Source organism: Sarcophilus harrisii, chromosome 2 (genome assembly GCF_902635505.1).
Source record: "Sarcophilus harrisii chromosome 2, mSarHar1.11, whole genome shotgun sequence".
In the NCBI taxonomy this organism is placed as follows: Eukaryota; Metazoa; Chordata; class Mammalia; order Dasyuromorphia; family Dasyuridae; genus Sarcophilus; species Sarcophilus harrisii.
In genome coordinates, this window is record NC_045427.1 from 386,746,824 (window position 1) to 387,035,181 (window position 288,358).

A 288,358-nucleotide genomic window follows, 5' to 3' on the forward strand; every position below is an offset into this window, starting at 1 on the left:
ACCTTCTGCAGGAAACCTTTTTTCATTTTCCACTAATATCTTTCCCTTATTGTTTCCAATTTATACTGCATATATCTTTTTTTTGTACATAATGTTTGCATAATGTTTCCTTCATTAGACTGTGGGTACCTTGAGAGCAGAGATTACTTTTTGCCTAACTCATATCCATAACACTTAGCAAAGTGCCTAGGTACATAGTAGGTATAATAAATACAAGTTTACTGACTGACCAGCTGCCATTCACCAGCTATATGACTTGATTCAAGGTGTTTCACTTCTTGGAGTCTTAATTTCATCAGCTGTAAAATGGGAATAATATGATATTTACTTGCTCATAGGGATATTGTGAAGAAAGTAATTTGAACAAAGAAAAATAGTATATAAATATGAGTTATCATAAACATCAACATCTAATATTCTCTACCCTCGTCTTTCATCTGGCCCTCTAGAGTCCTATGCCACCAAAGGCCCTCCCCTAGCACCTGCTTTACCACCAGGGTGGACTGTCCCAAATGCATTGTCTGGACATATGTACTAACCAGGATCAGCCTGGGATGGAGTTAGGTAGAGGAATAATGATGAAAGTGGTATGCCTGAGTTATCTCCTTCCCTCAGGAAACTCAGCTCTAGTACTCCAGACCTCTTTCACCTCCCTTTCTACTATACCTTTTGGAAACATCCTTTATTGTTAACAGACTTTATCCTAGATCTGTTCCTCTCACATTTCTGCCATATTCTGATACTTACTGAAATCTACCTTTTCCCAAGTTTCACTCTGGTAGCAAGAATCTTTCTAGGTCTAGATTCTCCTTTTTCCCCACAAATGAGACCAGAAAGAGAGCTGGCAACCTCCCTGCTCTCAACATCCCTTAACTACCATTTTTCTTCCTTTGAAATTCACTCCTTCCTGTCCAGATGCTACATGCTACCATCTCATTATCTCCATCACTCAATTCTCACTGCCTCTGTCTTCATCTTATTTCATCCCCACACAAGGGATGATATCTGGTCTATAATTCCTAATTTATGGGGATCATCAACAGTCTTCATCTTCATTTTTAGGAAAAGAATCGAGTTTGTGCTAGGGATTCTTGGGGACAGAAAAGTAAATGGTGAGGAGAGACTTGAGGTTGTTGCAGAGCTATGCAGGTCTTTGTTAAGTGTGTGTGTGTGTGTGTGTGTGTGTGTGTGATCTGAAAAGCTGTAGGCTGAAAATGTCAAATTAGCATTGCGAGCCCTCTCCTGCCTCTTATCTCCAGCTTTCAGGATGGAGCTGCTTGGCCAATGACTGTCCCCCACTGCTCCTGAAATCGAATCAGCCCTCCTGGTGCTCCAAATGAGGCCAGGAAATTGTTTGCTTGGATTTGCATGAAGAGCCTGAAAATCATTGAAAGTAGGTGAGACTTCCAGCCACTGAGGGCACAATTTTTCCTTTGATTTCATTTTCAATTTAGGAATAGTTCCTTCCTCAATGTCTCCATCCCTTCTTACCCTCTCCTTCTCTTTGCCCCACCTCCGTTCATTATCTTTCTTTCCTTTTTCTTTTATTCACAAAATCACACAATTTTAGTGGAACACAGACTGTTAGCTTTAGAAAAAGTCTTGGAACATATAATCTTGGAGTATTTTAAGGTATTAAAAATGCTTACACTCACAATCCTGGAAGGTAAGCTTTATAAGTAAAAACAATTATTATCTCCATTATTTTACAAATTAAGAAACTAAGGCTCAAAAAAATTAATTTGCCTTATTTATGGTTACACAAATAATAATCAGTGATACTTGGATTAGATGCAGGCCTCCTGCTTCTAGGTCTAGGACTTTTTATACTATGCCTCATTGCCTCTCTAATTCTACATTCATTATTTTATTTGACTACTATCTCCCAATGATCCTGTTAAGGTAGGTACTTGAATTATTATTTTCCACAATTTATAAGAAATTTAGGCTTAAAGAGATAAAATGGCATATCAGTAAGTTAGGGGCAAATCCAGGAGTGGGACACATGTTTTCTAATTCTCAATTAAAAGCACTAGTTATGGAATCAATAGATCAAGATTCAAATCAGACACTACCACTTACTAGCTGTGATCACAGGCAAGTAATTGAACCTTTCTCTGCCTCAATTTCCACATCTGTAAAATGAAGAGATTGGACTAAGGTCCCTTCCAACTCTAAAATTATGATAACATTATAGTGCCTTCTCCAGGATTACCCCCCCCCCAAAAAAATTTACATTTAAAAATTGAAATTTAGTTATAAAATGCCTCAAATCAAATTTTGGAGTGGCAGAGACAACAACAGGTCAGAGTGAAACAGTTTTCCAGTCTAAAGTAACTCAGGAGATCTGCAGAAGAGATCTGTGACACCAGGATGGGGACCCATCCTGGAGCACAGCAGCAGTCCTAGCAGTAGGTTTTGGAAGCGGCCCTGAAAGCAGTAGTAGTTAGTAACAACTTCATTAGTTCTCAGCCCAGAAACACTAAGGGGGTCAGAGATGATCAAAAAAAAAATTACAAGAGACCCTTTGATCACACTGGGTGCCAACGACATTAATGGGCAATTCTATTGCCCATAAACTGTTCTGGAATATAGTTCCAGAATGAAGAGGAATACTTATGGTTAGTCATAAGAAAAGAGAGGCCCAGGGCCCACTTCCAAAGCAGAGAGCACTTATAGCTATAGGAGAGAAGGGGACTTGTTTACAACTAGGATCAAAAGAATCACTAGGGCTTGTGGCTGCAGGAGACCTGTAAATACCAGAGTGCATATCAGAAGAGTAGTGATCCTACTTCTCCCCAGTCATACCATCTTGGAATATATTAAAAACTCTCAGAACTACCTTTCTCAAAACTGGAACCCCCCCCCCCCCAAAGCCTGAAGCTTGGCTTAGTGTCTCCTAACCTTCTGGTGAGCAGAATTTAACTTTAACATAAAATTTAAAGTCAAAAAATAGACTGGAAAATAAGCAAACAATTTTTTTAATGACCATTAAAAGCTACCATGGTGTCAGGGAAGACCAAAATAAAACTTAGAAGACAACAGTGTGAAAACACCTATAATCAAAGACAGAAAGATAAATGTTAATTGGTTCAAAGCCCAATTAGAATTGCTAGAAGCATTCAAGAAAGAGAAAAGAGTAATAGAGAGAAAATTGGGGAAAGAAATGAAAGTAATAGAAGAAAATTATGAAGAGAATTAACAAATTGGTTAAAGGGGGGGAACAAAAATACTGAAGAAAATAATATCTTAAAAAACAGAGTTGGCCAAATAGAAGAGGAAGTATGAAAGCTCACCAAAGAAAATAATTCCTTAAAAATTAGGATTAGGTAAGTGGAAGTTAATGATTCCATGAAACTCCAAGGAAAAATAAAACAAAGAAAAAAAATGAAACTATAGAAAAATGTGAACTTTCTCATCAAAAAAAAAATAACTAACATGGAAAATAGATTGAGAAGAGATCATTTTAGTCTAATATTTTTTCCAATTCACACATAAAAACAATTTTTGATATTTTTTTAAGTTCCAAATTCTCTTCTTTTCTCTCCACATATGCAATCTGCACAACATATTTCTGTATTAGTTATGTTATAAAAGAAAACACAGACCAGAAACAAAAAAAGAATACATAAACATAAAAAAGAAAATAAACAAAGTTTTAAAAAGCATGTTTTGATCTGTATTCAGACTCCATCAGTTCTTTCTCTAGAAATGTATAGCATTTTTCATTGTTAAGTCCTTTAGATTTGTCTTGGATCATTGTATTGCTGAAAATACTAAGTCATTTCAGTTCATTATCACAGAATATTGAATTACTGTGTACAATATTCTCCCAGTTCTACTTATTTTCACCTTGCATCAATACCTATAATTCTTTGCAAGTTTTTTTCTGAGAGCATCCTATTCATCATATCTTAGAGCATAATAGTATTCCATCACAATCATATGCCACAATTTATTCAGTCATTCCACATATAGGTTCCTTTCTTTTAAAAAAAAATCTCTTAGGGATACAAACCTAGTATTAGTATTTCTGAATCAAAGGATATGTTTAGTTTTATAGCCCTTTGGATATAGTTCCAAGTTGCTCTACAGAACAGTTGGATCAGTTCTATTTCCCCTCCAACATTTGTCATTTTCCTTTTCTGTCATATTAGCCAATCTTATAGGTGTAATAAAGTGGTACCCCAGAGTTGTTTTAATTTGCAATTCTATAATCAATAGTGATTTTAGAGCATATAATTAAATGATTATAGTTTTAATTACTTCATCTGAAAACTGCTTGTTCATATCCTTTGACAACTTATCAGTTGGGGAATAACATATTCTAATAAATTAAACTCAGTTCTCTATATATTTGGGAAATGAGGCCTTTATTAGAGAAGCTTTTTGTAAAATACTTTCAAATTTATGATTACTGTATATTTCCCTCCATCCTAATCCCTAGGCCAATCATCCTACTCTTGTTCTCCTCTTACCTTGTCTATTCTCAAAGAATGTGCTTCTGATCACCACCTCTCTCAATCCACTCTCCCTTCTATCAGTGCCTCACTTTCTCCTATCCCCTTATCCTACTTACTTGTAGAGTAACAGATTTCTATATCCAACTGATTGTATGTTATTTTCTTTTTGAGCCAGTTCTGATGAGAGTAAGGTTCAAGTGCTCCCCATCTTCCCCCTTACTGTAAAAAATCTTTTGTACCTCTTTTATGTAAGACAGTTTATTCTACCTCTCCTTTCTTCCTCTTCCCTATATAATCCTCTTTCTCACCCTTAAATTTGTTTTAAACATAATCCCATCATAATCAACTCACACAGGGCAGGCCCTTTTTAATGAATATACTCCTTATAAATTCCCTAATAATGATAAAGTTCTTAGGAATTACAAGTATCATCTTCCCATACAGGAATGGAAATGATTGAACCTTATTGAATCCTTTATGGTTTCTCTTTTTTGTTTACCTTTTTATATTTCTCTTGAGTCTTTGAAAGTAAAATTTTCTATTTAGCTCTGGTTTTCTCATCAGGCATACTTGAAAAGTCTTTATTTCATTGAATATTCATTTTTATTATACTTGGTTTTGTTGAGTAGATTATTCTTGGTTATAATCCCAGTTTCTTCGCCCTCCAGAATAGCATTTACCAAGCCCTCTAATCTTTTAATGCAGAAACTGCTAAATCTTGTATTAACAATACTTGAAGTGTTTCTTTCTGGTTGCTTGCAATATCTTCTTCTTGCCCTGGGAATTTGTCTATAATATTCCTGTGAGCTTTCATTTTGGGATCTCTTTCAAGAGGTGATTGGTAGATTCTTTTAATTTCTATTTTATCCTCTGTGTTGAAGCTATTGGAGAAATTTTCTTTGATAATTTCTTGAAATATGATGGATAGGCTCTTTTTTTAAATTATGACTTTTAGGTAGCCCAATAATTCTTAAATTATCTCTTCCTTGAGGCAGAGCCAAGATAGCAGAGAAAAGGCAAAGATTTACCCGAGCTCTCTCCAATTCCCCTCTAAACAATTTTAAAATAATGTCTCAAAAATGAATCACCTTAAAAAAAAAAAAACAGAATAGGTCAATGTAATGCTCTGGTTAGCTTTCTGGAGGGCCTTTGGAACAGCCTTGGTCTCAGCAGAATAATCACCATGAGAATAGCCAGGCATAAAGTCCAAAGTCTTTATTGTCTCCTTCAGTCTCTCAGTCTGCATCAGCAGTCTCAGTCAATCAGCCAGTCAGCAATCTGCACATCCAAATGTAATGTCCTGCTTTCTAGAGTCCCCAAGTTGGGTGACAAAACGTACCATTGCTTTCTAGAGCCCCCACACCAGGGTGGATTAAAAAATAGTGTCCAGACTAGCTCTCTGGAGGATCTTGGGACCAGCCAGAGTCCTTGGTCTTAGTGGAGAAGTGATGAAGGCAGGAGAGCCACCATGAGACTGATCAAGTCTTCTCTCTGTGGCTGAGTTTGTCCCCAGTTTAAATACTCTATTACAATTAAATCAATTCATCATATTGAGTATAAGCCAATCATTATATCACTAGGGAACCATTATTTGTTATAAGATTAAATCAATCATACTGAACAGGAGAACTATTAATCACCATGCTAAACTAGATAACCATTGTCTTATCAGTTCCACTGAGTTAACACCTTGTTGTAAGAATCCTTGCCTTAAGTGTATTTCTCCAGAGTTCTGGCCCATTACAGATCAAAATAGCAAAGAAAACACAAAAATCCATTTTCAAACCCCTTAAAAAATAAAATTGACCAAATAGAAAAAGAAGTACAAAAACTAAAGAAAATAATTTCTTAAAAATTAGAATTGAGAAAATGGAAGCAAATGAATCCATAAGATGTCAAAAAACAATAAAATAAAAATCAAAAGAATGAAAAAATAGGAGAAAATATGTAATATCTTATTGGAAAAACAACTGACTTGGAAAATAGATTATGGAGTGATCAGCAGCTTCCATGTTAAAGGACTGGAGGTTATGAAATATGACATTCCAAAAGGAAAAAGAAGCTAGTATTACAACCAAAAATAAACTACCAGCAAAACTGAGTATAATTCTTCAAGAGGGAAAATGAATACTTAATGAAACAGAGGACTTCCAGGCATTTCTGATTAAAAGGTCAGAGCTAAATAAAAAGTTTTACATTCAAATAGAGAATTCAAGAGAAACATAAAAGTAAACATGAAAGAGTAATCAATAAAGTTAACTTCATATTCCAATATGGAAGGATGATACTTGTAACTACTAAGAATTTTATCATTTTTAGAGCAGACATATTCTATATAAAGAGAGGGCATAGTGTGAATTGATTGTATTGGAATGATTTTCATAAGAAAATAGCAGAATGAGAAAAAAGGATGCTTTGGGAGAAAGGGAAAGAGAGAAGTAGAATGGGGAAAATTATCTCACATTAAAAAATGTGCATAAGGAAGAGCTTTTATAGTGGAGAGACAAATGGTGGAGTAGGCAGTTCTTGAACCTCAGTTTTATCAGAATTGGTTCAAATAAGCAAGTATACACATACACACACACACACACACACACACACACACACACACACAGACATTCAGTTGGTTAAAGAAATTTATTTTATCCAATAGGGAAATAGGAGAGGAGAAGAAAAAGAGACATGAGGAGAGGGGAGGGATAAAGGGAAGGGTAAATTAAGGGAGGTGGTGATCAGAAGCCAAACAGCCTTTTTAGGAAGGAAATGATAAAAAGTGAGAAAGGAAAATAAATAGAAGAAAATATGATGCTATTTATAAGAGACACACTTGAAACAGAAAAATACACAGAATTAAAATAAGGGGCTGGAACAGAATCTGTTATGTTTAAAAAAGATAGGGGTAGCAATCATGATCTCAGATAAATAGACCTAATTAAAAGAAATAATCAGAGAAACTACATTTTGATTAAAGGCATCATAGACAATGAAGTAATATCCAAAAGCTTTATAGCATATTTCTCTCATACAGGCCTCATTTCTCAAATACATAGGGAACTGAGTCAAATTAAAAAAAAAAAATAAGTCACACCTCAGTTCATGATTGGTAAAGAATATAAACTGGCAGTTTTCAAAAGAAGAAATCAAAGTCATCTAGTCACACTTAAAAATGCTCTAAATCACTGTTAATTAGAGAAATGAAAGTTAAAACAAGTCTGAGGTGCTATTTTATATCTATGTGAAGTGACAAATGTTGACATGAATAAGGTAAAATAGGTACATTAATGAACTGTTGGTGGTAAGGAAAATTGCTCTAATCATTCTGGAGAACAATATGGATCTATGTCCCAAAGACTATAGAGCCAGCAATATTACCAATAGGTCTATATTCCAAAGAAATCAAAGAAACAGAAAAAGATCCATAGGTAGAAAAATATTTATTAACAGCCCTTTTTGTGATCTAGAAATTGAGGGGCTTCCCATCAATTGGGAAGTAACTGAATATGTTGTGGCATATGATTGTGATAGAGTACTATTATGCTATAAGAAATGACATAGGTTGGGGTTTTCAGAAACAAGACCTATATAAACTGATGCAAAATGAAGTGAGATGAACTAGAAGAACAAAGTGCACATTAATAACAATGTTGTATGATGATTAACTAATCATCTGATCACTGATCAATACAATGAGCAAAGGCAATTCCAAATGACTCCTGATTAAAAAAATGCTATCCATCTCCAGAAAGAGAACTGATGCACTCTGAGTGCAAATTAAAGTATAATTCTTTTCACTTTCTTAATTTTTTTTTTGCTTTTTTGTGTGATGTAGTTAGTATCTTGCGTGATTTTACACACACACACACACACACACGCACACACACACATTGTTTGCCTTCTCAATCGATAATGAAGGGGGTGGGGAAAGAATAAGAATCTGGAAATTTTAAAAATTTAATATTTTAATATAATTAAAATTTTAAAATTCAAAATTTAAAAAGAAAAATTATTAAAGCTTTTTATTTACAAAGCATATGCATGGGTAATTTTTCCAACATTGATGCTTGCATAACCTTTTGTTACAATTTTCCCTTTCTTCTCCCCACCTCATCCCCCATCTGGCAGGTAGTCCAATACATATTAAATATGTTAAAATAAATGTTAGATCCAATATGTATATACATATTTATATAGTTATATGGCTGCACAAGAAAGATCAGATCAAGAAGGAAGAAAAAAGAAAAATTGAGAAAGAAAACAAAATACAAGCAAATTTACAACAGAGAGAGTGAAAATGCTATGTTGTGTTCCACCTTCTGTTCCCATGGTTCTCTCTCTGGGTGTAGATGGTTCTCTTCATTACTGAACAAGTAGAATTGGTTGGAATTATCTCATTGTTGAAGAGAGCCACGTCCATAAGTATTGATTGTCGTATAGTCTTATTGTTGCCATGTATAATGATCTCCTGGTTCTGCTCATTTCACTCAGCATCAGTTCATGTAAGTCTCTCCAGGCCTTTCTAAAATCATCCTGCTGATTGTTTCTTACAGAACAATAATATTCCATAACATTCATATACCATAATTTATTCAGCCATTCTCCAACTGATGGCATCCACTTAGTTTCCAGTTTCCTGCCACTACAAACAGGGCTGCCACAAACATTTTTGCACATATGGGTCCCTTTCCCTTCCTTAAGATCTCTTTGGGATATAAGCCCAGTAGAAACACTGCTGGATCAAAGGGTATGCACAGTTTTGTAACTTTCTGAGCATAGTTCCAAACTGCTCTCCAGAATGGTTGGATTCATTCACAACTCCACCAAAAATTGTATCAGTGTCCCAATTTTCCCACATCCCCTCCAACATTCATCATTATCTAAGAAAAAAATATTTAAAATAAATACCAGGTTTTTTTAAAATCATCCAACATAAGGTGAAAGGAAAAGATAATGATAAATATTGAAGGGGATGTGGGAAACCTGGGACACTAATACATTGTTGATGAAGTTGTGAACTGACCCAACCATTCTGGAAAGCTTTGGAACTATATCACAAAGTCTATCAAACTACATATCCTTTGATCCCACAGTGTCTCTACTGAATCTCTATCCAAAAGAGATCATAAAAATGGGGGAAAAGACCCATATGTACAAAAAGGTTTGTAGCAGCTCTTTTTGTAGTGGCAAGGAATTGGAAAGTGAGTGGATGCCCATCAATTGGGGAATGGCTGAATAAGTTATGGTATATGAACATAATAGAATAGTATTGTTCTATAAAAAACAATCAGCAGGATGCTTTCAGAAAGGCCTGGAAAGACTTACATGGACTCATGCTAAGTAAAGTGAGTAGAATCAAGAGGACATTGTACAGAGCAAAAACAAGATTATGTAATAATCAACTCTGATGGACTTGGTTCTTTTTAGCAAAGAGCTGATTTGGAACAATTCTAGTGGACTTGTGATGGAGAAAGCCATCTGCATCCAGAAGGAGGACTGTGGGGATTGAGTATGGATCACAGTATGGAGTTTTCACCTTTTTTGTTGTTGTTTGCTTGTGGGGTTTTTTTTTAATTTCTGATTTTTCTCCTTTTTGATCTGTTTTTTCTTGTATAGTATGATAGATGTAGAAATATGTTTGGAAAAATTGCACATGTTTAACCCATATTGAATTGCTTTCTGTGGGAGAAGGAAGGGAGAGGGATTTGGAGTACAAGATTTTGTACAGGTGAATGTTGAAAATATCTTTGCATGTATTTTGAAAATAAAAGCTATTTAAAAAAAAAGAATACAATTAAAAAAAAATAAAAATCAGCCAAAAGGCATTAGTAAAAACAGTAGCTATAAAATATTCTTTCCATAAATATAGTGTATATTCTTATACCAGTATACACAGAACTTATGAGAAGAGCTAACTCAAGCTTAAGCGCAATGATAGTAATGATAGGGTTCTAGTGGCAGTCAGAGAGTTGTAGAAATCCTCTTTTGGCCAGAGGTACAGGTTCTTTGTGAAAGAATTCAGAAACCTGAAGAGTTTTAGGTGGCAAAAATAGAAGTTTATTCTTGTATGAGAAGTCAGCTTTGCTAAGAGACTGACTTCATAGTGGCAAAGTCCTATTAGGGAAGTGGAGGCTGGCACTGAGAAGAGAATGCCTTCTCAATGGACAGGATCCTTACAGGCAGCTATACCAAGGGACAAGGCATAGTCCTGCTTTGGACATTCTGTAAAGAAATGAGTTTAAAATTGCCCTTTAATAGGGAATCTTGAGGTTCTGGTTTCAGGTTGAAAAAAAAGTCTAAGTCCCCAGGCCTAGAAGGACTCCAATTGAATGGGGAATCATTTTTGAAGGCTTCTGGAGTTTGGAATTTCTTGAAAAAAATATCAATGGGCTGATTTGCCTTAAAAAAAAAAAGCCAGCCAGGAGGATATGCTCTCTTTTTCATAGACTCTCCAAAGTATGGGGAGATATGTTTCCCAAGAGGGCCTGAGACTTGAATCTTCCTTCTTTACAGATCAAAGGGTACACAATTTTAGAGTGTTAATTTTATAGATTAAAGGGAACACAATTTCACATCCCCTTCAGTAAGGCATATGTAATGAATCCATGTGTGGCAAAGGCAACTTACAGCTCCTAGAATTGCAAAGCTCAGAAGTCTTTTCTCTATTGATAGAATTCTCTAGTAGTTCCTCTTCAGTATAGGGTCGATTGCTCAGTTGAGTTTCATTTTCTCTTCTCCATAATCTGACTCTGCTCAGGCATCTGCCAAGGTTCCATTTCTCAAAACTGCTTTCTTCTTTGAGTGGCTGCCCCTCTGTATCTTGGTCTGGAATGTGTATCTCTGTACCCTGCTAAATGCAATGTATTCTCCTTGTCTCCTATTGACTGAGTAGCTAGCTCTGTTTCAAATATACATAACAGATAGAGGGTAGGAGAAGAAAATCCTTTTCTGGTTCCCAAAAGAGACTCCCTCTCAGTGTCCTGGTTCTTCCTATGCTGATTCCTAGCTTGTAGTTTCTTAACTATTTAAACTCCCCAGGGATGTGGCTAATTCGTTTTGGTAAATAATTTCTCTTCTTGACTACCAGAAAGGTTGATTAGCATTGTACAAAAGAATGGCAAGGTTTTCATTACAGCTTGTTAATGCTTTGAACATCAGTCATATCCCAAATCCCCTACACAGTACTAATTCAGTTTTCTTTCTACTTCACCAGGCTAGACTTATCTAATAAGGTTATTTTTGAGTGCAGATAAAAGGGTCAACTTTTTACCAACCAGCTTCTCTGTATAGTGGTCACAAAACAGTCCCATCCCCAGATGCACTGTCACCATCATCATGTTCCCTGGCTTGTAAGAGTGAAAGAAACTATGTAGGTCAGACTGTAATCAGCAAAATGTCCTACAGGCTTTTAACTCAAGGCTTTCATCTTGTCCCAGAAGATCAAATTAGCATTGAACGCTTACTAGGAAGTGATTGGATAAAATATATACACATACAAAGAATAAAGGTTCAGTTCAGTAACTGGAACTTCCCTAATCCGTCAGTAGGTCCATCAGCTTCAGTGTCTTTCTCTAGAGTCAATTAAGTCATCTTTCAGAAAAAAAAAAGAACCAAAACCTCTATTTGCCCAATATTATCACCACTAGATGGAAGAAATACCATTTCCCATTTTAGAAGTGGAGGGATGCTAACTCAAAAGTATACTGTCAGAATCTAGTTAGTTTTCACCAGTGATCATTGCCTTTGTCTAACTTGAATAAATTTCTGCTATCAGAGACATGCACAAACCAATGCAGGCACTATCATGGAATTCTACTCTGATAATAATATCGAAGATGAGAGATATCTCTGGACCAGAACTTTCTACCCCTCCCCTAAATGGAAAATAATCCAATATATATTAAACATGTGCAATTTTTCGATACATATTTCCACAATTATCATGCTGTATAATAAAAATCAGATCAAAAGGAAAAAAATTAGAAATAAAACAAAAAGCAAGCAAATAACAATAAAAAACAGTAAAAATACTATGTTGTGATCCACACTCAATCCCCACAGTTCCCTCTCTTGGGAGCAAATGGCTCTCTCCATCACCAATCCACTGGAACTGGCCTAAATCACTTCACTGTTGAAAAGAGCCATGTCCATCAGAATTGATAATATGTGTGTGTGTGTGTGTGTGTGTGTGTGTGTAGTATAATCTTCTTATTGCAATGTACAGTGTTTTCTTGGTTCTACTCACTTCACTCAGCTTCCGTTCATGTAAGTCTCTCCAGGCCTCTCTGTAATCATCCTGCTGATTGTTTCTTATAGAAAAAAATGACTCCATAACATCTATATACCATAACTTATTCAGCCATTCTCCAATTGATGGGCATCCACTCAGTTTCCAGTTTCTTGCCACTACAAAAAGGGCTGCCACAAACATTCTTGCACATGTGGGAACTTTTCCCTTTTTTATGATCTCTTTGGAATACAGGCCCAATAGAAACGCTGCTGGATCAAAGGATATGCACAGTTTGATAATTTTGGGGGCATAGTTCCAAACTGCTCTCCAGAATAGTTAGATCAGTTCACAACCCCATCAACAATGTATTAGTGTCCCAGTTTTCCTATATCTCCTCCGAAATTCATTATCTTTTTCTGTGCATCAGCCTTTTTGAAACCATCCTGCTGATCATTTCTTATAGGAAAATAATAATCCATAATATTCATATATCATAATTTATTCAGCCATTCTCCAACTGATGGGCATCCAATGAGTTGCCAGTTCCTTGCCAAGAAGTAGTTTATTCATACACAGCTGTAACTAATTTCTCTTGGGTGAGGGAGAGAGAAGTAAAACCAAAAAAACTAACACTGAGGTAAAAGCTATTTCATAACCTCAGGTTTCCAAAGATAAGGAACTACTTTGAAGATCAAGGACTTCTCCAGGTAAGTAATTAAAGGAGGTGTTGATATCTTCATAATTAATTCTTAAAAGGCATGGTATAACTTCTTCAAGACCAAACTCTAATTTGATCCAGCAGTGTTCAATAATCATAAAGATCATAAAGGAGGCAAAGAGACCCACATGTACAAAAATGTTTTTGTATTGGTGAAAAAATGGAAATTGAGTGGATGCCATAATTTGGAGAATGGCTGAATAAGTTAGGTATTTGAATGTATGGAACATTCTTGTTCTATAAGAAATGATCAGGATGATGAGTTCAGAAAAGCCTGGAGAGACTTATATGAACTTATGCTAAATGAAGTGAGTAGAACTAGGAGATCACTGTACATGGAAACAGCAAGATTATACAATGATCAATTCTGATGGACATAGCTCTTTTCAACGAGATGACTAAGGCCAATTCCAATGGTTTTGTGATAGAGAAAGCCATCTGTATCCACAGAGAGAACTGTGGGAACTGAGTATGGATCACAACATAGTATTTTCACTCTTTTTGTTGTTCTTTGCTTGCATTTTGTTTTCTTTCTCATTTGTTTTCCTCTTTGATCTGATACTTTTTATGCAGGATGATAATTGTGGAAATATGTGTAGAAGAATTGCATATATTTAATATATATTGAGTTACTTGCTGCCTAGGGGAAGGGATGGGGAGAAGGAGAGAAAAAATTTGGAACAAAAGGTTTTGCAAGAGTGAATGTTGAAAATTCTCTATGCATATATTTTGAAAATAAAAAGCTTTTTAAAAATTTCAACTATGGTTCAGTTCAGGTAAATCCTAGCATTTAGGGAAAATCTAGACCTCACTTTTCAAATCAGTGATCAAAATCAATGAAGAAGCCAGACTTAATCAAGGAGGAGACAGCATTTTTTGAACATATGGAGAGAACATTTAAAAGCCAAAATTGCATATGTATCACTATATCATTTTAAGTGAGAAGGAAATTTTTATCTGTGTCATGACCAAGTTCTGAGGCAACATAGCCAAGTGGATACAGACAAAATTCTTGTTATCAGGAAGATCTGGATTCAAGTGCTATCTCTGACACATACAAATCTCTGAATGTGTGACCATTGGCAAATCTCTGAATCTCTCATATTCTCACCCTTTCTAAGATTATGAGTTTCAAATGAGTTGCGGAGCTGCATCAATGGGTGGGTGTTGAGGGTACAACCCAAAAGTTATACACATAGATGAAATCACAGGATTTTTACTAAATTACAAAATTCTAAAAGAGAAGGAACCAAGAGTGAAATAAGAACAATTGTAAGAAGTTGGTGTGAATCTTGTGGAACTATATTAAGTACTAAGTACATGTAGGAGCTAGAAAACTATTAATCACCATGCTAAATTAGATAATCATTGTAATTTCACTGACTTAACACCTTGTAAGAATCCTTGTTTCAAGTTACAGAGTTCTGGCCCATAACTGACCATTCTACTATTGAACAGCTGGTTTTCATTGGTACTAAATTCTTTCTTACACCAAGTCAAAATCTGCCTTCCTGTATCTTCTACACTTCTAGGTCCTGTTGTAGGAGACCAAATAAAGAAAACTGAATTTCTCTAGAATAGCCCTCAAAGTATTTAAAGAAAATGGTCATGTTTGTTTTCCTTTTCTACAAGTGAAATATCTTCAGGTCCTTCAAATAATCTTCCTATGTCATTGTCTCTCTCCATTGTAGTTTCTTCTTCTGGATACATACCAGTTTATCAATGTCCTTCATAAAATATAGCACTCAGAACTGACCAAATCAAAAGACAGCAGAACTCCCACCTCATTCATTCCACTAGTCTTCTCTTCACACATTGTATAACTACAGGAAGCCAAATCGCTCACCCTCCTAGATAATTGTCTCCTGAATATCAGATGAAGATTTCTATTTGCTCATCCTAACTGATGAAAACAAAAACCAACTGCCAAAATTGTTAAGACTTGCTATATATTTTTGTAGCCCAAGGAACTGAAACTAGAAGAGACAATGATTACCTGTGACATTTCTCTGGTGCAAGTAGCAGTGAGATTCCAGCCTCATTGAAATTCTACATTTTCCTTGTATCTCTAGACGTTGACACTGTACTATTTACAAGGCCCCTACGGCCAGTACAATGACTCATTATCATTAGTTAATGAAGCATCCAAGCACTAACTCTACAATCTTCATGGAGAGGAAGAGTCTAGCCTAATCTGCTTTTAGGAAGGATTTTAGGATTATTAGCAGAGGGAGCCAGAAGCCCACAGAGAGCACTGCAGGGAGATGGATGAGCAATGGTCTCAGAGTCAGAAGATCTAGATTTAAGATCCAGTTTGTACAATATTTAGCTGTATGACTTTAATGCTCTGAATTTCCAGTTACCAATAACAATAATAATAGCTTCAATATGAGCCATTAGAATCATTATAATTTTAGAGTAAAAGGGAGAAAGTTGTAAGGAAATGAGAGGAAGGATAAGAAATGTTTGGCAAGATGACTTTTGACTTCATTGTTATTATTTGAGTTCAGTTTGGACAGACTCTGATTGAAGAGAAAAAGATAAAGAGAATGGGGGAAGAAGTGAAGAAGAAAGTAGAGAGAGGAAGGGGAAAATGGGGAAGACAAGGTGTTTCTTTAATCTTCCATAGAATAGCAGAACTAGAACTGACCTTAGACCACAGAATTCTAGAACTGGAAAGTACCTTAAGACATTGGGCTTAAAATGCATAACCAGTCTTAACAATTTTGGCAGTAGGATTTTGTCTTTTATTATTAAGGACTGGCAAATAGAAATCTTCACCTGATGTGTAGTTTAGTGAGAAAAGGGTAGTATTTGAAATTATAGGACCTTTGTTCAATCTCTATCTCTGCTGAATATTGTCTTTGTTACTTTAAACAAGTCATTTAACCTCTTCCATCTTTAATTTTATTGTCTGCAAAATGAGCGTTGGACCAAATGATTTTATAGGAAATAAAACGTCAAAGTTGAGAGGGATCTAGAACTCATCTAATATAATTTCTTATTTTATAGAGGTGTAAACCTATGTCCATATAAAGAAAGTTTTTCATTTGCTCAAGGTCTCTTAAGTAGTTAGTGGCAGACTATTCATTAAGCGAATGAAATAGGATAGAAAGAGGAAGCTGGAAGGGTCTCTAAACTGGAAGATAGGAAGATGAGTAGTAATGGGAGTAATTTAAGAGGCTTTCCCCCAATTGGTGACTAAGAAACCTACTTGGTCTAGTTTGCCTTGGTCTTAGTCTCTGATATAATTTGGACATCATTAGTATTCAGCAGGAAAATAATTTAAATTATTTTAACATCTTAGTCTCTGATATATTTGACACATAATAATGAGCTAATTTCATGGCAAGTAGAAAATAATTTATGAAGACTTAACATTTTTAATAAGTCACTTAATCTTTCAGTCTGTAGCTTTCACCATAAATATGAAATCATTTCAACATGAATTTGTGCAAGTAATGAACTTATTAACCTCATACAGTACTATATTTCAGTAGCATTACTATTAGATAGCAATGATATGAGCTATTAGACAGTATCAGAAATAAATTGAAATCATTTCAACAGTGGGTACTTTCAGGTAATGAACTTCATTACTTTCTTACAGTTTCATATTCTATGTACAATATAGTGCAGGCAGTATAGATGAGCAATTAACTCCTAAGTAATGTGAAGATAAAAGATGAAATCATGCATACAGATGCTTTCAAACTTAGAATATATATTTATTACTACCATTATTACCAATCATGTTCTCCATATATACATGGTAAATGGGAATACATGAAGTAATCTGAAGGACTTATAAATGCAGATGTCAGAAAGTGTTACTAGATATTTATAGAAGGCTATTTTCAACTCTTAGCAAGTATAAATTTTTATTGTATCATGTTTATTATTAGTTTTTTGTTTTTTTTACATTTTATATACAGGGCATTTAGTGGAACTTGCCAAGAGTCACAAGCTAATAAATCTTGGACCTAACTTGAACTCAATTCCAGAAAGTACTTATCACTGAACCATTAGTCTTGATAGGAAGATGCTTAATTTCCCTGCTCTTGATAAATAATATTTGCAATTATGTGACTTGAGTTCCAAATTATTGTTTGATTGAATTTTCTTGTTTGTTTGAATCAATGTACCCATTATTACAAAGGGAAGAATTGGAGTTGAATGTAGCTTGGTCCAATGTCTCTTCAGCGTAATAAGTCATCCTTGTAGACTAGAGTGAAGAACAGAGCTGATCTCAGTGTTAGTACTTTATCCACTGAACCATTTAGCTGCCCCCTTAGAATGCATTCTTAATTTTCTAGCCTTGACTACCAACAAAGCAATATGTGACCTGAGTCCCAAAACTCATTGTTATGAGAATCTCTCCTTTTTGGTGGAGATCAATGACCCATGACTACAAAGGAGAAGGATGGAGTTGGCAGCAGAATGATCAAGCTTCTGGTCCTAATTTCTTGCTTTTCTTCTTGACAGGAACTAAAGTCATCCTTGTAGAAGGGTGAAAGAACAAGAAGCTAGATATATTTATTCTGTCTCACATTGACTCCCATTGAACCATTCAACAGCACTTTTATACTATATATGTTGAGACAGCCCACACTACAAATAAATCAAGCCCTAATTTGTAAGGTTTGATGATTTCTGAGATGGAAATGCTGAAAATTTAGGAGTCAGCTCTTGAGGTGTCTCCAGCACACCCCTGGTTCTAGTTTCTATTTTACCACTATAGGTCACTATGATCTTGTACAAAATCACTTTATGTTTCTGGACCACATTTTCCTCACATGTAGGAAGAAGCTGCTTAACTACATTATCTCTTAAGGTTCTGTCCAATTAAACAAGTCTTTGTTCTAAAGATCTCTTTCAGCTTGAACATCCCAGAAATTTGTGTTATTCGACCAGACTGACATTCAATAGTTTGCATTCTAAGATCTCTTCCTATTCTAATATTCTGTAGTTTTAAGTAGAGTAAAAAAAATAGGAATGGCATATGAAAAAGTTACAGCCTATAGAGAAGACATATATGTGATTTGTAAAATGTACTGATGTATAATATACTTGGGTTACTAAATACATAACAATTAGTACTAATCCCAATATCCAGAAGAATAAAGAACTACGAAGATGATGATGTATCAGTAGAATCATTGATGAATCATGGGATGGGTTGGGAATATTATTTTGTGTTTATCAACCTCTATAATTTCTGTGTTTAGTTTTTAGAGCCTCTAAAAAAAACTACATGAAATTTTAAACTTAGAACATCATTTCAGAACTCCCTAGCTAGATTTCTACAAATACTGGAAATATTAGTAATAGTAATAATAATAATTATGACAACAATAACAGACATTTAGATAGATCTTTACAATTTACAAAGAACTTTATTTTATTTCTGCAGTGACAAGTACTATCTTCCTTTAAAACTGAAATGGAAGCTCAGTGATTTGTGGTGGCTTATCCAAAGTTGTAGCTAGTAAGTAGGAGAAGTGGGACTAATATCTGGGTATTATGGTTCCTAATCCATGATCTTTCTGCCACAAGGCATTGACTCTTTAATGATACTTTGATGCACTGAAAGCTCTCTCATGGAGGGCACATAAATATGGATTTTAAAAACTTTACTTTTTCAGTAGAGAATATTGAGTATGCCCTTTGAGGGGGCCGGAAAAGCTATTTTGTTCAATGACATATCTGAAAAGTTCATGTAATAAGAAGTCTACTTTGCTCTGCTTTATATATGAGATCTTATTAAGATTGGATTTTTAATTAAAGTTGACATTTCAACAAATGCCAGACTATCCTGTTTTGATGAAAAGCCTTGTGGTGGAATGGGTGACCCTTTGAGCCAACAATTTGAAGGCCATCAAATTAGCATCTAGAAGCCAATTTCTCTCCAGCTCAAATAAGTGCCTCAGTAGCAATCAGGTAGGAGTTAGGCAAAGATAATATGCTCTTTTTTTGTGAGGAAAAAAAAAAGCAGTAATGGAAGTGGGCACTTGGCATGATGATATAATAGGCAGAGCACTAGACTGGAAATCAGGTGAACTGGATTGAAGTTTCACATCAGTTACTATGGGCAAGATGTTTCACTTCTTTGGGTTCTATTTTTCCCCTCTAGAAAATGAAAGCCCTTACATGACCTGTAAAGATCTTTATGTCATTAAAAAGACTCTCTTGCTTACAGTTTAGGGTGCAGAGCAATAAAATACTTAAAGAACAGTAAAACTAGGCATAACACGGGGAAGCATAGGATTGGATCGTGAAAAACAAAGTTTTTATAGGGCAAGTTGATCTCTGAACAGGAGTTATTTCCCATAGGTATCTATAAGTACAGAAAACCATATATAGTCATGCTGGGTTCACAAATGGTCTACCAGCATCTTGAGGACAATTTTCTCAGTTCTAGCAGAAGGGACAGACTTCCTGATGTACTAGTCTGTTATTGAACTTTAAACAGAGTAGATTATCTTTAGAGTATTTTGTACCTTGCATAAGAACTGGAGTAGAGGAAAATGAAACACAAATGGGGAGCTATCTACACAGAAGTGAAATTTTCTTTTAAAATAACATTTCTTGGGGCAGCTGGGGTGGATAGAGCACCAGCCCTGAAGCCAGGAGGATCTGAGTGAACTCAATCAAGCCTCATTCACTAAACATTGTCTAGCTGTGTGACCCTGGGCAAGTCACTTAACCCCAATTGCCTCAAAAAAAATGCAAACTAAGCTTAAAAGTGTATCCTGTATATTTTTTTTTCAGAGAGCCAGTTGTTAAATCTTTACTAGTACAATGCTGACTAGAATGAATGTCCTGATTTCTACATCTGTGTTCTTTTCTCTATAGCCCTTACTATTGCTAACTAAAGAATTCCTAATTCTATAAACTTTGTCCCTTCATTAACTGATTAAAACCAAGCCTAAAGTACAGAAATTATTTCTAGTCAGTTACCTGGGTCATTCACCTAGCTTTCATTTTTATAAGAACATCAAAAGCATCTTCTTCCTGGTTTGCAAAAGACCCTTTCTCTAACTCTCTTTTAATATTGTTAAGAACAGGATTTGATCTAAAAATGATACAACTTAAAATTTTGCTTTCAATAAAATATTCCAGGTAGAGTACTCTTTGATGTCTATGCCTTTGTAGAGCTGCAATGTATTAACCATTTTGAAAATAATTATGCTGTTTTAGATTAGGCCTATTAACATAATTCTTAAAACGTTTTTCATGCTCAGAGACTTTTACTGGAGGAGATTTTTGCTTTGAGTGGTCAAATATTTTTTACATTCATATCTGGCAAATGGGCTTCCTCAATTCTAGGACTATATTCATTTTAACAAACACATTAAATACTATACCTTTTAAGGAACTGCAGTAGATCTCTTTTTGCAGTGGCGAAGAAGTGGAAATTGAGTGGATGCCCACTAGCTGGGGAATGGCTGAAGAAGGTATGATATATAAATGTGATGGAAAATTATTGTTCTGTAAGAAATAATAGCTGATTTTAGAAAATCCTGGAAAAACAAGAACTGATACTGAATGAAGTGAGTATAATTAAGAGAACATTGTACACAGCAACAACAAGATTATGTGATAATCAACAGTGGACTTGGTATTTTTCAACAATGCGGTGATTCAAAGCAATTCCAATAGACGAGGTGCAGAATGCTAATTGCATCCAGACAGAAAACTGGGGAGACTGAATGTGATTTGAACCATAGTATTTTCACCTTTTTGCTTATTTGATTTTTTTTTCTTTCTCATGTTGTCTTCCTCTTTTAGTCTGATTTTTCTTGCACAACATGATAAATATGGAAATATGTTAAAATGCATTGCACATATTTAACCTATATCAGATTGCTTGCTGTCTTAGGGTGGGGGGAGGTAAGGGAAAAAGGGAGAAAATTTTAGAACACAAAGTTTTACAAAAATGAGTGTTAAAAATTATCTTTATATATATTTGGAAAAATAAAATACCAATAAAAATAATGATGGGGGAAAGAAAGTGCGCTAGGCTCTAAAGAATTCAAAGGCTCTAAAGAATTCAAAGGCAAAAAAAAAAAAAAAGAAAAGAAAAGAAAGAAGAAAAACAATCTCTGACTTCAAGAAGTTTACTAAAGGGTGAGAGACAAAAAGATAGCTAAATGTAAGGTAATTTGCAGAGGGAGAAAGTGCCAGAGACATCAGGAAAAGTTTCCTGTTGGAAATAGCACATGAGCAGAGGCTTGACGGAAGCCAAGAATTTTAACAAGAAGATGTGAGGAGGGAATGTATTCCAGGAATGGGAATGGGGAGAATAGGCTATGAAAGGCACTGAAGTTGGAGCTAGAATGAAGAATAAATAGACTAGTTTAGTTTAGCTGACATATATATGACCAAAATCTACAAATAAGCTGATTTGTGAAGGGTTGTCAATGTTAAACTAAAGGGTTTGTGCTTGGGCCTAAAGGCAAATGATTCTTTTAGCAGAGTGATGAAGTCAAATTTTGCTTTAGGAAGAGTATTTTGGAGTATGAATCCAACAAGGTAATAACTAGAAGCTGAGAAATCAATTAAGGGACATTGAAATGGTCCAGATAAAACATTATAGAGGACTGAATTAGAATGGTGGCTATTTGAATTAAGAAAAATCACTGAAAGAAAGAGATGTTGTGAAAATACAATCAACAGTTCTTAGCAACTGATTGAATAGAGATGAAATGAGAAGAGTCAAGATAGTTGTAATTCTTCATGATTCTTGCAATAGAAACAGAAAACTTTAGAAAAGGGAAGATTTAGGAAGAAAAATTCTATTTTAGACATATTGATTAGTTCTGTCAATAAAAAGTTATAAAAAAATAGACATATTGATTATAGGGCATCTAATTTGAGATGCTCAGCAGATACTTGTGATATAGGAGTAGAGAGAGATTAGAACAGGATATATAGATCTGGAAATCATTAATCAAACATCCAACAAGCATTTATTAAGCACTTACTGTTGCCAGATAGGGTAGCTAAATAGTGCAATAGGAAGATTCATCGTCACGAATTAAAATCTGGCCTCAGATAATTACCAGATGTGTGACCCTCGACAAATCACTTAACCCTGTTTGCCTCAGGTTTCTCACCTATAAAATAAGATGTAAAAGGAAATGGTGAACCATTCCAGTACCTTTGCCAAGAAACTCCCAAATGAGGTCAGGAAGAGTCTGACATAATTGAAACAATTAAACAACATTGCCAAGTACTATGTTAAGTACTTGGGGGAGAGGAGGGGGAAGAAAGGCACAAAATAATCCCTGACCTCGAGAAGCTTGCATTCTAGTAGAGGAGGTAATATGTTGTTGTTGTTGTTTGTCCTTCCTTCTCAAAGAGGAGCATGACATCAGGGAGATGATACCATGACATGCAAGTAAGTTGGATTTGAGGAAGGGAGGGCTGGGCAAGGTCATCAGCCTCACTTTCCCTCCCAATGTCATCTGGGTCCAGTGGCAAGATATAGATCAGGATGACTGGAGATAGACTTGGATGCAGTGGCCATTTTAAGTTAAGCCCTTTAATGGGTCTCAGTTTGAATGCAGCCACACCAATCAGTAATTAAGGCTAAAGAGAAATTGAGGCAAAGAATGACCTCTTTTAACCTAGTCAAAAAACAACGACAACAACATATCTTGCCACTTAATCTAGATGACTCCAGAGGACAGAGTGAGGCTGTCGACTTTGCACAACCCTCTCTCATTTAAATCCAGCTCACTTACATGTCATGACATTGTTTCCCTGAAGTCAGGGTCCTCTTTGAGAAGGAAGAACAAACAACCTCTTGAGTAGGAGTGTTTGCTTGGTGTTAATTGTTAGGCTAAAATTAGCATAAGCAGCAGAAAATTGATCCATATTTTGTTGCATCTCTGCTTTGGAGGCTGCATTGAGTGCACAATCTGCAAACAAAAAATCATGCACCAACACTCCCTCCACTTTAGTTTTGTCCTGTAACCTTTTCAAGTTGAAGATTTTACCATTATTGTGGAAGGTGACTTTTATTCCATATTTGTCCTCATTGAAGGTGTTTGACAATATGGCTTATTAAAACATCATACTAAAAAGCATGGGAGCAAGCACATAGCCCTGTTTCACTCCATTATGCCTGGAAAAACTCGAGAACATTGCCCACTGTCCAGAACTCAGGCAAGTACATCATAATGAAATTGACTTACCATGCTGAAGACCTTCTCTGGGCAACCAAATTTTGATATAATTTTTCATGTCCTCTTGACTAACAATATCAAAAGCCTTGGTCATATCTACAAATGTTGTATACAGACCTCTGTTCTATTCCTGGCATTTTTCCTGGAGTTGTCAGGCAGTAAACACCATAACAACTGTTCTTTGACCCCTTCTAAAGCCACACTGGCTCTCAGGTAGATGATCTTTTTCTAGGTGTAGGGTCAGCCTATTAAGGAGGATTCTGGTAAGAATCTTGCTAGTAAAATTGTCACAGGATAATCTTATTCCCTTTACCTTTATAGAGATGGACAATGAAGGCATCCTTGAACTTCTATGGCATAACTTCCTTTTGCCATATAATCTGGAAAATTTAGTCAGCTTTTGTATGAGCAATGAACCCTCCAACTTTTAAATCTCAGCTGGAATAGAATCAGCACCTGGTGCTTTGCTACACTAAAGTGCCTAATGGCATTCAAAACCTCTTCTTCAGTAGGAACATCTGGTAGGGAGTGATTGATTTCAACTTGGGATGAAGGATCAAAAACTTCAGCATTAATTGATGATAGCTTTCATTGATTGACACATAAGAGGCCCCCCTGGACAAGCCCCACATGTTCATTGTTTGGGCCGAGAGAGAGAGAGAGAGAGAGAGAGAGAGAGAGAGAGAGAGAGAGAGAGAGAGAGAGAGAGAGAGATAATGAGAATGGAAGGGATGTAATCTTAGAAGAGAAGGAATTAGCACTTAGGGGAAATTGGATAGATCTCCTATAGGAAGTTGAATAGCCACAAAGGAAACCAGAAAAACTAGGAGGTAGAAGTGAGAGAGCATGGAAGCTAAATCAAAGAGTATATCCATCCAAGTGTAAGAAGACTGCAAATGTAGAAAGGAGGTAGGTTATGAAAAACTTTAATTGTCAAACATGGGATTTTTATATTTGGTCCTGTGAGTAACAAGGAGCCACTGGAGCTTGCTGAGTGAGTACTGTGTTTTAGAATTTAGAATTTGGAGTTATATTAAAAAAAAAAAAGTCTTATGCTTAATAGTTATAATTATATAATGTAAACTTTAATTTGGCTCTTTTTGGGGCAAAAATTTTCATTGCACTTATTATTCCCATTTAGTAGTTTGGGAATTCCATAGGGATCTACAAGGATCATCCAAGGGGATCATTTTTATAGCACAAAAGAATTTGTGCAAAAAAAATTCTTAGGGGCCGCTAGGTGGCGCAGTAGATAGAGTACCAGCCTTGAAGTCAGAAGGACCTGAGTTCAAATTTGCTCTCAGACACTTAACACTTCCTAGCTGTTTGACCCTGGACAAGTCATTTAACTCCAATTGCCTCAGGGGAAAAATTTCTTTAATGGTACCTTAAATAATAAGTAATTTCCCAGTTATATTAACATGTATATTTCCCCTGTGACAATAAGCATGTACTTGTTGATAGCATTATAGCTTTGTTTCTACACTGATTTGATTTTGGTGTTTGAGCATCTATTACATTAGACTCCAACCACTTCTAATGAAAGGCAATGCGCTCTTGCAGGTTCACTATTTTATCATGAAATTTTATTTTGACTTCCACTATGGTTCCATATTCAGGTACATTTGTGGTTTCCCATGGATGGTTAGATGCATATGCAGCCTCTCATTTGTGTCTGTACAATGTTCCAGAGCAGCTCTCTCATTCTCTTCTGTTACCTTGCAATGATCATCAGCTGTAAAACCTCATCAGCTATGTAATTATGTAAAGAAAATTTAGGAATGTTTATGTTCTTATAGCATAAATGTCCAGCTATTTGAAATCTATAATTGCTGGCATACACATGAAAAACCATATGGAAACCATCATGGACCACCACAAACATTCTGCAGAAACAAACCTTATATTGGCTATTTTCCAATTTTAACTTATTCTCATTTATGTAACTATTCTTCTTTTTGGCAGAATTTCAGATGAACTGGTAGGCAGCCCTGGTCAGTCATTCAGAGGAGTTTCTGTGAGGGTGTTACCAGTATACCAGTGGTAGAAAAGAAGATAATCACATGTTAAAACATTCTTTCCCTAAAAAATTAGCTAATATGTAAATGTTGTTCAAAATGAAGCATTACATACAATTAGATACTAAGTATATTTATCATTTTGTCAAAGGTTTTTCACTGGACATTAGAAAAATAAATGTTTTATATCATAACTAACTATTTATTTTGGTCAGTTGGTTAGGTGGATAAAAATAAAAAGTGAATTTCCATGTCTGAGGAAGAAAGCTTATAAAATTCTCCCCCCATTTTTCACCACATAGAGGGAAAAGCAAGTATTTTCACTTTGCTTTTATTTTAAATTAAAATATAGAATTAACCTTCATGCAGAACCAGATTTGACTTTTTTCCTAGTATTGAGCCAGTAATGCAAGTTTTTGTTCAAATAAAAAATTCAACATTGAAATTAAATTTATATATTATTATTATCCTATGATAAAACATTTTCAAAGTTATAAAATTTTAATTATAAATGTTTTTAAATCAACAAAATTAGTAAAATAAAAAATTAGTATAAAGTCTTTTAGATAATAGAAGCATAGGAAGTCTTGATAATTTGCTTCTTTTAATTCTTACAGATTGACTCACATAAAATATTCATAATTATTTTGTAATTGGTTTAATAAATTTTAGAGTTTTCATAACTGTAGGTAAAATAAAATTTAATACTTAATAGTTATAATTATATAAGGTAAACTTTAATTTGGATCTTTTTTGGGCAAAAATTTTCATTGCAGTTATTATAAGCACTTAACAAGTACATTTAAAAGAATATTATACATAGTATATTAAATTACCCTTGAGGTTCACAACACATTTTGGTGTTGTTGTTGAAAGTGGTTCATAGAACAAAAGATGTGAACCTCTGCTTTCGAAAAAGTATCTTGTAGCTAAGTGGCATACAGGAGTAGAAAGAGACATTTTTTTCCAATAGTATTTTATTTTTCTGTATATATGCAAAGATAGTTTTCAACATTCATCTCTGCAAAACCTTGTGTTCTAAATTTTTCTTCCTTTTTCCTCTCTCTTCCCTCTCCAAGACGCAAGCACTCTAATATAGGTCAAACATGTATAATTCTTCTAAACATATTTCCATATTTGTCATGCTGCACAAGAAAAATCATATCAAAAGAAGAAAAAACCACAAGAAAGGAAAAAAAGCAAACAAACAACAAAAACAAAAGGCGAAAACACTATGCTTTGACCCATATTTAGTCTCTATAGTTCTCTCTCTGGATGTGGATGGTACTTTCCATCACAAGTCTACTGGAATTACCTTGAATCACCTCATTGTTGAAAAGAGCCAAATCCATTACAGTTGGTCATCACATAGTCTTGTTGTTACTATGTACAATGTTCTCTCGATTCTGCTTGCTTCATTCAGCATCAATTTCCAGATGTTTCTAAAACCAGCTTGCTTATTATTTCTTATGGAACAATAATATTCCATTATATTCAAATACTAAAACTTATTCAACTATTCCCCAATTGATGGACATCCACTCAATTACCAGTTCCTTGCCTCTACAAAAAGGGCTGCTACAAATATTTTTGCAAATATGAGTCCTTTTTTAAAGGGAAACTTGAGGCAAGGTATCAGCTGTGTGGGTAGGAAAAAACAGACATATGCAAGAGATGTGGAGGGGAAAATGACATTTATCAATAGATTGGATGTGTATAGTAAATGATTAGTCAAGAGTAATACTGAAGTTCAATATCTGAGCAACAGAAACAGGGAAGTTTAGAAGAAGGGGCAGCAGCAGGAGAATGGGAAGATAATTAATTCTGTTAAGTTTGCGATATCTAGGTCAAGATATGCAAAAAGTAATTGGTAATGTGAGACTGGGGCACAGAAGAGATACTCTGTGTTTTGTGTGTGTGTGTGTGTGTGAGAGAGAGAGAGAGAGAGAGAGAGAGAGAGAGAGAGAGAGAGAGAGAATGTCATATGCATATAGATGATCATTGGAAAATAATAATGAATTCTTTAAATGTGATAATAAGCGGGAGAAGTGAAAAGAATTCAGAACAGAGCTTTAGAAAACACCCAGTTAGTAGAAGTGACATGGATGAAGAAATGGCAGGACAGAGAGAAGGTAAATCATGACAGAATAATGTCATGAAAACCTAAACAGGAGAAACTGAATCCTGGAGATGACCATCAATGTCAAATCCTACCAAGAGGCCAAGAAGGATGAAAAGTGACAGCTCCCAAAAGACCATTAAATTTGCCAACTGAGATCATTGATACCTTGGAAGAGGGAAATTTCAGTTTTCTGCACAAAGATGATAATTGAACCTGATAGGTGTTGATGGGGGACACTTGTGATGAAAGGCAAGACATGCTAGCTGGTTCAGTGGATAGAGTGCTGGACCTGGAGCCAGGAAGGCTCATCTTCATGAATTCAAATCTAGCCTCAGACACTTACTACCCCTGTGACCCTGTGACCCAAAAGAATTGAAGAAGGAAATTGCAAACAATTCTAATATCTTTGCCAAGAAAACCCCAAATGGGATCACAAAGAGTTGTGTCTGAACACAACTGAACAATAGCAACAATGGAATGGTGATCCAGCAAAGGATATTGAGAAGAAATGCTCAATTAAGAGTTCTCAAAGCTAGAGCTAGAAATGTAATGCCACAGTCTCCTTGAACTGCCCTACCTCAGTCATTCTGCCCCAAACCTCAAGTTATTATCATATGTTCCTTTTACTCTCTGGGCCTCAGTTTTTCCATCATCTGTAAAATTAAGGAATTGGACTAGACTCTCTAAGGTTCCTATAAGTTCTAATATTCTGTATTCTAACACCTTTTCCTCCCCAATATTCTGAAGGGTTTTCAGCTCTAATATTCTGTATTCTGTTCCAAGGTCCCTTCTAGTTAGTCTTGTAATTGTATCTGCCTTTCGGCTAGCTTCTTTAGCTCTGACTGCTTGCCAATCCCTTCAAACTTGGCTCCTAAGCTAGAAAGCCCAGACTGCAGAAGCTAGGGAAGGAGAGCTGAATATTAATAAGTCCAGCTGGAGGAGTTACTCCTTAAGCACCTTTCTTTCTCTGCCTACAATTAGCTCCTAGGATGGAGACAAAGGGGCCAAGATTCACTCTGGGATTCACTAAGGAGAGTGAGCAGATGGGCTGAGGGTCAGAAGAAAGCTCTTGCCGTCCTCCCACTCCCATCTTATCTCTCATCAGCCTATAGCATTTCTCTTATCAAGGTTCTTATATTATCTTTTCCTTTGGAGTAAAACAGTAAGAATCCTTGTTATAACAAATGTTCCTCAAGATGGATCATCCATTAATGAGAACTTTAAAGCTGGAATTGACCTTTGAACTAAAGATAAAGGCCAGACCTGTGATTTCATTAATATAAAGGACATTCAGTATATAAATAACCTTTTTCCAATGAGGTCAGCACCTTTTCTGCAACTTCTAATCATAAAGAATGGCTTAGACTACTAAGAAGTTAACTGACTTGCCCAGGTTATATGGATCAGTCATGTCAGAGATAAGACTTGAATTTGAGTCTTTCTGGATATGAGACCCCCTCATTAGCCATTATTATTAGAGGTGGAAAGTATTTTAGATAATAAAATTTCACTTTAGAAGTCAAAGACTCTCAGCATCTATCTACACCAACTCACACTTGACACGTAGTAGTTCAGGCTTTTCTTGAAGACACTGAATGAGAAGAGGTTTGCTATTTCTAAGACATTTCATTTCACTTTTGTAAAACTCTAATTATTTGGTAGTTGTTTCCTGAAATTAGGCTGAAATGTGCTTCTTAGCAACTTTTAACAACTGTTTTGATTCTACTGTTGGGACCCAAATAGAATAAGACAAATTTGTGTTCCAAGGAGATTGGATTCCAAGGAGAGATTCTCAATTGTAAAACAAAATTTTACAATAGCACCTACCTCCCAAAGTTATTGTAAAGATTAAAGGAGACAGAATTTTCATCTTATTAAATTTAATCCAATTGTCCAACTTGTCTAGGTCTTTTTGGATCTTGACTATCAGCATTGTTATACTTCCCAACTTTGTATCATTTTCATGTGTTCTTGTTCCCCATATGAATCACTGATAAAAAAAAAAAGTTCAAAAGCTCAGGTGCCAAACATAGAACATTGATTACTTCACTAAAGACCTTTTACCAAATTGAAACTAAACTAATAATGACTATTTTTTGAGTCTGTCGATTTAACCATTTCAGAATACAGTATGGACCAATATATAGTCCATGGCTTTCTATTTATCTTTCCTTCAGTGATAGTATGGAATATATTGAATCCTTCACTAACATCTCATGTTTTTTTTTCCACCAGACCAGCTTAGAATCAAGTTCAACAAGCTTTTCTTTCCCCACTGATTGCGCCAAACTAATTTCCTTAGCAAGGTTTTCATTAGATAGTAGGTCAAAACAGTGGGAAACTTGTTCATTCAATCATGAATATCACTAATTAGATGATAACACATTTGACTGATTACCTTAAGAGTCATAGTTAGTCCTGCCATTTATTCATGTTCCATTGAATTTCTTCACTTTGTACTAGGCAGAAATCATATTGTGTCAGCACCCATGGTGGGCTTTTATGTAAGAAAATTTATCAAATGATTCACTAAAAATCAGGTAAACTATATCCATAGCATTCCCCTAATTTATTAAATTAATAACTCTGACCAAAAAAAAAGGACCTATTCTTGAACAAATCATTTTGGCTTTTTATAACCACTACTTCCTTTTCTTTTTAATTATCTTTTATAATTTTCCCAAGAGTCAAAGTTAAACTCACTAGCTTCCTTTAATTTCTAGTTACAATCTCTTGAATATTAACTCCTTCACAATTATTTTTTGTTCTCTCAGTGTAAAAAGGCTAATTTATCTGAACCATCCAGAATAACGACTTGTCAACTGGGGTGGGCCATTTAGATTGTATGAAAGGTTTTCTACTCACAGCTCAAATTTGCCTCAGCTTCTGAATATATTCAATCCCACTGTGAGAAACTGGACAATTATAATTCATATTCTATTTCTCCCAATTTTTGTGACTGCTAGAAGGGTAGGGGAAGCTAAAATGAACTGAGATTATCTGACATAAGAACCAGATGTCAGTTAGGGAGGGAGCCAATGTTAATCTAATACATAATATTAATTCAGCTTGATTTTCTTATTTTTAGATTAAATATGAATAGAAATATGTTCTACTCTTTTTCTGGAATCTCCATTGATTTTTTTTTTTTTTTTGTAGCATACCTTACTTAGCAGACTCTTGATCTAGTACAAATCCCCCTCCTCCATTTTATAGATATGGAAACTGAATCCTAGAGAGGGCAATTTTCCTCAGATCACACAAATAGTAAGTGCCAAAGATGAGTTTCTAATTCAGGTTCTTTGTTACAAGCCCACTGCTTTTTCTGCCATATCACACACTTCATCTGTTTAATGAATGGTTCAGATTGATCTCTCTCTCTCTCTCTTCCAGAAATAGCAATCTATAGTTCCTGCCCATTCTGTAATTTTGTCAGTGCGCTTGTGGGAAAGTTTTTCATTGTTTTTGTTTGTTTGCTTATTGTGGGGGAGAAGGCATTTGTAGAAAGAATGTTCTGAAAATCAAAGCATATAAGCAATTATGTACTAAAGTATTCTAATCCACAATTCTATTCTTAAAATCTATTAAAATTCATTATCTCTTTAAAATAAACTGATCAGGAGCTCCCATTTTCCACTATATCTCTTTGAACTAATTGGAATTAATTATATGATATCATAGTGAGGAAAAGGACATTTATTTAAAACAATGAAAGAGAAGTGAAAAAATAAAATAAAATAAACATCAGCTCACAAAGTTATCCCAAAAATCCCATCTTCAGTGTTCAGTCCTGCAAGGACAAGAATCCAATGATCATAGCCCCCCATGTTCTCATAATAGAAAAGTAGTAAAGGACTATGGCTTGCCCATCAGATGATTGCTGATTTTACGCCTGGACATTCTACTTGCTCCACAGCGCACAAGGAATATCTACCACTGCTACCTCTGGCAAGAAATCAGACCCAGCTCCTCATAATTTTTATTTCTTCTTTCTGCCTTGTTCTGGCATTGTTTGGGGTTTCTGTTTGTATTTTTATAGTACACCTCTTATCCATTTATCATTTTTTGACAATTCCTCTCTAGGAATTCTAAACTCCTTGAGCATGCTTGTCATCCAGCATCCACTGCTTAATCATTGTGGAAACCACAATAATTACCTTTCAACATCCTTCACCTTGTTATAAACCTGGTCCCTGAAAATCACAACTAATGCATTGCATACATCAAAAACGTTTTTCAATTAACTCATAACATTGTTAAAGTTCAGAACTTATGAGCTCAATTGAGTCTTCATTCTTAGTTTACAAAGTAGATAGAACTATAGGTATATAGAGGCAGGAAGCCATTCCACATCTCAAAAGACAAGAGAATCAAGAGTATGTGGCACCTTCTAAGGAATATGCCTCTTAGAACAAATATTCTTAACTTGTATTTATGAACTTAAAAACACAATCAGAATTAGCCCAAAACAACATTGAGCAACAAATCCAAAATACATATTGCATTGAAGAGGAACTATGTGAGGATTCTAGGAAGTGAGAAATGACTTCCACATCCTCCAGCCAGTGCTTTCACTGACTTTTTTACATATGCATATTTTAGAGAGACCAAGTCTAGGTCTATCATACTATGAAATGTGTTTCTGCTTTCTATGGGCATGTTGCAGCTACTATTTTTACCTTGCCATTTTTGTATAAACCATTTAGTAATTGTGTCCATTGGCTGATTGCTAATGAGAAGTACACTGGTGTAGACTTGTGAATTAATCCCAGATAGCCCCAAAGGGATGCCCCTAGAACTCTGAGAATCATAATATGGGAACTCAACCTAAGAGTTTGAGTACAAGTTGGTGTAAGCCTAGAAGAGACTAATCTAAAATCTATCCCACTATAAACTTCTGCCCAGTGGTCCTCATTATACCCACTGAGACTAAATAGAACAAATCAAATCACTTTCTGCAATAACAGCCCTCCAGACATTCAGAGATATCACACACACATACACACACACACGCGCGCGCACATGTACACATGAGGTTTCTTTATTTAAAGGCTCATGAAACAAAGTTTTTGTTTTTACTATACTCCGGCCCTCCAATAGTCTGGGGGACAGTGAACTGGCCTCCTATTTAAAAAGTTTGAGGACACCTGGTAAATACTTAATAATATTTTAGTTTTTTTCCAATTTTTTCCAAAGATAGTTTTCTATATTCATCTTTGTAAGATTTTGAGCTCCAAATTTTTCTCACTTTTCCCTTCTTTCCCAACCTCCCCAAGACTACAAACAATCAGATATAAGCTATACATGTCCAATCATGTTAAACATATTTCCATATTAGTGGTGTTATGAAAGAAGACTCAGAACAAAAGGGAAAACACTGAGAAAGAAAAAAGAAAAAAACAAAGGGAAAAGAATATGCTTTGATTTGCATTCAGATACCACAGTTCTTTCTCTGTATGTTATCAGTATTTTCCACCAAGAGTCCTTTAGGAGACAACTAGGTGGTGCAGTGGACAGAGCACCCGCCCTGAAGTCAGGAGGACCTGAGTTTAAATCTGGAACACTTCCTAGCTGTGTGATCCTGGGCAAGTCACTTAACCCTAATTGCCTCAGCAAAAAACAAAAACAAAACAAAACAAAACAAAAAAGAGTCCTTTGGAATTGTCTTTTATCATTGCATTGCTGAGAAGAGCTAACTCTATCATAATTGATTATCATACAATGTTGCTTTTACTGTGTACAGTGATCCCTTGGTTTTTCTCACTTTATTCATAATTTCATATAAGTCCTTCCAGGTCTTTCTGAAACCTGCCTTTTCATCATCTTTTATAGAACAATATAATTCCATTACATTCATATATTACATTTTTCATTCATTTTTTCAATTCAATGGGCATCTCCTCAATTTCCACTTTTTTGCCACTATTAAAAGAGCTGCTATAAATATTTTTGTACATGTGGGTTCTTTCCTCTTTTTTATGATCAAATGATCATAATAGGTGTTTAATAAATGTTTCCTTCCTCCCTAAGGTTCCTTCCACATTATATGATTTCTAGCTACTATATGCTAATGTTATAAAGTATCAAAGATTTTATAATCTAGTTGTAAAGAGAGTAAGTCACTTAACCATCAACCATCTCAGTTTATGCATCTACAAAATGAAGGATCTAAATAATCAGTAGAACTCAGTTCTAAAATTGTGATTCTATTTATTTTTAAAAATATCTTTGAGGTACCTACTACATGAATAGCCCTATACTATGTAACATATCATTGTTAAGATGTAATATCTACCTTCAAAAAGTTTATAATGTAGTAGAGAAGAGAAGACAGAATAATAATAACTAACACCAGATAGAATAATAGCACATTTATATAGCACTTTAAAATTTAGGGAAAATGTTCTTTGCAACAACTATATGAACTAACTAGTGCAAGAATTATCATTCCTATCCCATGAGGACAAATGAGGAAATAAAGATTCAGAGAGATTTGGTGACATCCCCTGAGTAGCACAAGTGAATGTCAGAGCCAAGACTCACACCTCTCTTACAGGTTCAAGTTCAGGGCTCTTTCTGCTGTATCATGCTTCATTTCTAGAGGCAAAACATGCCGAGTGTCCTAAGAGTCACAGAAATAAAATGATGTGAGAAAAAGAGGTCACATTTAGCTGAGGAAATCAAGGAAGAAGATTTCATGGAAGAAAAGGCATTTGAGACTTTCCATCTAGCAATTGTCCCTGTTCTGCCTTCTATTTAATCACTTAATTTATTTTAAAAGTTTACACCCAATCTCTCTATTTTCTTGCTATCCTCATTCTTCTCCTTGACATCTTATAATTAGATTTTTGTTCTCACTATGCTACCAAAAGTGCTCTCTCTAAAATCACCAATTACTCTAAAACCAAAGGCCTTTTTAAAAGCCCTCATTCTCTTTGAATTAATTCTCTGTACCTTATGACCCTGCTTTACTACTCTATGTTCCCACTCCCTCAGATTCAAATATAACATACTCTACAGTTTTTCCTTCTACCCCACTAACTGTTTCTTCACTGGTTTCTTATTACCTTATTACCTCTTCCTTAATGTAAAAGTATGCCCCTGGCTTTTTTCCTTCTGTCTTTACACCCATGCAATGTCATTCACCCCTCCTCTATACAAATAACTCCCCAATGTATATTTTCAACCCTAACCTTGCTTCAAGCTCCAAGCCCACATTTCCAATTGCCTAAAGCCATCTCTACCTGCCTGTCCTATTTTCACCTAAAACATGTGCAAGACTGAATAAGTCTTCCTTTTGGCCATCACTATTGTCAATAGCTCTAATAGGAGCTATCAGCCTCTTTACTCCTTTAAGGATACCTCTAAAGAGCTTGTAAGAGTAGAGTATCTCACATTTCTGAGCAAGTATTTCTTAAAGTGGCCCTTATTACTGGAGAGATGACAGTTGACAAGAGAAAGGAGCAAGAGGATCCTATGAGACTTATAAGGCAGAGTATGAAGCTTAAGGAAATCATCTTACCTGGATAGTTTTCCCTATGCATTTTTATTTACCTGTATTTTGTTCCTTTGGGAAGAGCTTTGTGAAATGAGTTATGCTTTATGAGATTTTTAAGAATACTAGGCACTAAGGGATTGGGCAGTGTTAGTAATGAATGTTTTTGAAAATACATTCTGAATTCTTCTCTGTTCTCTTGGGATACTTGTAGCAAACATCAAGGGATCCCAACACTGCTCTTTAAAATAAGTTGTTTTTTCCCCTCCTAGTGTATCCATTCACTAAGTTCTCCATACTCATGAACTTTTATTCAGAATTTTGATTTAAATTTGACTTCCTCATCTTTCATTTTTAATCAGTCACCAAAATCTATTTGTTTTATTTCCAAAATATTGCTTACATTTTCTTCTGTTCTCTATTTATACTCTTATTCTCCTAGAACATTAGAACTATTTATCTGGTCTATTTCAATAGCCTCCTAATTAAACAAATATTTATTAAATACCTGCTATGTACACATCACTGAAATAGGCATTGAAAACAAAACACTACCTGCCTATAAGGAGCCTACATTCTGTTAGAGGGAATACAGCATAGACATTAATAAGTATAGGGTAGTCGGGGGAATTAATCAAGACACTTTCTGATCAAGTGATCCTCTTTTTCCTACCTCAGCCCAGTTTATATTACAGAAAGTAAAGTAAAGATAACAGAGATATTAGGTACTAATATGTGCCTACAATTGTAATCACTTTGTGGAGTGTGAAAATGTTTCTCTAACAGAATTGGAAAGGGAATTTGATATTAGTTGAGTTAAGATTGGCTATGCTCATGATGATTATTAAAAGTTGTTAGCCTTGATGGTCAATTGTTGATCTCATCTAACCTAGTTCCCAAGAAAAAGCATAGAGGGTACATGGACCTGGAGAAAAAGAGGTTGATAGAAGCTTACAGAGTGAACATAACCTTTACGAACAGTGGACCCTGGGGCTCTAAGAACCATGAAAGAATTCATGAAAGATTTGGGGGTGGATGTTGTGTTGTTTAAATCTCTCCCTTCATTTACTTCAGATTTTAAGGTAGTGATTATGTATTTCCTTTTATCTTGGTCTTGAGAACCTGAAGTTTTTTTCTTATGTAGGGAATAGGGAGAGGAGAGGAAAGGAGAGAAGAGGAGAGGAGGAGGGAAGGGGAGGGGAGGGAGAGAGAATATTATGGATGCACTTGTTATAAAATCTCAAAATAGAGGAAAAAAATATCTATGCCAAGAAATCCATCAAAAAATTGAGTAAATAGTAGGAGAGTGGATAAAAGTAGGTGAACAACTAGATTTGCTACTCCACTGCACCACTGCTCAATGGTTCAAGAAGTTTGAGGAGGGAGAAAACATTAACACTTGGGGAATAATAGGACATCCTGCCTCCAATTTCTTCCTTCCACCTCTACTCCATTCTTCATAATGCCACAAGACTGATTTTACTCATGATCTGGTCACTTCTGCTCAAAAATCTTGAGTGGTATATAATCATGATGAAGAGATGGAAAAATCCACCCTCCTCCCTTTCTTGGCACTGAGAGAGGTGGGTGGAATTGGGGAGGAAGGAAGGAATATGGGCGTGGAATGTGCTGTCAGACAAAATGATAATGTTTATTGGTTTTACTGATCTGTTTTTTCATCTTTTTAAAAATCTTTGTTACAAGAGAAGGCTCCCTTCATAATGGGAAGGGAGGGGAAACATTTAAAGGAAGCAATGTGATGTAAAGGCAAAAGAAATAAATAAAATTTAAAAATAAAATAATTATATTAAAAACATACTTTAAACTTTTAATAAATGAAATAAAAACACATGATTTTTTTGAAAAATAAATTTTTTTGACTTAGCTATTCTCAGTAAAACAATATTCCAAGACAGTTCTGGAAGATTTAGGATGAAAAATGTTGTCCATTTCCAGAGAAAGAACTGATCAAGACTTAATCCAGAACAGCACATACTTTTTTTTTGCTCTGTTAATTTTCCTTTTTTTTAAATCTGTGTTTTCTTTCATAATGTGACTAACATGGAAACATGTTTTGCATGACTAAAGATATATAACATATCAAATCACTTAACTTCTCAATGATGGGGAGGGAAGGGAGTGAAGGAGAGAATTTGGAACTCAAAAACTTTTTTAAATGAATGCTTAAAATTATTTTATATGTAATTGGGAGAATAAATTTTAATTTAGATTGAAAAAGAAAAAGAAAATTTTCAGTGGTTCCCTATTGTCTACTGAGTAGTACTCACTTGCTTAGCATCCAAGATCCACAACATAGCATGTTGTGGTTATTTCTTTGGTGCCTCCAGGATGGAGAAGACTTCTTTACTCTCCCTATTATAAGGAATCCTAGTGTCAGCCATGTCCTTCATGTAACTTTTTGCTGAGAACATGAGAATGTGCTTATAGTTATCTGATGAAATGCCAGCACCCTCCCTGTGTGTTGATTAATAAGTTTCCTTTATTGTTGACCCATGTTTGCCTTGGAAACCTGGCCAGTCCCCTGTGTAAATGCAGTCATCCTAAAGGAATGAACAAATATTCTCCTTAGTGGGTCCTTTGGTGTAGAACATCCTGCAACCTAAAAGGTACTTCCTCTCAGGAGTCACATATCAAATGAGAGTAATTCATATAATGTCTTCTTTGTTTTCAATAAAAACCCCTTAGTGGAAACGGGACTTTGGAATCTTAGAGGACAGACACCTTGCCTCCCACTCCAAGACTGAACAATTGTGACTGAGGATTTCCTGTCAAGAACCTCAAATACTGGTGCTTCCCCAGTGTGGTGATGTTATACATTAATTGTTTATTTTTTATATTGTCTTTATTGTTATAGTGATCACTGTGTTTTTATGTTATGTGTCCTCTTCCCTTATATCTTGTTTGAATTCAGGTTCTGAGCAGTAACAAATTTGTACTCACCCTCTGCCATGCCTGTTGAATGTGAATTCTGAACTTAGATTAACCTTACATTCATCCAGTCCCCAAGCCCCCCTGACTCACTACCTGGACTAGGGATATGTGCCAGGTACAATGCCTGGGATGTTGTACAGGCTATTGGCTACTCTTTATCCCACTCATTTCCTCATAGCACATTTGTTCCCCCTTAGGATGAATAGGAGAACAAGTACCTCTGGTTTGAGGGCTGCCCAAGTCCTTTTCAAGGTTACACATTCACCTTTGGTGTCTACATGTCACTCAATTCTCACCTGTGGTTCTAAGAAGTTGTAGCATATGCAACATATATGACCACACTCCAGTAAACCATTTCTATAAATGGATTAAATCAGTATGAGGGTAACTGTTGGTGAGTTAGGGAAGTGTCTACCTCAAGCATGTGAAGACTTCCCCAATGGAATGAGAAGATGGAACATTTTGTTTCAAAAGGGCCTTGAAGGCAGTGGAAGCAGGTGCTATGGAGTACTTAGATTTTGGTCAGATACCAAAGACACCATTGAATTCAGAGCTATTGCCAGTCATCTTGACTTTTGTCTTGGCACTGGGTTCTGATGACTCTGAAAGAGAGTAAGGCTGACAATTTTATGTAACTCACCCTTGCTTAAATTTAATTTACACACAAGTCAATAGACATCACCCATAACATTTCCCAGCCAAATGTCTATATGGACTCTTTGTGCTTGATCTGTGGTAGAGCATTTTAAGCTTGTATTGATATGATCAGCTACAGGTGAATACACTGCACATTGATCCCAATATTGTGGTGTTATTTTGTCCCCTTCAAGTACAAAGGACAAATGACAATACAATATTTATTCCCTAGCTTTCCTAGCCTTCCATTTTCATTCATTTCTAGAATCTTTATGGAACTATCAAAATACTGCTGGATTTTGAGTCAGAGGACCTATATCCAAATTCTGATTCTGCCACTTATGATTTGTATGATCTTGGGCAGGTTACTTTACTTCCTTGGGTCTCAGTTTCCTCATCTGGAAAATAAAGAGGTTAAACTAGATAACCTCTAAGGATCCTTATAGCTCTAAATAAATAACTGCTAACTTACCTTTTCACATTTTTTCTATCTTCTGGTATCCAGTTTTCTTCTGAAATTATCAATAATTTGATATTTCAAATATCAACTTGAACTTTTCTCCAAAGCTAGCTGCTCCTTTTTTTGTTTTGTTTTATAGCTTTTTATTGACAGAACATATGCATAGGTAATTTTTCAGCATTGTCCCTTGCAATCACTTCTGTTCCAACTTTTCCCTTCCTTCCCTCCTGCCCCTCCCCCTAGATGGCAGGCAGTCTCATACATGTTAAACATGTTTAAGTATATTTTAAATACAATATATGTGTACATACTTATACAGTTCTCTTGTTGCACAAGAAAAATTGGATTTAAAAAGGTAAAAAATAACCTGGGAAGAAAAACAAAAATGCAAACAGTCCACTTTCACTTCCCAATGTTCTTTCTCTGGGTATAGCTGGTTCTGTTCATCACTGATCAATTGGAACTGAATTGGATCTTCTCATTGCCGAAGACATCCACTTCGATCAGAATTGATCCTCATATGGTATTGTTGCTGAAGTGTATAATGATCTCCTGCTTCTGCTCATTTCACTCAGTATCAGTTCATCTAAGTCTACCCAAGCCTCTCTGTATTAATCCTGCTGGTCATTTCTTACAGAACAATAATATCCCATAACATTCATATACCATAACTTGTTCAGCCATTCTCCAATTGATGGGCATCCATTCAATTTCCAGTTTCTAGCCACTATGCAAAGGGCTGCCACAAACATTTTTGTATATAGAGGTCCCTTTCCCTCCTTTAAGATCTCTTTGGGATATAAGCCCAGTAGTAACACTGCTGGATCAAAGGGTATGCACAGTTTGATAATTTTTAAGCATAGTTCCAAACTGCTTTCCAGAATGGTTAGATACATTCACAATTCCAGCAACAATGTATTAGTGTCCCAGTTTTCCCAATGCCCTCCAATATTTGTCATTATCTTTTTCTATCATCTTAGCCAATCTGAGAGGTGTGTAGTGATATCTCAGAGTTGTCTTAATTTGCATTTCTCTGATCAATAGTGATTTGGAACACCTTTTCATATGAGTATAAATAGTTTCAATTTCATCATCTGAAAATTGTCTATTCATATCCTTTGACCATTTATCATTTGGAGAACATGCTCCTTTTTTTAAATCATCCTCTAATCTATCCCCTAATATAGGCCCAAAAAAATATATAGGGCCAAAAGATAGTTACCATACTTTCTGATCTCTGCTGCCACACCTGAAGAAAATCCCTCTTCTTCTATCACTTAGCAACTCATTTAAATTTACTCCATCTTGTCCGATCCTTGTTTTTCCCCACCTGACTGCTTCATGATGTTCTCAAGAACCTTTTTATCCTGTAAGGTCATTCTTCATCAATTCCATCTGCCCCGGGGACTTTTCCTTCTTTTTGATCAGAGGGTAGAGAATGAATAGTTCTTTCCAGAAGCTTCATTTAAGAAGAGAGCTCAGATTAACTAGCTCTTTATTACTCATTGGATATGTACCTCTGGAATCCTCAAACTTCCCTTCACTCCTGCCTTTCCAACTTTCTTCTTGTTTATTGTCCTTCCCACATTAGATTATATCTCCTTGATGGCAGGGACTATTTTTTGCTTTTATTTATATCCCCAGCACTTATCACAGTTCTTAGAACATCATAAGTACTTTAAAAATGTTCATTAACTGACTATTGTAATTTATGGACCTCCAGGTAACTCTTCCTCCTGTTTAATAAGCTGATTTCCTGAGATATTGTCTTCTTCTCTACTCCAATTCTTCCTCCCTATCTCTCTGTTAGTAATGATTGAAATTCTATTGGAGATTCACTCATTTCTTGGAGCAATCATTGTCCCATCCTTGGAACAGAGTGGCAACTAGCTGTGACTACACCTGGGGCAGATTTGGTGGAGAATTAAAGGGTGTATATAGTCTTATTAAGATTACAACTACGCTGGTGGAGGAAGCCCATATTACTGAGAATCTGAAAAATGATCCCACAGGATTGGGCAGGAGAGGTGGGCCCTGAGAAGGGGATGCCACAGCAACAGGTCTCTGGAAAGATAAAAGACAGACTCCACTAGAAAAGCTAGCAATCTAATGTGGGAGACAACACACAAACAAATATGTAAAAAGATACATATAGGATCAAAAGAAAATAATCAAAAGATGTAAGGCACTAGAATTAAGCCAGAGATACAGGGGGCAGGTCAGCAACTCCCTGAGTTTAGAGATAGAATGTCTTGAGGGAAAATCCAGGAGATCAGTGTCAGAATGAGAAATGGTGATTGGCTGGGCTGAAAATGGATTACACACACACACACCTAGAGCAACCTGAATGCAAAAGAGGGGGGTTGCTGACCTGCCCTCTGTATCTCTCCCCAATTTATGTCATTGTGAAGTAAAGTCACTCAAGCAGTAGGAGAAACCACAAATAGCTGAAAGCAGACATATACACACTCCTGACAGTTACAGATGGGCAGTCACTTGAAGCCAGAAGCAGCTTCAAGAAGTAAGACCTCTGGCAGCAGAAAAGATAGCCCATTATGGACCTGAAACAATTTGCCCCAGAAATTAAGAGTAGAACTGTGAAGACAAGTAGTCCCTGGGAACCCCATGAAGAACCCACTTAAAAGTGGGTTCAAGGAGGAAATCTTTGGGAGGACTCCATTGGGGAGGGAGGACTTTCAGGCCCCATAGTACTAAAATATCAAGTTGTTTTAGCCACACATGTTTCCCATGTGTATGCCTCACTCCTTTAAATTGGTGCTTATTCCTACAGATATTTGTGTTTATACTGCACCCCAGCTTTGTATAGGGGCAGTTTTGTACTTTTTATTCTTATCATCCCACTTTAGTGTCTTTCCTAAGCACTGATTGTGTCTATTAGCTGATTATTAATGGGAAACATACTGTTGGAGGAATCATTAGTAATAGTGTTAAAAGTACAGACCCACAGCGTTACTTCTAGAATTTGAGGTAGCAGAGGTCCTTTAGGAACCCAGTCTCTGAATGTGAGAGCAAGTTGAAGGTACTATCCCAAGTAGATGCTACATTAAAAAACAGGGAGTTATTGATGGGCCCGGAAGATCTATGTAGGATGGATATTGTTGAGTAGCAGATGGAGAAACTAGAGAATATGATTAGGGGAATCTTGTAGACTGAAACTATTCGGGTGCTTTCACTCACTATTTTATTCTTCAAACACAACTTGGTGAAATGGAAGCAACAGATTGGGGATCTGAAGTCCTGAGTTCTAGGTCCAACTTTGCCATTGATTTGGTATATAAATTCACTTTTCATTTAGGGGCCTCACTTTCCCCATATGTAAAATGTTGGGGGGATTGGATTAAATAATCCTTATAGCTCCTTTCAACTTTAACATTGTATGTTTTATCTGAGTCCCTCACAGTTTTGACATTTTGTTGTATAAGGTCTCTTCCAGCTCTAACATCCTTCAGGCCCCCAAATTCCTTGATTCTCTGATTCTATGCCCATCAAGAGTGTATTCCTTTTACCCATCCAGGGAAGGCTGGTTAGGTTATTAAACACCTCCCACTCCCTGAACACTTTGTGATGGTGCTCTTATACAGCCACAGTGAAGTTTGCTGAAATATGCCACCTAGTGGAAAACAAGATGACTGGCTTCTATTGAGCTATTGGGAAGGAAGGAGATGATAAGAAAATTGTTTTTTTAGTTTTGGGGTTTGTTTGTTTTTTCATAAGGAATTTTTCATCTTTCTACAAAAAGGAAAAAATTAAAACAGAAAGAACACTAATTGCATAATCTTTGCTATTTTAATGGCAACCCCAGCAGTGTAATGATTTTCAGAAGAGAGGATATTTGTATCACCCCTGCAATGCTAGTGGTTCTTTATCTTGAATACATATCCATTGACTAGCTTGCTTTTAGCTAGACAGTTATGGGCCAGTTCTTTCTCCACAAGTCCTACTCCCACCACATATTCTTGTTGTGGTTTTCATTAACCTGACTTAATACTTTTGTTTTCCTGAATAACAATCATTTTGTTTGGTGTCTGACCAAACTTTATAGTCTCTATCAACAAAATCACAACATGAAAAAACTGAAAAAAACATCTTAAAAGGTAGAATGTTAGTGCTGGAAGGAACCTTAGAGATCATATAGGTGAACCTTCTCATATTACATATAGGGAATGTTCCATGTTCCATGGAAGAAACTGATTTGATTAAACAAAGCTGGGTTTAGAAGATATAATTTGTGACTCCCAATTAAACATAGCTAATGTTTGTTAATAATCATATTAATAATATTCATATTTATTTAGCCCCTTAGTATTGCAAAGTCTGTGCAAAAATGACAATCTTGGGTAGTGTTAAGTATTAATATACTTATTTTCCAGATGAGGAAACAAACTTGGGAAATTAAGTAACTTGTTCAATATGACAGCTATTACATGGCAGGCTTAGAACAGGATCTCAGTTATTCTTTCTATCCATTATTCTTTCCATTATCCACCAAACCGTAAGCCATTGCTGAATAAACTCTCATCATCCAACACTACAACCCTAAATCACAAAAAAACTTGTTGCTCCCTCTACCAGCTCTATCAGTAAGATATGAATCTATCTCTCCTCTACTCCTCAAATGGGTAGCTGATGTACTATAGCCAAAGAACATAAAAGCAGAAAACCTGTTTTTAGTCCCAGCCCCACTTGTGTATTGTCCTAGTAATTTTACATCTCTGAAACGCCCCTTTCCTTATATTGTGAAATGAAACTACTGCCCACGGCTTGAAGACTGCTGTAAGGATCAAATGAGATTAGAGAAGCAAAACGCACTGAAAATGTTTTGTAAAAGCACTATGTGTGTAAACTATTAAAATTGTTGTAATGTAAAATTTCTCCTGCTTAATTACACTTGTTACAAGGATTGCGCCTTCCCTCCCGGCCCCCGAGGAGATAAAAGGAAAAAGTAAATGCTTTGACTAATGAAAAATAAAATTAATTTTTAAAAGTATTACTCCAGTGGGTTTGTAATTTCTGTAATGTAGGATAATCCAACCACTGATGCTCATCGCAAGCCATTCATTCCCGGAGACATCCATACCCAAATGCGCCGCTGAATGCCCCTTGTGCGGGAGCAGTCTCCCGTCTGCCCAGTCCCAGGGGTTCTGTTACTCCTGCCGAATCCTCCCCTCTTCTCGCCACCCCCGCCCCTTCCAAGAGCTGACACCGACCACATCGCGTTTCCCCAAATCGAAACTGGCGCTTCCCGGGCACCTACCACCCTCTTTGGCGGGAGGGGATGCTCTGGTTCCGAGAGGGAAGCCCAACCTGCCCAGAACTTGGATTCACTAGCCCCGCGTACACGAGTCCGACCGATGCCCACCCACCACCGTCCCCTTCCCGGATCTCGGCCCCTCAAGCCCGTGGGAGTGGTCTCTTCCAGGTGGGCCAGCTGTTAATAACGGAGTTTCCCCGCGAGCGGAGCCGCAGCCCTCCCGCCTCGCCACGTCCGCTCTGGCACCCCACTAGACTAGTGTGGCCGCGCTAGACTAGACAGCCGGCGCTCCCCAGCCCCGCGGACAAACTAGCATTCCGACCTGTTAGCCCTCCCTCCAGTTAACTCCTGGACTTTACCTAAGCCAGCGGGCGGGTGAGACCATTCGGAGACCGGCGGGGGGGAGCACGGACTCACCCCCATGGCCCAGGCCGGCCGAGGCCAGCGCCGCACGAGGCGCGAATTAGGGTTGACCCGGAGTCCAGGTGGGTCCTTTCGAGGTGGGAGGTGGGGGAGTTGGGATAATCTGGCGGAAATGGGGGGGCTGGGAGAGAGTGGGTGGTGGGTCTCCGTCCCCTCCCCCCGAGGTGGGGGTGCGGTGGTAGCGCCCGGCTCCCCTCCTCTCTCGGCGGAGCGGAAGTGTCGGGGAGTTGGACTGGGGCCGGCGCCGCGGCCGCTTCTCCCGGCCGCTGCTGCTGCCGCCGCTGTTGCTGCTGCGGGCACCGCGGAGTTGGTGCCCGGGGCCGGGGCGTACGTGCGCCTAGGGGACCGGCCCCGATGAAGCGGAAGGAGAAGCGGCTCCTGCAGGCTGTGGCGTTGGGGCTGGCGGCCCTCGTCTTCCTGCCCAACGTGGGGCTGTGGGCTCTCTACCGGGAGAAGCAGTTGGAGGGCGGCCCCGGGGGTGCCGAGGCGGCGGCGGCGGCCAGAGAGGGGCTCGCACAGGTGAGCAAGCCTGCCTTACATTCCCCGGACGCGGGGGTGAGGAGACCCCGGGTGATTTTTCAGGAACTGGCCTCGGACCCCGAAGGAACGCTGCACCGGGAGCCGACCCCAATACTTGTGGGGAGCCCAAGCGTGCCACCCTTTGGGCAAGGGGGGGGGTCTGCTCTGATGCTGAGGGGATTGGACAGAATACGATGCTTCCAAAGGGGAGGGTCTCCTTTCACGTCCATATAATGGTGGGAGGCAGGTGGACATCCCCAGGTGAGGTCTGGGATCCTTCTCCTTGTCTCCCTTCCAACCCTATGAGGAAAGTGCCCAAGAGGCTTCCCGAGGAGTGCCCCTCATGCAGCGGGATCTTTGCTTTTACGACGTCGGGACTTCCTTTCCTCCCTCCCCCCATTGCCTCTCTCGGTCTTTTCCTCCCTTTTCTTACCTCCTTACTTGTTTTCTTTTAGCACTTACCCTTTCTGCCTCCTTTTCCTAGCTCCAAAATAGAAACGGCTCCTTCCTCTCATCTGTCACTGCGAACGTGCTGTTTCTTCCTTGACGGGTTATGCCCCTACCCCATTCCCACTCCCACCCCATTTGCTAAATAACTGTCCCTTGTGCTGGTCAGTTCCTCTGTGTCTTATATCCTTTGGGATCAGTGGTCAACTTTTCCATCATGGGATCCTCTCGGAATAGGAACCTTTTAGCTTCTAGCGCCTGCTTCCTTTCTTTTCAAGATCCAGTGGTCCTGTTAAGGGACTGGTCTTTCCTGGCATGTTTTGGCAAAGAAGAGACATCTAATGGGGCCTTATTCAAGGAACAAAGTACATATAACTAACTGATTTAAGAATACAGTTCTGGATTTTTAAGCTGTCTTGCTTTTCCCTTTTCTTGCTTGTTCTGTCATTCCTTAGGCATGGGGTGTCAGAACATCTTTTTAGTTCCTGTCATTACAAGGAGGTAACAAGCCCAGAAATGGGAATGATTGACCCAATGTCAGAACCGGGGGTACTCTGTTTGTGCACAGTATCATGTACAATATTCATTCATCCAGGTTGAAATTTAAAAGTTCAAAGTGTCCAATGCTTGCGCTCACTTCATATCTTCTGGTATTTAGCCCGAGGGTTGTTTTTTTTAATCATCAATTAGTGCATATAAAAATTCCAGTGTTGGAGTGCAGAATCACAGAATTGGAACCTGATGAACTTGCCAAGAAGTAGTCACCCTTTCAAAAGGGAGTAAAATGAAGGGAGGCTTCCCTGTTGGTTTTTTTTTTTTTAAATGATTCTATTAATTGCTGAATTAGATGATGTAATTTTATGTGAAGTATGACACTGGACTTGAAGTCATATTTTTCCTCTCAGCCTCAGTTTTCTTACCTATAAAATGGGGATAATTCCTGCCCTACCTACATCTCAAAGATGGTTGGGGTTTAGCTTTTAGGGGGAGGGGAAGGAAGGAGTGAACAACATGTAAACCATTATGTGGTGGAAATATGCTGCTATTTCTTTTTTATAATCCCCTGAATGAATTAGAAACTGAGAGTTATAGGTATTAGAATGGGGAGAGTACCCTGACCATGTGCAGAGTTGCCTGGAATAGATGAAAGTACAGCTAGGTGGATTCAGAACTGCATGGATTAAGAAACAGCTGGACCCATTGTTGATTAATGGATTAATTATACTTGGAGGGAAATCTCTAGTGCTGTATCAGAGGGGGTCTAGTTTTCTGGGATTTGTTAATTTTGTTTTTTTTATTGCTGTTGGCAAATGACATAGATGATTTCCTTAAAATTTTTCAGATAATGGTCAAGAAGGGGAAGGATAACTAGAAGAAGACCTGTGTAAATAGGAATCCAATCTATGGAGGATTTATGGGAAAATATGAATAATTATTGCACAGGATGAAATGCTTTGTGATCTGCATTGTTGATATTCCCTGCATTTTAGATCATAGCTGCATTGAAGTATAAATGTAAAATCACAGAACCTGAACTGGCAGGGTTCTCAGAAGGCACCAGTCTACCAACACATATCTGAACAGGAATCCCCCTCTATTATGTTCCTGAATAAGTGGTCATCCAGTCTTTGTTTGAAGCTCTTCAGTGACAAAGCACTCAGCACCTCCCTACTTAAAAAAAAAAAAAATCAATTGTTTAATGTGGTGAAGATGTGACTCTCAAATGATAAAAATGGTCTGGTAGCTTTAACAGTAATAATAGCTGGCACTTGTATACCTCTTGCAGGTTTACAAGGTGCTGCTCATAGATTATCTCATTTTACCATGGTGGCTGATGGGAGCTTGGGCTATACAAACAGAAGTCAGTTCAGAGCACATTTGCTTATAATCCCACTGTCCTCTGTCCTGGCTAGGAGAACTGCGCCCAGCTTGTGGCAGCACATTTTGGGAACAACATTGACAAATAGATTTTTGCTCAGAAGACAACCAGGATAATAAGGAAACTGAACATAATGATGTACAAAAATTGATTGAAGGAACTGGGCATGAGTAGTAGCTTGGAGAAGACTTAGGAGATATGTGGTCACTGTCTTCAAATAGCAAAAGATCCGTCATGGGAAATCTAGAAAAAATTAAATTTATTCTGCTTAGTTCCAGGGATCAAAATTAGCAGTGGATAGAAGGTATTGGGAAGCAGATTTCAATTCCAGTCAAGGAACAATGTCCTTAAAATTAGAATATCTACTATAGAATTTTCTATCACTGGAGGTCTTGGTCTAAAGACCATATGAGTGCTTGTCCGAGATGTAGAAAAGCCTTGATTGAGTCCTGTTCAGGTACCTGGTAATCTAGATGACCTTTGTCACCTATTCAATTCAATTTAATAAATGTGTATTAAAGACTATTATGCTGGATATTCAGGGAACAACAACAAAAAAAGATCCTTGTCTTCTGGGAACTTTCTCCTGGGGAAAGGGAGGGACAGCACATAGATAGATAAGTAAACAGAAATACTATATGTTTGGTTGGGGGGTGGGGAGCGCTGTTTGTATGTGTTAAGGGAAGTTAAGAAAAGTGGGTGAGTATTCCAGGCTTGAGGAAGAGATGGGCCATATGCACAGAAAAGGAGGGAGAGGTGTGATATCATGCAGGGGGAACATCAATTAAAATAATCTGACTAGAAAATGGATTGCATAAGCTTAAATAGTGTGAAATAGATCTATCTGAAAAGATTGGTTGGAGCCAGATGGCAAAGGGCTTTAAATGTCAAACAGAGGAGTTTGTATTTTATATAAGCAATAGGTGGACACGGAGGCTTTTTGAGCAAGGGAGGTGACATAATCAGGCCTGTGCTTTAGGAATATTAATTTGACATCTTTATATAAAATATCTTGGAGAGAGGGAGACTGGAAGCAAGGAGACCAATTACAGAGTAACTGCAATTAGTAATTTAGGCAAGACATAATGAGGACCTAAACTAGGGTGAATGTTGTCCATTTTCCAGAGAGTCTCCCTCTCATATCTTGTCTACAACATTTGTGATTACAGGAATGGGGCAGATGTTCATCTTTACAAAGAAAGTATCTGGTTTTTTAAGGACCTCAGCTTCAAGAGATCCTGTGAGTTCTTTGGAATGTTTAAGTTCATTATTAAATTAACATCTGCAATTTGGCTACTGTTCAAAGAATCCTCTCTGGTTTCATTGATATGGCAATTGGAGACTATCACGATTTTGAAAAGACTCATGTGCGTAGTAAAGAAGTTGAGGTTAATGGCTATTTGCCCTGGACTTTCAGGTAAATTACCTCTGTGCCCAGTGAGCACTCAGACAGGCACTAAGGAATAGAGAGAACAGCATCTGGGGCAGTGCTCAAGAGCCTGTGATGGAAGGCAGATAAGCATAGACTTTGAAAAGTCAAACAATGTTCCAGGTCACTATTTTTGTCCTATGGCTATGGCTTGGGGTGGAGAAGAGAGAGAAAGAATGACAGTAGTTCAAAGGGGTGGACTGTTTTTGCTGAACTTCCTTTTCTGTTTTGTTGTTGTTGTTGTTTTTAATAGCTGTCTTTTGGCCTCTATTTGAGCTACATGATTGTGTGGTTTTCAAATGAAAATTTCTTCCAGGTGATACTGGATTTAAAATGTATCTGTTGCCTCTCAGAAATATACTGCCAAATTTCAAGACAGCTCCTTTTTGCTATTCTTTGCTCCAGGTGCAAGGTATTGAACTGGATATCCTAACGAAATTCTGTGATTCAGTGTTAGAAGGTTACAAGAATGACTTTAAATGATTAAAACATATGTCTTCTTCCAGTAACGATCCAATAAGTGCCTGCTGTGTGAAGAGCATTGGGACTACGCACTAGGGGAGACACTGTGTACTATAGAATATTTGAACTGGAAAAGACTTTGAAATATAGGATGTTAGAAAATAGACTATTGAGTTGAAAGAGCTAGACATAAAATTTAGAGTGCTTAATAAGAAAGAACCAGGAAGATCACTGATTCATTTTTTCAACAATTTTTAAGTATGCTCTCATCAGAACACTGACTGCTAGGTCCTAAGGACATTATAAAGATATTTACATTTCTTATCCTAGTTATGCTGCTATTTGAATAATTTGGTCTCTAATCATAAAACTGACCAATTTTGAGTTCAAATTGTTATTCTAGCAATTCATTGAAATCATTCCATTGATTACCCTCAGTGGTTCCTTATTGCTCTAGAGTGAATGCCACTAAGCAAGTAATCCTTAGCCTGATATTTAAAGTATTCCACAATCTGGCTCAGCCTCAGATTTCTGCCCTTATTTACATCACTTCCCTCTATCTATGCTGCATTCCAGCCATCTGGACTCCTTGCTGTTCTCCCATTTTCATCCTGGCCCCTCCTCACTCTGTATATTTACATCTACCATTTCCCCACCTGCTCTGGATGCCTATCTCTCTCTTTTCTGCACTTTCTCATCTGTGTTTTCAAAGTGCATCTTGGGGTTGTATCTCCATGAAGCCTCCTTTCATTCTTCAGTGGCCAAGCTTCTCCCTCCTATATTTTATGTCTCTTTATTTGATTTATTTGTACTTCAAACTCGGGAATAATTTATTTATATGACTTACCTTTTCTCTTGAACTCCTTGAGGAGGTAAACAGAATTTATATCCCAAAGAACTATAATTACTATCTAGTCCAACCCCTTCATTTTACAGATGAGAAAACTAAGGCCCAAAGACCTTAAGTGAATTGTCCAACATCTCAAAATTAGTAATTGCCTTCTTTCTTCAAATCTAATAATTTTTTTCACAACATTTCTTCAGAATGTCATTTTTCAACTTTTGTCTCTCCAGCCACCTGGCCATGGTATTTTTCATGAGGTAGAAAGTATTTGAAATAAATTGAATCTAGTGACAAGTGTCTGACCCTAAGGAAGAGTACAAAAGAGAAAGGAGAGAAGAGTGATGTTTCTAAAGCCAATATATTCCTCCTGTGCCCAATAGTTTTCATAAAAGTCCCTCAGTTAAATTCAACAGGTGTCCATTTTTTAAAAAACTAAAATTCAACAATCATATTGCACTCTATAAACTTCTGGGGGCAGCTAGGTGGCACAATGGATAGAGCACCAGTCCTGAAATCAGGAGGACCTGAGTTCAAATATGGCCTCAGACACTTAACATTTGCTAATTGTGTGACCTTGGGCAAGTTACTTGACCCCAATTGCCTCAGGAAAAAAAAAATTAAAATGCATTAAACTGAAAAATTGGAATAAAAGGTTTGGCAATTGTTAATGCTGTAAAATTACCCATGCATATAACTTGTAAATAAAAAACTATTAAAATTAAAAAATGCATTAAACTTCTGGGTTGGTATTATTACAGTGATATAGCTTTGTCATGATTGAGCTTAGTTTGGTGGGAAACATAGGGAACTAAGTAAAAATAATACCAATTTCTATGTAATAAATGCAAAGAAGAGATCAAAACAAAGAAGTATGAAAGCATTATTTAAAAATACATTCTCTATATGATGACCAATTCTGATGGACCTGGCCATTCTCAGCAGTGAAATGAACCAAATCAGTTCCAATGGAGCAGTAATGAACTGAACCAGCTATGCCCAGCGAAAGAATTCTGAGAGATGACTAAAAAACCATTACATTGAATTCCCAATCCCTATATTTTTGCCCACCTGCATTTTTGATTTTCTTCACAGAGTAATTGTACAATATTTCAGAGTCTGATTCTTTTTGTACAGCAAAATAACGGTTTGGTCATGTATACTTATTGTGTATCTAATTTATATTTTAATATATTTAACATCTACTAGTCATCCTGCCATCTGGGGTTGGGGATGGGGGGAAGGAGGGAAAAAATTGGAACAAGAGGTTTGGCAGTTGTCAGTGTTGTAAAGTTACCCATACATATAACCTGTAAATAAAAAGCTATTAAAAAAAAATAAAAATACATTCTCTGTTGTTTTAATAGAAGTTTCTTTTCTCCATGTCAGTGAAAACAATTCACTGCCCCTACTGGGATGTTTGATAAAGATGTCTTAAATGACTAATTAGCCATCTGTCAGATTTGGGGACCAGGTATTTGTTTTTACCCTCTGGTAAGATTTGAAAATTTAGTCTCCTGTTATTATCTTTCAGATGCCCTTTGGACCATTACTGTAATAACTTGTGGCTTTCCTTGTTACAAAATAAATTCCTATTGGCTGTGGAGAGTGAATTTTTCTGTCACTGAGATAGATTAAAAATCATGTAAGTGTATAGTACTACATTCCTGTTCCACTATAATCTTCTTGTGAGTCCTAGACCTATCTTGCTTCTTCCTATTCCCAGCTCGTCTGCCAGTCCTTAAGTCTACCTACCTGTCATGCTATTCATCATGATGTTCAGTATTGTATTTCTACAGGACAAATCATAGTTTAAAAGGTGAAAATGGAAGGAAGCATACAAATATTTAGTTCAGCCCTTTTCTATGGAAGAGAAAGAACCTGAGATCCTTGGAAATAATGAGCTTGGAAGTAATGACCCCAAGGTTATCAAGTAGTAGAGCACCTTGAGTCCCAGGTTCAGTGTTGGTTGTTTTCTTCCTATTTAACCTTGAGAATTTTCCCTATAATTTGGAAGGCAGTACAGAGTATGTCCAGTTATGTTACTTGGTCAGCAACCAAAAAGTTTATTAGACTTTGTTTACTAGATCTTTAGTTTTTTTATACTGGATTGAGAGTAGTCTATACCTCCCACAAATGGAGCATGTAATTGATGATATTTTTCAAGTGTGCCTGCATTTTTTAAAATCTTTTCAGAGATATCTTATTTTTAAGAATGCAGTCTTTATTCAGACAAATTTATTTCTGTTCCTGTTTCAGAATCTAACACAGTCTTATATAGTAGGGTACTTGAATAGTGGTTAACTAAATGGACATAGCAAATCCAAGCAAGAAAATCCAGACTTAAATTTGTCTATTCATTGGAAAAGATTTCTCAACCCAATCCCAAGATGGGGGGGGGGGGGGGGGGGGGGGAGAGGGAGAAGAAGAGAGGAGTAAAGGAAGGTGGAGTGTAGGGTGTGTATATGTGTATGTGTGTGTGTTTCTTGGTTTTGGACTAAGTATGTTTTACATTATAGAAATGTGTACTGTATTTTACAAATCTCATGGGGAGGGAGGAGAAAACCACATTTTTAAGAATGGCAGCAATAGAATATAGTGGAAAGATTATATTGGTTTTGGAGACAGGAAATTTAGCTTCTAATCCTAGGTCCTCCACTTAATTGTGTCAGCCATAGACAAATTATTATGTAACTTATGTCCTTGGGTTTTTTTTTTTATCTATAAAATGATGACATTTTCATAATACTTTTTGTAATATTTAAGGCTTCCAAATCAGGAAGATAATGGATTACCCAATAACTTTAATATTCATATATCAGGAGTTCTCCCCTTTTAGGACTTTCTATTATTCTTAGAACATTAGGAGATCAATGTAAGGATTTTTTAAATTTAAGCACATTTACCTTAGTGATGGCAGAGCCTGACCCATCAGAAAATTAAGTAATCAGGCACCACATAAATAGAGTCTTGGAATGATTACCCTAAATTGTTTCCACATAATGGCTGGGAACGTTTACACAGCTAATCACTAAAATGTTTGCATGCTCAGGTGAAACATGATGTGTTAGGAAAAGGACTATTGATCAGCTTAAGGTGATTGACCTGGTTACATATTTCCCTTCACGCTGAGTTTGGGATTTTGGGAAAGAAGCATTAGCTTTCATAGTAATATAAGTTGGAAGGAAGTATACATTAAAATCAATGTTTACATTCTTATCTGTATAATAAGTCTTATTTGTGTATAAGTCTTGATGAGACAGCATATTAATACTATATGTGAAAAGGCATGCTCAGACATTAATGCTATGTGGTAGAGAGTTTTTTCTTCTGCATCTGAATAACCATATAATTCTAGGAACTATGACCATAGAAATCAGAAGTAATAAATATGTCCCATAGGTGTCTCCCTCTTTCAAAAGGAGAAAAAGTTCCAGTTTAAAAATAAGAATCATAGAATGTTAGGAGGAATTATAGAATATAGACAGCTGGAACACAGAGTAAGGAAGGTAGAACTAGAAGGACACTTAGAGAGCTTTTATTTCATCCCCTTCATTTTACAGATAAGGAAACTATGACCTGAGAAATCAAAGTGATTTGTCCAGATAATGCCCAGCTAGATGGAGGAAAAATCAAGAAGAGATTCTATTTTTCCTTAGTTCTGACCTAGTATGGTTTAGTACACTATCTCCTTAATTCTTTTTCATTCCTTCCTCCCCTCCCCCAGTCAATAATTGTTTATGCCTGTGTTTTATCACTTAGGCAATAATAATTCATTAGAGATTCTCTAAACTTGAATGCATTGTTAATAAAGAGCTACCGTAAGATTAGTTCCTATTTATAATATAGCTTATGCTTTATAATTCATGACCTTTTAGCTTGGTGAAGCATCCTATTGATATTTTCCAAGACAGAGCGAGCTAAATAATTCAGCCAGTTGTTCCTCTCTTTCTTTTTTCCTTTGAATGCCTTCACTTTAGTGTCCTCTGCTGCATACCAATAGATGAAATAACAATCCATTTTTTTATTTGGGAAACAAGTGAAAATTTTAAGCATAATATGTAGACTGTCTTCAAATTTCACAAATCATAATAGCTTCCATTTCTGTAGAATTTTTACCATTTATAAAGTACTTAGCTAATAATAAGCCTGTAAGGGTACAGAATTTTTTATTTACAATGGGAGGGGTTTATAGAGGAATAAGGTAACTTCGAAGAAGTATATTATTTCAGTTCAAGTATTTAGAAGATCTTGACAGACTGGAATAATGGACCAAATCTAATATGGAAAAATATTAGTCCCTACACTTGAATTAAAAAAAAAAAAACATCATTTTCACAAGCACAGAATGAGAAGGGGAGGCCATGCAAAAAGATCTAGGAATTTTAGTGGGTTCACTGAGTCAGCAGTATGAAAGAACAAGAGAAGTATTAACTAAGTATGATTATAATAAGGATAGTGGTTAAAGTGGCCATATAGGGAAAAAATTATAGAGGTTATAGAATTGGATGACTGGCTGGTTGAGTAAATTGGTGAGAAGCAAGAATGGGTAAAGATAACTCTGGCTATAAATTTGAATGATTGGGAAGATAGTGATATCACCACCAGAAATAAGTTGGGGAGGGGGCAGAGATAGGTTTGGGAGAAAAGGTTAACACTTGGGATATTCTAGGGTGAGATGCCAATGAGACATCTAAGCAGAAATGGCCATCCAGAACTTTTAAATAATGGCATGAGAACTCTGGAGTGGTGATAGATTGGGATGACTCAAATCTATATCAACAAACTGTGACAGGACTTGAGCTCAGAAGAGGAATTGAAGAAAGATAAAGTCGAGAACAAAACTTCAAAATAAGAAGACCTCTATTTCAGGGATGTGGACAAAGGTAAACTAGCAAAGGAGACAGAAAGAACTGTGAGAGAAGAATAATGTCTGTAGTAGCTAGGAAATCCAGTCATTTAGGATAAGAGCTTCAGAATCATAGTTCCAGAAATTAAAATTCTACCCCTTCCTATTCATTTATTAGTGTAGAATTAGAAACAATTTATTGAATGGTTAAAAATACCATGATATCACCATCATTATCATGTTTAGGTTCAATGGGAAACTTTTAAAAGAAAACTTTAAGTTTGTTGAATTATTTAAAAGAAAATAGAAAGGGAAAGGTTCCAGAGAATAGATAATGAAACATACTTCTTTGATAGTAGAAAGATGGGTGACTAATTGGACAGAATGTTGCATACATTCATAGATGCAATCAATATATCAGATAATATGCTTTTTTTGTCATAAGAGAGAATTAGTGTGTGAGTTGGGTTGAAGTGACTGATGTAAAGACAACAGTCAATAAATATGAGTGTGTGTGTGTGTGTATGTATATACACATACATATATGTATACATATATATCATATGCATTTATTTTCTACTTAATAGTTTTTTCCCCGATTACATTTAAAGATAGTTTTCAACATTTATTTTGTAAGATTTTAAGATCCAAATTTTTTTTTCCCTCTCTAATTTCTCTCCCTCCTTCCCAAGAGTGTCCTAACTCAAGAGAGCAAGGAATCTGATATAGGCTATACATGTGCAATAATGTTATTTCCATATTAGTTATGTTGTGAAAGAAGACTCAAAACAAAAGGGAAAAACCCTGAGAAATAAAAAACAACAACCAAAAAAAAAAATGAAAAGAGTATGCTTTGATCTGCATTCAGACTCCATAATTCTTTCTTTGGATTTGCTCAGCATTTTCTGTCATGAATTCCTTGAAATTATCTTAGGTCATTGCATTGCTGAGAAGAAGTAAGTCTGTCATGGTTGATCATCAACACAAGGTGGTTCTTACTGTGTACAATGTTCTCCTGATCTATCATATACATTTAAAACTAGTACTCTTTCTACTGTTCTAATCTTTGTGCTTTGTATTAATTAGGGTAATAGGGAACTTAAACTACAGACCTTTCAGCTGGATCTTTTACATATTCCTTTGTGCCAAGAATAGTTTAATAGTTTAGAAAAAATGAAAATCTACATTTTGGAGTTTGTCTCCAATAAACTAACATACATTGATGGAACTAGGAACCAAGAAAACATATCCTAATTTTCAGTTTATCTCAAAAACTCGGTAATTATAGAAGCAAAGAATGTAAGATCTAGAAGAAGACTTTTTTTTTTTTTTTAATTAGAGCTGAAAGGAATCTTAAATCATTGGATACTAGAACTTATAATTGTAGAACTATAGGACTAGAAAGAACCTTAGAACATTGAGTGTCAGAGCTGCAAAAAACATTAGAGAGTGTGTGGTCCAATCTCCTCATCGTATAGAAGAAGAAACCGAGGTCCAGAGAGGGTGATTTGTACTTGCCCAGGGTCATATTGAATCTTGTTCTTGCTCTATAGACGGATTTGACACTCTTATATGTCTTGTTATTGTTTATTTCCTTTATAACTTATTTGTTGTCAAAATATTAGCTGTATAAGAAATCCAATTATTTTCTGTGAGAATAAGTAATAATAAAAGCCAAGAAACTCCCATGTTTCATTTTCTTATTTTCAAAATTATTTCTTGAGTGTATGAGTTATTCTGCCTAATGCACTGAGACCTATTTTTATCACTTGGGATGTTGAAAGTAAAACTGACAGACCTTATTTACCACTGCTGATAGTACTCAGCAACACCATTTCTTTTTAAAGCACACCAGAGAAAATACACTATGTGCGAACTTGTGTTCACAATTAATTGGACCAGGCTAGAAGGATAAAATGGGAAAGAAAAAAGTACACATTCATTTACATTTTTTACATAAAGAGTATGTGTCTAGCACATATACTGTTCAACCTACATTCACATACTTTTGATTCTAAAAGCCATCTTATAAAGTAAGTTGGAGAGAAATTATGTGCCTATATTTACAAATGAGGAGGAAACTAAGGCCCAGAGTCAAATCAACCATTTAATAATATTAACTTCCTGCTGTAGTCATTATACTAAACACTGGGGATATAAAGAAAGGCCAAAAACCCATGCTTCAAAGAGCTCACAGTCTAATAGAGGATCTTGTAATCCAATGGCCCAAAATGGTGAAATCATTTATGGAAGGTAGGAGTACTGTTTTCATAGTGATAGAGACCAGAAGAATGAAATGTAATTGTTCTCAGTTTTAGGCAGTTAAGGTGAAAGAAGTAGAAAAGGTACGTTCTTTGGATTGGGAAAACTTTGGACCAAAACAAAGAGTACTAATTCAGGAATGGAGTATAAAGAACCTAATATTTATAAAGACAAAATATTAAAATTGGAGCAACTATAGAGATCAGCTAGTCCCATCCTCTCATCCAGGATGGTAATTTGTTTTACATCATATTAACACTAAGTTTAGAGTCTTTATACACTATAATATATGTTTAAAATAACTCAACAATTGGTGATGTTAGATTATAGTTAAGTTAGCATGTGATTTCTTGTATGTATAGTCATTTATTAGCTTTATGCTTGATAGCCTAAAATTGCTTCGCTGACCAGGGCAACTTGAACTGTGGCCACTTTGGTAGCATCTCTTTTTGTGATAGCAAAGAATGGGTAAAAATATAAATGGAATAAAATATAAAACCAAAGAGAGGTTATATAAATATTTAAAGCATATAATTCTTTTCCTTTTCTTTTGATCATCAGGGTTTTATATTTTATTCCATTTATATTTTTACCAATTCAACCTCAAAATAATTGTATTTTATTAGAACAAAAGGGGAAAAAAAACCACAGGAGAGAAAAAAAAAACAGAAAAGAGAAGTGCATATGGCATATCTCTTTATATAATTCTCTTTTTGGATGCAGTTGGTGTTTTTTATCCAAAGTTTATTGGGATTGCCTTGGATCACTGAACCGCTGAGAAGAACCAAGTCTTTCATAGTTAATCATTGCACAATCTTGCTGTCACTGTGTACAGTGTATTTCTGTTTCTGCTTATTTCGCTCAGTATCAGTTTATGTAAATCTTTCCAGGTCTTTTAAAAATCAACTTGTTGATTATTTATAGAATAATAATATTCCATTACCTTCATATACCATAACTTATTTAGCCATTCCTCAATTGATGGGCATCTACTCATTTTCCAATTTTTTTTGCTGTCACAAAAAGAACTGCTACAAACATTTTTGCACATGTGGATTTTTTTTTCCTTCTTTATGATTTCCTTGAGACACAAACACAGTAGTATGACCAAAATGTTATAAAGTTGTGTGTACTCTTTCACCCAGCAAATAGATCTGTTTCCCAAGATGATCAGAGAAAAAAGGAAAGAACTATATGCTTTAAAATATTTTTATCAGCTTTCTGTTATGGCAAAAACTGGAAATTGAGGGAATGTCTATCAATTGAGGAATAGCTAAACAAGTTGTTGTGATTATGATTGTAATGAAACAATATTGTGCTATAAGAAATGATGAATAATGAATAGGTTAATCTTTTTAAAAACCAAGGAAAGATTTAAATGAAATAGTGAAGAGTAAAATGAACAGAACCAAAAAACATTCTACAGTAACAGCAATATTGTTCAAAGAAAATCTGTGAATGATTGATATGAATATTTATAATATTCAAAATAACAATTACAAATTACTTATAAAGGAAGATGCTATCCACTTCAGGGAAAGAAACAGAAGTATGCATAGTATGGTTTTACATATAAATATATATAAACATAAATATATATATATATATATATACACACACACACATACACACATGCATACATTACACACAATAATGTGGGATGGGGAGAAAAGCAATCCAGAACTTAAAATGTAACCCCCAAAAATGTAATTTAACTTTAAAAAACAGACCATTTTTGCAGGTGAAAGCAATATTTTTATCACCTTCCTGTTTTAACACTAGAACACTTAAGTGGTTATAGGTATTCTAGTGGTTCAAGCTTTGGCTAGATTTCATATTAGCTGTATGACCTGGGCACATTATTTTTTTCTTTGAGCCTGTCTCCTTACCTATGTGGTTTTTTAGGAGTAGTAACACAAGTTAGTTTTTTGCATAAATTTGTTGTAAAGATCAAATGAGAAAAGCTCTGGAATTTTGTTGGATTCCAAACTAATATAATATGAGTCAATGTGATGGTCAAAAAAACGAATACTATTCTAGCAGGCACTGAGAGGCTGTGTCCAGAATGAAGGTGATATTCAATCTATTGCTTCCACTTCTTCAGTACTTTGGGAATAACATTTTAGAAAGAACATAAGCAAGCTGGATTGATTCCAGAGGAGGAAAACTCACCTAATGTGAAGAATATGGCACACTTAGGAGAGACCAGAGAAAAAAGATTATGGGGGATGAGATAAGAGGACATGTTAATACTTGTAAAATATTTGAAGGACTGGGAGACAGCTAGTTGTTATAGTGGAGAAAGCATCAGCCTAGAAGTCTGGAGGACCCAAGATCAAATTTGACCTCAGACACATAAGACTTCCTGCTTGTGTGACCCTACTTGTGTAACCCCAATTGCCTCAGCAAAAAAAAAAAAAAAAAAAAAAATTGAACTGTCATGTGGCTTTGTCTACTTTGTCCTGGTTCTGTGTTCATAGGCCATTGGTAGAAGTTGCAGAGAGGTGCTTTTAGGCTTGGTATAGAGAAAAAGTTACTACTAATAGAGCCATCCATTGGGACTATCTTTAGAGGAGCTTCCTTTCTAGACCTTCCTTTGTGGGGGCCTTCAGTGAGAGGTTGAATGACCACCAGCTGTTATTTTAGAAAGGGAATTTTGCTTGCATGTGAGTTTGGTTAGAGAGCCTCTGGGAGGGGAGGGGGGAAGGGGGTCCTTCCAGCCCAGAAATTCTAAGATTTCATGGTATCTTGGTTTGACTCTTCTGTTGTTCATGAAAAGAGTTTATGTGAAACTTATTATTGATGCTTTTTTCCCCCTCAGTAGTAATATTCATAAGTCTGATTCCTTTCCTTCAGAGGAATCGGCAATTTCATTAGTTCAGGGTTTTGTAATCCTGGGTATAAAAGATTCTTGCCAAATTCTCATTTGCTACTCCAGCATTGAAAATACTTTGTGCATAAATATGTTGTTATTTTGTAACTCCTCTTTTCATTTCTTTGTATTTCTAGTACTTGGTACTTGCATGATAGATAGTGTTTAATAAATGATTGTTGACTTAACTCTGCAGACTTTTTCCTTCTTTGTTGTTTGGAAAATGAAATTTGATGTGGCTTGCAATTACTAAATGCCTATTTTGAAAAAAAAAAAAAAGACACGATAGCCATCATTAAGAATACAAAAATGATAAATAACACATTACTATTCTTCGATGAGTAGATAATTCATTGGGGGGGCAGGATATGAAATATACACAGCTAAATTTTAGAAAACTGAGCATTATGGAAAAAAGGTCTAAACAAGAGAATACTTTCATCTGAAGTAAGTAGGGAAGATTTCATAGAAAAGTGGTTTCTGAGTTGAATATTCATGAGAAGACATGAGGAAAATGTGCAGTTCTACCAGACAAGGTAGAGGTAGGACAAGATCAGGTAGTAATTTGCTTTGGCTGGAATATAGTATATGTAAAAGTGAAAAATGTGACATGAGACTGAAAAGTAGATTGTAACCAGGTTATAGAATACATTAAGTGCCAAGATGAAGGATTATTTTTTCTTTTTTTTTTTTTAAGAGGCAATAGAGGAGAAAGAACTATTGAATATTCTTATATAGGGTAGCTATGTGATCAGATATATACATTAAAAAAATAATTTTTCTATTGTGAGAATGAGAGAGGAAAAAGAAGGGAAACAGACCAGAGGATTGGGATATTGGGGTATTTCAATAGGCTAGACTGGAGATACTGAGAGTCTGATCTGGAATGGTGCTAGTGCTGATAGAAAGAAATTATATTTTAGAACTGGTTTATCCATAATAGCAAGAGGTATGACAAATGAGTAAATGTGGGAAAAGGAAGAGTGAAAGATAATTTTAAGGGTTTGAGCATGAGTAACTTGGAAAAAAGGTGCTGCTATCCACAGAAATAATTAAAGTAGGATAAGGGCAGGTTTAAAAGGAGAAAATGCTTATTCAGTTTTGAACTGGTAACCTCCCCTTAACCCCAGTCTTCTCATTCCTAACTGCCTGATGGACATCTCCACTTGGTCATCTTATTGAAATATTAAACTTAGCAGATGTAGATGACAGAGTAGAAAGGGTGCTGGATTTGAAGTCGGAGAATATGGGTTTTGAAGTCAGAGAAGATGAGGTTTTCAAGGGAGATAGAATGCTGAGAGCTGAGGATAGAGTCTTAGGAATACTCAAATTGGGGAAGAGGATTAACCAGCAAAAGACACTGGAAAGAAATAGGCAATAACAAGAAATATGGATAGGAACAGTATCATGAAAGACAAAAAAGAAAGAAAATATCAGTGTCCGTGGGGTAGACTCTTAGAAAGAGACATGAGGGAATGGGATCAAAGATAAAAGGGGAAATGTCACCTCATCCTATGAGATTGGAACAAAGCACTTACTATGTTCTATGCATGTTGATAAGTGCTGGGGATGCAGACAAAGGCAAAAGACAATCCTATCCTCAAGGAATTTACAGTCTCACTGAGGAGACAACAAGTAAATAATCGGGTACAAAAAATACAAGATAAATAGGAAATAAATGATGTACAAGATAGGATTTTATCTGGAACTTGAAAGAAACTAGGAGTAGGAAATGAGGGAAAGCATTACAAGCAAGAGGGAAAGGGGTAGGGTAGCCTGTGGAAATTCATACAGTCAAGATATAGAATATCTTGTTTGTGGAATAGCCAGGAGGTCAGTGTCACTGAATTGAAGAGAGGTGGGAAGGAGCAGAGATTAATGTGTAAAAAGACTGGAAATGTAGGGGCGGAGGGGGGGAAAGGGGGAGGGGTCAATGTAAAGTGGGAAGTGAGGGTGATATGGTCAGATCTTCAATGTAGGAAAATTATTTTGTCATAGATTGGAGTATAAAGAGACTTGTGGCAGCTATATCTACCTGGGCTATTGCAATAGCCCAGGTATGAGGAGATGAGTACCTGCTCCAGGGTGATGTCAGTTTCAGAGGAGAAAAGGAGGCTTATGTAAGACATGTTGCAAAGATGAAATTGACTTGGCAACAGATTGGGTATGAGAGATGAGAGAGAGTGAGAAATTGAGAATGACACTCAGATTGCAAGCCTGGGAGTCAGAGGATGATGGTGCCCTGGACAATTTGGAACTTTGGAAAGGGGCAGGGTTTGGAAGGAAAGGTAATTAATTCAATTTTAGACGTGTTGAGCTTAATATATTCATGGGACATCCAGTTCAAGGTGTCTGATCTCCAGTTGAGAAAAAGAAAGTAGAGCTCAACCAGGATATTAGGGCTGGATAAATAAATTCAAGAATCATCCACATAGAGATAATTGAATCCATTGGAACTGATAAAATCACTAGGTGAAATAACACATAAAAAGAGAGAAGAGGACCCAGAACAGAGCCTTTTTGGGTACTCATAGTTATTGGATATGAACTGAAGATTCCACAAAAGAAATTAAGAAAAAACCGCAGCAGAGAGTAATGTCCTAAAAACCTGGAGAAAAGAGTAACAAGGAGAAGAGAGCAATCTACAGTGTCAAAGGCTGCAGATGAGGATTGAGACATTATTAACTTTGGAGAGAGCATTAATGAGATTAGAAACATGGAGGAAGGCACCAGGGAGGCTTCCTCCTCAAATCTCTTCCAGTTCTCCAGACAGTTATCAGGCTGATTTGTAGAATATGTCTGACCGTATCTTTATTTATCTCTGTTACATACATTCACATGCTAATCTCCAATGGCTTCTTCATGTCCGGGATTAAATATAAAATTCCCTTTCATAGCTTGTCTCCTTCCTACCTCCTTATATTTTTTCACCAACACATATTTTGTGATTCAGGGACATTGACTTTCTTGTGATTCCTTAAACAAGATATTACATCTTCTAACTCTGAATGTTTTTCTTGTCTTAGAAATTTTTTCCTTCTCACTTCTGCCTTCTTTCAAATCCCAGATAAAATAGGGGAGTTAGGAAGAGGGATGTTTTTGGAAAAGTACAGGAGATAATGAACTCTGTTTTAGATATGTTGAGTTTAAAATGGCAGTGGGATGTCTACTTTAAAATATATGATGCATAATCTTCAGGAGAATAACCAAGACTGATTGGATAGATTTGGATATGTTTGCATAGCATAGGAGCTAGTGAGGTCATTAAGAGGAAAAGTATATCAAGTATTTATTTCAGTGAATCTATAGTAACATTGATTAAAGTTATTCCTTCTACCAGTGCAGATCATAACATCTGTATTTTCTTAATCTGGATAATTCTTGCCCAAATTCCCCAAAGAGAGTATATATACTGAAAGACTTGACCACTTTGATGGGTACTTCAGAGTTTTTAAAATTTGAATTAGAAGAAATTTTGCAAACCTTAAAGCACTATAGAAATGGAAGCCATAAATGGGAAAAGTAATGAACTGATGCAAAAGCGAAGCAGAAAGACTTAGGTAAACAAGAAAACAACTGCAGCAATGTAAATAAAACAAGCAAAAAACAAAACAAAAAAAAAAAAAACCAATGCTATGTAATGTAATTATAACGACCAAGTTTGACTGAATGAAGGGTTAAGAAAATGTACCTCCATTCCCTTCTTCACAGAGGTAGGGGAATAATGGTGTGGAATATACTGTGAATATGGGTATGAATATACTGTCACATTTGGTTGATATATTGATTAGTTTTGTTGAGCATTGAGGTTTTTTGCTTTTCTTTTTTATTGTTTGCTACTAGGGATGACTATAATAGAGGGATTATTTGGAAATAAAGTTGATGTAAAACAAAAGAAATCAATACAAATATAACTTTTTAAAAGTCATGAACTCTCTTGCAGAATTATTGTAAAATTTAAATGAAATATGAATTAACAGATTGTAAAATTCATGGTGAATTTAAAGAGCATTATTAATAATATAGCTAGTTTCATGATTTCTAAGTTCTGGACTTCTGGGGTATGAACTTGTTTGGCCTTTGGTTTGGAGAACTCGGACAAGATTTTCTTTTGTTTGATTGAAATGGTATTAGCTTGCAGGGCTAAGCATATTTCAGGACTTTTCCTGGTGTCCTCTGAGTACAGCAAAAACAGTCTTACAAGGAAAGAAATAAATTATAAATGAGGAGATACTGAGCTAGGTTGCTGCAACAGTTTCTGTTTATATGAAACTTTGTATGTGAAATGGAGATAATTTTGTTGTCTTTACAATGAGAAAGATATCTTGTCATGAAAGGAATAGCACTATCCTGTTTCACTACCACATATCTCATAGAAAAGTGTTTATCAAAATAAATTATGTGATACATTATACTTTCCCATCCATTATCTTGTTTAATTATCACAACAACCATCTGAATAAGGTAGGGCAGAGATTATTATCCCCATTTTACTGATTAGGAAATTGCAGTTCAGAAGGATGGAGCACTTGTCCAAAATCTCTTACAACTAGGAGGAAGTTCTGGGTTTACTGACCAGCATTTGTTAACTGCCTCTTACGCCAAAAGTTGTATTGCTAGTTACTGAGAACACAAAGAGAACAGGGAACAAACCTTGCCCTTGAGGAGTTTCCGGTCCTAATGAGTAGAGACACCATATACCTAAGTCTTTATGAAATAGATACAAGAGGATTTGGTCGGGGGTGAGAGGGAGAAAGCACCAGGAAGACTTAGTAAAGAAGGCAACACTTGGAGTTGGGCCTTTAAGGCTGACTCCCTGCCACTACTATTCTGAATGTTGTGACTGGGTCCATCCTGTGCTGGACTTTCTTCTTCTGGCTCCAAAACTTGGTGGCCCAAGCTTTGATTTCAGCCAATCTTTTTGACATTTCCTTCATGAATAATCTTCAGCTGGGAACTAGATTCATCTCTGTGTCCCAGACAAGCCCCAAATAGATGTTGTAGATTGAACTGCTTTCAGGCCTTAATTCTGCTGCCTCCTGAGTTTTTTTTTTTTTGCTGGTCTTGTCTCCCACTACTTTAGAGTGGTTATCTATCTTTTTGCTGGGATTCTCTTGAGCTTCCTGGATGATGCACTGCTCCTGTCTCCTACAGTTTCAGGATGAGTTGCTTTGACATTGTTCTTATCCTGTCTCTTGTGGCTCTGGCACAAGCTGCTAAAGTGCAGCAATGGGCCTTCCTCCTACTATGTCTCCAGTGCAGCTTTGGTTTCCACATTGCTTGGCTGATTTTCACTGAGAATTTCTGCAGGTTTCTGGCAATGTACTTGAGCTGTCCTGGTCTGCATGGTGGAATTAGTTATTTTTCTTTCATTTTCTTTATCATTGTTCATTCTTATGTACTTTTAGAACTTGTCTGGAGCATTTATGGGAGACCTGGGCTCTTCTTGGATCTTTTACATTGCCAGCAACTGGAAATCTAATTTACAGAATTTTAAGTAGGATTTTTGGTAATGGAAATTTCACAAACCAATAAAAATTTGCACTGGACTGGCCCTGACCCAGTATAGGCCAACCCTAAGAAAATTCAACTTCAGAAAATTTTTGATTTGCCCAAAGTCATGTAGTTGCTAAGTGGCAGAAATGGATGACAGCCTGTCCTTTGACTTCAAGTCGGGAGCTCCTTCTTTCTTTCCCCTTTTAAATGATTTATTTTAAATATTTTTTTAAAAAATTATGAGTTCTAAATTCTCTCACTCCTTCCTGATTCTTATCTATCCAGTGAAAAGACAATGTTATCAATTATATATGTGAAATCATGTAAAACATTTCCATATTAGACATTGAAAAAAAAAGCAAGAAAAATAAAGAAAATTAAATAGCTTTATTTGTACTCAGAGGTCAATAGTTCTTTCTCAAGAGATAGATGACATTTTTCATCATGCGTCCTTTATAATTGTCTTGGATCACTGTATTGATCAGAATAGCTAAATCTTTCACAGTTGATCATTATAATATTGCTTTTATAGTGATCTCCTGGTTGTGCTCATTTTGCTTTGTCTCAGTTCATATAGGTCTTTCCATAGTTTTTTCTGAAACCATCCCTCTCATAATTTCGTATAGCATAATAGTATATTATTACTGTGTAAGACAGTAATTGCTGTGTATATTATTATTGTGTAAGCACAATTATATGCATAGCTTGTTCAGTCATTCCCCACTTGATGGACATCCTCTCAATTTCCAATTCTTTGCCACCACAAAAAAAGATTCTATAAATATTTTTGTACATATTAGATGCTTTTCTTTTTTCTTTGAGCTAGTAGAGATATTTCCAGCTCAAAGGCTATGAATGTTTTATAGCCCTTTGAGCATAGTTCCAAATTGTTTTCCAGAATGGTTGGACTAGTTCATGACTCTGCCAACAACTTATTAGTGTACCTATTTTCCTCATCCTTTCCAATACTTGTCATTTCTGATATATATGAATATAATGATTTAAAATATTTTTCCATGACTATAGATAGTTTTTTTCCCCCAATATATGTCTTTTTTTTTATTAAATAACTTTTTATTGACAGAACCCATGCCAGGGTAATTTTTTACATTATCCCTTGCACTCACTTCTGTTCCGATTTTTCCCCTCCCTCCCTCCACCCTCTCCCCAAGATGGCAAGCAGTCCTATACATGTTAAATAGATTACAGTAGACCTTGGATACAATATATGTGTGCAGAACCAAACAGTTTTCTTGTTGCTCAGGGAGAATTGGATTTAGAAGGTATAAATAACCTGGGAAGAAGAACAAAAATGCAAGCAGTTTACATTCATTTCCTAGTGTTCTTTCTTTGGGTGTAGCTGCTTCTGTCCATCCTTGATCAATTGAAACTAAGTTAGATCTTGTCTTTGTTGAAGAAATCCACTTCCTTCAGAATACATCCTCATACAGAATCGTTGTTGAGGTATATAATGATTTCCTGGTTCTGCTCATTTCACTTAGCATTAGTTCATGTAAGTCTCGCCAATCCTCTCAATATTCGTCCTGCTGATCATTTCTTACAGAACAATAATATTCCATAACATTCATATACCACAATTTACTCAACCATTCTCCAATTGATGGGCATCCATTCATTTTCCAGCTTCTGGCCATGACTATAGATAGTTTTGATTTCTTTTTCTGAAAACTGCCTGTTTGTATTCTTTGACCAGTTGTCACCGGGGGAATGGCCTTTATTTATTTTTTTTTTTTTTTATAAATTTGATTCAGTTTCTTATACATTTGAGAACTGAGGCCTTTATGAGAAAAAATATGCTATAAAAATGTTTTATTTTACTTCATTATTTATGGTAACTTTTAGCAAAATGAAGTCTTCCTGATTATCTTTTTTAATTAAGTCTGTTTTTGCTGTTGCTTTGTCTGAGATCACTATTACTACCCCTGTTTTTTTTTTATTGTTTCTGGAAATCTTGTGAAGCTATTAGATTCTATTTGCTCAATTCTGATTTTTAGAGAATTATTTTCTTCAGTGAGCTTTTGTACCTCTTTTCCACTTGGCCTGTTTTGTTTTTTCCAAGAGTTCTTAAGTAAATTTTGGTTCCTCTTTTACCATTAGATCAAATCTGGTTTTCATTGCGTTACTTTCTTTAGTGTTTGTTTAGGTGGGCCTCTTTTTACCAAACTTCTTAATTCTTTTCAAAATTTTCTTATATTGCTTTCATTTCTTTTCCCAATTTTTCTTCTACCCCTCATCTCTTTCTTTAACTCTTCCAGTATTTCTTGTACTTATGTTCAATTTGAGGCTTTATAGGTGTTTTCACATTGTTGTCTTTTTCTGAGTTTATGTCTTCCTTGACAGTGTATTAGCTTTTAATGGTCAGATTCTTTTTTTTGTTATTGTTCTTTTCTCATTTTCCTAGCTTATTTCTTGACTTTTGAACTTTATATTAAAATTGGATTCTGGTCATCTGGGGGATGGGTTGGCACTATGACAAGCTTCGGGCTTTTTTCATACTGCTATTTTCAGAATTATATGGGTCTGCAAGTTTTTTTGGTGTCACAGACCTCTCCTGCTGACCTCTTAAGTTGTCTTGGATGGGAAAAATGGTTCACTTTGATTTTTTATTGGCCACTACTACAAAATTGTGTTTGAGGCAATCTTTTAAAGTTGTTTGGAGTACAATGTTGGGATAATTTAGCTAGGTTGCTATCTCTCATCTGCCATCTTGGCTTTGATTCTCCTTCCCTTTTTTTGAGCTCTTTCCACTGTATTTTTTCATCTTTTTCTCCATTAATAAGACCTACTTTTAGGTATAAGACTTGTTTAAAGAGGAGATATTATAGACTTAGTACTTGAAGAGACATTAGAGATCAGTTCAATCCCTTTATTTTACAGATGAGGAAAAAGCCTCAGAGAGATCATTCACTACTCAAGTTAACAAAGGTATTAAATTTTAGAGCTGGGATTCAAATCTAGGCTTTTTGGACTCCATATTTAATGCACTTTCCATTTTACCAGATGGCCTAATTGGTAAGCAAGCAAATCAGCCTGGCTGCAGTAAATACTGGGCCAAGGCAGAAACATTTGTTTTTAAGAGTACTTAACTGCAAATTTGTAATGACAGTCTTCAGCTGTCACCCATTTGATTCTTAATGACATCTATATGGGGTAGTGAAAAATCATGAGCCTGGAAGATGAGACCTATGTCTAGTCTTAAATCTGTTATCTCACTGTGCAACCTTGGGCAAGTAACATTACCCCTCTGATCCATCTTGTCAGCTGTAATAGCCTAATCTAAGGCACAGGATTCAGAATTGGGAGACCCAGGGTCTCTGACTTACCATGTGGTATCAATACTGAAACCAGCATTTAACATTTTTAAAAAATATTGTTTCTTTTCCTTTTTTTTTATATTGTAGTCATTTTACAATAGTCTTTATTCCTCCCCATAGAACTTTACCTGTTAACAAAGAAAAACAAAGCAAAACCAGCCAAGGAAATGACTGAATATTTCAGCATATACACATGCATTTCCCCACTTCTCTAATTAGAGGAGAGAAATGCCTTTCATTATGTCTTCTGGGACCAAGCGTCTAACCCATATTTTTAGTAAAAGTGTTTTGACCTTTATGGTGGGAGGAGTACTGAGGTAAAGGTGGGTTTCTAAGCTTAAACATAATTTAGAGTAAATTATTCAACTCCCCAAGTGCTGCTGTAAGTTCATTTAAAATGGATATCTTTGCTAAAAGCCCACAAAATATTTTGGATTGAATAGTGAAGTCATTTTAATTTATGGTATCCACTTCTCGGTGTTTTTTTTTTTTTTTTTTTTTTGACATTTTACAAACTGACACTGCTGTTAGCAGTCATTTTGGAGTATTTATGAATCTGTGTTTGTCACACTTGAATTCCAAGAATGGAAATAGGGTCATATTTTGAAAATGCATTCCTCATTGTGCTTCAAGATTGGATAATGGCCACTTGAAGCAGTGTTGAATGCCAGCTAGGCCTTTGAACATCTATGTCTTCTCCAAATCTCATTAGAAACCTTCCTTCTGGACTTAAGTCACAGCCTGCCATTATAAGCTTCCAATTTGGCAAGTGCCCAAAGCTGACATATTTAAATAAGTACAAAATTCTTATCAATGTAGAAATGCTATTCAGTCACTGGGTTGCTAAGAATAGCTAAACATATAGTTTGACCCCAGTTTCCACCCAAAGTTGTTTGCACAAAGATAGGGTCTCTTACCTCTTCTCTCCCCCATAGCACTTAAAATGGTGTTGGACACATTGTAGGCATGCTATATGAAATGCTAAATGGCATAATAGAAAACCTGCTGGATTTTGTGAGCTCTGGTATAAAGAATATCAAATGTGAACTCCTAGGACCTGGGTTTACATGTTATGCTTCTGCTTTTTGGACCTAAATATACACTCTGAAGTTGGACTAAATCAGGGGATCTTAACCTAGGATCCATGAACTTAAAAAAAAAAATTTTTTTCCTATTTAAATATTTTTGGTCTTCTTTGCAATCCTTTGCATTTCCTTTTGTGCATTTAAAACTAATACCATAATGGATTAGAAAAGTAGTCCATAGACTTTATTAGACTGCTAGAGGGACCTATAACTCAGAGGTTAAAGATCTCTGTATTAAAAGATCTCCTAAGTGCCTTCCTGCTCTAAATTTTATGAAATTAACAATCTAGTTTAAGTTGTAATTGCAATTTAAAATCTTTGTCATCTTAAGCCATCAATGTCTCTGAGCCTCTTTTACCTTTAAAAAAGCAGTAATAGTACTTTTTTTTCTCTATTTAGACAGCTGTGGTCAGAGTGCAGGAATGAGGGGCCCTGAGTTCAAATCCAGCCTCACATACTTAGCAGTTGTGTGACTCTGGGAAGTGACTTAACTGCTGTTGTCTGTTTTCTTAACTGTAACAGAGAGGTAATAGTATCCAGCTCATAGGATTGTTGTGAGAATTAAGTGAGATAGTAGTTACAAAGTGCTCATTTTACAGTGCCTGACACAGAGTAAATGATTAATAAAGGCCTGTTTGCTTTCTACCTTTTGACTTTCCTACTTAACCCTCACAGGACTCTTATAAGGATCAAATCACTCTTCCTAATTATTAAATATCATATAACAATAAACTGTCATTATTTAAAATATAACAACTAGGGATAACTAAATAGCACATTGGATAGAGCACTGACTCTGGAGTCAGGAGGAACTGAGTTTAAAACCGGCCTCAGGTACTTAATACTTACTAGCTGTGTTTGTGTGTAAGTAGTGGTAAGCTATTTGCTAGCTGTAGGAGCCTGGGCAAGTCACTTAACCACAATTGCCAGGCCAAAAATAAATAAATAAAAATATAAAAACTAGACTTGGTGAGGCAGAATGCCAGGAAACAGTAGTTTAACCCTGAGCATTTGCCTCAGGGTCAAATGACTCTGCCTTGGGCTTGTCACATAACTTACCTTGACTTCATTTTCTCCTGTAAACTGAAAAAATGGGCCCTCTTTATTCTATACAATATGAAGGTATTTACAAGATACTTGAGCCCAAGTTCCTAATAACATTGTGATTTTTTTTTTATTCAACAAATATTAGTGATGTAATATCTGTGTATCTTAGCTATCTAGCATTGTATCAGAACCAAGTGAAGCTTGTTTCCATTAGACACACATGTACTTAGCTTCTTCCAGACACCCTTAATAAGTTCCTTGAGACAAGCTAGATGGTTCTAGGTCACTCAGGTGATACTAGAGAAAGAATGCTGGACCTAGAGTCAGGAAGACTCATCTTTCCCGAGTTCAAATCTGGCCTAACATACTAACTAGCTTTGTGGCCCTGAGAAGTTCTTTAAACCCTGTTTGCCTCAGTTTCTCATATGTAAAATGAGCTGTAGAAGGAAATGGTAAACCAACTTTGCCAAGAAATCCCCAAATGGGATCAGGAAGAGTCAGACAGGATTAAAAAAACTACTGAAAAACAAATTCCTCACAGTGGGAAAAACATAGTGGGAGGATAACTTTATAAATTCAAAGTGATGATAATATATGGGCTGTCCTTAATATTTATATTCATTTTTATTGCTCCACTGGCATCCTTCTCCAAAGCTTCATTGGGGCATAGAATTGATCTTGGGATTCTTGAAGAATATATTGTTAGAGTATATATATATATATATATATATATATATATATATATGACAATATATGTCAGTTGAAGGAAAACCCATATTATTAAAATCACAGGTCTTGAAATGAAGCAGAATTATTAGCTCCATGTTCATTTTAGGTGTTCATTTTATTTATTTTCCCAAACATTTGTTTTATTTTTTCTCAATTACATAAAAAAACATTTTTAAACTTTTGTGTTTTTTTTTTTTAACTTTGAGTTCTAAGTTCTTTCCCTCCCTTCCTCCCCTGTCCCCTTAATGGAAAAAAGTAAGCATAGATAGAGATTATTTATGTGAAGTTATATAAAACATATTTCCATATGAACCATTTTGTAAAAGAAAATACAGACCCCCCCCAAAAAAATAAGAAAAATAAAGGAAGTTTTAAAAAAGTATATTTTCATCTGCATTCAAACTCTATCTGTTCTTTCTGTGGAGGTGCATTTGTCTTGAATTGCTCAGAATAATTAAATAATTCAGTCGATAATCTTACAGTATTGCCATTACTATATGCAATGCTTGCTTGGTTCTATTCACTTCACTTTACATGATTTCATATAAATCTTCCCATATTTTTCTCTATATATTTTTTTCTAAGATCATCTGCTTATTTCCTATAGCATAGTATTCAATCATAATCATAAGCCACAACTTGTTCAGCCATTCCCTAATTAATGAAAATGCCCTTAATTTTTAATTCTCTGTTACTACCAAAAAAAAAGTTGCTATAAATATTTTTTTATATAGAGAGATCCTTTTCTTTTTCTTTGATCTCTTTGGGATATACTATTTGGGATAGTAGTAGTATTGCTGGATCAAACAGTTTTATCACTCTTTAGGTGTAGTTCCAAATTGTTCATTAGAATAGTTGGATAAGTTTATCACTTCACCAACAGTTTATTAATGTTCTAATTTCCCCTCCAATATTTGTCATTTTTCTTTTCTGTCAGGTAATCCAATCTGATAGGTATAAGGTGGTACTTCAGAGTTCTTTTAATTTACATTTCTCTAATCAGTAGTGATTTTGAGCATTTTTTCATGCAACTATAGATAGTTTGGATTTCTTTGTGTGAAAACTGACTTCATGTCCTTTGACCACTTATCAACTGGGGAAAAGACTCATATTCTTATAAATCTGACTTAGTTCTTTATATGTTTGAGAAATAAGGCCTTTATCTGAGAAACTTACTATAATTTTTTTTTCAGTTTCCTGCTTTCCCTCTAATCTTGGCCACATTGGTTTTGTTTGTGCAAAACGTTTTAAATTTAATGTAATCAAAATTGTCCATTTTATATCTTGTAGTGTTCTCCATCTTCTCTTGCCATAATTCTTCCCATATTCATAGAACTAACAAGTAAAATTTTACATTATTCCCTAATATGCTTATGATATGTCTTTATTTCATATACCCATTTTGACCTTATTTTGCTATGTGGTATGAGATGTTGGTCTTTACCTAGTTTCTGCCTAATTGTTTTCCAGTTTTCCCAGAAATTTTTGTCAGATGGTGTGTTCTTGTTCCAAAAGGTTGGATCTTTTGGTTATCAAACACTAGATTATTTTGATCATTTATTACCATGTGTTGTGTACCAGGCAGCAGCTAGATGGCACAATGAAAAGAGTGTTAGCCCTGGAGTCAGAGAGACTCATCCTCCTGACTTTAAATGTGACCTCAGATAATCACTACATGCTGCTACCTTAGGTAAGTCACTTGTCTCTGCCTCAGTTTCCTTATCTGTAAAATGAGCTGGAGAAGTAAATTGGCAAACCACTCTAGTATCTTTGCCAACAAAACATTATATGAGGTTATGGAATGTTAGACATGACTGAAATGAATGGAAAAACAACTGAAATTATATATCTAATTTATTCATTGATCCATCACTGTTTCTTAGTACCAGATTGTTCTGATGATGACTGCTTTGTAATACAGTTTGAAATGTGATACTGTGAGGCCATCTTTCTTCACATTTTTCCTGCTGGATTCCCTTGACATTCTTGACCTGTTGTTCCAGATGAATTTGGTTAACTTTTTTAGTATATATCTACCACAGTACCAAATATATACATATATATATATATATATATTTGGTAGTGTGGTATTTCCACTGAATAGGTAAATTAACTTAGGTAAAATTGTCATTTTTATTATAGTGGCCATGCCTGTCCACAAACACTTAATATTTCTCCATCTGACTTTATTTGTTTGGAAAGTGTTTTGTAATTGTGTTCACATAATGCCTGGTTTTGTCTTGGCAGGTATTGTTGTTGTTCACTCATTTCATTCGTGTCTGATTCTGTAACACTATTTGGGGTTTTCTTGGCTAAAGATACTGGAGTGATTTGCTATTTCCCTCTCCAGCTCATTTTTATGGACTCAAAAGTATTTTATATTGGCTGCAGTTATTCTAAATAGAATTTCTATTTCTATTTTTTTTCTGCTGAGCTTTGTTGGTAATAAATAGAAATGCTGGTGTTTTATGTGGGTTTATTTTATATCCTGCAACTTTGTTAAAGTTATTAATTACTTCAACTAGTTTTTTAGTTGCTTCTCTAAATGTCCCATTGAATCATCTGCCAGGAGTGATAGTTTTGTTTCCTCATTGCCTATTCTTTCAATTTCTTTTTCTTCTCTCCTTCCTATAGCTAGCATTTCTAGTTCAATATTGAATAAAAATGGTAATAATAAGCATTCTTGCTTCATTCGTGATCTTATTGGAAAGTTTTCTACTTATTCTCTTTACAGACATGTTTTCTGATTATTTTAGATTAAAACTTCTTATCATTATAAGGAAAGCTTCATTCCCTATGCTTCCTGGTGGGTTTTTTTTTCCCCCCATAGGAATGAGTGTTATATTGTCAAAAACTTTTTTTGCATCTATTGAGATAATATTATGTTTTTGTTATTTTTAAAAGCCAATATGATCAATGATGCTGATAGTTTTTCCTAATGTTGAACTAGCCCTGCATTCCTGGTATAAATAGCACCTACTCTATGATCTTTGTGATATATTGCTGTAATCTCCTTCCTGGTGTTTTATTTAAAATTTTTATATCAGTATTCAAAGTGAAATTGATCTAGTGAAATCAGCTCTTACTGGTTTAGGTATCAGAACTATATTTGCGTTGTAAAAGGAATTTGATAGGACTCCTTATTTGCCTGGTTTTCCTGATAGTTTGTAGAGTATGGGAATTAATTGTTCTTTAAATGTTTGATAAAATTCATGTGTGAATCCATCTGATCCTAGGGATGTTTTTTTTTTTTTTAGGCAGCTCATTTATTCCTTGTTCTTTTTGTTTACTAAGATATGGTTACTTTAGTATTCTATTTCTTCTTCTGTTAATCTGGGCAATTTATATTTCTGTAAATATTCATCTATTTTACTTAAATTATTAGATTTATTGGCATGTAATGTCGCAACAGTTCCTAAAAATTACTGTAATTTCATCTTCATTGGTAGTTCTTTCTTTTCATTTTTGATACTAGTCATTTGGTTTTCTTTTTAAAAGCTAAATCAATTGTTTGTCTATTTTATTATTGTTTTTCATAAAGCTACCTTTTAATTTTTTTTGTTGTTGTTGTTGTTGTTCAGTGGTTTCTCACTTTCAATTTTATCAATCTCCTTTGGTTTTCAGGATTTCTAATTTGGTGTTTAATTGATTTTTAATTTGTTCTTTTTTCTTATCTTTTTAATTGCAAACTCAATTCATTAACCTGCTCTTTCTCTATTTTATCTATGTAAGCATATAGAAATATAAAATTCCCCCTAAGTATTAGTTTGGCTGCGTCCTAGAAATTTTGATGTGTTGTCACATTGTTGTCATTCTCTTTAATGAAATGATTGTTTCTATGATTTGTTCTTTAATCCACTCATTCTTTAGAATTAGATTATTAATATCCACTTACTTGATGTTTTTGTGATTATTTATTGAATGTAATTTTTGTTGCATTGTGATCTATAAAAGAATGTTTTTCTAAAATTCTATTCATCTCTCTTAACTTCTTTCTTGTTTAAGTAATAGTTTAAATTTGTCTAATTCTAAGAGAGGAAAGTTGAGGTTCCCACTAGTATAGATTTACTGTCTAATTCCTCCTATAACTTATTTAACTTTTCCTTTAGGAACTTGGATATTGTAATATTTGGTGCATATATGTTTAACATTGATATTACCTTGATTGTCTTTGGCATCTTTTAGAAAAATGTAATTTCTCTGCTTATCTCTTTTAATCAGGTCTGTTTTTGCTTTTACTTTGTGTGAAACGTGATTGCTACCTCTGTTTGTTTGTTTTTTAAACCTGAGCTAAAGTATAATAGATTCTGCTGCAGCCCCTTATTTTTACTCTGTGTGTCTCTCTTAGTTTCAAGTTTATTTCTTGCAAACAATATATTGTACTGATCTGGTTTTCAATTCCTTTTGCTATTTGCTTCTGTTTTATGGGTAAGTTTGTTCTATTCACATTCATGATTACTAACTGGGTATTTCCCTCCATCCTGTTTTTTCCCCTGTTTATTACCATTTTCTCTCTCCTTTCCTATTCTATACATTCTCAAAGGTCTGTTTTGATTCTGATTACTGCTTCCCTTAGTCTACCCTCCTTTCTGTCATCCCATCTCACTTTCTCCCTTTTCCTTTCTCCTCCTTCTTCTCTGTTGGCTAATAAAGATTTTTATACCCAACTGAGTGTGGGTCATTCCCTTTTTGAACCAATTCCATGTAGAACCTGCTGCCATCTTCTGTGATGGGAATCTTCTCCTGTAAAAGCTCTTCCTTCCATGCCTCTTTAACGTGAGACAATTTTCTCCTCTGCCTTCACCCTTTTTTAGTGCATCTCTGTTTCTCACTCCTTAATTTTTAAAAAATCATCCTATCATAGTCAACTCGCACCTATAGCCTCTATTTATGTATGCTCCTAATTGCTCTGATAATGATAAAATTCTTAGGAATTACAAGTATTATCTTCCCATGTAGGAATGTAAATAGTTTAACCTTATTGAATTCCTTATAGTTTCTCTTTCATGCTTACCTTTTTCTGCTTCTCTTGAGACTTTTATTTGAAAGTTATTCAACTCTGTTCTTTTTATCAGGAATGCTTGAAAGCCTTCCATTTCATTAAATTTTCATTTTTTTTCCCTGAAGAATTATCCTCTGTTTTGCTGGGTAGTGTATTTTTGGTTGTAATACTTAGCTTCTTTGCCCTTTGGAATATCATATTCCAAGCCCTTCAGTTCTTTAATTTGGAATCTGCTAAATCTTTTGTTATCCTTCTTGGGTCTCAGTAACATTTAAATGTTTTCATTCTGGCTGCTTACATTGTTGTTGTTGTTGTTGTTTTTATCCCTTTGAAAAACTTTGAAGCTTTGGAATCTCATTATAATATTTTGGGGAGCTTTCATTTTAGGATTTCTTCAGAATATAGATTATTTCAGTAGATTTTATCTTCAGGTTTGGGGATATTAGAGCAGGGTTTTTTTATATAATTAATGCGTAGGCTCTTTTTTGATCATAGATTTCAAGTAATCCAATAACTCCTAGATTATCTCTTCTCAATCTATTTTCCTGGTCTGTTGTTTTTCTAATGAGATATTTCACATCTTCTATTTTTTTTTCATGATTTTGATTTTGTTTAATTTTTCTTGATGTTTCATGAAGTCATTAGCTTTCACTTGTCCAATTGTAATATTTAAGGAATTATTTTCTTCAGTGAATTTTTGTACTTTTATTTTTTAGTCAATTCTATTTTGAGACATTGTTTTATTTAGTATTTCTTTTGTGACTCTTTTACCAAGCTGTTGATTTTCTTTTCATAATTTTCATGTATCACTCCTATTTCTTTTTCTAATTTTTCCTTTACCTCTCTGATTTTTAAAATCTTTTTTTAATTCCTCCAAAAATTCTTGTTCGTCTTGTGACCAATTCTTCTACTCCACTGCTTCTTCTACTTCTACTTCTGCTTCTTCTTCTTCATCTTTTTCTTTTTCTCCTCCTCCTCTTACTTTTTCTTCTTCATCATCTTCATTTTCTACTTCTTTTGAAGCTTTAGGTGCAGGTGTTTTCACATTGTCTTCAGAGTTTCTGTCTTGATCTTCCCTGTCACTATAGTAATTTTTTATGATTGCTTTTTATTATTGTTTGCTCATTTTTTCAGTCTATTTCTTGGCACTTAATGTTGGGTTTTGCTCCTGCAGTGAAAGGGGCACTCTCCCAGTCTTCAGATTTTTCATGCTACTGTTTTCAGAGCCAGTTCTAGGTAAGTTTTTGGTGCTTCCAAGGTGGTATGATCTAAAGATGGGAGGAGGAGGGGTCACTACTCTTCCAGTCTGTGCTCTGGTCCCCACTCAGAAGAAATCTTGCTCCTCATAGCCAAAAAAGTTAGTATTTTCTAGGCCTTGGAGCTATAGCCAGGTACTCCCATCTCTAGCTCTATTCTGCCTAAGAAATGAGATCAGGGTACTTACTCCTTTGTGGGCAATCATAAGCACCCTCCTCTGTCCTTGGACCACGACTAAAAATCCTACTCCCCTGTGACTACAAATGTCATGGTTCCTTTTCTCTGGAACTTCAATTTGGACCTGCATATAAGCAATACAACAAGGACCTACAGTCTCCCAGTTTGCAAATAAGTTTCCCTTGTAATCTCCATGATCAGTTATCAAATCTTCTTATCATCTCTGGGCTGAGAACTCCCAATGCTGCTGCTGCTTGCCTTAAAGTGCTGTTGCTGGAGTTGCCTCAGCTTGATTAAGCACTGAGTCTGACCACTACCTCAATGTGACAAAACTTTTATATAGACTTCCTAAGTTGTCTTAGGCTAGAAAATTGTTTCAGCCTGTCTTTTTGTTGGCTCTGCCATTCCAGAACTCTATGTTGGGCATTATTTTAAAGTTGTTTGGAGGTTTCAGGTGAGTTCCTGACTGTCCCTTATCTAGAGGGATGTAGCAGAGCCTTCTCTATGGCAATCAGTTAGGACAGGATTGAAATTGTGTTCATAAATAAAATTAAATAAATAATTAGGTGAATAAATCCACAGTGCCATCACTGCAGATAGAGCATTAGAACTGCAACCAGGAAGATCTGAATTCAATTCCAGCTTCAAATACTTAACTAGTTCTGTGACCCTGTGCAAATCATTTAACTTGTTTGCTTCAGTTTCTTCAATAGTAATTTGGGGATAATAATAGCGCCTACCTCCCAGGGTTTTTGTAAGGATCAAATATGAGATAATAATTTTAAAGCACTTAGCACAGTGTCAAGCACATAGTAAGTGCTATATAAATATTAGTTATTATATATATGTAATCTGGAAAAATCAATTTGAGTTTTCTTCTGCTTAGTTGTCCCAATCTTTAGACCTCCTTCCTTTCATTATTATGGTCCTAGAGATGGGGTGAACAGATGGGGGAGGAGAGAGAATCTTAGAGATGATCTAATGAACATCATGATTCCACATTGCCTATAATAAAATAATTTAATTTCAAAATTCATATTTCTATAGCATTTGACAAGTTGTAAAATGCTTTTCCCAGTAATCCTGTCATGTTGTACATGTTTATTATCCTTTTTTTGATCAAAGTCACTAATAATGAGTAATGACTGAACTTAGATCATCTTATTCTAAATTCAGAACTGTCTCTAATGTACCATATTTTATTATAAATGGCCTAGATGTCTGTGGCCTAGACATAGACCCTGCTCCACCCTGCTAGTCATATTTCCTAATATTTTCTTAAATGATACCTCAAATCTCAGTGAATTTCTGTGACGAAGTGGTATATTAGATGACTAGATTCTAATCCAAATCTACCCCTGATATTTTGTGTGACTGGGCGGGTCACTTCCCCAGTCTAGTTCCCAGTTTCCTCCAGCAGGTTGGTCTAGATGATCTCTGAAGGCCCTTCTAGGTCTACCATCCGATGATAATGATCTTTATACTGTTCCTTTGCACTTTTCCCAACATTTATGTCCCTGTTTATGCTGTCTCTCTCTTAGCCTTCTCTCTCCTTTAGCTGAACTCTTGTTGTACCTAGTGCCACACAGTTGACTATATTACTATTTTCTATTTGGTTAGCAAATATTTGTTTTGGCCCTCAATTAGTTTACAGACTCACTAAGTGCAGAAACTATTGTATACTCAGCAACCATTTAATGCCTTCTTTATGCAAAGTCCTGTGCTAGGTGTAGAAATACAGAGAAGAAAATCAACATTGTCAGTGGGAAGGAGAATATAGCATGTACACAAATGAAAATGATATAGGTCAGTTATCACATATAGTAGTAATACTCTTTCATCTACCATCATCATTTAGTTGCCTGCTGGATACTTTTCCTTCAGTATTCAGCATGTCCAAAACAAATCTTGTTTGGGGGCAACTAGGTGGCACTGTCGAGCATTTCACAGGGAGCCAGGAAGACCTGAGTTCAAATTCAACTTGAGATACTAGTTCACTGATCTTGCACAAGCTACTTAATGGGTCTGAGAACTGGATTTGGAATAAAAAATACCTGAGTTCAAAGTGTGTGACCTTGGACAGGTCATTTAACCTTGCTATGTCTCAGTTTCATCAATTATAAAATGAGGTTTCTATCTCCCTATCTCCCAGGGTGGTTATGAAAAATGAGATATTTGTAAACTGCTTAGCACAGTGTGTACCATGCCATTATCCCAATTCAGGCCAGCAGATTGTCACCTCTCACCTGGTTGTCTCCTTATTGGTTTCTCTGCTTCCAGCTTTTCCTCCCTCTAATTTTTGTCCCATAATTATCTTGTTAATAAAACTAAGGCTCTGATCTGGTCATGTCAGTGCCCTATTTTAAAACATTCAGTAGTTCCCTTTTGCTTTGAGTGTAAAATTCAAACTTCTCAGTCTGGCCTTTAAAATCCTCCATAATCTGACTCCTGTTTGCCTTTCTATAATCATTTCACATTACTTTTTTTCACATATTCTCTGGTGTAGCCAAACTGATCTATGTTAGCTGTTCCCCAAATTTGGCATTTGATGTCCCATCTCTGTCTATCTCTTTGTACAGGCTATCCCTTACACCTGAAATAATAATATACACACCCTATCATTACCTTTGCCTTTTAGAATCCTGTGAAAAGCCTCCTTCTTACCAGCCCCACCACCACATATGTTGTTTCACTACCTTTGCATTTTCTTATATGTGTGTTTCCTTATTATTTCCTATAAATAATGTGCTTTCTCTTTAAGACCAGTACTGTGTTCTTTTTTGTCTTTGTATCCCCAGTCAAGTAAATTGTCTTGAATATAGTAGGCATATAATAAATGTTGTGTTGGTAGGAAAAAACACAGAGCCAGCCAAAGTGCTCTCAGAAATTAAATGAATTATTTATATCTTACCCACTACATGATAATAGTAATATGAATTATATTTCTGTGGCCTCTGCAGTTTATAAAATATTTGCATGTATATTATCTCGTGTAATTTTTTACCCAGAAAAGTGAATAGCAGAAGTATTATTATTTCAGTTTATAACTAAAGGAATTCTGTCCCAGTTAAATGACTTGTTCCAGGGTCCTCAAGCTAACAAATTAAAAATAGATGCTTAATAAAGGGTCGTTAAAAGATTAGTGATAGAAATGACAGTTCTTGTTTTTAAGCTCAGAACAGGGGCCTGACAACTTGAGAAAAGACACCCAGAATTAGCCACCAGAATTTCTTTTTGTATTCTACCATTCATGATGAGAAGGTTTGTGGCTTGGTTTTTAAGGAAAATTTCAAAATATATAGTAACAATAACATTGTGAAGAAAAGCACTTTTGAAATACCTGTGAACTCAGATCAATGCAATGACTGGTGGGGGCTCCAGAGGACCAATGATAAAAAATTTTATCCTGTACCTGACAGAGGGCTGAAAGACACAGGATGAAGAATGAAAAGTAAATTTCTAGACATGACAAATGTATGACTTTGTTTCTTTGATTGTGCTTATTGTTACAAGGGTTGTGGTTTTGTGTTGTTGTTTTTAAATTGAATTGGTGGGAAATAACTAGTTATAGATGGTGTTGCCAATAGAAGAAAATAAACGAAAAAGGATCATTGAATCATTTTTTTAAAATACATCAAACGTAATGGAAAGAAACACAGAAGGAAGAACAAATAGCTTTGAAAATTACATTTTGAATGTATCACATACTTATAAAGAAAATCAAGCTCTACATAAAGAGATTCACAGTTTCACATATAATCCTCTCCTATTATTACTTCAATGCATTTGAAAATGTTAATATTGCTTGGCATTTAAGTTCAGAATTTTTTAAATGAAAAAAAAAAAGAGGATATGTGATAAATAATCATGAAAGTCAATGAATTTAAATCTTGTTAAAAGAACTGTTCCAAAAAGTAGTCATTAATGGTTTGACATCAGTTTGGAAGAAGATCTCCAATGGAGTTCCCTAGTGATCTCTGCTTGGCCCTATGTTGTTTAACATTAGTGTTAATTACTTAGATAGAGGACTAGATGACATATTTATAAAATTTAAGCCATCTACTTTCATTGGCTCTGCTTCCTCATTTCTCAGCAACCTTCCAATCTGACTTTCAATCCCAGGATATTTGATAGAAACTACTCTCTGAAACCAATTATATCAACTACCATGTCCAATATCCTTTTTTTCCCCTCATAATCTCTTTGCCTACAATCTCTTTCCAATATATGCTTCACACAGATAACAAGTGAGCTTTCTTAAAGCACAGATCTGACTGTTACTTCCTTGCTTAAGAAGCTTCCTATTGCTATTAAGATAAAATGCAAATGCTTAAAAGTATTTGAAATCCTTTACAATGTGGTTCTAATCCATTTTACCACATTTGCCTTCTATTTCCCATCACACTATTATTCCCCATCACACAATTTTTTGTTTCAGCCAAATTGACCTGCTTGTTGTTTTCCATCTATGCGGTTCCATCAACTGCCTCCTTGCTTTTTCACAGGTTGTTTCCCCACTCACAACTTTGAGATTATTTTCCTCTTTACTTTTTATAATTCTTACCTGGCTTATTGAGACAATTTAGGTATTACCTCCTATAAGAGGCCTCTGTTGATCTTCCCATTCATTATTACTTCTTCCTCTCACCAATTGAAATTAATTTTTATGTATTTTATATTTTTTTCTTTATTTTTTCCCTTAGTAGAATGTAAATTTGTGAGGATATGGCTTGTTTTTAATTTTTGATTTGTATCTTTAGTGCTGATTAGGTGCACCTGGAACATAGTGGGTGCTTAATTAATGCTTATTCATTTGAATTGAATAGACCCAAAAAAAGATCTTGAAAGCTTCAAATAGTGCACATTAACACATTGGTGTTTAATAAGGAAAATGTAAAGACTTACAATTGTATTTTTTTTAAGTATAAAATTAAGGAAATATGATTAGAGAACAGTTTTGTCTAAATATAATCTGAAGGTTGGGGTAGATTAGAAGTTCAATATGATTGGCAGTGTGCTATAGTAAGTAGAAAAATTAATGCATCCTTGGGCTGTAATAAGACTGACATAAAGACATCTCATTGGCAGAGAGGAGAGAGAGCAGTGGTCCTGGAGTCAGAAAGACTTGATGAGTTCAAATATGAATGACCTCGGATCCTAGATATGTGTTACTTAGCTTCTATCTGCCCTAGTTTCCTCTAGGAATAACTGTTAAATATGAATAACAATAGCAACTGATTCTCAATTTGTTATGAAGAATAAATGCTCTGCAAACTTTACAGATAAATAAGTTAATTCTAGCTATCATTATTGTTATATAGTATTAGCTTCCATAAATAAGCGTGTACACTGTTCCCACATTATCCTAAATAATTGTATTCCATTCTGGGCACCACATTTAAGGAAGGCTGGAGAACATCCAGAGGAATATCAAGAGAATGGTTAAGGAGCTAAGAGTTTATTTTATGTAAGTATTGGTTGAAAGATCTGGAGGTGTTTAGCCTGAAGAGAAGTGGATTAGGATTAAATCTTGATGTTGTTTGGTCACCTAAGGCTGAATTAAGAATAATGAATTGAAGCTGCAAAAAAACAAACAGCTTTCATATGAAAAAAGATTTTCTAACAGTTACACAAATTGCACACAGAAGATGTCACATAGAAGGGGCTGCCTCTGAAGGTAGTGGATTTCACATTGGAGGCCTTGGAACAAAGGCTGCAACCACTTGACAGAAAGAAACCTTTTTTTAAATAATAGCTTTTTATTTTCAAAATATATGAAAGATAATTTTCAACATCTATCCTTGCAAAACCTTGTATTCCAAATTTTTCTATCTGCCTTCCCCAACCAATTCAATATAGGTTAAAAATGTGCCATTCCTCCAAACATTTCCACATTTATCATACTGCACAAGAAAAATCAAATCAAAAAGAAAAAAAAAATGAGAGAAAAAAAGCAAGCAAACTAATAAAAAGGTGACAATATTAGGTTGTGATTATATTCAGTCCTCATAGTCCTTCCTCAGGATGCATGGCTCTCTCCATTACAATCTATTGAAATTGAAGATTCTGATAAAGGCCTCATTTCTAAAATATATAGAGAATTAACTCAGATTTATAAGAATTCAAGCCATTCTTCAATTGATAAATGGTCAAAGAATATGAAAAGACAGTTTTCAGATAAAGAAATTGAAACTATTTCTAATCATATGAAAAGGTGCTCCAAATCACTACTGATCAGAGAAATGCAAATTAAGACAACTCTGAGATACCATTATACACCTCTCACATTGGCTAAGATGACAGGAATAGACCATGACTATTGTTGGAGGGGATGTGGGAAAACTGGGAGACTGATGCATTGTTGGTGGAATTGTGAATGGATCTAACCATTCTGGAGAACAATTTGGAACTATGCTCAAAAAGTTATCAAACTGTGCATACCTTTTGATCCAGCAATGTTTTTACTAGGTTTGTATCCCAAAGGGCAAGGGACCCACATGTGTAAAAATGTCTGTGGCAACCCTTTCTGTAGTGACTAGAAACTGCAAACTGAATGGATGCCCATCATTTGGAGCATGACTGAATAAATTATGGTATATGAATATTATTGTTCTGTAAAAAATGACCAGCAGCATGAATAATAAAGAGATGAGCTGATGCTGAATGAAATGAGCAGAACCAGGAGATCATTATATATAGCAACAACAAGACTATATATGACAGTCAGATCTGATGGATGTGGTTCTCCTCAAGAGTGAGATGATTCAAACCAGTTCCAATTTGTTCAGTGATGAAGAGAGCCATCTACTCAGAGAGGACTGTGGGAACTGAGTATGGAACACAACATAGCATTTTCACTCTCTGTTGATATTTTCTTGCATTTTGTTTTCTTTCTCAGATTTTTTTTTTCCTTCTTGATCCAATTTTTCTTGTGCACCACGATAACTGTATAAATATATTTAATGTGTATTAGATTACCTGCCATCTAGGAGAGAGGGTGGGGGGAAGCAGGGAAAAATTTGAAACAAGAAGTTTTGCAAGGGTCAGTGTTGAAAGATTACTCATATGCATATGTTTTATAAATAAAAAGCTTTAATAATTTTTTTAAATAAAAAAAAACCAATCTATTGAAATTGGTCTGGATTACTTCATTGTTGAAAAGAGCCAAGTTCATCAGAGCTGATCATTGTATAATCTTGCTGCTGCTGCATACAATGTTCTCATGGTTCTACTCACTTCATTTAGTATCAGTTCATGTGAGCCTCTCCAGTCCTTTCTAAAATCATCCTGCTGATTGTTTCTTATAGAGCAATAATATTCCATAACATTCAATTACCATAACTTATTCAGCCATTCCCCAACTGATGAGCATCCACTCAGTCTCCAGTTTCTTGCCACTACAAAAAGGGCTGCCACAAACATTTTTGCCCATGTGGGTCCTTTTCCCTTTTTTGTGATCTCTTTGAGATACAGATCCAGTAGAGACACTAGTTTGATAGCCCTTTGGGCATAGTTAGAAAGGATTCTTTTTGGGAATAAGTGTTATGCCATCTGTTTTTTCCAAGTGTCTGCCAACTCTGGAATCCATTACTATCTCTGACAAGGAAAGGGACATTTCACAGAAGTATGGATTTCAAATGTCCCTTTCCTTGTCAGACATAGTAATAAATAGTAGTATGACTCGTGTTACTACCATTCAGTGAACAAATTCAACCCTTACTATGTGCCAGGTACTGTGCTAAGTGTTTGAGATATGAAGAAAAACCAAAAAACTCCTGCTCAAGGAGCTTATGTTATAAAGAAGAAATATGTGTATGAATATATATACTTATACATAACTTGGTTATTTTGTATGTATATATTTATATATAGTTGTTGAATAGATACAGCATTAAGAAAGGAGAAGACATTATTGGAGAAAGGGTTTAAGGTCATGAGAGAGGTACCAAAAAAAGCCTTCTATAGAAGGTGGCATTTTAGTTATCTTGAAATGAAGGGCGGGGGGGGGGAAGAGGTTGGTTGACTCTAAAGGTAATGAGGTAAGGAGGAAGAGTAATCGAAGTGTGAGAGACAGCCAATGCAAAGGCAAAAAGAGACACCAGCAGCATGGCTGTTTGTAGAGTACAGAGAGGGGAACCAATGTATAATCAGACTGGAAGCATCCATATGAGTGGTATTATGTAAAACAGTAGTTGATATTTAATAACTAGAGATAATAGATAGTTACTAAAATTTATTGCAAAAAGGAATGACCAGGGAAGGATATTTAGATCTGCATTCTAGGAAAATCACTTGGGAGGGATTGGGAGAATAGCAATAGTGATACCAAAAAGGAAGGGGGACTTTGAATCAATTTTCTATACACTGAAAGGAACAGAAGGAAATATAGACAGAAGCTCAAACAATTATAGAAAGTATTATGTGCACTTTATTATTATTATATTTGTGTCTATGGACTTTAAAAAATAAGCAGTTCCAAATGGTGATTTGTGGTTTCATAAACAGTCATTTTGTATTCCACTGTGTATATAGAAATGCTTTTTTTTTTTTTTTTTGGTGTTTAAACTCAATAAAAACTTTTATTTTACATCACTTTGGCAGTTGTGTCTAAGATGAATTAGAGTAGGAATAGATTTGAGGCAGGGAAACCAATTAGAAAACTATAGGAATAGTTCAGGTGAGAAGTAATGAGGGACTAAACTAGGGTGTTCCTTTGTGAGTGGAAAGAAAGACATACATGAGAGATGTAAAGATGTCAGTGACAAGATTTGATAACTATTTGCCTGTGTGGAGTGAAGGAAGTTAAAAATAGAAAATGATACCAATATTACAAATTTGGGTGACTAGAAAGATAGTTACATTCAAAAGTAATAGGGAAGTTCAGAAGAGGTAAGGTTTTGAGGGAAAATATAAATTAGATGTTTTACACCTGGAGCTTGAGATGCTAATTGAACAATAATTTCAAAATTTCATAGTAGACAGTTGTGATTCAGAATTATCTTATCTTGCTATCTTTCTATTTATCAAAATCCCAGAATAAGGATTTTGATAAATAGAAAGATAGCAAGATAAGATAATTGAATGTGGAAATTATTAGCATGGAGATGATAATCGCACCCATGGGAGATGATGAGATTATCAAGTTATAAAATATGTAGAGAAAAGAACAAAATCTAAAACAACTTTCAGATGCTCCCAGTTAATGGGATTGGTTTGGATAAGAATCCAACAAAGGAGATAGAAGTCAGATAAATAGAAGGAGAACCAAGAAAGAATATTATGACAGAGGTAAGAATTCAAACTTTCAGTAGTTCCAATACTGTAGAAGGGTCCAGAAAGGAAAGGAATGAGGGGAGGGAAAAAAAAAAAAACATTTTTAGATTAGGCAATTGAGCTTATTAGTACGTTTAAAGAGAACAGGTTCAGTAGAATGCTGAGAGTGGAAGTCAGATTGCAGGAAATTTAGAATACAGGAAGACTCAGTTAATAAGTCAACAAACATTTATTAAAGGTTTACTACTGTATGGCAGATACTGGGCTAAGCAATGGGGAGATAGGAAGGACTATATATTTACAGTCTTATAAAGGGGTAGTGAGAAAAGATGTGTGTGTGACTATGATGAGCTATTGTAATGCTGGAGAAACTGAGGCAAGATAGAGCTTAGAGAGTTTTTAATATTTAATTTGAAAGGGAGAGATTTACTGGGACCAAATGGATTCATGGTTTGGTCCCAGGGCTGAATGAGACTATCATCTCCAAGAATCTAGCAGCGAATGTTGAATACAAAGATTCTTTTATAGAGTAACAAGAAGGATGACATAATGGGGGGAAGCACCTGGGATGGGGATGACATAATGGGGCAAAGGCACCTGGGATGGGGATGACATAATGGGGGGAGGCACCTGATATTCTAATGATGTCTAAGATATAAGACTTTTATCCTATCAAACATTCTAATGATTAAGACGGAAGCGTTATAACCTGAGGCAGAATAACCGAGGTAGGACAATTAGGGAAACTGGGTCAGGAAAATTAGGGAAGCTGAATCAAGACAATAAAAGGGAACTGTGGCACAACACTGTGAGGAAGTAAAAAGTGTTGTGTACATGCAATATAAGGTCCTGACTAGGTGGAAAGAATATGATTACTAATATTCAGTGGATGGAATCTTACAAATATGGGTTAAAAGATTTTTGGAAAGTTAGGGAGAGTTAATATCCTGCCATTGGAGGATCAGGATTAGGTGAAGGAGCTGGGGATATTTAGCTTTAGAAAAGAGGAACATATGAGGACATATGTAGTACATAAAGATTTGAAGAGCACTTTGAAGTGGATCACATGACTTTATCTTCACAATAACCCTTTAAAATAAGATAAGGAAACTGAGGTTTAGTGAGATTGAGTAATTTGCTCAAGATCACTTAGCTAATTTGTATCTATCAGAATTTGAACCCCAAACTTCCTGATTCCAAATTTAGCACTATTCACCATGATAGCTATCAATTCAATAAACAGATGAAAGGCATGCATATGAGAAATGAGATGCTTTGTATAGCTCCAAAGGACAGAACTAAGACCAATATATAGAAGTTATCAGGAGGTAAATTTCACTTCTTTCTTTTATAACAATGAAATGGGCTGCCAAGGTAATCAGTGCATTCCCCTAATATAGGGGTATTCAATAAAACATTATCACTTGTTGAGGATGTTATAGAGAGGATTCTTACATAGGTATAGGGTCAAACTAGATGATCCCTGAGCAACCTAAGTAAAAGAAATACAAACATCACCTCAAATATGTTTTATAATGTATCTCTGGGGAGGGAAGCATGGCTTGGAGAAGAGCTCACCACTTTTCATATTAATAACTATTATATGTTTCCTTCTGGGAGCCATAAAGAATGTCTTCCCTTGACTTCTTTCATAGTATGGAAATATCAATGTGACCCAAAATTAAAAACCTGATTAAGAAATTCCAGGAAAATAAATGAAGATTACATGGAAATCAATTGTACATGATTGATGTTCTCTGAAGACAACTTTGTTCATTTTTATTTCCTTTCCATTTTTTGCCAATTCCCCAGGAACAATGCATTTGAAATCAGCTCAACTTCCCTCTGATCCAGGAATGATTATATCCCAAAGAGAATTTAAAGAAGGGAAAGGGACCCACATGTGCAAAAATGTTTGTGGCAGCCCTTTTTGTAGTGTCTAGAAACTGGAAACTAAATGGATGTCAAGGAATGGCTGAATAAGTTATGGTATATGAGTGTTATACAATATTATTATTCTATAATATGGATGATTTCAGAGAGGCCTGGAGAGACTTAAATAAACTGATGCTAAATGAAATGAACAGAACCAAGAGATTATTGTACATGGTAACAGCAGGATTATACAGTGATCAATTCTGAAGGACATGGCTGTTCTCAATAGTGAGATGATTCAGGCCAGTGGCAATGATCTTGTGATGATGAGAGCCATCTACATCCAGAGAGAACTATGGGAACTGAGTGTGGATCACAACATAGCATTTTCACTTCTTTTGTTGTTGTTTGCTTTAATTTTTTTCTCATTTTTTCCCTTTTTGATCTTATTTTTCTTGTGCAGCAAAATAATTTTATAAATATGTATACCTATATTAGATTTTTAAAAATTTTTTAAAGAAGAAAGAAATTCACAAGGAAAAAAACTTTCGTAACATATAAGTCAAGCAAAACAGATTCCCAATTGACATTGTCCAAAAAATGTATGTCTTATCCTACATCTTTGTTCCAACCCATCTTTGGCAGCAAAAGATAGTTTCATTTTTGGTCCTTGAGAATCATGGTTTATCATTGTATTAGAGTTTTTAAATCTTTCATAACTGTTTTTCTTTATAATTCTGTTTTATAAATTGTTATCTGAAAGGGAAGATTTAACTGTCATTCAGCTATTCAATCAAATTTTCCTTTCCCTTTCCATTGGACTTCAACTATATTAGAGCCTCATTTCTCTTCTGGTGGCTCGTGCCTAATGAGTATTTCAGGCACACTTTAAGCAAGCTAAAATCTACTTCAGTAAGAATTATATATAGGATAAACATTGGTGTCATTTAATGAAGTAAAATAAAAATTAACATTTGGATAAAAAAAAGAAATCAGCTCAACTTAAATGATAATCTTCTTCAGCTGTTGGATCCTTCCAGAGAAATCTTAATATGTCAATAAAGGGAGAACCCTTAGAACATGGAACATAGACAAGTTGATTTTAGAAAGACCTGGAAAATTTTACAAGAACTGATGCTGAGTGGAACAAGCAGAATCAGGAATATATTGTACACAATAATAGCAAGAATGTGTGATGATCAACTATGAAAGACTTGGTTCTTTTCAGTGATACAGTGATTCAAAGCAATTGCAATAGACTAGACAGAAAATGCCATCTGCATCCAGAAAAAGAACTGAGATTGAATATAAATCAACACATGCTATGTTCACTTCTTTTTTCTGTTTTTTTTTTTTCCTCTCCCATGGTTTTTCCCTTTTGTTCTGATTTTTCTCTCCCAACATGATTCATAAAGCAATGTGTATTAAAAATGAATAAATTTTTTAAAAAGGAACATGGAACATAGAATGTGAGATCAAGAAGGAACCAAAGAATATAGAATCAGAGCTGAAAAGGACCCTAGAGCCTAGAACATTTGCTTTCTTTTCACTGCTTTGCTAAAGCAAAGTTTTACAATAATTGTCAGTGGGGACGGATTTATAAAATAACTACACGGTAAAGAGGAATAACGGTGAAAGACTAAAGGAATGTGATAAATGCAATGTCCACTTATGATTCCAAAAAAACTGAAAATAAGTCTTGTTTTCTATCTTTTGGCAGAGAAGTTCTTAATTAAAGGCAAAAAATGAGATATTGATATTGAGATGGGCAATGTGTAGATTTGTTTTCAACGATTACAGTTAGTTCTTACAAGGAAAGAGTCATATTTTTCTTTCTTCGGAATGGCAAAGTTGGAGAATAGTGACTGTATTGCTAAAAAAGGAAAAGAAAGAAGATAGCACCAATTAATCTTGTTTTAAAAAAATAGAAGAGCAGAAAGAAGTTCAACAGGGGATACAGATAAGCAATTCAGTGTTTGAATTACTGTGTTAAATTTTAATTATATTTTTAAAAAATCAACCAGTTATGTAGAGGGGAAGAAAGACAAACTGTATGTAACAAAAATTCATAGTTTTATATACATACATCTATTTTTTTCTGTGAAGACTGAAATATTCTTGGTTTTGGTGTTTAAGTATATAATAAGAAGAAAATTTTTTAAAGAAAAGGATAATTGCCAATGGCTAGGCTGGTGTGAAAAGTTCTCTTTTGAACCTCTAAAATAACTTTTATAATTTTACTTCAAGTACTGGGATTGTTAATGACTGTGGAACTAAAGTTGCCAGTGTTTGAAAAGTGACATCAGAAGAAATTCCCCCCCCCCCCCCAAAGGTCCAATTAGTTTAATTCAAGTGTGTGGCTTTAAACATTATGGGTAAGTGGATCTCATGAAAGAGAGAGTGTTTGGAACACAGTTCCAATCAGGCATGTGGTTTTAATATTTTTCTTCACACACCATTATGGTGTTTGTAATAGAAAACTTGATTTTTCCTGTTGTTCAGTAATGATCTACAGATGTTTTGAATATTATCACTTCTAAATGATCTTTGACAAACATTTCTTGGAAACTAAATGCTCTGTAAATATTGCTTATACATTTTTTGTATTTTCCCCTCATCCTTTAATCCCCAGTGAAGTGCAAAAAAGTGTTCCCTTAGTTGCAGTTTCTGCAGCATGACATATGAAAACTCTGGACTAAAAATGAAGAGCTGCGACTTTTGTCACAATTCTTGCTATTTAATTAGGTTACTTTGCTCCCATGATCCTTAAAGTTCTTCTTCTCTAGAAATGGGGAGGAACTAAATTGCTCCTAATGTTCTTTCAGACCTTTTACAGTATGTTCTAAATCAGATTCCTTTCAGGTATGTTGTATGTTTCACATTCTGTCTAATATGTTTTAATTTATTTTTCAGACTTATCGCTAAGTAAAATGTGGAAAATATACCTGATTGATGTGGGCTTTTTTCAGTTTATCTTTTTTTTCCTATTCTTTGACCCTTTTCATTCCAATCAGATAAATCTTCTGTGGTCTATGTCTTTTACTAATCCATTCAGCACTTTGCAGTCTTACCTGTTTTGAACTATTATGTAAAAAAGAGTTGTTTGGAAACTAGCAATGTGGAAAACAAACCAAGAAATACGGCATCCAATAGTACCTTCACTAACTTGTGATTTTGTCCTTTGAACAAGAATTGGCTTTGTCATTTAATTTAAATGATGTTATTATGAAATTTATATATGTTCATAAAATCTGAAGAGTGATGTCTCATTCTCTAGGACAGAAATATAAAGAAACATATTTGTTTTAATTCATTTGAATTAACTTATTTGGTTAAAGATAAAGAGAATGGAAATTAAATGACCTTGAGAATCCAAGTTTAACTCAACCTATAAAATACCACCTTCCCTATTTCTCCTATTCCAAAAAGACAGTCTTCAAAAATTTGAAAGGCTGTTGTGGAAGAGATACTTCAGATTTCTTTTAATTGTCTCAGGAAAGCAAAATGGCCAGTTTCCTGCATTTAAGTTTTTATTTTTTTAAAGTAAAGTTTAGTTGTTAATTTAAAAATAAGTTTAATTAAGTTTTAGTGTCTTTGTTTTGGTGAATAAAATTAATGCCCTTTTTGACTAGATATTAAAGCAAATTATCACTTTTTAAAAAGTAAACAATAAAATACCTTGGATGTATACCCTGATGCAGTATACTATGATCCTTATGTTTGCAATGTTATGTAGTAATTCAGTGTGCCACATTTAAAAAAGGATTTTGAAAAGTTAAAGGATAATAATGATACTCAAAATTATGACATAGAAGAATTCACTTAACATTATGTTGATGGTTTATTTGGAAAAGAAAAGACTAGATAGGAGTCATGATTAGTTATTTGTCATATTAAGTAGTGTTTAATTAGTGTTTATTGATTGATATGAAAGAGAAAATAGATTAAAAAAAACTTGAAGTACTAGGAGCAATGGATGAAATTTGTAAGGAAGAAAATTTAAACTTAATATTAGTGAAAGACTTCTTAAAAATCAGAGTTGTCCAGCATCAGAATAGTTAGTATTAGGAGGTGGCAAGTTTCTTGTTACTAGAGGTAATAAAAGAGAGGTTGGCTTACTCCTTATTGAGGAATTTATAAAGAGAAGGTACATTCTCTATAATAAAGGCATTATATTGGTCATTTAATGTTAAGAGTTGGATCTTTAGAGGTCATCTTAGTCCAATTCATTGTACTGATTGCTGAATTCTTCTCAGTTCTTACTCTGTGATCTGTGAATGTGTTTTGAGAATTTATTTTAATAATTCTTACAATATGATGGATTTCCTTTGTAATTTTATATATTTTTTTTGGTTTTCAAAACATTCTGAGAAGGGATCCATGGGTTTCATCAGAAGACCCCAAATCCCTGCTTTATCTACATGAACATCCTCAAGAACAGGCTATCTGGCCTCTGAACCCCTTCAGGGCAGGGATCTTGCTACCTTGTGAACCTCACCATTTCATTGTTGGGCATCAAGTCAATATTAAGAAATTCTTCTTTATATGGAATGGCCTGATAATCCTCTTCCCATTGTTCTCCAGAACAATTCTGTTCTCCAGATCCAAGTAGGAAAGTAAAGAGTAGGATTTAGAATACCTTTAAGGCTCCTTTCATCTCTGACTTAACAATGATGATGATACAAATTATATATTTATATAGCATGTTAAGAGTTGCAAAACACTTTTACAAATATCTCATTTTATCCTCACAACAACCTTGTGAAGTAGGTACTATTATTATCGTTTTTTACAGGTTAGGAAACTGAAACAGACAGAGGTTGTAACTTGCCCAAGGATACACAACTATTCTATTTGAGGTTCATTTGAACTCAGATCTTTCTGATTTCAAGCCACCATTGAGACCCCTCACTGCCTCAATTCGCTTGTGTGATTCTAAAAAAATCTTCCCTTTGACTTTCTTCATAAGTGAAATGTAAATAATCATAGATCATGAAAGCCATGAGAGCTTAGAAATCACTTTGTCTCTAATAGCCTTACTTTTTACAAGAGGAATCTGAGACCCAGAACTGAAATACCTTGCACAAGATCACATGGAACTAGGAGAATAACTGAGGTTACCAGGCATGACTTAGCTTCTCATAATTACATTATTATCCTGGACACTGTCACAATGCCTTTTACCCAGGAAGGAGAGAATGGTAACCTTCCATCACTTTGCATGTGGCAGACTTCTAAACTTGGAGAAAGGAGATTCTCTCCTTGGAAAAACTTTAGTATTTAATAGGCTCTTGTCTACTGCCTCTTTAAATAGTAAGCATGAAAGATTTGAGGAATTATGCTCCCCTTTAAAGACTACTCTAAATGCCTCTTTCATTTTCTGTTCTATAAATTATCAATCTATTTCAAGTAATCATAGCTCACATTCGTAAAGCGTTTTCTTTACACTACCATGAGTGGCAGGTAGTATGAATACTATTATTTCCATCTTTTCGATGAGGGAACTGGATCTCAGGGATAAAATGACTTGTCCAAGTTCTCATGGCTACTAAGTAATGGAGCTAGGACTCTTCTGAATGACTTCAGATTGTCTTCTGAACAGATGCCTTTTTCAATACATCATTGTCCTTTGCCTCTGCTTTCTTCAGCCTCCAGCCAGCACAAAGGTGGAAGATGGAATGAATCTCTCTTGCCTCTGAGAGAGGGCTTCTGGCTCTCAGTCTTCCAGAGTGCTCCTTCCTAGTAATGTCTCCTTGCCTGGGGCTGGGCAGCTTTCTGGAGAGCCTTTCAGAGCAGTCTTGGTCTCAGTGGGGAAAGTGCAGGAGGCCAGCCACCACGGTGAAAGTTGGAATGAATCTGACTCCACCTCCGAGAGTGGGCTTGTGGGCTTCCTCCCAGAGTGCTCCTGGCTCTCAGTCTCCTAGAGTGCTCTATGGCCCTAAGAGCTTCTTGCTTATGTGAGCTCTCTAAAGGTGTGAACACAAGCATTGTTTCTATCAGCTCCACTTAGTACCTTGTTTCTTCTGGCCCATAACATCTCCTTGTAAGATCAGATCAATCATACTGAACCATGCTAAATTAGATAATTATTGTCTCTATCACATCATGGTTCTTAGGAGAAAATTATTTTGGTCACTCTAGAACTGGGAAATGAATTGATGGAACACACCTTTTAAAAAGATCCATTTAACAAGGAAGTCACCTTGTAAACACATTCTCTTTAAAGTTTATTTAACATGAAACTACTATTGATTCCTGTTGACAGCTCTCTACGATATAATATCTTTTAAAGTGAATATTTATTTGACTCGCTCATGTGAATCAACTTTGCCTCTTGGGTCAATAAATTAGATACTAGTCAGAGTTAGAAATCAATATGTGAAACTGTTACAATTTAATTAATTTGTGATAGGTCTTATTCAATGAATCCTTAAAGGAACTGTGTAACTATTTCTTTTTGAACCAGCTACCAAAAATATAGAACTCATTGCACATTCTGTTTCATGCCCTGACATAGTTTATGAGCGCTTGCTGTATTAACTTCAAAGATATTTGACATAAGGTCAATTAGATAACATATTATATAATTATATTCAGCCAATCACCTGTGAAAATTTTTTTTTCAGAAGTCAATAAATGTTCCTGACATCAGTAATTTAATTTCACAAGCAATCATTGAAACTTACCAACTCATCCTCTGCCTTTGGTCCTAATGGAAGAAGTGAATAAAACTCTTGGCAACAAGGGCCTCAGGCAGTTCATCAAAGTAAAATCCTTGTAGTAATCTCTTATGCTTTTATCTCCTTCAGAGGCTAATATAGAAACTTCTTGAAAACTAAAATTCAATTTTGTCTTCCCTAAAAGTAGTATATGATTGTTGTGTTCAGATATTTGAAGGGGGATTTTAGACTTTTTCTTTTTTCTTTTTTTCCCTTGAGATCAAAACTAGAAACAATGGGTAGGAATTGCAGAGAAAGATTTTTGACTCCATGCAAGAAACTCAGAGGTGTCTAAAAATGGAATATTCTTCTTTGGGGAAGGTAATGAGTTATCTTTCATTGAAAATATTTGTAAAAAGATTGGGTGATCTCATGGATGGCACAAGATTTGTACACCATTCTAATAAATTCTGCACTAGGGAAGAAGCTGTGCTACAGTTTAGAAATCTCCACCAGAGAGGGGCTACTAGTCCAAAGTTGTATTGATATTCTAGTCAAAAGTGACCTTGGAGATATGTATTTTAAGATAGTTTGAGTTAAACTTTTTCTAAAGCTTCGTTCTTTTATTTATGATATAATACTAAACCTTAAAGGGACCTTCTAGATTCTCTAGTTCAAATCACTCGTTTTACAGGTCAAGCATTCAGTAAAAATTAGGTGCCTACAGTGCCTACAGTATTAGGCACTGTAATAAATTCTGGAAATACAAATAAAGCCAAAAGGCAGTCCCTGCTTTCAAGGAGTTCATGAGGGGGAGATAGCATTCAAACAACTATGTACAAGCAGGATAAATCAAAAGTAATCAACAGATGGAAGACATTGGAATTAAGGAAGCTTGGCAAAGATTTCCTGCACAAAGGTCAATTTTTAGCCAGGGCTTAAAGGAAGCCAGGAGGTGGAAATAAAGGGGGAAACTGATGCACTAAAAGGGAAAGGGATTTGCTTGAGTTTACAAAATGAATTAATAGTAGGGCAGGAACAAGAGTCCAGATCTCCTGACTTCAAACCTATTATTCTTTTAGCTATAATATATTGCCTTTGTTGTTAAATCAGTGATGGTTGACTCTTTGTAACCCATTTGAGTTTGTTTGTTTTCACAAGGTAGTCCAGGTTAAGTGACTTGCTCAGGTCAAGCTAGTAAGTGTCAAGTGTTTGAAACTGAATTTGAATTCAGGACCTTCCTATTCCTGAATTCAGGACCAATTCTATACCCATTGTACTACCTCGCTGCCCCTTGTATTTAGAATTTTCTTGGTAAAGGTATTAGAGTGTTTGCCAGCTTTTCTTCTAACCCATTTTATAGATGAGAAAACTGAGGCAAACAGGATTGTGACTTGCCCAGGATCACATAACTAGTAAGTGTCTCAGGCCAGCTTTGAACTCAGGAAAATGAGACATCATAACTCTAGGCCATTGTGCCACTCTACTGTCCACCATAGTGCCTAGATATGTAAAATAATCAGCAAAGATTAAAATACCAAAACAAGGAATTATCTTTTATAAAGGAGATTGTTCAACCATCTCCTAGGAAGGCAATAGTTTTGTTGATATGCATAAACCACTGCTATTAGAAAATAAACAGTATGAAATTATCCAAATTCAAAGCAATTAAAGATATACCTTATGAATTCAGAATCAAAACACTATAAATTCAAAGCAGATTTGCACAATGAAAAGAATTAACCCTTGTGCTGCACAAAACGTTGTTAATAAGTACACTCAGGGTCTTAGAATATTAAAGCTGAAGGAAACCTAAGAATGTGATGGATCTTAATTTTATAAATTGTTTCATCCAGATTTCTTGTTTTCAATAGCATAGATCTGATTTAATTCTAACAATCAGTTGCACACAAAGGGTATGCTGTAAGAATCTTATTAGAAAACAAAACATAAAATTTTAGAGGTGATGGGGTTCTCAGAAATCATCTGGTCAGTTTTATAGGGATTACACTATATAATGGAAAAAGAACTGACTTTGGAGTCAAGACCTGAATATAAATATTTGGTCTGAGAGGCTCCCACAGTCTCAGTTTCCTTGTCCTGTCTGTTAAGTTAGAATGACACTACCTTCACAGGTCAGTATGATCAAAAAGAGCTTTCTAAAGTGTAAAACATTTCATACATATGATGTCATTATTACAGAGGAGGAATATGAGACCCAGAGAAGTGAAGTGATTTGAACCCAGATCTTAGGATTCTTAGTTCACTGCTCTTTTTTCCTTGAAAAAGGTTTTTTGTTTTTGTTTTTGTTTTTTAAAAACATGTCTGATTTTAATCCTTGGGTACCAAGAAGCTAAAATCCTTGTTGCTTTTAGAGGCTTCTTTCTTCCTTGTAAAAATTCACCAATATAAATTCACTTTTTATATAAGATTCCAGAGTTCCATGCAGAGAATTAATTGACACAGCCATCTTCCAAGTTATGGTTCAGCTTGGCTTAGGACACAAGCAGAAAGATCTCACAGCTTCAACTCCTCCTTCATAGATATTTCTCAGTATTTTTTTTTTTTTTTTTTTTTGCTGAGGCAATTGAGGTTAAGTGATTTCCCCGGGATCACACAGCTAGGAAGTGTCAGGTGTCTGAGATCAGATTTGAACTCAGGTCCTCCTGACTTCAGAGCTTGTGTTCTATCCACTGTGCCACCTAGCTTCCCTGTTTCTCATCATCTTAAAGCTTTAATTCAGCATAGATGGGCAGGATTTGCTACAAAAAGGCTTAAGCAAACATAGCAGAGAATATTGGAGATAAAATTAGAATGAGGGAGGTTCCAAGTATCTTTCTATCCCCTGTAGCTCTGTCATAATAATGGAACTTGAGTGAGATCTGAGACTTCTCCCAAATTTAAAACTCCCCAATATAAACTACAGATCTAATACCTTTGCTAAGACCTGCTTGCTGGTGGTAGAGGGGCTGCTGTGTAGCAAAGGATGACAAATAAGTCTTGAAATATGATAGCTCCCATATGTAAATCCCATTTAAGTTAGAACCTCTCCAATCCCTATATGCCCTTAACTGTAGTTTCATAGGGGATAGGAGAGTATTGTCCCTAGCCACTGGGAACAGAAATGCCACTGAAGAATATTCAGTACTTCCAGGATCTCTGATTTTATCAGTGTAGTATTTGGTCTACTAATGCAGATCAGAATATCATCTCAGCATACAATCTTTGTAAATTGCTGTGAATGAAAAAATAACCACTCAATGGCCAACCTTCTGGTAGGCCTTTCCAAATTTATCAGGAATAATCTTCAAATGACAGATGGTCAGTTCCCAAATCTATGCTCAGATTCTTTTTGATTTGGTAATATGACCTCTCAAAGGTCATAGACTGCTGGCATAGCCTTCAAGAGCCAGGGTTACCTTCATTTGAAAAGGCATTGAAGGACTTAAGTGAATACAATGAAAAATAAAGAAATAAAATTAGTCTAGGCACAATTCCATTTTAGAGCTAACTAAATCCTGAAGGACTTTTCCATAGAGGTCAGAAACCATAGCTTTACTTCCTTCCCTTTCAAATAGGCAATAAAATTAAATTTGTACTAGTTCCTAATTTTACCTCCTTCACACAAAAATCCTGACCGAAATCCATTTTATATTACTCTCAGTAATCTTTTTCTTTTACAAATTAACACATACCAAGTAAAACAAATATTTTTGCATGCAAAAAGAATTATGCATAAAATATGAATATCATATACAACTTGATTTTCTTTTTAAGTATATAATAAATTCAACATATAACTTTGAAAGCTACTATGTTTGTCTGTGTTTCCTTCTAGCTTTCTTCTTATTTTTTCTGGGTATTTAAAAAATGTTTCCATGATTCCATCTCTTTTAGTTTCCAATTCTTTCCACTACAAAAAGAGCTTCTATAAATATTTTTGTACATTGGGTCCTTTTCCTCTTTGATCTCATTTGCCTCTCTAGTAGTAGTACTGTTGGATCAAAGACTATGCACGGTTTAGTGAAGGACATAGTCTCAAATTGTTTTCCAGAATGACAGAATTAGTTCATAACTTCAGTAGTGTAGAATGTGCCTATTTTCTCATAACCTTTTCAAATATTGTTATTTTCCATTTTTGTTTTTTATGCCAATCTGATAGTGACAAAAAACCTCAGATTTGTTTTAATTTGCATTTCTCTAATTGTTGATTTTGAGCATCTTTTCTTTTTTATTAATAAAGATTAAAGCTTTTTATTTTTCAAAACATATTCGTGGACAATTCTTCAACATTAGCCCTTGTAAAACCTTGTGTTCCAATTTTCACACCTTCCCCCATGCCCTCCCCAGATGGCAATTAGTCCAATATATGTTAAACATTATAGAAATATATTAAATCCAATATATTCATACATATTTATACAATTTTTTGTGCCACACAAGAAAAATCAAATCAAACCAGTTAGAGAGAAGTAAAATAAAATGCAAGCAAACAACAACAAAAAGAGTGAAAGTGCTATGTTATGAACCACACTCAGTTCCCACAGGCCTTTCTCTGGTTATAGATGGCTCTTTTCATCACTCAACAATTGGAACTGGTTTGAATCACCTCGTTGTTGAAGAGAGCCACGTCTATCACAATTGATCATCATATAGTCTTGTTGCCTTGTATAATGATCTCCTGGTTCTGTTCATTTCACTTAGCATCAGTTCGTGTAAGTCTCTCCAGGCCTCTGTGAAATCATCCTGCCTGGTCATTTCTTACAGAACAATAATATTCCATAACATTCATATACCATAATTTATTCAGCCATTCTCCAATTGGTGGGTATCCCTTCAATTTCCAGTTTCTAGCCACTACAAAAAGGGCTACCACAAACATTTTTGCACATGTGGGTCCCTTTCCCTTCTTTAAGATCTCTTTGGGGTATAAGCTCAGTAGAAACACTGATGGATCAAAGGGTATGCACAATTTGATATTTTTTTGAGCATAGTTCCAAATTGCTCTCTAGAATGGTTGGATCTGTTCACAGTTCCACCAACAATGTATCAGTGTCTCAATTTTCCCACATTCCCTCCAACATTTAGCATTATCTTTTCCTGTCATCTCAGGCAATCTAAGAGGTGTATAGTGGTACCTCAGAGTTGTCTTAATTTGCAGTTCCCTGATCAATAGTGATTTAGAGCAACCTTTCATATGACTAGAAATAGTTTCAATTTCTTCATCTGAAAATTGTCTGTTCATATCCTTTGACCATTTATCAATTGGAGAATGGCTTGAATTCTTATAAATTTGAGTGAGTTCTCTATGTATTTTAGAAATGAGGCCTTTATCAGAACCTTTAGCTGTAAAAATGTTCGCCCAGTTTATCGCTTCCTTTCTAATCTTATTTGCATTAGTTTTGTTTGTACAAAAACTTTTTAACTTAATATAATCAAAATTAACTATTTTATGATCAACAATATCTCTAGTTCTTCTTTGGTCTCAAATTCCTTCCTTCTCCACAGATCTGATAGTAAACTATCCTGTGTTCTTCTAATTTGTTTATAATATCATTCTTTATGTCTAGATCATGAACTCATTTTGACCTTATCTTGGTATTCAATGTTAGGTGTGGGTCAATGCCTAGTTTCTGCCATACTAATTTCCATTTTTCCCAGCAGTTTTTGTCAAATAGTGAATTCTTACCCAAAAGCTGGGGTCTTTGGGTTTGTCAAACACTAGATTACTACAAACAATTGTCAAACAATTGTCACTGTGAACCTAACCTATTCCACTGATCAATTAGTCTGTTTCTTAGCCAGTACTAAATAGTTTTGATGAGCGCTGTTTTATAGTATAATTTTAGATCTGGTACAGCGAGGCCACCTTCATTTGCATTTTTTTCATTAATTCCCTTGAAATTCTTGACCTTTTGTTCTTCCAGATGAATTTTGTTATTATTTTTTTTTAGGGCAGTAAAATAGTTTCTTGGGAGTTTGATTGATATAGCACTAAATAAACAGATTAGGTAGTATTGTCATCTTTATTATATTCACTCAACCTATTCAAGAGCACTTGATATTTTTCCAATTGTTTAGATCTGACTTTATTTGTGTGGAAAATGTTTTGTAGTTTTGCTCATATAGTTCCTGACTTTCCTTTGGCAGATAGATTCCCAAATATTTTATATTATCAACAGTTATTTTAAATGGAATTTCTCTTTGTATCTCTTGCTGTTGGATTTTGTTAATGATATATAAAAATGCTGATAATTTATGTGGGTTTATTTTGTATTCTGCAATTTTGCTAAAGTTGTGTATTACTTCTAATAGTTTTTATGTCATCTGCAAAGAGTGATAATTTGGTTTTCTCATTATCTAGTCCAATTCCTTTGATCTCTTTTTCTTCTCTTATTGTCAAAGCTACCATTTCTATTGATTGAATAGTAATGGTGATAGTGGGCAAGCTTGTTTAACCCCTGATCTTATTGGGAATGGTTCCAGTTTATCCCCATTACATATGATGCTTGCTGATGGTTTTAAATAGATGTTACTGATTGTTTTAAGGAAAAGTCCATTTATTCCTATACTCTAGTGTTTTTTTAATAGGAATGGGTGTTGGATTTTATCAAATGCTTTTTCTGCATCTATTGAGATAATCATATGGGTTTTGTTAGTTTGGTTATTGATATAGTCAGTTATGCTAATAGTTTTCCTAATATTGAAAACATTGCATTCCTGATATAAATCCTATTTGGTTATGGTGTGTTATCCTGTAATCTTTTTGCTAATATTTTATTTAAGATTTTTGCATCAATATTCATTAGGGAAATTAGTCTCTAATTTTCTTTCTCTGTTTTTATCCTACCTGGTTTAGGTATCAGTACCATGTCTGTGTCATAAAAGGAATTTGGTAGGAGTCCTTTCCCTATTTTTTCAAATAATTTATATAGTATTGGAGTTAATTGTTCTTTAAATGTTTGGTAGAATTCACATGTGAATCCATCTGACCCTGGAGATTTTTTCTTAGAGAATTGATTAATAGTTTGTTCTATTTCTTTTTCTGAAATGGGACTATTTAAGTAATTTATTTCCTCTTCTGATAATCTGGGCAATCTATATTTTTGTAGGTATTCCTCCATTTTACTTAGGCTATCAAATTTATAAATATATATAAAGTTGGGCAAAATAACTCCTAATTGTTGCTCTAATTTCCTCTTCATTGGTGGAAAGTTCTCCCTTTTCACTTTTGAGACTAACAATTTGATTTTCCTCTTTCCTTTTTCTAATCAAATTAACTAAAGGTTTATTTTGTTGGGATTTTTTAAAAATAAAACTCACTCTTAGTTTTATTAATCCAATAGTTTTTTTTTACTTTCAATTTTATTAATCTCTCCTTTTATTTTTAGGATTTCAAGTTTGATATTTGATTGAGGGGGGGTTAATTTGTTTTTATGAGCATTTTTTCATATGACTATTGATAACTTGTATTTTTTTCTTTGAAAACTTCATGTTCTGTTTTTGATTATCTCTTGAGGTCCCACTCCCATAAAGTGAAGAGATGCCATTAGAGGAAAAGACTGATAATGGAGTGCATACTTTAATATTAAATGGCATAACCTTCCATAAGTAACTTTTTTCCCAGAATATATACTTAGGCTGGGAAGCAGACTGAGGATTATGTCTATAAATTTGGTGGTCCATGACTGTTTCTCTCTTGAAGGATGGCTCTTCTCACACATGTGAATCTGTTTCTTATATCTCTTGGATATGAGATGTTTCAGAGTCTTGCTGCAAGGATTTTTTTTTCCAGTTAACCATTCCCTTCTAGAATTGGTTAAACTTGTGCAAAAGGAACTCCTCCACTGTCTACAGCTACACAAATACTTTCTTCCTTGTTTCTCTCAAAGAAGAGAGCTTACTTTGGTATATAGTGTGAGATACTAATTTCTGTCATACTACTTTGCAGTGGTTTTGTCAAATAGTAAGTCCTTATCCCACTCTGTACTTTACATTGATTTGCCTCTGTGTGTTGTGTACCTTTTCTTCTTGATTGTTTGTTTTCTCTACTTTTTAACCAGTATCAAAAAATTTTAATGATTATTACTTTGGAGCATTGTTTGAAATCTGGTCCCACTAAGCACTATATAGTTCTATTTTTGTTTGTTTATTTTTTATTTAAGGTTATGTATCTTGTTTACCCTCTCCCTTACTAATCACTTCCTGCTAGATATGGAAAAGGGATGATACAGAATAAGGTGGGAAGGAGGGATAAAAAGAGGGAAACCTCATCCCATGAAGAGGCAAAGGAAACTTATCATATCTAAGGGAATTTAGAGAGGGGGAGGAACATTGTGTGAATCTTACTCTCATCAGAGTTGGCTCAAAGAGAAAATAATTGACATTTGTTTTAGAGAAAATTCTCTCGCCTCATTAAAAAAGAGGGAGAGAAAAAGGGAAAAGAAAAAGAGTAATAAGGGAAGGAAGGGGAAAAGATTCAAAGGGGGGAGGGAGGGATCCTAAAGAGGGTAAGCATCGTGATACAAGTGGGTACATAAGTTCAAAAAGGGAAAGAGGGTTGGGGGAGGCAAGAAAAAGTACAGCATAATCTGGGGTTATTAGGATGGCAGGAAATACAGAATTAGTAATTCTAACCGTAAATGTGAATGGGATGAACTCCCCCATAAAGAGGAGGCAGATAGCAGACTGGATCAAAAGTCAGAACCCTACAATATGTTGTTTACAAGAAACACATTTAAAGCAGGGAGATACATATAGAGGAAAGGTAAAAGGCTGGAGCAAAATCTATTATGCTCAGGTGAAGTCAAAAAGAGGGTAGCCATCCTTATCTCAGATCAAGCAAAAGCAAAAATTGATCTAATTAAAAGAGATAAGGAAGGAAACTACATCCTGATAAAGTGTAGCATAAACAACAAAGCAATATCAATATTAAACATATATGCACCAAGTGGTATGGCATCCAACTTCCTAAAGGAGAAGTTAAGAGAGTTGCAAGAAGAAATAGACAACAAAACTGTAATAGTGGGAGAGCTCAACCTTGCACTCTCAGAATTAGACAAATCAAACCACAAAACAAATAAGAAAGAAATTAAAGAAGTAAATAGAATATTAGAAAAATTAGGTATGTTAGATCTTTGGAGAAAATTGAATGGAGACAGAAAGGAATATACTTTCTTCTCAGCAGTTCATGGAACCTATTCAAAATTGACCATATATAGGACATAAAGACCTCAAATTAAATGCAAGAAAGCAGAAATAGTAAATGCTTTCTTTTCAGATCATGATGCAATAAAAACTACATTCAACAAAAAGTTAGGGGTAAATAGACCAAAAAGTAATTGGAAACTAAACAATCTCATCTTAAAGAATGATTGGGTGAAGCAGCAAATTATAGATACAATTAATAATTTCACTCAAGATAATGACAATGATGAGACGTCATACCAAAATTTGGGGATGCAGCCAAAGCAGTAATAAGAGGGAATTTTATATCCTTAGAGGCTTACTTGAATAAAACAGAGAAAGAAAAGATTAATGAATTGGGCTTGCAAACTAAAAAAACTAAAAAAAGACCAAATTAAAAAACCCCAATCAAACACTAAATTTGAAATTCTAAAATTAAAAGGAGAAATTAAAAATATTGAAAGTAAAAAAACTATTGAACTAATTAATAAAACTAAGAGTTGGTTCTATGAAAAAGCCAATAAAATAGATAAGCCTTTGGTAAATCTGATTAGAAAAAGGAGGGAGGAAAATGAAATTAGTAGTCTTAAAAATGAAAAGGGAGAACTTTCCACCAATGAAGAGGAAATTAGAGAAATAATAAGGAGTTATTTTGCTCAATTTTATGCCAATAAATTTGATAACCTAAGTGAAATGGATGACTACCTCCAAAAATATAGACTTCCCAGACTAACAGAGGAGGAAGTAAATTGTTTGAATAGTCCCATTTCAGAAAAAGAAATAGAACAGGCAATTAAACAACTCCCTAAGAAAAAATCCCCAGGACCAGATGGATTTACAGGTGAATTCTACCAAACATTTAAAGAACAATTGGCCCCAATGCTATATGAATTATTTGATAAAATAGGGAATGAAGGAGTCCTACCAAATTCCTTCTATGACACAGACATGGTACTGATACCTAAACCAGGTTGAAAACAGAGAAAGAAAATTATAGACCAATCTCCCTAATGAATATTGATGCTAAAATCTTAAATAAGATATTAGCAAAAAGACTACAGAAAATCATCCCCAGAATAATACACTATGATCAAGTAGGATTTATACCAGGAATGCAGAGCTGGTTCAATATTAGGAAAACTACCAATATAATTGGCCATATTAATAACCAAATTAACAAAAAACATATGATCATCGCAATAGATGCAGAAAAAGCATTTGACAAAATCCAAAATCCATTCCTATTAAAAACACTTGAGAGTATAGGAATAAATGGACTTTTCCTTAAATTAATCAGCAGCATCTATTTAAAACCATCAGTAAGCATCATATGTAATGGAGACAAACTGCAACCATTCCCAATAAGATCTGGAGTGAAACAAGGTTCCCACTATCTCCGTTACTATTTAATATTGTATTAGAAACGCTAGCTTTGGCAATTAGAGCTGAGAAAGAGATTAAAGGAATAAGAATGGGCAATGAGGAAACCAAATTATCACTCTTTGCTGATGATATGATGGTATACTTAGAGAACCCCAGAGGTTCTACTAAAAAGTTATTAGAAATAATCCATAACTTTAGCAAAGTTGCTGGTTATAAAATAAACCCACATAACTCATCAGCATTCTTATATATCACTAACAAAATCCAATAGTCAGAGTTACAAAGAGAAATTCCATTTAAAGTAACTACTGATAATATAAAATATTTAGGAATCTATCTGCCAAGGGAAAATCAGAAACTTTATGACCAAAATTACAGACCACTTTTCACACAAATTAAGTCTGATCTAACCAATTGGAAAAATATTAAATGCTCTTGGATAGGGCAAGCAAATATAATAAAGATGACAATATTACCTAAACTAATCTATTTATTTAGCGCTATACCAATCAGACTCTAAAAACTATTTTAATGACCTAGAAAAAATAACAACAAAGTTCATATGGAAAAACAAAAGGTCAAGAATTTCAAGGGAATTAATGAAAAAATCAAATGAAGGTGAGCTTAGCTGTACCAGATCTAAAATTATATTATAGAGCAGCAGTTACCAAACCATTTGGTGTATTGGCTAAGGAATAGATTAGTTGATCAGTGGAATAGGTTAGGTTCAAGGGACAAAACAGTCAACAAATATAGCAACCTAGTCTTGACAAACCCAAAGACCCCAGCTTTGGGATAAGAACTTACTGTTTGACAAAAATTGCTGGGAAAATTGGAAACTAATATGGCAGAAACTAGCATTGATCCACACTTAACACGTATACCAAGATAAGGTCAAATGGGTTCATGACCTAGGCATAAAGAATGAAATTATTAATAAATTAGAGGAACACAGGATAGTTTACCTCTCAGACCTGTGGAAGGGGAAGGATTTTATGACCAAAGAAAAACTAGAGATCATTACTGATCACAAAATAGAAAATTTCAACTATACCAAACTGAAAAATTTTTGTACAAACAAAACTAATGCAGACAAGATTGGAAGGGAAGCAATAAACTGGGAAAAATATTTTTACAATCAAAGCTTCTGATAAAAGCCTCATTTCCAAAATATATAGAGAATTAACTCTAATTTATAAAAATCAGCCATTCTCCAATTGAAAAATGGTCAAAGTGATATGAACAGACAATTCCTCAGATGAAGAAATTGAAACTATTTCTAGTCATATGAAAAGATGCTCCAAGTCATTATTAATCAGAGAAATGCAAATTAAGACAACTCTAAGATACCACTACACACCTGTCAGATTGGCTAAGATGACAGGAAAAAATAATGATGATACAGTCAAAGGTTCTGATAAAGGCCTCATTTCCAAAATATATAGAGAATTAACTCTAATTTATAAAAAATCAAGCCATTCTCCAATTGAAAAATGGTCAAAGGATATGAACAGACAATTCTCAGATGAAGAAATTGAAACTATTTCTAGTCATATGAAAAGATGCTCCAAGTCATTATTAATCAGAGAAATGCAAATTAAGACAACTCTAAGATCACACTACACACCTGTCAGATTGGCTAAGATGACAGGAAAAAATAATGATGATTGTTGGAAAGGATGTGGAAAAATTGGGACATTGATGCATTGTTGGTGGAGTTGTAGAACAAATCCAACCATTCTGAGAGTGGTTTGAACTATGCTCAAAAAGTTATCAAACTGTGATACCTTTGATCCAGCAGTGTTACTACTGGGCTTATATCCCAAAGAGATCATAAAGAAGGGAAAAGGGACCTTAGGTGCATGAATGTTTGTGGCAAGCCCTTTTGCTAGTGGCTAGAAACTGGAAACTGAGTGATGCCCATCAGTTGGAGAATGACTGAATAAATTGTGGTATATGAATATTATGGAATATTATTGTTCTGTAAGAAATGATCAATAGGATGATTTCAGAAAGGCCTGAGAGACTTATATGAACTGATGCTGAGGAAATGAGCAGGACCAGGAGATCATTATATACTTCAACAACAATACTATATGATGACCACTTCTGATGGACCTGGCCATCCTAGCAAGGAGATCAACCAAATCATTTCCAATCGAGTAGTAATGAACTGAACTAGCAACCCAGAGAAAGAACCTGAGATGACTAAAAACCATTACATTGAATTCCCAATCCCTATATTCATGCCCACCTGCATTTTTTATTTCCTTCACAAGCTAATTGTACAGTATTTCAGAGTCTGATACTTATTGTATATCTAATTTATATATTAATATATTTACATCTACTGGTCATCCTGCCATCTGGGGGAGGGGGTGGGGGGTAAGAGGTGAAAAATTGGAACAAGAGGTTTGGCAATTGTTAATGCTGTAAAGTTACCCATACATATAACCTGTAAATAAAAAGCTATTAAATCTATTAAAAAAAAAAAAAACTAATCACTTCCTGCTGCATCCTCACTTAAGTACTGAACATGTAGTAGAAAAATGAAAATGGACATAATCTCCAGTTTTAACTCTACCACTAACCATCCAAATGACAAATGGCCCTATCTCTTTGGGGTCTTAGTGTCCTCCTTTGTCAAATAACAAGATTAGACTAAAGATTGATAAAAATTCCTTTCATTTCTGACATCTAATTATAAGACATCTTTCATCTCTTATAGCCTGTATTCCAAGATACCTTCTAACGCTGAACATTCTATGTTCCATGATCCTTTTGGACAGTGATTGATGTATTACATGTTTAGAAAAACAGAGGTCCCATAAAGTAAAGAAATGCCATTAGAGGAACAGACTGATAATGGAGTACATACTTTAATGTTAAATGCTATAAGCTTCCATGAATGACTTCTTTCTTCTAGAATGTATACATAGGCTGGAAAGCAGACTGAGGACTACAAGTTTGGTGGCCCATGAGCCACAGTACATTTCAATCAGCAACTTAGCAATTGCCAACTATTCAGTCTTCTTTCACTTATTCAAGAAAGTGAAATAGAAACCAACATATAAAAAAGAGTGGAAAAATGAAAATCTAAACCTGACGTAGAACCAGGTCAGTCAAGAGAACAGGGCAATATTTCTTTATACACACAAAGAAAAGAAAAAAGTTATTCACTCTAAGAGCTAATCCTCATTCTTCAGTCTCTCATCATCAAATCAGTAGATTCTCAGGTCTGATTTATTCCTTTTGAATAGACCAAATAATACCATTTATACTTACATCTTTTCTAATAGAATATTTTCAGCTTTGTAAACAGCATTCTCCTGTTCTTCCTGGCTGCTCCCATTGCACTTGCTCTTAGGACTAAGTTTTAAACTTCTTTATAAGTTTTACAAACTTATAAACTTTATAATTTTATATATTAAATTTTTTAATTCATAAAAAAATTTTTATAATTTTTTATTATAAAATGTAACAGTTTTAAACTTCTTTATAAGGTATGCCTCATTTTCTTCACAATAACCCTGTGAGATGATATTGCAGATATTATCATCCCCATTTAACAAATACAGCAAACTAAAATTTCTTTTTAAAAAATGAAGTGACAAGTGCTGAAAGACACTTTCTTAGTGTTAGAACTGAGGCTTCTGTCTCTCTTTCAGCTCTACCCATGTCTGCCACCCAAGAACTCCAGAATCCAAAATCCTGGGCTATAATCTGATATCTGTCATCGTTGGCCAATTTGTTTCATGATTTGGGGTCTGATTTTTCTCATCCATAAATGGGAATATTAACATATATCTACCTGACGAGTTTTTGTGAAGATCAAATAATATGTGTGTAAAGCACTTTCTAAATTGTAAAGTGAAATATAATTGTAAGTATCATTTCTGATATACTACATTGCCTGCCTCAAGTAGGTATGGTTTATAAATCATCGCCATGATTCTGGGATGAATCGGGAGGGATAGTAGTAATTTGCATAAATTTGATTAATTAAGATAAACAAGAGAAATGAACATTTGATTCCTTAAGTGAGAAGTTCAGGTAACCTAGGCAACAGTAGGAAGTCTGTTCCCACTACCTTCAAGTAATGACTGATTAATTTTTGCTCACATCTTTATTAGTCTTCAAGTTCCCTACAACAGTATTTCAATTGAAGTGAAATTACTGGATAGCAGCAGAAGGAAGGAGAATGAAGAGAATCTGCTAATGATCTAAATATATTTTTCTCAGACTTCACTAATGTGACATGTTGGCATTTAGGAAAGAGCCTATTTCTTCCTTTCCTCTAAATATATAGCTTCCCTGAGCCCAAATCACTTCTGATCTATCTACCTTTTTGGGCAATATATTTTCTGGTTCTGACATTCCATTTTGACTCCCTATTGCTTCTAGGATAAAATAAAATTTTCTCAAGTTGATACTTTAAAATTCTCCCTTCAAACTACCTTTCCTAACTTTTTATATTATTTCCCTTCACATATGTACTTTAAATGATGTACCACTACTAGTTGTTCCTTGAACTATGAATTCTGTATTTTAGCTCCATATATTTGCGCAGTCATCCTTTAGGTATGAACTATTATAAATAGCCTTTGGTCCATCTTGACCTCTTCCTAGAACCCTTCTTTTCCTTCAAGGTTCAGTTTAGGTTTCTCCTCATTGAAACCTTCTCTAACTTTCCTAGTTATCAATACTGCTTCAGTATAAAGGACATTGGATTTGGAATCAAAAATTAAGCTTGAGTGGTATCTTGACTTTGTCATTTACTAGCTATGTCTCCTTAGGAAAGCCACTTAAACAATGCATCAGTTTTCTCATCTATAAAAATGAATGGGGGGCACCTAAGTGGCATAGAGTGTAATGGGCTGAAGCTTGAGTTGATGCATCTGAGGTCCCAAGCACATGAGGCTAGTAATTGGACTATACTCTATTAATATAATAGATATTGGATAAAGAATGGCCCCACCCATTCTCTATGAAAGTCCTGATGTGTTGTATAGGAAATGACGATTTTGGTGGGTGGAGGCGGAGAGACAGGAAAAGAGGCTGGGAGAGATTGGGCCTGGGTTCGATTCTAGTAGCTGCCGGTGTGTGGCTTCTGGTCTAGCTAGCTTCTTGACTCAGCTGCACACATTGCTATTACTCATTCTCTTCCACCTCCGATCTTTCTTCACTGAGAATAAAGATTGACAATTTTCCCCTAACCTGAATAACTGACTCTGGCTGATTTTAAAATACACAGTCATCACAATAGAGGATAGAGCACCAGCCCTGAAGTCAGGAGGATTTGAGTTCTAATTTGGCCTCAGACACTTCCTAGCTGTGTGATCCTGGGAAAGTCACTTAACCCCAATTATCTCAACCAAATTTTAAAAAAAAGTTAATGCGTTGGCATATGTATACGAATATAAATATTATTTTTTGTAGTGGCAAAGACTTGGAAACTAATGCAATGACCATCAATTGGGAAACAGTAGAACAAATGGTATATGAGCATAATGAAATAATATTGTACTGTAAGAAATTATGAAGGGGACAATTTTAGAGAAACTTGGGAAGCCTTGTATAAAGTATTATGGAGCGAAATGAGCAGAATCACAATAATAATTTATACAATAACAACAAAGTTAAAAAGAAAAACAAGTTAAAGCTTAAGAGGCTTTTTCATTTTTTTGTCCTTTATCTTTATCAACATGCCATGAAGATTAGTTTTGTTGTTGTTTGGGTTTTGTGTCAGACTTCTGATATCATCAGTGAAGGAAACCAACAGTACGAAAATTCTCCCCATTGACACAGATGAGCAATTTATCTTCAACTTGCAGTCATAGAAACTTACCAGCTCACTAAGAAATTAAATGATTTCCCTGTAGTCATATAGCTATTGAATTTCTATTGAACCCTGATCTTCAGAAATCCAAAGGCAATGCTCTCTCTACTCTCATTATATTTGTTAGCCATTTAATTCAAATAGTACATTTATTAAATTAAATATAGCCCAACTCTCTCATTTTACAGCTGAGGAAATTGAGATCTACAGGTATTAAATGACTTTGTCCTGATTCATACTGCTAATGTGGTAGCAGAGCTGGCACTGAGATTTAGCTACTCTCATTCAGAATTTCACATCCTTTCCTTTACTCCTTGATGCCATTTCTCAGTTATGTTTTTAGGTCTCATCTATGTTTAATAGTCTATGATTCTAACATGCCAATTAAAAAGTGATTTACAGTCATTCTGGACTTCCTTTGTTCTTTGCATGACAAGGGAGAGAGACTGAGACGAAAAAGGAAAAGGAATGAAAGAGAGACAGAGAGAGAAACAGAGATTGATTTTCTAATTCTTATTGAAGATGTAAAATGTTTATGACCCAATAAGAAAAGTAGAAGACATCACATCTAATAATTTAATATGCCTAATTTTCAGTTTGCCGATAAGCCTGAAAGAACACTGTTGTCATTAGCCCCAAGAGTCCATGATTTTTTCCATATTCAAAAGGGTACATTGTTATATTCCAAAATCTCACAGTATATTATGCCAGTGAGCTAATTAAGAATGCTTTGCTAAAATTAAAATGTGATCAATTCTGTTTCTTCTTCAACTGGTCAAAATATTTAAAAGACCTAGATTCTAATTATGAATGCTACTTATTAACTTTTTGATCTGGGATGAGCCATTTCCATTTTCTCATGATAAATGAGAAGATTAGACTAGATGATCTCTAAGACCACTTGCAGCCTTGACAACCTGGTTTCCAAGTTTTCTTCAAGCAGTAGTGCTCAGTATTCTGGATTTGAAGATTGTTTTCAGGCAGCCTTACCATTCTATTTTTAAGGTCACTTATAGTTTTATAATTCTATAGAAAAGAAATCTGGCAGATACTGTAATGCTGGAGAAACTGAGCAAGATAGGGATTAGAGAGTATTTAATAATTTATTAAATGGGAGAGATTTATTGGGACCAAGTGGATCCATAGTTTGGTCCCAGGGCTGAATGAGACTATCTTCTCAAAGAATCCAGCAGTGAATGTCAGATACAAAATTCTTTTATAGGGTAACAATAACAATGACATAATGGGGGAGGTACCTGGATGGGGATGACCTAATGGGGGGAGGCACCTAGGATGACATAATGGGAGGTACTAGAGAGGCTCCTGATATTCTAATGATGTCTAAAATGGATAAAGACCTTTATCCCATCAAACAATAACAGGGAATGATTATAGCCTAAGGTCTAAGATATAAGACCTTTATCCTAACATTTAGAGGGAATGGTTATAACCTGAAGCAGAGTAACTGAATAGGACAATTAGGGAAACTGGGTCAGGATATTAAAAGAGAACTGTGGCACAACAATACCTGTCCTATAGCAAATGCTGCAGTGTTTATTTACAAAGTTGTAGAAAAACCAAGAACACCCTATGGTGCTTCTGGAATTTTTCTGAAGAATTTTGTGGAATTTTGCTCTAATTGCATTCAGAAGCTGAAGAGAAAGAGACACATAGTACTTTTAAACATTGTTCTTGGGTAAAAATAAATGCTGGGAAAAAATCGAAAGTCTGTTTTCAAGGCAACAAGATTCTACCTCTTCTCAATTTAGGCCTTTGATAATACAGTCAAGTCATGTCCCTCACCCCGTAAATCATCCCATGGCATCTTCCTCCTTTCTTTCCCAGTGAACAGGAAAATCTTGTTCTACCAACCCTAAATATATTATCCTTCAGGCAAAGTACTTGTTCATAGCAAAATTTTCCTGTCATAAACTATTTAGGGAATTCAATAAGATCATTGGCCCAGTAGACTCAGAACCAGGTTATAGTTTAAGAGCTTTGTTGAAGTAAGTAGGTCTCTGAACCTATTATATTCAAAGGCCTCAACCTTGGCTTTTAACAAGTAGAATTATAGACTTTTTTAAACTGAAAGAGATCTTGGAGTGTAGGCTAACTGTAGAATGGCAGAGCTGGAAGGATCCTAAGAACATGGAATGGTAGAGTTAGAAAGATTCTAAGAACATAGTGTTGTGCCACAGTTCCCTTTTAATGTCCTGACCCAGTTTCTCTAATTGTCCTATTTAGTTACTCTGTCTCAGGTTATAACCTTTCCCTCTTAAAGATTGTATATCTTTAGGCTATAATCATTCCTTCTTAATGTTTAATAGGATAAAGGTCTATCCATTTTAGACATCATTAGACTATCAGTAACTTCTCCAGTATCTCCCTCCATTATGTCATTCTAGGTGCCTCCCCCCATTAGGTTATCCCCAACCAGGTATCTCCCCCATTATATCATTGTTCTTGTTATCCTATAAAAGAGTCTTGCTGTCTGATATTCAGGGCTAGATTCTTTGAGACAATAGTCTCGTTCAGCCCTGGGACCAAACATGGATCATTTGGTCCCAGTAAATCTATCTCCATTTAATAAACTATTAAATTGTTCTCTAATCTCTGTCTTGCTCAGTTTCTCTGGCATTACAATAGGATGTCGGCAACCCAAAGACAATCTAGTTCAGTTCCCTTATTTTATAGGTGGGGAAAATGTCTACCAAAAAGGTGAAGCAAGTGACTTGGTTACTATCTAAAAGATAGTTATATCTTGGATTAATGGCCTGGGTTTCAGATCCCTAATGGCCAAGACCAGGGCTTTTACCTCTCTGTCATTTATATGCTACTGGGGATTGCAATCTGGATGAATTAAATATTAAATAAGAACTTGTTTATGGATAGAGCAGTTTCTCCCAGCTAAGAGAGATTGCCATTTCCTTAGAAGTGAACCAAGAGTGAGAATACTGGTTTGTAAAGCCATTCAATTCAACAAATATTTATACAGGATCGACTCCGTTCCAGGAAGTGTACTGTGTACTGGGGATACAAAGACAAAAGTGAAACTTTCCTACCCTTTAATGAGCTAGGGGAGATTAAAATGCTGAAAATTTTGTTTTATGATATTTCAGGGGAAACAGAGTGGAATCAGGTCCTCATCTTGAGTTTTACCTCTTTCACTTTCTAATCTTGTGATTGTAGACAAATAAATTGATTTCTTGCATGAAGTCTTAGATTTTTTCTTCTATCAAGTGGGGATACTTATATTCTTAACTCATGGGATCTTTATGGAAATGAAATGGGATGTTGAATGCAAAATATAAATAGCCATAAAATTCCATATGTAAGTGAGGAACTAAAGTTTTTTTGTTTTGTTTTGTTTTTTTTAAGAAACCTTGTTAGATGAGCATGTGGACAATACTGCCACTGTCTTTCCTTTATATAACCTTTTTGCTTGGCATTGTCATCTGTTCTTACTTCTATATTAATCTCCAAAGGCACCTTATAGTACTATTCATTGGGGATTGAATTAGACATATCTAACCCGTGAGGGGCCTCATTTGCTTCTCCCTAGGAATGCCAAGTTTCAAATTTTACACACACACACACACACACACACACACACACATCCTGTTCTTCAAAAGTAAACAAAACATGAAACAGATGCTCACAACTGAAAGAGAATGTAAAATGTTTAGTAAGGCAATTTAGAACATAAAACAATGGCATAGCCAGAAGAGAACAGGAAACATTGGAGTTTTAAATTTCTTTAAAGATCTAGCCCTTTTTCGTTAAACGGATGAAAAACTGGGAAAAGGAAATTACTTGCCCAAGATCACATAGCAAGTTAATAGGCATGTCACAACCATAACCCATGTCTTCAAATTCTATCCCCTTACACTAAGTGCTCCTTCTATTGCAGCATGATGGAAGCTTTAACTTATCTACAAATGGCATAAAGACCTTTTCCATTAAGGCTTTTCAAATGCAATTGCATGGAGTTGTTCCCATAGAGTACATTACAAAGGATTGCTGTAGTTAAGGAGTGGTTGGTAGTCTTCAAATATCCGATGGGCTAGAAGAGGAATTTGGCTTTTTCTGCATATACAAAGGATACAACTAGGACCAAGGAGTGGGAAGTTATAGAAATAATTTCAGCTGAATGTAAGATAAAACTTTATTAAGAATGTTCCTCTATGAAATAGGCTAGCTTGGGTAAGCAAGCTGTCTGTTGCTAGAAATATTTTGGATAACTACTTTTAGAAATTTAGAAAGATGTTATCTGTGGATAGTAACAAATCCAGATAACTAGGTAACCTGCCCTGTTTATGCAGAACCACCCAGAAAATCTAGATGATGAGGTGATAGGCTAGTTTTGGGAATAACTCTAAGGTGAAGACTAATCCCTTCCCCCATTATCTCTTGAATTCATTTTGGTTCTAGGTCAAACCTAGGTATAGGGTATAAAAAGGGCAGATTCTTGGAATTAGGGTGAGAGGTGATAGGCTATCCTGAGTAAGTCAAGAACTATCTCAGGAAGACTCATCTTAGGGTGAGAGGTGATAGGATATCCTGAGTAAGTCAAGAACTATCTCAGGAAGACTCATCTTAAAAGTGATAAAACACAGAAATAGTGTTTGAGGGAATGTAGGAAGATAGGAAAACTACTATATACTATTGAAAAATAGTTCTGTAAATTAGTCAAGCCATTCTAGAAAACAAATTGAAATTATGAAACAAAAGTAATTAAATTATTCATTCCTATCCCTTATTCCAGCATTCCCAAGAGATGAGATCAGAGATCAAAGAGCCCCATATATACCAAAGTGATCATAACAGTTTTTATAGTTGCAAAGAATTACAAATAAAGCATATTCCACTCAGTATAAAATATTGAGGTATATGATTGTAATATTACTATGCCATAAGAAACAACCAAGAGAGGAATTCAGAGAAATATGTGAGCAATATTTTGAAGTGATGAAGAATTTTAAAAAGAGAACTAAAAGGACAATAATGACTGTAATATGACCAAAAACACTAAAAAACAGCTATTTGAATGTGGATAAAATGCTGGAGTTGGCATGAAGAACTATTTAAATTCTGTCCCTGACACTTAACTCTGTGATCTTGGATCAGTCATTTAACCTTGATATGCCTCAGTTTCCCCATCCACAAAATGGGGATAATAGCACCTCCCTTCTAGGGCTATTTTGAAGAGAAAATTGAATATTTGTAAAATACTTTGCATGGTGCCTACTCTGTAGCAAGTACTTAGTACTTGTTTCCTCCTTCCCTTTTTGAACCTCATTTTTCTCATTTGCAAAATGAGGAGGGTTGGACAAAATGTATCACTCAAGTTCCTTCTATCTCTAAATCTATGATCCCATTACTAACCATAGCCTTCAAGAGTAATGAAACACTTTCCTCCTTTCAGCAGAGAAATGGCACAGGAGTGGAGTGTACCATTTATTTTCAGGCATGTTGTCACTGCTGGTTAGTTTTAATTGGTTTTCTTTTATTCTAAGAGTGTTTTGATAGATGTAGTAAGCAAACATTAGGAAATTGCTGTGGTGGTGGTGTTCAGAGAGACATCAGTTGATACAGGGGAAAGAGCACTGACCTTGTTATCAACTAATTGGACTTCAACTTCTACCTCTGATGTATATTACTGATCTTGTGACCCTAATGGGCAACTCCCTTGCCTCGCTGTTCCTCAGTTTCTTCATCAGTAAAATGATGGGATTGAATAAATTAGTTTCTGAGGCTACTTTCAGTGAGGGTCTACAATTCTAAGAGGATTGTTTTGTTTTGTTTTGTTTTTAATTTTGTTTTTGAGTAAGGTTTACATAATATCACACTCTCAAGAGTCTGGACTACTTACAAGTAGTATCCAAAGACTTTAGGTTTTGGTTGAACCACTTTAGTTTACTCCCTTCTCATTTTCCCCCTAAGGTAATTGGGGTTAAGTGACTTGCCCAGGGTCACACAGCTAAGAAGTGTTAAGTGTCTGAGATTAGATTTGAACTCAGGTCCTCCTGACTTCAGGGCTAGTGCTATGCCACCTAGCTGCCCCTGCCTTCTCATTTTAAAGATAAAGAAACTGAGGCACAGTGAGAATAAATGCAAATTACTTGCCTAATATCATACAACTTAAATGAACAAAAATAGTTGCTGTGTTTGTTACTACTACTTTTAAACTGATCTTTAAAGGACCATGAGATAATACTATTGTGCCGGAAGAAATGACTAAAGAGATAGCTTCAAAGAAACATGAGAAGAATTATATTGTAATGCCGGAGAAACTGAGCAAGACAATGATTAGAGAACAATTTAATAGTTTATTAAATGGAGAGATTTACTGGGACCAAATGATCCATGTTTGGTCCCAGGGCTGAACGAAGAATCCAGCAGTGAATGTTGGACAGCAAGACTCTTTTATAGGATAACAAGAATAATGATGTAATGGGGGAGATACCTGGATGGGGATAACCTAATTGGGGGAGGCACCTAGGATGACACAATGGAGGGAGGTACTGGAGAGGTTATTGATATTCTAATGATGTCTAAAATGGATAGACCTTTATCCTGTCAAACATTAAGAAGGAATGATTATAGTCTAATGTAGAGGGCTGAAACTCTTGAGTCCTTGCACTGAGGTCGGTTCAAGCACTTATGGCTAATTACCGATTGGACAATACTCTATGGGCATATGCTTGGAAAATGGTCCTTCCCACTATCCTGTGCTGGCTCAATGATTGGTGTATACAGAGGATTGTAGGAGGGATTAGGGGGTGGAGTAAAATGAGCTAGAGTCACCTTTGGCCGGAGACACCGTGGCAGAGATTCTGCTTCCATCTATTCTCCAAGGACCAAGAATAAAGATTAAGGACTTTTGCTTATCCTGATTCCAGCTGATTCTGGGGTGTCTGGGGTGATAGTGCGGTCTTCACAGTCTAAAGATATAAAACCTTTATCTCATCAACATTAAGAGGGAAAGGTTATAACCTGAGGCAGAGTAACTAAATAGGATAATTGGGAAACTGGGTCACGACATTAAAAGGGAACTGTGACACAACAATATGAATTGATGCAAAGTGAGTAAGAACCAAAACAATTTGTACAATAAAAATAACTATGTAAATATAAGCAACTTTGCAAAACTTAAGAATTCTGATAAATGAATTCTGATCATTACAGAGGAATGATGATAGAAAGTTGATAAACTCGAGATTGAGACATATTTTTGGTTACATGGATAGTAAAAAAAAAAAAATGGTTTGCTTGTTTTTGCTTATCTGTTATGAGAATTTGTATTTTTCTTTTTTATTCCAGGGGATAAAGTGATGAAAGGGGAGAGAAAATAAATGCTTCTAAGTTGAAAGCCAAATTAAATTAAATTTAAAAAATTTTTAAAAGACCATGGGCTCAAGGTTCTGTAAAGAAGTTCATAAATATATATGTGGCCCAAAGTTCTAGAAAGAAGGTTTGATTCAATTCAAATATATTTTATATATATATATAAAATTTTTTTCATACACACAATACAATAATACACACACACACCCCTATTATATACACAGTCTTGCACTAGGCACTTTATGGGGTGGGCCAGAGTAAGAAATGGTCTCTATCTTGACAGAGTTTACAATCTATTAAGGGCCTTAAAACATTTACACATAGTGATTTTAAGAATATGAAATATGCAAAGGGAAGTCATTATAAAAAGCTGTGAGAAGCTTAAAGTGGGTGAAATTACTTCTAGCTGGGAGATCAGGGAGGGTTTCAGGAAAGAGAGACCATTTTAGTTTTCTTTTGAAGTTAAGAGAATGCTTTAAATCTGTGGTGTCAAACTCAAAATAGAAATGGATCCCTGAAATTATTGATATTGATTTACAGAACCACAAATTAACATTATCTGTGTTACATTTTTATTTTGTTAAACATTTCCCAGTTACATTTTAATCTGGTTCTTTGCAAGCCATTGAACTTTGCATCTCTCCCTTAAAGAATAAAGGGAAGAGGAAGAGAATTCCAATTGTAGGACTGGAGATGAGATCAATGTTAGCAAGCAAGCCAACCAATTTACCTTGAATATTAAAATGTATCAGCTAAGACTTCAGAAGTTATATATTTGGGTTAGGCTAGTAGAATTTTGAAGGTAAAGCTTTATTCAGTAGGCAAGAGGCATTATAAACATTTTTGAGCAGAGACAACTAACATGATCAAAGCTGTTCATTAGGAACATGGGGGTAGAGTAAAATGAATTTAAAAAGGGAAGTGGATGGTACATGTAGAGACTCATGGCGTTGAAAATGGAAACAGGGAAGATTCAAGGGACTCTGTGGCAATAGTATTAGAACTTTATAATTGATTATTTGTGAGACATAAGTAAAAGAAAGAATGTTCTTCCTTCTTACACCTGGTTTTTCTTACATTTGGAAATTGTTTTGCATTAGTTCATAGAAGAGCATTCAGTTTTCAGCATTGAGCAGTGTTCCACAGGGTCAGGCAAATTGCAACCTCCTGCCTCAGAAGGAAAATCTTTAGGTTTTGTTCCTTTAATTTGAAGAATATTTTAATGAGTTTTCACACCTTAAGTGTCAAAAGTGAATTTTTCTAAGACTACTTTGTTTAAAAAAAAAAAAAAACCCTGAAAGTTTCAATAATTAGTCTTGTCTTCTATGCTTAGGAAAGCTCTCCAGTAAAGCTGAGATGGAGTTGACAATAAGTAGGACAAACCCCCATTCAGACTGATAGTTGTTTTTGTAGGGAATGTTACCCCAAATCTGAAATAATTGCTTTTTGTGACTACTATAGGTGACCACTGTGGTATCATTTTTGTTTCAGGTTGTGGCATTCTTATGTTTCAGAAGGGCAGAGAATGAGGAATTATTGGAGCAGAGCAAATTGGACACATTGCAGCTGGTGTAGAGAATGATGGAACAAGCATGACTTGGGGCAGGAAAGACTGAATCCTCATTGCTATTATGAATCTTAGGCACAAAGTATATTAGAGCTAGAAGAAATGCCAGAATATCAGAGATGGGAGAAAACTAAACACATAAAACAGAATTTTAGAATCTTTAACAGATTTTAGAACAAAGAATTTCCCATCTTCAAGGAATTTCTAAGACCACATAGTGCAGGGGTTAGTAGACTATGGCCAGTGGACACAAGGGATAATTTCTACTTTTCTTAGCTCAAGAGTCATATAAAAACAGGCAGCAAATTGTAGTTTGCCAACTCCTGATCTAGTCTAACCCCCTTATTTTATAAATCAGGAAACTGGAGCCAAGAGAATTGATTTGCCCAAAGTCACTAGTGGAAGAGCAAGGATTAAGACCCAAGTGTCCTGATTGTTAAATTACCTTTTTACTAATATTGAGCATTTGTATAGTACATATTATATGCTAAGTACTTTACTAAGCACTATACAAATATTATTTCATTTAACTCTCATAACAACATTAGGAAATAGGTATTATCCCCATTTTATTTTTTAGGAAATTGAGGCAGACAGATTAAATAACCTCTATAGTGGCATGACTAGTAAATTTTGAGGCTAAATTTGAATTCAGATCTTTCTGTTTCCAGATGTAGCACTCTATCCATTGTACCATGTAGCTGGCTAGCTTTACCTCCATCTTTTCTTCTTCTTCTTTTTTTTAATAGCTTTTTATTTACTTGTAAATAAAATATGCATGGGTAATTTTACAGCATTGACAATTGCTAAACTTTTTGTTCCAATTTTTCCCCTCCTTACCTCCACCCCCTCCCCCAGATGGCAGGATGACCAATACATGTTAAATATTTTAAAGTATAAATTAAATACCAAATAAGTATACATGTCCAAACAGTTATTCGCTGTACAAAAAGAATCGGACTCTGAAATATTGTACAATTAGCCTGTGAAGGAAATCCAAAATGCAGGTGGGCAAAAATATAGGGATTGGGAATTCAATGTAATGGTTTTTAGTCATCTCCCAGAGCTCTTTTGCTGGGTGTAGCTGGTTCAGTTCATTACTGTTCCATTGGAACTGATTTGGTTCATCTCATTGCTGAGGATGGCCAGGGCCATCAGAATTGATCATCATATAGTATTGTTGTTGAAGTATATAATGATCTCCTGACCCTGCTCATTTCACACAGCATCAGTTCATGTAAGTCTCTCCAGGCCTTTCTGAAATCATCCTGTTGGTCATTTCTTACCGAACAATAATATTCCATAATATTCATATACCACAATTTATTCAGCCATTCTCCAATTGATGGGCAGCCACTCAGTTTCCAGTTTCTGGCCACTACAAAAAGGGCTGCCCCTTTTCCCTTCTTTAAAATCTCTTTGGGATATTATAAGCCCAGTAGAAACACTGCTGGATTAAAGGGTATGCACAGTTTGATAACTTTTTGAGCATACTTCCAAATCACTCTCCAGAATGGCTGGGATGTATTCACAGTTCCACCAACAATGTGTTAATGTCCCTGTTTTGCCACAACCCCTCCAACATCCGCATTACTTTTCCCTGTCATTCTAGCTAGTCTGACAGGTGTGTACTATCTCAGAATTGTCTGAATTTGCATTTCTCTGATTAATAATGACTTGGTACCTCCATCTTTTCAACAACATCTTTTCCATCTTTTCTCCAGCCTTCTAAACTGGTCACCCTCTCCCCTCCCCAATTCCCCAGTTACACACAACTTCCAAAGTGATCTTCCTAAAGCACAGGTGGGACCATGTCACTTCCCTACTCACAAAGCCACAGTGAATCCCAGTTGCCCTCTAGACTAAAATATAGACTCCTCAGTACTTAGACATCTGATTTCAACCATCTCTTTCTCATGTACTTAAGGACATTCTTTTATCCAATGATCCTGTTTCCCTTCAGTCTCTTGACAATTCAACCAAACTGTTTCTCTTTCTGTTCCTCACCAAAGACATTTCCTTTTCTTTCTTTGTATAGGCCAGCTCCATTCCATTAGCAGTCTTTCTCCACATTTCCACTTCTTAGATTTGCTAGCTTCCTTCAGAGCTTAACTCATGTGCTACCTCCTATTTGACTTTCCTATGAGTACCACTCTCCCTCTTCACATCCTCTTCCAAAATTATCTTGCATTTACTTATATGGGTACTAGTTAGTGAGGGAGAGCTAATGTCCTTGAAGACAAGGACTACTTCATTTTGTCTTTATATATCCAGTGCCTATAGTGCATATGATGCAATTAATAAAAGTTTTTTTAGTTAATTGAGGGATCAGTCATCTCCACCTAAAAAAAAAATTCCCTTTGACTGTTGACACAAAATAATTCTATAGTTTCCTCTTGGATCTTTCCAATGCAGTCCACTTGTGGTAGTTTACTTATAACAAAGGCTGACTTACTTGTAACCTTACTAATGATGCTGTTTTACTATAGTGGAAAGAGCTTTAGATTGAAAATCAGACCTAGTTCTACCATTTTCTGCTGTGTCTCTCTTTGGGCAAATCACTTGACTTGGGGGGATTTCAGTTCCCTTAGCTGATAGTGTGAATTGTATATTTAGCTCTGACATTTTTCATTCATTAATCTGCATTTTAAAACAATCACTTTTAGCTCCATTCTTTCCTAGGACTCCTTTCAACTTTAAGTATTGGTGAGCTTGTGACTTGTAAAACAATCAGTACTATGATATTTTGGAAAGATTTCTAGTCTGGGAGTCAGAAAATTTTGATTCAAATCTTAACTCTCCTAATTGCTAGCTATTAGGCAAGTATCTCACTTCATTTAATCCTCATTTTCCTTATCTCTAAAATAGGAATAATAATTATACAACCTTCCTCATGGAATTCTTTGTTGTTGTTTTTTTTTATTTTTAAGAAGGACATTCTGGAAATAGTAAAGAACTAAAGAACTATATTTTATTTTTGTTGTTGTTACTATTACAATAAAACTGAAAACATTTACTAATGTCACAAAATCAAGACTGTTTCTAAAAGCATTTTTTTTACCACTTAGCAAAATAATGACCAGTCTTCTTTAAACTATATCCTTAAAGGTGAATTTAACCATAAAGTGATATGTATAAACTCTCATGTGAATGTCCTTTTCTCTCTCTCAATGTATATAAATAATTATACATATCTTTTTGGTTGTACATATTTGCATAATTATATGTATATGTATATGTATATGTATATGTACTGATATATGTATACATATGTGAAATGTTATATTCTGTGTTCTGTTTTCCATATTTATATAATCTATTTAGCAGACAAATACATGAATATGATTTTTCTTCTTAAAGTGGAGAGTTTTTATACAAATTAACTGAGTATCAAAGCAAAAATAAACTTTGAATGCATTTTAGAAGACCTAAATAAAACTCACAGTAGAATTTTATCTTTTTCCAAAACTGGATCAGACTAACAACTTCTTAAATTTTTTCTCATGGTCTCATTTCACCATATTCAACTCTTCTTTTCTTATATGAATTAATTCATTGTGAAATATAAATGCATTCACTAAACCATACTGAGAAGTCAGACTCAGAATGAGGATATACTTTGACAAATCTTTTTCCTGAGTAAAAAGAAAACAGTTAACTTGCATAGTGAGCTGTTCTTCCTTTGCCCTGACTGGAGCCAGGCACATTAAGTCATGATTAAACAAAAGATTAAAATTCCATTTGTGTATGAGACAGAATTTTACTGTTAAAATGTTGATTGATTTTCTTGATGGAAGGTTAAGTTAAAAGCCCCACAGACAGCAGAAGAAATTATTTACAGGAATCTCTCTAAATCTGTTTTCTATTTGTTAATGTACCTTCCATGTTTATTTTGTGTCCCCCTTCACACTTGGCACACACTGGACGCTTGAATCCTGCTTCTTTCTCCTTCTCTGCTCAGTTGCTATAGCAAAATGAGATCTGGGAACAAAAAAAGAAAAAGAAAAGAAAAGAAAAAAGTCTCTTAGCTCATTAGATTCAGAGTCAAGATGCTCTAGGTTATTGTCTTTTGACTCCAAGGCCATTGTCATTTTCACTGTATCACCTATTCAGAAGTACTCAGTTCCATTCCAGACCAGATATATAGTAGTTCTGTGAACCTTGGCGTATTATGTCCTTTCCTAAGCCTTAGTTTCCTTTACCAATGAAACGGATAAAGATTTACTTCACAGCATTGTCCTTAAGAAAGGGATTTGTAACCTTAAAAGCACCATAGAAATGTGAGATATTCATTTGAAGTCTTAGAACTCTCTCTTTTAGGAATTATGCCCTCAGTCGGGTATAAAAATTTATATTTTACAGGAATTTATACTTTACAGGAAAGTCAAGGGGGGAAGGGGATAAGAGAAAGTGAGGAGAGAAGACTGATAAAAAGGAGGGCAATTCAGGAGAAGTAAAAGTCAGAACTAAAACACTTTTGAGAATGGACAGGGTGAAAGGAGAGAGAAAGTAGGATAAGAGGGAAAAATAGTATGGTGGAAAATATACATTTAGTCATCATAATTGAAAAAAGTTTTACGGCAAGTTTCTTAGAAAAAGGCCTTATTTCTCAAATACATGGAGAACTGAATCAAATTTATTAAAAAAAAAATAATAAGAACCATTCCTCAATTGATAAACTGGTCAAAGCATCTAAATAGGCATTTTTCAAAATAATCAAAGAGTTGAAATGGGGAGATTTTCACTCTTCTTAATGGTTAAAAGTGTTTTTATTAAAAAGAAGAATCTTTGCAAATCTTTTTCTTTCATATTTTTGTTGTCTTTCCAGTTTCAGTTATATATACATACATATATAAGAAGTTTGTGAATGAAATCATGAAAGAATTGTTTTCTTCACTTTGTAAATGACAAAAGCAAGCCTTAGAGTGCAGAAGTCATTTATTTGCCTGTGGTCATTCTTAAGTGATATAATGGGCTCTTAAACTAAGTGCTCCTTCTTCCTGGACACTTTCCCATTCTATTACATCTCCTTATAAAAGAAATAGTCATGTCTTCACACCCAAGTTATTCTAGACCCTTATGGTTTGTGAAATTACTGAAAGCCTCTCAACACCATAGGATTACATAGTAGGAATTTAACAAACATTTTGTTAGAAGAGTTTAAATTAGTTCCTACCCATCTAACCCAGGCTTAAATTCTGAATGAATTTGGATTATCATTTGCAATTGGATTTCTGTTCATCTTAAAAATACTTTTTTTTACTAGAGAACATTATGAAATGCAAAATGGATGATTTTGATTACATTAAATTAGAAAGGGTTTTCACAAACAAAGCCAATGCAGCCAAGATTAGAAGGGAAGAAGAAAGGTAGGGGGAAGTTTTTTACATTCAGCATTTCTGATAAAGACCTCATTTAAAAATTTTTTGAGTACTAACTCAAATTTATAAGAATACAAGTCATTTCTCAATTGGTAAATGGTCAAAGAATATGAACAAACAATTTTCAAAGGAAGAAATTAAATCTCTAATCACATGAAAAAAATGCTCTAAGTCACTATTGATTAAAGAAATGCAAATTAAAACAAGTCAGATACCACATCACACTTTTCAGATTGACTAAGAAAATAGGAAAAGATAATGACAAATGTTGGATGGGACGTGGAAAAGGATCCATATGTGCAAAAATGTTTGTAGCAGCTCTTTTTTTAGTGGCAAGGAACTAAAAATTGAGTGGATGCCCCTCAGTTGGGGAATGACTGAATAAGTTATGGTATATGAAGGTAATGGGATATTATTGTTCTATAAGAAATGATAAGCAGGCTGATTTAAGAAAAGATCTACATGAACTCATACTGAAGTGAGCAGAACCAGGAGAACACTGAACACAGTAACAACAAGATTATGTGATGATCAGCTGTGATGGACTTGGCTCTTATCAACAGTATGGTGATTCAAGGCAATTCCAGTAGACTTAAGATGAAAATGCCTGTTGCATCCAGAGAGAAAACTATAGAGATTAAATGTGGATCAAACCATAGCATTTCCACCTTTTTGTTTGTTTTTTCCCTATGGTCTGATTTTTCTTACACAATATAACAAATATGGAAATATGTTTAAAAGGTTTTCACATATTTAACATACATCAGATTGCTTGCTGTCTTGGGTTAGGGAGGAAGTAAGAAAAGAGGGAGAAAATTTTAGAATACAAAGTCTTAATGAATATGTAAACTGTCTTTACATGTATTTCAAAAAATAAAATAGTATTGAAAAAATGCCTTCTATACTAAGTTTAGATAAAGTATTACTAACCAGGGAGTGAAAGGAGTAAGGGAAAACATTTTGAAATCTAAGTAGAAATGCACTTAATGTGAAAAATTAATTATTTTGAAAATTGAAGTCCAGAAATCCCAAAGCAAGCCAGGAGGGGAATGAAAGTTGGCTGGCCAAAATGGATACCCTTTGGGCAGTATTTGCCAGTAAAAAAAAAAGGGGGGAGATAGTCTAAAGGAGATATATTTCAAGGTGAGGAGTCCCCACATTGAGAGAAATTGGATCCAGAGTGAGAAGGAAGTCAAGAATGGTGTCTGGTGTCAAAATTTAAAAAGTCAGAAGCAGAACAATAATATTTGTTCTTTGTTATGAAGTTATCCATGAGAATCAGATGAGAAAATATTTACATACATATACATATATGTATATATGTATATGCAACTCATTTTGTATTATCCATAGTGCATAGTGTTAGACACACGAGAAATCATTAAAAGTATGGGTGAAGAGATGGACTTGGAGTCAGGAGACCTTAGACAATTTATTTAACCCTGATAACCCTCAATTTCCTCTTCTCTAAAAGGTGATTATAGGTTTGTTGTGTGGAGAGTGCTATGTAAACCTTAAAGTTTCATATAAATGAACAGAATTATTATCATCAGTCTCATTTGGCTTCTCAGAGAAGTTAATTTATCCAGTGTCACACAGCTGGATAATATCAGAGACAGAACATCAATCCAGGTCTTTTGCCTCCAACTCCAGTGAGCTTTCCATTATGATGTATTGCCATTCATAAATATGATAGAAAGAGAGAGTTGTTTGTCCTTCATTCTGGAAGAGGAACATGATGACATCAGTAAGGGGGTGTCATGATTTGAAAGTGAATTGAATTTAAGCGGGGGAGGGCTGTGCAAAATCAGTATCACACTCTCCTCCAGAGCCATGTGGGTTGAGTGGCAAGATATAGATCAGAATAACTGAAGATGGCCCTACATGCTGAATATAGGAAGTATAAAGAAGACCAGGAATAGTATAATGGTAAAACTTACATGAGGATTTGAAAGGCAAGGTGCCATAATGAAAAGGATGCTCATTATAGTCTCAGAATCCAGACACCTGGATTTAAATCCTGGGGCTAACACAAGTATTGTGATTGGGAGCAAGTCACTTCTCTCTGATCTTCAGTTTCTTCCATGTATGTAAAATGGAGATAATATTTTTCTTACTTGTTTCACAGGATAGTTTGTGAGGAAAGTACTTTGTAAGATGTAAAATATTACAGAAATATGAAATCTATTAAATGAGTTTTCAATTGGCTGATAAACATTTCCTAAACAGAAGTTTCTTTTAGAATAGTTGGGTTTATACTGTTTCTTAACTCATGTTTAATTTCATTTCTTTATCCTGAGTATTATAGTATTTTCTTTTAGGGACAACAAAGAAGACAAAGGAAGGACATCTATTTTGAAGATGGTCAGAGGAGAAAAGACTGGCATGATAAAGAAGCAATCAGGAAAGATGCTGAGCGAATAGGTACGGACAACTGAATAGTTTTCCTTGCTAAGACATTCTATATTCTGTATTAAGAGCATAAGCATTTAAACCACTTCAGAAGGAAAACCAGTTTTCAAGATAAGGTGAGAGCTTCCACAGTCCTGATCCTGCAAAATGGTCTTCCTGTTTGTGACTCTAAAACCCTATTTTATATATGACATACTACATCAAGGCTTCTGATTGCTTGGTCCAATCTCTCCAGGTCTAATAATGGCTTCACTAAAAGTGGTATTCTCTCATAGCATGTTCTTAGAATATTCTCTCATGATACACTCTTTCTTGGTATAGTTTCTTGGTATCAACTTAAGTGTAACATGGGTTTAATAGACAGTTTGTAAACCTGGAGTCAAGTAAACTTGGGTTTTAGACCCAGCTTGATCACTTCCTGCTTCTGTAAGTTGCAGTTTCCTCATCTCTAGAATGGTAATGATAACAATAGCTGAGGTTTACCAATGAACAGACAATTCCAAGACCCCTGCATATACCACTGATCCCTAGACCATCAGCCCCATTTCTAGCCCAGCTAACCTATCATCAATGGGAGCCAAACTTGTGTAGATGTGACTGTCAATTCCCTTTGCAAGTGCTGCCATCTCCTACCTCAGCAGCCATCACTGTGAAAACTCAGAAAAGAAATTTCTTGCTGCCATCAGAGCCCTTGGCATGGTCAAATGATTCCACATCAGAACCATATATAGTCTTATCAATAGAAATAGCATTAAAGAAGACATGTTATCATTTTCTTAGTTCACTCTAAGTATTGCTGGGTCTTTACATCTGACTGGCTCCAGAAACTTCCCCTGCATGTTGTCTCCTCCCATGTATGCCACAGAAATTGTCTTGCTTTACTATTTGTATGTCCAGATCTTATCACAGTGCTTTGTACATAGTAAGTACTTAATCACTGCTTTTTTTTTTTTTTCATTCATTCCTAAACCAGCGATAAAGTATTTAATGCATGTGTGATTTCTACAAGAACCCTCCGAGGCAGTTTTAGGCCATTACATATGTGAGGAAAATTGGACTCAGGGAAGATAAACATCTTGCTTATTCTCACACAACAAACAAGAGTCTGAGGTGCAATTCCAACTTAGATCTCTTGACTCTACACCAGTTCTTTCTGATACACCGGCCTTCCCTTCCTACATCATAAGGATGTTGTGAGGAAAGAAATTTATACCCTATAAATTACTATAGAAATTGGAGCTGTTATTGTTATTACTTTGGTGATTTTTTAAAATTTCGCATTTTGCCCCTAGGAAATGGAGAACAAGGAAAGCCTTATCCCATAACAGATGCAGAACGAGTGGACCAGGCATACAGAGAAAATGGATTTAATATCTTTGTCAGTGATAAAATTGCTCTGAATCGATCCTTACCTGATATCCGGCACCCAAAGTAAGCATATCTTCTTTGAAACTTTAATGAATATCTCTTAATCCCTGTTCTTGCACTGATGACATTACTTCCCTGCTCAAAACCCCTTAGTGGCTGAACACTGTTTATCAAATAAGGTCCCCTAACATTCAGTCTTTTGTATTTTTTTTTTTTTTTTTACAATCTGACTTCATATTCCATTTCCAGTCTTATTTCAGCATGCTCCCCTTTACTATATACCAAGATGGAGTATCCATCAGTGCTTGTATACATCCTGCCTTCTCTTGTCCTTGGCACCTTTGCTCAGGCTGTCTTAAATACCTAGAATGAACTCTCTGTACACCCACAGCCCAGTCAAGGACTATTGAATTCCCTGTCTTGCTTCAAGATCTGTTGGCTGCTACCTTCTTCCCTGATACCTATTACTACCTTAACTGAAAGCAATATCTCAATGTTTTGTATAGATCTCAGCCTTTCTCTTATCATCAAATATTATAGTTATTTGTATAGCTTATCCTGTCCTCCCATCCCTATTAGGGCGAAAGCTCCATGAGAACAGGAAGATATCTTACTTAATCTTTATATTCTGGATCTTGTTCATAGTATGTTTTCCATATATATATCATACTCTTTTTTCAGTATTAGTGGAGTGGAAGCAAGGATTTCAAAGACTGAAGATCACATTAAAGCTATGGAAATTATAGCTTTTGATTTGGTCATTTAAATGCTGTAGTCTAAGTGATAAAAAAATCTGAGTGTAATAATAGAAAGAGCAGTGGATTTCCAGTCAGAAGACATGACTCAAAGTTCCAACTCTGGTACTTTTTAGTGTCAAGTTGGCCCAACCTTTACTTATAGACAAATCAATCTTTCTGGGCCTCAATTTCCTTATCTATAAAATGAAGATAAAATAATTTCCATCTGCCTCCCTAGGATAGTTGTGAGAAAAGTACTTTGTAAATTATAAGCTGCTATTTTTTTTTAAAGTGAGCTATTATCAGGATGAATATAGAGAGGATTGGTGAGACTTATATGAACTGATGCTAAGTGAAATGAGCAGAACCAGGAGATCATTATATACCTCAACAACAATACTGTATGAGGAGGTATTCTGATGGAAGTGGATTTCTTTGACAAAGAGATCTAACTCAGTTTCAATTGATCAAGGATGGACAGAAGCAGCTACACCCAAAGAAAGAACACTGGGAAATGAATGTAAACTGCTTGCATTTTTGTTTTTCTTCCCGGGTTATTTATACCTTCTGAATCCAATTCTCTGTGCAACAAGAGAACTATTCGGTTCTGCACACATATATTGTATCTAGGATATACTGTAACCTATTTAACATGTATAGGACTGCTTGCCATCTGGGGGAAGGGGTGGAGAGAGGGAGGGGAAAAATCGTAACAGAAGTGAGTCCAAGGGATAATATTGTAAAAAATTACCCTGGTATGGGTTCTGTCAATAAAAAGTTATTTAAAAATAAATAAATAAAGTGAGCTATTATTTTCAAATTTTTATTTTATCTTTTAAATATATATTTCTCTATGAATTGTGTTGGGAGAGAAAAAAGGGAAAAACCATGAAAGGGAAAAAATAGAAGAAAAAGGGGGAAAAAAGTGCAATTAGCATGTGATTTACATTCAATCTCCATAGTTCTCTCTGTAGATGCAGGTAGCGTTTTCTATCCAAAATTTAGTGGCATTGCCTTGGATCATTGAACCACTGAGAAGAGCCAAGTTCTTTGTTGTTGATCTTTGGATAGTTTTGACATTACTGTGTATAATGTATTCCTGGTTCCTACTTGTTTCATTCAGCATCAATTCGTATACATCTTTCCAAGCCATTTTAAAAATAATCAGATTGTTCATCATTTTTTATTGAACAATAATTCCATTATCTTCATATACCATAATTCAGCCATTTCCCAATTGATGGACAACTGCTCATTTTCCAAATCTTTGCCAATTCAAAAAGAGCTGCTACAAACATTTTTATATATGTGGGTCCTTTTCCCTCCTTTATGATTTCTTTGGGATACAGATCTAATAATGGCACTGCTGGATCAAAGAGTTTGCATAGTTCCAACTGGGGAGCTGTTATTACTGTAAACTCACCTCCCATAAGTTCTTAGCAAGTATCAACTCTGCTGTTCAGATAGTAGCCCCTGCCCATGAGGGCAATGAAGTCTGTTGTTCTTTTTCTTATAAAGTTCTGAAAAGTCACTGAGCTGAGCTGTGGGCAGGCAACAGTGTGGAGCTCGGCCTCTGATTTGCCACTGGTTTTTCAGCAGTCATTTGCTTAGCTGTTTGTAATATGGCTAAACTTATTATTGTGGCCTGATTCTGAATGTCATTCTATCTCAATAGCTATTTAATATTCATAGCCTCTTATAAAGTCCTTATTCGTTGAAAAAAAAATTTTTTTTTAAAGATGGATTGCTTTCAGCTGGTGGTGATAGGTAGATCAAAGAATGTTTTGTGGGAGAAGAGATGGCATTTGAGTCTTATAGGAATGGAAGAATTTCAAAGAATGTAAATGGGGAACAAAGAGAAATCCATTGCAAGGATAGGATGTAACAGGTATAAGGAAAGACATATATGTGGGATATATGTTTCAATAGTAAGGAACTGTGAATCACCCCAGTTGGCTGAAACATTAAGAGAATGAAGAATAGTATGAGATGAAGCTGGAAAAGTCCATTATGGAATTTATGGAAAGTTCTATATGGTTTTAGAGCAAAGAGAATAAAATAATCAGAGAGTACTTTGGAAAGTTTACCCTGGTAGCAATCGAAATTGTTAATTATGTCAATACCACAAGTTATCTCTCTGTCCTTCTTGGACCCCCAGGATATGGGGAAGTTTTTTTTATCAAAACGTTTTTACAGGTGCTAGAGAGACCCATGATTCCAATCATCAAGTTGGCCCAACCTTAACTTATATTTAGCTTTCTTCTCCAAGAGGCTCAGCTGTGCTATAGCTAAGACATCAGCTGGGAATCTATGGGAATTATCAGAAGTAGGGCCAGCTCCTCAGTGAGGCTCTCTTCCAGCATGGTGAAAGAGGGACCAGGCAGGCCTTGGTAATGCCAGCTGGCCAGCTTTGCCATGCAGTGCAGAGTCCAGATAGCTCCTACAAGATTCAAATGAGTAAGGCCAACTTGTTTCCATTCCATTTTCAGAGGTGGTTATATTTACCAAGGTAGTTTCTGGGGAACAAGAGGCAGCTGGTAAAAACAAACAGCCCCTCAATCTAGTATCTGACATATGACTGCCAGAATTTAGTGTGTAGCTGAATAATGATGACAGTTCTACTGAAGGCATTGTCTAAGCTAAAAGGAAATTGCACTTGTTCTTCATACACTCTAATTTGCCCATGAGTTTCCACTGTCAGCCAGAAATAAAACTTCTCACTGGGGGAAGAGAAGCTCTTCAAAACATTTGTCAACATTTTTTCTGAAGAGCTTAAGTCCAGAGTCTGATGAGTAAAAAAGGACCTTTTAGACTGCACAAAAAAGGAGGATCCCTGGGTCATCACTGCACATTTTAAAAAATTATTTCATTATTATCTTTTGCTTTTACATCACCTTCATTTCTAAATAGACCCCTCTCTTTTACCCTCACTTATCCAGCAAATCATCTTTTGTAACTAAGAATTATTTAAAGAGAAAAAAAATACAATTTAGCCTAACCAATCAACATATTAATCAACAAGCATTTAAGTACATATTCTGTGCCAGGTACCATGTAAGCCTGAAGAGAAATATAAAACATACTTCTAATGGAGGAGACCACGTGTACATATGTAAGTAAATATAAAATAAATACAATATAATTTGGTCAGGGACTGTCCCATCAGCTGAGCTTCAGGGGTTAGGAAGTGAGTAGAGGAATAGTCAGGAAAGCTTTCATGTAGAATTTGGTGCTTTAGCTGAGTCTTGAAGAGAATCAGGAGCTCCAAGAGTTGAAGGAGAAGAGAGATTACATTCTAGCCATTGGGGAGTTAGCCAGTATGTTATGTGAATAGAATAGTGAGTAAAGCTAATATGGCTGTTTGGAAGATTGTAAGGAGAGAAGTAAAGTATAATCAGCCTAGAAGTGGGCAGTGACAGGGAGAGAGTGAAGATGACGTAAGAATAGATCTGTTCTTTAGGAAAATCAATCATTATGTATGCAATACTCCACATCCTTGAGCCTCTGTTTCTGCAAAGCAGGAAGATAGGTGCATTTTCTTATCTCTTCTTGAAAGCCAAATTTTTGGTCATTATGATCCCAGTGGAGAGCATTGTAATTTCATTTCAAATTGCTGACTAAGGGAGGAAGAAAATATGCATTTATTAAGCACCTGTTATGTGCCAGACACTGTGCTAAGCACTTTACGAAAATCTAAATTTGATTCCCACAACAACCTGGGACATGGGTGCTTTTAATACCCTCATTTTACTCTTAAAGAAACTGAAACACAGGTTAACTTTCCCAGGGTCGCACTGCTAGTAAGTGTCTGTGATGGTATTTAAACTCAGATCTTCCTAATTCCAGACCCAACTCTTTATCCACTGTGCCACCCAATTGCCTTTGTCACTTTCTAGTTAGTAGAAATGAAATACCAAGATTAAGTAACAAATTATGACCAACAGTAAAGAAGATTACACTAATGCTGCCAGGGACCTTTTATGTCTTTGAACATAGAATAACAGAGCTAGAAGAGACCTTAGAGATACCTAGTTCAGTCCCCTCATTTTACAAATAAGAACATTAAGGTCAAAAGGTTAAAAAAAAGTCATACAAGAAAAAAATCACAATCCACCATATTAAAAGTAAAGGATATATTAGCATTTAAATTTGCCCTTATCCATCTGGGTTCCTCATTTCCTTATCCATCTCATAAACTGACAGACTGCCATGGACAATTATTTTCCTATGAATGGGTGTTTCTTCCTCTACCTTACTGTTGTTGCATCTTTTTAATCTTTATGTGCTGTGGAATAGAGTATATAGCTTCAAATCAACTAATTTGAGGTTTACATATATTAAAACGAGCAATACTGTAAATCTTTCTATAATAAGAGTTAACAAAGTAATTTCAAGTACATTATCTCAATTGATCCTCTACTCTGCAAGATAAAAGTTCTCATTTTCATATTATCAAGAAACTAGCACAGTTGCTCATACATATTATATGTTCAATAAATATTAGTTCAATAAAAGTTAGTTAAATTGAAACCCAATTCATCTTACTCCATAATGAATAGTGCATTCACTATGGCCTTAAGTCATGACCTCTGTCCTAAGGAAGCTTGCATAAAAAGCTAACTTTTTAATTAAATTGATATTACTGACTAAGTATTAAAGGCATCTACATATTTGTCATTGAATGGAGTCAGTGGTATAAGTTCATTTTTAAAATTATCCAAATACTTTAACCTGTCAGAATCCTGTTACCTGAGGTCTTACTGAGTTTACAGGCCCTAGAGAGTCAAGAAGTTGGTGGTTGACAGCCAATTATTAACATTATGTATGATTGTTTTTCTTTGTTTTAATCTAGTTCCTTCTGACAGCTGAAAGGGTGTGAGGGGAGATTTTGTTTGAAAAGCTATTATTACCATTGTTTTAGTACCACTCAAATCTTTAACTCTTGTTGTCTCCCATTCAGTTTTCTTCTACTATATAAGATATAAAAGGAACTTTCCTGATTTGGGATGTGTGTGTCCATGAATTATGTCTTTGTCAAATTAATAACCAGACCTGTGTGCAATTATTAAAGCCATTTCTCATTGATGCCATGAGAGGCAAACCTGGCTTGTAAAAAGAACATGAATGTGAGCTATAAGATTATTAGCTTAGTTTAAGTAAGGGATTTTCAGTCTCTAAGAGATCTTAAATAACATCTGGTCCAACTCCCTTGTTTTACAGATCTAGAAAGTGAAGCCCAGAGAAATAAAGCCATTTGCCTAATGACCCACAAGTTAACAGCAGAACTGATAGTAGCACAGTTAATGATAGAATCTAGGTCTTCTGATCCCTAGTTTAATTTTTTTTCCACTATCTACTAACCAGCTTGTCCATTTAATCCCAGTGCCAAAGGGAATCTTAGAAATAATTTTGATCTACATTTCCCTAAAGCACTTGGGCATTAAATCATAGACTATTTGAACTGGAGAAACTTTAATTTAAATTTCATCTTAACATTTGAGGATCTCAGTGTTCCAGAGATAAAGTGACTTGCCCAGGGTTGTGTGGCTAATTAACAAAAGAATCTCTGTTAATCACTTTTGTTTTTCTGCTTCATATGACTGTTTATCTGAGAGCAAGAGATCCCCTCCCAATCTGTCCTCTCTCCAGTCCATTCTCTACACAACTTGCAAATTGCTGTTCCTAAAACACATATTTAGACACGTCACCTCCCCTGCTTAAAGCTTCGGTGGCTCCCTGTTACCTCTGGGATTTTGTTTTGTTCTGTTTTTTTAATTTAATTTTTTCAATTAACAAAAATATTTTTCTTTCTCTCACCCTATTTCATGGGGAAAGGGTAAAAAGCCATTTTTAACAAATATTCATAGTCAGGCAAAAATAAATTCTACATTGGCCATGTCTAAAATCTTTATTCTCAGTCTGTACCCAAACTGCAGCACTTCTCCATCAAGAGATAGGTACCATGTTTCATTATGGGTCTTCTGGAATTGTGATTGGTCATCATGTGGATCATAATTCTTAAGTCTTTCTATTTATCTTTATAATATTGTTATTACTGTAGAAATTGGTCTCCTGGTTTTTCTTAATTCACTCTACCTAAATTCATACAACCCTTCTCAAATTTTCCTGACACTGCACCTTCATCTTTTTTATTACACAAAATATCCCATTACATTCATATTTACCATAATTTGTTCAGCCCTTATCCAATTGATAGGCTTCCTGTTAGTTTTCAGTTCTTACCAACACAAAAAGAGCCACTATCAGTATTTTGTGCACATGATTCTTTTTCTTCTTTCTCTGCTCTCTCTGGTTAAAGGTCAAAGGGTATGCACAATTTATTGGTTTTGGGGGTATAGTTCCAAATTGGTTTCCATAATGTCTCAATTATACAATTACCTGTATATGGAATTTAAAACTCCCCAAAGTCTGACTCCAACCTGTCTTTGCAGCCTGATTCTCATTCTCTCTTTCTCTCTCTTTCTCTCTCTCTCTCTCTGTCTCTCTCTCTCTCTCTCTCTCTCTCTCTCTCTCTCACACACACACACTCATTCACTCAAAGTTCTGTTTCCGTTGTCTAACATTCTATTTCCTGTCTCCACATCTTTGTATAAACTGTTCTTCATGCATCTAGTGTTCTCCCTTCTTGATTTTGCCTTTTAAAACTCCTAGAATTTTTTTTGTATTTTTTTATTATAGCTTTTTATTTACAAGATATATGCATGGATAATTTTTCACATTGACCCTTGCAAAAACTTGTTTCAACTTTTCCCCTCCTTCCCTCCACCCCCTCCCCTAGATGGCAGGTAGTCCCATACATGTTAAATAAGTTAAAGTATATGTTAAAAACAATATATTTATATAGTTATCTTGTTGCACAAAAAAATCAGATTTAGAAAAAAGGTAAAAATAATCTGGGAAGAAAAGACAAAAATGCAAGCAAACAATGACAGAAAGAGTGGAAATGTTATGTTGTGGTCCATACTCATTTCCCAGTGTTCTTTCTCCACTCCTGGAATTTTTCAAACTCAATTTAAATGCCACCTCTTTAAAGTAGCGATTCCTGATGCCCCTGATTGTTAGTGTAATGCCTCTCTCTCCACCCTGAAATTACTTTCTATAGAAATTTGGCCTTGAAGTCATAAAGACCTGGGTTCAATTCTGCTTCTGACTCATACTCGTAATGTTTCTTAATGTCATTTAATGTTTAAGTGCTCTAAGCATCTCTCAGAGTAGAAAGTTCAGAGAAAGTGCCAACCTGCATCAGAAGAGGAAGTTTCTTCCCCTAGATCTAATCTATCCCTTATTCACAAGGATGGAACTACACCCAGTTATTAAATTTTCATTATAAGTATTTATACCTCATAAATTGGCAATTCCTTAGAGAACAGGGAATGGACTGATAGCTGATATATACATATACACATTTACACATACACACATACATATCCATGGGATGGAAAAGAGGATAAGTTCAAGACTATTTCACACTATGCCCCTTTTCTGAATTTGAAGTCATCTTTAATTCTCCAATTGAATTAAATAAACAGTTTATTTAATTTACTGTTGCACTGTATACTTTCCTTAACACATTATTTGATTTGTGTATTTGTTAGTGGACTATGAAAGCCAGCTGTGTGTGATGAGCACAGTAGCACTCTGCTGTGTAATTGCAGTATTGTATTTTTCTGTGTGGCCTCCAGGCAATTTATTTATTAAAACTCTCCTTGCTTCAATAAAACTTCCTCAGAAATTGGATAGAAAGCAAGATCTTTGAGGATGGCTTAATGTCTAGAATCTTTCTTGGCTTTAAACCCAACTAACGAAGACACACTTCATAAGAATTTCCTTTACTAAGTCAGATATAAGGGAGCTGGAGAAGATCCCAGAAAAGGGCAGCTAAACTGATTCTACTAGATGGTTCTTATTTTAATCCTTGAGGGTTGGGTATCCTGTTTCTACTATTGCAGATTTGGAGTTGTTCTCTGATAGATGATGCTTATTTGTGGTCTTCTGGAAATCCTTTATAGATAATCTGTCCAAGGTCCTGAAAACTTTTCTCTAGGTCTTTCATGTATTATGGGCAAAATACCCCCATTCAACTGCTAGCTTAACAGTAACAATAAAGCCTATTATGGTGTGGAGGTTATTCTGGATTCTCAAAGGGTATTTCCATAGAACACCATGGCAGTCTCTAATGTGCTAGAAAGAGACTTCAAATATGGTCCCAGAAACAGACTATGCCTGCTTTCCAAGGCCACAACCCCAGCCAGAAATAGAGAGGCCTATCCCAAGTAATCTAGATTCTAAATATAAATAAATAAATGGATGAATGACTAAATAAAGGCTAAAGTAATGATACGTACCCATCTGCTTTATACCCATGTGGGTCCCAGCCTTGTGCTTCTCTTCTGCTATATACAGCAACATGTGTGAAGTCCATCCAAGACCTAATCAATTTTGCCAGTATTTTAGACTGATCACAAATAGCTTATTCCCTCCTTCTCCATTTTACAACCACATCAATCTAGGATAAGTAAACTGTCTTTACCTATGAACATAACCATCAGAAATAAGCTAGATACAAATGCACACTCAGAATGGTTAAATTTCTTTGAAATTTTAATGACTGTATTTTAGCATTTTTGTCAGTGTACCTCATCCCTCCCTCCCATCTCTGGAAAAAGGAGTAAAGTCTTAACTATATTGTTTCAAAGTCTTAATTGAACTGCTATGTAAACTTGAAAAAGTCATTCACCTTCTCTGGACCTAAATCCTCCTCTGTAAAATGAAGGGATGTGAATTAGATCATGTGATCTAATTAAATAATTAAATAGCTGGAAGCCTGTGGACTTCATTTCTAAAAATATATTTTGATAATTGTATTTCAGTATAATTGGTGTCTTTTTTAGTACTATGCATTTTATTTTATTTATTTTGTTAACATTATCCAAGAAAGAGGTCCAAAAGTGTTACCAGGCTGGCAGGGGTCAGTGACACAAAAACATGTAAAACCTCCTGGACTAGATAATTGTTAATATCCTTTATAGTCTTAATTTTCTATGGCATCCTAAGGAAGAGGCAGAGCTGAGGGATTCCAAGGTGTTTGAAAGCCAATTTGGATCCAAAGAATAATTGTTTCTTCTTTCTGAGAGTCTAACTTAGTTTTTCTTGGCCTTAATCACATTTCTGTGTCACTGTGTCTCTCAATAGCTGAGCTAGTTTTCCTTATACCTATCCCTAAGCTTAGAATTGTTAATAATTGGAATCATTTATATCATGTTCTGTTTACAGTTGTAAAGGATTTTGTGTCTGTTGCCTACTTTGGTTCTCACAACAGCCCTATGCGGTAATTTTTACAAGTGGTGTTATGCGTTTTTTACATTTGAGCCTGCTGTTGATGAGCTCTTCTTACAGCAGACACAATCTGTTGCCCAGACCGTGCTCAAAATCTTTCACTTTGATAGAACCTGCCTTAGTTTGTGCTCCTCTGCCATAGTCATTGAGAACTAAGGGTCATCATTACACCATGGTGAGGCAATAGAGGAAGATTTTTTAATTCACTTTTATTTCTGAATATGATCTCCTCCCCAATGATCCATTCCTTGTAATGAAAGGAAGAAGAAAAAAAATTCAGCAAAGTCTGAAATCACATCAGATATTATAGGCAATATTCTACACCCATTTTTCTCCTTTCATTTCTACAAAAAAAAGGAGGAAATGAATTTTCTCATCTCTCCAGGATGGGAATTTAGCTCATCTAAAGTATCATGGCCACTTACTGATGAATTTTTTAACTAAGAAAAGTACAAGATGGTCCTCAGTTTGTATACAACCCCTTTTGCATCTAGGGATTGTGGCAGAGAAGGGGATCAAGGATGCTAAGAAGTACATAATTTTTCATTGACTCAAATTTTACTTTAACTGTCCATGTAAAACTTTGTTCAATGACCAATGAACAGACATACTACTAAAAGAACTGAATCATAAAAGTCTTGATATTCTCATAATTAAAACCAAGAGAAGGAGATAGAAAACTAGTATGTTATCTAGCCTCACTCCCACCTAGCTCCACTATAGCAGACTCAACTTTTGTTTTTAGTAAATACCTAGAATGTTAGCTAGATCTGGAAGGAATTATAAAACATAGAATGTCAGAGCCAGAAGAAAGAACTTAGAACTTCAAGTACAATTTAGCACACATTAATAAGCACCTACTATGTCCAAGGCATTGTGCTCATTCTGGGATACAAAGACAAAGAAAATGAAAGGATTCCTGTTCTCAAGAATCTTCTTAGTGAATGCAACATAGATGGTTAAGTGAATACAAAATAATTTAAGGTGGGAACAAAAGCACTTAATAACTGGGAAGAAGGACAGGAAATCAGGGAAGGCTTCACAGAGAGATGGCATCTAAGCTAAGCTTTTAAGGAAGACACCAGTAGAAATGAAGAGGAACCAAATTCCAGATGTGAGGTTGTACAAAGATGTTAGGAATGGAATCTCAAGTTCAGAGAACAGCTATAGGTTCAGTTTGGCTGGAATATAAAGTACATGAAAGAGAATAATGAAATAAGTCTTGAAGAGAAAGTTGTGGCCAGATTATAAAAGACATTAAATGCCAGATTGAAGACTTTATATTTTTACCTAGAGAAAATAGAAAGCCTTTGAAGGTATTTGAGCAGAAGAGTGAGATTATTTGACTTGTACTTTGAGGATATAATTTTGGCAACTGTGTGAAAAACAAATTAGAAGAAGGATAGATTAACAGAGAAGCTGTGATGCTAATTGAGTGGTCTAGATCCCTGGTGGTCTAGAGGTTAGTGATTATGAGAGAGTTATTAAGAATCCCCATTAAATCAGCTGCAGGTTCTATGAGTGAAAGAATTCACTCATTCCCAAATATTAGTTGCAAAATGAAAGTATATTGTTAGACAGAAATCAGTTTACCCAGAGACTGACTTCTATAGTGGCAGATTTATGAAAAATAAAATTTTGCACTGAGAATGCAGTTCTCAGTGGACACAAATTCCTGGCAGCTGAGTGAGTTACCGAAGTCCATCTGCAAAGACTTTAGTTGATGGATGCTTATTATATTGGCTGTCTTAATGAGGGGGTGGGAAGCCCCAGCTGGGTGGCTCAAGCAAGTCAGAATGGGGGCTGGAACAATCAGAGCAGATCAGAACCAGTGTAGGCTGGGAGAGCTTAAGTTGGCTCAGATCCAGTGGGATCTGGGACAAGCCTGGATCTCCTATTGGAATCCAAAGGGATGCTTTTGACCAGGATTTGTGAATCAAAGGCTCTGGCATCCAGGAAAGACAGTTTTGTCTGGGGAGGATATCCTCCGTCAGGAAGGACTAGGAATCTGAAAGGAATCACAGATCAATAGGAAATAGTTTCTTTTTTTTCTTTCTTTTTTTTTTTTTTTTTTTTTTTTTGCCTAACTAAAGTTATTTATTCTTTTTTCTGAATTTGGAAATAAATTTAAAAAAAAAATTTTTATTATAACATTATTGACAGAACCCATGCCAGGGTAATTTTTTACAACATTTTCCCTTGCACTCACTTCTGTTCCGATTTTTCCCCTCTCTCCCTCCACCCCCTCCCCTAGAGGGCAAGCAGTCCTATATATGTTAAATATGTCACAGCATATCCTAGATACAATATATGTGTGCAGAAACGAACAGTTCTCTTGTTGCACAGGGAGAATTGGATTCAGAACATAAAAATAACCCGGGAAGAAAAACAAAAATGCAAACAGTTTACATTCAGGAAATACAGTTTCTTAAAGGGACCCAGCCTGCTTCAGCTAGAAAGATAGATGAGATGGGAAAGCAGGGAGACCAAATTTAAGAGGCTGTTATATGATCAAGGTCTATAGGTGAAGAAAATAAGCTGATAAAAGAAATTCCATAAAGGAAAAAGAAATAGTTCTTGGCAGTTTCTCTCTTTCTCTCTCTCTCTCTCTCACACACACACACACACACACACACACACACACATACACACACGATGCTCTGGCATCCTGGAAAGACAACTTGTCTGGGGAGGATATGCCTTAGCCAGGAGGGGCTGGGAATCTGAAATGAATCACAGATCAATAGGAAATAGTTTCTTAAAGGGGCCCCAACCGGCTTCAGTTTCACTAAGAGGTGACTGCTTACTAAGCCCCATCTTACATGTGGAAATCTCAGTAGAGAGTCAAGTATATTCCAAATTAGAAGACCTAGCTCAGCCACTTTGGATAAATCACTTAACTTCTCAGTTTCCCTATTTTAAAATAAGGATAAAAATACTTGTACCATGTACAACTTGAGGTTTTTGTGAAGACAAAATGTCTATTAAGTGCTTTGTAAATCATAACACACTACAAAATTGATAGACATTGTTATTGTCATTAATTACAGTGTATTAGGGTGACAAATGAGAGGAAATGGTATTTAGTAATGAGTAGGAAAAGACTGAGCGGCACACACAAGTCAAGCCTATATTATTATGATATACATTTCAATGATCATTAAGTATCTAATATGGAAGATCTTATGTTCTGTTCTGGGAGAATTTAAAAAAAGAATTAGAAACATCTTGCCCTTGGGGAATTCACAGTTTAGGTGACCTAATGTCAGATCAGTCATTTCCCATTTTTTGAACTGGCATTGAGCTTTGTCTGTTCTCCCATTTTTCTCCCTTCCATGTAGCTGCAACAGTAAACTGTACCTAGAAAAGCTCCCCAATACCAGCATTATCATCCCGTTCCACAACGAAGGTTGGTCCTCTCTCTTGCGCACCGTCCATAGTGTGCTGAACCGTTCTCCACCACAGCTGGTGGCTGAGATCGTGCTGGTGGATGACTTCAGTGACCGAGGTAGGTCATTACTTTTCTTCTCTTTGCACATAAAGCAAATTTAGTACATTATGGATGGATGAACATTTCTTAAATGCCTACTCTGGGTCAGGCACTGTATTAAGCATTGGTTTTACAAAGACAACTGGATAATCCCTGTCTCCCAGGAGTTCCTTGACTAATGGGGGGAGGCAGAAAAGTGATAGGTAAATTTGGAAGATGGTTACCCAGTAGAGAAGCATGATGAAGTCCTACAACCAGAACAGGAAATGATCTAAGGAAATGTGTTTCAGAATGAGTTCTGTCTTGCAGAATGATAAGCTTCTGGAGATCATGAAATCCAGGAGGTCAGCATGGTGGAAAATGAGGGGGGAATTCCCTACATGCTTTCCTTAAATGGTAGAGAAGAATTAGGGAGATACTCCCAGATATACAACCCTTCCCCACTTCTTCAACCAAAAGGAAAGAGGGAGAGACTCGAGAAGCAAGGGGTGCTAAGAAGTTGTCAGTTTCAGAGCTGATTTCATCTTGCAGAATAAATTCTGAAGATCATAGAATACAAGGGGTCAGCAGAGTAGAAATGAATTAAATTCCCTGGTTGTCTACCTTGACCCTCCCCATTTCCCTTTCCTTTGGTGCCAGAGGCCTAGAAGAACGTACATATGTGTGTACAGGTATACATTTATATTATATCTACATATGCATGTTACATATGTATGTATGTACATATGTACATATGCTATGTGTTTGAGACAATCTGGTCTAAGATGACTGTACCAAAAAATAGAATCTTAAAAATAAGGTTCCAAATTAGTCCAAGGTTTCAAACCATATATAGAGGATTGAATTTGGAATCATGAGATCTGAATTTAAATCTAGTTCCACTATTAATAAGCTGTGCAAGCTTAGGCAAGTAATTTAACTTCTCAGGGCCTTAGTTTCCTCATCTGCAAAATGAAGAGGTTGAACTAGTTGTCATCTGAAGTCTCTTCCAGTGTTAGATATATGATCCTGTGATCTTTCCTTACATCTTTTATTTGTATAAACTATTCCTTCTAGTTTTCCTGTGGTGAAGGTTCTAAGGAATGAGTGGGAAAATGATGATTTCTAAGTGGTCTCTTGGAATAAGGAACTAATTGCTCTAATAACAGAATACAAAAGCACAGATAATTGAGCACTATTTTTACTAAACCTTTATTAGCCAAAATATTCTCTCCACCTTTACACTCTCTTCTCAGTCTTTCCCTTATCTTTATGTCCCCAACTTTTCCTTTTCTCTCCCTCTTTCCATCATCTTCAATCCCTCTCTCTGTACCTCCTTCTCTCCCAGCATTTTATTCTCCACATCACTATTTTCTTTCTCTTGCCTTCTGTTCTCTGAAAAACCTTTATTGTAAAACTTGAGAGATGAAAGAAACTTCAGAGAATCATCCAATTTAATCTACTCATTTTATAAATAAGGAAATGAGACTTAGGGGGATAAAAACCTTTTCGTAAGGTCACATTGCAATATTTAGAGCTGAAAAAGACCTTAGAGATGAATCCCCTTGTTTTACAAATGATGAAATTGGAGGTCCACAGAGGTAAAGAGATTTGCCCAAGATCATAACCCCAATATGTAGAGAAGATCAGATTTAAAACTTCATCCTCTGATTCTAAATCTAGTGCTTTTGCCACTGTACCACAACTGCTTCTCTCCTGGGTTAGAGTCAGGAAGAATCCTTACATCTTCTAACAACTCCAAGTCTAAGACACTTTTCACTCAACCCCCCCTTCTTTGTCTTCATATTATACCTTTCAAAGTATTTTTGCATCCATTTCCTAGTAACCCTTTTGGAAGAACAAGGAATGAATTGGGCTAGGAAATTATTCTATAAAGCTTTGCTGCTTTTGAAAAATGACATTTCTATTTTCCGTGGGAAACAAAACAGCTATGAGATTATTGGTTCTTTTCTGCAATAGAGATCATGATTTCCTTTCCTATTGCCCTTCCTACTGCTGGAAATTTTTAAATTATTCAAGACATGGAAGCTTTATTATCTGTTGGAAAGCTGTAATGTAATTGCTAAACATCATTTCAAGAGCTGTCTCACTATGTAAGCCACCTTATTCAGAAACCCTAAGGCTGCTTCAACTGGAAAATATGTGTCATATTGATCCAAATATAGGCCATACTTTTCTTTTAAATATGGATTGTTTGAATCCTTAGTTTTAACTAAAGGCGGTTTTTTTTTTTTTTTTTTCCTTTCAGAAAGATTTTGTTTTAGTATTGTGACCTTTATTCAGGGTCAGCCAATATTTGGATCGTTTCAGCTTTTGTTTATTTATTCACTCTCTACTGAGAGTCTATTTTGGGCAGAGTACTTTATCAATCACTCAAAGAAATAGAGTTTAGTTAAGGTGATACCTGCCTTCATGTACCTAGTAGAGAGATAAGAGGCAAACACAAACACATAATAATACATGAGAAATGCATTAGAGAGTTGCAAAATAAAATGCTATGTGAAATTTGAGGAAGACTGGTTTTTCACTGATGAGATAAGGTAAGACTTCTTGGAGCTGGTGGCATTTGAGTTGGGCTTTATAAGCTGGATAGGAATTCAGCAGGTGAAATGAGAGAAAGAAGATATTCTAGGTATAGAGAATCAAGTACATCAAGGTATGCAGTGAAGCCATTGAGTAATTCATTTTGGATTTGAAAATAAATGAAGAGAGAATTGCATGAGGTAAGACTGAAAATGTATAGTAATACCAGCTTTATGGAACCTTGAATGCTAAGAAGGGGAGTTTGAACTTTATTTAGTGCTTGATAGTAAAGCCCTAAAGATTTCTGAGTAAAGAAGTAATATATCAAATCTGTGCATAAGGAAGATTCTATTGTTTTTATTCAGTCATGTCCTACTCTTCATGACCCCATTTGAGGTTTTCTTGGCAAAGATACTGAAGTAGTTTGCCATTTCCTTCTCCAGTTCATTTTACAAATGAGGAAACTGAGGCAAACAAATAACTTACCCAGGATCACACAGCTAATAACAGTCTGCATCAGAATCACTTAGAAGGCTATTACAGTAAATAAGGTAAGAGAAAATAAGGATCTGAACTAGAGTATTGAAGATTTTGAAGATTTTTGAATCTGAGTGACAAGAAGAATGATAATCACCTTGAAAGAAATAGAGAAGTTTGGAAAGAGGGTAACTATAACATAAAATTATGTAGATAATGTAAGGAGAAAACAGTATAGTATGAGCTGTTGTGCAATTTGCAATCCACCCATGCTGGTTTATCTTATGTGACTCACTCTATCTCATCAAAAAGGAAAAAGGAAACACCTATTCATCAGCCACTGAGTTGGAGTACAAAGCCTGCCCTCCTGAGAAGAATATGCCATAGTTAAGTTATAATCTGGGGATAAAATATAGATAATCTATGCTGAGGTCAGAGTGTGTAGGTGATGGTAGTAGAGATTTTTACTTGCTAGCTGCTGATGTTGATGTCCCTGTCATAGAATAACTATCCTTATGGGCTGGTGATTGATTAAGAAGGAGACAGTTTGAAAGTTTGCATAGTCACAAGAGGCCAACAGCGAGAGGTTATCCAAATGGGGTAATATTGGCGATAATGGATATAGGAAATTATAAAGTTATAACTGAGATAATCCCAGGGATTGACTATCATGGGAAGAATGAAAAATGACCCACCTTACCACACTTATATTGGTTGACCCTTTTTGGGTCAAGCCAAGACCTTCAAGGTAACCCTATTTTAAACAACAGTGTTCTAGAAAGAGAAAGAAGAAAGGAAGCAGGAAGTAGAACCACAAAATCTTAAAACTGGAAGGGTCTTACAGAAGGTATCTACTACAATTATAATTATAATTATAATATGAAAATACAATTATAATAATACTGGAAGGGTCTTACAGAAGGTATCTACTACAATTATAATTATAATAATATGAAAATACAATTATAATAATACTGGAAGGGTCTTACAGAAGGTATCTACTACAATTATAATTATAATAAAATATGAAAATACAATTATAATGATAATCTCTGACAAGTGATTATCCAACTTCCTCTTAAATAGCTCTAGTGATGAGAAACTTAATCCTTCTTAAGATAAGACATTCCACAATTGGACAGTTCTGATTTGTTGAGAGGTTTTTCCTTAAAGAAATTCCAAATAGCAACAACTCTAACTTCTACCTATTGGTCTAAATTCCACTTTGCAACAGAATCTAATATCTCTTCAGCATAAAATAGATCAAATAGGCTGTTAAATTTTGTCTAACTCAGGAAATATCTTTGTTCATTGAGTCAGATTCTGATCAGTATATAAAACATAAAGTAATAAAATAAATAAGAAATCAGATAAGTGTAATTTTAGTAAAGAATTATTGTTTTTCTTTCCTCCAACCTTTCAGATTACAGATACAGTGAGGAAATCAAAATGACTTGGAAATGGTATAGGTTGCCTAAAATAACTAGTATTTACATTGAACTTTAAGATTTATGAATTATTTTTACAAATGTTATTTCATTTAATTTTTACAACCCCCTGAGAGAGAGATACTGTCATTATCCTCATTTTGTACATGAGGAAACTAAGACCTGTGAGAGGTTACAGTGATTTGCCCAGGATTACATAGTAAGTATCTTAGACAGGGTTTGAACTCCGTTTTTCTAAGTTCAATCCAATGTTTTATCTACTGTGCCACCTAGGTACCATATCCCCATCATCCTCTCTGCTATTAGAATTGTACCAGGTGTGCTATCAGCTTAAAGAAGATTAATTTACATCTCTAGTACTTTGATTCAGTTATAATTAGCAGTTTATACACAGTACATTAAATATAAAAGAATAATAGTAGGAGAATGAGTTGTCCCTAGATTATTTCTATCTGAATTTTATCGCAAGTTGAAAAGAACATTTATGTAATAGTAATAGTGACAAAAAGCTTTCAAAATACAAAGACCAAGCAGAACAGAAGCTTTCAAAATACATAGACCAAGCAGAGCAGAAAACATATGAGAACCAAAGGACATGCTATCGTTGTTATCCTGATTGCTAATAGTATTATGCTGAGTGTTTTTAATAACCCAGTAATAGATGAGATTATACCCAATGCTTTTCTTCAGTTACCCAAAAAAATCATTTTGTTCACCTGTATAATAGTCTACATGATATTAAATAAAAATAATATCAAGATAGCAACTTGTCCTCAAATAATTTCTGCCTAGAACTGTCATCAAAAAAATGAGGGAATAGATGATAGTAACGATAAAGATTCTGACTTCATTCCACATTCATTTCTTATTCATGTACTACAAATAAAATAGACCCAAGTATAGTTATAGTAATAGAGTATTTGATGTTCACATGGAATACTTTTCATTTGTGAAATTTGCCACCAATACAATAATGTCAAGAGCAATTAATTTTTGAAATGGCATTTTTCAGGGAGAGTTTAAGCCCATTTTGGTTCTACCTAACATTAAATCATTATTATCTCTCCTAAATAGAACTAAGTGTAGCCCCCAAGTTAAAAAGGGAGTTGAACCAAATATCTTGTTAATCATTTGCTGTACTTGGATGATATGAAGATTATATGTCTCCATTGAAGGAACTGTATTAAACAACCTCAGCTAATGGAATCTTCCTCCAACAATATCAAAATGTCATTTGTTAAATGTTAAATTCTTATTGTATGACAAGGAAAAATAGGGAATGAGAATTTTAAGTTGACTTTTGAATTCAAAGGTCAACTTAAAATAGTGGGCAAAGATAATATTTGCATATACATTAATCTCTTCCAGGAAAGACACATCAAAGATAATATCATCTAGGAGAAATCTGTGATTGATTGTATTCAGCAGTTTTGTGATATCCTGTATAATCAAAGCTCAGTGAGAACAACACATGTAAAGCAAACTTGATCTGAAGAACATATTTAAAAACATACAGCATTTAGATACAACCACTCTTAGCATTCTACTTTGGGAATTATAAAATGGACCCACAATACTTTGGGAAAGTATCCAAAGAAAAACCCACACAATATTAATAAAACGCAGGGTCCACTATCTTAACAGCAATAGAAATATTATACTTCCTTACCAAAAAAGAAGATTGATAGATATTTTATAAAGCGTATGAAAAACAGGTTTAAAAATCTGCATAATTACTTTTGATAAAAGCATACGTTAATCTTTGTCAAGCAATAATAAAAACAAATAACAAATATACAAGGATTAGAGTAGCCGATTATAGCCAAAAGTTACTTACCTCCAGATGGAATCTAAAAATGACTAAAATTAAGGGATGGAATCAAAAGGTCTCCATCTACAACATCCACAGGAACTTAAACAACAATATATCAACAAAAAAGCAAATGACTGAGTTTTGTGACTCTGTTTATAGAAATGGAGGAGTTTATGGAAGCAATTCAAAACCAGATCACTTCCACCAGAAACCTGGATTTATTGATTGATGCAGCTTTTGAGAGCAAATAATTAAGAGAGACAGAGGAAAAACACATCTCACTGAAAATTACAAAAATTTCATACATAATGAATCTTGCCATCTTTCAAAAACTAACAAACTTTATTATTACAAATAAAAACCATACAGCATCCATAAGTGAATTCAACAAATAAGTTATATAAAAAATTAGAGCATTACTGCAGACAGAATTGTTCTTTACAATCATCCATATGCAACACTGATGTGTAAAAATTTTAAAACATACGTGATATATATGATACATATATTATAATCCATTGACTACTCTTTTTCTCAAAATTGTATAATAAAAGCTTTCAAAATATACCAGTAGAATAAATAACAGTGATGTAGGAACAGGATGAGGTCTACAGCTAATAGCTTAGAATATTCACATCCCTTCTAGCCAGTTCAGTTTCTAATATAAGACCCAATTCAAATGCTGCCACTTCTATAAAGTTTTTCCTGATCCTGCCATTGATGTTGAGTCTCTTTTGCTCCAATCTTTTATAGCACCTGTTGAACCTTTCTTATTTGTGTTTTACTTTATATTATAGTTATCTATTTCGTTTTTTGTCTTATCTTTCTATTTGACTAAGAGCTCCATAAGGACAGAATTGACCAATCTAAACTTCTCATCCCCTCCAGTGTTTATCATGGTGATCCAAAGGTGCCTAATGTACAACATACAAAAATGCTTAACGAATATTAGCTGAATTTATTATAGTTAAAAACAAAATCCCCTTAGAACCGAAGTAAAAAAAATATGAACTCACTGCTGCTGGATTCTAGTATATGTGGGATTAAGTATTTTAATGGCTAATTTTTATTAAAAGACTTACGACTTCAAGATTGTTCCTGACAGTCATAGAATGCCTTATTTCTCAGGGTTTTACTAAATCACTGAATCACAGGCATTGTTCCACTTGTATAAAACAAATTTGAAATGTTTTACTCATTAACAGTTGGGAAATTAAATTAATAATTTCATTTTTGGATGAAATCTATAAGAGCTAGTCCTGCTTCAAATTTCTAATCATTGTCACTTAATCTGGTCAAAATATGGCCTTTGTGCACCTATCAGTGTCAGTACTATCATTGTGAAATTAATACTACATTACTTAAGACGATCCATGATTTCTCCCTCATTGATGCTTCTACAATTCAAATTATAGTCTCTTTTTATCAGAGTATGCAGCTTCTGTGAATTGCTGTTGTCAAAAATTGAATATACTTCTTTGAATTTTCCTAGTTCTATCCAAGGGATCACCATCTTTTCAGTGTCCCATGCTCACAGTCTCAGTTGTATTCTCTCACTCATTTTCATTCCACATATCCAGTCCCGTTGTTCTTACCCCTACAATAGTAGTGTCAGATTCAAAAAAGAAGAACAGGGACTACTGAAATGACCCTGCTGGTCATGTATTGACTTTGAAAAGCACATATTAACATTATCTATATTCTGTGGGTATTTTCATTTATTTTATTGTTTCCCTATTAATCTGGGCAACCCCAAAGACTCAACAACCTACAGATTTCTGAAAAAATACTGGTCCCAATTTAGTAGTTGATTATTACTGTAAGAGAAAAATTATTATTTTTCTCATCTCTCACATCTATCCTCTTCACACTTTTCACATGGCTCCCATCTTTGTTGTCCTTCTGGTATCTTGGTATCTTTATTATCTCTCCTACTAGTAGTTGATAAGGACTCAAAAAAAGCCATGTGGCATTATGGAATAAGCCCTGGTTTGATATTTAGAGGTCTTGGATTTGAATCTCATCTCTGCCTTGTAACTTCCTCTGCCTCCTTAGGGTCAATTTTCTCCTCTGTAAAACAAAGTAAATTGGATTCAGTGACTTGAAGCCCCTTCCATCTCTCCATCCTTTATTCTCTGAAACAATTAAATTATGACTTCCATTAAGATGGGGACAATATCTCTTTTCTTCCTTTTACCCTATGCTGAGCACAGTGCCTTTCATATAGTAGAAATTTAATAAATATTTCTTAGAGTGAATTTCCTACCAGCCTTCAATGTTGTAAACTGAATTTATTCTCCTTCCTCAAAAATCTGCTTCTTTCAGTGCACCTCAGTTCAGTACTTCTCCTTGTTAGCCAGGCTCAAAACTTTATCACTTTTAACCTCTTTTTTCTTCACATTTCCTACATTTAAGAAGTTTCCAAGTATTTGTACTTCTAAAGTAAAATTCTCTTAGATGACTGTTATGATATAAACAATAAAAAGCTACTGAGAAGTAGACCTAGAAACAAGTGAACATAGTGCCCCTCTTCCCAAGAACACAAATCTCTGGGGGAAACTCAATTTATCAAGAACCATTGGTAATATTGGCTTAAACCAGCATCACAATAAACTCCAAACAATTGATCAATCTTAATAAAAAATATCAAATCATAAGAAGATAAGAAAGCTGTTCCCAATATATCTGTGGTTAGTAGAGAATTCATAACCAAACAAGGGACAAACAAGATCACAAAAAACAACAGACAATTGACTGTAGTTATCCTTTCCATAACATGACTTCCCCTTTGAAGTTTTTGAATATATCATGGGTTGGCATAAGAAATTAAATAGGAATTTGGGGAGAGTTTTGTGGAAATCACAATTGTCATGCAAAGGCCAGCAGAAGATATATAAAAAGTTTAGAAACTCAAAAATGTATAATATCAATACAAATTTTACAATAAGGTACTGTATACACCCCATAAAAGAAAATCCTGTCCTTTTCTCTACCACAAAGGGAGGTACCAAAAATTTTACATAGATTTTCCAGATTGCAGGGGCACTGTTCCCTTAATCCCTGTGAAGTAGAAAGGATAAGTATGTATGAAAATATTATAAAAACAAAATCAGTACAACTACAATAAGAAAACAAATGAATCAGCAAAAAAAAAAAAAAATTCACCTACTCATATATATCTAATACATGTCCAAGATATTTAGGGAATTGACATGAATGTATGACATAATTTATCCAGAAATATAGGAAATTAACACAAACATATGACAAAAGATGTTTACCAATGGATGTGATTAATTATTGTAAAATTTTTAAAAAACATTTCAGAATCAAATGATTCAAACCAGCTCTAATTGTTTAGTGATGAAGAGAGCCATCTACACTCAGGGAGAGGACTGTAGGAACTGAGTGTGGTTCACAAAATAGCATTTTCACTCTTTTTATTGTTGTTTGCTTGCATTTTATTTTGCTTCTCTTTTTTTTCTTGTATGGCATGATAATTGAATAAATACGTATACATATATTGGATTTAAAATATATTTCTACCATGTTTAACATATATTGCCATCTAGGAGAGGTTGTGGGGGTGGGGGTGGGGGAATTGGAAGACAGGATTTTGCAAGGACTAATCTTGAAGAATTGTCCATGCATGTGTTTTGAAAAATAAAAAGCTTCAATTAAAAAAAACCTTTCAGACTTTCAACATATGAAAAATGCCTCAAATCACTAATGATAAGAGAAATGCAAATTAAAACAACTCCAAAGTTTCATGTCATAACCATAAAATTGTCTAAAATAATAAAAGATAGAAATAATCCATTAGAGAAATTATTGGTAGAGCTGCAAATTGATTCAATAATTCTGGGAAACAATTTGAAATTATTCAACAAAATTACTAAACTATTCATTTGAACAATTGACCCAGTGGTCTCACTATTGGGATTTATACTCAAAATGGTCAGAGACAGAGAAAAGGAATTTTATAGTATTAAAATTGTCATAGCAGCATTTTTTTTTATTTTTAAAAAAAAAAAGGAAAAAATATCTGTCAATATGAGGCAATCTCCTCTACTACTAGGGAGGCTGAGGATGGTGGATCACTTGAGTTTGGAAGTTTTAGTTGCAGTAAAGTTTACATTGATCTAGTTTCTCCACCAAGTCCAGCATCAATATGATGAGCTCCTGGGAGCGATCACTAGGCTGCTTGACTGAGGAAGAGTGAAGAGCCCCAAATCAGAAAACAGGAGAGTTACTGATCACTATTGGGGTTGAACCCTTAAGTGGCTACTTCACTTCCAGACCAAATACAGCTATTCCTTCTCTCAAAAAAGTAAATTCTATTATTTGGGAATAAAGCTAAACAAATTGTACTGCATGAATGGAATGGAATGGAATGGAATATAAAACATGTTAAGGACCATGCCTAAATGTGAAGGGGCTGGTCAGTTTTCCAAAAGCTCCCATGGCTGTGAATCATAACATCCCTGAAAAATTGCAAATCAGCCTTTACTGACGCAGATATTGCTTGTGGATTGGAAATGAAATAAACTGGAGACAAAAAGGAAGAGAGAGGTTAGAGAATGCAACTGCCTCTCAGTCTTCTTGTATCATTATCATCTTCTCACATGAAGGAATCTATTCTGCTAGTCAGAATTAGATTCCCAGCAGCCACTAATAGGTGGCTCCTGTAACATGCCATAAGAAAAACAGTATCATGGATTCAAAGAAATGAGAAAATTTGTATAAAAAGTTGCAGAGTAAAGAGGCAGAGCCAAGATGGTAAAGTAGCAGGAAGAAAATTCCACCAATTTAAAAGATGCTTCAGATTGAATAATGATGAAAAAAATTCCAAAAGAAAAGTTACACCGAACAATTTTTCCAGCCCAGGTAAGCATAAGGAGATAAATGGACAGAGTTTTGTGAGCGCTAAGAATGAGAACTTGTCTTTAGGCAATGTACAAAGAAAAGTGAGGAAGTTTAGAATCAAGCAACAATTGTATGGCTCAGACCCCCAGAAGTAGAGCAAGGTCTCAACTTTATCTTCCAGCCCAATCTAAATCCTGCAGAGGAAATAGCAGGGCAGGAATCCCAGACTAAAGGGGAACCTCTAAACCAGTAGAGCTTTCCAGCTGGTTGTCAGTACAAAGAAAAGTGAGGAAGTTTAGAATCAAGCAACAATTGTATGGCTCAGACCCCCAGAAGTAGAGCAAGGTCTCAACTTTATCTTCCAGCCCAATCTAAATCCTGCAGAGGAAATAGCAGGGCAGGAATCCCAGACTAAAGGGGAACCTCTAAACCAGTAGAGCTTTCCAGCTGGTTGTCAGTAACAATCAATTGCAAGTCTGTGTCAAACATGGCTTTTTTTTTTGTTTTGCTTTACATGTTTGTAACAGGAGTTATATTTTTCTTTCATTCTCAGTGGTAGTAGTAGAATGAAGTAGGAGGGAAAGAAAGGCAGATTTTTGCTGATTAAAAAAGTGACAATTTTTTTTAAGTTGCATTACAAAGAAAGAATCAAGAGAATGGTATTCACAGTGACTACAGTAATGTAAATAAAAAACACTAAAATTCAACTAAAACATTAAAATCAATCATTAATCTTGCAACACCTGTATCAGTAAAGGCTGCTTTGCAATGTCTTCAGATGTTCAGAGCTGTGGAGGCTTTCAGAGAATTGACCTGCCTCTTACAGTGCACTTAGGCTTGGTCCTTAACAATTCCCTCAAACAAGATAACTCAGAATAAGATAATGCCACAATATCTATAAGCAAAACTTCAAAGAAAAACCTAATGTGGACACAAGATCAACTAGAATTCATAAAAGAAATGAAACAAAACTTTTTAAAAATAATATTACAAATTAAGTGAGAGCTTTAGAGGAAAAACTTAAAAGAATTTTAATACAAGAGGTACAAAATTTACCCAATTAACAGACTTTCTGAAAATGAGAATGAACTAAATAGAAGATCGTGAGATAAGAAATATTGAAAACAAAGTCAAGTGTTTGAAGAATAAAAAAAAAGTATATTTCCTTTTCTAAAAAAACTGACATGGAAAACAGTTTGGGGTGGGGGAATCTAAAAATCATTGGTTTACCTGAATCCATTTCTTTAAAAAAAAAAAAAAAAAAAAAAAAAAAAAAAAAAGAAGTGTACTATATTTAAAAAAAAATCTCAAATGAAACTTCCTCAGACTTATTTGAAACAGAAAGCAATGTGAAAATATAAAGAATTCACTAGTCACTTCCAGAAAGAAATCTCTTAATAACAACTCCCAGGGAATGTAATAGCCAAAAGCCACCACTTTCAGATCAAAGGAAAGAAGGAAAGGCAGCAAACATTTTTGTAAGGTATTAATCTACTATGTGTCAGATACTGTGCTAAGTGCTTTACAAATACTAACTCATTTGATCCTTACATTTCTCTTAATTGGGTATCATTATCCCCATTTTACAGTTAAGGAAACTGAAGCAAACAGGGGTTAAGTAATTTGTCCACACAGTTGATAAGTCTTTGAGGCCAGATTTGGCTTCAGGTTCTGTACTTTATACACTGAGCCATACTGCAATATTGCAAGCAGCCAAAAAGAAAAAGTTAAAGTACTAGGAGCCACAGTCAGAAAAACATAGGATTCAGCAGTTATCACTATAGAGAAGAGAGGTTGGAATGCAATATTTCAAAAGGCAAAAGATATAGGCCTAAAAATCAAGAATAATTTATCCAGGACAGTTGCATATAATCTTACAAGGGAAGAAATGAATCTTTAATGAAAAAGAAGACTTCCAAGCATTTCTGGTTTATACAACAGTTTAATAGAAAATTTGAAATACATACACAAATGTCGAGACAAGTGGTAAATACATATAAGAATACCCACAGAGAAGGGAGTATATAAGGACAAAGAACTAACATTGTAACAGGAAGGAAAGAATCAAGTGTGATATTTATGTACATTTTAGTCTTTTTCCCTCTCTGATCTCTTTTAGGGCATATGTTTAGTGTCATTGGCTAAAGAGGTACACAAGTCTGTTATATAATTCCAAATTGTTTCCTAGAATCGGTACAGAGGTACACCAATTCACAATTATGACAATAGTACATTAATGTGCCTCTTTCCCCATATTCTAATCAACATTTGTCATTTTTCTTTTTTGTCATCTTTGCCAATCTGATGGGTGTGGACTAGAACTGCATAAATTTGCATTTCTCTAATTGTTAGTGACTTAGAGCATTTTTTTCATATGTTTATTGAACATTTCATTTTCTTCTTTAAGAACTGCCTAGTTATATCTTTTGACCAGTTATCAATTGAGGAATAACTTTTGTTTTTATAAAATTTAATCAGTTTCTTATATATCGTAGAGATGAGATGTTTAGTAGAGAAACTTGCTGCAAAACTTTTCCACATTTCACTGTTTCCCTCCATTTTAATTTCCTTGAATTTATTTATGCAAACACTTAGTTTTTTAATGAAAATTATCTGTATTATCTTATGATCTTCTCTGTATCTTCTTTGATTATAACTGAAAGAGATAATTTCTTTCTTGCCCTGATAATTTGTTTATGATTGGAGAATGTCTTGTTATATGTCTCTACCAGGATATCAGTGTACTATTTTTAAAATATTTTCTTAACAATCTCAGTATAATTGGTTTCCTTTGTAATTCTATGTATTTTATTTTATGCATTTAAGAACAATATTCTGAGAATATTGTTTTAACTTGTACTAAGATGTTGATGTGGTTTGAGGTTAACTATGTTTAGGTCCTTTTTTTTTTTTCCATTTTTTTCTTCATTTTTCAACTTTTTGTTCTTCCAGATGAAATTCATTATTGTTCATCTAACTATAAAATAATCCTTTGGTAGATCAATTAGAATGGGACTGGCTCTGCCTACCTATGAACAACTAAATTATTTAGGTCTTCTGTAATGAATGTTTTTTAACTGTTATATAGTTCCTTTTTGTAGCTTGTTAGACTCCCCAAGTATTTTATATATTCTCTAGTTATTTTTTTAAAAAATATGTGCCACGAATGTTTGTGGCAGCCCTTTTTGTAGTGGCTAGAAACTGGAAACTGAATGGATGTCCATCAGTTGGAGAATGGCTGAATAAATTATGGTATATGAAAATTATGGAATATTACTGTTCTGTAAGAAATGAACAGCAGGATGATTTCAGAAAGGCCTGGAGAGACTTACATGAACTGATGCTGAGTGAAATGAGCAGGACCAGGAGATCATTATATACTTCAACAACAATACTAGATGATGACCAGTTCTGATGGATCAGGCCATCCTCAGCAACGAGATCAACCAAATCATTTCTAATGGAGCAGTAATGAACTGAACTAGCTATACCCAGAAAAGAACTCTGGGAGATGACTAAAACCATTACATTGAATTCCCAATCCCTATATTTATGCACACCTGCATTTTTGATTTCCTTCACAAGCTAATTGTACAATAATTCAGAGTCTGATTCTTTTTGTACAGCAAAATAATGTTTTGGTCATGTATACTTATTGTGTATCTAAGTTATATTTTAATATATTTAACATCTACTGGTCATCCTGCCATTTAGGGGAGGGGGGGGGGGTAAGAGGTGAAAAATTGGAACAAGAGGTTTGGCAATTGTTAATGCTGTAAAGTTACCCATGTATATATCCTGTAAATAAAAGGCTATTAAATTTAAAAAAAAAAAAAATATGTGCCAGCACAGTAAAATTTATGGGACACAACCAAAGCAGTTCTTAGAATAATAATTTTATCACTAAAATAATATTATCAAAAGAGAGGAAATATAAGGCCAGCAAGGAGAAAGAGCTGGAACGTATCACCAAACTTTTTCTTGCCTTGCCACTGAGATAGCAGGAGCATGTTATCTAGTATGTTCCTTCTCTGACCTTGATAATGGAAAGGGAAGAAGAGACTAAATTGTTTTCCTTATTTTTGGACTTATTGATTTTTTTTAATAATTATAACTTTTTATTGATAGAGCCCATCCCTGGGTAATTTTTTACAACATTATCCCTTGCATTCACTTCTGTTCTGACTTTTCCCCTCCCTCCCTCCACCCCTTCTCCCAGAGGGCAAGCAGTCCTATACATGTTAAATATGTCACAGTATATCCTAGATACAATATGTGTGTGCAGAACCAAACAGTTCTCTTGTTGCACAGGAAAAATTGGATTCAGAAGGTGAAAATAACCCGGGAAGAAAAACAAAAATGCAAGCAGTTTACATTCATTTCCCAGTGTTCTTTCTTTGGGTGTAGCTGCTTCTGTCCATCGTTGATCAGTTGAAACTGAGTTAGATCTTTCTCTAGTTATTTTAAATCAAATTTCTTTTTATCTTTTCCTGTTGGATTTTGTCAAAGCTGATGATTTGTGTGGATTTATTTTTAGATCCTGGGACTTTACTGAAATTAGTTTGTTTTTTTTTTAATTTTATTGTCCCTAGAGATAGCAAGAATTGGAAATTAGGGGATAGAGTATACCTACATACAGGGGAATGACTGAACAAATTATAATATATAATTGTAATGTGGAAAATTATTACACTCTAAGAATTGATGAAAAGAATGGTTACAGAAAAACCTGTCAAGATTTATATGGACTGAAGCACAATGAAGGGTATAGAACCAAAAGAACAATTTATACAATAAAAACATTGTAAAGACAACAGCTTTGAAAAACTTAAGAACTCTGGTCAGTGACCAGATGAGTTGTAATGAAGAACATTACTCACCTCCTGACAGAAGTAAAAATGAGATGTGCATTTTTGAATTTGATAGGCATCAAACTTTATATTGCTTGAAAATGCATATTTGTTACAAGGATTTTCTTTTTCAATTTGGAAATTACAAGTGGGAAGGAGGGGGGCAGGATTAGCAATAGAGCTTCTTTCTCCCCCCCCAAAAAAGTGAGAAGAAAACTTAAAAAGAAAAGCAAGTTTTACATAATTAAGATTTGTAATTTCATGTATAATTCTCTCCTATTCCTCAATATTAATGGAAATGCCGGTTTTATTTGTTGTCTAGTGAGTTCAGAATTCCAAAATAAAATTTAATGGAAAAAATTAAAATAAAAACAAAACATTTCTCCCATAGAACTGGTGCACATTCTCCCACAAATAAACACTGCATTGATTGTTAGATACATTACACAAAAGAAACAAAAGGAAAGATACTTATATAAGAAACTCATATGATTAAAGTTCTCATGTATACATAAATGTCATAAAAACATATGTGTTCAGGGAATGTGTATAAAGGGGGAACACCTTTGACCTGACCTCCTCAACTTACTGCTTATTCTACTAGTCTCCATTGCCTCCTTGCCTCGGATGCTGCTTTGCTCCTTTAGAAAACAGAAGTTTTCACCAGTTTTATTACCTCAGTGTCTGGTTTCTTAAGATCTTCTATCTTCTGGGCAGGCAATCAGTCCCCCTGCCAAGTTCTTTAGGGAAAAAAGAGCGGGGTTGTCCCAGTTCACTAATCACTTTGGTCTTGGTCTTTTCTTTCTATTGTCTTCTGTCACAGGGATAGGTTCCCTGGGACAGAGATCTTACCCTACCCTACAATGACTAATTTACTCCCTAAATTTTTATTTTTTGAAGACTTTGCCATATGGCAGCAGTTATTTGCTTAATAATTACAAAGGGGTAGTTAAGGGTCCTCCAATTTTTGAAATCTTAGTCTCTCCTGTTTGCCCATGTAGAGCAATAGACAGGAAAAAAAGTTAAAAGGGCAAATGAAGCTCAGGAGCCAAGGTCTTTGTCCCTACTTAGCTATATCCCTGACCCCTTTATACATAGATGTAGTTTAAGTGTGAAAGAGATTTGTCCCTTCATATGTATAAAATGAAGTTATTCTTGTTTTCTTAATTCTCCTTCATTTATTTCTTTTGAGAAATCAGTCATCAACAAGTCACACAGTATTGTTTGGCTGAAGCTGTGGCAATAGAATCTGTCACAAGAGGATTGACTTTTCCCAATTGCTATACATAAAGGAGGCCGCAAAATGAATGGAAGCAGTTATTAAGCATTTATGTTTTGTCAAGAATTATTCTGAATGAGGGGAATACAAATAATAAATAAAGCAGTTCCTTCCATAGAGGGAAAATCTCAGGGAGGGTAAGAGGAGCCATAGGGGATCTAACTGATACATGCTTTCCACAGAAGTATTAGCATGGATTTGATTACAGTCTCCAGAGCAAGAGATGGAAAGGGAGGAAAGAGGTGCCATATATAAAAGGCAAATGGTAAGAAAATGGCCAGTCCAGGTGGAATATGATACATAATCTGAGACCTGTTAATTAAGTGTATCATTTGAGTTTGTGCTCACTCACTCACTAATCCATGGGGGAAATTTCCAAAATTGATTGGATTAAGTCCCCCAAAGCATGGCCTCATAAAGTTTAGTGGTCTAGAGAGTACAAATACAAAATCTTATGTTTGTCACTCAAAGCCCTTCATGACTTAACACTTCCTGTCTTTCCATTTTTCTTCTATCTTTCTTCCTGCTATGTACTCTTCAGTCCACAAAGCAAGACACCATCCCTTATCCTGGGCATTTTCTCTGTACATTCCCTATTCCTAAAATGTTCTCTTTTCTTTTCTTTGCCTACTGACCTCCTTGACTTCAAGTCTCAACTACAATCCCATCTACAAAAAGATTCTTCTTAATTCTGATGCCTTTCCTCTTTTGATTAATTCCTTCTTGTCCTGTAACTTTTGTACATAGCTCTTTGCTATCTCCTCCATTGGATTATGGCATGCTCCTTGAAGGCAGGGGCTGTCTTTTGCCTCTTTTTATATCCCTAGCACATAGCCAGGCACTTAATAAATGCTTATTGACTATTTGACTGCAACAGTAAGATGGATGCAGAAAGATGGACAATTGAATGAGACTAAAAAAGATTTTTTTTAATTTTTAAATGAAGGAATATCTCTATTTCATCTTCTCAATTCTATCCCTCCCCACCAAAACCCATTAAATTACCAATACCTTTAATAAACTATTACATTTTCCCTTTATTACTTATGCCAAAAACTAGGAATGCTCAAAGCACAGTAAATAATAATTTACAGTACAGTACAGTAAAATAAATTACACAGTAATAAGGGCTCATACTTAGAGGTTATTTTATATACAATATCTTCAGTAACTCCTACATCAGGTATTGCTATTTCTGTTTGGCAATGAAATCATATTTAAAGTTTATAACTTGGCCATTATTACACAATTAAGATTTAGTAGCGTCACACTAGTTTATATGTCATTAGACAAGTCATTTCTCATTTGTAAAATGAATAGGTTAGAATTGATAATCCTTCTGCCTGTAAACATACTCTGTTCTACATTCCTTTCCAACTCTGAAGTTTTATTTTATGATCGCAAATCCCTTCTCTCCCATTCTGTGACTTACTAAAAAATATCTTTATCAGAGGAGTTGATTCTATTAAATTATCATATCTTTGATTTTATGGAAATGAGCCTTCTAATAAAATCTGAGAGAAGCCTAATTGCGTCTCAAATAATTATTCAGACTTCCATGACCTGTTAGCAGGGATTAATTAGTAGGTCTCAAGTTAACAGCAGCCATATGTGTCAAGGGAAATTAGTGTTACCTCTCTACTTTTAAGTGGTCTTCAAGACATGAAAAATGAAGGGTCATTTTAGAAGTGTGCATCCTCAAAAAAGAAAATTTCACTGTCATTTTAGTGACCTGAAATGGTCATCTGCTAGTAAATGAGCCACAGTCAAAGATGATAGCTATAGATTTTTGGTTTTTCTTTTATCCTTGACTTTGATAGAGTTCCTCACCATAAAGCAGTGTATCTGTAATGTCATCTTGACTCTTAATGTCTTGTCTGATCTCATAGAAAAACCCCTTTGGAAAGATTTAGCAGCTGAATTAGGGGGGAATTGATTTGTGGTTCCAACAGAAGCTGCCACAGGCTAAGGAAAGCTGTATTAATCTTTGTGAGCAAACAATGAGGAGTTCCAATTTTACTGAACCCATTAACTACTCTGTGTATATGGTAATTGCTCCAGCTGCACAGGCTATGGAGGAAAAAAATACTCAAGTGACTGGGTCTTACAGAAGGTTCTATTGAAATCCTTCAAGGCCCAGCTGCAATGCTACCTTCTCCATGAGGCCTTCAGTGATCTCAAGAAGTGACCTCTCCTTCCTCAGGTCTCACAAAGCACTGTGCACTTCTGGTCTGTTTTTTATTATAGCTGTTTGTGTTCATCTTTTATACTAGACTGCATCCTCTAAAAGTCAGACCATATCTTATTTATCTTTCTATTTCATTCCTCGCCAAACACAGCACTTTGTACATAGTGGACAACAAAAAAAATGTTCTTTGAATTGCTAAATTTGGAGAGGTGTTTAAATCAAAGCAGCTATAATATCTTTTTTTTTTATAAAGAACATTAGGGACTATGACCCTATAAAAGAGCCTCCTTCCTTTCTTTATAGAAATGTGGGATAAGGAGGTGGACATTGCATATCCTATCAGATGTGGTCAGGATTTTGGCTGAACTGCTTTTTTTCCTCTCCTGTTTTTTATTCTTTGTACTAGTGAGTGACTCACTGAACTGGAAAGAAGGAAAGGCGGACCATATTAAGAAGTAAAGAGGACATTAAAAAAAACAAAAGTATCAATAAAATTCTTCTTTGGAAAATGGGAATTTTAAAAAATACTATTTCTTAAAGAGTGAAAAAGGCTCAGGGCTTGATTCTGTGAATCAATGGAAGTCAGTCATTACTGAGCTCAGACTTTAGAGGAAAACTAAAAAAAATCAGGTAGTACTGGCTCCAGAGCCAGGAGCTGGTGGTAATCATTTGTACAAATGAATGATCAAATTAAAGAATTTTAAATCTGGAAGGAAACTTAAAACATATAATGTTAGACCCAGAAATCACCACAGAGTGCATAGTTTCAGGGGCAGAACAGATCCTGGAACATAAATGGTTAGAATTAAAGGGATTTTAGAATCCAATCCTTTCATTGTAAAGAGGAAGAGTGAGGAAAAAAAGAGGAAGAGTGGGTAAGTGATTTAGGTCAAACACTAAGTAAATGGCAAATCCAGAATTAGAGCCCAAATCTCCCAATACCTAATTCAACATACCAGTATACTGTATCATGTACTACTGCTGCCTTCCTTGCCCTATGGCGTTAGAGATTGAAGCTGGGGATCATTTACAAAGGGAGATGATATATAAAACAGGACTTCTTAAACCTTTTCTACTCACAACTGCTTTTCACCCAAGAAATTTTTTGTAATCCAGGTATACAGACATATAAAATAGGTATGCAAACTAAACATTTACTGATAATAAATCATAATTTCAGTTTATTCACACATTTAATTATGAGAACCCAATAGGGGTTACAACCTACAATTTTAAGAAGCTGAAAATATAGAGGAACTCTAGAATAAGAAACCATTCTTAATATCACTCCCACCTCATTTTGTTTTTTTTGTCTGTACACAGAACATCTGAAGAAGCGTTTGGAAGATTACATGGCCCAATTTCCAAATGTAAGAATCCTCAGAACCAAGAAGAGGGAGGGACTCATAAGGACTCGGATGCTGGGGGCTTCAGTAGCCATTGGAGATGTCATTACATTTTTGGACTCACATTGTGAGGCTAATGTCAATTGGCTACCACCTTTACTAGGTAAAGAGACACAGCAATGTCCTGGGTGGTTGATTTCTAGAGAGTGAAGATAGGCTCTCAATATCTGGGTGCCTTCTTGACTTGTCTTTCTGCATGGACTGAATCAACAAAAATATTTATTGACCATACGTTGTGTTCCCAGACTGGTATTGGGCACCATGATGAATATATAAACAACTTACCATCTTGTTGGGAATTGCAGATTAATAGATCTGAAATTAAAGAGAAGGAAGGGAATACATAAAAAGGAAAGAAAGAAGGATGAAAGGTGGGAGAGATGAGAAGGTTCAATTCTTTGACTAGGAAATACTTAGAATGAGTCATTGAATTAACCATATTTCCCTCTTGAATAGGGTTTTATTGTTAATTGTACTTTAATAATAGTTCATGAAGTTACTATAAACTTAGTATTCCTGGATTTAAGCAACTTATTTTTATAGTTAGGGAGTTTATAATTGGCTGAATAATCATATTCAAGAAGTGAATCAGTGTCATCTGAAGGGAGGTCAAAGGAAAGCAAAGCTTGACTAGTAGGGAGCACGGGATTGGAAAAGCAAGTTTTTATTCCATATCTGTATCACTGATTTGGAGATTTGACCTCTTTAACAAATTTGTCAGTAACAGGGAATTAAGAAGTATTGTTATATATTGGAAGACAAAATGGAGGTCTAGAAAGATCAAAAAAGTGAAATAATGATTCAGAGTCCATTTCACAAGGATAAACAAAAAGTCCTAATCTTGGGCTCAGAAATCATAAGTTCAAGATATAGAAGATAGAGTTCAATATCTGTTTGGTGGGGGGGAGGGTGGTGAGGATGTTTATTAACTATGAGCTAATAATGGTTAGAAATGTATCAGGTTTTTAAAAATATATATAATGGGATAGTGTAGAGATGATGCTTGTTTTGGGTAGGAGATGGGACTAGATATCCCTTCAAATTCAAATCTTCTCTTATTCTATTATTATAAGTACTCTAGGAAATAAAAAAAAGGAAATGATGAAATCCTGGTTTATGGTAGCGGCAGTAAGTATGGAGAATAAATTTTTAAAATATTATATAGAAATAGTAGAAGGTCTTAGTGTTGAATATAGAGGAATGGAAGAAATCAGAGATCATGCTTATGTTTGCATGTCTGTTTAACAGATAGGAAAGTTGGCAAGAAAGCTATCTTGGTCAAATAAAGGTGATTTCAATTTAAAATATATTTAGTTTGAGATGAAGATATGCATTAGGCATTAGAATTCAAGCAAGGAACAGAGCTACAAAGCCAAGTTTTGGAGTCATTAGCATAGAACTCAATTGAAAGCATGAATTTTTCTACAAGTCAGAGAGTATTGAGAGTGAAGAATAGAAAATTAATGATTTGGCATTATAGAATCTTCCATGTTTAGGAGCTTAGGTAAGGAAAAAGAACCAATAAAGTATAATGGGGAATGTAGATATGCTTTCTAATACAATGCAGAAGAATATCTTGTCAACTACTTGTGAGTTTCTAGCCCCCAAAGTCCAATATTTCAGTATATTGAGTGAAAGATAAAGCCCACTATTTCTAGTGAACTTTGTTCATTTAATTAAACCCAGAGAACATATGCGTTCTGCCTCTCATTACAAAAAATACACACCATTAAATCGCATAATTTATATTGTTTTGGAAGAGCAAGACATTGTGGGGTCATTCAGTGACTCTTAAAAATAATTTAGTGGTCTGATACAAAGGTGAGCTTCTAGTCTACATTGTCCTTAGCTGTATTTCTATAGAAATATATGAGGGTAATTTTTATAATCAGCAAACATACATAGAAAAATTATTCTTATAGATATTTTTCATAAATATGTGTCATGGGTGTAGACATGTTTGTCTCCACACTAATATAAGAAGTGATGGGTGGGTCCATAGCTTTCATCCATAAAGCCATAATGTCTTTCTGCATAATTTAGACAGTCATCTTTTGAGACCCAAAGTAGAAGATAACTTCCAGGCCTGAAGAGTCAGTCATCCAATAGAAAACCACTATTAGAAAAATATATAATGATCTTTTACATTTCCCTAGTACTTTATGGCTTATAAAGCCCTTTTACATAAATTGGCTTGTTTGTTCCCCACAACAACCCTGTGAAATGAGTAATGCAATTATTTAGAAAAGGGAGAAAACTGAACAACAGCTCACTGATTTGCCTAAGGCCACATAGATGGTGAGAGAACTAGAACTCAAATCCAGGTTTTCCAACAGTTCTAGTATTCTTTGCATTAGTTCTCCCCCTTTCCAATAAGAAGCTCAGCTTACACCAGCCCGAACATATCAGAAGGAAAGACTACAGAATATTGGCATAACTTTTGAAGCAATGGTCTAATCCCTCATGACAATTCCTCTGCATCTGATAATTTAGAGTAAGTTTCCTAGATGTATTTGTTTGAGATACCCTTTGATACATCACCTGGATAAATCAAAACACTATTTTATAGATACTTCTTCAGATAGGTAATTTGTACTGGAGGTCCCATTAATATAGTTTATAAAACACCTTCCTTAAAATAGCACTATGAGTTAGAGAACTCTCTTATCTTAATTATCACCATTATTATTATATCTGTTTCATAAATGAGTAAACTGAGGCTCAGAGAGGATTAATGACTGCCCATAGCCACATATAGTTATAACAACTACTTGAAGCCTCTCTGGTATTATGCCAGCCAATTGAGTTAACAAAATTAAAACATAAGACAAATTCAGGTGTTAGTTGAATTGCACAGGGAAATTATTTTTAAGATACCTATAGGTAGTATAAATCTCCATGATAAAAAGGATCTGCATTTGTTACCTAATAAATGTTTCTTGGCCTCTTCAGACCGTATCGCTTCGAACCGAAAGACCATCGTGTGCCCAATGATTGACGTGATTGATAATGATCACTTTGGGTATAAGACACAGGCAGGAGATGCTATGCGGGGAGCATTTGACTGGGAGATGTATTACAAGAGGATTCCCATCCCTCTGGAATTGCAGAAATCTGATCCCAGTGATCCATTTGAGTAAGTGTGTGAAACAGTCTACTTATTTGAGTTTGACCAAAGTTCTTGCCACTCTGCCAGCAAATCAAAAAATTGTAATATCGTAAATTTAGAGTTGGGATATGAGACATTATCAAGCTTAAACTCTTTATCTTTCAAATAAGAAAACTGAGGCCCAGAGAGGTTAAATGATTTTTGTTCAGGATCATAAATCAAGTTAAGTGTCTTGAGGAGGGATTTAAACTCAGTCTTCCTGACTCCAAGTCCAGTACCATTCTGTGCCTCAAATCAGTTAACAAAGTATCTTCTTCAACTAATACCTAATATAGTTAGTTTACAAGCAGATGTTTGGGATCTGCTAATTGAGTTTAAAGTTGGCAGTTGGCCCAGCAGATCTCTAATCTATGGTATCATCGTTTTGTTGGGCCTCTCAGTATTTATGATAGCAGTGTCTCCTTCGCTGCCTTTTTCAGAACTTTTTATAGTCAACAATACAGCTCTTTCTCAATGTCCAACATATTGATGTTTAAGGAGATGAAAAATAACTACTTTTCAGAAATAAAAGGGAGCTACCACCACCACCCCCCAGTCTAGTGAGTGATGTCTCCTCTTTTTGTAGCCTGACTGCGCTCATCATTCATAAAAGGGACCCCAGAAGTCATCTCATCCTATTCCCTCCCCTTCTCAAATATCCTTAACAGAATGGATGCAAGTCAAGTTCTGTTTGATCAGTTCTGGGACAAGTTGTTCATGATCTTTCAAGATAACCCAAACCCATTGCTGGAGAATTATAATTGTCAGGAAGTTCTTTCTTATATTCAGTGAAATTTGCCTCCTGGTAACTTTCCTTTATTATTTCTAGTTCTGCCTTTTAGGATTAAGAAAAACAGTTCTGACTCCTCGTCATATGATAGTTTTTCAAATACTTGAAGACAGAGGTCTATGTCTCTTCTTGACACAAAATATCTTTAATTCCTTTAATCCATCATCTTAGAAATTCCTGCTTCCCATTTTCCTTCATTCAAAGTAGGTAGAATGCCATTTTTAGAGCGTTCAGTGTTTTACCCATTTGGTTCTCCCATAGTCTATATCAGTGGTGTCAAACACTGTGGAGTACATCCTGAACCAGATTAAAATGTAATCCAAAAATGTTTAACATAATAAATAAAAATACAATAAAACATTTATAACATTACATTTTAAAACTAAGTCAACATATGGCCCATAAGAATCTGTACATGTGGACTAGTGGCCTCTGTTTCTATTTGAGTCTTGCCACCACTAGTCTACATCATAATTTACATAAGAATATGTTAAAATTCAGTTGCCTAGAATACTTACAACATATATTGTTCTGGTGACTTGAATTTTATGGGAATTGAAAGTTAATTTTAACCGTAGTTGTTGGAATCTTTGTAAAACATCTGAGACTATTTTCCCATCTTAATTAGCAGTTTTAGTATATGAGTGCCAATCATTGGTGATTAGGGATCTTACAGAGGCTGTGACTCATAATGATAATAACAATACTCATTTCTGCACTACTTTATATTTTACAAAGCACTTTTCCCCAATAACCCATGAGATAAATAGTGTAAGCATCATTACCCCTATTTCACCAAAGAGTAAACTGAGTTTCAGAGAGGGAAGATGACTGACAATAAAGCTTAGTCTTCTAATTTAAGACACTTTTTTCTCTTATACCTCTCATAATTCTGGTCCTTAATTAAGGCTATGTAACACTGCAGCTGATGCTTCAAAAGGCATATGAGATTGAGTAGCATGTATAGTAATCTCAGAAAGTAATTATATAGGTATCTTTATCTTTGATCAACAGGTAGATACCTATATATGTGTACATATGGATGATAATAATAAAACCTAATAATCATTATCATAATAGCTAACATTTATATATTGTTTATTATGTCCCAAACACTGTGCTAAGCGCTTTGCCATGAGTCTCATTTGATACTCACAATAACCCCACTTTACAGATGAGGGAACTGAAGCAAAGGTTAAAAGTGACCCATCCAGAGTCACACAGATTGTAAGTGCCAGAGGTCACATTTGAATTCATTTCTTCTTAACTCCAGATCTGGCACCCTATACGCAGTGCCACCTAGTTGCCCGATATATACCTGCATAGCAAATAAAAATATATCTTACATAAATCTCTTTCAATATAAACATCAGAATATGTAAAGTTAAACTTTTGTTATAAGGAAAAAAATCAGTTAATTGAAAGTACTCACAAGTTGAGAGACTGTCAGAGCTGGAAAGTATCTTAGAGTTTGTGTCTGCTTCTGATTCAACATCTTAGAAAAGGTACACATTCACAATGAGGCAAATCAAAGAATTGGGAAACCATGCCATGGCCTGGTATTAAATGGGATGGAAGATCTATTTTCAAGTATTTTGAAGGACTGAAATAGAGATGAAGGTAGTGGGTAAAAGTGGAAAAGGAAGAGATTTACACTTGATGTAAAGAAAAAAAGTCCTTATCATGAAAGCTGTCTGAACGTAGAATGGGCTGATCCAGGAAACAATACGATTTCAGTGTTGCTATTACAAGGTTGGGAATATGTCCCAATTTGCTGTGAATGATATAGAAAGAGTTTCTGGTCAAGTAGTACAAGGTGAACTAGATAGAACTCTGAGGTCCTTTCTGATTTTATAGTTTTGAGTTCATTGAATTGTAAGATCATAGGAAACAGTAAAGGTTTCTAGACTAGCCTCTCATTTTGATGAGAAAAAAATGAAAGCCCCAAGAGGGAAAATAAATTGCTGAATTTCACACAGTACTAGCATTTAATTAATGGCAGAAGTATTCTTTTCTCCTGACTTTCTGATGGGGAATTAGATAGATATCCCTATAAAGAAGAAATAACACATAAAATAGGATGTTCCTGCTTTTAGAGAGGAGACAGATTAAGCCCAAGAAGGTTATGACTTGGCTAAAGTCACAAAATAAGTTAAAGATGAGACTAAAATTAGAACCACGTCTAACTCTGGGTGCAGTGCTCCCTTCAGGATGGTTTACCTTTTGGAAGGATACTCTCTGTCATGGACCCTTTTTTGGGCTGTAAATAGTAGTGTTGCTGTGTGAAGTCTCAGTTTATAAAGCATCAGGCCTGAAGTCAGGAAGACTCCTCTTGAGTTCAAATCTGGCCTCAAACACTTCATTATGTGACACTGGGCATCTTACTTAACCCTGTTTGCCTTAGTTTATTCCTCTGTAAAAGGAGCTAGAGAAGGAAATGGCAAACCACTCCAGTGCCTTTATCAAGAAAACCCCAAGGAGGAACATGAAGAGACAGACATGACTGAACAATGACATTTTGATTTGAGAATTTATTTTTCAAGGGGGTGGTTCAGAACAAAATAGCTTTAAGGCTATGGGATGGTGACTTTTACGGGACTGTCTGTGCATTTCAGTTATGTGTCATGTTGAGACCCATTTCCTCCTGACAGGTCTCCTGTAATGGCTGGAGGACTATTTGCTGTGGATCGAAAGTGGTTCTGGGAATTGGGAGGGTACGATCCTGGCCTGGAGATCTGGGGTGGAGAACAGTATGAAATCTCCTTTAAGGTGAGCAACTGTCTCTCAAAGTCCTTTCGTCCTTAGAATCAATCAGCACTGCAATGCAATAGCCAGCTGGGTACATGTCTGAGCCTACCCACCCTCTGGCATGTATAAAAGATGCCAGACTCCCAAGGGTCAGTCAGCCCCAGTGACCAGACAAGATTCCTTATTTCTGGTCATCCTTTTTCTGGTCCCAAACTACCTTTTAATTCAGTTCAATTTGTTATGCATTTATTCTGGGCAAGGCACTGTGCTAAGTACAATCTAGTTTTATTTCTTGTCACCCTTTTTCAAGTATTCTTTCTCTCCATTAAGTTGGATCATTCTCCATACTCTGAACATTTGGAACTTCCATGCCTTCCTTTCTCTCTCATTCAATGATCTCAGAGATCATTTCCAAGGGGTTTTTTATATCCTCCAGAATCAGACACAGTGCTATACTCATAGTAAATACTTGAAAAATATTGACGGAAAGAGAGGAGAATGGAAGGAAGGATGGCAGAATCAAGAAGCAAAAATATGGAATGTTTTGAGATTGATTCATGAAGAATACAGATCCCATAGTTGTGGTGATTGTTTTATGTATTTTCCCTATGATATGGCAGTCTTCATACATTTCTCTTTTTTTTTTTTTCAGAATCAACAGTTTGTTTCAGTAGCCTATTTTGGAGCTATCATGATTGCATGCATTATCTTCTTATCTTCATCCTTTCTTTCAACTTAATTTTAACCTTTGCTCTAACAATTTATTGCTCTAATTGTATGAAAATAGTCAAATCTGAAAGAACTCCCACATTGACAAACAGCCTTCCTATCTGTTAAAAGAGTCAGTTTCGTTTTTCTCTTGTATTCTTTGGTATTCACAAGGCCTTCCAATGGTCTTCATAAAAGAAATATTTATAATATGGTGGCGTGACTTCTAGATATTCTGTAAGCCTTTGCCCTCTTTTCTTTTTCCTATACCATACTTTCCAAAACATCTTTTACCATCTTGCTTTGAGTCACCTTCAATTTAAAACTACAAAGTATCAAAATATGTATTGACTTAGTTTAGAGTAGGGGTTATTAATCTAGGCTCAGTGAACTTGTTTAGTCACTTTTTTAAAAAAATTTTCTTTGGTTTCCTTTGTAATTTTTTTTTATTTTGTGTATTAAAAATATTCTGAGAAGAGATCCATAGGCTTTACCAAATTATTAAAGGGGGATGCATGATACAAAAAAATGTTAACAAACCTTGTCGTAAATGATCTTATCCAATTCTTCATAGAATTTTTCTGTCTACTCATCATTTACAACAGATATTAGTACATAAATTATAATTACCTTCATGGTAATTTTCTTGCCTTATTTATAAATACCACAAGGGTGGTGAAGCATCCCATGAAGTGATGTGTTCAGTGGTCCTCAGGTACAAGATGAAACCAGGTCCAACAGTTCCTTTATTCAGCTCTCCAAGGATAACTTGTGAGTCATGCTTATGTTTAGTTGAAACTCCTGATTATATTTATGTTAATATCATTGATATTATTTCAGTGATATATTGAGTCACTGAATAGATGAATTCAGTATATAAATCTCCCTTACAAATTGAATGTAATTTTTTTTTCATTAATGTACCAACTAGGTCGGGCAGCTAGGTAATACAGAGGATAGAGTACCATGCCTGGAGTTAGGAAGACACTCTTCATGAGCTCAAATTTGACTTGCTGTGTGACAAGGCTTTTAGCCCTATATGTCTCAGTTCCTCATCTGTAAAATGAGCTGGAGAAAGAAATGGCAAACCACTCCAGCATCTTACCCCAAATTAGATACAAAAAGAGTCAAATATAATAAAATGAATCAACAACAAATCAACTAGGTCATTGAGAGAAGATCCCACACTTCAAGTACCAGTAGTTAAATTATTGTACATAGGTAGATTAAAATCGCTGTCTTCTTTTCCACCCTTTCCCCACCTTCACTTTGAAACTGAATAAAAATGGTAGTACACAAAACCAAGAGCCATTTTGCATTTTTACTCTTGTAAGAGCCACCAAGCCAAAGAATTCATCACTAAAGGATGAGCATGTTGGTGATGAACATCTCTATACTTAACTGTACTAGTACTTGGACAGCAGATACAATCTCTCTTCATTACCAAATTCAGAACTTTCCTACTTTGGTAGAACCTGCCAGAGCTTGTGTTCTACCAGAATAGACTTTGAGAACCAAGGGTCACTTTCATGCCATGATAACAAATTGGAGTGGGATTTTAGTACCTTAAAATATAAAGCATAAAGAAACTGAAAATTAGGTGCAGGGAAATAATTGAATAAGTTATGGTATATGAATGTAATGGAATATTATTGTTCTGTAAGAAATTACCAGCAGGATGATTTCAGAGAGACCTGGAGAGACTTAAATGAACTGCTGCTAAGTGAAATGAGTAGAACCAAGAGATCATTGTACACAGTAACAACAAGATTATATGATAATCAACTGAAGTGATTCAAGACAATTTCAGTAGCCTTGTGATGGAAAGTGCTATTTGCATCCTAGAGAGAACTATGGAGACTTAAGGTGGATTAAAGCATAGTGTATACACACACACACACACACACACACACACACACACACACACACACACCTCTGCTTTTGCTCTTTAAACTTGAGGTACATAAAATCTTGGTAGAGATGAAGTCCTGGGATTCTGATGAAATTTAAAGCAATAAGATAAAACTGGGAGTGAATCACTGCATTTTGACCAGTGCCCTTCAAGTCTTTCTATATTGTGAATAAATTGAAAGGGATTTCTTCATCAAAAGAGTTTTCAAACGGAATAATTTCATTCTGGCTTTTAAAAGAGATTTCTCTAATTATATTTGTCAAGCAATTATGAAGAAGCAAATGGTATTTTTCTCCACATTATTTACAGAAGACTAATTGATGAAGCTGTATTTTTTCTGTCTCATGTGATTTGGGAAAGTAAGCAAACTTGTTTCTATTTGATCCAGTTATCTTTTTTTAGTTTAATGGGAAAAAAATTATCATGCTCCTTCCTGGGCCTTTATGAAACACTTTTCTTTTTCTCCTTTTATTTTTCTTTTTCTCCTCCCTTTAAAACTACACATTTCTAATGCCTTATGACAACATCAAGGTGTCCTTTGTCTTTCCAGTATCCCATCAGACACCTGCCTAGTCTGTGGGGGATGAGGCAAGTTCATTCGTTTCTCCACCACTCCAGATAAATCTTGTGTGTCCTGTTTCAGGCCAGAAGTAGTCATTTATAGAGAGCAAAACTTACTCAAATTAATTTCTTTTTTTTTTTCCTGGGGAGCAAGAATGGAGGCTCTTCCTGCAAGGTCCTATGTATTTTCAGAAATTTAGATGGGGTCATATTTAGCAGAGAGTAAAGAATTGATCATTGATCCTTATATTTCTAAAAGAGAGAAGTCTTGATGAAGAAGACTTAGAGATTAAATTGATAAGAGCATGAATTTTCAAGAGAATCTTCAGCCTCTTTAGGAGGACTACTGCACTGGCAATCAAAGAGCCATCCTAGATGGAGAATAGCTAAGTAACAGTCTAGCTCTTAATATCTTTACTTTCCTATTTAAAGCAGACACATTTGCTTTACTCTTCTAGAGTTTCAAGTACCAGAAATACCTTTTACTTAACAGTAGTATAACTGAAAGATCATCTGATTAGGACTCAAAGTCCAGAGATCTAGACTTGATCTTTCTCTTCCTAGCTTTGAAACTATGGTTGGAGTTAATTGCATTTTTTAAAGTTTCTCTTTCTTTAGCTATAAAATATAGATAATAATACCTTATTCACAAGATTGTTTCAGGAATAAGAGATGATGATGAGAACAATAATAGCTTACATTTACATGGCTCTTTGCATTAGAAAAGATATGAAAGAAATGTGTGCTTCCAGCATCAACTGTACTAAATAACTCATGTGCCTATGACACTTTATGGTTTACAATAATTCATTCAGTGACTCTTAATAGTTCTCTAAGTAAATTATGCCAATATTATTTTGTTCATTATATAGATAAGGAAATTGATACTTGGGTGCAGTGATTTAACCAGAGTGTGTAAGAGCGAGAACTCTGACTTCAAATTCAGGCTTATTCCACCATAGTAGGATGACATCTGAAGACCCTTCCAACTCTTGGTTCAGTTACTTCCCCCACTGGATTCAGTTAGCTTTCCTGTGTTTAGTACTCCCTAAACAACCAGCTATCTTACAAATTATTTTCCTTGAGACTTAAGAACTAAAACTTCCCTCCCTCCTCTCACTACAGTAAAGTTTCTTTTATTGCAGTATTCTTCTTCTTCAGACTCTTGACAGATGATGTGAAAATCCTTAATGATCTCCAGGTCTTCAGAGATCAAGCTCCAACAGCTCAGATTTCAATTTTGTGGATTTGATTCCCCTTTAGACAAGCTGGGTTGTATAGTTCCACTTTCTTTGTTTGTTAAACTTTAGAATTTCAGTAGATCCAGAGCTACTTAGCTAATTAACCATCGGGCATTATGACAATTCTGTGTTCACAAAGAATAGAAACATTGTCCATCAATCATCCTAATGATGTGGAAAGAGCACTGAATAGGGAACCAGAAGACCCAAAAATTAGTCCCAGTCCTGCCATTGATTTACTGTTAGCTTAAGCAAGATGAGTATTTTAAAATGTCAAAGCTAAAAGGGATATTAGAATGTAGTAGAGATGATCTTGGAGCAGGAAAATAGAGATGATCAGAATGGGAAGAGACTCAGTTGCCTAAAGCACAGAGATAATCCAACTGCCTGTCTGGGTTACAGGTGAAGAAACCAAAACAGAGAAAGAAAAAGTGATTTATCCAAGATCATGAGGTCAAGCAAGACTGAGTCAAGGCTAAAAGAGAGGGCTACTACTGATGCCCAATCTTTTACTTTCTCCTCCTATATTTCTCCTTTTCTCAAAGAAGATTTCCTCTTATTATTATAAAAATCTTCCTTCCCCCTGCATCTTGCCCATTTTTGACATGTGTGCTTACTATTGCCTTTCTATTTTGATGATTGTCAGATGCCATCCTCAGTTCAAGACAACATAAACCAACAGGGCTTGCCCTTGAATGGATAAAATTTATAGAGAATGCTGCAGGTCAAATGTCCAGCCAACTGCTATCTGCTTTCTGTTATGTATATTTGTTTGTAGTAAGCTCCATCCATTAGCTAGTCCCTCATGGTGACCTTGGTTATCCTAGTTCTTCACAAGCCAATACCATCCCTGAATAAGTTTTGGCCTCTGACCAATTGAACCATTTGCCCATTCATCCTGATGGTGAGTTGCCAAAGCCACAAACCATTGTTCTCCTAAAACAGTATTTTTAAATGATAGGGGTATTTTTTAATATACAGTTAAAACTACAAAAGCAACATTATAATTGAAGTAAAGCCAGATCTTTTCCCCTCTTCTTTATAAATTATTTTCCTTTGCTGCTTTAATCTTAAACTAATCTCATATTTTATTTTTTAAAATCCTGTTTACTCATCTATAAAAGGAGAGGCAATAATACTTAATCTACCTCAGGCATATTGGGAGAAAAAAGCATTGGAACCATGCAGCACTATAAGAATGTACTCTGCTAACCTCTGAATTGTTTTGTACATTTGGTTCCTACATATTAGTCATGTCTAGGTTGACCAGGATGAGTTATGTAAAATTTAAAAGCTGAGCCTTCAACAGATAAGAATAACCATGAACAGGACTGGAGGAGTGGAATCAGTGAAGACAGTATATAAAGCTGATGGTTCATATCAGTGAGGAAATCCATTGAGAATGGAATACCATGCCTTTGAAAATAAGAAACAGTGGGAATTGGGCATATGGACAAGTTTAGTACCGACAAAAAGAATAGGGTTAATGTAAGTACTCCTTCCCCCTGGATGGCATTAAGAGAATAGATAGGGAGGGAGCACTGTAGGGCTACACTCTGGCCAGAACCGGAGACCATTTCTCATTACCTCACAAATCTTACTATTTAAAATGAGCTTCCCATTTCTCCCCTTTTACCAACAGGGAGACACAAATAGGCTACCTAGCAGAACTTCCTAACTCTCCCAGGAAAGACAAAGATGAGATACCACTTCCTGGACTCAGCCCCAAATTGGGAGCATTGTACAGAAATCACCCTGACTTACCAAAACAGATGGTGGGGGGAGAATTCCCAGTGCTGTGGGCAAATAGGTCTCTGTTCACACCATAAGTCAATCAATACTTCTTAATGATAATTTTCCTCATCTGAATAGAGGCAAGCTTCTAAGTTAGATCATCAAGGCCAGACTGGGAAGATGTTGATCTGTTTAGGCTATTTGGGAAGGGGGAAAGTCCTGACCCATAAGAATCCTTACCACTTAATGTTTATCCTCCTATTAGTGTCTACAAATTCATAATTTCTCAGTCCTAGCATGTTTTGATAGCTTTCTCCCTGGTTGTGTTTTTTCTTGGCACACAATAACTATCACTGTCTAGGCTTCTTCATAGAAAGATAGTGGGAATGGGAGTAAAGATGGAAAGTGGGAGGGTAAGTGACATAGTAGTAGTAATGAATCTTTAAAATTATCTTAGACACCAGGAGCCAGGGGAACTTATATCAAGCCAACAGCAACATATTCATTAACTGAATTTTTTTTTCCAAGTTCAGTGTCCTCTCTGACGGAACATCCATTTATTGATCTATATTGATCTGACCTCTTCTGTTTCTTAAAGGACTAAGGTTGTGAACCAATGGGGCCAATATAGAGAGCAAGTATGCCACTAAAAGAATGGTATTACATCCTTTTTATTCAAGTAAGTTTTTTAAGTGCCACCATCCAGGAGGCAAGCTATATTCTCACATCCATATACAGCCTGAAGGCCCCCCCCGCCCCACTCCTACCCCTTGTAATCCTTCACCAGGCCACAAAGATTGGAGGAAAATTGAGCCATGGAAGATGACAAAGAAAACAGAATCACAGAACACTGGAAGTTAGGAGAAAAGACACAATACATTTCCTCCCCTGGTAAAACTGTGTACAATAGTGTTCTATTAACAATCTCTCTTCACCCTAATCCCTTTCTGCTCAACTGAATTTCTTATTGCATCTCTTCTAACATGCCCTTTATTTTGGATGTGATTGGAAATGGAAGAAATACCTCTGAGTTCCTAGATTCTGTTTGAAAGGTCTACAGTGAATTCTTCCAATCTGTTTTAAAGATTCTAAATTTGATCTTTCATGAAAATGAACAGGGCTAAGATTAAGGTAAGACACCATGTCTTATAAAGACTGGAAGTGAAGACCATATCCCTCTATCTATCCAGGTCTGCCTCATTTGAGAGCCAAGCATTTCATCAGCCTAAGCCAGATGGCTAGACTTGTTGCCAACAACTGCAAAAGGACCATCTGCATGGGAAAATACATTTCCCTCGCCTCCTTTCATACATGTCCTTTCCAGACCCTGCCATCCCAGACAGCAGCACAGGTGTTGAGGAAAAACCCAGCTGCAGAAGAGTTGCCTGGACTCTGTCACTAGCATCGTCTCAAAGGCTAACTCTGAGAACTTTCCCTGAAGGGTATGAGTGTGTGGTTGTGTTTATTCTTGGATGCATGTGCCCCGGCAGCTGTCCAGCCTTTTGGAAAGTTGCCTGCCAAGAACAGGGGAGGCATTCTGCTGATTGCTTTTCAGAAGGCAGTTGGGACCATTGCAAATCTACAAAGGTGTTAAGGCAAAGAAATATCTAAGAATCCATTGAACTTTCTGATCTTTCTGAGAGGTAAGGGTCAGATAACATAAAAGCTAAGCCCAGGGCAAAGGATATTTAGAGAGGAATCCAAAAAGGGATGCACCAAACTTAGCCTTTCTTCTTCCCTGATTCAACAACCAGTCATCATCAGCTGAAGCCAAAGTAGAGCACTTGCTTGTTCTGAAGCCAAAAAACATCCTGGCTTTTTTCCTCTACATTTTGTCTCTCAGAATCAATAAAACTGGTTGTGTTTTGAGGGAAAAGAATGATGGAGCAGGAATCTAAAGATCTGAGCTCCAACTCTAATACTTGCTATATCTTTGTCCTTGGGCAGGGTTCTTGACCTATTTTAATCTTCAGTCTCATCATCTGTAAAATGAAGTAACAGATAGTTGCATGCTAACCAGTGCTATCTTCACTTTTTCTTTGTTATAAGGGAAAGAGCTAGGATAAAGGTGAAGTTTGTTACAGCATACCTCAGGAATTGATATAGTTAAAACCCAGCTTTTTAAACTGTGGTTTGTCATATGGGTATATAAGGGTATCATAACTGAATGTGGGGGCAGAAGGGGGCAAGTTGTGAAATTATAACTTATTATCAGTAAATATTTGAGTTGTATACCTGTTTTATATACCTATATTCTTGAGGTCACATAAAAATTTCTCCAGTGAAAAGGGATCACAAATGGAAAAGAAAACCCTGATTTAAGCAATAAAAGGCAACAACAAAACCTTATGAGTTTAACAAAAAAAAAAAAACTAAAGACAGAAAGAAATAGTGCTTAATACCACCTACCTAAGAGTTCTGGCTCTAATATTCTATATTTCTAGGTTCTTTCCAACTCTGATATTCTGTGACTTTGTAGACCCTTTGCCTATTTGTTGCTTGTCTGTATTTTGCCTTTACAGGATCTGAGGTCATACCCTTTTATTCGTTCTCTGCCATTTTATTGATGTTGCTAGTGCATATTATTACATCTTTTCCCTCTTTGAGAGGTAAGGATTGCTCATTGCCTTTTATAAACACCATGTGTGGCACCTGTCCACACAAAAAAATTTGTTCACTAACAAAATAACAAAGACATGAGAACCATCTTTTTTAAATAAGTTTTCTGCTTTTAGACCACATCTCATAGCAGAAATTTTGAGGAGGGAGAAAAGATTGGAGGACTGAGCTGACAGAATATATCTGAGAACTTCTTGTGGCAGGATGGTAGGGCCACTGCACCCTCAGGAGAGGAATCACTGAATAGGTAGTATCACCTCAGAAATCAGAAAAACAACACATGTTCATATATGGAAAGAAAATGACATCTGTATATAGAGTTTTTATTCCTCCCTGATAGCTTCCATTTCCAGTCTGGTACATTTGATAACACACAAGATTGTTGTTGATTCCAGCAACCCATACTCTTCTTTCTGTGTAGAGCAAGGTAACTTTGTGTGTGGAATTATAGCCTGAGAATAGATGGTCCTCCTGACCTGAACTCTCAGCGGACACAGAAATGTTGTCCATCCTTTTGGATCAGTCCAGGACATGTCCTGGTGTCACTCTGAATTTAGGCAAAGTATTTCATCACTCCGAGCCTGTTTTTCCCATCCACAAAAAAGGGAAAATAATTTGTAGAATTACTTTGTAAACTGTTATACAAATGGATGGTGATGTTATTATTGGATGTCAGCCAAGTAAATATAAGTAATAGAGAAGTTCAAGCATGTAAAATTTTATTGATAAACAAGGAAATTAAACAAAGTGATCTCTAAGGTTCCTTCCAGTTCTAGCAGTCTGTCATCTCTTCTTTAGGTGTCCATCCCTGTTTCTGGCTTTTCTAGTACCATTGAATGAGTTATTTTTACCATTTTGTACCTTCTTTCCATAAAGTAGAAGTAGCAATTATTGTAGTGATTAATATTATATTTAATGTCAATCATTGTGCTTGGGAGAAATATTATACAAGATTATCCAGCACATTTACTCAGAAAGGTAGGTTGGACAGGTAGCAAAGAGACAATGAGAATTTTACCTTAGTATCCACAAAATTTAATGAGTCAGAAGGCCTCTTGCCATGAAGAGTTGGTCACGTATGGAGTGTTTCTGAAAAGACAAGAATAAGAGTTTTATTCAGTAATATTTGGATTGGTTTCTGATCTGCATCGCTGGAGGAAGTGCTCATACTCATGACAGATTTACCGAAATATTTTACTGTATTGTTAACATATAGCAATTATCTTTGTGGTCAGAAAGTCTTTGGGAAAAGTTTGGAAGGAAGGTTCTGAATAATTGAATACTGGGGGAGGTGGGAAGAAGGATTCCTTTAGCTGTTTTCTGAAGGTCATAAGACCTGAGGGAGGCAGCCCCCTCTCAGGGCCTTTTTTCACACATCTGTAAAAAACTTAGGTGATCCCTAGGTTGCCTTCAATTCTTAAGTGCTTTTCTATGCTGAAAGATAATTTAGTGATAACCATATTATTATTGCTTTTTCGTGGACTACCATATTTTCATGAGAATGTCTATCAGCTCTTAACAAGAAGTCAGTCCTTTACCTTAGACAAATTCAACTGAAAAGTACCCTTAAAGGAAATTGAAACTGGATTTTTTTTTCAAGAATTAATGTGACTTTAAAATCCACCCTTTCTCACCAGTCTGACTAGCAAGAATCAGCTCTTTCACTAATTTCCTAAGTGACCATAAGCACCTCAGTTCCTTTTTTCTCACCCTAGTTTATTCTTCTGATAGATTGGGGGGGGGGGGGATTGAACCAAGGTCCTGACAGTCTTATGTTCTAAGACTTCTGGGACTGGCATTCAATAATTAAGAGAATACAAAAATTTCCCCTGCCCCCAAGCAGAAAAGGTATTGGCATAAGAATTAGCTTAATTTATGAGGAACCATTACTTTGTTCCAACCTTCATTACTTCTTGGGTCTAAATGGAACTAAGTTACCAACTGATTCATTCAGACATTGAGATGAGGAACCAAACTCAGCTACATTAGGATGATCCTGGGAGTGACTTGTAGCCCAAAAGTGAAAGAATGTCAAGGAATTTGACTATGAGCTCTGCTATAGCTGTTTCCAGGAAAAGAATTTTTTAAAATGACTTTTGAGTTATTTCTGCTTTGACTGTTTAACTTTGGACAATATACAAAGTAGGTTAAAATTCTGGGTGTTGAGCACTTATGAATCGCCTTCTATGTTGAGGAAGTTGTTGAGTAAGGTCATTGTACAGGAAGCTGCAGTCATTCAACTTAGCTGTCATTCAAAACCCTTTCAGCAGTTCCATACCTCAGGATCCCAATATTATTAATACACAGAATTACATTAAAACTACCAGGTCCATATTACCCAGGTCATCAAGAATGCTTATAACTAGAGCAATCCACTTAAAGGAAAAGAGTTTTCTGTTCTTTGTTGCTAAATCACTTTGTTACTAAATAGCTCTGTGTGTAACCTGGGGGAAATTTTCTTCCCTGATTTAAGAGTAGAGTGGATCTCAATCTGAGGGCTTAAACTTTTTTGTCAAGTCTGCAAATTAACACACAAACCTGTAAATAAATAATCTTTCTGTAGACTGGTTTGTCTCACATATGTATTAAAAATAGTAGTGCTTTTCTTCCCAATATGTATAGAGATGATGATTAATGAAGTACAGATCCATTGTGTTACTGAATTTATAGTAGCTTTCTGACATTTGTTTTCTCATGGATATTAATAGCACAACTACTATCATGTATTTATCTTGAAATTTTCATACTCAAAAAGGTTGGGAACATTATTTAAAGTCCCCTTTAAGTTCCGATATTCCTTGTCCTAATTCTCCTAATTGACCTTGCACAATTTATTACAATAATAGAAGATAATGATAGCTGTTGTTTCCATCATGCTTCATAGCGTCCAAAAGATTATATATGCATTATCTCCTTGATTTTCACAAAAATCTTGTGAGGCAACAGGAGAGTTATTGTTTTTCCCATTTTATAGATGCGGAAAGTAGAGATTCAAAAAGTAAAGTGACTTTTCTAAGGTTACATCGCTATTGAGTGACTCAAGCAGAATTTTCCCTTTCCCCAAAAGAAAACAAAACCAAAAATGGAATGGAATTTCTATTATTAACCAGCAAATTGCTTGAAGTGAATCACCTTTCACAGTCTTTTGCACATAGTTTTTTTTTTTTTTTTTGCACATAGCTTAATATGTGTTTGTTGAACTGAATGGAATAGAACTACAATTCTTTCTAACCCTTTAGAAGGTTTAATGCTTTGGACTTGTTTGGCTAATGTAAATTTAACAAATTGGAAACTGTTAATTTTATTGGCCTCTAAGAGAATTTCCAAACTCTGGTCTGACAAAAGTGATTGGCTCTTCCTACTCTTTATTTACTCCTCAATCATGAAGTCACAGGGCACAATAATAAATTACAATAACGACATCCATTGGAGAAAGTCATTGGCTATACAAATCACTTGAGTAAAGGAAAAGTTATTGTTATAGGACTTTAGCTCCAGATAGGATCTCCTACTTTGAAAATATAACTTGTTGGCTTGACTTTGACAATAATCTAACAATAAGAGGTTGTGTTGAGGGTAGTGTTTTTCTGACTTTCCTTCATTCTCTACTTTTCCCTTTTCCCACCCATTCTCTAAATTGGATCAATCTGTAATTGCATTTTTCTAAGGTCCAGCGTACACTGAATCAGGAATAAATGATGCCCCTTATTCTCTCTGTGAGGGAGGGACAGGTCCCTTCACTTCCTTGGAAATTGGATTATAAGGTCTCTTATCCAGCTGTAAACCTAGAATTCTGTAGCCTTACACTATGTTTTCTGTCATCTCAATAATTTTGCCCTAGAGATCCCTGCTCCCCACTTTCTCTCTAGTTTTCCAGTTTCACCTTCACTTTCTGGAGTTCCTGGATCCCTTTGTTGTTGGTCCTTCATTCTAGACAAGAAACAGTGACATCAGGAGGGTGATATCTTGACTTGCAAGTAAATTGGATTAAATGAGGCAAGGCTGTGCAAAGTCACCAGTTTCACACTCTCCTCCAGAGTCATCTGAGTCCAGTGTATGACATAATACAGGATGACTGATGATGGAAACTTAGCTCAATTACCACTTTCTGCAGGAGGGGCCGGTCTCAAAGGAAAGGTGTAACTCCTAACACCCTCCTCTCTAAGATTCTTTTTATTTGATTTGCTTGTGCTTGTATATATTTACATTTATATATTTTGTCTTCCCAATAGAATAAAAGCTTCATGATGGCAGAAACTGTTTCAATTTTATATTTGTTTTAGCACAATAACTGGTACAGAGGATACTTAATAAATGCTTGTTGATTTGATTTGTTGAATCAAAGTCAAGCTCACTAGCATATAATTTGCAACCTATACTTATTGAAAATCATAATATTAGCTTTCTTTAGTCCTTTCTCATTTCTCCCATTCATCAAGATCCTTCAGAGATCATTGAAAATTGCTCAGCAGTCATATCCATTCTTTCTTTCAGCACCTTGGGATAAAGTTCATTTAAGCCTGTTAACTAGAAATCATTGAGAGCAATTGGATTCTTCTTATTTTGGATTTAAATTCCCTATTAACCTTTTTTGTTCTTTCCTTTCCAATTCAGGAACTATTCTTTTTAACAAAGAAAATGGGAGCAAAATAATTAAGTGAAGATAACCTCTTACTCTCATCCATTTTCATCATTCTGAACAGACCTTTTCCTTTTTTGATCATCCCCTTTTTCTAGTATGTCAGTATTTCAGTGGATCTGCATGGTGATTATTACAGATGCTCCTCCAGTAGTGCAGAAAGGCAATCCATCCATCTATCAGTCAGTCAGTAAACAATTATTAAGCCATCCATACTTCTCTTGCCTCTGTCCTCCCAAAAATTGGCCAGAGGGACTCCAAACAAGGCACTGGAAGCCTTCTTCTAAACCTTTTCAATATACTTTGGTGGGGCACTTGAGTGTTCTATCTCTTCCCATTACATAACCAACCTACCTCCTTTGCCAGTCATTTTCCAGATGAAATCCTTTATGTCATTTCCTGCTGCAACCTATTTATGCCTATCATATGATTCTCCATTGCTTTTTGGTTCACCCTCAAATTTGATTCTTCAGAGATTGTACTGTCCCATGATTGGTAGCCATAAGATATCATTAGAATAATGGTGTTTTTTAAAAATGGGTTTGTGTTTCAGGGACATGCTTAGAATTATTGAAAACAGCAGAATTTCCCAAATATAAGCCAACCCATCCTTTTCCTTCTTCTAAATTTTGAACCCAGCTCCTTCTTTATTTGTAGTATCTACCCTAAATATAAACTAATGGTTTAACCCAATGAGCTATCCATTACTATAGTCTACCATAGTGTAGACAATAGACATCCTTCATCAACTCATTTCTGCCTATTCATGTTGTTAGACGAAAGTCTTTTAAGTGGTTCAGAATCTGAGGGAGTTCTACAGTATTCTGGAGTTTGAGGCAATAAACAAAATATGAGCCAGAAAAATAGGAGCAAGGGTGTAACTGGGGCAAGGATGAGAGTGATTTCAACCAAATAGAGAATCCTTCTTTCACTTCATTTTCATCACTTTGTATTAGATAGTCTTCATATATTATGATAGTCTTCATGTATTAGATAGTCTTCACCTTTAGCAAGTATATTTCCTTGTTTTATGCCTCACCTTGATTTTCTTAGGATCTTTGAACAAAATTATCTTTATTATTATATTATTACATCAAAGAATTTATTAAAGATATATGCCTGACAGACACTTTTTTGAAGGAAATACTTGAAAACATTTGGTTCTACTGAATCAAATACCTTTTTAAATAATAAACCAAACAAGATCCTATATATCTCTATATCTTATAGTCACTTGCATAACTGAACTTTTGATCCGCTTTGGAAAAATTTTTGAAAGCATATCTATATCTTTTTCATACTTACATGTGTGATATAATAATAAATATGATGTTTATTCAAATCCAGCCTTAGACACTTATTAGCTGTGGGTTCCTGGACAAGTCACTTAATCTCAATTGCTTCCAAGTTAAAAAAAAAATTGTGCATAATAGACATGCATCATTATTTATTGATATTCTTTTTATTACCTTTTTTCAGTATACTATGCTTGATTTTCAGTTACTTAAGAGAGTGTACAGAGAAAGCAAATCTGTCAGAGAGATTCATGGTTTGGCTTTGTTCAGAATTAGGCCTGCAGAGTTGGGACAAGAATCTAGAGGTCTTTTCCAAGTAGTGGATTGCTAAGACTCTGTGATTGTTGATGTCTGGATTTTAAGATAAAAATCTAAGCAGGTACTGTTTCTTTAAAGAAAAAAAAAAACTTCTAGACTTCTAAGCCAATGAAGCTCTAGGAAGGATTAAAAAAATAAACTGGTAATTAGGAATCTCATCCAGAGATTCATATTTTCTATCTCTACTTTCTCTTTCCTTCTCTCCCCTCCCTCTTCTCTCCCTCATAGGTGTGGATGTGTGGAGGCCGAATGGAGGACATTCCCTGCTCCAGAGTAGGTCACATCTACAGGAAATATATCCCCTACAAGATCCCTACAGGAGTCAGCTTGGCCCGGGTAAGATGTTGACTTTGCCAGGAGGAATCCAGGGTAGGAGGGTAAATCTCTGAATTTTATTTTTTATTCTAAACTTCCAAAAAATAAAATAAAATAAGCACTTCCATATCCATAATAAAAAAAAAAACTATAAAGGCTATACTAGAACTATATGTGTCTATTTTGTAGAACCTATTTTCTTAGGAATTCTCTCAGGTCTGAGCTTAGTCCAAGCTTTACCACAATTCACCTCAAGAGTTTCTTCAGATCTTAAATCTCTCTACATATGCTCATACCAGTTGGACCAGGGTTGATGACAGAACTCAAGTCCAAAGGGAATTTGATAGGCCAGATTACAGAGCAAAATCTATTAAAATGCCATTTCATAGAAGCAATGTAAAGCCCTGCAGTTGACTTCAAAAAAGCTGTTTTACAAGTACAATTTAAAAAGGCATGACTGAGCAACAGTTTGTATGGGGGAAAAAAAATTGGGGTATTTCTGTGGACTGCAAATTCAGTAGGAGTCAGCAATGTCACATGGCAGCCAGAAAGACCTATTCAGTCTGAGGTGCTATTCATAGAAGCAGAGGATACAGATTATGGGCAAGAGGTGCTAAAGGAACCCTCTATGCTAAGAAGCGCTTAGTTTGCGGAAGAGAAGACTTAATAAGGGCATGGTGGCCATCTTCAAATATTTAAAGGTCTATCATGTAGAAGAAGGATTTCTGCTTGATCCAGAGATAAACCAAGGTGTGTCCTTCTCCCAGGTTCCTAGAGAAAACAAATGGACCTCTAACTGAGATGTTTCAAAAAATATTCTATTCATTTCACAGTTTGGTCTAGATGACTTCTTGGGTCCCTTCAAGTCCTTTGGTTCCACAATACTGCAAAGTTACTATCCTTTTCTGGGCCACAATTTTCTCCTCTGAATTCAGAAATTAGTCCAAACCCTTCATTTTACAAAATGGGCCACCTGAGGCTATAGTGAGTTCCTTGTTTCTACAGTTTTCAAACATAATTTAGTTGTATAATAATAATAATAAAAGGTTTGCAAAACACTTTACAAATATTCTCACTTTATCCTCAAAACGAAGGGAGATAAGTACTATTATTATCCCCATTTTACAGATAAGGAAACTGAGGCAAATAGGCAATTTCAACTTTAACTGAAGTTAAGTGATTTGTCCAATTAGTGTCTGAGGCCAGATTTGAATTCAGATGTGACTAACTCCAAGTCCAGCACTCTACCCACTGCGTTACCCAGCAGCCTTTACTTGTCAGGGATGTTGTAATGACGATTCTTATCCAGATAGGTTAACTAGATGATCTTTGAAATATTTACAGTGTATATGCAGTGTGTGTGTGTGTGTGTGTGTGTATGTATGTGTGTAAAATACTTTAATGAGAGGCCCCATGGTATAGCGGGAACAGAAAAACTATGTCAAAAGACATAGCTATCATCCCAGTCCAGTTGCCAAGGATTAGGTCAGCTGGGCCACCACAGGCAAGTAAGTCATTGCTGTTTCCTCGCATGTAAAATGGAGCTAATACCTGTACTACCTGTCTCAAGATTGCCAAGGGAATAGAAATGCAAGTTATTCACTGTTCTCCCAGATGCCTGCTTGCTCCGAGTGACCTCCCCCATTTGCCATTCCTGAAGAACAAGCACCATCTCCTAGTTGGCTGAGCTCCATGCCAAAGGGAATTTTCATTGTTGCCTGGTCAGGGCCTCCCCTCGTCAAGGTTCAATCCTAAGGTAAAATCCTAGGATCCCCAGAGTGAGGGCCTTCCACCAATCCTCCAGTTTACCACTTTGGCCAAGTTCAGGTTCTCCTCAGTACCTTTCTATCCAATAGAAACACTTCTGCGCCCTCTAGTGACATAGGATTATAGTGACCACACCAGCCACTGAAGAAAAAAGTTGTTTCATTCACCAGCCAAGGCCAAGTGAGATTTGAGGATAGAACACCCAATTCCAAAGAACTTGAAGAGACTACTTTGTCTCTCCCTATGTTACCAGGCAGCACTTCTTCTGAGAGCATTCTAATTTAATTTACCTCATCCCGCATTTATTTAGCACTACTTATAGACAGACTATTGTGTGAGGTTCTTGGCGTACAAGAGAACTGCAATACAGACCCTCTCCACAAGGAACCTGTCATCTAAGTTCCAGAGAGATGAATTTCTGCTCACAGTAAGGGAGAACTTGCCAATGAGTAGTCAAATGAGCTTCCTCAGGAGAGTTATGGGAACTTCATTTTTGAAGGTCTTTAGGTACATCCTGGATCACCACTTCTCAGGGATGTGGTTTAAGGGATTCCTGGTCAGCTACAGGTTGGACTAGCGGCGTCCCAATATTTTTTCCATCAGGAAGTCTCAGATTCCAAAACTGAGACTAAGGCTGGAGCATATGGCTCTCAGAAGAAATCTGGGAAGTGAAAGATCACTTTTTCCCAAAGGAAGCCAGAAACTTTCATGGAAGAAGTGGATTTGGGGAAAAAAGCAAGAAACATCAACCAAGGGTAACAATTTAGGGGCTATCCATTCCAACTAGATAAGGGCTCATTTTTTTTTTTTATTTAAGGGCTCATTTTTAAAGGAAAGCTTACCACGACTTATCAGTTTTTTGTTTAACAATACTTACTGCCATTCTCTTGTAGAAGCATAGGATATTAGCCCTGGAAATAACCTCAAAACATAGACTTGCCAAATCTCAGGCCTCAGATGTTGGAAGATAGAGTCCAACTTTTCCTCAAACAGAAAATCCCTATATAATATATCTGACAAAGGCTGGTCACCCAGCCTTTGACTAAAGAACCCCCATAGATGGGTTTTCCACTGCCTCTTCAGGGAGCCTGTTACAGTCTGGGACAGCTAAGTTTTAGCAAGTTTTTCTTTACATTGAAATCTCTGTTCCCTTGACTTCTATCCACTCTGACCCTAGTTCTCTGTAGGACACATAGTAGAAGAGATCTAATATCTCTTCCAAATGATATCCAAAGCTCTTATCATTTTTTCTCTTCTCTTTGCTAACCATCCTCCAATGTCCTGAAGCAAAATTTAGGCAAGTTTCCCCTTGGTTTACCTACCCTAGACTAGAATATTCCTTTCAAGTTTAAACCTGATTAGTAATTTATAATATGCCCCACAAACTCTTTTCAGCTTCCTTCAATCTTAGGAGGCTATGACTGTTCCCAGTTCTGAAATCCTTTTTTGTTAACTCTCCTTTCACGCTCTTCCTAATTCCCTTCCATTACTCCTTCTCCCATCTCTGCTCTTTTTCCACCTTTCTATCTCTGTCTCTCTCTCTGACTCTATCTTTCTTTCTCATTCTCTCTGTTTCTCCTCTCCCCTTCTGCCTCTCTTCTTTCTCCCTCTCATCCTCTTCTCTCTTATCTATCTGTCTCATAATCTTCTTCATGTGCTCAGTGCCCTCATTTGTGCTGCTTTTTAGGTGCCATTTCAAAGTGTTCTGGCTCATATTTTTCCATCACACTAACTAAAACTATTGGAGAGTTTTTCACAGACATCATAGCCCTAAGATAAAAGGATAATGGTCCAAAAGTGAAATTTCAGGAATTAACTAGAATGTGGGAAAGAATAAGGCCTTTTTAGCACCCCTGAAGTAACAGCACTGAAATAATTAGTTCTTAATAATAGTTGATCTTTCCTACAGTATTATCCCATTTAACAGATGAGCAGATGAGACTTAGAAAGGTGAAAGGATTTCTACAAAATCAAATAGCTGTGTTTTTTCTGTACTATTTCTCAGAATAAGATTGGCTCTTAAAATCTCCCCACGAATTCTACAAAATAAGAATATCTGTGTAGACCAGCTCCATCTTTGCTCCCCCAAAAGCCTAACATCCTCTTCTTTCTACATTTTTTCTTCCAGAATCTGAAACGAGTGGCAGAGGTGTGGATGGATGAATATGCAGAATACATTTACCAACGCCTTCCAGAATACCGCCATCTCTCCACAGGGGATGTCACTGCCCAAAAGGATCTCCGAAACCACTTAAACTGCAAAAGCTTCAAGTGGTTCATGACTGAAATTGCCTGGGATCTGCCTAGGTATTATCCTCCAGTGGAGCCTGCAGCAGCTGCCTGGGGAGAGGTGAGTTTTGAGCAGTGAAGGAGGAAGAGAGTGTTTAGTTCAGGGGTCCTCAAACTACAGCGCACAGGCCAGATGCAGCAGCTGAGGACGTTTATCCCCCTCAACCAGAGCTATGAAGTTTCTTTATTTAAAGGCCCACAAAACAAAGTTTTTGTTTTTACTATAGTCCGGCCTCCAACAGTCTGAGGGACAGTGAACTGGCCCCTTATTTAAAAAATTTGAGGACCCCAGTTTAGTTTTTTTCATTTCATTAAAGCAGAGAACTCAGAGCTGAAAGGAAAGATGCTTTCCTCCCACCTCTATCCCTACTACTTAGGTACTTATTTTACATGTTAAGCCACTGACCGCCAAAGAAATGGTGACCAAGATCTAACAAACAGTTAATAAGGCAGTTGTCAAAGGAAGAGCTAATCTGCCTAATTTAATTTGGTTATATACCCTAGCAATTTTATTCTGAGTTACAGATTCACATTCTCAAGGTAAAGCAGTGATCTAATGGGTATCAAAAGTCTCAAGTCATAATCCTAGCCATGTGACTAGAGCAATTCACCTTACTTTTTGAAGCCTCACTTTTTCCAGTCTATAAAATGACACTATTACTACTTGCTCTTTCCTTTCCTCCTAAGGATTCTCTGAAAATAAAATAAGATGATTAGATGATGTGTGTGTAAATATTGTAGAAATAAAAAGATAGCTTTAAACTTCTTGAAGACAGAGATTTTTTTTCTTAAATTTTCCTGCATATTTGGCACAGGGAATTTAGAAGCATTAAATAAGTAAATAAAATAATAGGATATTAGATCTAGAAAAGTCCTTAGCACATAGTATAATTATCTCTTCCACATAATGGGGGTTAAGGGCACAGCATTCCCTCAATCTGGAAAATCCTTGTAGACTTCTTTGGCCCTCCCTTCATACCACAGAAGTCTAGTTTTTTTTTCTTTTTTTATGGCATGTTCGTACCACTTTGTTGTAAAATTTGAGTATATTTGTGGTATTAAACCATAAAATATGTTGATATCATATAATACTATACACACTATTTATGCATTTCTGAGTTTCTAAACTTTTTCTATGTCCCCTGCTGACTTTTGTCTGTCATCCAGAACTTCCACAAAATTCCTATTTAATTTCTTATGCTGACCCACAATATATTGAAACTTCAATGGGGAAAGTTGTATTGTGGAAGAGATAACTAGACAGAGAATTTCAGGGTTAGAAGAAATCACATAATAGTAAAAAAAAAATTATATATATATATATATTAGATCTGGAAAGGAACTTAGAGTTTATTTCCTTCTGGGTGATTAACTCACTGCTATTCCCTTTATTTTGAAAAGGACACTGAGGCCCCAGAGGCTATAATTTGTCCAAGGTCTGTCTTCAGTTTAGGAGAAGAGTTAGGACTCAAACTCAGATATCCTTCTCTTTTTACTATAATAAGATGCCTCAATACAGGGATTCTTAACTTTTTTTATGTCATGAACCTCTTTGGCAATCTGGTTAAATTTATGGAACCCTTCTCAGAATAATGAGGACTTGTTAAAGTTTATAATTGAAGGAAATGCTAAGTTTCCATTAGAAGTTAAGGAAAATGAAGGTGTGATTTATTTTCCCATCTAAATTTCCTTGAAATCTATCCATAGACCCCAGATTAAGAGCCCCTGCATTAAAGAATGGAAGGACAGAGATGATTCCTTAAATATTTTCTTTGACCCTGGTTTAATTGAATTTTCCTTTAATGAGAAGTGAAGAACAGTCCCATAAAGTTAACTTAAACTTTAAGGTCAAGCTTGAAATTAAACCATATTGATAGCCCCCTTTCCTCCACCTGTCCTTGGGGTTCATGTCATTTTGCTCCATTTTTTTCTGGAAAGTTTTAACTGGTCCTTTGGCCCTTAAGCAACATGTATACAGAACTCTCTTTGCCATTTCAGATCCGCAATGTAGGAACCCAGCTGTGTATAGGCACAAAACATGGTGCCCCAGGTTCCCCTCTGAGATTAGAAAGCTGCGTCAAAGGCCGAGCGGAGGCAGCATGGAGTAATGTGCAGGTAACCCTCCCTTATGGGGACCTCAGACATCTAGGCACTCCCTATTAGACTGTAGAATTCCTCTTCTTCAGTCCTGTAATGCCAGAGGCCAGAGTTCCAAGTAATTATGCCAGTGCCTTCTAAATCACATCTGAAGGAGAAGAGGAAGAACGGTGAGAATGAATGGGAGGGCCCAGAGAGAGAAGTAATAGAAGAACCAAATGTATTACAGATACTAAATATGTACACAAAAGAGCCTAAGGCAAGTCTCTGAAGCAGTTTCAGTATTCAATAATCAATTCCCCAGACAGAAAACAGGGACTTGATTAACACCTTCTATGGTGCTAGAAAAGAGACTCAAATCCACAGACCTGCATATGCATTGATCTATAAGAAGAATTAAATATCCTCAAAAGGACAGCTTTAATACATTTGCAGAGATGAAAATAATAAATTAAACTAATTAAAGTCTAAAAATAGAGTATTTAAGTATCCCCAACAGGGGCTGTCAATAAAGGAATAAACCCAAGTCTTCTCACAGATAGAATAGTATTTGAATCTTGGAATCTTAGATCTTGAAAGAAACTTTAGAAAATAACATGTAGAATATTCAAACTAAAAGAACCCTTAGAACAAAGCATGAAAGAGCTGAAAGAGACCTTATGCAGTTTCTAGTTCAACCCCCTAAGAGAGGAAAATGAATCTCAGAAAAGGGAAGTGACTGATCAACAAGATGGAAAAATCATAAGTGCAGTCCTGGAAGACAAAAAAAAGACACCAAGGGATTGAACTAGCGATCACAATAATTATATTAATACCATGAGTCAGATGTATATATTTGGTTAGGCCAAACCAACCCACACATCAACTATATTAGGCAATATGCAGCAAGCATTCTAATCCTGTTGGCCCCCATAGGAGTGCTTCTTTAAGTGCTGTTTTTATTTATATTATTGGAGTCATTGGTTCTCCTTGATATATTTCCAACCTGTTCATAAGTCTTCCCATGTTTCTCTGAACTCTTTATAGTTATCATTTATTACAGAGCAATAATATTCCATTACATCATATGCCACAATTTGTTAGACCAGTTGATGAATGTACACTTTTTCCCCCTAACTTCTTGTCACAGTTATTTCTTAAGAAGCCTCTAGCTTCCTGCCAACATCTTTAGGATGTTGTCCTTGGTATTCCATACCATCAGCAAATTACCTGTCCAGTCTTTGAAATAAAAATGTATTGCTTTCTTAAAGAGGTAATTGTATATAACAGAAGTTCACAGTTTCATATACAGTCTTATTTTTCTTTGCATATAGAATGGTTCATGTTTGCTGCTATTTAAGCTCATAATAAAAGAGAAAATTTAAGTTTTAGAATTATCCATACTTGAAAAAAACATTTGTTACTGCCACCTATAATCAAGCCCAGCCCTAACTCCCATGACAGACTTGGGATCACAGTAGCACAATAGGGTATTGGGGTGTTCTTTTTCCTGTCCTTATCATAATGAAAGTAGTTATGACTGTGTATCTGCAGGTGTTTACCTTCAGTTGGAGAGAAGATATCCGTCCTGGAGATCCCCAACACACCAAGAAGTTTTGTTTCGACACTATCTCCCATAGCAGTCCTGTGACACTCTATGATTGTCATGGCATGAAAGGAAACCAGCTATGGAAATATGTAAATGTAAGAGTGGAAGCTATGTAATTCCCAGTCATCCTTCCCTTAACTACCATTTTAAGTTATGTTGAATTCTCATGCTTTGCATAGAGCTAGTATAAGGCATCTATAAAAATCATATCATCTTTAATAATAATAGATCAGGTTAATACAGGTATTATAAATACAGTATGATACAAGACACATTTATTGAGTGTCTATTGTGTGTAGACTACTGTGCGAGGCTCTGGAGACACCCCTACCCTGATGAAGTTTGCATCTAGTATTTGGATAAGACACAAGTGCAGATAATCAGAATAAATAACCTCATGTGCCATATGTTAAAACAAAGTCCTATGTGAGATCTAAGTACAGAGGTTATTATCAGTGCTAGGAGGACAGCTGGTCAGGGCAGGCTTCCTGAAAGAGTTGGCAAAGTGTTGCCCATATGATCTTGTTTGAGCCTTCTAACATTCCCATGAAGTAAGTGGTCTCCATTTTACAAATAAGGAAATGAAAATTTGAGGGAGTCAGAAAAACAGAAAGACCTGCCCAAGATTATACAGCTGGTAAGTGCCCTGGCAGATCCTCAAGCCAAGTTCCCTGATTCCATCTAGTGCACTGAATGCTAACCAAGAAGTCACCACAAGACATTCCCCCAAGGAGGAATATTGGGTGTAGTTCAAGATATAGTGGTGAGAGCAGTAAATTTGGAATGAGTAGATGAGTTCAAATCATATCATTTCCCTTCTTGAGCTTCCAAATGAGAATAATAATCTTTGTGCTCTAGTTCTTTATAAATTGTAAAATACTTAACAGTATTAGTAGCATTATTTATGCTGGCCTTGACAATGTTTAATCATAGTAACATTATAAATAGAGACCTTAAGAAGATATTATTTAACTATACAATATAATGTCTGAATACATTTAAAGGAGATTGGGGGAGTGGTAAGGGACCTCCAAGAAACTAGGCTTTCCTGTTGAAGCATTAACTGGGAAATATATGTGCTTTTGAACAGCAAAGGTTTTGTTCATCTAATGTTCTTGAAACACTAGATGAAATTGAACTATTGGATCCCTTAGACACTTTGCGTATCAGACATCTTCTCAGTAGCTCTCTAAGAATCACTAAGGGAAGATTGCTCCAATGTTGGATGGGCACAAGGTCATCTCATTAGGTTGAAACAGGTAAAGTGACAGTCTAGGGCCACACAAGTTGGTGGCAGAGTCAGGACCAGAACCTCAGGTCTTCTGACTCCTATTTCAGTGTTTTTTTCTACTACACTGAAATGACTTAGGAAACAGATAGAAAAGTATGTCTGCCTTACCTGAGTTTGAAGATAGTAGTTCTTTCTCTTTGCAGTGATACTGGATTGTTCATTATGTCCCACCTTTCCCTCCTATCCTTTGTAAAGCAAATTCTGTTTTATAATATCTCTGTTTTCCAGGGCAAGACTCTATATCATCCTGTCAGTGGTAGCTGTATGGACTGTACTGAGAGTGATCACAGGGTCTTCATGAATACTTGCAACCCATCGTCTCCCACACAGCAATGGATATTTCAGTACACAAACTCAACTGTCCTGGAAAAATTCAACAAGAACTCTGACCTATAATCATAGCAAATAACTATGTGTGCCTGTGTGTGTGTGTGTGTACATATATATATATGTGTGTGTGTGTGTGTATATATGCATATGTATATCATGCACACACTCCCCTAAACACACATGCACACATATTACAACTATTTTTTTTAATTGGTGAAGGAAAGAGATTTTTTTAAAGGAATAATTTTTTAAAAACACAATTAATGTCCCAGGAAATATTTTCAGAGGTGGAAGAGAAGACATGATCTAAAGGACAATATTAATTTTTACAATGCTGTAGCACTCACTCCCTCAATACCTCTCTCTATTGGGAAGATTGAGAATATTCAGGACTTTTATCAGAACTGATGTTCCCTCTAAATCAGGCCTGAAGCCACCCATCCCAGGAACAGAAGGCCTGACCAGCTCTGGTGCTTCTCCCCCAAAGAATGCAGCTGATTTGGTAGGGAGGTTGGAAAGATGCCCCTGTGGGGTATCAAAGTTTTCCTGGGTGATTTCCTCAGCATATCTGAGTTTTTATCTTCTTCACCTAACCCTCTGCCAAAGGAAGGTTTCATAGAAGTTATTTGATCAATATTGGGCAAAAATGCAGATAAAAGGGTGGGAAAGTTCTCAAAATCTTGGATTGGGAAAGATTTAAAGGGTCCACAACAGTAAAGATTGTCAACTACATTGGACTATATGTTCTACATTATTTTTTGAACATTTATGAGATGGATATGGATTCAGGAGCCCCAAAAGACCAGTAGTTTCATTACTGTGGGTCTGACCTTTAACTTACATATGTTGGTCATAATATAGGCTGCACCTTGGCTCTAATCTGCTTATCTAAAATGGGAGCTCAATCTCTTTATTGATATCTATTTGCCCTGCCCTTGACCTTCTGAGGCAGCCTGGAGCAAGGTTGTAATTTGCAGTTGGTCCCTACCAGCCTTTATTTTTTTTCTCTTTTACATGAATGCAGTTTTGGAAATTTGCTCAAGGTACCTGTTTGTCATTTTCCCTAGAATTCTCTACATTACAATCCTGATTTGCTGACCACCACCAGCCAAACATCCAACTTTTACAGTAAATTTATTTTTGTATAGTAATTCTGTGTAATTATTTTTCACTGTATTTATATTTCTTACTATAGTAGTGACAACCCAGATTTCTATAGTGCTTTGGGGCTAACAGAGTGTTTTCGTAACACATTTAATGTGAGAATGTTAATACCAAGTATTATCCTATTTTACAGATGAGGAATCTAAGGGAAGAATCACTTGCCCATGGTTACATAGGTATTAAAGGACAAAGCCAGGCTAAACTCCAGTTGTCTGCTCGAAGTCCAGTGTTTCCATTTCATCACAATTTAACTACTGTTGCCCAGTCCCTTGCCCAAGATGGGATATTGCCCAGAGGGCAAGCCCTATAACCTTGCCCAGGTAAATCTCCCTTATCCTTGGCTCACCAGGACACCACAGGCCTTAATGAGAGTTATAAGAAAGCACTAGAATCTTACCTAAAGATGCCACTAATTTAACCATTGCCCAAGCTTTGAAGAGCTTACCATTCCGACAGCCAACCCCCTAAATTCTTAACTCATGTTAGAATGAATCATTGGCAAGTTATTAGTGTCTAGAAGTCAACAAGGAAACTGACCCAAATGACAATCAAAATATTAGGAGCCACTTCTCATAGAGCCGATGGAGCAGCCCATCCTCCAGAGAGAGGATCAGGTTATCTCCAGGAGGTGTAATGGGGGAAAAAACCTGGCCTTGGAAGCCAGAAAGAGTCTCATGGTTGACTTCAAATGAGAGAAGGGCCCATTGTGTAGAAAAAGGGATTGGACTTGTGTTTGGCAAAACCAGAAATGAAGGAAAGCTGTAGAGCGATAGATCTGACTTCAGTGAATAATAAAAGTTGTCCAAAAGTGGTATGGGCTGCTTCAGGAGGTAGTGAGTTTCCCATCATTAAGCAAATAGTAAAAGTTAGCCACTTTTTCATAATATTTAGAGGAGATTCATCTGTAGTAGGGGCTGGACTAGATGGTATCTGAGATTTCTTTAAACTCCAGGTCCCATGCTTGGCTCTGCCACTGATGAACTGTGTGACCTTAGATAAATCAATTATTGTCCTTGAACCTCAGTTTCATCAATAAAACTAAAGTAGGCATTGTAAAACTTAATTAATACTGACTACTTCCCAGAAATCTTGAAAGGAAAGCACTCAGAAAATGTGAATACTATTATTGCCATCTTGTCTAAGGCAAAAGACCTTGTGGGTTTCCCCTCTCTAACCTAACTCTCCCAGGTTTTCTACTGAAAGGTAATATTCCTCTCAGCAACTATCAGGTTTAGTGCTCCAGACCACCAGTAATCCTCCACATTGGCAAAGCTTCATCCTGACTGACAAGAAGTTTCTCTTAGCCCCTTGAAGTTCATTCAAACAATTCCCAGAGGTAATTCTCTCCAACAGTAAAGGGGCTTTTTTTTTAACCACATGGTTTTCAGTCCTCTTTAAACCAGCAAGTCAAGAGAACCTCAAAACCAAGGAGAAGTCTATAGACAATCATCTAAGTCATAAGTGGTTCTAAAAGGTTATCATAACCAAGTTTGATCAGCTTTACTCACAGGGGGATGAATAGAACTAGTTTTCCAATTCCATCTCCTCTACCTTCTATCTTATTTACAGAAAAGGAAGACTCCAAGTGTCCCATGACCAGATATACATGTCACTAAATTCCATTCCTTAATGGGTTCATCTTGCTCAGTTAATTACATTCCATTCTCCTAGGGGCTTCCCAAGCTAATGGAAAGTATTTGCTTAGCCAACCTGCCACCCACTGATTAAAAAATAGGAATTGTGTTTAGAGACTCATAATAGAGCCAAGGTGTGAAGCCATTACTCCAATTAGTTTTAACTATTTAGAAATTAAATTACTATAGCAAAAGTCTGAGAATAGAATCTCACATTTGCATTTGAGATAAAAATCTGATTTCAGATGCCATCAGTCACTTCTGGGGGAAGGGGACACATTTCTCCTGTTCCAGATCAAGATATTACCAAGAAATTAAAATCATCACACTCTTCTTGCCTAAAAACTATTAATACATTTATCTCAGTGCCCTTTTCCAATGCAGATCGGTTTTCATATTCACATTAACATAATGTTTTTAGAAAGAAAGTTGAGAATAGGAAATCTTAACTAGAAAGAGTATCTCTGATAGACTGGTGAGATTGAAGGCCATTGCTGAAAAAATTGTAGAACAGACTACTGAACAAATAGTTTGTGAAGCATTTTAGAAAGGGAAGCAATGATCTCTAGGAGCTAGCATAGGTCCACTCAAAACAAGTCACTATAGACCGACAAACATTTCATTGACAAGGCTACAAGACGAGTAGAGCAGGAAGATGATAAGCTGCAGAGTTGTATGTCTGCATTGCAAAAAAGACATTTGGCATTCACATTAGCTCTACAAAATAGAGATACGTTTAGAATAATCATATATTTCAAGTGAAATGTAATCATTGAAACAATCGTACTCAAATAATTGATATCAATAACTCCATATTACTGAAGGAAAAGTTTGTAGTGGAGTACAATGGGGGAGTCTATCTTTGTTAGTGTTTATAATTTTGGGGAACATATAGAAATTATCAAATTTAGAGATAACAGGAAGAAAGGAGTATCTGATAACGATGATAAAATGAGAAGTCAAAAATATTTGAATAATTCTCGAATGGTGAACTGCAAAACTAATCTTTACAAGAATACTTACAAGATGCTCAAATAATTATTTTAAACTGTTTAAGTGCTAGATAGGGAGATATGGTTAAACATCCATTTGATCCAATAATTTAAAAAAAAAAAAACCTTGAGGGTTAATGGATTACAAACATACTATGAGTCAGCACTGATGAGAAGCCAAAAAAAGTGAATATGCATTAATAGAAACAAAATGTCTAGAACAAGGGCAATGATATCATCAGTTTTCTGTGCTAATAAACTACATATAACATTCAGTTTGGGCAAACCACATTTCCACAAAAAGCTAACCAGCATGATGAAGGGACTGAACTTCATGACTATGTTTTGAGAGTATTTCAGATCAGAATATTTCTCTTGGAGAAAATTCAGGTTAAGGGACAGGGTAGGGGATATCTCTGTGTTAAGACGTTGCAACAACTCTTATATGGAAAAAGGAGTCATACTTGTTTTGCTTAGCCCTGTATGGCAGAACTGTGTGGGTACCCCAGGGTAGCAGATTTCAATTCCAAATACAAAAGAACTGCCTAATAGAGCTATTCAACTATCCAAAAGTGGGCTAGGCTGTTTCATGAGATAGGGAGTTTCCCTTCACTGGAGGTGTTCAAGCAGAGGCTGACTAAAACTTGTCTGGGATTTAATAGAGAGGAGCCTCATGGCAAAGAGACTGAACTAGTGACCTCTGATCCCTTTCCAACTCTGAGATTATTTGACTATGCCTACTTTTTTGGAATAATTTAGGGAATAATTGGGATTAATCTTCAAAGAGGGATACAGCAGCATCAAAACACAAGCTGTGCCTTTTCAAAGAAAATGTAATTGTATAGTAAGTGCCTAAATTTGAATTATTTCCAAGTGCCTTACTGGACAAACAAGCATGAATTGGGAGAAAGAGGGAAAAGAATTGGTGGTGGTGTGCACAATTACTATCTAATTGCATGTGGGAGTGTGTGGGGGTGTTTTGATGTTCATTTTCCATAGGAGATTTAGTCCTGGAAGAGGAAAACAAGACAACAGGCCTGGATCAAGATGGGTTTTTTCTTTATTTCCCTGGAGATTGACTTTTCACTATATCCATTCATACAAAGTCCTTGAGCCTTCCCCTGGGACAAGAGCCAGAGTTTCAGAGCAGCCCTTGCCCCTTGGTCAAGGGCAGTTTTCATTGTTCCACACATCACTTCCATCCATACAGCACACTTATCCCAAGGAGCTATATTTTACCATCAAAAAGAAAATGAGAGGCTTCTAGGTATCCCAGTGGATAGAGCACTAAGTCTGGAGGACCCGAGTTCAATTTTAGCTTTAGACACTTAATAGTTCTATGACCCTGAACAAGTCACTTAACTTTGCTTCCAGAAATAAAGGGGAGAAGGAAATAGGGAAGGAGTTTTCTAGTTTTCCAGACTGATGTACTCTGAGCCAAATCGGCCCGTTTAACTTGCACTGGATCTCCCTGGGAAATATAAGAACCTTATTAGCCACTCATTAGTCTCCCCTAATATGTCTTGTTTTAAACCCAGAAGGGGCAACATCCCCTACAAAGGCATGGGGTTTCTTAATTAAGCCCTCTGCCTCTTGTGACAAGCAGAACATGAGGGGTGGGAACTGGTACTTTACAAAGTAGAATTAATAGCTGTTTTCTCTAACTCTGGTTTTCTGTAACTAATGGCTAATCTGAAGTGCCCACTTCCTTTTTGTTTCCTATGCTGATGCTTGATAAGGGACAAGTAATAATGGGAACTTTATAAATTCCAGAGGATGTTACAGCAGAAAAAGCACTGGACTGAGAATCAGGAAATCAGGAGACTAGTCCTAGTCCTTTCATTCTCTCACCTTTAGTTTTCTCTTAAAACAAGAAGTTTGAATTAGGCTTACACTCTAGAACTAGAAGGGATATGGGATCCCATTTAGTCCAACCCCTCCATTTTACAAATATGGAAACCAAGACCCAGAGTATTTAAATGACTTCCTCTATGTCCCACAGTTAATAAGCATAAAAGAGGGGATTTGAACCCAAACCCTTTGACCCCAGAATCTGTTCTTTTCACTGTATCACAATTGTATGATCTTAAGGTTTCTTCAAGCTCTAAAATGCTATAACATGATAAACATAATTGGGATACAGGTAAGAGCTAAACAAATAAGTAAATTGCTGTGTGTTGTAATAAACTCCCCATTGATGGAAATTCCCAGAATAGCGGAGCTTAAAAGGTCTGTAGAAATCATCTATTTAGTATTTTCATTTTACAGGTGAGAAACAAAGAAATTAAAGAATTTTCTTAAGGGTTATATCATTAATCCTGGTTGCACTCAAGTCTCCCAGTTCCTAAAGACAACAAACTTCCCATTCTACCACACTGCCTCCTTTTGTTCAAACAGAAGTTTGCCTGTCACACTAGAAAGAAGATTCTAATTTTTATTGAAAGATATATAATGATAGATGCTAGTAGTGTGAACTCTGTGTTTATCCTGAATCTTCCTCTCAACATTCTGGGCTTCCATCTTTAATTGCTGCTGACACACCCAAGGCCTTTCAAGACATCTGAACTTCTCTGGCTCTCTTGGCCTAGATATGTTCACTTTAGTTGAGAAAAGTTTGGATTTTACAAAAGAAACTAGGTAAGTAAAATTAAAAATATAAATAAATGCCTATAAACAAGTAAATGTGCAGACTTGTCTTAATTGAGCTCCTATCTTGGTATGGTGATTCCCTCTCCAAGGTTGCCAACAATTTCAGCTGCTAAATCTCATTGCTTTAGTCTTTATCCCATTTGACTTCTGTGGGGCTTTTGCCCCAAGTAATCATATACATTCCTCCTGGATTCTCTCTTCCATTGGCTTTTATGACACTGCTTTATCAAGTTCTCCAGACTTTCAACGGGTGAAGAATGAGCTTGGAGCAGGGAAGTGGGAAGCAGAGTGAGGAGCACATTCCAGATCTCAATAGTCTTAAAAATAAGACAGATGATACAGGATGACCTGACTATCCGCCAGGCTCCTTTGCTGGACATTCGTCCACCTCCCACTCACCATGATGAGTATTACCCAGCATTCTGTCAAAAGCTGCTTCTCACTCTACAGAAATCTCAGCTCCCATTGACTTCATTATCTCTATAAAGACGACTCAAATCTACATATCATCTCAGACATAAACTATCTTTGCATCACCACTCAAAATCTTATCAGCATCTTAAGCTCAACATAACCAAAAACGACCCCTTTTCCAAACTTCCCTATTTCTGGTGATGTTTGCCATCTTGGAATTATCCCCAACTCTTCTATCCTTCACCTTGCTTGCCATGTTAACAATTGCTAAATCTTGTCGATTCTAACTCCTTAACTTCTATATACAAATCGTCTCTCTGCTCATAGTCACTTAATCTAGTTCTAGCCCTTATCTCTCACCTTAACAAATTATACTAGTCCTATTTCCAATCTCTCCCCTCTCCAACACATCCTCCACAGAGCTATTAAATTATAATTCCTAAAACACATCAAACCACAGCATTACTCTACTTAAAAATCCACCATAGATTCCTATTGAATGTTTCAGTGACAAGACAAATTCTTCAATTTAGCATTTAGAGCACTTTACAATCCTGAGGCTATCCTACCCTTCCAGAACTATATCCCCTTACAACGCTACACTCTAGCCAAAATGACCTCTGGCTATTCCTTAAGCCCCGCCTTCCTTCTCCTACTCACATTCCTTTGTGCAGGTGTTTTCCCCCTGTCTGAAATACACATCCTCTTCACTTCAGCTTCTTGAAATCCTTAATTTTTGTGTTGCCAAATTTATGAAGGACCTCTGATTCAAAGATTTTATGAATTCTCTCCTTCCTAAAATTCCCTCAGCCTCACTCATCTACACTACTATCTACATAATATTTCCCAGGTGAAATGTACTCTCAGAGTTCAGCAATTATCCTCAGGGTCCAACACAACTTTCACATAGAGATTGCATAATAAATGTTTTCAGACCTGAACACAAAATATCAGAGATTAATGGAACCTTAGAACATAGACTGGCATAGGCCCTTAGAAGTCATCCAGTCATCCTTAACAGAAACTGATCCTATTAACTCTGCAATACTTTCCAAAAGCACACAATTCTCAGCCAGATGCTTAAGGGCCAATACAACTTAATGCTATTCTACCTTTCAAGACTTGTTTCTTCACATAGGAAATGATTCAAGCATTTATCAAGACCTATTATGTGTTAGGCATTGTGTTAAATTTGTGCTAAATGATTTGCAAATCTCATTGATTCTCCTTCCAACCCTGTGAGATAGGTGCTATCGTGATTTCCATCTTATAGTTGAGGAAATTTATAGATGAGGTCAAATAACTTCCCTGGGTTAGTATCTGAGGCCAGACTTGAACTTGGGTCTTCCTAATTCCAGGCCCAAAGGTTTTACCAACTGAGCCACCCAGCTGCCTCTGCAACCTGAGCCATCACCAGTCATCTTGACTTTTGTCTTGCCACTGGATTTTGATGATTCTGGAGATGACTTTGCTCAGCTCTGTATAACTTAAATCCAATTCATGAGCAAGTCAAAACATCACCCTCTTGATGTGATTGGTTCTCTTCAAAATTGAAGGAGGAACAATCAAAACAATAAGGTAGAGTATAGCCAGTGTGGAAAGAGCACAGGCTCTGCAGTCAGAAGATCTGAGTTCAAATCCTGCCCTGATGTTTACTTGCCTTTGTGATCTTGTTAAGTCTTTCAACCTAGCTGGGCCTTGAATAAAAATGAAGGAGTTGATCCTCTAAAGTCCAAAAGATTCCTCTGGGTGATTTACCCAGAATGTATTATAAGCTGAGCCGGAATTAAAACCTATTTTTTCATTCCCTAAGATTCTCCAAACCTTCTATTTCAACACCTCCCCTCAGTAACTTGTGGCTCCTTTCTAATAGCAGAGAAGATGTTAAAAGAAACTAGATGAGCAGTTTATATATTTTAGAGGATTTAGGATCCCGGGAACATGCAGAAATTTGAGACAATCACTCCCAAATCCATATAGACTAATGTGCTAGTTGTCCTTTGTACGAGATGTTTGTAGAAACAAGTTTTCAGCCTCTTAGCTAAAATAAAGTATAATCAAAAATTACTAAGCTATTGACTCTTTAAAAAGAAAAGATAACAAAGAAGGGCTTACTGGAAGAAGCAAGACCAGAACTGAGCCTTGAAGAAAAGATAGGATTTCAACAGATAAAGCTCAAAACAAGACGGAGGATTGGGGAGGAAGAGAAATTATCAAGTCATAAAATGAGAAACCCATTCTAGTTCTGAATATTTTTTATAAATAAGATGACCGATGGAGTTTGATCAAAAACAACCCATGATCATAAATAAATGAGATTAAAAATCCTTGTGTGATATTTACATTGGTTCTAAAGTTAAGAGATGAGCCAAAAAAAAAATATTTGGGTCAAAGGCACCATTAGAATAAGTGCTCAGCTTCTTGTGGAGGTTACTTTGAATTAGAATATTCTTTAAGATACATACATTTTGGCATGAGAAGGTTTTAACAGTCATGATTTGATTTTTAGGCATTGGCAGGCCTTTGGCAAGGTTTATGCCTACTGACACTTTGTGTGTTAAATGCCCAATATATGTGATGGCATCACAAAATTTTTAAGCTTTAAATGTTTAAATAAGTTTATATACTAAAAAGTGGCCTGTATTGTATCCTGCAAAATGGCTGCCTACTGACCTATCCCTTTTTAAATTTCTAGTTAAATCTGATTGTTTCATCTCCCTTATAAGATATTTGGACATATGGGAACCACCTTCTCCATTTGAAAAAAAATTTCTAATCCCTGTTACCAAAGGAAGTAGAAATGCATCCGGAAATTAAGGGACAGAACAACCTAAATGTGACAAGTACAGATCTGGCTCTGGCTGGAATTAAACCAGTGTGAACTGGACTTTCTTGAGCAAGAAAAGTAGTTATGATAAATGCATAAAATCTTTAATGAAAATGAAATTATAAAGACCCACAAATAATTGTTCTGATCTGTGATTTCTGGTGCTAGCAGGTTAGCACAGTGAACAGAGCCCTAGACCTGGAGTCAAGAAGACCTGGGTTCAAATTCAGTTAAAAACACTAGAATGACCCTTCACCAATCATTTATCTTCTGCCTCATTTTCCTTCACTATATAAACTAGTAATAATAGCACTGACCTCCCAGGATTGTTGTGAGGAACAAATAATATTTGTAAAGCACTTTGTATAGTTGATGATTATATACTAGATGCTTAATAAATGCTTCAATTCATCCTTCCCAGAATAGATATTTTTTCTACAGATGCAAATGGGTATATATAGCTATCCCTCCCATTGTGTACCTTTTTCCATTGTATGACTTAAGTTTTAATGTGTCATGGATCAGTATAAGAAATTAAATGGGAATTTTGGGAGAGTTTTGCAGAAGCCACAGATGACACACAAAGGCCAGCAGATGACACAGAAAAAGTTTGGAAACTCAAAAATGCAGGATATTTATTTTAAAAAAAAAAAAAGCATTCCAGTAAATCTCTAGCCTCGTACAAGAAAAGGTTAAGCCCTTATATATGATTTCCTAAAGGAAAATAAAAGTAAAAAGTCTACCTCTGTGGATTTTTCAGATTGTGGGAGCACTGAGCCTGTAACCTCCATGATGTAGGAGGAATAACTATAGTCTAGAAAACAAAGCTTTTGATCCAAGGTTCTTAACCATTTTTGTACATCAAGAAAGCCTTGCAATCTGATGAAGTCTGAATGCTTGCACAGAATAATGTTTTCAAATGTACAAAAATAAATATAATGGAATTACATTGGAATGGAATTACAATGGAAATTACAAGAAAACCAATTACATCAAAATAGAATTTTCAAAATATTTTAAAAATAAGTTTCATGGGCCCCAGGTTCATTCCTATGATTTAGAAAGTTACCTGAGGGATATGAGGATGTGACTTGCATCTAGACAATATCAGAGACAGAGCCTATGCTCTACTCCAAGACTGGCCTTCTATCCACCAGTCTGGATGCCTGTCCTCTCATAGAAATAATTAACTTTTTAGGAGATCCTATTCTAACCAATAAAACAGTTTTACCTGGGAATTGGGAAAAATCATTGTCAAAGATTTAGCTTCCACCATTAAACTCCTTGGATAGAAACGGTATTCTGCAGATGGCCTCAGAATGCTTATCTACATATCTACACAGAAGAGGCACTTCTTAAAGCTTGTACCAACTAATTGGGAAAAATTAAAATTTTAATACAAGGAAGAGAAAGACATAGCTTCCAGAATCTTTGATACTCACTTTATTTATCCTCTTCTCTTCCTCCATCCCCACCAAAGAAAACACTATTGAATTTGGTAACTCCTTTAAGGCAATACTTTTATTTCTTCTTTGCCTGTGCTTATTCCTCCCAGTTTAAAAGAACGATGTCTTTTTCAATGGTAACATTTTTTTTCCTGTTTTCTGTGTTTCTGGTCCATTCCACTAGTCTCTGGGGCAACTGAATATTCTATCTTAGATTAATCACTGCTCCCCTAGCAGTGATGCCTGGTTTCTTTCTGAAGGTTGAATGAAAGATGTTTTGTAAGGCTTCAAAGACAATGAATTTTTAATCTCTTCTCAAAATTTATAAGTGTAAGGAATAGCCAAGAGTTTCTAACAAGCCATGGAGTCATAGAATGTCAGAGATAGGGGAAAAAACTCAGACGTCACCTAGCCAGATTTCACCTATTGCAGGAGTCATCCTTACAATATCTTGGAAGAATCTAGTCTCTGCTTGAGCATCTCCAGGGATAAGGAAGTGGCCCATATTACTTTGGCTCTCTATTAGGGAAATTTTCCATATTTGGAATTGAAATCTACCTTCCTAAAAATCCTTGTTGCTAGCCCCAATTTTGCCATATGGGGCCAATCAAAGCAAACATGCTTCTTCTTCTATATCATAATCCTTCAAAGATTCCAGATTGTGGGGGCACTGAGCCTCTAACTAATCTCCATGATGTGGGAGGAATAACTATAGTCTAGAATATATAGTTATAGATTTGGGGTTCTTAACCATTTCTGTGCATCAAGAATGCCTGCAAATCTGATGAAATCTGAACTCTTGATCAGAATAATGTTTTCAAATGTATAAAAATACCGTCTCCCTCCCTTCCTCCCCTTAATCTTAGCATTGTCTTCTCCATGCTAAATACTCCCTGTTCCCAGGGCCATAACTAGCATAGGGCACCAGGAATTTTTTACCTGGTACCAAAACATTGTGGTAAGGAAGATAAATATTCAGGGCATGTTTCCCTTCTGTAGTATTCCTATTGGGTTGGAGGATCAGCAGAGGATAGCCACAGAGATAACATGCTCTTTTCTCCTATGTTAATGTTCCAAAAAGAGAAGGAGAGTAGCTCCTCCAGGGTTAGACTGCTACCTCTCTTCATGGTCCTATGATCATCACACAGCAAGAGTGTGATCTTTCTCTTATAGCTTTGTCGAATTGAGATGGCCAGGGTAGACTCCTCTTGCACCCCCTGGGCTTGAGATTCCTGTCTTCTTCCACCACAGCTAAATATGCCCCAGGTATTAGAATTCTTGGTTATGGCTCTGCTGGCTCCTTCAGTTAATCTTCAACAACTTCCTTTTTCTAGTGAAGGGAATTATAACTTGTGAAGATGATTTCATCAGACTGAGCTGACTGACCACTAGCCGGATTGTCACCCAGACAATTTCTCAAAGGCAGAATTCCAGTTCCTACACAGTTTGCAATAGATAGAACTTTCTACATTTCCTTCCAAAGGGACAAAGAATTGTTGAAGAACAAAGATAAACAATAAGATCATAGATCCATAAGGCAAAAAGGGCAAATGTGGTTACCTTTACTGCTCCATTCAGTATTCCACTTTGCAAAATTTCGAAGTCTTAATGGAAGATGGGGTAGAGAGTGTACAAACTATAAGAATTATTTTTCTACTACTAGCTAAGTAGACTGTGGATCCCTGATTGTAAAAATATTTCATCTACTTGTTCTCTTTGTAACACTTCAGAAAAGACTGATTGAAAGTATTCAAAAGATAATGTTGTACATTTTGACTTTCTGCAAAATAAGACCCTGGTTATCCGTGCAAATGTTATTGACAAGCATTGGATTTTTGTCTTGGTGAAAAGTCATTTAAACACTTGGAAAAAATCTTAACATGTACCCCTTCATCAATACCTTCAACAAACAGTGTTAAGTATCATACGCTTGCACAACCAGAGTTGTACAAAACCCTTTAGCAAGAAATCAAGGTAATAAAAAGGTCTGACCCTTGCCCTGGAAAAGCTCTCAAAAGTAGTAGGGAAGATGTGATATTTACAAATTAGAATTAGTGCGATGAGAAGTAGACTAGGAGGATCAGGAAAGATTTAAAGAGAAAATAACACCAGAATTAGACCCTAAAGAAAAAGAGGATTTTCAATAGTCCACAGGAATAGCCAATAGAGTATATTTGGCATAGAATATTGTATAGGCAAAGACACAAAGGAATAAATAAAGAGCATTTATTAATGCTTACTATGTGCCAGATATTTTCTCTGTGAATACAGATGAGACAAAACCAACACCCAAAGCAGTCCCTGCCCTCAAAGAGCTTACATCTTTTTTTTATTATTATTATAGCTTTTTATTTATAAGATATACACATAGGTAATTTTTCAACATTGATAATTGCAAAATCTTTTGTTCCAATTTTTCCCCTCCTTCCCCCCATCCCCTCCCCCAGATGGCAGGTTGACCAATACATGTTAAATATGTTAAAGTATATGTTAAATACCATGTATGTATACATGTTCAAACAGTTATTTTATTGCACAAAAAGAATCTGACTTTGAAATAATGTATAATTAACCTGTGAAGGAAATCAAAAATGCAGGTGTACAAAAATAAAGGGATTGGGAATTCTCTGTAGTGGTTCATAGTCATCTCCCAGAGTTCTTTCACTGGGTGTAGCTGGTTCAATTCATTACTGCTCTATTGGAACTGATTTGGTTCATTCATCTCATTGTTGAAGAGGGCCACGTCCATCAGAATTGATCATTGTTGTTGAATTATATAATAATCTCTTGATCCTGCTCATTTCACTCAACATCAGTTCATATAAGTCTCTCCAGACCTTTCTGAAATCATCCTGCTGGTCGTTTCTTAGAGAACAATAATATTCCATAACATTCATATACCACGATTTATTCAGCCATTCTCCAATTTATGGGCATCCACTCAGTTTCCAGTTTCTTGCCACTACAAAAAGGGCTGTCACAAACATTCTTGCACATACAGGTCCCTTTCCCTTCTTTAAAATCAAAGAGCTTACATCTTAATAGAAGGTGACAACACATATGGTAATCAAGGGAAGGATATTCTGGCCCAGGAAGTCACAGGGATGATGAATGGAGTCACAGAGCAGTTGTCCCTACTTCAAAGAGCTAACAGGGAGATAATGTGTACATGGAAGTATATTTTAAACATACAAAATAAATACAAGATATATTTTTAGGGAAGACATTGGCCTCTGGGAGCTGAGGGGAGAGAGGAAGGTCAGGGATCAAGAAAGGCTTCATGTGCAATATGGAGCTTAGTTAAATCTTGAGGGAAAATGGGGCTTCGGAGAGATTCGAGTGAGGAGAAAAGTGAGTTCCAGGTATAGAGAGGCTGGCTTGGGGAGAGGAGGGGAATGTCCAATGCAAAGACCAGAGAAGGAAGATGGAACATGGTATGTGAGGACCATCAAGCAGGACAGTATGGCTTTACTGAAGGGGAGTAATGGGAAAAGAAATGGAAAGTACTTAAGAATGGGCCAGCTTGCGAAGAATGTGAAGAAATATCAAAAAACAAAGGAATTTATATAAGGAGACATCAGATTTTACTGAATTGAGCAGTAATGTTGGCAGAATTGTGCTTTAGGAAAATTATTTTACAGTCTATGTGGAGTGTGAATTGGGGTAAGGAGAGTCAGGGAGACTGATTAAGAGGTTATAATAGTTCAGGTAAAAAGTGATGAGAATCTGAACTACAGTGATGGCTGTGTGAGTAAATAGAAAGGAATGTTTTCAAAAGATGGAGAGTTAAAGGTAATAAGATTTGACAACTGAATAGGATTTCAAGGCAAAAGATATAGATATATGTAGATAGGTATATAGACAAGTAGATAGGTAGAAAGATAGCTGTATGGGGGAGGAGTGGGGGGAAGAGGAGGGAAGAGGGGGAGAAGGGAGAGGGAAGAAGAGGAAGGGGAAGAGGGAAAAGGGGGAAGGGGGAGAGGGGGAGAGAGAGGCAGATATGGTTAGATAGATGGATGGAGTCAACTGGACAGAACCAGCCTTAGATGGTGGATCCAGGGCAAGCTAGACGAGAGTCAGGAATCTAACAGAAATTTAATTTTAGTGAGGGAAATGACTTGCAAGCAAGGAGGCAGATTAGACACATGTGCCAGGTATCTACCTCTAGTGGGGAGACTTGCTTTAGTATGGCTGAACTTTGACATATATTTGTGCCTAGATAAAAATTCACAGTGCAATATAGCAACGATTGTGAAGTACAACTAACAGTGAGATAAAGTTGTCTAGTGACAAAAAGTCCATTCATAGCAGAGCTTCATGTCTGGGCCTGTTGGTGCTTGCCCAAGCTCAGGGACCATCAGTTCCAAAAGGTGAGCACAAAGGATTGTTGTGCCAAGCTCAGGACACAGCTTGCTGTACTCTGAAAACAGAGTCTCCCCTAATATCTAGGTGATAGATAGACAGATTCAAATCTCTGTCACTATTTGACAGGTGACAAATTTTTCATTCTAACTCTTGCTCAGTTTCTGAGCTTCCTGGACATACCACTGGCCTAATATTAATCCTAAATTCTATTCCTAATGCTGCCCAAACACTAAACCTAATTTTATTCATAATCCCTACCCTAAAGGCAACCCTAATCCAAGTTCCTTAAAACTCCAAAATTGGCTCTATTCCTCACTTACTGTAACATAAAAGCTAATCATAACCCTAAACTCTATTACAAGACAATAACACTCCAACACTAGCCATAACTTTGACTCTAAACCTAAACTTGCCCAAACTAACCCTTCAGATTTCAACTCTTCCTATCAGTCTAATAAACAAAACTGTTTTAGCAGAAATCCTAATTAATCTAAACCTGAAACTCCAATTCTAAAATAGCCTTAACACTCTAGGTCTCACCATAGCCTTAGCCAAAACCCTACACTTCTGTTTAACGTACCATTAACACTAAACTTTCATCTTTACAATAAATACCCTCACTATCCCATGCTAGCCCTCACCTCACCTGAATTTGAATTTGTTTCTGACTCAGATGCTACAGGTGTGTCCAATTTATAATCAGGCTCTCCTTACTCTCTTAAAATCACTAGACATCCTAAACTAATCTTGACTCTTAGACTATTCTTAAATTTCAACCCTAACATTATCTTAAAACTCTTACTTAAGGTGGCAAAGCCAAGATGGCTGAGTAAAGGCAGGAACTCACACAACCTCTCCCCCAACTGCTTGAAATTCCTTTAAATAATGATTCAAAACAAATTTTAGAGCGTCAGAACACCAACAAAGATGAAGTCGAATATTTTCCAGCTGAAGGCAACTTAGAAAGTGTTTAGAAAAAACCTGTGATACCAGAGTGGGAATCCAGCATGCAGTCCTGGTGCAGGCTGCACCAGCAAGATCCAGCCCTGGCCCCACACCAGCAAAACAAGAACAGGTCTAGGGACCTCTGAATCAGTGTCAGTACGGGTGGTTTCTAGATCTCTCAGTCCAGAGACACCAAAGATGACTTGGAAAGTCATCAGAAAAGGTCTGTGGAACCAGAGTGGGAGTCCAGCGTGCAATCCCAGTGTAGACTGTGCCAGAACAACTCTGGCCCCTGCCCAGCAAAGCAGGACTGTTGCTTTAATACACTATATCTTACAGCTACAGTGGGGCGGAGACATCCTAACTGCTCCAGGGCAGAAAAGAGCACCTGTGGTTAGACCCTAAGGGCTCTAAGGGTCCTCAAAGGATCTCTGAAAACAGTTGCACAAAACCCCTGAAGCTTGGGACAATGCACTTTCTTTCTTTTTTTTTCTTCTTCTTTTTTTTAATTATAATAACTTTTTATTGACAGAACCCATGCCAGGGTAATTTTTTTACAACATTATCCCTTGCACTCACTTCTGTTCTGATTTTTCCCTCCCACCTTCCACCCCCTCCCCTAGATGGCAAGCAGTCCTATATTGAATATGTCATAGTATATCCTAGATACAATATATGTGTGCAGAACCAAACAATTTTCTTGTTGCACAGGGAGAACTGGATTCAGAAGGTAAAAATAACCCGGGAAGAAAAATACAATGCACTTTCCACCCTGGAAACTGAACCCTAATTTAATAAAGAGTTAAAATCCAAGAAAAGGAGCAGACAACAAAAGAAGTTTATAACCATAGAAAATTATTATTACTTGGTCTTTAACTCTTTGTTAAAGTAGGGCTCTGTTAAATATAATAAAGATGACAATATTACCTAAACTAATCTATTTATTTAGCGCTATACCAATCAGAGTCCCAAAAAACTATTTTAATGACCTAGAAAAAATAACAACAAAGTTCATATGGAAAAACAAAAGGTCAAGAATTTCAAGGGAATTAATGAAAAAAAAATCAAATGAAGGTGGCTTAGCTGTACCAGATCTAAAATTATATTATAGAGCAGCAGTTACCAAAACTATTTGGTATTGGCTAAGGAATAGATTAGTTGATCAGTGGAATAGATTAGGTTCAAGGGATAAAACAGTCAACAAATATAGCAACCTAGTCTTTGACAAACCCAAAGATCCCAGCTTTTGGGATAAGAACTTACTGTTTGATAAAAATTGCTGGGAAAATTGGAAACTAATATGGCAGAAACTAGGCATTGATCCATACTTAACGCCGTACACCAAGATAAGGTCAAAATGGGTTCATGACCTAGGCATAAAGAATGAAATTATTAATAAATTAGAGGAACATAGGATAGTTTACCTCTCAGACCTGTGGAAGGGGAAGGTCTTTATGACCAAAGCAGAACTAGAGATCATTACTGATCACAAAATAGAAAATTTCGATTATACCAAACTGAAAAGTTTTTGTACAAACAAAACTAATGCAGACAAGATTAGAAGGGAAGCAATAAACTGGGAAAATATTTTTACAGTCAAAGGTTCTGATAAAGGCCTCATTTCCAAAATATATAGAGAATTAACTCTAATTTATAAAAAATCAAGCCATTCTCCAATTGAAAAATGGTCAAAGGATATGAACAGACAATTCTCAGATGAAGAAATTGAAACTATTTCTAGTCATATGAAAAGATGCTCCAAGTCATTATTAATCAGAGAAATGCAAATTAAGACAACTCTAAGATACCACTACACACCTGTCAGATTGGCTAAGATGACAGGAAAAAATAATGATGATTGTTGGAGGGGATGCGGGAAAACTGGGACATTGATGCATTGTTGGTGGAGTTGTGAACGAATCCAACCATTTTGGAGAGTAGTTTGGAACTATGCTCAAAAAGTTATCAAACTGTGCATACCCTTTGATCCAGCAGTGTTACTACTGGGATTATATCCCAAAGAGATTATAAAGAAGGGAAAGGGACCTGTATGTGCACGAATGTTTGTGGCAGCCCTTTTTGTAGTGGCTAGAAACTGGAAACTGAATGGATGTCCATCAGTTGGAGAATGGCTGAATAAATTGTGGTATATGAAAATTATGGAATATTACTGTTCTGTAAGAAATGACCAACAGGATGATTTCAGAAAGGCCTGGAGAGACTTACACGAACTGATGCTGAGTGAAATGAGCAGGACCAGGAGATCATTATATACTTCAACAACAATACTATATGATGACCAGTTCTGATGGACCTGGCCATCCTCAGCAACGAGATCAACCAAATCATTTCCAATGGAGCAATAATGAACTGAACCAGCTATGCCCAGAAAAAGAACTCTGGGAGATGACTAAAAACCATTACATTGAATTCCCAATCCCTATATTTATTCACACCTGCATTTTTTATTTCCTTCACAAGCTAATTGTACAATATTTCAGAGTCTGATTCTTTTTGTACAGCAAAATAACGTTTTGGTCATGTATACTTATTGTGTATCTAATTTATATTTTAATATATTTAACATCTACTGGTCATCCTGCCATCTAGGGGAAGGGGTGGGGGGGTAAGAGGTAAAAAATTGGAACAAGAGGTTTGGCAATTGTTAATGCTGTAAAGTTACCTATGCATATATCCTGTAAATAAAAGGCTATTAAATTTTAAAAAAAAAAGTAGGGCTCTATTTCCAGGATGCAAAGAGCACAAATATTATTCACCTAATCCTCACAACAACCCTGAGAGGTAAGTGATAGAACCAGGTCCCAATTTTACAGGTGAGGGAAACTAAAGCATATAGTGGTTACATGATTTGCCCAGAGTCAGACAGCTAATAAGTGTTCAATTCAGGCTTTCCTGACTCCAGGCCCAACATTCTATCCACTGTTCAATGAGCTGCCCCCAGGATTACCTAAGTTTTAGTTTTGACTGGATTCCTCTGGCAAGTTATTTCTCTTGAAGAATTAGGCCCAGTTATTTCCTACTTTAACATTCTATGTTCTAAAATTTCTTTCAACCCTGATTCTGAGAGTTCTTGCAGTGATGATATTGTTTTCTGTGTTTTAATGTCTCTTCCAGATGGGTTTTCCAAGATTCTATAAATCCTTAAAATGCAGAATCTGCTTAACCTAATACAGACTCTGGCAACAGCAAGAGTATGTTGGTTTCCCCTGTTCACTCTAATCTATCCTTTTATACCCAAACTAAGTAAATAAAGCCATTTTGGAGCAGGCTTAATGAAGTATGAGATTCCAGACTATAAAGGATCAAAAGGGCAATTTTTAAATGTCCCCATAACCATGAGTCCTCATTCTGTCTGCCTGAAAGTCAACTTAAAACATGTAGTCCTCCTACTGTATGGCAAATAAAGCCTGAAAAATCACCACATTAGAGAGCCTTAGGGAAACACTAGGATGGGAATGTGAGAGAAAAGGAGACAAATTTATCACAAATCTGACCTGATGTTTCTTCAAAGCCTACCAAATGTGTGTGTGTGTGTGTGTGTGTGTGTGTGTGTGTGAGAGAGAGAGAGAGAGAGAGAGAGAGACAGAGAGAGAGAGAGAGAGAGAGAGAAGAGGGAGAGATGTTTCATAGTCTCCATTTTTATAAAAAGCCATTGTTGGTCAAGTCATATATAGTCTCTGCCAGGACTAGAGCCATAATAAAATTGTCCTTCAACTTAGAGTCCAGACACTTAAGACACTGGCATTGCTTTTACCTTGCTTTTGACTACTAATGGCAAAGAAAGAACACCTAAGACAGATGCCAGACCACCCTCACATTCAGTCTGTAGATATGAAAGAGTAGCTGTGTTAAAAAAAACAAGCAAACAAACAAACAAAGAAACACTTTATTCTTCTATGACAGGAAGACCAACAACACAATATCACAGAGAGAGCTATGGAGAAGAGCATGGTAGGTATAAGCAGGCTACAACCTATAACTAATGAGGAACTTCAAAGAATAAGAATAAAAGCTGTCATTAGGGAGATGGAAGCAGTGGGAATTACTTCCTTGTGCTAGGAGCTATTGAGAAGGGTACTCATTACAGAAGAGAAGGTACTACTTGGCAGGTGGATAGTTCCACTGCTAGCGGCTGTTCCCTAAAATGAGATGGGGATCATTACAGAACAGAAGATGGATGGCCAGCTGGCAAGTGAATAGCTCTAGAGCTCTGCAGGAATCCTCATGATGTCAAGAGAAAGTAAAGAAAACCTCTGAAACATTGAGTGGATCCTAAATGGGAAACTTCTGGGAGAACATGGACAGGAGTGGTACGGGATAAGTAGGTATGGATAGGTTGCAGTATGTATTATTGGATAAGAAACATTGCAGTCAATGAGATCATGTATCCATTTGTGTATTGAGAACTGAATAAAGTACCCTGGCCACTATCCTAGACTAAATAGAATATCAGAGCTAGAAAGAATCTCTTACACAGTACTCAGATGTCAGGCTCAGATGATGTATTGATTAGCTTTACTGATGCTTTCTCTTCCCTTTTCCTTGTATTTATTTATCTATTTATTATTTATTCATTTAATTATTTATTTGTTTGTTGCAAGGAACGGACCTTTCTATAGGAAAGTGGGGGGTGGGGGTGGAGGTGATATAAAAATAAATTATACCAATAAAATGTTTATATTTTTAAATGAAAAAAATAAAAGAAACCTTGGAAGGGAGGACCAAGAAAAGAACTTGAACAATGGCATCTGGTTGTTCAGAATCTCTGGGATAGTAAGTGAAAGGTGGAGTGGAAGTCTGTTATATTGACAAATAAGTTCTAGTAGGGTAACGTGGATATCATTGTCCAAAGAGGTTTGGCCTTGGGATGCAAATGTATAGCTGGAGATGGGGAACAGCACTTGGGCAAGGAGACTGCTGTAACCAGAGACTGTCTGGAACATGATCAGATAGCTAACATGGGAGACCAGGAAGCTCCATTGGGCAGGCACACGCAATCAACTGCTGTGGAAAATTGGGAGACAGCCTGGAAAATATTAGCTCCCTGAGGACAGGAACTTGCCTTACTTACTTGGATGTGGAGCCCTAACATTTACCCAGGTGATTGAAACTTGGCAAGTCTTTAATAAACACTTGGTCTATTTATTCACTAAGCTGCCTCAATACGGTTTATACTTAAGTAGCACTCTGCAAAGATGATCTCATTTGAGTCTTTTGACACTGCTGTGAGATAGAAAACACTATTATACCTTATTAGAGATGAAAAAGCTAAGATCCAAAGAGTCATAATCACAACAAAATCAAGAACTAGAACCAGGTCAAAGATTCATATATTTACAACTAGGAGAAACTTAGGAGATCATTTCCTCTTCACTTTACAGAGAAGGAAGCTGAGATCCCTCTAAACAGATTAAGTGTCTTGCCCAAAGGTAGAAATCAGGGGATCCAGGAACCAAACCCATATCTTCTGATTTCCAATGCATCATGCTTTCCATGATGCCTAAAGCTGTTAAGGGACAGGTCAATTCCCCGAGAGCCTCCACAGCTGTGGATCATAACATCTGAAGGAGTTACAAGGCAGCCTTTGCTGACACAGGTGTTGCGGACAAGAATGAGATAAACTGGAGGCAGAGGGAAGAGGAGAGAGGTCAGAGAACAGCAACTGCCTCTCACAAGAGAAGATTCATTATGGGTTGGATCTCCAGCAACCATTGTCAGGTGGCTCCCATGTATCCATTCCAACAGCTCTCCTGTGTATTCCAATAAGAAGTATCCTTGCAAACCACGAATTAGTTGCCAATTTCTAACAGTCGTTGCTGAGAAGACTGCCACACTATGGAGTGTGACTCAGGATGGTCATAAGTTCTTTATTATTATTATTATAGCTTTTTTATTTACAAGACATATGCATGGGTCATTTTTCAGCAGTGACCCTTGCAAAACCTTCTGTTCCAACTTCTCCCCTCCTCCTCCCCACCCCCTCCCCCAGATGGCAGGTAGACCCATACATGTTAAAGTATATGTTAAATACAAAATATGTATACATATCCATACAGTTATTTTGCTGCACAAGAAAAATCAGACTTAGAAATAAGGTAAAATTAACCTAAGAAGGAAATAAAAAATGCAAGTGAGCAAAAACAGAGGGATTGGAAATGCTATGTAGTGGTTCGCACTAATTTCCCAGAGTTCTTTCATTGGGTGGTTCTCTTCATTATTGAACAAATGGAACTGATTTGGTTCATCTCATTGTTGAAGAGAGCCATGTAGGATGGTCATAAGTTCTTGCCCTTCAAAGACCACTGCCTCTCTGGCAAATCTTGGTCCCCTTTTCTTGGTAGAACCTGAAGGTAGATTTAAAGCCAGGAGGTAGCTAGTGAAGGAGTAGTCCTACAGTGGAGTCCTATGGGATAAGGCTGACTTCTCAGGAGAGTGCCTCAGGACAGGAAGGACTCCTAGGGAAGATTCAAAAAGCAAGTTTCTATTAACTTGTCAGAGCCTGTTCCCAGAGTTGCTTGGAAATAGGGGACTCCTATGATTTTAGGAAGAGAATGAGGCTGATGACTTTGTACAACTCTATCTCGCTTAAATCCAATTCACACACATCACCCCATTATATCACTGGTCCTCTTTAAGAACAAAAAACAAACAACAACCAGAAGGTAATGGGAAAGATCTATCTGCTGCCCTCTTACCACATGGAGAAAGGACAGGGGAAATGAATTTTGCATTTAAGAGAGGTATAAAAGGAAAAGCAAAGAGAGATTTTTTTTTCCTCTGGTCCCAGGACTTTGAAATTCACTTCTCTGCCAAAAGAGCACAATCTAAAACCAGAATCCAAGAGATCGGGAATTGGGCCAGACCTCAGCATCTGCAAGCGGGAACAGATAAGAAAAAAAGGAAGGCAAGACCCAGGGAAAAGTGACAAATTTACAGGAGGGCAAGAACAAAAGTCAAACGATGGAAAGGCCTATATAGGTTGTAATCAGTATCACTGGAGGGAACAACCTCTTCAATGAGATCACAAATCCATTTAGTATCCTAAGGATCTAGAAAAAAAACCTTATACATAATAGCAGCTTCATAAACATTCACTGAATTGAATCCTTTCATTTAGCAGATAAGCAAATTGAGGCCCAGAATGGTATATTAACTTTCCCAGAGCCATGAAGATGAAAAATAGCTGAATCACAATTTGAACCCAGGCCCTGGAACTCTGAATTTATTTTACCTGTTGGTAAGACCCAGGCCTTAAAAGAAAGGGAGAGAGTTCAACAGATGGAGATTTGGAGGTGAGGATATGAGCTGGCAGTGGAGTCCCATGCTAGATATGACAAGTTATTTGAGGGCAGAGCCCCAGGCACAGGAAAAGGCAAGATGGGGAAGAAGGTTAGTGGGGAGTCCAATTTGACTGGTTCATTAAGGGAAGTTATGTGAAATGAGGCAGATTAGAGACAGACTATGAAAAATATCACCCAACAAGAGCATGCAAACTCTACCAGGCAGACATTATAGAGTCAGTGAAACATTTTAAGTGAGATAATGTGTGTAAAGCACATGGCCAACCTTAAAGTACTTTATAAATGTTTATGCTGGCTCTTGGGAGATTTATCCCTTCCTCTCCCCAAATTTTTCCTCTGTTATGGTTGTAGAGGAAGGAGGGCCAGACTAGACCCTGGGACAACTTCTGGGGTTGTCAGTTATACCTGTATAACCTTGGATATATGGATAAAGGCTCTTGGGGCCTTTAATTTCCTCATTTGTAAAATGAGGATAATAGCACTTGGACTATCTACTTCAGAAGGCTGTTTAAGGAAAGTGCATGAGGCTAGATGAAAAAAAATGGAAGTGTTCTAGAAATGCAGGGGCTTTTTATTTTCATGGGTTGAGGTGGAGTTGAAAACTGGGCATAGAGTCAGAAGATTCAGATTGGATTTTCAACCCTCTATGAGAGCTTAGGGAGACTACCATACCCCTCTGAGCCTATGAAATGATCTACCTCAGAACACTGTGAAGAGCCAATACCATCATAAATATAAAGCAACATATAACCATAATTATGATGTTTGGCTGTTTTCAGTCTTGTGCCATTCTCTATAACTCCATCAGGGGTTTTCTTGGCAGAGATACTGCAGTGGTTTGCCATATCCTACTCCAGCTAATTTTACACATGAGGAAACTGAGGCAAACAGGATTAAGTGACATGCCCAGTGTCATACAGCTAGTTAAGTTTCTGAAGCCATATTTGAAGTCAGGAAAATGAGTCTTCCTGACTCCAAGCACTCTATGCACTGAGCCACTTAACTATTATAACCATAAGTTACTATTTAAATAACATATTACTGTTATCATAAATATTATTATTCTGATGAGACAACTAGGGGACATAGTGGATAAAGCACCAGGTCTAAAGTCAGGTAGACCCAAGTTTGAATTTGGCCTCAGATTACATTAGCTTCTATCTGCCTTAATTTACTCATCTGTAAAATAGAGATAATGGAATGTATCTCTCAGAGTTGTCATGAGGATCAAATGAGATATTATTTGTAAAGCATTTAGCACTAGTAAGTGCTTAGCTACATTGTTGTTATTATCACTTTGTGCCTCAATTTCCTATCTGTAAAATGGTAATAATAATAGCACCCACCTCTCAGAGTTGTCAAAAAGATCAAATGAGATAATGGGTAAAATGCTTTGCAAACTTTAAAGCACTATATAAATGCTGACTAGCTATGATGACCTCTCCTACTGTGTCTGATGTTCTGGAACTACTGAATTCTGTCTATCTCATCTTCCTATCACTGAGGTTCAGATTGATTTTAATTTATTTCAGGTATTTTTTTTCTCAGCTCCTAGTGCCCTCCTCCAAAAGAATTTATTCTGTATTTATTTTATATATATATGATATGTGTGGTCATACATTTCTCCCTGTTAGAATGTAAACTCCTTGAGGACAAGTACTGTTTCACTTTTGTCGTTTTATCTTCAGCACAATAGTGTGCCTGAAATATTCTTAGTCCTTGATAAACTGAATAATTGCCTTTTTTTGTTTTATTCTTTTTAATGAAACTTACATATTTGTTAATTGGCATTGGAAATAACCTAGAGAATTTTTTCAAATTAAAGCTTTTTATTTTCAAAATATATACATGGAGGGGCAGCTAGGTGGCGCAATGGATGGAGCACCAGCCCCGAAGTCAGGAGGCCCTGAGTTCAAATCTATACTCAGACATTTAACACTTCCTAGCTGTGTGACTCAACCCCAATTGCCTCAGCAATGTGTGTATATATGTATGGATGACTTTTCAACATTAATTCTTGCAAAACCTTGTTCCAATTTTCCCCCTTTCCCCCTACCCTCCTCCCCTAGATGGCAAGTTATCCAGTATATGTTAAATATGGTAAAAAATATATGTTAAATCCAATATATGCATACATATTTATGCAATTATCTTGCTGCATAGGAAAAATCAAATCAAAAAAGGAAAAAGATGAGAAAGAAAATAAAATGTAAGCAAACATTTGCTTGCATTTTATTTTCTTTCTCATTTTTCTCTTTTTTGAGTGAAAATGTTATGTTGTGATCTACACTGTTCCCACAGTCCTCTCTCTGGATGTAGCTATTTATCACAAGATCATTGGAATTGGTCTGAATCATCTCATTGTTGAAAAGAGCCACTTCCATCAAAATTGATCATCATATAATCTTGTTGCCCTGTGCAATGATCTCCTGGTTCTAATCATTTCACTTAGCAGACTGATTGCCTTTTAAGACTTCCTAGTACTGCTGAGGAAAGTTCTTGGCCAAATCAGGCACTTGACACTAACTAAACTGAGCAACAGTTGCTCCACTTTTTATAGTGCTTGTCAAGATATTAGGAGATATTTTGTTTTTCAAAACTGAAAGTTGAGCTCTGAGCTTGACATAATAGTCCTTTGCATTCATCCTCTGGATGATCTTAGCCACAGCAAAATCCCAGAATTGTTTCCAGTCATGAACAACTGCTATGAATCGAATTTGTCACATGGTTACCCATCTCCTCACAGTCAAGGCTGCAGTTCACAGTGTTACCAGAGGCTTAAGTGTTGAGATCTCCTCAAGTAGCCTAGAACTCGTCCCTACTAAGGACAGGGCTCTGTCACTGAGTCCTTGCTTGCAAGCAGTTTTTCCTCATTTTGAAATAAAACGTCTGATTCTTGAGTCTGTCTCTGGCCTGCTTGGCTCAGTCTCTGGCTACCCACTAGATTAAAGATAGATTCCTGTCCAGTGTACATGCTATAAAGTTTACAAAACACTTTCCTTACAACAACTTTTAAAGTAGGCAATGCCAGAATTACCATACCCATTTCACAGAGGAGGAAACTAGTTCCGGAAGCAGAAGTGATTTGCCCAGAGTTCTACAACTATAAAGAGACCCAGCTGGTTAGGGACACAGAAAGGAAGAAAATTCTCAGGGTTAGGAAGGAGAAAATTGAGGCTCAGAGAGGGATAGTCACATAGTGAATACATAGCAGAGCAAGAGCTAGAATTCAGGTCACAGATTCATAGATTTAGGGCTGGAAGAAACTACTAAACCAGAAGGATTAAAGAAACTATTCATAAGAGCAAGTCTAGCGTACTAGAACCAGATTAAAATGTAATTGGGAAATATTTAACAAAATAAATAAAAATAAAACATAGTTAACATTACATTTGAAAACTAAATCAACATACAGCTTACAGGAATTCTTATATATAGTTTGGTGATCCCAGTCCCATTTCCTTTTGATAGCATTGCAATACAAAAAGCATAGCTATCTCTACTAGAGCAGTTCAGAGATGTGCTGGCAAATGTTTAACAACTGGCTCTGCAAAAAATATATATATAATAATAATAATAAAAATATATATAGGACAGATTTTTAAGTTTAATTTGCATTATTAATATTTCTTAAGTCTAAACAATAAAAAATAATAAATCAACCCTCGATTACTGGGCATTAACTGATTTCCAAGGTATAAATGCTCATACTGAAAACTGAATAATTGATTCTCTCTGATGACTCCAGGACTCTCTTGGCTTCCAGAAATATAAAGAAGTGGAAGTTTACCAGGAAAATGGTGCTGTGGATATAGCACTGGCACTGGAGTGAAAAGGACCTGAATTCAAATGTGACCTTACACATTTATTAGGGATATGACCCTGAGCAAGTCACTTATCCCTGATTTGGAAAATTTGTAAATGTTTACATGCTCACTAAGGAGATAAGACTTTGACACATGAAATAGTTACTCAATTCATTTTAACAAATATTGATTAAACCCCATTATGATCAGTATACTTTAATCTCAGTTACCTAGAATACAAAGATTAAAAACAACATTATCTTTCCTTTCAAGTAGCTTATAACCTAATGGGAGGTAAAAGCCTTAATTAAGTAATGATGATACAAGGGAGACTCTAAGTGTCAAGGAGAGGTCCAAGCAAATGGCTAGGAAGCATTCAAGATCACTTCCAGCTGAGAAGATGAAGGAAGACTTTATCATAGAAAAACATCTTCTCTCCTCACAAAGGCCCTCATCACCACTCACATGAAATATTGCATTAGCCTTCTAATGAGTCTCCTTGCTTCTCCCTATTTGATCCATTCTCTAAACAGCTGCAAAAATAATCTTCCTAAAGCAAAAGCCACACCATGTCAATTCCCCTGTTCAAAAATCTTCAGCTCTGCCTCTGGGATAAAATATAAATTCTTCAGTCTGGCATTGGAAACCCTTCACAATTGTCTCCAGATTACCTTTAAAGACTCAATTCACATCACTTCAGACAAATTGGCCTACTTGTTATTTCCCAAACTTGGCAACCAGTTTCCTTCCTGTTTATTTTATACAATCTGCCCCTTCTCTCTCCAACTTCCTCCTCTTTATCTCTGAGCTTCTTTCAAGGCTCAACTTAGATGCTACTTCCTATTTGAATATCTTCCTGATTTCCTTATTTATTCCTTTTTTCTTTTTTAGTTTAGTTGTTTTCAGTCCTGTCTGACTCTTTGTGACCCCATTTGGGGTTTCCTTAGCAAAGATATTGGATTAGTTTGCCATTTCCTTCTCCAGTTCATTTTACAAATGAGGAAACTTAGACAATCAGATTGAAGGGACTTGCCCAGGGTCCGACAGCTATTAAACTATCTGAGCCCAGATTTGAACTCAGAAAAAGAAGTCTTCTTGATTCTAGACCCATCACACTATCTATTACTTAGAGGCTTTTTTCCCTTTCCCCAATTTATCTTCTATTTGTTTATTTTTCTCTTTTCATATCTTATCCTATGAACATTTAACATTTTTGAGCAGAGGATTAATAAGATCAATGCATTTTTTTAAAATGCTGGGAAGCGAAGGAAAGGTATGTTGTAGAGGTAATAAATAAAGACAAGGGGATTTAATGTAAGATTATTACAAGGAACACCAGAGACTGCCCTTGAATTGCTAAGCTACCATTTTTAGAACTCTCATGTTGTCCTGATTGATGACCTGACCATTTTCTTGCTCTCTTCTGACTTGTACAATATCTCTTCCTAATCTTGCTCTGGAAACTATAATAAAAATTAACTGCCACTAATTGGAAAAGCCATCTTAGTCTACCTCAAAAACTTTTTTGTCATCTTTCTTTTGCTCTGGAAACCTTAAATCAATATTTCTATTGCTTCAGTAAAGGTACATTGTTGGTGGTGGCTCTAATATCATCATGCTCTTCTTTCAGGTTCACATTTGGGAGAAAATGAGGCACTCATAAGTTATTAAACAGTTAACAAAAGAAGTTTTACTTTGTCCTGATAGAACAAGGATAAGTAACACAGATTGACTCTTGGCCTCCTTGGACCTGGTCACCTTGTCTCCAAATGGAAACTCATTTGGTCACTAGGATAGACTATAGTGAAGAGTACAACAGCAGGCATGGTCTTCAGAATGTCCAATGCACCTGGATTCCAAATTATTGGAATTTTTCATGCCCTGAGTTTACTATAAAACTGCATCAGGGAAGCTGGGGCTAATTGAGAGCAAGGGATGGCTTTGTTTTTCTTTCAGAGGAAAGTATTGCTGGTCAGAGGAAGGGCCTGGGACTCTGTCTCTCAATGTGCGGATGGGGAAAAACATTAAGCCTATCAAACATATCAACTGAGTGTTTAGAGTAAACTAAGTTTACTTAGTTTAGAGTAAATTAAAACAGACTGAGGAACCTGTCTACCTCAGGTTTTGAGGTAGACAAACCTGTGTCTTTGCAGACCAAAATGTTCTTCTCAGTAAACTACCACTCTTTTATATATCTAGCTCTATTAGAATACAATCTTCTTGAAGACAAGAACTGTCTAGTTTTTATTTTATATTCCTGACACTTAGGAGAAAGCAAATGGAGGAAGCATTTATACAGTACCTATAATGCTATGTAGAATATGTTAAGTGCATTTGAAAAATATTATCTCATTTGATCATCACAACAACCCTGTGAGAAACATGTTATTATTATCCCTATTTTAAACTGTGGGAACCAAGACAAAATAAAAGTTAAATGACTTGCCCAGGATCATGCAGCTAGTACTGATCTGTGACTGAACTTTAACTCAATTCTTTCTCACTCCAGGATCAATATCCTATTCACTGCCACTATCACCAGCTTCCATGCATAGTGTCTAATACATAACTTAAAAATTAACACTTTTTCATCCATTTATGACTATTTTTGTTTTTAGGCAAGATGTTAAGAGATCAAGTATGTGTTAAGAAATCAATTATAAGGGGGTATAATATCAAAGGCATAAAATCAACCTTCATTTACTGCAAAAAAAAAAAAAAGGCTACTAGGAAAATATGAACTAATTCATATGTATTTTTTCCAGTCAACAGAAAAATTTTATGAGAATAATCTACATATATATCAAAGATATCCTTGATGAAGGATTTAACAGAGACTAGCCAGGCTTTCACTAGCAAAATTCTACAGCTTAGCCATCACAGAGAGACCCAAATATGTACAATATGATATTATGCTTATAGTTTTAAAATTATTTTTTTAAAAATTTTTATTCTTAGAACAAAAACTCCAACTTAAAGATGAAGCTATTCTCAAGTGTCTACCACCCATGAGTCAAAATTATATAAGATACTTTGAACAATATCTAACAGAGAAAATGTTGTTCTGACCATTAATATCCCTTGATGCATAAAACAGAGGACCAAAAAAGTTTTTATTATCATGGAGGAGACCTAGTATATCAAGTTGGAGAAAGATTCTCTATGAATAATGAAGTCATTCACATGACCAGTTTGTGGATGATATAATATTAGTCTCATTAAGCCCTCTAACACTGCAGAATTTCCTGGGTAAGAACCATAATCACTCTAAAGACTAGAATGTCCAATTTTCTTCTTCTTTTTTTTTTTTTTTAGTAATTATAACTTTTTATTGACAGAACCCATGCCTGGTTAATTTTTTACAACATTATCCCTTGCACTCACTTCTATTCCGACTTTTCCCCTCCTTCCCTCAAACCCCTTCCCCAGATGGCAGGCAGCCCTAAACATGTTAAATGTCACAGTATATCCTAGATACAATATATGTGTGAAGAAGCAAACAGTTCTCTTGTTGCACAGGAAGAATTGGATTCAGAAGGTAAAAATAACCCGGGAAGAAAAACAAAAATGCAAACAGTTTACATTCATTTCTCAGTGTTCTTTCTTTGAGTGTAGCTGCTTCTGTCTATCACTGAGCAATTGAAACTGAGTTAGATCTTCACTTTGTTGAAGAAATCCACTTCCATCAGAATACATCCTCATACAGTATTGTTTTTGAAGTATATAATGATCTCCTGGTTCTGCTCATTTCACTTAGCATCAGTTCATGTAAGTCTCTCCAAGCCTCCCTGTATTCATCCTGCTGGTCATTTCTTACAGAACAATAATATTCCATAACATTCATATACCACAATTTACCCAACCATTCTCCAATTGATGGGCATCCGGAATGTCCAAATTTCAGAGGAGAGAGGTAGATGTGCATCCTATAAAGTTTGACCATCAGTAAATATACCTTGAACAAACACCTAAAATGGATAAGTTGGACTCAAAATTAAACAGGAGCTGCAAAGATAATATTATTTATTAGAAAATATAGTTCCTTTAATGACCAAAACTGCTCTAAAATAGAGGCCAGTTTTATAATAAAAATATTTATAAATAGCTTTTATCATTACATCACTTATATTTCCCAGTATATCCATTCTTCCATCCTCCAGAACTATCTCTTTAAAAAATAGAAATTTAGGGGCAACTAGATGGCACAATGGATAGAGTACTGACCTTGAAGTCAAGAGGACCTGAGTTCAAATCTGGTCTCAGACACTTAATGCATCCTAGCTGTGTGACCCTGGAAAAGTCACTCCAAATGCCTCAGGGAGAAAAAAAAGAAATATTTTAAAAATAGGAATATTTTTTAAAGGATCAATAAAACTAACCAAAATATTGAAAAATCCTGATCCAGGCAATATTCCATACCCATGATCCACCATGAAAAATGGTGTATTGAAATACAAAAATGAATATGGGTGTGCAAGTGGATATAGAATAGATAGAAGATCATGGGGAGGAGGGATAGAAATCTCATATATTTTTGAAGCCAAACTTGGTAATTATAGACCAATTCACCATTCAGTTTTAATAGTTTGATTGTTGCTGTTTTGTATTTACATTGTTGTAATAAGTATCATGTATAGTTTTCCTGACTCTGCTTATTTCTCTTTGCATCTATTTATATAAGTTATTCCCCTGCTTCACTTTGTTCATCATATTCATCATTCTGACTGCACAATGATATTTCACTATATTCATATAACACAATATGTTTAGTCATTCCTCAATCATCAAGACCCATCTTTTAAAACCATTAATGGTAACAGTGTTTCTATATGGCCACAAGTTTTGGAAAACTATAGTCTTGAAAGAATTAAAATTGAATATCACTTACAGAGCAACGGAAAGATACATGATAACTGTGAACAGATTGAAACACAACAAATGGGAAACAATAAAGGAGAATCAGAGTAAAGGATGTTGTCAAAAAATATATATGATTGGAAAAGATACTCTGCTCAAAGATCAAAAACAAGGAATAATTGCCGATCAACCCATTTGCTCCAATGATATCCTCTTCATGCCAAGAGAAAGCAAATTTGTTGAAGTGGGGAGAAAGTAGTGGTGGCAAACTTTTGAGAGGTCATAAACACGAGTCACAAAGGATAGGCAGGCTTGGATAGGCTGTGATCAGCAGTACTGAAATGAACATCTACATCAGTGAGATCACAGATTCACCTTGAGAATGCCAGGAGCCTAGCAAAATGCCTTATGCATAGTGGTGCTTAATAGACACTTGCTGAAGTGAATCCTTTCATTTAACAGATGAGGAAACAGATATATAGTCCAGATGAAGGATAGTGGGTAGTCCCATTTGGTTGGGATGTAGAATCCAGGAAGGGAGTCATGTGAGATAAGGCTGGAAAGGCAGGTTAGAAGACAGACTGTGGAAAAGATTGTGTGACAGGAATAGACATGTAGACTCTGCTGGGCAGACAATACAAACCAATGAAGGGTTTTGAGTAGAGTACTAAAAGTAAGATAAAATACAAAAAGCAATTTGCTAACTTTAAAGCATTTTATAAATGCAAGTTGTCATTGGAATGACATGATTAGAGCAATCTGTAAAATGAAAGAATTGGACTATATTTCTGAGACTGGCTATATTTCTCTTATTTTTAAATAGCTACCTGAGGAAGTTGCCACCAGAGCATATCTTCTACCACATGGAAAGTGGCCACCACTGGCCCCATTGATAAAAGCATCAGATTAGTCAGTTTGACATGCTGGAAATCTGCTCTGTATGTGTGTGTGTGTGTGTGTGTGTGTGTGTGTGTTTCCAAGCTTAGGCTTAGGCAGCTTACTTTCTATCTTTAAGCCTCAGTTTTTCTTTTTGATACAGTAGCGACGATTTTTTTTTTAAGTTTCATAGTATATTGTACAATTTTTAACATTCATTTAAAAAAATTTTTTTAGTTTCAAATTTTTCCTTTCCTCCCTCACTATACCACTCCCTAAAACAATAAGTAATTTGTTACTGATTCTATATGTACAATCATGCAAAATACATTTGCATATTAATCATGTTATGAAAGAAGAAACAGATCAAAAGAAAAGCATAAAAAATTAAGTGAAAAAATAGTATACTTTGATCAGCACTCAGACTCCATTAGTGATTTCTCTGGATGTAGATAGATAGCATTTTTCATCTTCAATCCTTTGGAATTTTCTTAGATCATACTATTGCTGAGAGGAGTTGTCATTCATAGATGATCATTGTATAATATTGCTGTTACTATATACATTGTTCTGGTTTTGCTCACTTTACTTTGCATCAGTGTGTATAAGTCTTTCTAGGTTTTTCTGAAATTTACTTGCTCATCCCTTACATTCATATACCACAATCAGCCATTCTCCTTTGATGGGCATTCCTCAATTTCCAATTCTTTGCCACCACAGAAAGAGTTGCTGTAAATATTTTTGTACAAATAATTCCTAGTTCCTTTTGTTTATTTTTTAACTCTTTGGGATGCAGACCTAGGAACGATATTGCTGTATCAAAGGTATGCATAGTTTACTTGCCCTTTGGGTTCTAAATTGCTCTTCAGAAGGATTGGGTCAATTCACAACTCCAACAATGCAGATAATAATATTTATTATCCTACATTCTACTCTACACACTATTTCCTCTCACTTTTCAAGTTCTTACAATCTGACTTTTGGCTTTATCACTCAACTGATGTAGCATTCTCCAAAATTTCCAATGATCTCTTTGTTTCCATTTGTGTGGGACAGGTCAGATACAAAACCCCCTTCCCAATCCAATTAACTAATCAGAGACATCATCAAGTACAAAGAGAAAGCATTTATTTAATCCCTGCAGTGAGAGGCCCAGACACACTTAGGAGCCATCTCAACTCCGGCCATGTGCACTTGGAACCTGACCTGCTTCCAGCTTGTCCAGGGTTTAAAAGCAAAAGAATCGCGCCTTCTCATTGGATAGACTAACAGGCTATAACCATCCTTGACCAATGATCACTAATGTTGGCTGTCTCCCACAGGTCATATCATTTCCTGCAACTTTCTGCATCCCCAGGTTCAAAGTTCATTCCTCCAGAGAGCAAGGTCTCATTCTGGGAACCTGTGACTCAATATGGAGAAATACTTAATCCAATCAGTCCCATTCAAATTCAATTCAATAACTTTTGTTTAGTTCTCAATTGTCTTGACCTTTTTGCAGCTTTAGACACTACTGACACTACTTTTTCTCATCTAAAATACCATCCTCTCCTTGAAATATAACTCTCTCCTTGTTCTCTAACCAGTCTAGTCATTCCTATTCAGTCTTCTTTGCTATATTGTATATTTTTACTAACCTCTAACTCAGGGGTTCTTTTTGTTTTGTTTTGTTTTGTTTGCTTTATAAACATTTTATAAAGACTCAGGGGTTCTTAATTTTGTGTGTGTGTGTGCCGAGGACACTTTTGGTAATCTGATAGCCTATGCACTTCTCCAAATAGTATTTTTAAATGCATAATAAATGTATAGGATTGTGACAAAGTCCAATTACATTGAAATTAATGAAAATATTAAATGTTCCAAGTTCATGAACCCCCTGAAATCTAAACAGAGGCCCCAGGTTAAAAATTCTTGCTTTAACAAAAACTTAATATTTCCTATTAAGTGGCACTGTATATAAAGTTCTGGGCTTGAAGTCAGGAAGATTTGAGTTTAGATCTGGCTTTAGACACTCAGGTAGCTATGTGACATGGGCAAGTCACTTAACCTCTGTCTGTCTCAATTTCCTCAACTGTAAAATGGAGGTAAAAATAAGAATAGCACCTAGCTCCCAAGATTGTTGTAAGGATCAAAATTCTGGTACACAGTAGGAATTTAACAATGATTTGTTTTTTCCCTTTAATTATAAATATAAAACAATACTCTGAGAAAGGTTTCTTAGGCTTCATAGACTCCCAAATAAAACTGTGACACAAAAAGGTTAAGAATCCCTTTTCCATACCTTCTCTTCCTTAGTGATCTCATTGGTTCCCAAATATTCAATTATCATCTCTATGTCGATGACTCTGAGGTCTACTAATCCAGTCCTGGTCTGTCTCCTGAACTACAGAATCATATCACCAACTGCTTACTAGACAGTTGCTACTATACGCCAATAGATATCTCAAACTTAACTCATCTAAAACAGAATTTATCTTTTCCCCTAAACCCACTTTCTTCCTATCTTCTCTACTTCTGTCAGTGACCATCACAATCCTTTCAATCACCAAGATTTACAAGCTTGAAGTCATCTTCAATGCCTCTCCTTCCCCCACAACCCAAACGTTTACCAAATCTTGATTCTATCTTCACAATATCTCTATCACTCACCCCTTCCTCTCTTTTCACATGACCAGAACTCTATTTCAAACCAGGCCTTAGCACCTCTCACCTGGACAACTACAATACACCCTCACAATTAATCTCCTCTTTAATCTATCTTTCATACAGATTCCTCTCACAAAATGGAATCTGAATTGCACATGTTTAACATATATATTGGACTGCTTGCTGTCTAGAAGAGGGGGTAAGAGAGAAGGGAGGAAGAAAAAAAAATTGGAACACAAGGTTTTGCAAAGATGAATATTGAAAATTATCTATGCATGTTTCAAAAATAAAAAGCTTTAATAATAAAAATGAAAACAAAAAACAAAGTGGAAACTGACCACATCACTCCTGATCAAGAAAACTAAGGTAGTTTCCCATTGGCTCAAAGTAAAATGAAAACTCATGTTTGATATTCAAAGCCCTCTATAATCTGGCTGCCAGAATTATTACATATTTCTCCAGACTAACTGGAGTTATTCTTCTTTATATATAACATTTAAAGAATTTGTGGTCTGCACAGCAAAAATAATTGATAGAATGGAAAAAGTGACTTTTTGAATACCATCTTCTGAGATGCTTTCTTCTTTATTTATGGTTTTTTTTTTTTAATTTAAATTTATTCTCTGTCCTTTAGATTGTGAACTCCTGCAGGGTAAGGATTGTCTTTTGCCTCTTTTTGTATTCTGAGTGCTTAGCAATGCCTGGCATACAGTAAACATTTAATAAAAATTTGTAGTAACTTCCAAGTCTTCCATATAATCCTAACTATGGTTCTTTGGAACTCAAATTCTATCTGCTTGCAGTAATTATTCTTTGATTTAGAAATCCTAGATTTAGACTATGACATTTCTAAAAGCTTTCCTTTGGAGATTTCTACCAGAAGGCAACCAGTGAGTTCTTATTTTATTTTGCCTGCAGGTTCTAAGAAATCTGAACAGTTTTCATTTAAGATTCCTTGAAATACAGTATCCAGATTTTTTTTTAATTTTGGTCATGGTTTTCAGAGAATCTGACAATTCTTAAATTGTCTCTCCTTGACTTGATTGCAATTCAGTCATTTCTAAGAGCAGATATTTTCTTCTATCTTTTCAATCTTTGGATTTTTGTTCTAAATTCTCATTATTTCAAGGAGTCATGAGTTCTGTTAGTCCATTATTGGGTAAGGTTTTCTATTTGCTGTTTCCAAAATATATATTATTCCCATGTCAATTCTTTCCTTCAGATCTCTTATTTCATTTTTTTTTTTAATCTATTGCTTAATTTCTTCTAGATACTCTTGTATTCCTTGTGGCCAAGCCAATTTTTTTTTCATTTGAAGTTCTACTTACAGTTCACAGGCTCACAGGATTATAGCTTTAGAGCTGAGAAACACTTCAAAGATCCTCTAATCTAACTTCATTTTCCAGATGAGAGGCTTAGCAAGGTTGTAGTTTGTTTTAAGTCATAGAGATAGTTGCTATGGAATTATTCTTTTTTCTGAATCTAGATCCATAATATTTCTTTATAATGATTGATATTTTCTGTTTACTCATATCTCTGGCTTTGCCTCCTGGTTTTTAGATTTTATCTCAGTGAGTCAACAAGATCTAAATGCTAAAGATACAAAAATATGGTTCCTGCCTGCAAAGAGCTCATATTTTTACAAGAGAAAAACATGTAAATAACTATGAACATACAAGATATATACAGAGCAGATAGAAGGTAATCTTCAGGGGCAGCTAGGTGGTGCAGTGGATAGAGCACCAGCCCTGAAGTCCAGACGACCTGAGTTCAAATCTACTATCAGTCATTTAACACCTCCTAGCTGTGTGACCCTGGGCAAGTCACTTAACCCCAATTGCCTAAGGAAAAAAAAAGAAGGTAATCTTCATCTTCATTTAGCATGGTGTTGGAGTATAGATTCTGGAGGACAGATGGAGTTTCACATGTAAGGAAGAGCAAAAAGGCTCTTCAGCAACTCTTCTATTCAGCAACATTGTCAGATGTTAGTACATGGAAGGGAAAAGAATACTGGAAAGATAAGAAGAAAATTACCCAACATTTGATAAAGCAAAAGCTCTTGTAGAATTTGAGGACAACAAATAACAACAACACATTGTTCCAGAGTATTTTATTTTATTTTATTTATTACAGCTTTTCAATTTTCAAAAAATATGCATGGACAATCTTTCAACATTAACCCTTGCAAAACCCTGTGCTCCAATTCCTCCCCTCTTCTCTCTACCCCCTCCCCCAGATAGCAAGCAATCTAATATATGTTAAACATATGTTAAACATGCTAAAAATATATGTTAAATCCAAAATATGCAAACATATTTCTACAATTATCTTGCTGCACAAGGAAAATCAGATCAAAAAGGGAAAATGAGAAAGAAAATAAAATGCAAGCAAACACCACCAAAAGAGTGACAATGCTGTGCTGTGATCCACACCCATTTCCCACAGTCCTCTCTTGTTCCAGAGTATTTTAAAAGAGAAATGAGAATCATGAGAATAGAATTTGTGGTCTGTATAGCAAAAATAATTGATAGAATGGGAAAACTTGCATTTGCAGTGGCAAATTTCACCAAAGAAACAAAAAAGAGAACAATGGAAAGAGAATGTAAATGCAGAAGTAAAGGACAATCTTAAAGAAGAAAATCAAATGTATATGTGTGTGTGTGTGTACATACCTTAAAAGAAAATATGTCAATCTGCAAATAAAACATACTTATCTTGGAAGAAATAAATTTATTTCTGGGAGTAGGGATGAAGAATGGGAACCAAACTGTGAACAAAGTACTTTTAATCTACTTAGGAACTGCTAGATAGAGCAATAGAGTGCTTGGCTAGGGGTCAGGAAGAACTGAATTCAAATCTAAACTTGGACACTTACCAGTTGGGTGACTCTGTGCTAGTCATTTAACTCTGCCTCAACTTCCTCATTGGTAAAATGAGCTAGAGAGGAAAATGGCAAATCACTCCAGTATCTCTGCCAAGAAAACTTCAGATGTGGTCATGAAGAGTTGGGCATAACTGAAACAAGTAAGCATCAACAAAAAGTTATGAAGAGCTTTAAATACCAGAGATTTTATGTTTGATCTTAGAGGCCAATAGGAAACCACTAGAATTTAGTAAATCTATCAAGAATTCTTTTTAACCTCTCTGCAACTTTTCACACTATTGATCATCTCTTCTCTCTCGATATTCTTGACTTGACTCTCTCCTAATCTGTTTGATTTCTCTTCCATGCTTTTTGCTGTATCTTTATCTAAGTAATACACACACTATCCATAGGTATCATTTCCCCCAACACTTTGTCCCAGACCCTCTTCTTATTAGCTCTCATGGATTGGACACTATATATACTATATTTTTTAATTGGATAATTAGGTAAACAACACCTGACCTCAATTTCCTGGGTTCTATGATACTGTTTTTCCCTTTTTCTCCTAGAAGTTTTTACTTCTGCATTCAGAACACTAACATGGGAACCATGTCCCAAGCCAGAACTCAGAAGGGCTTACTGTCTCTAGTCTAGTCTGGTCTCCATCCCTAAGCCCTGGAGGCTTTCCAACTCAGGACATTAACACAGTTTCAATGCTCCCTGAGCAGGAATGCTGCTGTTGTGGACTTCCAGTCAATTTACTTGTTCTGGTACCTGATTTCTCCAACAGGACAATGTCAGAAACTTCTATCTTGTCCATATATATTCCTCTCTAGATTTCTTTTTTAGATCATTGATGGAATAAAAGTGACCTTTCACATATATATCTTACCTAGATGCCTTTTCCCATGTGTGCCTTTGCACTTTCATGTCTGGGATGCTTTCCTTCCTCACCACTGCCTGTTAAGAATGACTAGCTCCCTTCAAAATTCAACTCAAATGAACCTCCTACATAAGGTGTCTCTGGTTTCGGTTTTCCTGACCACCTTCCAATTTCTCCCAAAATTACTTTATATCTCTATGTGTTTTGTATTTACTTATATATGTACATGGTTTCTTCATAGATTCATGTAAATTCAATTAGAGCAAACTGTTCTTTTTGTCTTTGTATCCAGTGCTTAGCATAGTACTGACACATAGTAGGCAATTAATGACTGTTTGTGGATGGATTTTTTTATCTGTCTTACAATGTGGTTAATATTTTGCAAACTATGAATACAAGCTATCAATATTCCTAGTAATTTTAATGATTTCTCTTGTGAAGTGTGGCATAAAGTACGAGATGAACAGAACTTTATCTTTCTGCTTTCTTCTTCCTAGGGATTATCTTCTCTCTCTCTCTTACTCATCCATGTTCCTTAGATGTTCCTCAGCATTAATTTCTCACTTCCTTGGGTTTAAATCTTGGCTCTAATATTTACTTTAGAAAATGATAAGATCTGAGTTCAAGACTCATTCTTTCTCTAACGCCCACCCAGTATGATCTTGGGCAAATCATTTAATATCCTTGGGCCTTAGTTTTCTCATCTGTAAAATGAGGCCCTTTCCTGCTCTAAATCCAAGATCCTGGGATCCTCTTTTAGTTTGCAAGAATGTCTCTGGCTCTACCCTTTCTCCTTCTGAGTTATCCCCTTGTCTTTTTCACCTATCCTATCACTGCCCTGTTTCTACATTCAATTTTGTCCCTCCAAGTGATTCTCTTTCCCTATAAAAGTTCAATCCTTTTTGTCTTTCCTTTCCCTACAGCACTGTCTAGCCATATACACTTTTGAGCCTGTCACTCTTCTTAACTCCTGTCCTTCTGTCCCCTCATTGCATCTGTCCCACTATCCATGTTTATCTGTCCCCTCTGCCCATCCCGTCTATCTCTTCCCATCACCTCTATTCCTCTGTGTCAACATTTGTCCTTTCATCTATGCCTTTTGTTTCCTTCCTTTCTGTCCCTGGATATTTTTGCCTAAATCTCTTTTCCTGGGTCCTCATCTCTCAAGCTCTGTCCATTTCTTCTGTCCTCTCCCTCTGTCCCTATCAGCCCGACCCATCCCATTTGTCCTTCTGTTTCCATATGTCCATCCATCCCATTTGTGCTCGTCCATCCTACTTGTCCCTCTGTCCACCTCCATTCTGCTTGTCCCTCTTTGTTCACCCTCATTTGTCCCGCCGGTGCCTTCTGTGTCCGTCCATCTGTCTTCCCCATCTGTGCCTCTGGATCTGTCCGTCTGTCCGCCCCATTTGTCCCCCGCTCCATCCTACCCATCTCTGTGTTCCTCCGAACACCCCCCTGACTCCCTGTATCCTTCTGTCTGTCCCCCCAGCTGAGTCTCTGTGCATCCCGCCTGTCCCTGGGACCTCCCTGCTCGGGGTCTGCCTGTCCCGGCTGCGCCGCCTGTCCCTCGGAGGCTCCGTCCGCCCCCGCCCGGCTCTGAGCAGCTGCTGGCCCGGGGCCGCGGCTCCTACCCCGGCCACCAACTCTCCGGCTTTGCACTTTCTCTACTTCGGACCCGTCCCCGCAGAGTCCAGGAAGGAGCCGGCCTCTCATGACAGGCGGGCTCCGCGACCAATGATCGCGGCCGCCGAGGGATCCGGCCACGCCCCGTGCCTTCTAGTGACCAATGGTGACTCGCGGGCGGGACTTCCGCCGCCGCCGAGGCCGCCGCCTCGGGGAGAGCGGGGCAGCCCAGTGGGCGCCGCGGGGCTCGCGGGGCTCCGGGGGCCGCGGGTTCGAGGCCGCGCCGGGCCCGGGCGCGCTCAGGCAGCGGGAGGCCGGGCCCGCGGGCGGGGCCGGGGGGGCCGCCTCGGCGGGGGGACCGCGACCGGGCCGGGGTCCCGGGGGCAGGGGCTCGAGTTCCCCGTGAGCGTCCCCGGGGCCGGGGCCGGGGCCATGAACGGCTTCAGCACCGAGGAGGACAGCCGGGAAGGGCCCCCAGCCCCGGCCCCGGCCCCCGCGCCCGCCGCTGCGCCCGCGCCCGCCCCCGGCTACGGCCAGAGCTGCTGCCTGATCGAGGACGGGGAGCGCTGCGTCCGGCCTGCCGGCAACGCCTCCTTCAGCAAGAGGATCCAGAAGAGCATCTCGCAGAAGAAACTCCGGCTGGACATCGACAAAAGCGTGAGTTCCCCAGCCCCCGCCGGGCAGGAAACCGAGGCCCAGAGAGGGCAAGCGACTGGCCCAAGGTCACACAGCCCGCGTGCGCCCTGTGCCCGCGCGGCGGAGCCCAGGCTGGAGCCCGGAGCGCCTTCCGAGCCTTGTTTCCCCCGCCCCCACCCCCGTCCCCATCCCCATCCCCATCCCCATCCCCACTCGGCTCCCTCCTCAGGTGAGTGGGGGAGGGAAGGGAGCTGGAGCAGGGACCCCAAGCTGGAGGACAGATGCAGCCTCGAGCCCGGACTTGGGCAACACTCGAAATCGTCAGAGCAATTGGTTGGTTTCTTTTGTTTTGTGCGTTGTGAGCACTAGCATTTGGGAAGGGGCTCCGGACGCACCACCAAGGGATTCCCTTTCCCAGTCAGCCCTTATGATCAGCTTGCCCAGGTCAGCGAGTCCTCGGGAGCTCATCTGAGGGGGTGACCTTGGCCAAGTCATCCCCGTGTTTTAATTCATCAGGAAACGGAGGAGATCAGGATCCGATTATCTCTTAGCCCCCTCCCGTCGCAGTGTATTAGGAAGAGGGTAGTGGGCTTTCTTTTCTTCAGCTTCTAACTTTTGCCCCATGGAGAACGTGTGTGTACGCACACCCCGAATTTTTCTTGAAGTCAAGTTGCTCATGGATCAACCCCCAAATGGTAAGGCTGCTTTGAGAGGAAGGGTGCTTTCGGGTGTTTATGGAAATGGAGCTTACCAAGATGGGGCTAGAAATAAGGCTGAGGTCGCTTTGGTTTTATTTGTTTTTCTGAAGAGTGGTTTTTACATTGAATGGGAAAGGAAAGAAAGCGAGAGCCTTCCTGGACAAATGTTTTTCTACTTAAAGGCCTCACCGCTGTTCCTTGCTTGCTCCTCTAATGTATTTTATTCTGTGGATTGAGTCCTTCCCTTAACCTTTCTTGTGCCTGGAACCCCTTGGATTGTCTTACGGATCTCTTCTTTGAATAATGTTTTTAAGGAAATGCTAAATTGCAATTTGAGGTTATTGAAAATAAAGATTTAATTGTTTTCCCAACCAACCTTAGTTTGAAAACCTCTATCTTGATTCTTTATGTTCCTTGGAGATAGGTTTTCCAGATCACTGAAAGACAGTCCCTAAATTCAAGTGTCACCTTTGATCCTGGGCAAGACCTTTAATCCCTCTCCCCACACACTCTCCAAAACTGAAATTTGCAGAACAATTAACCAATATGCTTTGGTGGTGTAGAAGTTTTCTCACTCTCCCTCCACCTTGCAAATCTTCACCACCACCACAACAAAAAAAGCTTCCAAGCTTTTCCCTCAAAACACACTAGCTAGCTTCAAAAAAGCAGTTCACCTAGCTGTAGCATTTCATAGTGTACAAAGCACCTTTTGCTGCACAGAGGTATGAGGTAGATAATGAATGTGCTGAATTTTCCTTCTTTTTTTTTTTCTTTTATTTATTTATTTATTTTTGAATGTGCTGATTTTTAACCCCATTTTATACATGAGAAAATTGAAGTCCTGTGTGGAGGAGTGCTGAGCCCGAGGCCACTTGTCTGGGAAGAGGTAGAACCAGCAACAAAAGCTGGGGCTCTTGATTTCCTCCTTCAAGTACTCTCTGAATAGCTTGTGCTACATCTTGCAGCGTTATAAATATTTTTTAATTGAATGAATGGGAATTTAAATTTGATTACAAAGACGCTTAGGGCCTCCTACCTGATTGTAGGAAACTTGTCTGCAGGAGGTTCTAGTTTACAATTCTAGAGATGTTCTTAATTGGTTGATAATGAGTGCTTTTTAGAATGTCATCTGTTGTCAAGTTCAGTGGCAGTTTCACTATTAAGGAGTCAGATTTGTTAAGGAGACTAGACAGGGTCGACTATTTAACATTCAAGAAGTCTTAAGTGAGATGAATGACTACTTCCCACAGCTAGTAAATGCAGAGCCAAGAATTGAACCCAAGTCCTTTCACATCAAGTCCAGTCCCTTGTTCTACTGTATCAAACTGCCTCTCATCTAGAACTAAAGGATTAGCCAAAAAATGAAATATTCCTCCATTATCAGCTAGGTTTGGGTTTTTATAAATCCTTTGTAAAGCTGTTTAGCAATTGCAGTAATAGTGCACTTTTGAAATCACAACTTATATTTACCATAGCTTTTAAATCTATTGACATCTGGATGCTTTTACAACTGGGTTGAGACCACAAGTCTCCTCATTGATTTAGACTATTTGGGGGTGATTTTTCCCTATGTTTGGGGAATAAGAAAAAAAGGGTAATGAATTGCAATTACCTTGCTAAAAGTAATACCTCCTCACCTCTCAAATGGTACTTTTTAGGAACAGATTCACTAGCAATTTTCTTTTCAAGGTGGTGTCGTTTCAGAAAGGGATTCCATTTCTTCTCAAGAATGAGCAGGACTTCAGTGAAAAGTAACAGCTTTCTTGCTAAAAATCAGATTTGCAAATGGGGGGGGAATGAAGATAAGGGGGGATACTCTTTCCAAATCCCAATCAGCTGAATTACAGAAAATCTGTTCTTGGTAATGGTTAAAAGCATATGCTGACTCAGTATTTATAGAATCATGGAATGTCATAGCAAGAACCTTAAAACATAGAATACATTGAAAGGGACCTTACAAACCATCTAGTTCAACACCTTTATTTCTCACAGATAATGAAAATGAAGCCTGTAGAGGGTAAGTGACATCCAAGGTCATGTCAATACAAAAGCAGAAATTGTGTTTTAATAGCCTCAGAAAGCAGATGATTGAAGCAATCGTTATGTAGCTTTATACTATTTATTATTGATGTGTTGGCAGTGTTCTTTATTTCAAAAATCACCTCTTTTTGGCATATCTCTTCTCTTTTGAAGGGAACCAAATAGTGATTAGCATGATGCAGTAAAAAGAAATATTGTTGAATTGAAAGGACTTTAGGCTGTTTGACTAGTTAGCTTAGTAGAAGTAGCATCCTGGAACTATGGAAGGAGCCAGTTTTAATCCTAATTCTGGCAAAAAAAAAAAAAAAACCCTTCTTTCTGGGCCTCAGCTATCTCCTTTGTCCTCTAGTTAACAGTTGGACTAAATAATCTCTAAAGATTTTCAACTTTTAATTTTCCACAATCAAGTTTTATTATGGCTCAACTCTTGATTTTTATACCCATGTGCAACTCTTGGAGGCCATGTGGTATGGTAGGAAGATTTGAGTAGAAGGACATGTGGTTTCAAATCCCAGCTCTGTCATTAGTTAGCAATATGATCATAGACCTCACTTTACTTCTCAAACCTTATTTCCTTTTGCCATCTGAAAAATGAGAATAATACTGGTGCCGCCTCCTCCCAGAGATGTAATTGAGGTTAATGCTTTGTAGAAACCAGTGTTGTAGAAACATGAGTTGAGCTCATATTTTCTTTCATTTTTAGTGTCAGTTAACTAGAAGAATAATACCTTCCCTTTCTTACTTAGATGGACCATTGAGGAAGAACTATGTCTCTGAAGAAAGGAATCATATATTAGAATGCCATTCATTTTGACTTTGACTATAAAGATAGTACTTGAGACTTCCTGTGTCTTGAAATATTTTAAAATAGTTGAAAGACTCTAAATGATTGCTGTCTACCTCATTAGACTGTAAGGTCCTTGATAGTGAATGTTTACTTTTTTTTTTTTTTTTTTTTACAAAATACTTGGCATATTTTTTTATGAAACATACAAAAAAATCTTCTTCTTCTTTTTTTTTTTTTTACAAAAACATTTACAAAATACTTGCCACAAAGTAAGTGCTTACTAAATGCTTCTTAACTGACTATTTAAGGCTTGAGGATTGTAGATTTAGAGCTGGATCTTAGAAGTCATCAAATTTAACTCATTTTACAGAAGAAGAAACTGAGGCCCACAAAGTTTAAGTGATTTGCCAAAGGCCTTACGTTTCGGAAAGAACAGACCTAAAAGAGGTCTTATTTTGCTTTGTATTTATTTTGAATTTTTATTGTTATTTTTTGGAAGGACTTTTTTTATATCAGTTTTATCTACATATATTTATGCATACACACACATAAATCCCTCCTTTCCCCAACCCATATAACTACTTTTTAAAATAGTGAAACCAACTGACATCTCTAGTAAAGGTTCTTTTTTTCTAATAAAAAGGAGAGCCTAGTGATAAAATATGCATTATTCTACACCCTATCTTTCTTATTCTGCAAAGAATGAAGAAAAAGAGATTTTCTCTTCTTTACCTGATGGCCAAATTTGATCATTATAATTAGATGGTTAGGTTCCTTCTGTTGTTCTTCCAATTAACATTGTTTCTTTTTCTGCTTACTTCCTTCTGAATCAGTTTATTGAAGTCTTTCAATGCTTTTCTGAATTAATAGACTCCATCTTTAACAGCACTAGCCAAATGCAGTCCTGCCCAGTAACTTTTAAAAGACAAAAGTGTTGTAGGGGCCAAAATAAATCACTTCCACCCATGCTTAAACTTAAAACTATTTATTACCAAAGGATCTAACTCAATTAAAAAAAAAAAATGTTCATCCAAATAAATTGCCAGTGTTTATTATTTTCTCATTGAAAAGTGCCAAATTTATTGTGGGCTGATTTCATATCCGTTTACTTTCATCTTTTAACTAGCAATCCAGAAAGTAACCTCCAATTCAAAAGTGTCCAATTAGAAGACGAAGAGAACATTTGTGCACCATCTGCTTCAGTGTCAATAATTCTAAGTAATTTAGAGAACCGCTCATTTCTCTATGGTTTCCCTTAGCTAACCCTGGGGTTTAGCAAAATCAGATCCCTCTCCTCCTTATCCATCCTTATATGTAGTCATGGGCTTTGAGCATTTGAAGGGAGTAGTATGCTGGAGAGGGAAGTGACCTAGACTTGAAACATCTAAAGTCTCAGAACTAGAATATTTAGTCTCAGCTCTAGCATTGGTTATCTTTGTGACATTGTTTGAATCATTTTGCCTCAGTGAACTGTTGCTTTCTCTTAAGAAAGGGATTAATAAGCCCTGCTCTATTTAGATTGTTATGTGATTTAAATGAAATATTTGCATAAAAACTCTGTAAGGCTGTATAAGTTGCAACTTAAAAAAAAAAAAAATCAGCCTGTATCCATAAAAAGAAATATCACAAAATAAGTATTTGGATCAGCCACTAAGTTTTTCCTCAATAATATAAAGTTTTTTATCTTTCTTTATAATTTGATCTGTACATGAAGTCAGAAACATAGTCTGAGAATTATAGAAAAATCAGAAACCTTAGAGATTAGTCTAAATTCCCTTGCTTTTTACATGGAGCAGCTGAGGCCCAGTGTGGGTAAGTAATTTGACAAAGATTTCCCTTGTATCATAGGTTTTAGATTCATACATAGAATGAAATTTTAAGAAAATTTGGCAACTTATTTGTAAGTAGATATTACTCATATAAAATATCATAACTCGGTCATCTAGAACATCCTTGCTCACTCTTTTCAGGTTTTGTTCATTCTTCAAGGCCAACTTTGTTATCTCCCCCCCTCCCCCTTGCAAACTCCTAATACTTCTAAATCTTGCTAAAATCTTTTTTGTCACATTCTTCTCTTATTCCAAAAAACCTTCAGGGGCAACTCTGAGTAATTGAAAGTCCAGTAGTGACCCTAAATAGCAAGAAGGCAGGGGATGTTGCACACTCAGTCACTGATCAGTTATATTCTACTCAATTGTTTTCCTTTGGTATAAGAAAGGGTTCAGTTTGGGGGCAAGGGTGGAGCATATCCAGAAATTACTATACTATAAAAACAAAAAGTATCAATAAAATTTAATTAAAACACAAAACCTTTATTGGCTTGCCATTGTCAACAGAATAAAGGACAAACTCCTCAGCTGACATTGAAGGCCCTTTCATAGTTTGGCTTCAGTCTCATTTCCACATATATTTCCTATTGCTGGCTGGTTTGACCCTCTTTCCCAGCTAAACCAGGCTCTTTATTGTTCTTAGAATATATGCTGTTCTTTTCCATGCCCTTGCTGTTCACCACATCTGGAATGATGTCTTCCTTCTCCTCTGACTAATCCAATCCTGTTCATCCTTTATATCTCCATTCAAGTCCTACCTCCTGCAGGAAACCTTAATAGCAATATTAATAATGATAATAGCTTTCTTACAAAGCCTCCCTTGACTACAGCAAACCCACATTTCTCCCTTCTCTCAACTCAATGCACTCATTATTTGGCATTTATCACTGACTGTCTTTGTAAACATTTTGAAAGTGCTTTGTGAAAATGTTAAAGCAGTATATAAATATGAGTTATTATTACTGTAATGCAATATTAACTATGTATCTTATCTCTCCAACTAGATCTTAAATTCCTTAGGGTAGGAACTGTATGTATCATACTTTGTAGCTCCCCTGGTGCCTTTCCCATAATAGGCAGTGGATATACTGTCAATTAATATTCTGGGTACTGAGCCTATTGTATTGTTAACTGGCAATTCACTTTAGCTGTGTTTGTTTCCCTCTAGGTAAGACATCTGTATATCTGTGATTTTCACAAAAATTTCATCCAGAGCGTACGAAATAAAAGGAAGAGAAAGACCAGTGATGATGGTGGAGATTCTCCTGAGCATGAAACAGACATCCCTGAGGTAGCGATCAGAAAATGTAAAGGATGAATTGTGTCCAGTGTATATCTTAGGCCTTATCAGAAGTCTATGGAATATTTGACTTGGAAGGGACCTTAAAGCAAAATTGAGAAAGAAAAGACCTTTGGTATCATCTAGTCCAAACCCCTCATTTCATTTTGTAGCTTAAGAAACCTCAGAAAGAGGTAACCTTCAAGATAATATGGCATAAACTTTGGCAAAGTTTTGACTAGAACCCCAGTCTTCTGACCCCTTTTACTATCTAGACTACTTTTTAAACCTTATTTTTAATAACACTTTTTAAAAAATATCACCTTCATTCCCTTTTCTCATTTAGTCTTTCCTTGTAACAAAGATTTTAAGAGAAAGAAAAAAAGCAGTTCAGCAAAATCAGCTAATGCTTTAGTCACATCTGACAATAAATGCAGTATTCCACACCCATAGTCCTTACCTCTTTGAAGAAAGGAGAGAAATGAATTTTCTCAGCCACCAAGCTGCCTTTCTTTTAAAGACTTTTAGGATAATTCATAAACCGAAGTGCTGCATAGAATTTCATAAAGCTATTAATTTTTGCCTCTTAACATTTTGGACCCTGAAAGTATCCCCAGATATAGCCTTGAACCAGAGAAGCTATTTCATTTACAATAGCTAGAACGCACAAGAACTTTTCCATCTAAGAGACAGCCTTGCCTCAAAGATGCCTACCTCTGTCAAGAAGAAAGCTTTAAACAAGTGCTCAGGAAGGAATATTGGATTTTCTTTCTTTCTAAATTGTTTTCACTTAAGACTTAAAAGAAGTAGAAGCGTTTAGCACACATTGTATGTCTGGTGCATGAATATTTCATAGGGCACTCCAGTAGAAATGATTCTGCAGGAATGGAGAGAGGAGATAGTCTTTTGTCTGCAGATTTTACAGAATGTCAGCACTAGAAGAGACCTTGGAGATCACCTGGTACAGCTTTCTTATTTTACAGTTGTAAACGTGAGGCATTACAAAGAGGCAGTGACTTGGGCAAGGTCATACAGCAAGGTAGTAATGAAGCTGAGCAATTTTTTAAACTTATGGCATTTATGTTCCCCTTCTTGTACCTTTTCCAGACCCAGTTATACTGTTTCTTTTGTTCTTTGCCTTCTTTTTTTTCTTCAAGAACTGATGTTCCTTTTTCAAAATTCCTTTCACATGAAAAGTTTTAATGAAATGGTCTAGAAAGAAATAAAGGGCTTGAGTCCCTCAAACTGATGACTCGCTTTGTATGTTGTTGTTTAGTCATAGCTGACTTTCTGTGACCCCAATTAGAGTTTTCTTGGCAGGGATACTATAGTAGTTTGCCATTTCCTTCTGTAGCCCATATTATAAATAAGGGAGCTAAGGCAAACAAGGTTAAGTGACTTGCCCAGGATCACATATTGTTAAGTGTCTGAGGCTAAATTTGAACTCAGGAAGACAAGTCTTCCTTTCAGACCCAACACTCTCTTCACTGTACCAACTACTTGCCCCTCTCCATCTATTCCAGAGTACATAAATTAATCCATTTTTTCTGAGACATCAGTGTTTCTTATATTGTATTTTTTGAAAGGGGTATACCAAATCCACCTTGATCTTCACCATTTAATCATTGATAGTGACTCTTGCCTTAAGCATATGAAGATCTTTCAGAGTCTTTAGATGTAGAGAAATGAGACAATCCCTTCCTTCAAGGAGCTTACATTCTAATGGGGGAGGCAATAGTGGACAGGGAAGTGCGTTTTTGGTCTAGGTTGTGAGTGGAGCTATAAGGCATTTGATTTTCATATCTTTTTTGATAACAGTAGTACTGTTGGTTTTATTGTTATTCCTAGAACAAGAGGTCGAAAGCAGGGAGAAATAGGGATGCAGGGCAATTGGTGAGATGCCCTGTAGGGCCAGGTTTTTTTTGGTTGATGGTAAGTGACTACCTTCATTCTGAAATTAGGATAGAAGTATGCTTAAAACAGAATTTGAGGCTACAACTTTCACACTTATTTCTTCTTCATTCTCTCTTTTTAATCTCATCAAGTTCTACCATTTCTTTCTTTGAGATTGTCTCCTTGTTTCACCATTTTTTCTCTGTTCCTAAGGTCACCATCCTAAGCTGTATTATTCTCATCACCCCACACGTGGGTTGCTGCATCATATTCTTAATTGATACTATCTCCTTCTTACATCAAACCCCATGCAACATGCCATCCTCTGCCTATATGCATTTCCATAGGCTATTGTCCAAAGATTGCATGCACACTTTCCCCTTCTCTTGCTTTCAGGCTCCTTATCTTCTTTCAGAGTTCAGCACAGATGCTATCTCCTCTTTGTAGCCTTTCCTGACTCTTCACTGATCACCCTCTGAAAGTACTCTTTTCCTATTCCAGATCTTCCTAGGGTACTTTGTTTAAATGTCTTCTTTGCCCTCAATATCTTTTACTTTTGAATATCAATAAAAGATAGCTATGTGGTACAGTGAATAGAATGTTAGACTTGATTCAGGAACCGTGGGTTCAAATCTTCTTCCATATACTTCATAACTATGTAACTAAGCAAGTGAAATAAATTTTTCTTGGCCTTGGTTTCCTCATCTTTAAAATGGAAATTTTAAAAAGCACCTTCCTCTTGGTGGGAATCAAATGAGATAGCACTTTAATCTAATTTCTATCATTATTATTAATGATGAATCAACCAGCATTTACTCAATACCTCCCAAATGTCAGGCATCATGCTAGGGCCAGGGCATGGAAAGACAAAAGTGAAACAATCTTTGCCCATAAGTAGTTTTCATCTATAGGAAGAGATAACTTGTACACATATGTAGTATCAGATCTTTCTCCTTAGACTATAAATTCCTTGAAATTAAGAAGAGTTTTCATTTGTCTTTTTATCCCTAGCACCTAGTAGAATATTTGCTAGTCCCTGATTTGTATCTCATAGAACAATGTCTGGATTATTGATTTTTTGCAGGACTTAGTAGGCACTTATTCAAGCATGTGTCTGCCAAACTTTACCCTACACACCCAACCTCATCTTCCATTTCCATTCCCGTCCCACTCCAAAAAGGCAGGTTTTCTCTCTGCTCTCTTTACCATGTACTGTGTCTTCTTCATCCGCCTCCAATTCTTCATTCACTTCCCTTCTTTAAACTCTACTTATACTATCAGAGTGCTATAAAGTCTGTTTGACCTTTTCAGCCCTAATGGTTCGCTCCCTTTCTTTGATAATCAGTACTAAATAGTGTAATGCTGAGTTGCTTGCCACTCTTTTCTATCCTCAATTAACTTATGAATCCATTGAGCTACCATTCTTTATACTTCCTTTCTAGCATTTCCATAATTTTCTATTAGTATCCCCAGCACTTAGCCCAATGTTTTGCACATAGTAAGAGTTTAATAAATGCTTCATTCATTTATAACTAGCACAATGCTGAGCAGATAATGAAATACTTGTTGATAATAGTTTCTTTATTGTTCTCTCCAGGTTGATTTGTACCAGTTGCAAGTGAATACATTGAGGCGCTACAAAAGGCATTACAAGTTGCAGACCAGACCAGGATTCAACAAGGCACAGCTAGCAGAAGTATGTAGGGATATGGCTTTTGAAAATAATAACCTTCACATTCTTCCTCCTGACTTCTTTCACTAGAGCCTGCTGCGTTCTCTGATAATAATTGTATGGTTACCTTTTATCATCCTCAATAAAAAGGATCCTTTTCTTGAATTAGTTCCCCTCTATTTCTCTCCTCCCCATCCCTGCCCCAGTCTCTCATTCCAAACTTCTTTCTAGGACTGTGGCTCTTTGCATCTTTGTTTTTAAAAAAAAAAAAAATTCAATGTTCAAGAGGCTTCAGCCAAGAAAAGATCACATGACTTACTTAAGACACCCAAGTCTCCTGATTCTTCATTGTAATGTGGTAATGGTTGATTATTTGCATATTTCTATATTCTTCCTCTATAGCCCATTATGCTGTCATAACCTAATATTTTTAAATCATTTCTGTACTCTTGTAGGTACTTTTGTGGATTCTCTCCTATCTGTTCCCACATCTCCCCTCCCCTTCTCTTTTTTTCCTATGTCCTTTTTTCTAGGTGTCCTAGGCCCAGCAGTCAACTCTGGATTTTCTGTTGTCTCATAAAAGCCAGCAGTCTCACTTCCTTTTTATTCTTTCTATGGAAACTTCCTCATTGGCTTTTTCGATTTTCCCTTGACTAGTCCTCATTAGAGGTCCAAGTAAAACACAGGGGAATTCTAATACATTGTGTTCCATTTATTGAAACAGGTTTTAAGTCTGTTGGTGGAAGGAGTATGGGATAAAGAAGAAACTTGTATTCACTAAACTTTAAAACAAAGAGTAATCAAGAATCCAGTGAAAAATTGTAAATAATTTATGTGCCCAGTAGGCATTAGGGGAGATGCAAAGTTTATATATGACATTCTTTCCCCTCATGGCTTTTGTAGTCTATGGTAAATAAATAACTATAATATCAAATAATACACAGTAAGCAGAGAAATGCTTCCAAAGTGCTATTAAAGGGTGAAAATATGCATCATTATTGACTAGGGGGAATCCATGTGACATGACATAAGACTAAAAGGATAGTATGACATTTTATTGCAAAGGGCCTTGAATGTCAGACTAATGAGTTTGAATTTGAATAAGCCAATGAAAAGATGGCTTTTTTTCTCTTTCCATGTTTCACAAAGAGTTGTTCAGCTTCTTGTTAGATAAATTTATGGATTTAGAGTCTCAATTTATTCAATTGGAAACTTATTTCAACAGATCTAAAAAATTGACATGTTTACAAAGATCTATGTAAAGATGGGGAAATGATCTTGAGTAAGTTGACAAAAGTTCCATTACATTTAATGTAATCATTTAAATGTGTTCTCTCTCTACCTTCCTCTTTTTCCATATATATGTATATGTACATGTGTATGTGTGTGTGCAAATACATATTCATATATATGTGTGTATTTATAACTCCTTTCTCTGATACTTAATGATTCAAAAGCACTTTTTTCACACCTTCCCTTTGAGGTAGTAGCTTTATCTTCATTTTAAAGATGAAGAAACTGTTTCAGAGAATGTATAATAACTTATCTAAGGCCATGCCATTAAGTGGCAAAGCTGAAATGCAGACCAGATTTTTTGTGACTACCCTTCTCCCCAAAACCACAGTCTTCCAGAAGGCATCTTCCTTTTGTTTCCCAATTCAGAACACTGAGTAAATTGACCTTGAAAGTTACTTACTCATTATAGAGAGCTATTTTCTCATATTTAGGTATCCATCCTTTATAATACTTTGCATATATGGTAGGCTCTCAATATATATTTGTTGTATTAAACTCAGTTGAATATGGAAAACTAACAAGTTAATCATTCTCAGGAGTATGTATCCCTAGGGTAGCCACCATCAGCAAGGTTTTACTATCCTAATTGACTGAACCAATAAAAAGGGAAAATATATTCCTGACACCCTGCATTAAAGCTAAAAATGCATCTTCCTGCAAAAATACTTGTTGATGGCAATCAGATATCATTGAAATAGTTCTGTTAATATTCTTCACAGTCATCTAAAAATTATAGCTCCCCTTCACATCACACTTAAAAAGTTACAAAGAATTTTGTACAGGTGACCTCATTGGATCCTCACAATAGCCCAGTAAGGTGAATAGTGTAAGAGAGGAAATATTCCCAAAGAGGACAGGTGGCTTGCCCAGTGTTCCACAGCCAATAAATGGTAGAGTCAAGATTCAGGCTAAGAGCTTCTAGTTCCAGACCTGCTGTACCATAACTCACTTAAAATGTCAGCTAAATTTGTGTGAGCTGGCCAGGGAGCCTAGCCTTCATTCTGTAGAACAGTGATTCTATATGGACAACATTAAAAAAAAAAAAAAGAAAGAAAGAAATATAACCTACTTTTAAGTGGGAGATTCCCTGTAGTGAGATGTCCCTAGAGAGAGAATTTTGTTGCTCCAGTTTGTGAATTAAGTGAACCCTTTGTATTCTCCACATAGACTGTCAGCCGTCACTTCCGGAACATCCCAGTGAATGAGAAAGAGACCCTTGCTTATTTCATCTATATGGTGAAGAGTAACAAGAGTAGACTGGATCAGAAAGCAGAGAGTAACAAGCAACTGGAATGATGAAGAGTTCGACTGTCAAGAAATTAAGTATAATACTTAAAAGACTGGTGATACCTGGTACATTTGTACCAATGAAGACTGTTAAATTCTACTGTAAATTTAAGGGAAAAAAAGTATGAATGATGGAAGAATTCAATTTTCAGTTCAGTTCAACGAAGATTCATTAAGCGCCTACTAAATATGTAAGGCCTTTTGTGGCCAGGAGTAGTGTATTCTATTGCTTCCATGTGTGTATAGAAAGACTTTCTTTTAAGACTGGATTGAGAAATAAGAGTCAAGCACTCTTACATGACTGTGGCAGGCTATGATGCAGCAGATTACAGCATTAAATCATTTCTTCTGGAAATGTGGGATCTAATAGGTTATAAATCAAACAATTCAATAACTTCCCTTGAGCCAGATGGCCATTGTGTTGGGACCTAGCCATAGATACCAGGGAAGCAGCAGTTGAGGATTAAGGTATATGGGCAGAAGGATGTATGTAACTTCATGTAACCTGCCCAGGGCCCAGAAGTCCCCCATTTTTCACCAGCTTTGCAGTTCACTGGAGTCAGCCAACACATCCTTCTGAACCCATTGAAAATCTGTTTCCACACTACCAACACAGTGCCTTGCCTGGAGTAGGCACTCAGCTAAAGATCTGTTGGTTCATTAAGCACCAAAAATACCAAATGTGAACAGCTGCCACAGATCTCTTCTGTTGGATTGGTGGGAAAGATTAGTGTCATGCTTCAGGTAGGAGTTGGTGGATGACCATCCCAGGTCCCTTCCCAACTCTAAGATTCTGTGACCTTATTTTGGAGAGAGTGAAAGGAATAGAAGTATTTGGTGCAAGTGTGTATGTGTGAGCATGAGAGAGTGAGGGAGCGAGTGAGAGTGTGAATGGGGGGAGGGAGGGTGTTGGGATGATTCAAGCCAAATTAGGATTTCAGGGCAGTTGTATTTGTTGAGCAATGTTGCAGTTCTAGAAATATTGACAGGAAAACCCTTACAACTGGTGTTGCTATCCCTGATAGGCACACAGCTATTTTTGCTGAAGCTAGGAGATAGGACCTATCCACCTTCCTTTCTTTAAGAGCAAATTCATTGGCCAAACAGGAGATACCTTCAAAATCACCGAGAATGGTGATATGATCGTTTCCACTCAAAACAAAATCAGTTGAGGAACAGAAAATGTTTGGGTTTTGGTGTTCATGCAGCATTATCAGGCTTCCAAAGGCGTCTACAATAGAGCTTATCATACCAGTGACCCGTCTTATGTGCAGTTTGCTTCTCCTGGATTGATAAAATCAAGCCAACTAATTTAAGCTTAGTAATTTACCCAGTATTTGACGTTCTAAAGGTCAGATTCTTCCCATAAGATTATATGTCAAAGCCAAGGGTTTGTTTTTTTTTTTTTTCTTAAAGTTTTATGTTTGAAAGTATGCTTTTTTGCAAATGGCTATAATCAGGATGTTTGGGGGGTGGGGAGGAGAAAAGCTTGGATTTTAAACTTACGAATTTCTTGATTCTTTTGTGTTTTATGGACAGCTGCCGTGGTGTCGTAACTTGGTTTTGACACTGAGATCTTAACCTTAAGCAGTCAAAGTAGCTTTGCCCCTAAGATAGAATGTTAATACATGTACAGCGGAGACACCAGGAGTGTAGAAGTGAGAGAATTGTTGCTGAGTGGTTTTACAAAGTTTTGGAAGATTCAGTGGAGCAGAACCACATAAATGTCATCTACAGGTCACTCCCTACCAGGAGCACTTCTGTAACTCAATTGCAACACGTTCCCTTAGCTGGAAATCTTTTTACCCACATCCAAAATGCATGTTCCAAAAAAAAAAAATCCAAGCATTTTTAAATACTGTAAATGAATGTATATAGACTATACTTTGGATCTTGGGGATCTTATTTTAATGTGCTTCCTACCCAAAAGAAGAGGGTGAAGTTTGCTCCCTGAGGGCTTGCATTCATTTCAATTCCATGTATATTTATTCATAAGAATGGGTCACAATTGTATTAGTGCTTTGCAATATACAAAGCATCTTCCTCACAACAAAACTAGGAAGTAACTAGAGCAAGAATTATCTGTATTTTACAGAGAAGAAAACTGGAGGTGAGTGACTTGTCCAAGTCACCTGGGTGACTAGTCCATTAGTAGTAAAGTGAGGACTCAAACCAGGGTCTTCCAAGTTGCAAGTGTAGCACTCTCCTTCCTACACTGTGCTGCTTCTAGCCAAAGGATTGTTGGGGTAGGCATTGTGAAAGACCAAAAGAGCCCACACTGCTGGATAACGTGTACTTCTTTCTTAATGAGATTGAACCTTTTCCAAGAGACTGCTTCAAACCCTGATAGACCCTATCAGAACTCTCAGTACTGTCCCTCTCATTCATTACCTAAAGGAGATTATGTTCCCTCCAGGCGATAGTTGATGGGGTGGTTGGGGGGGCGCTATGGATTAAAGCAGTATTTGAATGCCCTCTGTGAAAATGTTGGTATTTCAAAGAATAAAATATCTCTCTAACTCTCAGACTAAAATAGTGAAACATGCCATTGGTTTTGGTTTTGGTTTTGGTTGTTTGTGTTTTAACCTGATAATCTGTTTTTTCCATTTCAGTAGCAGTACATTTCTTTCCTAGGGAAGATGATGTCAGGCTCCATCTGTTCAAAGTGTGTTTTTAAGGATGCTTTTGTTTTTAACAGAAATCTAAGAGGAATTTTCCTCACTATCGTTTGAGTCCATTGTGTACCAAGAACAGTGTTGTTTTCCCTTTTTAAAAAAAAAGAGAGAGAAAGTATTTTAATGTTAATAGAGGCTTGGGGCAGCTAAGGTGGTACAGTGGAGAGAGCACCAGCCCTGAAGTCAGGAGGACCTGAATTCAAATCTATTTTCAGACAATTAACACTTCCTAGCTGTGTGACCCTGGGCAAGTCACTTAACTCCAATTGCCTCAGGAAAACAAAATGGAGGCTCAGAATTTTTCTTCCACTGAAAGAGGAAGGATGAAACTCTCAGCATTTAAGAGTTTTCTGATCACCAGACAGATACCTGTTTCCTCATTGAACTACTCAGATACTCAAGATACTCATTGTCTATCAGAATTACAAAGCTGAAAAGGACCTTATCACCTAGTCCAATGTAATCCAAAAGTAATCTCCACAGTGTATATCGGAGAAGTGTTTATCCAGACTCTGCTTGAAGACCTTATTTATGTGCCTTGGTCTTCCCTTCCATTTCTAATGCATTATTGAGTAGCTATCCTTGAGGTCCCTTAACAACTTCTTACCCTGGGAGAATTAGTTGGGATATTCTAAAAAGCTGTATCTTCTCTATAAATGATTTTGATTTGGGGATTTGTATGGTGTTTTGGGCTTTTTAGACCACTTGCCTGTCAAGGTGACTCACCTTTCTTCTCCCTTTTGTGTCTTAAGAATGCTTTTAAATGGTCATCCAAGGCAAAATGAATTGGAAACTAAAAATTAGAGTGATTGATAGACCAAAGGTAGCTGTCTTTGTAAGGTGGCTTGCAAAATTTTGCCCCCACTCTCAAGGGAGGAAGTATATCATCCCATTTGACAGATGAGGTAACCAACCCGCTTGGTGATTCATAGCAAATTCACTTCGAAGCAGTATCACTAAATGTACTGAAACCTCAACTGTGGTAAAGTTGAAACTATTACTACAGCACATCTCTCTTCCCCCAATCACACTGCCCTGCCTCTTCCTTCTTTTAAACACCTCTCATTTTTTTGTTTCCTTAACTTTATGAAGTGAACATTCACTGACTTCCTATAGCCAATTCTTATTTGTATCCCTACATTCGGGAAAACTGGATTTTTAAAAATCTCATCTGAATATTCAGGAACAACTTTTAAGCTAACAGCTTTGTATCCAAGTTCAAAGGATTGGCATGATACCTGGTCCAAATGAATTGTCTAGCCTACCATTTGAAACATTTTGAGACCTTGCAAGAAGATCTCCAAAGGAACTTCTAATGTAACACTAATTGTCCTGCACAGCCAAAAGCAAAGTACATAATTATCAATGGAATCTAGTCTAGTTTTGGAGGGAGGGATAGAGAATATCATAGGTGCCAATATTCCTCCAAATAGAACCTTCTCCTCTATAATCTAGTTTATTCAAACCTTGTAATTGGTGTAATTTTTCACTATTTAGTATTTCTCTTCCTTTCCTCCCCCTCTATCACTGATTTCATCACTATATGGAGCTCCTTCCTCATGAGGAAATAATTCCCTTTACCAATTCAGATCAACAGCTGCTCTGCAAATTATATTGAGAGTTGTCTGGGGTCACATGGTATGTATCAGGGACAGAACAAAGACAAATCTTTGTAGTTTCAAAGCCAGGCTGTCTATCCATTACAGACTTCTTTCATGTCACTATACACCCCAAGTACTCCCATTATTGGAGATTAGAGAATAACTTCTATTGGAACAAGTTTAGTACTTGGAGAGAGACCTGGGGTTGAAATAAGTCTAAAACTCTTGTTGCTGAGGTTCAGGCTTACCTGTGATTGATGAGTGGCTTTGTCATACCTAATCTCCAGGGGTTTTCACAAGACTAATGGCAACTGCATTCTTCAGGTCCTCTAGCTGTATTGTAAAGGGGCTTTATAAATGCTGAACTCAGCACTCCACTGAGTCCAACATGCTCAAACAGAATAGTGGAGCTCAGACCTTTCCACAGAATTGCCCCCATGTAGCCAATCCTCATACCTTCCCAGTTTGAACATTAGCAGTGTAAATCAGTTCAAAAAATCAGCATTTTAACGGAACGAATTAAAAGGCATTAAGGCGTAATGTTGTCCAGTGTCTTCATGGCCTTGAGATATGGCCAATAAGGACCAGAGAGGTGACATAATTTGCCTAATTATCTAGCTGTTCTTAAGGAGGTTACAGCCTCATATTGAATTGGTGGTTCCTAATACCAAGTGTAGAGGTCCCTTCATCGTATTAGACCTCCACAAGGATAAGTTTTAGCAATTATTTCTCAGGGAGCCATGTACATAATACAACTTAAAGAAACAGTGGATCTTAATTTGCAATTGAATTTTTTAGAGCTGGAAGACAGAAACTCATTCACTAGTTTTGCAGAGAGGAAACCCAAAATAAAGTGATTCACCAAAGATAGTGGCAGAACTCATACTGGGGCAAAGGTTCATCAAAAGGGTGTGAGTATTCAGACTCAGTTTTTGGTGGGAGTAATCATAGAGTCATAGCTTTAGAAGTGGAAAAGAAATTCATCCATCACTTTGCAAATGAGTGGCTCTCTCTGGGTAGGTAAGAGTCCCACAGCTGGAAATGGAACCAGAAACCAAAGAACTCAGACGTTTACATGCCTTGATGCTGTTTGGAACTTGAAGTAGGCACTAGCCGAAACACTTGCCCTTGTCCCATTCAACTAGATTTACTGAAATTTAATGAGGCTTAACAGGGCTTAGTAAACATTCAAGATTCCTAAGAGTCATTAAGGCTCTAGTTGGGAAGCTTAATAGGGTTTAGTGGAGGTTAACAAGACATAGCCCAGCCTTATAATCGAGTTTTAACTTAACCAGGCTGAGCCGAGATTTACAAGCCTTAGAAGTGTAATAACACCTCCCATGATTTAATGGGGGTTAATCAAACCTGTCAAAGGTTAGCCAAGAGGGACTCAGTTTGAACCAGTTTCTCTTCTGAGTAAGCTGATTCAAATAAGTTCAGCAAGCCTTTATTAAATATCTAATGTATACCTAGCACAGGCTAAGGCATCTTGGAGAAACAAAGGTCCTCAGGGACTTTATTGAGCTGGTTAGAAAGATGGCATGTGTGAAAACAAACCAGAATATTATATAGCAAAAGGCCCCTTGGCCTCAGTTTGCTTATGTCAAATAGGGCAGAAAAGAATTATGATAGATGATCTTTGGGGGTGGGTATGGATAGAATACTGGACCTGGAGTCAAGATTCAGACCTTTACTGTGTGACCCTGGGCAAGTCATTTAACTCTGTTCCAGTTTCCTCATCTGTCAAATGAGCTGGAAATGGCAAAGCTCACCAGTGTATTTTGCCGAGAAAACTCCAAATGGGATCGTGAAGGGTCAGGCATAACTGAAAAATGACCAATAATAATAACAAGGTATAAATGCTCATAAGGAAAATTTTAACTTATTTTTTGTGGGTTCAAGCTGGCTACCATTCACCCCTGCCTAGAACTTATCTTGTCCACATTTTACAGATGGGGAAACACATCCAGACATAGGAATAGCCTTATCCCAGGTAACCAAGTAAGTGACTAGTTCCCAAGCCTCCTAGCCCTTCAACCCAGTTATCTTACTATTACACTAATCTGACCCAGCTGAACAACTAAGGAGGTGAAAAATAGTCCTAACGTTACATGAGGTTTAAATAAATGACCTCGAACATCTCCACCCACACCCACCCCAGTCTTAATAGCTTATTATATGCCCACATAAATGATATTAACGTGAACCCAACAAGGCTGAGACAGATAACTAAACAGCACCAATACTTATCCCATCTGATCAAACTTACTAAAGCTTAATGAAGCTTTTTTAGGTCTTAAGAGGCCCGATGAGGCTTAACAAGTGTAATGAGCTCAATTAAGCTTATGATGTCTAATCAGACTTCAGAAGGGTTTGGTGGGGATCAGCAAAGCTTTGGCACAAATGAGTGCTGGGAAGACTTAACCATGCCTAACTAGATTTACAGAAGTCCAAAGGGACTTAATGATGGCTATTTCTATGGATGGGAATCAACTTTAATGAAGGCTAATGAAACCAAGAGAGACCCATAAAAAGGATGAATGAATAAAGATATTTAATGACTTTAGACTCAGAGACTGTTAAAGGTGAAAAAGATCTTGGAATCTAAAGTGTTGGAACTAGAAGGGGTCTTAGACCACAGTCTGTTAGAACTAGAGAGACCTTAGAGATCATATAATTCCAATTTCTTCATTTTATACATGGGAATGAAGTTGCCCACAAGGTTACACGGCTACTAAGGAACAGAGGCAGGACTAGACCCTGGGTCTTTTGAGAGTGTAATGTTTACTAAATTAGTGTTAAGGTTATAATTAACCAGGTGAGAATAGAAGTCAAACCAAGGCCTCCAAACTAATTTAATTTGAGCAAGATGTACAATACTACTAAATTGCTCTGCAGTTTTACCCAAAATATTGTCCCTGGAAGTGGGGTCAGTTGGAATTAACCTTTAAAAGTGTTCTGCAGCACCTCTGGTCTCCTTTCTCAGATCCTTTTCCAGATAGCTTCCTCCTTTCCTATCCTCATTGTGGCCTCCTCACTTTCCCACCTCCTCACCCCCAAGACAGGGAAGCAGGGAAGAGCTAATTGGAAACAGCTGTAGGACCAAGTTGAATCTTCATGTTCACAGAACTCCATCAAACACTCTCATCCCAGGGAAAAGTGATTTGGAACTAGCCATAATTCTCCAAAGGAAATAAAGATGCCCCCTTTCCCAACAATGAATGGACTTTTTTTTTTAAACATAAGAAAGTACAAGAGAGAAATCTAGAAGGCCAGGCATGTATCTCATATAGATGCTATAGTCTCTTCAGTGACTTGAATTCCTAAACTTCCCATCTTCTTATTCGAAATAAACAATCCATCCACTCTGGAGGTTATTTTTAACTCTTGTTATGCTGGAAAAATGTGAGATCCTTGGTTACAGACAACTAAGTGGCACAGTGGATAGAGTGCATTAATATGTGTAGTTTAGATAGAGCGGATCGAGTTTTCTTTTTTGGTTCCACAGGATGATTCATGTTTCTATCCAACATGAAATAGGGTCTAACTCTGCCTCTCCAATTCTTACCTTTGAGGGTTGCTTCAAATGATACCTGCTTCATGATCTGTTTCTCTCTCTTAGCACCCAACTTAATGCCCTTCTTACAAAGAATATGTGCTCAATAAAAGACCTTTTTACACTTTTCACACTTTCCCTTGTTGCTTTCTTTTCTTTCTTCTTCCTGCCTTTTATCCTCTTTTTACTCACTTTCCTCTCCTTCAGATTCCCTCCATATATATTGATTTTTTTTCACAAACTATCCCAGTGGCAAATGAGGTAATGGATAACAAAGTTCTTTATAATCATAAAGTATCCTAGAAATGTACTTCAATATTTTAAGGATTCAAAATTACATTGGGGTGAGTACAGCCCTTCCTCTATGCCTTAATATTATAACTAAAAACTTTGTCCCCTGGTTATTTGCCTTTTGATAATGATCCTCCCAACTCTTACTTATCTATCTTCACAAGAGACACACTAAAGACTGTCACTGTCCAGCCAGGTAGGATCTGACAAAGATTGTACTCTGCTGGCATAACCTTCCCCAAGTTTATCTCTGGACTCAGATGAGGACCTTAGTGAAGAAACATGAAAATGCAAATTATTACCATTACTTTTATTGCTCATAAATCAATAAATATTGATTTGTAATATTTCCTCTGGGCTACCCTCCAACTTGGACTTGCATATCCTTGTAGGAGTTCCAGAGCATAGATGCTACTGCAATTCTATTCCAGGGATAATCTTATAGGTGAATGTTTCTGTTATTGTATCCCATAGCTTCCACCAGTGTGTTTCCCATTAATAATCATGTGGTAGATTTATTGGAGAGCTAGATGGCTCAGTGGATAGATTGTGGAGCTGGAGTCAAGAAGACTTTTCTTTCTGAGTTAAAAGTTGTTCTTACACTTACTAGCTACGCCACTCAACAGTTTGCCTGTCTCTGCATCTGTAAAATGAGCCAGAAAAAGAAATGGCAAACCACTCCACTATCTTTGCCAAGAAAACTCCGAATGGGGTTGAAAAGAGTCTGATGTGACTAAACAACAATGGTAGATTCATTAACATTTGGAAAAAACTATTCAAACGACATAGCAATAACAATAGTTACAAAAACATCCTCTCCCCCCATCCTCCATAACCCAGGTTATATTCTCCCTCAAATACGCCTGTCATCCATAGGAGAAGTGGGCTCAAAAGTAGAATGCAACAGCAATAAGACACACATGTAAAAGCCACAGGTCTTGATACTTCAGGGCCTAGAAGTCCTAGAATTTCTCTTTACAGAAATATACTGATAGATATTTTGCAAAGGGTGAACTACGGACAGAGGTCAAAAAAAGATGTGCCATTTCCAAGGCAGAGAAACTCTACTTCCTCCACCATCAATGACATACAACATCTTTCTTTGGCCATCACACCATAGTCAGGTCAGTGTGCAAACAGCCTAGATCACTCTCTGGAGGAGAGGTAAAGAACAAGACTTGTTCCTTATCACAGCCAAGAGCAAGCGGTCGAATCTAGAAGAATCATCAGTCACTAGAAAAAGAAGGAAGTTTAAAACATTGAATGCTAGGACTGGAATGGTGTTTAAAACAGAATTGCTAGAAGAAATTAGATGTAATGGTGATTAGAAATCTTTCTTTATTGCTTTCCCTCCCCCTTAGAGAATGTAGCTCCTCCTTCTTCTCTCCCTTCTTCTCTTCCTCCCTACCACAGTTTCAGTGAGGGTGAGGCAAGTGAATAATATGCTGTACAAAACTGAGGAGCACTGAAAAAAAAATTTGTATATATATATATATATATATATATATATATATATATATATATATACACATTAAAAAACACAGCTTTCTCTCTCTTTTACAAAGGGATTTTTACTGCAAAAATAGTAACCCCTGGAGGCATACTTTGGGGAAAGTGGACTGAATTTGCATATAACATTTGTCCAACCAATTCTCTTGCTTTTCTTCTCTTTTGTTAGGCAGTTGTGGTTAAATAACTTGTGCTGGGTCACTCAACTAGTAAGTGTTAAATATCTGAAGTTGGATTTCTACTCGGGTCCTTCTGACTCCAGAGCTGGTGCTCTGTCCATTACATCACCTAGCTGCTCCTCAATTCGTTTCCAAGGTTAGTATGGCCAATGGATGAATGGGTGGATGCTTGCTACTTTTAGGCTAGTAGACCTCATTCTCCATCATCTGGCTTCCCACAAATGTAGGTATAGATGCCAGCACTTGAATTCTGGTAGCTTGCTCACCTGATCTTTTGAAAGTCATGAGGTCATACCCATCTCGAATCTTTTGTCACCTAAAACAGAAAAGAATGAACACAAAAGGAACAAAGAGCACAAACCTGATTTCAAAGACAAAATATTGGCCTTGGAGAGAGAGGATCAGAGGCTGCTCCACTCACAACATTGTCTCTCTCATCTCAACAAAAACTCATCAGGAAAAAAAGCAGAACCATACATTTCAGTCATGGGTTGTGGCTATTGTTGTTGAGTAAGTTCACTCATGTCTATCTCTTCATTACCTATTTGGGGGTTTTCTTGGCTGGGATTCCGGAATGGTTTAACATTTCCTTTTCTAGTTCATTTTACAACGAGGAAACTTAGACAAATAGAGTAAGTGACCTTCCAGGGTCACACAGTTAGTGTCTGATGCCAGATTTAAAGCTAGGAAGATGAATCTTCCTGGCTTCAGGCTCAGGGTTCTTTCCACTGTGCCCCCTAGCTGTCACCTAGTAACCAATGGTTAGAGAAAAGCAATTGTATATTCTTATCTATCTGGTTACAGAATTAGCTAGTTAGAGTGCCTATTTGTTATTACAGGATCAAAGATCTAGGATTAAAAGGAACATTTCAGTTCAAACCTTTCTTCTTACAAATGAGGAAACTGAGGCTCAAATATATTATAGGACTCACCCAAAGTCACATATTCCTTTAGATATATAAGTAAACACTTCCAAGTCATTTAAATAATCCCATCTAGCCTTTAGCCACCATAGACTCGAAATAATGAAGAGAATCGAGATGTTCCCTGAGCCACTGGACTTGCAATGGAGTGATAACCAGGAGGAAATTGTACAAGTGAAGATCCACTTGTGAAATGAAAGGAAAAGTAGTTCTTGTAATCCCTAGGAGACCTACTGGGAGTATGGGAATCAACAAATAAAAATAGACTATAGCAAAACAGAAGCATTCTATTTTGAAGAAAAAAGCATACTTTACTCAGCAGACACCAAGAGCCTGGGGTCCTATGTCCCTAACTGGCCATGTTAGAAAGCTGGTTCCTAAGAAAAGGGAATGAACATCAGCTGCTGGGAGCTGAGGAGAGTTACAGGAAAGAGAGTTGGAAGGAATGCAAGAAAGAGAAAAGGACCGCAATGCAAGATAGAAATGGCATTCTCTGCAAGAACAATCAAAGGCACCTCAGGCATGGAATTGGAGGAAATAACCTACCAAGTTCTTGGTACTGGAAGAATGTCTGATAGAAAGATTACTTACTAGTGGGTACTGCTATTTTCTCTGTTATTCTGAAAATAGCTTTACTGAATTACACTGATTCTTAAATAAAACTTTCTATGAGCCTTCCGACACTATGTGCTTGTGAGGAAAGTGGTACTTATCTTTCAGAAAGGAAAAATAATGTCAGTTGCTAAAGTTCCTAGGTTAGCTGGTTGAGGACAGCAAGTCAGAGAAACAAAAAGCTCCCTAAGCTTTTTAATGTGTTCTTCATATCAGGAGAGTTACATAGGACTTCTCAAGGACTGAGGAATCTTCTAATCAAGACTATCATTTGGTAACTTTCCCTATTCAAGACCTGGCCAAAAATAAGGAAATTGGTGGTGTTGGGTATTTTATTTTGTTAAAAAAAAAAAAAAAAAAAAAAAAGGATTCTGTGCAGTTAAAGTAGAAGACATCAAGTCTATGAATAAAGGGAAACAATCCAAAAAGGCCTGTTATCTATGAAGGTGCACTTTGCTTGTTGTGAAACCATATGGGAGGTGTGTCTCCTTCTGGGTAAGTGTGATATAGAATGGTAAATTAAAAGCCTTTTAATTGGCTACTGAGATGAAATTAAGTGTGCATACACAAGGAATTGGGTCTCTCTCTTCCCTGGTGGTGAGAGAGGCAAAAACTTGTGTGCTAAAAGTCATATAGGACATAGCCCTCTCTGGCTAGGGAGGAAGGTAGTGTCAGTTAGCTATTCTTCCCAACTGACCCATGGCTATGAACACATATTGCTTCTGATTTTTGTCTCTTTGTGGTCATTCTTTCCTGATCTTAGATGAATCAATGTAGGATATGAACTGGACTTGATTTTCAAAACTGGAGTAACGACTAAAGGTCCTGGAATCCACAGCAGAGTCAGTCTGTTGTAGCAGCATTTGAGCCAGAGATGCACTGGGCATTAACCTGCTTATCCCCATGTGGAAGGGCATCAATCCAAAAGTCAAGATACCATATCTTACAGACAATTGAGCAATTCACCTATTCAACTCTGTCTCATTTGGAAGTGAACTTGGCAAAAGAAATGTGTTAGCAACCACTCTGAATATGAGCCCATTCTCTTTGAGGACCAGAGAAGTAAAGCGAAGAGTATGTCATGGTTCGGGGGGGGAAAAAGTGTTTATAATTCAGTTCTTGCTATATCTTCTCAGTAAACATATCTTTGCAAAAGTTAATTGGTTTCCACCCAAGATGGTTTCCTAAATGGAGTTGGATTCCCCACTCCCACATCCTACTTCAACCAAAATCTGACATTTGCACTGGGGTAAATAATGGTCAAGAAATCTAATGAAAAACTGTATCAAGGGATTATTTCCATTCAGGAAATACATAGAAAGTCAGCCAGAAGTCCTCAAGCAAAAAGAAAGGGACTGACAGCAGAGCTAGAACCAGGCCAAGTTATTGTTTTTGTTTGTCCTTCTTTCATAAAGAGAACCATGACATCAGGGAGGTGACTCCATGATGTGCAAATGAATTGGATATGAGGGAGGGAGGGCTGTGCAAGGTTACCTGTGTCACTTTCCCCTCCACAGACATCTGGGTCCATCTAGATACAGTAGAAGACCTTGACCTTTTTAATCTAAAGTTTTCAACAGGTCTCAATTTGGCTGAGACAAAATCCATTCAATGATTAAAGTTAGATAGATAAGAACTGAGGCAAAGAAGTTAAAAAAAATCAATCTGAGAGGGGTTTGTGGCCCAAAAAGAAATAATTGCTATTTACATTCACTATGAATCAGTCATTGCCCAAACAATGACCAATTAGGGCTTCATCTGGGACTTATCATTGTCCAATTAGTGAGAGCCAGAGTGATTTGGGTTTAAGACATTTCTTTCTTAAAGACTATGTCTTAAACTCCAAAACCCAGCAGAAGGTGGAACATGGCCCTAGCACAAAGTTCCAATGCACTAACTATAATTAGAGAGATGAATAAATCAAATGAATGTTTTATTTTATTTTTGCAAGGCAATTGAGGTTGAATAACTTGCTCAGGGTCAGCCAGCTACTGAGAGTTGTGTCTGAAGTAAGATTTGAACCCAGCTACACTTCTATCCAGGACTGGCCCTCTATCCATCCTGCCATATAGCTGCCCCAATTGACCAATATTTTAATAAATTATTCTAAGTCAAGAGAAACCTCAAAATCCACCCTAGAAGGAGAAAGTAATTTCATAATAACTGCAAATACAGACTTAAAAAATTTATTTTTACAAGGACTATATAACTATAAGAAATGAAGCAAGAGATTTTTTAAAATGAAATGAAGTTCTTGAGGAAAGTATTAGAAGAATAAATAAATTAAGGAAAATAAGAAATTATATCAAAGTAACATACTCATTGAAAACTAGAATAAACCAAACAGAACTCAGTGACTACATGAAACAGCAATAAATATTAGCACAAAATCAAGATTGAACAATCTGATATTTAAAAAACACCTAAAATGAAATTATTTAAAAATCATCGATCTACTTGAAAAATCATGATTTTTTTAAAGGCTAGACTGTATTTTTTTTTAAAAATCACAAATGAAAACTTCCCAGAGCTATTGGAAGGTAGAATGATTCCACCAATTGCCTCTTGAAAGGAATTCCAAAAAGAAAAGTCCTTGGAATGTCATCACCAAATTCAGAACTCCCACATCAAAGAAAAAATATGGCAGACATCCAGGAAAAAACGAATGAAAGTACCAAGGAGCTAAAGCAACTAAGTGGCTTAGTGAATAGAGTACTGAGCATTATGTCTTGGAGGACCTGAGTTCAAATGTGATCTTAGACACTTACTAGCTGTGTGACCCTGGGCAAGTTGCTTAACTCTGTTTGCTTCAGTTACCTCATTTGCCAAATAAGCTTGAGAAGGAAATGATAAGTCACTTTGGAATACTTCAGAATTATAATGACTGAGTTGGGCCCTAAGAAGAGATGTGAAAAGATAATTCTCCCCCCAAAGCAGTCTGGTAGAACTAGGTATAGATCAACATCTCACATTGTTTATAAAGATAAAATCAAAATGGGTACATGATTTAGACATAAAGGGAGATCTCATAAGCAAATTAAGAAAGCATAGAAGAAATTACCAGTCAAATTCATTCATGGGGAAGAGTTCACAACAGGTAGAGAAATTCATGGTATTTTTGTCAAGAAAACCCCAAATGGTGCTATGAAGAGACGGACATGATTGAAATGATACATATATACATATATATGTGTGTGTGTGTGTGTGTGTGTGCGCGTGCACACGCGTGTGTGTATATATATATATATATATGTATAGATATAGATATATATAGGCATGTTAATATAGTGATAACATTTTAATAAGGGGGAAAGAAACAAGTGTTCCTTTATAACTTTAACATGTCCAAAGGAATTAAATAAGAAAAACAGAATATATGGAGGTAAAGATGGGGTAGACACACACACACACACACACACACACACACACACCCCAGAGAGCGCAGTCAGGATACAGATAGACCAAAAAGAGAGAGAGACATAGAGAGAGGGAGACAGAGAGACAAAGAGAGGGAGAAAAACAGAAATAAAGAAAGACAGAGAGAGACAGAGAGTATATCAATCTACACTCTAAGTCCATTACCTCTCTCTCTAGAGGTGGATAGCATGTTTCACCATGAATCCTCTAAACTACAGTTGGTACCATTGAGTACACATACTTGTTACTAGTTTACTTAGCTAAATTCCAAATCTCCAACAAGGCAGAGAGAGGTAACTACAAGAAAGCACACTACTATCAACAAAAATTTGATTCAATTCAATTTATGTTTATTAATCACCTGTGTTCATGCCCCTTGGTTGGGGCAGCCAATGAAGGTATATAAGATACAGATTTAAACAGGAGCTATCTCCTTCATATAGTTTTAGACACCTTAATGGGAAAGGCTTTAGAAAACCATTTTTAATGTTTTACTGGTCAAAAAGATCTGGTCAGTACAGAGTATGGCAATCTGGGAACTATTTTCAGTTTTTAAAAAATTAAATTTTTATTGGCCTTTTGTTTTTATATCAGCTAGATTTCCCAGTGTATCCTTGCCTCTATCTCTCATAATAAAATTCCGTTATGATAAAAATAATTAAGAGGAAAAAAAATTCTATAATGCCCTTCTCTTCTGCAAAGGAGTCAGGGTAAGGAAAAAGGGAGAGTGATATTAATGTTCTAGTGGTACAGAATTGAGGTGTGAGAATCTCCTCCGGTCGGCGCACAGGTCCAACCAATGTGAGAGAATTCGTGAACCCAAAAAGTCTGAATGGCAAAAGGGATTTTTATTGGCACTGAGAAGCTAGCTTTGCTAGGAAGACAAACTCCTCAGTGGCAAGAGGTCCTGTCAGAGAAATAACAAAGGCTATCACTGAAAAGAGAATGTCTTCACAGCAGGCAAGAGTTCTGGTAGGCAGCTAGGCCAAGAAGAGAGGTTCCTTAGCAAAGCATAATTCTGCTTCAGACTTCTGCAGAGATTTGGAGTTCAAAATTGTCTTTTTATTGGCAGTCTGGAGCTTGGGCTTCTATTGAATGAGATTCCTTCAATATTGCCAATGCCCCCCAGGCCTAGATACTTATATCAGAGTTTCAAGCCAGAAACTCCAAGAATATCCTATTGATATTCAATAGGAATATCAGGACCAGATCTCCAACTGAATAAAATCATTTTGAAGTCTTTTTCCCAGAGTCTTGAAGGGGATCCAGGCTACCTCCAAAAGATCAATGAAGAGTGATTTGATCAAGATCTCCAATTGAATGAAACCACTCAATTTGTCTGGGAAGATGTGCTTTACCAGAGGAGGGCCTGAGACTCCAAATCTCCCTTCTTTTACAGATTAAAGGGAACACAGTTTCAGAGTTCATCTCCATCAATATCTTTTCTTTTTTTTAACCCAATAATTTTATTTATTTTCACTTTCAGATGTTCTCCCTTCTGCTACTCATTGAAAAGGAAAGAAATACAAAACACATTATAAATATGAAGTCATGAAAAAAAATTTCTGCATTGGTCACATTCCAAAGAAAGTAAAAAGGAAGGAAGAAAGGAAAGAAGAGAGGGAGGGAAAAAGGGAGGGAGGAAGGGAAGGAGGAAAGGAAAAAAGGAAGGAAGAGAGGGGAGGGAAGGGAAAGAGGAAGAAAGAAAAGGAAGTAAAGAAGGAAGGAAGGAAAGAAAGAAGGGATGGAAGGAGGGAAGAGAGGAAGAAGGGAAAGAGGGAAGGAGGAAGGGAAGGAAAGACAGAGGAAGAAAGAAAAAAAACATGCTTTAATATGCACTCTTAGTCTACCAGTTATCAATTGGGGGGTAAAAATTTTATATCAAAAGTCTTTTGGAACCATTATGGTGGATCATTGTGTTGATGGGCGTTATTAACTCTCATAAGTGATTATCTTTATGATATTGCTGTTCCTGTGTAAATTGTTTTCCTGATTCTATTTACTTTGTGTCAGTTCATGCTGTCTTCCTAGATTTTTCAGAAACCATGCCTTTCATACTTATTAACAGAACATATCATATTAATATACCACAACTTATTCAGTCATTCTTCAATTGATGGGTATCTTCCTCCCTTTCCCTCCCCCATTGTCTTTATTTCCACTACAAAAAGAGCTGCTATAAATGACTTTTGTTTGTATGGAGCTGTTTCCTTTTTCTTTGATCTCTTTGAAAATTAGATCTATTGCTGGGTCAATAAGTATGAGCAGTTTAGTAGTTTGGAGGCCAAGTTCCAAATTGCTTTCCAAAATGGTTGAAATAATTCAGTTTTAGTAACAGTGACATTAATGTACCTACTTTCTTACATTTCATCCAGCATTTATCATTTTCCTTTTATTGTCATTTTAGCTAATCTGATGTGCATAAGAGGGTAACGTGGAATTGTTTTAATTTGCATTTGTATAATTATTAATAATTTAGAGCATATTTCCACATGAGTATTGACAGATTTGATTTCTTGCTCTAAAAATTTCCTGTTTGTTTTCCTTGACCATCCATCAATTTGGCTCGATTCCCTTTATATTTGAGAATGAGACCTTTATCACAAAAACTTGCTACAAGGACCTCTCCCAATTTCTGCTTCCCCCCAATTTTAGTTGCATTACTTTTATCTGCTCAAAATCTTTTCAATTTTATATAATCAAAATTATCCATTTAACCTGCTATGAATTTCTCTACGTGTTGTGAACTCTTCTCCATGAATAAATTTGACTGGTAATTTCTTCTATGCTTTCTTAATTTGCTTATGAGATCACCCTTTATGTCTAAAACATGTACCCATTTTGAATTTATCTTTATAAACAATGTGAGATGTTGATCTATACCTAGTTTTGCCAGACTGCTTTGGGGGGAGGGTTATCTTTTCACATCTCTTCTTAGGGCCCAACTCAGTCATTATATTCTGAAGTATTCCAATTTTAATTGTTTTGATCACTGTTCTTTCCATTTACATTACAGAAATCATTTTGTATATTGTTTTATTGGTTTTGCTTACTTCATTTAAGTTCATATAATTTTTCCATGCTTCTCTGTATTCAGTTCATCATGTCATGAAACACAGTAATATCATGTCACATTAATACATAATAATTTGTTTAGCCATTCTACAATTAATGGTCTTTGTTTCTAATTCCTTTGCCACACAAAAAGTACTTCTACAAATAAATGTTTTGGTTTTTTTAGAACCTATTTTTTAACTTTGACCTATTTGACATATTCAAGAACTAATTTTAACAGATTGATTATTTTCTCAGCTTCATACTGGGTAGAGGTCGAATCTGACTCCCTTGCTATCATTGGTCAAATCCTATTAATTTATCTGTAATGCCTGTTCAATATTAAGTCATCTTCTGCTGACATGAACTAATCAGTATATTTGTTCTGAGTAATGCTACTGATTAATAAAAAGACTCCTCCATGTATGTCACCCTTCTACTATCTCTGCCAAGGTATTAGTTTCCAACAAAGCATTTAGTCCTGCTGCCTAAATGATCCAATGATAGCCGAACCTCTGTGTACTCCAGAATTGAGGCTTTTAAGACAATTCCTTTTCGAGTTATATAAAACTTCTCTCGCCAGTCAATGCATCCAACATACACTTTCCATAGGTCTTTCCTTTAACTCTTGTGTCAACTATAATTTTGATTCTTCTGAGATTTTAGTGTTTCAAGATTCATAGTCACATAGAATAAGTGATGGAATAATGTTATTACAGATATACTTTGACAGCATGTAGCTACTTAGAATCACTAAAAATAATACATAGGTTCCTAAATGTGATCAAGTCCAAACTCATCTCCCTATCTAAAAGTGAGCCCAGTTCATCATTCAGCTTACATGATAGCCTAGGAGAGAAAGAAGAAAAGAGAAGAAGAGGAGGAAGAAGAAGAGAAAAGAAGGAAAGATGGAAGGAAGGAAGGAAGGAAAGAGAAGATGAAGGGAGGAAAGGAAAGATGGAAGAAGGGAAGCAGGGAAAGAGGGAAGGAGGGAGGAAAGAAAGTATTTGGAGATATACACATTCAGTAGATGCTTCATAAATATTTGTTGGCTATTGATTGATTTATTGGCTCCTTTTTTGGATTTGATCTCATGAATTCATAATTTGATTACATTGAATCTTCACCACTGTCCCCAGCCCCATTACACCCCAGGATATATATATATGAAGAAAAGAGACATTCTGTTGTTAAGCTCAGATCAAAATATAATTGCCTCAGTACCTCTTAGCAGGAATTCATCAATTACCATAATTCAGCTGCAAGTCCACATCATCATTCCTTGGAAAATAAAGAGTTCTTTCTGCTCCTGGAGGGTCCAAATCCTTCTCTTCAGGAAGTCTCTTATCTGTAGCTTAAGTCCTAGTGTTCAGTCCTTTCCTTTCTCCTTCATGTCACATGCTTCTATCCTCTAATCCTATGGCACAGATTAGCCGTCTCCTCTGCCTCTTTATGTCTCCTTTACTTTTTTTATATCAAAATCCTATTTCACTTTTTTTAAAAGAACACATTACTTTCCCTGATAACCCGAATATAGGAAAAGTGGAATAATTTTTAACCACTGTTCTTCCCATACTACCTTATTAATCCCCATTTCTGAAAACTAATTAAGTCTAGTAAATTGATATCAACTGATAATCATGGAGGAAGCACACCAGCAGGGCTTCATGAGTTTTAGCGTAGGAAAAGACACCCTTTCCATTCCCCATCTTCAGCCTCCCACGACTAGTTTTAGACTTTGAGAGAACATAGTAGCCATTACACCTTGGTAATCTATCTAACTTCATTGTGCCTGCCTATCTTCCCACAACCTCTCCCACATCAACTATCCTATTGGTTTTAAATATTTCTAATTTATTTGGAGTGAGGTTAAATCTCAGAGTTATTTTAATTCTTATTTTACTTATTACTATTGGAACATGTTTCATGTAGTTGTTTGCAAATTACTTTTGAAAACTGTTCCTATCCTTTGATTACTTATCAATAGTTCCTAGGGTTGTATATTTGAATCGATTCCTTGAACATTTAAGATATGCGATTTTTTATTAATAATATTTGAAGCAATTATTTTCCCATCTACTTTTCCTTTTCCAATTATTTCTTTGTTTTTATTCATGCTCACTGGAGAATTAGCTGAATAGAGTTTTGCCCTTAGAAGGAAGCACAGAATGGACATAAAGCACATACTGATGGGAGTTACCCACATGGACTTTGCAGTAAATGAAGATATTACATGACTGTTTCTGGTCTGCTTAACCCCCCTGATAAGGAAAGGATTTTCAGTTGGCTTCCAAGCTATAATTAAGCATGCATACAAAAGGCCTCAGTGACTCAATTTTCCTTTCTTTCCTTTCTTATCTGGCTATATTCAAGTAGGGAGGTAGTAACTTCTCTGAGCCTCTTGGGAGAAAGACTGCCAGTGGCTTACTTTCCCACAGGACTATGCTATTCCTTCTGTCCCTGTTGTGTCTATTCATTCCTTATTTGGGTGAAGAAGTAGTAGAGATGGAATGAACCAGGATGTGACCTCATGAGCTCCAAAAGGATAAGAGAGCATCATAGGGTTAAGAATTTGGAAAGGAAGAAACAGAGGCCGAAATAGAGATGATAGACTGGAAAAACAGAAAGGGTAAAGGGACTGAAGTCATGGTGAGGGCAATGAATATGTTTAGGATAAGTCAGGAAAAAAGAAGAATTAAAAGTATAAAAGGGGAGGGGAATTGACTGAGTCAATAACCCCAGTCCATTTTAAATAGCTAACAAAACTTTCTAGTTTTCATACCTTTATCAGGTAAGAACATAAATCAAAGGCATTAAACTAATATTTGTCCTATCTCTACCTCTGGTTCTTCTATGAAATAACAAAACAATTCAGAACCCAGTGTTTGAGTTTTCTGGACTTTAGGGGAGAGAGAAATTCCATCCAAGCACCTGCAAAAGAATTTCTTGTGGGGTATGGGAGGGAGTATGAAGCAGTAGAGCTTCTGTCTTCTTCCCATCAGTGACCAAGGATGACATTATGAACATTGGAGGGTCTGAGCTTTAGGATTTCTTATCATCATCTGGTAATAATAATGATAGGTGATGTACCTCCATGCCAAGTGAAACACACATGAAAAAAAGGCAGTTCCAAGAACTTTACAAGGATACCAAGAGAAAGCTGTATCATGCCTAAGAGAATACCTTGAGCACTATTAAAAAAAAAAAAAAAAAAGAGTTGTAAGTTACCCTTTTTGCCACAGGTGCTTTATGTAAGCTTACTTCCCCTTAGACTCTGTACTTGTGGAAGAGTATATCACAGATGTCTCAGGGATGTCTTGTACTAACTTTCCTTACCATACTACCATCCTAAATACCAGTTTCTAAAAGCTATTTAAGTCTGGATGGGTGATTGATATCAGTCCAGTGGGGGCTCATATTAGAAAACCATCTTTCAGCAACTTATGATTCCACAGAACCTTGAGGAGAGACTAGTAGCTTCCCTCTGGGGATCTGTGATTAGGAGTTGGGTGAATAGCACCAGAACTTATGCTTTAAAAAAAAGGAGTTTGTGATCAGAAGGAGAAATTTCTAAGTTCTGCATCATGGAGGACACTGTTAGCATGGTAGTGCAAGATCTGGTTGTACTGGTGTTGGTGGGGAGTCTTCACAGAGTGACTAATGGAAATCATAGTATGAAAGAGATTAAGAGAGAGAACAGAGCCTGGAAGGATTTTGTTCCTGTGGCTGGAATAGCAGAAATTTGGGTATAAATGTAAAAGAAGAGCATCAAGGCTCTTATCATCGAGGCTTCATACCAGGGCTTCTTAAACTTTTTCCACTCTCAATCCCTTTCTACCTGAGAAATTTTGGCATGACCCCATTTCATGACCTCCACATTCCTCAACCCACAGTTTAAGAAGTTTTGTTGTATACAATAAGAATCTCTTCTATGAGAACAGATTCTGAGGCTAGAGAGAGGCAGACCAGAGAAATTTGGGTGTTAGAGCTAATCTCCAGGGAACCCTATCAACATCTTACAAGCTGTGGTGTCCAAACTTTGGCAGATATAAATATGTAATTGGCATATTTCTTGAGTCCTGGTAGTCCGAGTAGGAGCAAAATACATTGCTTGGGTAGTCCGAGTAGGAGCAAAAATCCAGAGACTGGATATGTACATGATTCATGACAACTGGGAAATGCTTGTGAGTATATATATAAGTAGGTCTGTGTTGATAAGAGGCCCCCTTGTTTACATGTGCAGTCAGCCACCCAGTATATCTTATTTTGGCATGTTCCCCAGTAACAGGCATACATAGAAACCCCAATCTGGTAGAGCTGGTAATTTCAGAAACAAAAATGGTGAACTGCCAACAAAGGCAAAGAAACATGCCAGAGATGTTGCCTGGGTGCAGACCCACAAATACTGAAGGAGAAACTTGATATTGATCAGGGCTAAATAGAATCCCAAACCTCCTTTTTCTGTTACAGTACAAAATCCAGACCTTTGCTCCTCAGTTCTCTCTCTCTCTCTGTCTCTCTCTGTCTCTCTCTGTCTCTCTCTCTCTCTCTCTCTCTCTCTCTCTCTCTCTGTCTGTCTGTGTCTGTCTATGTCTTTCTCTCTCTCTCTGTGTCTCTGTCTGTCTGTCTGTCTGTCTCTGTCTCTCTCTGTCTGTCTCTGTCTCTCTCTCTCTCTGTGTCTCTTTCTGTCTCTCTCTGTGTGTCTGTCTCTCTGTCTCTGTCTCTGTGTGTGTGTGTGTGTGTGTGTCTTTCTCTCTCTCTCTCTCTCTCTCTTGGTCTCTCTCTCTCTCTCTCTCTCTCTCTCTGTCTTTGTCTCTCTGTCTCTCTCTGTGTCTCTCTTTCTCTCTCTGTCTGTCTCTGTCTCTGTCTGTCTCTCTCTCTCTCTCTCTCTCTCTCTCTCTCTCTCTCTCTCTCTCTCTCTCTCTCTCCCCCCCCCTTTTAGAAAAGTACAAATCTCTTGTTCTTGCCCTATATTGTAGGAATAAGAAAAGAATCCTGACAATTACTTGAAGCCTTTCCTTAATGATTACAGAGCTGTTCTGACTTTATATTTGAGCTAGTTCTGATTTATCATACCCCTTGTCCCCATTAGCATCTCCTAATGAATGAGCCAGTAGATTTGAGCTCAATTAGGACTTATTTCCTTTGTATCTGGACATTTCCAAATGATAGTTATGTCCTTCCTAAAGCAGATGATGAATCCCAAGAAGTGGCCATATGTATTAAATCTGTACTAACCAAAGTTATAATTACATAATACAATCATTGGTTCTAGTCTGAAGGAAATATGCAGTGTTTATTCAAATAATATGACCACTACATAGGATTCATTATTCACATTAATTGAGATATGGCTGTAAGGAGGAGAAGCAAGGAAAAACTTCCTAAATATTACTTATTATTCCTTACTATTACTGTTTGGGGAGGTAGAAAGTTTCCTATCAGTACAGAACTTGTCTGGAAAAGACCTTCAAGATCATATAGCCCAGTCTCCTTCCCACTTTTTAAAGAGAAAACAAAGGACCAAAAAAAAAAAAAAAATGAAGTGAAATGACTTATCTAAAGTCACAGATATTAGGATTGAGATTTGAACTCATGTCCTCTGAAGACAAATCCAAATCCTTTCTACTACAACATACATTCTAATGCCACTGGAAAACATAATTTTTTTTCATTTTTATTGCTTTCTTTTTTTCTGGTTATACATGTAATACACATTTCTTTATGAGTCATGTTGGGAGAGAAAAATCAGAACAAAAATCAGAACAAAACAAAAAGGAACAAAAAATAAAACATGAGAGAAAAACAAGAAAAAGGAAAAAAGAAAAAAGTGAATATAAAAAACAAGAAAAAGAAAATTTTTCAAAAATGTTTAAATGTCTTTTAAATGGCAGCATGTAGTCATAGCCTGATGGAATGTTGATAGAGAACAAATCAAGTTATTTCATAATAAAATCAGGGATGATGACCTTCACACACCTTAAATGGAGCTATGTTGTGTCAGTAGAAAGTGGATAATAGTTGAGAATAATTTGGGAGGGGATTCATGTTTTAGGCAGTTTGGAATAGTTGACCTACAAGAACTAATGAGACTATAAATAGCTTCCTTTCTTCAGAAAAGCTCTGTGAAGTAAGTAATATAAGTGTGATTATCCTGAATCTGTAGGGGAGGAAATTAAGAGAAACTGATATTCCATTGTCACTCAGTAAGTAAGTGTCAGAGAACTGGTGCTCAACCCAGGTATCTAGCTCAGAGAGGAGCCTGGTCAAAAAATTTTTTATATAATTCATAACCCAAACCTGAAGTTCTGTGTTTATAAGGACAATATTCAATATTGGGAATTTCCAAGAAGGTTATCTCTGGCTTGTACCTGATTCTAGACTTTTCCTTGGAACTATCTGAAATTGGCTCCTAACTAAGCCTCTAAGTTTAAAAAAAAAAAAAAAAAAAAAAAAAAGGTAAAGATCTTCAATTCTCATACAAATACAAAAACAAAATACTGAATATAGGGAAGGTTTTATTTAGCCCAACAAGAAAAACCACAACCACAAAGGATTGCACCAAATTTCAAAAACAGGAAAGTCATGTCTCTTATTTCTGGTGAGATCTACACAGATCTCCAAATTTATTTTCACTAGGTGGATCCCAGGAAAGTACTCAGTGTTGTAAATAGTCAAGCAAATCCCTTTTATAAGTCAGCTCTATCCCCTGAGGTTATATACAGTGTCCAAAAAGTTTTACTTTATTTTTGAGCTATTAAAACTGTATATACAGACTTGGTCCAGGAACTTATTCCATTATTTCCATTCCACTATTGTTAGCTTGTGTTTCTGCAACTTCCATCTTGACCCAGGAATTTCTTGCCATTTGGCCAGAGTCTGTTATCATCTTGGAGTCTGATGATTTCCTGAATCCATACAGATGAGCAATCTTTCCTCCGGGGAAACTGAATTGATATTTGGCTGACCAATTTCTTTCTTTCATGAATCATGAATCAGTCATCCTTTTTATATCCTCAAGGTGGTATAAATTGGGCAACTCCCCTCAAGGTAAGAAAGTCACACCATGTCAAGTAGTTAACTCGGTCCAAAGAATTTCATCCCTAGACAAGGAACCATCATCATCAATGGAAGAACAAAATATTTGGGGCTGGAAAGAAATGATGAAGACATTACCTGGGCAAACCTACTATATATATGAACATCTAACACTATTTTAATGACAAATAAATTGCATCAAATGTATTATAAATGTCTATACTATTTATTATAGCCCAATGGTATCATCCTTTAAAAGTCCTTTCTTTTCTGATTCCTTGTATTGTTATAAAAATACATAATTATTGTCAAGACTTCTTATTTTGTTTACTAACTCTCAGAGTTTCTCAGATGCATTGAATGTCAGGACCTTAGACAATAGAATGTTCAGACTTCAAAAATGTTCTACTTTTAAAATTATCTTGTCTAAATGTTGATAGATTTGGCATCATAAGAGATTTATAAGGTCATCTAGTCCAACTCTGTCATCATTTAACAGAAAAGCAAAGGAGGACCCAAAGAGAAGTGACTTATTCCAGGTTGCACAGGGAGTAGGTAGCTAGCTTGTTATTTCAATCAACAGAAACCAGGCTTAAAGAAGTGTAATGATTTGCTCATGGTCAAATGGCTAATAACAAGATAGTATTTAGTGCCAGACACATAGTTGATGTTTGATACATACATACATACTACTACATTCTCCATCCCCTAGATATAGGTAGATAAATAGATAGAGATAAGCATGTAAACATGTGAATATTATTTTAAAATTTTAATAAACTGAAGTATTTTAAAATAAACTCTGTATCAATACCAATTTTTAAAAATCTTTACTTAGTCCAGTTAGATGAAAATATGGGCTCTGGGCGGTTTAAATTATGCTCTCCACAAAGTTGTGAGCTTAGAATTACCAGCAATATCGGATTCTTTTTTCTGGTCTAAAATATCTCTTTTGTACAAATAAAAGAAACTCACTGACGTGTTGGACATATTTTTCAAAATCCAATTGCCTGACAAATTTTCTCAACTAATTGATGACTCATAAGTAAGTATTGATTCACTTGTTTTACAGCTATATCTCAATAATTTCCTGTTTTTCTCTTGATGTTATGTGACAAATTTGTTTTTATAGCACCTTCATTTTCTTTCTTTTTTTAATTCTATTTTTTAAAAATTATAACTTTTTTATTGATAGAACCCATGCCTGGGTAATTTTTTTACAACATTATCCCTTGCACTCACTTCTATTCTGACTTTTCCCCTCCCTCCCTCCATCCCCTCTCCCAGATGGCAAGTATACATGTTAAATATGTCACAGTATATCCTAGGTACAATATATGTGTGCAGAACTGAACAGTTCTCTTGTTGCACAGGAAGAATTGGATTCAGAAAGTGAAAATAACCCAGGAAGAAAAACAAAAATGCAAACAGTTTACACTCATTTTCCAATGTTCTTTCTTTGGGTGTAGCTGCTTCTGTCCATCACTGATCAATTGAAACTGACTTGGATTTTCTCTTTGTCGAAGAAATGCACTTCCATTAGAATACATCCTCATACAGTATCGTTGAAGTATATAATGATGTCCTGGTTCTGCTCATTTCACTTAGCATCAGTTCATGTAAGTCTCTCCAAGCCTCTCTGTATTCATCCTGCTGGTCATTTCTTACCGAACAATAATATTCCGTAACATTCATATACCATAATTTACCCAACCATTCTCCAATTGATGGGCATCCATTCATTTTCCAGTTTCTAGCTACTACAAACAGGGCTGCCACAAACATTTTGGCACATACAGGTCCCTTTCCCTTCTTTAAAATCTCTTTGGGATATAAGCCCAGTAATAGCACTGCTGGATCAAGGGGTATGCACAGTTTGATAACTTTTGCACCTTCATTTTCTAATGAAATCTTTTCTATTTCCCTCTCTTTAAATGTTAGTATGGATGATAAAGGGAATGAATGATGAAGAAGAGGACACTGGTATCATACTGCAAAACAGGGATTTAAAAAAGCATTACAACATATATTATATGCATGAATAACATTTTTGAATTTCATTTATATTTTTATAATTAGAATATAGAGCATTCCTTCTAACCAAGAATAAAAATGAAAGAGGAGGTGAAGGAGGAGTGAATTAACCAACATAGCAACCAAGTCCCATGACATCGCAATGTTCCAAGTCATGGTCTTTCACTTCTGCAATAAAAGAAAGGAAGTGCATTCTCACATGCATCTCTATGCCCAGGCCTGATCAATCTAATTATATGACCTTCAATTTCAATTTACATTCTTATTTCCTATATAAGTTAATGGTAAATTAATAGCCCTTCCTCTCATTCTAAACCATAGAATTTCATCATGAATTATTGTTTTATGGAAAATGATGAGCAGGATATTCCCAGAAAAACCTGTAAAGTCCTCCATGAATTCAAAAAAAAGGGAAATGAATTTGTACAAAGTAATAGTAATATTCTGGGATGATCAGCTGTGAATTACATTGCTATTCTCAGCAATACAATGATCCACAATTACTCTGAAAGACTCATGATGAAAAATCATATCCATATCCAAAGAAAGAAATGTGTCTGAATACAGAATGAAGCATACTCTCTCTCTTTCTTTTCTTTTTCTTGAAGGTTTTTTTGGGGGGAGGGAGGAGATCTGTGTTTTCTTTCACAACATGACTTTTATAGAAATGTTTTGCACAACTTCATATGTGCTTTCTTAATAGGGGTTGAAAATGAGGATAAGGGAGATAATCTGGAACTCAAAGTTTTAAAAACAACTGTAAAAACTGTTTTAAATGTAACTGGAAAAAAATAAAAATATTAAATAAATAAATAAATAAAAGGGGGGAAAGAATGCTCATCATGGTTTGATGACAAGAAACATCACAGAGCTATGGAAGAAGCCCTAGTTTAGTAATTAGGAAAGCTGAGCTCCTGGAGTCACTAATGAATTGAGTGACCCTGTGTAAGTCATTTCATATATGTATCATTGTCTTTAATCTCATAATTGCTATAAGGTTATTTAACCTATATCAATGAAAAAATTCAGTGTTTATAACTGTAGAAAACTTCCTTGTGATCTAAAATAAAAATATAGCCTTACTAGTGACTTTTTAATATTCCAATTTTAAAATATAAATTAAATTTTAGAAAAATTAGTTACAATATAGTAACATCTCTTTCCATTTGTTTTAACAAATGCTGTAATAGTTTTCAAAACCTTTGTTTTACAGCATGATGCAATCACCTTCTCCTCTCACTTTCTGTATTTTTTATACCAACATTTAAAAACACCACTTCCATCCCTGGCTCATTTTACAGATAAAGAAACTGAGTCAACCACGGTTAAGTGAATTGCTCAGAGAGACACAGCTAGTAAGTGTCTGAGGCCAGATTTGAACTAAGTTGATCTAATTCTCTAAGGTGCCACCAAGCTGGAAAGGTTTCCAAAAAGTTTTGTGTATTTTGAGTATTGGACCACTACTGAATTTGGATGCTTTACTTCTATCTCTCTTCCCACTATACCACATTATTCCTTTGTATGGTTCAATGTCCTTGCACCAGCCAGTCAGAGATGGTGAGAAGTTAAAACTCTTGATCTGTCTAAATTTCTAAAGCCCTTTGAATGAATAGAAAAGATAACTGTAAAGTGAAAAGACATGACCACTAGATGGTGCTGTTTCCTCAATCAGTCTCAGACCCATGTGCTTTCTGGGGCTCATATGCTTTAACGAAATAAAATAATATTTCTCAAGTCTTTAACTCAGACTCAGAATGTTAAAGCTCAGAGGGACCTTAGTCCTCAAAGCTTTGCTTGAAGCCACCTTCTCCATGAAGCATTCCCTGATATTCATCCATACACACACACACACACACACACACACACACACACACATATCCATCAACTGGGTATATTTGGTTATATTGGGTTAACTCCAATCATGCCTCTAATTTCTTTGTGAACTTGGAAAAAATCATTTCCATTTCTTCGAGCCTCAGTTTCCAAATATGAGAAATGAGATTAATGATATTTTTCTCTGGAGTGTTGGGAAAGACCTTTGCATTTCTCAAATGTAATTATTTTCTAACATAAGGTATTATTACACATACTCAATTCATTTCAACTTAGCAAGCAGTTAGCACCTATTACATGTAAGGCCTCAGATTCAGTAGAATTAATGAAAATGAAAACCAGTCTCTGCCCTTGAAGAGTTTTTACTCCACTAGAAGGATATTTGTTAAAAATAATAATAATAATAATAATAATAAAAGATTAGGGAAAAGGCAAATATATATATATATAAATTCAGGAAGAATGAGTACTAACTGAGTACTCATTCAGTACCCAAGTAAAAATCTGAAGTATTTCTGGTAGTAAAAATGGTACCCAAACTAAACCCCAAAGGGAAAGGAAAGCAGAGGTGAAGGAGGAATGCCTCCTGGTGTGACAGACAGCCTGTGCAAAAGATAAGAGATGGTAATAGAGGATATATAAGAAGATGGTAGGTGGTCAAGTTCTGAAAATAGCAAGTAGACTAGTTTGGACAAGCAGATTAATTGTGAAGACTCTGCCATTGAAAAGTGGAGAGATTGGTAATTTTATTCTAAGGGACTAAGGGTCCACTAATGGTTTATGAACAGAGAAAGGATATAGTCAGATCTGTGTTTTAGGGATATCTTGGCAACTGTGTGAAGGAGAGATTAGTGAGGAAAAAGACTAGAAGCAGGAGCTAGGGGATAAGAATTTGTGCTAGAATTGTGGCTGTGGGCAGACATAAAAGAGAACAAATAGAAAGATATACAGAGATAGAATAAGCAAGTCTGTTCAACTGAGGAATCTAGAAGAAGAACAAGAGGAAGAGTTCAAGGTTGTAAAGCTGGGTGAAAGAAGGATGTTTATTCCTTCAAAAAAGAAGCAAATTTAAGGGAGGAATGAGTATTATTTGTCTTTATGGCCTGTAAATTCTTTGTGGTCAGGAATTGGGAAATTTTATATTAGGGTAGGCCTCTAGTAGAGTGTCCTGCACACAAGAATCATTTAATAAACAGTAAGGTTAAATTGAATTGAAAAGTGGTAGAGCATAGAATAACATAATTGGAAGGAGTAGAACCAGGAACAATTTGTGTGTGTAAGTAATATTTCTATTGTGGAGACAGTATGTCATTGGAGATTGTAATTGAATTTAGAGGAAGCCAAAGATTCCATGTCAGATTTTTAAAAGCTATAGAACACTAAGGAAGTCACTTAATTTCTTTAATTTTTCTCAATTGTAAAATAAGTGGGGGAGGGGAGGTATCAGTAAATAGTAAATGTAGTATTTACCTGAAGGGATAGCTTGGCAGTAGAATGGATCAGGAGTCAGGAAGGTTGATCTCTGTAAGTTCAAATCTGGTATTAGACACTTACTAGCTGTGTGACCCTGTCCAAGTCACTTCACTCTACCTCAGCTTCTTCAATTGTAAAGTGAGCTGAAGAAAAACATGACAAACTGCTCCAGTATCTCTGCCAAGAAAATTCCAAATGGCATCACAAAGAATCAGGCACAATTGAACAATGAAACATATTTTCTTCACAAGGATGTAGTGAAGCTCAAATAAGATTATACATGTAAAATGCTAGATAAATGTTAGTTTGCACTTTACAATGAGCTTTCATGTACTTTATACCATCTTTCCCTCATAAAACACCATAAGACAAAATGGTTCTTACTAAGCCCATTTGACAGATGAGAAAACTGAAGCTCAAAAGATGCTTATGCAAATGACAAAAGCAAAAAAAAAAAAAAATGAATGAGAGAACAAGAACTGAAAAAGCTAGTTTTTCTAGTTCTGCATTCTTTCACGGTCTCAAGTCAAAGGTGAGGGAAACATTTTGGATCCTAGATTTAGGTCTGGAAAGCACTTTACAGATCATCTGATCCAATTTTATAATATTACAGATGTGGATCTGAGGCCTTGTGAGGTTAAATGACCTATGTGAGATCTCACAATTAACTAATGACAGAGCCATAATTTGAACCTCAAATCTAGTAATAAAAGTAAGAGATCCCACAAAATCATGAAAAGAACGAAAGTCTCAGTCATCAGAAAAGTACTGAAGATTGGGAGTCAAGAAATAGATTCAAGTCTTGTCTTTGTCACAAATTTTCTGTGTATCTTTGAGTAAGATCTATCTGGGCATCAGTTTTCTCATCTTTAAAACCAGGGGATTAGGTTTGGTGTGTCAACCAGCCACTCTCATCTTGGATAATATTACAGAAAGTTTGTTGCTTCTTACTGATGTGTCATGTTAAGTCTAGAGTTTGAGAAGTTTGGTTTTTTTTGCTTGTGGTTTTTAGCTCTAACATTGTTACAAAGTCTCTTCCAATGGTAGATTCATGTTAGATTCAAAGTTCTAATGTCTCTTCTGGCTTTGACATCCTATGTTTTACATTCTATATTCTAAGGTCTCTTCCTGTTCTGTCATTCTATATTCTATGATCCTTTCTGATTCTGATGTTTTATAGTCTATTCTCTTTATGCTAAAGTCTTTTTATTCGTGGCTCTGTGGCCCCTTCTAGCTCTGATATTGTGTTCTAAGATTCCCTTCCAGTGCTAACATTCAATATTTTAAGATTTCTTCCAGCTCATTTATGAATTTTATAATTCCAGCTACCCCTGATTTTTAGCCTCCTCCTTTTAATACGAGGCAAGAAAAGGCAAGTACTTAGAACTGGACAGGTACTTAAGAGTTCCATTGTTCACTATGATAGTAAAAACCTTCCAAAAGCAACTATCATTGGGAATATGGTATTGTTTAACCATAGAAATTAACAGAATTGGTATAGAAAACATGATTAAGAGATTTCTGTTGCAAATCAAGCATTTGATTTAGATAGGATGATGATAGGATTTAGGTAGGATGATGATAATTGAGATTTCATTCTCAATTTGTTTCCAGATGAAGAGATCCTCCCTCCTCCACCAATGCAGATCAGTACCTACAATGTTAAAATTATAGCTTTAGCAAGTTGCCTGGGGCACTGAGAAGTTAAGTACCTGCCTGGGTTCACCCAACCAATATGTACCAGTTCCTTCTGACTCTGAGGTTGCTTAGGCTAGAGTAGTCCCCACAACACTCTGTCCAGTTACTTCTCTTTAATAGATTATTGGTGAGCAATGTGGTGTGATAGAATGTAAAAACTGCTGCATTTTATATCAGCATACCTGGGGTTAACTCCAATCATGCCTCTAATTTCTTTGTGAACTTGGAAAAAGTCATTTCCATTTCTTTGAGCCTCAGTTCCCAAATCTGAGAAATGAGATTAATGATATTTTTCTCTGGGGTATTGGAAAAGACCTTTGTAAACTGTATATTATGGCAAAGTGGTAGGTGCCATCCTCAGGAATATCACTAAAATCCCTTCCTTCACTAAAGTCTTCCTCTAATATTCATCACAATAGGAAAGCAATACTAAATTATGGAAGGTTTTATCAGTGAGGCAATAGTTCTACTGGGTCCTACAAGCTTGGAATGCTTCCAGGATGGGCCTGGGGATCACCAACATAGATGAGTTCAAAGAAATTAATCACTAGACAGTTGACTATCAGGTGATAATTTTTTTCATTCACAGAAATTCAGAAATAGTCTAATAATATATGGAGGTAGGAGTGGAGGGAAGATATCCTCCAAAGGTATCCCTGATGACCTTCCAAAATAGTGAGTTATATGGGTATTGTAACTGCATGCAAGGATCTTGTATTATTTAATATTTATATGACTATCCTCTGAATTTAGTAAATGTTCCTTGTAAGAGCCACCCAACAGCACAGTATTGAGATTCCAACAACCTTCAGGGGGTAAACAAAATCATTTATAGGAAGAAGCATCTCAAGGACCCAGATGCTTTCTTCAATGATGACGAATTTTCTGTGGTGATGAATATGTAATTTCTATTTGTTTAAATATTTGTAGGAATCTTATACTGTGTGTATATATCTATGTTATTAGTTTTATATTATTAAAGAGTCTTTCACCATTCTACCTTAGTTTTTTATAGGTTGAAGAGAGCTCAGCTTAAAAAAAAACTCCTCAGATATGTGTGTGTATATCTCAAAAAAAAATTGAGCTGAAATCATTAAGCTGCTTTGAGATAATATGAGAATTTTGTGGCTTCAGACACTGAAATGTACATTTTAAAAAAAATTCTGGTCTCCTTCTACCTAAAAATAAAGTCAGCTGCTTGCTTATTTGGGCTTCTATTTTTTAAATAAGGTTTTAACTAGATCATAAGCTTAATTGTCAATTACTATGAGAAGATATGTTGGATTTCTTAGGGAAGAGAGAGCTGATAGTCAAGAGGCCTGAGCTCTGACTCCCAAATTTAGCATTAATTTGCTGTGTGTGTGTGTGTGTGTGTATCCAAAAACTTTCTAGGAAATGATTTGAGATCTGTGAAATAGAATAATGATAGCTACTCTACCCTGCTACCTAGTTTCAAATGTAATATTTGGCCTCTGAAATAGTGGACTAAATAATCCACTAGTTTATTTTTAAAATCCTTTCTCATATGTTTAGTTTGATTTTCCTTATTACCCTGGACTTTTCCCTATTCTTTCTAGCCTACAAGGTTGCCTAAGTAACTGTTGGATGATTTTTTTAGCTTCTAACTCTGTCTTTTAGCAGAGTCTATGTTCCAAAGTCCCTTTCAGTTAACATTTTAAGTTCTATGTGCAAAGTGCTTTGAAAAAATTTAAACCCTTTTCAAATTCAAAAGATTCCTGAAAATGGTAAGAACTTCCAGTGTTTTTACCTCCTCCTAAAGCAGACTTCCTCAAGCTGCTTCAACCACCCACACCTCCTTCCCTTCTTCCCCCTCCCTCTGTATGTCTTCCCAGTCTCAAGGAGCCAGGGTTTTCTTCCTTTTTTGCCCAAACAGTTACCATTCAAGAGTACACAAGTTTCAAAGTGTTGAGACAAAGTGTTCCTGCTATATTTTAGTTAAAGAATGATGCCTTTTTCTAGTGTCTATGATTATTCACATCAATCATCAATCTTGATCATTATTGATGCATATTATGAGGTTCAGTGAATCATAGGAATATTTGCAAGGGCATAATGTAGAATATGACCTCTTCTGAAATTTTGGTCTGCAAAGTCTTTCTGTTATCCTCTAGTGAAAAGAACAAAGAACTAGGCATGTGGATTCAAAATTTCTTCATACTTCCTTCTTTGTGAAAATTCTGCTAAATTGTAAGTTTAGGATTATAAACTAGAGCTGGAAGGAATTCTGATTCTGATCCTCTTACTTTACCCAAGAGAAAATTTGCTGAAAGACACGGATAAGAAGTAGAAGAGTCGGGATTTGTATCCATATTTTCTAACTCCAGAATTAGATATTTCCCACTTCATCAGGCTGCTCTCTTAGGGGAAAAGTATGTTGGGCTTTTAGGTAAGGGATGGAATGGGCCTCATTTACTATGATGTGACCTTGATTGTACAGTCACTTACTCCCAAAACGCCTCAATCATCTTTAAAAAATGGATGTAACCCATAACTTTTCACCTAAAGGTGTTATTTGGGGGCTTTGCTTTGTAAATTTGTGCTTCATTTATTATATCTTTTCTTAAAAATCATCTTCAGCTGCAACCTGGAAGTAATCAATGACCACAGGGGTAGAAGCTAGGGAAGAGGAAAATTAAAATTCAAAGGGAACTGCATGCAAAGTTGTACTCTTTCAGCTCCATGCCAAAGGCTTTATCTTCTCCCTCTTGGGCCCCAGGTAGTAAAGGGGTGGAGCTGGAAGAAAATTGGGGAAAGGAATGGGGGCAGGGATTCACACTTTAAGCAAGACAACCTTCCTTCTCTCCGCAACCTTTAATTTAAGAAGAGTTTCCAACTTCAGTAAAAAGCAGGATCAACATGGGGAAGAGATAGCTTCCCCGAGAGGATCCTGGGACTTTAGCCCTGGAAGGACCTGAGAGGTCAGGTGGTTCAATGCCCTCCTTTTCTCTGACAAATAGACCCCGTGATTTCTTATAGGGAACGCTCTTTACCATAAAAATCTATTATAACCTTTAAAAGTTGCCCAGGGAACCGAGTCTTGTCCCTTGCTGAGATTCTCACAATCAGAACTCAAATCCTGATTTTCCTTATTCTGAGGTCTACTCTCTCTATAACGTGGTGCTGGCTCTTTCAGATCCTCTCATTTTCCAGTGGAGGAAACCGGACAAGAACTGTGAAGTGATTTACCCTTCGTCGTACTCGTCGTAATAATTATAAGCAGCAAATATTTATATAGCGCATTAATGTTTATAAAGCGCTTTACAAACCTTATCTCGTTTGATCTTCACAACAAACCTATTTAAAAGTAGCAAACCAGGATTGGGAACCCAGGTCTTTTCTTTTCAAACCCAGGGCAATAACTGTTAGATCTTCTCTTTGTATATTTAGAGCTTAGCAGAATGGCAGGATTACGGTAAGCACTTAATAAATGCTGATTGCCGAATGGTTCCATTACACCACTCACATAGGGAACTATATTCTCCCGTCACGTTCCCTCCCCTTCAGATCCGTTCTCTTGTCTGTTCCCTCTGTTCCTCATTTTAAAGATACAAAATGGGTATCATACTAGTACCACCAGCGCCAGTGTTGTTTACAAGAAAGCACTACTTCAGGGAACTGTGATTCGACACATATTTAAGAACTTCTCTTGAATGGAAGGCCAGTACTAGGCCCGGAGCCCGAGAATAGATTTGAGTATTGACAAGGTGTGTTCGAATTTAGGGACCAAGTATCTCAAGGTCTCTATGATGAGGTCCGGGATTGCATTAGAACACTTTTTATGCCAGTCCCTCCCCCATCCAATCAATTCTCGAGCTATGTCTTCCGGAGGGTCCTGATTTTTCGGTCTCGGGTTCCCATCTCCCTTACCCCCGATACCACTACCCTGTCCCTGGGACTCAGCTCCCGTGGGGTGCATTCTTTCCGTGCCATGGATACTTCAGGGCTCTAAAAATAGCGGGTCGCTAGTCCTGCGTGGCCTGTGGCTCCCACGGGACCCCGTGCGTGCCTGCCCCGAGGTGCGGAGGCGCTGCGAATGGAGGCAGGCAGAGGCGGGCGGAGAGGGGGCAGAGGGGGGAAGGGCATGGAAGTCGGGGCCTCGCCCGCTTCATTACAGCAGCCAAGGTGTTGCCCTCGTTAAACTGCCTTCTACTGCCAAGCTGTTTGAAGTTTGGAGCCGATGGGGGGGAAAGAAAGAGGGATTGAGGGGAAGACTGGGGACGCGGAGGCGGACCCGCACCTAGGCATCTCCATAAAACACCTTTTATTAACTCTTTAGGGCCCGGAAAGGCTCCTGTAGCCTCGTCGCCACTTCTTGCCCTCCCCGCCTCGGTGTTTACAGCTCCGAGTAATGAAAACCCATATACACCCACCCGCAGTGTCCGTGCACCTTAGTCACAGTCTCTCCACGTGCAATCTTCTGCCCTTTCCCTTCCCAGCTCCGTGACCACGGGGCAAGCCACTCCATCTCTCGAAGCCTGCTCCCTACTTTGCTTTCCAATAAGGAGAGTGCCAGAGAATAGCCAACAATTGACAGGTAAATCCTAGAGTACACAATTTGTCCTGGGTCATGGGCTTTTCTTTAGATTTTCCATTTAGCCATATGCTCTCTAAGCAAGACATTGACTCCTTTCTTGATCTTAGTTTCTTCCTCTAAAAAGTGAGGGTGATTCTTGAGCTCCCTGTTTGGGGTATTGTAAGGAATGTTGCTAGATCAATATGAGAGCTATATTATTGCCTGTCTCCATGCACTCCCTTCAGCAGCCTTAAACAATTAAGTCTGGCCCTTGTCTCATTCCACAAAATAGCTCAGCCTCCTTTCTCCCTGTCCTTGGAAGGGACCCTGGTGTAGACATAAATCGGAATTCTGAAACCAACTTTGATGCTGGTGGAGGGGCCCAAGTGCCTCTAAATATGCGAATAAACACCACCACC

The 288,358-nt window shown here is 36.2% G+C and overlaps 2 protein-coding genes across 3 annotated transcripts; both read left to right on the top strand.

The window, feature by feature from the left end:
* The first annotated feature begins 45,224 nt into the window (after positions 1 to 45,224).
* Positions 45,225 to 197,929, top strand: GALNT10 (polypeptide N-acetylgalactosaminyltransferase 10). Its single transcript, XM_031953573.1, has 12 exons — positions 45,225 to 45,495; positions 129,496 to 129,598; positions 130,879 to 131,017; positions 144,390 to 144,556; positions 165,306 to 165,491; positions 168,341 to 168,524; positions 171,978 to 172,095; positions 187,330 to 187,437; positions 191,312 to 191,533; positions 193,471 to 193,587; positions 195,103 to 195,252; positions 196,677 to 197,929. Exons 1-12 carry the CDS (start codon positions 45,331 to 45,333, stop codon positions 196,842 to 196,844), a joined length of 1,827 nt encoding a protein of 608 aa, XP_031809433.1. The 5' UTR covers positions 45,225 to 45,330; the 3' UTR covers positions 196,845 to 197,929.
* A 40,490-nt stretch (positions 197,930 to 238,419) lies between these two features.
* SAP30L (SAP30 like) lies at positions 238,420 to 254,045 on the top strand. 2 transcript variants are annotated; one of them, XM_031953575.1, is made up of 4 exons: positions 238,436 to 238,752; positions 245,254 to 245,376; positions 248,855 to 248,953; positions 251,393 to 254,045. In XM_031953575.1, the coding sequence occupies exons 1-4, from the start codon at positions 238,528 to 238,530 to the stop codon at positions 251,519 to 251,521; spliced, it is 576 nt and encodes a 191-aa protein (XP_031809435.1). In that variant the 5' UTR covers positions 238,436 to 238,527; the 3' UTR covers positions 251,522 to 254,045. The 2 variants fall into 2 exon arrangements, with proteins under 2 accessions (XP_031809436.1, XP_031809435.1); XM_031953576.1 differs by lacking the exon at positions 248,855 to 248,953 and having other exon boundaries at positions 238,420 to 238,752.
* Positions 254,046 to 288,358: the final 34,313 nt, after the last annotated feature.

What these genes read in the sequence shown, in the direction of transcription:
- GALNT10 (XM_031953573.1), top strand. Translation starts at nt 45,331, where the DNA reads ATGAAGCGGAAGGAGAAGCGGCTCCTGCAGGCTGTGGCGTTGGGGCTG. An exon ending in CCAGAGAGGGGCTCGCACAG is followed by an intron (nt 45,496 to 129,495) that starts GTGAGCAAGCCT and finishes ATTTTCTTTTAG; the next exon opens with GGACAACAAAGAAGACAAAG. An exon ending in CAGCAGCTGCCTGGGGAGAG is followed by an intron (nt 191,534 to 193,470) that starts GTGAGTTTTGAG and finishes TTGCCATTTCAG; the next exon opens with ATCCGCAATGTAGGAACCCA.
- SAP30L (XM_031953575.1), top strand. Translation starts at nt 238,528, where the DNA reads ATGAACGGCTTCAGCACCGAGGAGGACAGCCGGGAAGGGCCCCCAGCC. An exon ending in GGCTGGACATCGACAAAAGC is followed by an intron (nt 238,753 to 245,253) that starts GTGAGTTCCCCA and finishes GTTTCCCTCTAG; the next exon opens with GTAAGACATCTGTATATCTG. An exon ending in ACAAGGCACAGCTAGCAGAA is followed by an intron (nt 248,954 to 251,392) that starts GTATGTAGGGAT and finishes TTCTCCACATAG; the next exon opens with ACTGTCAGCCGTCACTTCCG.